Source organism: Leptosomus discolor, unplaced genomic scaffold (genome assembly GCF_034619465.1).
Source record: "Leptosomus discolor isolate bLepDis1 unplaced genomic scaffold, bLepDis1.hap2 HAP2_SCAFFOLD_40, whole genome shotgun sequence".
Taxonomy (NCBI): domain Eukaryota; kingdom Metazoa; phylum Chordata; class Aves; order Leptosomiformes; family Leptosomidae; genus Leptosomus; species Leptosomus discolor.
In genome coordinates, this window is record NW_028237745.1 from 1,793,060 (window position 1) to 2,050,772 (window position 257,713).

Consider the following 257,713-nt stretch of genomic DNA (forward strand, 5'->3'; position numbering starts at 1 on the left):
GTCGGCACAAACAGGGGTGTTCACCTGGGATCTTTGGCAGCGGGAGGCACCAAACCTGGAGAGTCTTAGATTCCTGCCTCCAAATTCTAAACTGGAAAAACAGTGCACTAAAGGAGAATTGTGCGGTCTGATCAGCATAAGACACAGAGTTTTAGAATAGGATCACTCGTTTGGAGATGCTAGCAAAGTGAGACAGGATGTTTCCTGGCAGTGTCAGACCTCCATCTGACAGATTACCAGTAGTGTGTGCCACACTACTCTGGAGCCTGAAAATGAGGCTTTGCGAATTAATAATATGGCTTTGGGCTCTCAAAAGGAGATGTTGCGAAGTGAAACGGAGCCTTTGGACCATAAAAATGAGGTTTTGGAGCCTAAATGAGGTTTTCTGCCACAAAAGTGAAGGTTTAGACCCTAAAAATGAATGTGTGTGTCCTAACAAAAGGCTGTTTGTTAATGAAAGATGGGCTTGGGCCCTATAAATGAGGGTTTGGACTCCAAACATGAGGCTTTGGGCCTTCAAATTCAGACTCTGAGACTTCAAAATGATGCTCTTGGCCCTTGAAATGAGGCTTTGGACCTTAGAAGGGAGCTTCGGAACTTAGAGAGGAGGGCTTGTGTCCTAGAAATGAGGCTTTGGGCCCTAAATTGGAAGTTTGGCCCACAAAAATGAGAGCTTGGACACTTAATATACGGCTTGGACCCTTGGAACGACCAACTGGATTCTAAGTATGTTGCTTTGGAGCTTGAAAATAAGATTTTGGAAACTAAAAATGCAGCTTTGGACTCTAAAAAGGAGAGTCTGCAACCTGAAAGGGAGCCTTTGGGCCATAAAAAGATAAAAAGGAGGTTTTGGAGCCCAAAAATAGACTCTGGACCCTAAAATGAGGCATGGATCCCTAGAAGTGAGGCTTTGGGCCATAAAAATGTCTCTTCGGGCCCTAAAAATGAGGCTTTGGGTCCTGAAGATCAGGGTTTGGACCTTAAAAATGAGGCTTTGGGCTTTAAAATGAGTGTTTGGACCATAAAACTAGGGTCTGGATCCTACAAACGAGGCTTTGGGCCCTGAAAAAGGGAACTTGGGCTCTCTCATCAGTTTTGGAAACTGCAATTTTGGACCCTAGGGAGTAGGGCTTGAATGCTAAAGGTACAGGTCTGGAACCTACAGATGAGGCTTTCTACCCTAGAAGAGGGACTAAAACCCTCAAATGAGTCAGTGGAGCCTAAAAGTGTGGCGATGAGTCCTGAAAGTGAAGGTTTGGACCCTAAAAAGCTGGCTTTCAGCCCCAGAGTCCAAGCTTTGGAGTCTAAAATGGAGGCTTTGGGCCCTAACCCGGGTGTTTGGGCCCTCCCAGTGAGGGTCCGGGCACTCCAGATGCAGCTCAGGCCCCAAGAACGCCCGGCTGGAGCCTCGAAATGACGCTGCTCTCTGAAAAGGAGATTCCCGCAGCGTCCCCCCGGCCCTGGCCCTGGCCGCCCCCGGCCCGGCCTTCCCGCCTTTCCCCTCAGGTCCCTCAGCCTCGGCTCCCGCCGGCCCCCCTCCTCCCCCGCCCCGACCGGCTCTAACGGACAGGCCGCCTCCGGCCGCCCTGATTGGCTCAGCCGCGGCCAATGGCGCGGCCGTTGCCGGGCAGACCTGGGCAGCCCGAGCGCTCCCTCAGGGGCGGCCTTCGGGAAGGGCCGTTTGGCGGGAGCGGAGCCCGCGGCAGCGCAGGGAGGGGCACAGCTCTGCTCGCCCTCGGTCCGCTCGGGGGCCTGGGCATGCTCAGGGAGGGAGGGGACAGGAACGGAGATGCCCTGGGCTTGCTGTGTGTGGAAAACACAGGCATGATTCGTGTCAAAATAGAATATGGTGTGATAAATGTGATTGTTGTGCCCTGTGTGAAGTAGTTTGTCATCACTGCGACCTATATCATGGTTGTGATGAATGTTTGAATCAAATTGAGAATTTGTGAATATAAACAAGTGTGCTTCTCGCTTGGAACAATGTAACCACATTTTAGAGTAAAAGAAAAGCAAAAAAAAAAAAAAAGAAGAAGGAAAAACCCCGCTTAGAGCTGATGTCACCGCTGCTTAGAAAAGCCCACCAAAAGATGGGACCATGAGACTTTCAAAGGATCCAATAGGGGAAAAGCACGCCAAGAAACAAAGACCCTGAGACTTTCAAAGGATCCAATAGGAGAAAAGCGTGCCAAGAATATAAAAGATGCTGCCTTTAGAACTCAGTGTGCGTCCTGGTAGAGCAGAGACTCCCGGCGCACCCAGCGCTGTTTGCTTATCTCTATTCATTTAATAAATTTGAAACTTTGTTTAAAAACCTGGTTTGGGACAAAATAATTTATCATAATTTGGGGGCTCGTCCGGGATGGTCTTAGTTCCTGAATTCTGACTTGATTTAGGAGGGGCACCGCACCATATGGTGGCTCCTAATCGGGTTAGGTCAAGACTAACACCATGCTGAACCCGAATAGAGATAAGCAAAGAATTTTATTTTTATGAGCTCCCTTGCCGGCTGCAGCAGTTTGTTTTGCCTGTAATTCTGTGCGCAAAGATCCGAACGAAGACGGCGAAGCCGTAAGTAAAACATATGCCGTTCGGTTGGGTGGGATTCAGTTGCCTGTGTGTGTGAGAGTGTGGCTGAGATGGAACCTGGTTCCAAAATTATTGTGGAGGTGTTTTAACCGCAGTTCCAATCTCCCACGAGGGACTTGGCCAGTGAAGGTCCGAAGCGATTCCTATAGGATTCGTGGGTGGGTAATAGGTCCCCAAAACCCCCTGCAAGACACTCTTACTGGCGACCAAGGGCCGTAGGAATTGCCACAGTAAAATTCCTGGATGGGTCAGATAAAAATGAAGGGGACCGGAAAAAAGGAAGCAAATTACCAGATATACCACCAGAAATTCTGTTAGGAACCATGATTATGAATTGGAATCAAAGGGGCCCCAGAAGAGGAAAAAGTAAATTAAAATTAGTTCAATATTTCATGGTTGAATGGCCAAAGGAACCTTTAAGACCACATGTCTTTTGGCCTGTTTTTGGATCCTTTGAGGACTGGATTTGCCAGGCTTTAAATACATATGTTAACTCAAAGGAACCTTTTAGTCAGGAGTAGAGTGATTATGCAAAGTTATGGATCAGGACTTCATGTCCCTTTCCCACTTCAATACTTACATTAAAAACAGATGAGAAGTTTGAGGAGAAGGAGGAAGATAAAAATGAGAAGGAAAAGATGATAATTGGGAACTGGATAATCTGCCGCCTCCATATTTTAATAATCCATCCCTGGCGGCTGTGGCAGTTGCGGCGGCTGTGGCGGTGGTTCCCCCCCCACACTTCCAGTGGCTCCCCCCCTTCGGGGGCTGTAGTGTTCTCACCACCCACAGCATCGGAAGTGGAGCGGCCTCTGGCTGCATGTATGAGAAGCAGAACTGCAGCATCTATATCCCTTATGAGAGGTGCCCCTCGGAGGCAATCAAGGAGGCATCGGATTTGTAGCAGTCCTGTTGAACACTACAGGTGTAAGAAATTTTAAGAAAGAGATGGGAACCCTATTAGATGATCCCCTCGGGGTAGCTGAAAAACTGGATCAATTCTTAGGTCCCAATACTTCGACCTGGGAGGAAATACAGTCCATTTTAGGGATCTTATTTACCGCTGAAGAAAGAGGGATGATTAGACAAGCTGGAATGAGAATTTGGGAAAGACAAAATCAAGTAGGACCCCCGGGGGATCAGAAATGGCCGAATGTGGATCTCCACTGGGATCACCAACAACCCCAAGAGAGACAAAATATGAGGGATTTAAGAACGCTAGTTATACAAGGAATAAGAGAAGCGGTGCCTCGGGGACAAAATATTAATAAAGCATTTATTAATTATTAATAAACAGGGAAAAGATGAATCTCCAACAGAATGGTTAGAGAGGTTAAGAAAAAGCCTACAAATGTATTCTGGAATTGATCCGAATACAGTGGCTGGGACTGCGCTTCTTAGAACACAGTTTGTGGCGAAATCCTGGGGAGATATAAGAAGGAAATTAGAGAAACTACAAGACTGGCAAGGAAGGGGATTAGAAGAATTACTTAGGGAAGCCCAGAAAGTCTATGTCAGGAGGGATGAAGAAAAGCAGAAAATGAAAGCAAAGATCTTTGTAGCGGCAGTAAGAGAAAGTCAGAAGAATGAAGCTCCTTCTGGAGAAGAAAAAAAAGGAAAAATAATAGAGCAGACAGCCTGGGAACAACCTCATAGAGAAAGGTCCACAGTCCCCATCTGTTACTACTGTAATAAGAAGGGACATATTAAAAGGAACTGCCGTAAACGAGAACTAGATGAGAGAATGTTGAAAGAGGAATAGATCTGTCAGGGGTTATACCTTCTGTGGACTTCAACATCAACAGAGCCCTTGATAAAATTATTGATTGGTCCCCACAAAGAGGAAGTTTTATTTTTAGTAGATACAGGAGCTGAAAAGTCGACTATCCAAAGACTACCAAAAGGAGTAGAGAAAGAAAAGAATCATGTCTCGGTAATAGGGGCAAAAGGGGAGCCTTTTAAAGTTCCTGTTTTGAAAGATGTAGAAATAGAAGCAGAAGAAAAAATCTGCCTTAATGATTTACTTTTACTCCCCGAGGTGGAATATAATCTATTAGGAAGGGATCTGATTTTGAAACTAAATTTGAGTATTCAGAGCCAAGGGGAGAAATTATAGATCAAATTATACACTTTGACACAAGAAGATGAAAAGGTTATAGACCCCTCAGTGTGGTATAGGGAAGGGGAGACCGGAAAAATAGACATGGCCCCCATAAACATTCAGATAATGGATCCGTGTCGCCCAATCAGAGTCAAACAATATCCTATACCAATGGAGGGTCGGAAAGGATTAAAGCCAGTAGTTGATAGACTTTTAGAAAAAGGAACCTTGGAGCCATAACACACCCATCCTCCCTGTAAAGAAACAGGATGGGTCATACAGAATGGTACAAGATCTGAGAGCTGTGAGTCAGTGAACAATCACTAAATTCCCTGTAGTAGCAAATCCTTACACTTTACTGAGCCATATATCCCCCAAACACACTCGGTACAGTGTAACAGATTTAAAGGATGCCTTTTGGGCCTGTCCTCTAAATGAAGGATCTAGAGACTATTTCTCTTTTGAGTGAGAGGACCCCGAAACAAGACTAAAACAGCAATTGAGGTGGACTGTATTACCACAAGGGTTCACGGAGTCACCAAATTTATTTGGACAGATTCTAGAGAAGATATTACAGGATTTCACATTACCCGGGGAGGTAAAGCTATTACAATATGTGGATGATTTATTAATAGCAGGAGAAACTGAAGAAGGAACCCGAGAGGCCACCGTTAAATTACTAAATTTTTTAGGAGGGAAGGGATTAAAAGTATCCCGGTCAAAATTACAGTTTGTGGAACAGGAGGTAAGGTATTTAGGACATTGGTTGAGTGAAGGGAAAAAGAAGCTGGACCCTGACAGGGTATCTGGGATCATATCTTTGAGACCCCCAAGAACAAAAAAAGAAATTCGGCAGGTATTAGGATTATTAGGATATTGTAGACCATGGATTGAAAGTTACAGTGAGAAAATCAAATTTTTATATGAGAAATTGACTAAGAACCAACTCAAGTGGTTTACAGAAGATGATCAGAAATTTGAGGAAATAAAAAAAGCATTAATGCAAGCACCTGTATTAAGTCTACCAGACCTGGAGAAACCTTTCTATCTTTTCGTGAATACCTCAAATCAAACAGCATATGGGGTCCTTACTCAGGATTGGGCAGGAGTTAAAAAACCTGTGGGATACTATTCTAAGCTACTTGATCCAGTAAGTAGAGGATGGCCTGCTTGTCTCCAAACCTTAGTTGCCACAGCGTTATTGATAGAAGAAGTTAGAAAAATCATCTTTAGCACTCCTTTAAAGGTGTATACTCCACATAATGTCAGAGGTGTCTTGCAACAAAAAGCGGAAAAATGGTTAACGGATAGCAGAATCCTAAAATATGAAGCAATATTAATTGATTCCCCCGACTTGGAACTAAGGGTAACCTCTGCACAGAGTCCAGCACAATTTTTATTTGGGGAACCACCAGAGAAACTACACCACAACTGTTCGGAAGTAATTGAGATCCAGGCAAAGGTGAGACCAGATTTAGGAGATATCGAGTTAAAAAAGGGAGAAATACTATTTATAGACGGCTCCTCCCGAGTGGTAGAGGGAAAGAGAAAATTGGGGTATGCAATAATTAATAAGAACCTGGAACCTATAGAATCAGGACCTTTGAATCCATCATGGTCAGCTCAGGCCTGTGAGCTGTATGCCCTATGTAGGGCCCTAGAGTTGCTAAAAGAAAAAAGTGGAACTTACAGATTCTAAATATGCATACAGGGTAGTCCACACCTTTGGAAAGATTTGGGAAGAAAGAGGTTTAATTAATACTCAAGGAAGAAATCTTATACATCAAGAATTAATAGTAAGGACTTTAAGGGCATTAAGGGAACCAAAAGAAATAGCAGTAGTACATGTGAGGGGACACCAAAAAGGATTAGACTACAGAACCAGAGGAAATGATTTAGCAGATAAAGAGGCCCAGAAAGCAGCCCTGAGAACTCAGATTGTTAGAATTAATGTAGTACAGACAAAAGAAAATACCAGTGAAGAAAAACAAGAAAAGAGAGAGAAAAAGTTTACCCCCGAGAAACAAACAAAATTGGAGGGAATAGGAGCTAAACTAGAACAAGGAAAATGGATTTTGCCTGACGAGTGAGAAATGTTGCCGAAGGCATATGCCAGGCAAATATTGAAACTATTACATATAAAAACACATTGGGGTACAAAAGCATTAAGTAACCATTTTCTCAAACAATATGCTTGTATTGGAATTTTTGAAATAGCAAAACAAATCACACAAGGCTGCTTAACTTGTCAAAAGATAAACAAGAAAGTATTTCGACAAGTAGCTATGGGGGGAAGAAAAACAGCATATAGACCCTTGGAGAAAGTACAAATTGACTTCACAGAATTACCTAAAGTAGGGAGGATAAAATATATATTGGTAATAGTGGATCATTTAACACAATGGGTAGAAGACTACCCTGTTGCCCAAGCAACAGCACAGATGGTAGTGAAAATTTTATTAGAGCACTTAATACCTAGATATGGAATAATCCAGGACATTGATTCTGACCAAGGCACACACTTCACTTCTAAAGTAATAAAACTATTGTGTCAATCATTGGGTATTCAGTGGGAATACCATACTCCTTGGCACCCACAGAGCTCGGGAAAAGTAGAGAGGATGAATCAAACAATAAAACAACAATTGGCTAAACTAATGATCGAGACCCAAATGCCTTGGACAAAATGTTTGCCATTAGCACTCTTGAACATAAGAACAAAACCGCATAGTGAAACTGGATTATCGTCTTATGAAATGTTGTATGGAATGCCATACTCTCAGGGGATGCCCCTGGGAAGCAATATTATTGAAGACTATGATTTGCGAAAATATATAGTTGCCATTGGGGAGAGACTAAAAGAACTAAGGGAAATAGGAATAATGGCTCAAACGCCACCTTTGAGATTTGCCATCTATCAACTTAAACCGGGAGATAAAGTCCTAATAAAAACATGGAAAGAAGAGAATTTATCTCCCCTTTGGGAAGGACCTTTTCTTGTTTTACTAACTACAGAGACAGCCGTGAGAACTGCTGAAAAAGGATGGACACACGTGTCACGGGTAAAAGGTCCAGTGAAGGAGTGGAAGATAACATCTGAACCTGGAGCAACCAGGCTAACCATCAAGCGGACTTAACAAAGATTGTATCGTATGTACAATTGACCAGTAGAAAATATATGTGTGTTTTTACAGACCCCGAACTAGAAGGAACTTTTAGTTCGGAGCCATTGTTGCATGGGAGGAACACCTCAATTAATGACGCAGGACAACAGAACCCCAAGTCGGGCTAGTACTCAGCCTTGTCCCATCTGTCGTCAATATAGCCTGTATCTTATTTGTCATTATTATTATTGTGGGAAATACATAATCCAGTTTAATAGGTCACAGGAAGAATATTTAGCAAATACATTGTCTCCTTTGTGAATTAGATGTAAACTTATCAATCAATTAAAAATATTAAGAAGAAGGAAATATTTTTGCTGTCGGACTAACAGAGTTGTAATAATAGAAAATAGTAGGGTAGAGTATAGTTAATAAATAAAGGAGGTCTCTAAAAATAAATGTATACAATTGATCAATAATAGGAAGCATTTAAGTATTTGGACACATGCCTCAAGAGTAACGGGACCTATGAAGGAATGGAGGGTCGTAACTGAACCTGGTGATACCAAACTTATCTTTAAAAGAGCTTGATGTAACAACTGAGGGAAATTCATATTGACTTCCGTAAAAGGGTAAATTCTAATTGAAGTTATAAAAACTCAATGTACAGAAAATCATTTTTTTAAATAAGTTAAAGGAGTCCGCCTTCCTCACTTTTCTCAAACCTTTGTTAGTGTTGATTGTATTGAAAGTCTAGTATTGAATGGAATAATTCCTGTTACTCACAAAGGAAAAGAAAGGCACACCTTGGTAAAAACTGGAGAGGGCAATACTGGAGGGAATCGGTGTTGCAGCTGACAAGGTCTGCTGAGGGCTGCAACCCCTGGGGCGGTGACCGCTGAGCATTATGATCCTGACCGGACCTCTCTTGGTATGGGTCCTGATTGGAACCCTGTGGGAAGGTGTGGACACTCTTTCCGACCATTGTAGTGAGTGTATCGCTGTAACGATGCAAGGTGATATGGTCTCCCATACATTGATCTACCCTACCCACTACGAATATAAAGGGCAAATTATGGGTGACTGTGCGTATAATCAAACCAAATATAAACTCTGTAAGGATCCTTCAACCAACAAGATCATGTGCTATGATCCTGCAATACTTCCAACCCTATATTGGATAGAATTAAAAACAGAAGGAGGGATAAAGAAAGGGAAAGATAAAGGAAAATATGATGGGTGGAAAACTTTAGCAGTGAGTAATCGGGTTTATAGCCTTAGTTCATCAGTATCAGTCATTTTTGATATCTGCCAGGCAGTGGATCGGGACTATTTCTCAGCTGACTGTGGAAATATAAATCAAAGAACACAATATGGGAAAACTGAAAAATACATGTGTATGAATTGTGGAAATTCTTATTTGGCATCCGGGGTCCACGTAGGCCACTTATGTGGGAATATGTGGGAGGCTGTGTGTTGGGCAACCGCCAACTGGAGTTATGAATATCACTGTCCCTCTCTGAAGGCTAAATTAGAAAAGATAAAGGCGAGCCAAACTTGTGAACTTTATAACTGTACGCTGGTCAATCTAGCAATTATAGATCTTTGGCAAGCATAGGGTCCCGCACCTGGGGAGGAATAACCCCCTGCACCAGTCCAGGCTGGGGGCCGACCTGCTCTCTCCCTGCGAAGGACCTGGTAGTTTTGGTGGATAACGGGATGACCATGAGCCAGCACTGTGCCCAACGGTATCCTGGGGTACATGAAGACGACTGTGGCCAGCAGGTCGGGGGAGGTTCTTCTCCCCTTCTACTATGCCCTGGTGAGGCCACATCTGGAGTCCTGTGCCCAGATCTGGGCCCCCCAGTTCAAGAGAGACAGGGAACTGCTGGAGAGAGGCCAGCAAGGTCTATGAAGATGATAAGGGGGGCTGGAGCATCACTCTTATAAGAAAAGGCTGAGGGACGTGGGGCTCTTTAGCCTGGAGAAGAAAAGACTGAGAGGGGATCTTAGTATGCTGATAAAGATGCAGAGGGTGGGAGTCAAGAGGATGGGGCCAGGCTCTTTTCAGTGGTGCCCAGTGACAGGACAAGGGGCAACGGGCACAAACTGGAGCACAGGAAGTTCCGCCTGAATGTGAGGAAAAACTTTTTTACTCTGAGGGTGCCAGAGCACTGGAACAGGCTGCCCAGGGAGGCTGTGGAGTCTCCTTCCCTGGAGATATTCAAAACCCGCCTGGATGCAGTGCTCTGTGACCTGCTCTGGGTGAATGTGCTTCAGCAGGGGCTTGGACTCGATGACCTCCAAAGGTCCCTTCCAACCCGACCATTCTGGGTGATTCCTCCAGAGCCCCCCCTCACCCAAAAACTCCCCTTCAGACCCATCCCACCATAAGAAACGCCCCCCCCGCACCACCCTTCCCAGGTGAGCACCCCAAGCTGTGGTTCCCCTCAGCCATGCCTCAGTTTCCCCATTGGGGTGGCTCATGGAGGGAGGGGGACAAGGCTCAATCATGTTCGAGGGTGGCCCCCTCAGTGACCCCTGGACTCCGCTGCCCCCTACCATAACTGCGTGCCCGCCCCCAGCCCACTATCCCGGTTTCTATCCTGGGATTCTATCCCAGCCCAACCTTCAGCAGGCTCAAGCCAGGCAGGGCAGCTGCTCTGCGGTAGCTACAGGGGTAGCCCTTCCCATCATGTCAGGGTCAGTACAAAGGAGGAGGGTTGCTGAGGAGAGGGAGCTCCTGTGAGGCTCTTCCTGTGGGGGTTCCTCCTGCTCCTGCTTTGGCCTCTGCTGAGGACGACTCTGCAGTAGGGCCTGGCATCAGCATATTCCTTTGGCTGAGTATTTTCTGCTTGTACTGGTGGTGGTTTGAGTGAATCTCTTGTCCTTTCACCTAGGGGTCTGCTCTTCTTTTTCCCGGTTCCCCTCCTGGGCTGGTGAGGGTTCAGCGGGTGACAGAGCGACTGTTACCGTTTGGCCCCGGGTGCAGGCTAAACGTGGACAGGGGAGTCCACCCGCATGCCTGGGTCCTCTTCAACACCCTTGGGCCCAGGCTGCGGGGGGTGCGGGTGTGGACACTTGGGTGCTCCAGACCTAGGTCCTCTGGGGAGGAGCATTTGTAGGCAGGGGTGTATCGGGTTCCCCCCGTTTCCCATGTCTGGCGTTGACACCGTTGTTTCCACGTGGCACCATCCCCTTGGGGACCCTCAAAACGACATCAACTGTGCAGGGGTGCATTTAGTTTATTGCTGGCGGGGGGGAGGTGAAGGTGCTGCAGGGGGTGTCAGGGTGCTCCAGGGGAGGTGAGGGTGCTCCGCTGGGGGTCGGGGCCTCAGCCCTTCTTCAGGCAGCCGTATACAAAGATGAGTGTTGAGGCCACGAAAAAGAGGCTGACTGGGATGAGCCTTCGCCTGCCTGTTGTCACCTAGGGAGTGGATGGGGGTCAAGACCACTCCTATCTCAGTGGCATCCCGACACCGTGTCCCCCCCGCCCCCAAACCCACGCTCCCCATACCTGCTCCTCCCTCTGGCGGGCCTCGTCCCGCAGCGTGGTGGCCTCCCGCTGGTACCGGGCCAACTCCTCCTGCAGCCAGGCTGCCTTGGCCGCTGCCGCTGCCTGCTCTGCCCGTGCCAGCTCCACCTCATGCTGCAGCTGCCGCAGCGCCGCTGCCTGCTCTGCCGCCAGCGTCTCCATCTCAGCCTTCAGCATCTTCAGGTCCTCTGTGGGAACAGGGGACACTTGGCACAGGTAGGGGGGGTGCCCCCCCAGGGGTGCCCATTCCTAGAGACTGCCTAGCCCTAGGGCTTCTCATCCCCTCCATGGTGTGCTCACCTGTGGGGTTGGCCACCTGTGGGTTGGTGGGGGATGCCGGTGCCCCCTGCTCACGCTCCGTGTAGGAGGAGGCCCTGCTGTCCATGGCGCTGCTCTAGGGCACCTCATGCTCTGGCTTTGTCCCCTCGGCTCCGAGTGTATTTATGCGTGTTTGAGGGTTATGACCTCATAGGTGCTACTGTGACGTCATGCTGAGAACACTGTGACCTCACCTGACCCCTCCCTGTCCCCTCCCTTACCCCTCCATAACTGCCCCCATCCACTCCCCCCCAGAACGAAGCCCCACACGTGCCCGGGGGCACGAGGTTCCACTGTCCCGCCGCACTCCCCAGCAATTCACCCATCGAAAGTGCACACCAACAATGCACCCCCCCGGCAGTGAACCCCTCTGCAGTGACACCCCCCATCAATGAACATCCCCCCAGCACTGCACCCCCTCAAGCTCTGCACCTCCAATTCCTGGACCCGGGGGACTGTGGGGGCACCCTAGGGTGCTCAGGGAGGTGACCTCAGTGGGGGACTCCAAACCCTGGGATAGTCCTGTCCCCAAGCACTGGTGCTTGGTAGACCTGCACCCCCAGGACCCCCCTTGGCCCTGGTGTCCTGGCTTGGCCTCCCCCATCCCACCCCAGGACATCAGTATCCTGTCCCAGAACCCTCAGCACACCCCAGGATCCTGCCCTGGACTCTCCCAGGATATCGCAGGGTGTGACGTCATGTGCAATGCCACATTTGAAAGAAAAGAAATAACGTTCTGCTGCTCTTGTTTGCCAGTCTCCTCTTGTGTGATGCTCGTGGTGGGTGCTAGCACCCCTGCAGGTTCTTGGCAGGGGGCGCTGGACTGATGGAGAGAAGCTCTGCTGCTGTGCTGTGCCTTGCCTGGCTGGGGAGGCTGGAGGACTTGCTGACAGACCAGGAGACATAGTAAATAATGCTGAACTAGATAAAGGGTAATGAACGGAAGCCTTAAACTGAAAAAGTGTTTTTTTCACATCAAAGTGTACCTCACCACCCAGCTGTAAGCGTTTTGCAGAGCTGCAGTTTGATTAGAGGGAAAGAACAGGGTGGAGTTGCTTTGCGAGGCTCACTGGGGAGCACGGGATACTTCACATCGCACGTGCACTGCGACATCCCACGCTGAGGTCACGTGCCGCTCCTTGCGTAATTCTGGTTCCCAAAACACGTACCACACGGATCGTTTCTCACAAGACAACGTAGAAGATCTCTGTAAAAATACTATTGTAAAAAAATAAATTTGCAAGCTTCTCAAGACCACTGTTGGTTGATTAGTCTTCAACTCTTGGTGCTTTTGCCTGATCTAAATGAATCAGAAATGACTGTTAAGAACGCCTACACCCCCATGCCTGTTGTGCGCACCCACTGAATAAATCCTCTCGTTGTCATTTCTCTAGATGAAGGAGGAAGGAGATTTTGGGGTAACGTGATGAAGAGGCTTGTGGTATGGATTTTCCCTGTGGTTGAGAGCCCATTATGGCTTAGCTGGTCTGTTCTGTCCCATTTCAAGTGGAAATAAAGAAGGTTGTCCAGGTAAAGTAGCAAACTGAGATCATGTCTTTCAAGGGTGCTGGTCAGATCAAATTAAAAGTGTTATGAGACCTCAGTGATACTCCAGTAGAACGTAGGAGCTGGCAGGGACAGGAGCAGGGGTGCTGCTGGAGCAGGGAATTCCCAGCATAGCAAGGCCTGGGGAAGGGCCCTGGAGATTGCAGGGCGCACGGGCCAGTTCACCAGCCCTGGGCCCGAGTGCTCAGCCCCAGGGACAGCCCCACACCCAGGGTCAGAGCGGCTCCTGCTGCTGCCCCCAGGGTCGCCACCCCTCCCACCAGCCCTGAGCCAGCCTGCAGGGGCCTGAGCCAGGGTGAGGTGGAGGAGCCTGGAAAACAACTCGTGGACGAGGCGAGGGAAGAAGGTGCAGCGGGTGTGGCCCCTGGGGTTCACTGACCCCCTCAGTTTCGTGTCTGGATCAGTGCTGGCCTTGGACACGGACTGACCCCAGCTGAGAGCAGGAATTCCCTTTACTAATCCTGCGTGCTCCGGGGCTGTTCCTGCCCTCTCCTCCCTGGTGTGACCCGAGCACACGCCTGCCCTGCCTGCTCCTGCCCTGGTGCTTTGGGACCTCGGGGTGAAAGGGAGAGAGGGACTCGTGTAGTCAGGGGGTCTCTTGGGGTGCCCTGGGTTTGCTTTGCTGCTCACTTCTGCGCCGTTTCCTGGGCTATTCAGCGTGTGGGTGCCTAAAGAGGCAAATGAGGCCCTGAACTAATTTCCAGTTCAGGGTTTCCTCTGAGAAGAAAACCTGCTTCTGTTTTCACAAAGCAGCAGCCTGAAAGAGAGAAGCTGCGGCATCATGTGCCTCTTGTGACAACAGGTAACCCCAGATTTTTGCATTAAGTTGGTCCTTCATTTCTTCCTGTGTAGGGAAACTGTACGTTAATTTAATCTGCTCTTTGCCTTGGATATGCTGCAGCTGTTCTCAGCCAGGGAGGGTGGCAGGGGAAGCACTGAACAGTCCTCAAGCCACCCCAAGGACTGCATTCACCGCTTTTGCCAACGGTCCCTACAGGCTGCGTTCGGAGAACTCATCCCTTAACCAAAAATCTCCGGTGCTAGGGGAGTGCCCTGACGGGGGCCTCACCCTGCACCGGCGACAAGCCAGACCCAGAAAGGCTTTGGATTGATTTGGAGTACTTCTGCTGTGGCAGTGAGGCAAAAACGGGCTCCAGAGCCAAGCGCAGTGGGACCTGAGGAAGGGTGTGATTGTCTTGAGACTTTGAGGCCTTTTCACAGAGCCTTGTCCCCGCTGGCGGGGACGCTGCTCATGCTCAAGACGAAGGCCTGGCAGCCCTTGTGGTCGTGCTTGTCCATCCCCCACCTCCACCCAACCATGGCCCCCCAAGGTCTGTCCCTGTACCAGGTGCTGCATGCTGCTTTCTGCATTGGGCTGTGTCTGTCCTGGCTCCCGTGCCAAACGGCTCCTTCCCCTGGGGAAGGGGATAGGGGAGTCACCCCCGGCCATTGCCTGCCCCTGACTCGCTGCCCTTCAGGTTGGCGGCCTCTAATTTAGGGCTGAGCAGGGCTTTTGCACCCCTTGGGTGCCCTTTCCCAGTGCCCCCTGCGCTCCCTCCCCCTCCCACACAGGCACGGAGCAGTTCTGGAGAAATGGCATTTAATGGACCACAGAGCAGAAGTGTCATGAAATCTCCTCTAATATAACAGCACACCACTACCAGCATAACCTGCTCCCCCTCCCCCCGGCCACCTCAGCCCTGCTGTGGCTCTAATGGTCCCTTCTCAGACAATGTCTGGCTACCAGAATCTTGGATTTCTGCATGAGTTTGGCAAGGGGCTCTTCCGTGGTGAGGGGCTTTTGTGTCGCTTCTTCGCCGGCTTTTCTAGCCTGCCAGGCTGGGACGTTCCAGGCTGTGGTGGGGGCAGGTCCGTCCCCGCGTTGCAGCACGGCTCCAAGGGCTCCCTGGTGACGGTGGTGGGCTCAGTAGAGTGGCTGAGGAGGACGTCGCTGCTTGGAGGGATGTTGCTGCCTGCAGGAGCTCCTGCCGGGGTGGCTGTGTCTGAGATCCTGAGGATTTCAAACAACCTCACCGTGTCCTCGTAGTCGGGGACGCATGACGTCAGCACCGGGGGCGCAGCCAGGGGTGCCCCCCCTTGCTGGGGTTGCCCAGGCTGCTGGGATGTTGCTGCCCGCAGAAGCCCCCGCTGGGGTGGCCGTATCGGAGATCCTGAGGCTTTCAAACAACCTCACCATGTCCTCGTAGTCAGCATCACATGGTGTCAGCACTGGGGGGGGGTGGCCAGGAGTACCCCTCTGCCGGAGATGCCCAGGCTGCTGGGAAGGGCTGCTCCTGCCCAGGCAGTTGGCACAGGTTGGCTGAGCCTGAAAGAGAGACAGGAGCCATGGCCGGCTGTCACCTCTGCTCTTGTCCCCAGGCTGACCACCCTACTCCTTAAAAGATACTCCCTTTGGAAGAGCCAGATGAAACCTCTCAGGAGACATGAGCTGTCTTAACTCCTTGCTGAGGTTCCCCACTTTTGCTGCCTTTATGGAGCTGGGCCAGAGCCTCTTCAACCTCAAAAATGGCCCTTCAGTTAAACACCAGGAACTTTATGAGTTTCCCATGTCAACCCTTTTCTCCCTTGCTCTCGTCATCCTGAACAAAGACACAGAAAGACTCGCAAAACCCTGCTATCTCTGTGTCCGGCCTGCCCAACTACAGGTATTACGCTAGAGATCTCCTGTGCCACGATCTGCTCGTGCTAGCCAGCTGCGTCATTCGCAGCAATGCCAAAGCAGCTCCTCTTGGGGAACGAAAACCAAAACAAGACACTACCCATGAGCAGAAACGTGTCTTTTCCAACTGGCATTGGTCCAAAAAGCAGCAACCTGCCTAGCTACAATGGGAAAGGAATACAGTTTCCTTTGAGCACTCTGTACTACGGAGCAGGACTGCCCAGTCTCTTCGACAACTATTCTGTCGGTTACATTGCTCCATTTGCATTTGAAACAGTAAAAAGTCATACAAGCCTCTCTCGATGTGGTCAGAGGAACAGCCACTCTCACAGTGGCTCTTCAAGACTGAGTCCACAAGCTCAGCCAAGACCTGCTGAGCAAAGGCCCACGCTGCTGTCTTCTTGGAGCTCTCCTCCTGTGCCTGCCCTGGTTGTGCCTGCCGGCCCTCTCAAGATTCCTGCCAAGAAAACGCCGCCTGTAAAACATTCTGGCTTTAGCTGCCACTTCTCTGACCTGGAAGAACGACTCCGCAGACAACGTAAGGATCGAGGACATCAGGACATGAAGCATCTGGTCCCTCCAGCCTGTATGTCTGTCAAAAGCACTCCTAGGAGAAAGTGCTGGAAAGCAGGCTCGCATTCAGCCTGTGCAGTAGCTAAACCCCCACGGGCTAGAGGGGAGCTTCTTCCTCAACATACCCGCTTTCTTTTTGGTAAGTCTGAAAACCAAGCGTCTTGTGACTGGCCCAACTCAGCCTTCCCTGCTGCCTTAGCGTGCCCTGATCTCCAGACACGTGGCTTTATTGGGGTTGCAAATAGAGATGGCAGGTAGCCTTGGGGCAAGCGGAAGGTGGTCCGGGATTTTCTGCATTATCCAGCATTCCTATTTTCTGCCCTGCTTGTTAGAGCAAACAGCATATCCTGTTACAGCCTTAGGAGGCAGGATTGAAAAACACAAATGTAGGAGGCTGAATGGCAAGGAATAACACAGGCTTGCCTTTTCTGCTTCCTCCTGACTGGGAATGACTCCTATCATCCACTGACTACTTGGAAATCACAGGTGCATGTGCGCTCCTGCTTAGGCTATAAGGTAGGAGGATGCTTGTTTGAATTTCAGAGCCGTGCGAGTATTCGTGGAGGGCGTTATCATCATGACCGTGGCTAAGCTAACTAGCTGCTTGACCTACAACTGTACGAGGTACAGAAGACAATGGCTCTCCAGCTTGTCCTCTTGATCAGGCATCTAACGAGGCACAGTCACCGGAGCATGACTGCTTCCAAGAAAGCAGTCTTCTGCCTTGCTTTTGCCTCAGAAACTGGCTGCAGATACAGGTTGTTTTGCTGTGGGGTTTGTGAGCCCAGCTTTGCCTCGTGCCTCTCCTTCTTCAGCTTGCCCAGCCGTGGCTCCTTCTCCTCCTGCCAGGCCGGAGAGCAAAGAGGGTGGTCGCTTGAGAGGCACGTCTGCCTGACGTACCATCTCCACCTTTACGTCGCAGTCCCCAGGCTCATCTGAACACAGCTCTGGAAAGCAAAGGCGTAAGGGACGACACGTGTTCGGCTTGGTTGAGCTTTAAAAGTCATGACCCTGCCCGATGATTCAGCAGGACAAACTACATGCCAAGAACGTGCAGCAGAAGGACTCCTGTGAAGTAAACCAGCCAAAACCTACACTCCAGCTGAAGAGCGACATTGTTTGGATCTGTCAGCCCTCTGATGCCGTGTGCTCCGCAATCGCTGCTGCCCTCCTTGGGAGGGACTCGGGGCAGCTCTTGTCACTGTGGCTGAAATGCTATGCCAATGGAGAAAGGCCTCAGTGCCGCTGCCTCAGAGGGGCCCCAGCAGCGGCACTGTTCACAAAGCGCAGGCCATGTCTCATGAGCAGCTGCAAAGAGCAGAGAAAGCAGCCCTGGCTTGTGTTCCAGGATGTGCCCCGAAACCTGAAGAAAGGTCAATTAAACTCTGCAAAACATCACCCTAATTTGCCCTGTTTGTTAACATTCAAAGCCCTGACTCCCAGGATGGGATAAGGGCAACAGTTAGAGAAACACAACCCGAGGCGATGCTCCCAACTGCACCATCAACTGCCTCTTCGAGGTGCATCTGGATCTATGGGCTTTGAGTTGGACATGAAATGAAACCCATCACAGCATGCTACCCGTCTGCACATCGTTGGGCTCCGGCGCTTTTGACTCCAGTTCAGAACAGACAGGGAACTGCTGGAGAGAGGCCAACAAGGTCGATGAAGATAGATGATAAGGGGGGCTGGAGCATCACTTTTATAAGGAAAGGCTGAGGGACGTGGGGCTCTTTAGCCTGGAGAAGAAAAGACTGAGAGGGAACCTTAGTATGCTTATAAAGATGTAAAGGGTGGGAGTCAAGAGGGTGGGGCCAGGCTCTTTTCAGTGGTGCCCAGTGACAAGACAAGGGGCAACGGGCACAAACTGGAGCACAGGAAGTTCTGCCTGAACGTGAGGAAAAACTTTTTTACTCTGAGGGTGCCAGAGCACTGGAACAGGCTGCCCAGGGAGGCTGTGGAGTCTCCTTCCCTGGAGATATTCAAAACCCGCCTGGATGCAGTGCTCTGTGACCTGCTCTGGGTGAATGTGCTTCAGCAGGGGCTTGGACTCGATGACCTCCAAAGGTCCCTTCCAACCCGACCATTCTGGGTGATTCCCCCAGAGCCCCCCCCCCACCAAAAACTCCCCTTTAGACCCATCCCACCATAAGAAACGCCCCCCCCGCACCACCCTTCCCAGGTGAGCACCCCAAGCTGTGGTTCCCCTCAGCCATGCCTCAGTTTCCCCATTGGGGTGGCTCATGGAGGGAGGGGGACAAGGCTCAATCATGTTCGAGGGTGGCCCCCTCAGTGACCCCTGGACTCCGCTGCCCCCTACCATAACTGCGTGCCCGCCCCCAGCCCACTATCCCGGTTTCTATCCTGGGATTCTATCCCAGCCCAACCTTCAGCAGGCTCAAGCCAGGCAGGGCAGCTGCTCTGCGGTAGCTACAGGGGTAGCCCTTCCCATCATGTCAGGGTCAGTACAAAGGAGGAGGGTTGCTGAGGAGAGGGAGCTCCTGTGAGGCTCTTCCTGCGGGGGTTCCTCCTGCTCCTGCTTTGGCCTCTGCTGAGGACGACTCTGCAGTAGGGCCTGGCATCAGCATATTCCTTTGGCTGAGTATTTTCTGCTTGTACTGGTGGTGGTTTGAGTGAATCTCTTGTCCTTTCACCTAGGGGTCTGCTCTTCTTTTTCCCAATTCCCCTCCTGGGCTGGTGAGGGTTCAGCGGGTGACAGAGCGACTGTTACCGTTTGGCCCCGGGTGCAGGCTAAACGTGGACAGGGGAGTCCACCCGCATGCCTGGGTCCTCTTCAACACCCTTGGGCCCAGGCTGCGGGGGGTGCGGGTGTGGACACTTGGGTGCTCCAGACCTAGGTCCTCTGGGGAGGAGCATTTGTAGGCAGGGGTGTATCGGGTTCCCCCCGTTTCCCATGTCTGGCGTTGACACCGTTGTTTCCACGTGGCACCATCCCCGTGGGGACCCTCAAAACGACATCAACTGTGCAAGGGTGCATTTAGTTTATTGCTGGCGGGGGGGAGGTGAAGGTGCTGCAGGGGGTGTCAGGGTGCTCCAGGGGAGGTGAGGGTGCTCCGCTGGGGGTCGGGGCCTCAGCCCTTCTTCAGGCAGCCGTATACAAAGATGAGTGTTGAGGCCACAAAAAAGAGGCTGATTGGGATGAGCCTTCGCCTGCCTGTTGTCACCTAGGCAGTGGACGGGGGTCAGGGTCACCCCTACCTCAGTGGCATCCCGACCTCCGTGTCCCCCCTGCCCCCAAACCCACCCTCCCCATACCTGCTCCTCCCTCTGGCGGGCCTCGTCCTGCAGCTTGGCGGCCTCCATCTGGTACTGGGCACAGAGATCTTCTCTGCGCCCCAGCTCTTCCTGCAGCCTAGCCAACTCCTCCTGCCACCGGCCTACCTTGACCACTGCCGCTGCCCACTCTGCCTGTGCCAGCCTCAGGTTCTGCTGCAGCCGGCCCATCGCGGCCGCCTGCACTGCCTGCATCTTGTCCACCTCTGCCTGCATCTGCCGCAGGTCCTCTATGGAAACAGGAGGCACGTTGATCAGGTTGGGCAGCGCCAGCCCCTAGGGGTGCCCATATCTCTGGGGGTGCACAAGCCAGGGGTACCAATTCCTAAAGGGTGCCCAGCCCAGGGAGTGCCAGTTCATAGAGAGTGCCCCTCCCTGGGCTGTGTGTCTCTGGGCATGCCTATTCCCAGAGGGTGTCCGGCCCTGGGGGTGCCCATCCCGTCAATGGGGTGCTCACCTCCAGGGTTCCCCATCTGTGGTCTTTGGTGAGAGCCCCCTCCCCCCCTACTCAGGATGCCCCCACTCAGGATCCCAAAAAACTAACCTAGGAACCCTCCCCTCCCCAGGCCCCCAAGTGAGTCCCCAGAAACACCTCCCAGGACCCCACAGTTCAGGAAACCCACCTGGGACACCACCAAGCACCCCCCCCACACACAACCCCTACCCTTTTGGCCACTTCCCCAATGCCTCCATCAGACTCCCCCTTCCCAGGTGAGCACCTCATGCCATGGTTCCCCTCGGCCATGCCTCACCATGCCCACCACCCCACAACACCCTGGCCACCACCCTGACTAGAGTGTCACCCCACTACACAATGGCCACCACCCTGCCATGCAATGGCCACCATCCCACTACACCATGCCCACCATCGCCAACGTCCCACCATGCCATGGCCTCCCCCCTGCCACGTGCCGGTACCTCCAAGTCGTCCCGCATCGGCTCTGGCACCCTGGCACTGCTCCTCCCTCTGGCGGGCCTCGACTGGCAGCGTGCTGGCCTTCTGCTGGTACTGGGACAACTCCTCCTGCAGCCAGGCTGCCTTGGCCACCGCCACTGCCTGCTCTGCCCGTGCCATCTTCAGCTCCTGCTGCAGCCGCCCCAGCACTGTTGCCTGCGCTGCCTCCAGCGTCTTGATCTCAGCCTTCAGCATCTTCAGGTCCTCTGTGGGAACAGGGGGCAATTGGCACAGGTCGGGCGGGTGCCACCCCCTAGGGGTGCCTGTCTGTCCCTAGGGCTGCCCATTCCTAGGGACTGCCCAGCCCTAGGGCTTCCCATCCCCTCCATGGCGTGCTCACCTGTGGGGTTGGCCACCTCTGGGTTGGTGGGGGATGCCGGTGCCCCCTGCTCACGCTCCGTGTAGGAGGAGGCCCTGCTGTCCATGGCGCTGCTCTAGGGCACCTCATGCTCTGGCTTTGTCCCCTCAGCTCCAAGTGTATTTATGCGTGTTTGAGGGTTATGACCCCATAGGTGCTACTGTGATGTCATGCTGAGAACACTGTGACCTCACCTGACCCCTCCCTGTCCCCTCCCTTACCCCTCCATAACTGCCCCCATCCACTCCCCCCCAGAACGAAGCCCCACACGTGCCCGGGGGCACAAGGTGCCACTGTCCCGCCACACCCCCCAGCAATTCACCCATCGAAAGTGTACACCAATAATGCACCCCACTGGCAGTGCACCCCTCTGCAGTGACACCCCCCATCAATGCACATCCCCCCAGCACTGCATCCCCTCCACCTTTACAGCCCCAAGTCCTGGACCCGGGGGACTGTGGGGGCACCCTAGGGTGCTCAGGGAGGTGACCTCAGTGGGGGACTCCAAACCCTGGGATAGTCCTGTCCCTGAGCGCTGGTGCTTGGTAGACCTGGACCCCCCCAGGACCCCCCCTTGGCCCTGGTGTCCTGGCTTGGCCTCCCCCATCCCACCCCAGGACCCCAGAATCCTGTCCCAGAACCCTCAGCGCACCCCAGGATCCTGACCTGGACCATCCCAGGATATCGCAGGGTGTGATGTCATTACTTTTCTACCGGCTTTCTGAGATTTCAGACTGCCTTGCCGATGGCTTTTGGAGGTTTTGAAGAGTTTGGCTTTTCACTGTGGTTTTTGCTCTTCTCTGTAACAGAGGCAAAAGTTCTGGTTGACATAAGAACATCGAGAATCATCCCAGAATGGAAAGGAGAAATCTTGTCCCTTAGGCTCCAAGAAATCACTTGAAGAACTCAGTAGCTGAGAATGACTAAAAGAACCCAACAAACCAACACCAAAACCACCCCAAAACTCCAAAGCCCTTTGTCATGGTTTGAGCCCACCCAGCTGGCAGCAAAGCCCCGCTTTGAGGGGACGGGGAGGAGAAAATACAACCAAAAGGCCCGAGGGTCGGGACTCAGGACAGGGAGGGCTCACTCACCAGCTGTGGGCAGGGGGAAGGACAATTCATCCATCGAAAGTGCACACCAATAATGCTCCCCACTGGCAGGGAGAGGGGCCCTCGCAGCCCTGCCCTGCCCCGCCGTGGGGTCCCTCTCCCGGCAGACATTAGTCCTCCAACTGCCCCAACGCGAGTCCCTCCTGCAGGGCCACAGCTCCCCAGAGCCACCCTGGCGCGGGTCCCTCCCGGGGCTGCTGGCCAACGGCTGGGCCACCGGTAACCTCTGCGGGCTGAGGGGCTCAGCCGCCATCTTACCGCGGCCAGAGGGCACCTCTGCCCGGCGCAGCCCCGCTCCTTCCTCCCTGACCGGTTGTCCGCAGGGCTGGGTCTCTCTCATCCCTCTCCTCTCCTCCGCTCACCCACAAAAAAACCCGAACAAACAACTCCCCCTGCAGGTTCTTTCGCTCCTAACTCGAGTTATTCCCGGCGGCACCTTTGGCCTGGCCTTGGCCAGAGGCCGGTCGGATTTGGAGCCTGGGGAGCTTCTCGAAGCCTCTTACAGAAGCCACCTCTGCAGGCCCCTCCCCCACTACCAACACCCCGCCAGGCACCGGCCCCCAAAGCTCTTGTTCACCCAGGTCCCCGGCGCCAGCACACCTGCCACTGAAATTGGGAATAAACCTCTTCACCCCAACGCATTAGTACAAGGCGGGCATTCTTTCTTGCGGTGCCGGATGCACGGGGATGGCTGCACCCAACGTGCATCCCTTGCGTGGTTCCTAAAGGAGGTCCTTTATATGAATGGGGGTTATTTTGGAAGCAGATCTTGCGTTTGCTTAACAGGCTTTTAATAATTCCTGTCATCCTTATGCTGAGTACCCAGCTTCCCGAGCGATCTAGAACAGCCTCTGCCCCGCAAGGCGTTGCACTGTGTTTCTCCTCTGCTGACTGCTTCATTACGGCCTGCGCTACTGTGACTCTCCTATCTCGAGTTGCCCACCATCCTTCAGGATTCCAATCAGCTTTTAGTATTTCAGCCAATTGATTATCCTGATTCTGACATTCAGGCGTCCCTTTCGGTAAGGTTCTCTGTTTGGACAATACAACAGCTAGGACGCTTTGTTTTGCCACCTCTTTTGCCGTTTCATCTGCCAATCGACTCCCTATATTGACCGAAGTAGGCCCGGCTTCCACAATTTTAGTCTGAGTTACAGCTGCGTAGCCAGCTCTTCATTTCCTTTCATGCACGCAGCTGCTACCATCTGTAAATAATCCCTCCTCAGGGTCTTCTATCGGAGTCTCCTTTAAGTCTTCCCTACTTGAATCGACCTGTTTGCTAGTTTGAAGACAATCGTGGTGTAACACTTCCTCCATTCCAGTCGCAGGGTCTAGAAACATGGCGGGTTAAGAGCAGTAGTTGTCTTCAGTTCCACATCTTGCTCTCGGAGGACCACTTGGTGCTTTAGCATGCTGCTTGGGGATAACCAGTGAACCCCTTTTTGCTCCAGTAAGGCAATTGCCATGTGAGGCACGTAGACAGTCATTTTCTTTCCCATGGTTAACTTTCGCGCTTCTTGGATCAGCAGGACGGTGGCAGCCACGGCCCTTAAACATGCTGGCCATCCTTTGCTGACACGATCGAGCTGTTTAGAAAAATATCCTACAGCTCTTCTCCAGGATCCCAGCCTTTGAGTTAGCACTCCCAGAGCTTGATGGAGTCTCTCATGTACAAAAAGTTCAAGGGTTTAGTTAAAATCAGGTAGGCCCAAGGCTGGGGCAGTCATCAAAGCCTTCTTGGGGCTTTGAAAGGCAGATCTGCACTTGCAGGTCCAATGCGGTCCTTTGAGTCCTTGAGCGTCTCATACACAAGCTTTACAATTAGCCCATAATTAGGAATCCAGGGATGACCCCAAACTCCTGGCACCCCAGCACCCTCAAACCTCAGCACGTCTGAAGCCTCAGCACCTCTGAAACACTGGCAACGCAAAACCCCAGCACCCCACTACCCCAGCAGCCCGATAGCCCAGGCACCTCACCACCACAGGGACAGCAAGCACCCCCATACGTGGCACCCCAGCACCCCAGCCACCTGGGCATCCCAATACCTGGCATCCCAGCACCCAACCCCCAGGCAGCACAGCACGCGGCACCCCAAGACCCCCCCCCCGAAGACCCCTCAGGAAACTCACTCACTCGAGACCCCTCCAGGAGTCTCAGCCACGATGCCCCACTCTCAGGACACCCCCGCTTAGGTCCCACCCCAAAAAGTCACCTAAGAACCACCGCCCCCCAGGACCACAACCGAGACTCCCCAAACACCCCCACGGACCCCAGCCAGGACCCCACCCAAGCACCAACCCCACAGCGGCACCTCCCCTTGGGATCCCCTTTTGGTTTTCCAGGTAGGCGGTGATGAAGTCCTGAGAAGAAGTCCTGGGGCAATGAAGAACCATTTCAGGGCCCTGGGACAACTGGACAAGGGATTGGGAGCAAAGTTGTGTTTCCTCTGTGCCTCCAGTTGAGGGGAACGATGAGGTGGTAAAGAGGAAGAGCCAGCAGATGAATGCCTGCCTGTGAGCCTGGTGCCACCAGCAGGACTTTGGGTTCTTTGATCACGGGTTGATCCTTGAGACAGTCCTACTGTCAAAGGATGGGGAAAACTCCCCTTACAGAGGGAAGAGGGTTCCAGGACAAGCGTTAGCAGGGGTCATAGACAGAGCTTTAAACTGGATTTGAAGGCGGATGGGGATGTATCTGGGCCTGCCAGAGAGGCACCTGGGGGGAATAGCTTAGTACCCGTGGGGCAGCGTACGAGTATTTTGGAGAAGCAAAAGGCCTACCACCCCTCGTGGTGACACCTGTACGCTGAGCTCCCTTCCTGAAATACTCGTACACCAATGCACGCAGCACAGGGGATAAGGAGGAAGAGCTGGGGGTCTGTGTGCGGCTGGTCTCAGGGCCACGATCTCGTCGCGATTACTGAGACGTGGTGGGACAGCTGCCATGATTGTAATGCTGTCATGGACTGCGATGGACTCTTTAGGAAAGACAGGCCACCTAGGCGAGGTGCGGGAGTTGCTCTTTATGTGGGAGAGCACGTGGAGTGTATTGAGCTGTGCTTAGCGGGGGTGACAAGCGAGTTGAGAGCTTCTGGGTAGGAATTAGGGAGCAGGCTAATATGGGTGGCATTGTTGTAGGTGTTTACCACAGGCCGCCTGATCAGGATGAGGAGGTAGGTGAAGCCTTCTACAGAGAGCTGGAAGCAGCCTCACAATCCCAGGCCCTGGTCCTCATGGGGGGCTTCAGCCACCCTGATAGCTGCTGGAAAAGCAACACAGCCAAGCAGCCACAGTCCAGGAGGTTCCTGCAAAACATTGATGACAACTTTTTGACTCGGTTGGTGGAGGAACCAACAAGGAGAGGTGCTGTCCCCTACCATCGCTGCTGACCCCCCATGCCCGCCATGCTGGGAGGGGTCCACCCGGACGCCTGGGTCCTCCTCAACACCCTTGGGCCCAGGCTGGGGGGGGGTGGGGGGGTAGGCACTTGGGTGCTCCAGCCCTAGGTCCTCTGGGGGTGGCAGTTGTGGGCAGGGGTGTATTGGGTTCCCCCCTCTTTCCGGTCTGGCGTCACCATCACCGTGTCACCACTAGCCACCCACTCAGGTACGATCCAGCGGGTGGGGGGTGTGGGGAGCACCCCAGGTGGACAGCAGGTGGCACGGGGGGGACACAGAGTGGTCCAGGTGCCTGCACCACCACCCAGCACCCAAAATACCCAGGGAGAGGGAGGGGATAGAGCGTCACGGCCTGCTTAGGGGGGTGACTGACCCGTGTGGCACATGGGTGACACCCACAGCGGAGTGCACCCATGGCTGGCACCATCACCCCGGAGTCTCTCAAAGCAACGACAACTGTGCAGGGGTGTATTTTTTTTACTGCTGGAGGGAGGTGTCAGGGTGCTCTGGGGGGTGTTGGGGTGCTCCGGGGGAGGTGAGGTGAGGGTGCTCCGCTGGGCGCCTCAGCCCTTCTTCAGGCAGGTGTAACCAAAGATGATTGTTGAGGCCATGACAAAGAGGCCAAAGGGCACGAGCCTGCCGTTGGTCTGCTGGGGAGGGGACGGGAGTCAGGGCCACCCCCACCACGGTGGCACCCCGAGCACCGTGTCCCCCCACCCTCCCAACCTGCCCTCACTATACCTAGCTCGGGGTGTCCCCCACTGGGCACTGGGACTGGGCATCCTTCTGGTCCTTGGGTAGGGGGGACACTGGGCAGGGACACTCTCTGTGTCCCCTGGCCCCTCAGGACACCTGCAGGAGGTGGCGGTGATAGGGGCATGGCTGGGGGGGACATGGCCAAGGAGACAGGGGGACACTGTGGTCATGGCCAGGGGAACAGGGGGCACCGGCTGGGGGCACCAGAAGAAATGGTCGAGGGGACAAGGCCATGGGCACAAGGGGGATATGAGTCAGGGGGGCACAGCAGACTTGGCTAGGGGGCACCGGGGATGCAGCCATGGGCACGAGGGACATGGGGACAGGAGGACATGGCTGGAGGCCAAGGGGGACATGGCCTGAGGGTACAGGGGACATATCTGTGTGACATGGGGGACATGACCGTGGGGATAAGAGAGCCATGAGGACACAAGGGACACGGGCCAGGGGCCATGGCTGGGGGGTAGCGGGGACACGTATGAGGCCACATCCAGGAGGGCAGAAGGGCAGGGACATGGAGGTCCCAGGGAGTCCCTGGGGTGCCAAGGGTGTTATAGGCAGGGGGGCGTGGGTCCTGTAGGTGCCATGGGGCAGTGCCGGTGGCAGCGGGTCCAACGGAGGTGCTGGAAGAGGTGGTGGTACCAACGGTGCTGCAGTGCCCAGAGCTCCTCGCTCAGCGCCTCCTGCGCCCACCGCCTGGCCCGCTTCTCTGTGCAACACCCTCACCTCAGCCCCCCGGCACCGCGCCCCACAGCACTGTGCCCCACGGCATTGGCCCCTGCTGCCAAACCACACCCTGTGCCGCAACCTCACGCCATCCCACCACGGCCACCAACCTGCCATGCAGTGCAGACCATCCCACCATGCCACCATCCAACAATGCTATGCCCGCCATCACACAACACCATGGCCACCATCCCACCACGGCCACAACCCCACCATGCCATGGTCTCACCCCTGCCATTCCCCGGTACCTACAAGCTGTGCAACCTGGGCGCTGGCACCCTGGCACTGCTCCTCCCTCTCACGGGCCTTGTCCCACAGCACGGTGGCCTCCTGCTGGTACCGGGCACAGAGCTCCTCCCTGCGCCCCAGCTCTGCCTGCAGCCCGGCCAACTCCTCCTCCAGCGTCACCCAGAAGGGATTTATTTCCAGAGGGTGCAGAACATCCCCCTTCTTTCAAAGAGAATTAAAAAAAGGGACAGGTAGAGCCAAGAAGGAGAACTGATGGAAAGGAATGGCTTAGGGGTAGCTGAGGAGAAGCCGGTTCGAGCAAACAGACCTTGCCCTGTATATGCCCTGTCTACAGCAGGCAAGGAGCGGCTCAGCAGCAGAGCCCTGGGGAGGATGTCCAGCAGATGTTACGTGCCGAGCCAGTGCTCCCCGAACTGAAGACCCGGGAAACTGAAGACTCAAGACCGAATGCCCAGAGCTGCTGGGGAGTGAAGTGCAGTGAGGGGGTAATGACTCACAGATTAGGAAGGGCTTTGTACACCCGTGCTAATCCTGCACTGTAACCTTTGGTTTACAGCAGTCAGTGCGGAACGCAGGACACAGACAGAGCCAGCTGGTTCACTATCTCCCAGCCCCACCGATGAGCAACCAGTGGTTGCCATATCTGGGACAAATCCAAGCGGTTTTGGTTCAAATCCAAGGTTTAGAGCTGCTTGCAAGTGGTCACGCAGGAGAGAGGAACAGCAAGTCATGTAGTGTGTGATGGAAAAGCTGGTGAGAACCATCCTCGTCTCATCATCAGTGTTGCAGAACGGGGCTTCGTGTGGCTAAGGGTGACCACCAGCTTTCCCCAGGTAGGAGCACAGACTGGAAAGCAGCAAGTAAGAGACCTTCCTCCAGAGACCAAGGTTACTGAGGCAGTTTAAACTCTGTGGCAACACAAACATGGTTGTTTAGACCAAGGATATTACAGGACCAGGAGAAGACAGCATCCTTGTAGTCCAGAACTGACCACATAGAGGAAAAAGTGAAGAGCTGCCCAAAAATTCCCATCAGGAAAAAGCACTTTGGCACTGAACTCTGCCAGCACCCACCCCCTCACGTCAATCAGCATCCGAGTCTTTTAAGAAGGGTCGGTTTGGACAGATAGGGCAAATTTTGTTGTGCAGCTTGGTAAACCTACAGCAGAAGCTGGGGTCAGTATCCTACATTCAGCAGAAATGTTGAGGGATGATGAGGTGATGAAGAAAGGTCACTTCATGCCCACAGATGGTCCTGCTAGGATACAGCTAAGCTGCATCTTCAGTGATTACACGGTGAGTTTGGACTGCAGGGTCCCACGGGTCTTTAGGAGGTGCCGAAGGCAGGCGCTTTAGGTGTACAGCTCTCTGTGCCAGCTCCAGCCAGGAGAGGAAGGGCATCCTCTCCAACCAGAGCCTTCCTTAGCCAGCCTGAATAAGCCAGGCTCATCCTTAGCCAGCACCGGCACTGATACCAGAGGAAAGGCACTGCCACGGCTCACGTGGATACTTCACCACTTCCTAAAGGTTTCTGATCACCACCACCTCCCTTTCCCCAGCTGCAGGAACAAGTGCACAATTTCTAGACTTTCGATTTCTGGCCCAGGCAGTGGCCAGCTCCGAAAGAAGAGGGAGGACCTAAGGAGCTTCTGCTCACTGAAACCACGTACAGCAGCACCCAGATCTCCGCTCCTCACCTTGCCCACCTCACGGGAAGGGGCAAAGGAAGCAGATGAAATGCAAGGGCTTTGCTTATCTCCACTTCTGGCTGGTACAGCTACGGGAAGGGATAGGTACACTGTTTAAGAGCGCTGCAGCTTGTGCTGTTTCCTCCTGGCTCCCACAGAAGCTCAAGTCAGCCGGAGCTGTGGCACAGCCTCTTGTGCAGAGCCCACCACAGCTGAATCCTGCAGCTCAGAGCCTGGGAAACGTTCACTGCTGGCTCCGCAGTGCCAGACCAGAGCATCGGCAGCTGAAACTACATCACTGCCTGCAATTTGTACTCAATCACAAGAAAAGTATTTCCATGAAGAATAAAGACTCTGAATCTGAACACACCCGTTCAAGCTTGTGAGAGCAAATGGTTTTAATATAGGCTGTAGGGGGAGACCTACGGTTTCGGTCCATACACCCATCCGTAGGACCCACAGAGAATTGAGTTGATAGCTCTTTTTCTGCTTCGACTTTGAAAATTTTGCCAGTAGATTTGAGGACGTCAGCAACAAAATGCAGCGACTCCACTCCAGCGGTGAGCTGTCTGACGGACCAGTTCGCACCCGTTATGATCTCATGGAGGCTCTGCAAGGTGAAGTCTGTGTTGTGCTTCACTGCCCCCAGGTCAGTCATTTGGCCCGTTCTTAGGTTTTCGTTCTCCACCTTGGAGCTCTCCAGCTCTTCCTGGAGAATAAAGATCTCCTGCTTCAGCTTCTCCACATTGCTTTCTGCTTCCAGAGCCCTCTGGGTCGTTAGCTGGAGACTCCACTCAGCCTGCTGGACAAAGGACTGTAGCTTTTGGATTTCCCTCTCTTTGGCCAGGCTGGCCTTCAGCTGCCTCTCCAGCGTCTGCACTGGGCACGCCTGGCTCTCCAAGGAGCCCTGCACGCTCCCGACCGCCCTCCTGAGCATGGCATTCTCCTCCCTGAGCATGTCGTAGGCCGGTTGCAGGGATGGGAACTCCCTGTCTCCGATGGCCTCCTCGAGCAGCATGTGGGGCTGTGCTCCCCTAGTGCCCTGGGAGTATCCCAGAGAAGGGTCACTGGCATGGGCCCGTGGGGCAAAGGTGTCCATCCCCAAGCGCTCGCCCACACTGCCCTGGAAAGAGCTGTAGGAGCCACGCGGTGCCATACCCACAGTTGGGAGAACAGGCAACCTTTGATGCACAGGACAGCGATAGGTTCAGCGGTGGTCCTCACCTTTGGACAAGCTGCCAGGCATTTCCATGTCTTTGTACAGTGGTTCCTGAAACTCCTGAGCTTCCTCCTCAAGCTCCAGTGCATGCTTCGCCAACCTCTTGGCATATGTTCTATTTTTCACTCCTTCACGTTTCACCATGTGAGAGCGGCTGGGCTTTAGGGAAAATGGGATCCTCCACCTGACTGTCACTCGAGCAGTCATAGCTCTTGCACTGCGGTGGAGCATGTGCAGGGCGGCAGAAGTAGCTGAGGTCGTTATCATCGTGACCATCATCTTCCAAGCCTTGAGACTCTGGGCAGACCTTCTCCATTGTCCCAGAGGTGCCAAACAGCCGTGACATTTTTCAGGACACTTTGGGCTGCAGCAAGGGGGAGGATCCAAATTATCCTCCTGGAGCCCCGGTCACCCAGGCAGACGACACTGACAAGCAGTGTGGCAGCTTCTGCAGCCTCAGCGATGCTTGTGGGGGAAAAGGCAGTCACCAAAATCCTTCCTTTTAGATCACCATGGAGTTTGGGAGGGAGCGGAGAGGAGGACCAACCATCTGTGTCTTTGCTGTGGAGAGAACAGGAATCACCAAGATCTGTGAGGTCAGCTGTGGGGTATGACCAGGGGGCAGAGGAACCCATCAACTGCCAAAGTGCTTTTTTGGCAGCAGGAGGATAAGCTGGACCCTCATGGCCGCCGAGCCGACCCCAGCTCGGGAATGCTGCCAGTGGACGTAGAGGAAGGAGCTCATGAAGCCACCTGCGACCTCCAGCGTGCAGGGAGCAGCCAGCCCCAGGCAGGCAGCGTGGAGCAGAGGGGACAACCCTGCCCCACAGGCTACCAAAACATTTCCAGCAGCAAGAACAAGAGGCTGATGCCAGGTGCCACATTTTGGTGCCGGGGCTCACCCTGGGCAGAGGCAGGAGACATCCATCACCAGCGCTTTGGCCAGAGGCAATGCCCCGAGCTGGCCAGCCAGGGAGCCGTGGTGCTGCTGATCCGATTCACCCCCGGCTGCCAGCTGGCGCAGGGAAGCATTAATAATACCGGGCGCCACAAATGCAGAGGGGGGAGCCAGGAGATGAACGAAAATAAACCCGCTTACCACTTCCACCCCAACACACCCCCACAGCGCATGGTGCCGCCATGGGAGAGACAGACAGGCAAGCAAGAAGCCCTAGGCTAGCGACTGCCATTGCATTGGGCCGGCGTTGGCTTTAAAGCCCTGTCCTGGTTTGGGCTAAACTAGAACTAATTCTGTTTCAGTGCTTTAACTTCTCGGTTCAGTCTCCTCTAACGGCCCTTTCTGAAACAGCCGCATGTTTTTCCAGACAGTGACTGCTCCCAGCAGTGTCAAGGCCTGATGTTTATAGTTCGTACCAAGGAATGGGATGCAGAGAGGCCCTTGCTTATACTTGTTCTTGTAGCGACCAAAGTCACTGCTAAATCTTGTACTGCGTGTTGGGGTGCCGGGAGTGAAAAGGGTCACAAGTACGAAAAAGGCCGCACCTGCAGGGAGGAGGGAACTGGACAGGTGACCCAAACCTGACCAACAGAATATTCCATCCCATATACGTCATATGTAGTATGAAGCTGAGAGATCACGTGGGTCTTGCTCTCTTCTTCGATGGCCAACATCTGAGGAGGACTCTGTCTGTTCTTCCGTCGTCGATCCCGATCTATGCATCCCTGAATCCAGTGCCTGAGTCCAGCTCCTGCATCCCGTCCCTGCCTGCTGCCGAGTCCAGCCTGGGACTGCCCCAGTGCCAGCCCTGCAGCGTGGTGGTGACGTATCGTCATCAGGGTGGGGGGAGCTGGGTTCGGTATTGGTTTTGTAGATATTTGTACATATTGTATATATTTCATTATTTTCCTTATTCTTATCTGTAACGGGTCTGCGTGGCAAGGTTTTGGTAGCAGGGGGCGTTACAGGGGTGGCTTCTGTACAAAGCTGCCCAAAGTCTCCCCTATGTCAGATATAACCAATTCCTGCCGGCTTTAAGACGGACCCACCGCTGGCCAAGGCCGAGCCCATCAGTGACAGCGTTTTTCGCCTCTGTGATAACGTATTTAAGAGAGTGAAAAAGTTGTCGGGCAGCAGGAATTGCAGCGAGTGAGAGGAGTGAGAATATGGGAGAGAAACATCCTGCAGACACCCAGGTCGGTGCAGAAGGAGGGGCAGGAGATGCTGCAGGCGCCTGAGCAGCGATTCCCCTGAGGCCTGTGGCGAAGACCACGGTGAGGCAGGCTGTGCCCCTGCAGCCCGTGGGCGGTGGAGCAGATGACTGCCTACACCCCGGGGAGGACCCCACGCTGGAGTAGGTGGGTGCCTGAAGGAAGCTGTGACCCCGTGGGAAGCCTGCACCGGAGCAGGCTCCTGGCAGGACCTGTGGCCCGTGCAGAGAGGGAAGCCCACGCTGGAGCAGGTTTGCTGCCGGTGACCCCGTGAGGGGGGCTCATGCTGGAGCAGTCGGTTCCTGAAGGACTGCACCCCATGGAGGAGACCCACGTTGGAGCAGTTCATGAAGGACTGAACCCGTGGGAAGACTCACGCTGGAGAAGTCATGGAGGACTTTCTCCCGTGAGGGGGACCCCACATTGGGGCAGGGGAAACGTGTGAGGAGTCCTCCCCCGGAGGAGGAAGGAGCAGCAGAAAACAACAACTGACCCCAACCCCCATTCCCTGTTCCTCCGTGCCGACGGGGGGGAAGGAGGGAGAGAAATCAGGATCAAAGTTCAGCCCGGGAAAGGAGGGAGGGGTGGGGGGAAGGTGTTTTAAGATTTGGTGTTATTTCTCATTACTCCTCTCTGAGTTAATTGGTAATAAATCACATTTTCCTTTAATCGAGTCTGTTTTGCCCGTGACGGTCAATGCTGAGGGATCCCCCTGTCCTTATCTCAACCCCACAAGCCTCTTGGTATTTTTTTTTTTTTTTCTCTTCCCTGTCCACTTCAGGAGGGGAGTGATAGAGCGGCTTTGGTGGGCACCTGGCATTTTGGTCAGGGTCAACCCACCACAGGCGGAAAGGGGGCAATTCCTGAAGGAAAGGGTCAATTTCTGATGGAAAAGGGGGCAACTCCTGACGGAACACAGCAGCCGCCGCCGCCGCCTGCACAAACCCCACCCGCTCCACTCAGCCGCGGCGAGCGACCGCTGGTGAAAGGCCCCGCTTCCGCCCGGGGTCCTTCCTCCCTGCCTGCCTGCCTGCCTGCCTGCCTGCCTGCCTGCCTGCCTGCCTGCCTGCCTGCCTGCCTGCCTGTCGCGGGGCACCTTCAGCACTGCCGGCCCGTCCCGCCCGCGGCGCCGCCTCAGCCCGCGATGCTCGGATCAGGCGAACGGCAGGGCCACCTATAGCGGGCTCGTTCCGCCAGCGACGTCTTGCCCCGCCCCGCGGCGTGGCGCCCTTTCCGGCGCGGGCGGCGGCGGCGGTGGGTGCTGCTGCTGCTGCCGCGTGGGGCGGAGAGGGCCCGGCCCGGGGGCTCGGGGGGCTCCGGGGGGCTCCGGCAGCGATCGCTCCTTTGCGGAGCTGCCGCGGACCCGGCGGGGAGGCTGAGCCCGGCCGGCCAGGCCTGGCGGCGTGGGTCCCGGGTCCGCGGGGCTGCGGGGAGGCCCCGGCGGGCCCTCGGCCTCCGCCGGTCGGGGCGGTCGGCAGCCGCTGGCGGTTCGGCTCGGCCGCGTCGCGGGGGGTTTCCGCGGTGCCTGGGGAGGGTTCGGCCGAGCCGGGAAGCCAGGGGGGGACGTGCCCCGCGGGGAGGGCGGGCGGGCGGAGCCAGGTCGGTGTCCGAGCGGGCACGTCCCGCTGCCGAATTGCCCGAGTTAGCCGGGGGAAAAATCCCGGGTTTAGAGAGATATGAATGTTAAAACTTGTGCCCCTCTGTGATCTTTCCCGTGGCTTTTTTTCTCCAGTTTCCTCTGTGATGTCTCTGTGTTGCTGATGCAAACGAAGGCGTTGAGGGTGTAGAGAGCTGGCAGGAAGAAGCTGGATTGCTCGCTGGAGGCTCACGGGGTAGTTTTTAGATCTTTAAGAGGTAGTGGCTGTGTTGACATGGGTAAGTCTATGACCTTGGGGTTCCTTGGGTGGCGCCTTTGCGTCTGTAGGTGAAGGTGTGTTTGTTTGCTGTGATGAAAGAGGAGGTTTTGTGAAGGGCGGAGTTGTGTCTTGTTCCTTTCTGCAAGGTTCTGAGCTTCGGGTCTTTTCTTGCCTGAAAAAGAAATGGTTCTGCTTGCGAAGAAGGCAGCCTTTGGGCACTTTTCACTGCCAGCAGCTGGATGTGCCAGTGACAGTAGCCCCCGAGTAACGTTCTGTGCTGGCAACCTCCTGGCAGCCAATTGCGGTCTTTACTGGGGTGGGCTGTGAAAGGCATCGCGCTGTGCGGTGTGAGAACACAGAGAACTCCCTGTGCTCGTCAGGTTCTCCCTCGGCACCGCAGCGGGGGACGCTGCGCGAGAGCCTGACGGGAAACCTGGTGCCCCGAGCGTGTGACTCGTGGGGAGTCACGCGGCCCGTGCGGCTCCTGTGGGACGGGGAGAGGTGGCCACGCGAGTCCTGTCCTGTTCCAGCGCGGCCGCGCTGCTCTGAGGAGCGCCAGCCCTCGCCTTCCCCGGGAGATTTGGGCTGGGGGCGCTCCCCAGCCCTGCTCTTGCCCCGCCATCGCCCGTGACGTGCCCACAGGAGCCGCTTGGCTCGTTTCCCGCGGTCTGTGATGGGTTTTGGCATGTATTACCTGAGCAGAACGCTGAGGATGGTCAGTTCAGCTCTGGAGCTGCTCTGAGACCCGGGATGCGAGCTCCTCGTCGCTCCTCTGCGTGCGAGGAGGCTGCGGCTGCGTTTGCGTGCGGCTCCCGCGGCAGGAGGCTGGCGGCGTCTGGGCGCGGCCCTGCCCTGAGCTTGCTGGGGCTGAGCAACGCCATGGGTGTGAGAGGTGTGGGCTGCCTGGCAGGTGTCGCCCCAAGGATTGGATTCCAGTCCCAGGAGGTGGGAAATGCCAAGAATTGCCTGTGTCCGCATGCCCCGCCGGGAGCTGGAGGCACCCTGGGTTGTGGTGGTTGTGGCTGTGCTGAACGCCCAGGGCTGGAGGTGCTGCATTGAGGCAGCGCAGGGAAGCAGAAGGAGGTGTATAGGAGATGTGTGTATACATATATGTATATATGTATGTACACATATCTATGTCTCTCTTTCTCTGCAGGTAGATGTGCGTGTGTGAGCTGCTTTCCCAGTGCAGCTCCCGATTGTGACAGCTTTGGCACTTGACGGTGAGTTTTATTAAATGTCAGACGGGTTATTTCTGAGTCGTGGTGGTCTGAGGGTTGGTTTGGATGCTGAGGTAAGAACTGAGGGTCTGAAGCGAATGGGTCCCTTCCCACGTGCGTGGTCTTCGCGGGAGTGTCCGCACGCGGGCGTGACGCAGGGCATCTCGACGGGCGGTTCGTCCCTCCGGAGTCGTTCCTGGGAGGGAAAACATTCCCTGGGCTGCAGCCTTAGTCCGTGTTAACGAAGGCCTTGTCGTTGCTGTGTTTTGGCGCTGGGCTCTCCTGCGGAAGGGCTGCAATAACGCCCCGCTGGGGGCGCGGTCTGTCGGGGTGTTTGGGGACGAGCGGTGTTCCCTGGCGGTGGGCAGCGTGGCGTCCCGTGGGCCGGCTGCTCCGGACGAAGGCGGCTGAAATTGTGGCGTTCATCGAATCCCGTCGGCACGAGGTGGGGCAGCAAGTGCCAGCCCAGGCCACGGTCCTCGTCTTCTGCCGCCCCTCGGCACATCCAGGGGACTGTCACGGGGGAGGGGTCGACACAAGCCCCTTCATTGAGTGAGCTTTGGTGACTGGAGACTCGGGAGGCGGGTGCTGTGGCAAAAACGGTTTTGGCACCTCGTTGACAAGGTGATACCGTGACTGGAGAACTGGAGGGTTCACGCCCTTAAAAACCATGGTCAGGTTGGGAATGTTGTACTTTTAATGTTCCTTGGGTGACGGTTTTGTCTGCGTTCTCGATAGCTTTTGTGGCAGTCTTGTCAAATTATTTCTTAGCTACAGGTTTTACTGGGATTGTGCAGATAATTACTCATTAAAATCTGTTTAAATAAGGATGCTTGGTGATGTGAACGATAGGACATAGAGTTTTTATATGCACGTGGTGTGTTTACGCTTGGGGCTGTCCAAAAGAACATTGTGGTGGTCGGTTCTTCTGTGGTGTTCCTCAAACCCACCTTTTTTTTCCTGTCTGACTTGAGAACGGTACCGGTCTGCTGAGCAGTTAACTTTCTTGGTGTGCGCTTTTCCCCTGAGGAAAAGGCCTTGGTCTGTGTCTTACTGGTTCACCACAGCCATCTCCCCTGTAGGTGAAGTTTCTCACCGTCTGTTGTGACTTTTGTTATCCTTCTGGTGCAAACACGGTGGAAAACGATAACCAAAAGGCTCTGGTGCTTCCCGACAGCAGCTGGTGGCTTGTGTCACGTGTTTGTGTCCCGCCTGAAGGAAAACCCCACTGGTGTTAGAATAAGGCAGGGTCCTGCTTTAGGAAGAAGGCGTGTTGGGTTCGAAAGCCTTGGGCGGGCTGGAAGGAGGTCGCCTCCGTGGGTCCGTGATGAGCGCTGGCATGTATGACCTGACCTGGAGTTGATGACTGTCACCGCTTTAGCTCTAGAATTACTCTGAGACCCACGAGACTCCGGTTTCCTTGGGCTGCGCCCTTGGAGCTCTTCCAAAGCGTGGAGCCAAGGTCCTGTCCCAGCCCGGCCCGGCGTGAGGAGAAGCGGCCACCGTGGGAGTTTGCTTCCAGGCGGGCGTCGGGGAGGTCTGGTTCTTGGCTTGGCAGCGGCTGTCGCTGGCAGAGGCCGTCACGGGAACTGGCGGCAGCTCCGATGCCCGAAGCTGGGCGGTGTGAGCCAATGTCTGGAGGACTCGGTGGGTGACCAGGGAAGGTATTAGTTGTTGCCTTTGGTTTGATCAAAGCTCAATGGAGGTTATTTTTTTAAGTTGAAGAATCCGGGGAAAATAATGTCGTTTCTCTTATGGAATACTTTGTGAACTGCTCAGAGTATTTCAGCCGTTGTTTTGGTGCTTCATTTTGTCACTAACACTCTCACGCAGTCTTTAACTGCTCTCAGGTTGAGGCCTTACCTTAGGAAAGGATATGTGCTGTGCATCTTGCTGATCACTTGGACCTGTACCCTGTTAAATCAGGCTCTGAAATGTTTTTTGTCGTGCAAATTATCCCTTTTGCCTGGATGTTAGTCCCAGGTAGAATAGTGTTTCACATCGCAGTGGGAAATGCTATAACCTGGCATAAACTCCACTGACAAATGGATAATCAACCAACAGATTCTTCCCCCCCCCCCCCCCGCCGCCCAGAAATCAGAAGTGATTGGTCTGAAGCTTTTTGTCTTTACTCATGGAAAAGGTGCTGTGGATTTTTAGCCCCTCCCGTAGAAGGTGATGGCTGTTTGAAAATCACATCCTTGCGTTTTTATTTGTGGAAGGGAAGAGACTAAAAAGAGACTGCATCCAGGAGCTTTCTTCTCTTTTCCCCTGAAGAAACTCTGCAGTGTGGTTTCTCTGCACCAGTAGTAGTTTGCAGGATCACCCACACCATTTGCAATGCCACATTTGAAAGAAAAGAAATAACGTTTTGCTTCTCTTGTTTGCTGGTGTCCTGGTGTGTGATGCTGGTGGTGGGTGCTAGCGCCCCTGCAGGTGCTTGGCAGGGGGCGCTGGACTGATGGAGAGAAGCTCTGCTGCTGTGCTGTGCCTTGCCTGGCTGGGGAGGCTGGAGGACTTGCTGACAGACCAGGAGACATGGTAAATAATGCTGAACTAGATAAAGGGTAATGAACGGAAGCCTTAAACTGAAAAAGTGTTTTTTTCACATCAAAGTGTACCTCACCACCCAGCTGTAAGCGTTTTGCAGAGCTGCAGTTTGATTAGAGGGAAAGAACAGGGTGGAGTTGCTTTGCGAGGCTCACTGGGGAGCACGGGATACTTCACATCGCACGTGCACTGCGACATCCCACGCTGAGGTCACGTGCCGCTCCTTGCGTAATTCTGGTTCCCAAAACACGTACCACACGGATCGTTTCTCACAAGACAACGTAGAAGATCTCTGTAAAAATACTATTGTAAAAAAATAAACTTGCAAGCTTCTCAAGACCACTGTTGGTTGATTAGTCTCCAACTCTTGGTGCTTTTGCCTGATCTAAACAAATCAGAAATGACTGTTAAGAACGCCTACACCCCCATGCCTGTTGTGCGCACCCACTGAATAAATCCTCTCGTTGTCATTTCTCTAGATGAAGGAGGAAGGAGATTTTGGGGTAACGTGATGAAGAGGCTTGTGGTATGGATTTTCCCTGTGGTTGAGAGCCCATTATGGCTTAGCTGGTCTGTTCTGTCTCATTTCAAGTGGAAATAAAGAAGGTTGTCCAGGTAAAGTAGCAAACTGAGATCATGTCTTTCAAGGGTGCTGGTCAGATCAAATTAAAAGTGTTATGAGACCTCAGTGATACTCCAGTAGAACGTAGGAGCTGGCAGGGACAGGAGCAGGGGTGCTGCTGGAGCAGGGAATTCCCAGCATAGCAAGGCCTGAGGAAGGGCCCTGGAGACTGCAGGGCCCACGGGCCAGTTCACCAGCCCTGGGCCCGAGTGCTCAGCCCCAGGGACAGCCCCACACCCAGGGTCAGAGCGGCTCCTGCTGCTGCCCCCAGGGTCGCCACCCCCCCCACCAGCCCTGAGCCAGCCTGCAGGGGCCTGAGCCAGGGTGAGGTGGAGGAGCCTGGAAAACAACTCGTGGACGAGGCGAGGGAAGAAGGTGCAGCGGGTGTGGCCCCTGGGGTTCACTGACCCCCTCAGTTTCGTGTCTGGATCAGTGCTGGCCTTGGGCATGGACTGACCCCAGCTGAGAGCGGGAATTCCCTTTACTAATCCTGCGTGCCCGGGGCTGTTCCTGCCCTCTCCTCCCTGGTGTGACCCGAGCACACGCCTGCCCTGCCTGCTCCTGCCCTGGTGCTTTGGGACCTCGGGGTGAAAGGGAGAGAGGGACTCGTGTAGTCAGGGGGTCTCTTGGGGTGCCCTGGGTTTGCTTTGCTGCTCACTTCTGCGCCGTTTCCTGGGCTATTCAGCGTGTGGGTGCCTAAAGAGGCAAATGAGGCCCTGAACTAATTTCCAGTTCAGGTTTTCCTCTGAGAATAAACCACGCTTCCGTTTTCTCATCGGTCACAGCCTGAAAGATCGACGCTGAAGCAGCACGTGCCTCTGGCGACAACAGGGTGTTTTCACAACAGATGGTTGTGTTCAGTTGGTCCTTGCTTGCTTTGGGCGTAGGAAAACAGTAGAGCAATGTTACCTTGTGGGCACCGTGTGTGTGGTTGTCTGGTTTTCTGCAGATTTATGACTGCTTTTTCTTGTTTCTTTTAGACAAGAAGATGTTGATATGTGCTGCCAAGGACAGAACAAAATGCGCAGAACTGATAAAGCCAGAGGGGCCAATCAAGGAGGGCGTGCAGGTTGGTGCTGGTTTTAAATGTTCTCAAGTGTGTTCTAGCTAAAAGCCTTGCCTTAAACGATTGAAACGAGCTGAGCCATTGGGTATTTTTCATCTTAACAATTCTGTATTGCTATGGACTTTACCAGCCGTAGTCATGGACTCTGGGCCTGTCCTGCAGTGAGCTCAGAACAGGAGTTGAGGAAAAAAATGTGTGATTTTCCACAATGCTGATGAGAGAAGGCAACAGCTGGCTGTGGGCAGGTGGGAACGCAGGGAAATGGGCCGTGTCGCTGAGAATGAGGAAGAGCGGTGTGGGGACAGCCGCGGTGTGACAGTTGTGGTGGCCTGGAGCAGCACGGCACGGGTTTTTCAGGCAGCAAGGCCGGCTGGCAGGGTGGGTGAACGGCTCCTCCCGAGCGTGGAGATGGGCATGGGAGAAGCCAGGGCTGTTGTGTAGTGGGGGGACAGTGGGTGGAAGCTGCTCTCGGGGCCTGTAATTCATAGAATCATCATAGAATGGTTTGGGTTGGAAAGGCCCTTAAAGATCATCCAGTTCCAACCCCCCTGCCATGGCAGGGACACCTCCCACTAGACCAGGTTGCCCAAGGCTTCATCCAACCTGGGCTTTAACACCGCCAGGGATGGAGCATCCACAGCTTCCTCAGGCACCCTGGTCCAGTGTCTCACCACCCTCAGAGTGAAGAACTTCTTCCTTGTATCTAGTCTAATCCTGCCCTCTCCCAGCTTTCAACTATCGCCCCTTGTCCTGTCACTGCAGGCCCTTGTAAATAGCCCCTCCCCAGCCTTCTTGTAGGCCCCCTTCAGGTTCTGGGAGGCTGCTGTAAGGTCTCCCCAGAGCCTTCTCTTTTCCAGGCTGAAGAAGCCCAACTCTCTGAGCCTGTCCTCATAGGAAAAGTGTTCCAACCCTCTGACCATCTTGAGAGCCCTCCTCTGGAGTCGCTCCGGCGGCTGCATGTCTGTGTTATGTTGGGGGCTCCAGAGCTGGAGGCGGTATTCCAGCTGGGGTCTCACAAGGGCAGAGCAGAGGGGCAGAATCCCCTCCCTCCACCTGCTGGCCACAGTGCTCTGGATGCAGGCCAGGATACGGTTGGCTTGTTGGGTTGGCTCTTGTTCATCTTACCACCCACCAGCCCGCCCAAGTCCTTCTCCCCAGGGCTGCTCTCCATCCGCTCCTTGCCCAGCCTGTGTCTGTGCTTCGAGTTGCCCCGACCCAGGTGCAGGACCTTGCACTTGGCCTTGCTGAACTCCATGAGGTTGGCCTGGGCCCACCCCTCCAGCCTGTCAGGGTCCCTCTGGATGGCCTCGCTTGCCTCCAGCATGTTGACCTCACCACACAGCTTGGAGTCGTCGGCAAATCTGCTGGGGGTGCACTCGATGCCACCGTACGTGTTGCCGACAAAGCTGTTCCCTAGCACCGGTCCCAGCACCAATCCCTGAGGAACACGGCTTGTCACTGCTCTCCCCTCGGACACCAAGCTGTTGATCTGCGGAGCTCCTGCTGCTGACTGATGCGGTTCAGACTGGACCCCCTTTGCTTTCTAATCTCCCTCTCAGAGAAGGAATCCAGCCTTAGCCCCTGATGCGAAGAAGAGTTGGGACCCCCGGTTCTGCCCCAGAGCCGGTTTCTCTCAGCTCGAGCTGGCTTCCTCCGGGGAGGGACACCCTTCTGCTGTTTCCCTGTGCCTTTTAAGGCCTCACAGTGGATTTCATGGGGTGCTCATGGGCCCGTCCACACAGCAGGCACCGACTTTTTGTCCAGTTAGCTGTTTAATAACGCAGCCCATTCCCATCTGCTCTGGGCACAGGGGCAGCCTGAGCCAGTCTGCACCAACAGGACGGGCCCAGACCTTGCCTTTGCAATGTCAGTGTGGTCTGAAGCGGTTTTGGAAGTGGGGGTGTGAAACATGGCACTAGTCACGTGACCTGTTTCATCTAATGAACAGATTTAGCAGTCCCTTGGACATTTTTAGTGGCCACAAGATAAGCAAAAGCACCAGTCAGTGGGGCCGCCCTGTTCGGCCTCAAAATGAATGTGTGGGTCGTCGAAGAATCGGAGGTCCCGCAGAACAAAGCCCTTGGTTGGCGAGGTTTGATCCCTCCTCTGCCCTCTCTGGGGTGCCCGTTGGCTGGCTGTGGGGGGCGCTCCAGGCCCGCCTGACTACAGCAGCCAGTCAAACACAGGCGGTCCGGTCAGGACAACAGGTTTCTTGCCCTGCTGCAGGCTGCACGAGCAGGTACAGGGCTGCTGGACTGGGACCCCCAGGCGTCCTCGGCTCATTTTCAGCTGCACCTTCAGGTCCCTCTTCCCCCCTTTTCTCCTGACCCTCTCCTTACTGGTCTTCTGTCTAGCAGGTGTTATGGTCCCACCAGTTTGACCCCAGGCCAGTTTTCTCCTTTCATGGCCTGCCATCTCCCACAGCTTCTCACTTTATAAAGCGGTTGGCCAGGGGTGATGAAGGCAGAAGCGAAGGAGAGCTTCTGTCAGCCATGAGACCGTAGCTGCCATCCAACAATGTCTGTCCTCTCCACTGCCCACCTTAGAAACCTCGAGAAATCTCTGAAGGCACAAGAAAGGAGCAGCTTCGAAGCTGTCCAGAGCAGTTGGGTGTGGTTTGGGTCCCAGTGAGACCCGTGTGCTTAGAGAAGGCTTTTCTGGATGAGTCATCCAGTTCTCTGTCTCTTAGGCTGTAGGTGAGGGCATTGATTCAAGACATTAAGGCAGTGTAAAAAGAAAGAGAGGACTTCTTTTGGGTTTCGTCTTCTGACAGGGCCTGGTGAGCGATAGGCCCAGTAAGAGTCCCATCGACAGCTGTATCCCCGAGCAGGGACTGGAGTAGAGGAGCAGGCGTGAACACCTTTTGATTCCTGGTGCTGAGCGAGACTTTCAGAGTGGGGGAAGAGACGTAACCGCGAGATGCCACAAAGTGTAGAGATGTGCAGAGAGCACCACACGGAGGGGGAAGCGGGGGTGTCCCAGAGAGGTGCTGGGGCCGTGCCAGGGCGCGTGAGCGCAAGGCTCTGGGACAAGCAGGTGGGTACAGGAAGGTCCTGAGGGGACATAAGGGCGGACGGGGGCTTGGGGGCACCCTGCGAGGACCCATGGGCCAACGGCGAGCTGGCTCCTGCCCCCACCCCCGCAGTGGGTGCCCTGCCCCTCCCAGCCCGGGTGGCGTGTCACAGTGGGGCCCTGACCCCCGCCCAGTGTCTTAGTAACCAGTGTGACTGTGGCCTGCAGTGTCTGACGGGACAGCAAGGGGACAGTCAGGAGTGTGGAGCTGGCGAGGAGACCCCAGCACAGCCCACCTCTGTCCCTGCCACCCCTGGCAGCCCCGTGGTGCCAAGGCGTTTCCCTAAGCTGCGCGCCCCCGCACAAACACTTTCCTCCGTTTGACAGGATGGTGGAGAGACCCCCCAGCTACCCCAGCAGCTCTCTGCCAGAGCCCTACGAGATACCCAGGGTCCAGGTGCTGCAGACTGGTGAGTGAGGGGCCTCCAGGGCTGGGCAGGTTTGGGGCCAGCCAGTGTGACCAGCTCGACGCCAGGATTCCCTTTCCTGGTCAGGCTGGCAGCAGGGATCCCATGGGCGGGGAGCACGGTGGTGCTTGAATGTCAGGGCTGCTTGGGGCTGGGAGCCAGCCCCAGCACAGCCTCTCTCTTCAGCTGTGCGGAGTTCAAAGGTCTTTTTGCCCTTTGGGAAGCTCGTTGGCAAAGGGGCTGTGTCCGACTGACTCTTCTGGGTTTCCCCTCTGTGTAGGCAAGACGCTGTCAGAGGAGAACGTGGAGTTCCAGCGTGAATGGGATTCTGAGAGCACCTGGGAGCTTTCTTTGCTCGACATCCTCGACACGCTCATGGTAATGAGCCCACCCCTCACTGGGAGTCTTGTCTGTGGTATGGGCAGGGCAAAGGGACCCAGAATCGCTGACCCTGGGGCGAGGGTTCCTGCTGTCCCCGATCAGGGCCTATCCAAGGGCAGCCCTCCAGTGTCCCAGCAGCTTTCCGAGATACCTGGGCTGGTGAGCGGGCTGTAGTCAAGTGGAGCCGTGTTGGCAGCTGGGGCCTGGGGCAGGGAGTAGTGCGGTGGCTTGGCCTTGCCTGGGCGTCACAATGCGGAGTGATGGCTCCGATCACCCTCCCCGCTCTGGAGGGGGCTGGCGGGTGCCTGGGGAGCCCTCCAGGCCCAGGGGGTTCCCAACCCATCTGCCCCTTGGGGGCGGTCAGAACAGGGAGCGGCTGAGCAGGGGACGCTGCTCTCCTGCGCTCCCTTCCCTTCCTCGTGCTCTCCCCACAGCCCCGCCAGCGGCCACTGCCTGCCAGGAGGCTGCTGCAGTGACTCCTGTGCCACCTGCTGGGGAGCCGGACGGGAGGCCGGTGCTCAGCGCCCAGCACATTTCCAGGTGGCCTTTCAGCGCCTCGCCGTAAGGAAACGCTGTGTTTCGTACAGGCAAAAGAAGTGCTGGTCCTGCTGCCGGACATCATGGAGACCCTGCAGGATGGCAACGCTGATGTCAAGATGAATGCCCTGCTCTTCTTGTGGAGTGTGATGGGTCACCTGAGGAGGGAGGAGGCCAGCCTCGTTGGTGTGCAGCTGGCAGAGAAGCTCCTGCCCCTCTTTGATGATGTAAGGCTGCCGGGGGAGCCTCAGCCCTACAGATGGGCGCCCTGCAGAGGCCGCTGCCCCTCAGCCCAGCCCTGTGGGCAGTGCTCGGGCAGGGCTCCCCTCCTTACTCCTCCTGCTGGGCCTTTCAGGGCTCTGGGGCCGCTCAGCTGCAGCTGCAGATCTGGCCCACAGCTCCTGCGCTCGGGATCCGACCCCAGAGCCTCCCCCTGTACATCAGCCGTGCCAACACGCCTGCTCAGCGTGGGCAGGGAGCGGCTCTTGAAGTCCCTCTGTTCTCCTCCCTACCAGGGGTCCAGCCAGGTGCGGGAGCTCGCCATCAGGCTCTTCGAAGATGTGATCAAGGCTGTGGTGGGGAGAAGCAAGAAGAAGATGAAGAAGATGGTGCAGAGGGTCCTGGTCCTGCTCCCGCTGCTCCTCCATATGAGTGACCAGGTGGAGAGCGTGGCCAAGGTGAGCGGCGGCCGGTGGTGTGGGCAGGGCATGCTGACACCACCGGGGTGGCCTGGGCACGAGGGCCAAGGGCTGCTGGACGTCAGAGTCTGGAAATGTGCGTCACCTCAGGGTCCCACCGCTCCCCTCCTTCTCTGCACTGGTCCCCCCACTTCCTTCCTCCTACCCCCCTGCTGCAGAGGTGGATGGGGAGGTGGGGTCCCCTCTCAGCCGCACTCTCCCCGTTAAGCCCCTCCTCCAGCCCAGCCCAGAGGAAGGGTCCCTGCTGACCCCGCAAGAGCAGGACTGGAGAACCCGGCACCGGCACTTCCCAGAGCTGCCCTGCCGGCTCCAGTGGGGCTCAGCAGCAGCCCGTGGCCACCAGACACACGAGTCCCTACAGGCTTCCGCGCTGTCCCTGCAGGAGTTGGAGGCCAGGGCGTTGAGCCCCAATCCCCATCCCCCAGGGCTATGCCCAAGAGAGCACCAGGTGTTGGGGCCAGGGCATGTCCCAGCTCCCGGGGAGCAGGACGGCCCCAGGAGCGAGGCCCTGCTCACCCAGGTGCCCCTCCGTGGGGCCAGTGAACTTGGACTGCACAGAGGGCTGCAGCACTTCCAAGGGGTGGAGAGCCAGCTTGTTGCCCAGCCTGGGGCAGGGGGAGTGGTGGGAAGGGAGATGGAGCCTGGGGGAGACTGGCCCTGCATCGCGGGATCAGAGCTCTGCCCATGCGGAGCCTGGGCTGAAGGAGCTGGGGCAGCCCTGGCTGGGGAGCCAAGCGTCCTGCTGGGGGACGCCCATGGGCCGTGCTGCTGGCTCCGTCCTGCCCCGGTGCCTCTGGCACTCCAGGCCTTGCTGCCTACAGCCCTGGGCCCACCCCTCCTTTGCCCTTCGCTCTGCCCCCACCCCTGGCAGCAGCTCAGCAGCTCTTGAGGGTCTCTGTTCTGCTGGCCGCAGTATGAGGTCCCTGAGCTGGTGGCTGCCCCGTGTCCCTGCCCTGGGCGCTGAAGCCAGTTCAGACTGGGGCCCCCATGCCCCTTCCCCTAAGGGACTGGGAGTGGCTGGGAGCCTGGCCAAGAGGAGGAGGATGCCAGGTCTCCTTCCCTGGGCTGTGGTGCCATCTCCCATCCTCTGCTTCTCTGCAGGCCTCTGGATGCACCCTCCTCACCTGTGTGGAGTTCCTGGGGTGGAGGCTGCCCAGCTACATGTCTGAGCCATATCGGACACAGCTGATCGAAGAGTCCTTGGTGAGGATGACCCCAAACCCCAGGGCTGGGCTGGCCGAGGGCTGCCCCACACACCCATGGGGTGGGCTGTGCAGCTGTGCCTCACCTGCCCTGCTCCAGCCCGCAGCCCAGAGCCGTGTTCTCCCCTGCCTTCAAGCATGGAGCCCCCACGGGCTCTTCTCCAGGCCCCTCACCCCTCCCTGTCCCCAGGGTGCTGAAGGAGACCCAGCTGGCAGTGGGACAGAGGAGTCTTGGCACCCCAGCCCCCTCTGCCTGCGTCTGTCTCTTGAACCTCAGTCCCACAGGGCTCTGTCTGGGGACGGGAATTGCCAGGGGGGAAGGGGGTGCTGGGAGGAGGGACTGGTCCGGCCGAGTCGGGGAGGAGTCTGCTGAGCCCCGTGCCCTTGTGCTCTCTCCAGTTAGCGCACAACAAGAGCAAGGTGGAAGAATACGTGCAGCAGAGCCTGACGTACCTGGAAGCTGCTCAGGCCACCTTGCGAGAGGCGGCCGTCAGGTTCATCGGTGAGCCACAGCCCCGGGACCCTCCTGTGGCAGCCCGGCCCCAATCGCTGCCACCGCGCTGGCAGCAAGGGGCAGCCCTGTGGCTGCCAGAGCCCCAGCTGCCCCGAGGAGGGCCCACCACACGGGTGGGCTTGCTGGGAGCCTGGCTCAGGGCCGCTGCCTCGGGTACTGTCCTTCCCTGGGAGGAGGGTGTGCGGCAGGGCCAGGGGCCGTGCTGCTGGGAGCGTGCTGGGGAGCGGGAGGTCTGACGTGAGCTCTGTGCCTAGGGCTTGCTGCACGGCACCGGAGGAGGCTGAGCAGGGAGACGCTGTTGGACGTCTGCAATGGTGAGTAGGGGCAGCGCTGGGTGTGCCGGGGCTGGTGGGGCAGGAGGCAGAGCCTGGGCAGGGTGCTGCTGTGCCTGGTCCTGCTCCAGGACAGCGCTCCAGGGGCAGAGGAAGTTGCCAGGGGCACACGGGCCATGCCTGAGCAGCAGCTGCCAGCTGGTCTGTTGGTCTCAGCTGCTCCTCCTGGCCAGGGGAGGAGAAGGGTGGGGCTGGCACGGTCTGGAGGGGACTCCTGGGCGTCTCTGCAGGCAGCGGGGGTTCATGGCGGCTCTGCTTCCTTCTCTTGCAGCCCTGCAGCCCTTGGGGAGAGACGCCAGCCTCTCAGTCAGGTCCCTGGCAAGTGAGACTGTCTTTGTCCTGACACCTCTAAAGAAGCAGAAAGCATCAGGATGGAGCCTGCCGTTGCTCTTCTGCTGCTTCAGCTGAGCCTTGGAGAGGTGAAATTATACCTCTGGCCGTGTTTGAATCAATCTGGTTTTTAATAAAGTTGGAGCAACAAGCCCAGTCCCGTGGGGTCCTTCCCAGAGGGAGCACCCCGAGTGCGCTGAGCAGACAGCGTCACTCCTGGCCTCCGCTGCTGCCTGCGGAAGAGCACCCCCAGGCCCAGGGTGTCCTTGCGACAAAGCCCCAGCTGCCCCGTGGGACCACAGAGGGGAGGAGAGAAGCTTTGCCCAGCCTGTCCCTCTGGAGACGCCTCAGGGCAGGAAAAGGCACCAAGCTGGGCCGTTGTCATTTGTCCTGGTGACAAAATCCTCTCCTGCCCTGGGGAGCTGTGCTGGTGTTGGCTGGGACAGAGTTAATTTTCTCCACTAGAGGCTGGTGGGGCTGTGTTTTGGCTTTGTGCTGGAAAGCGTGTGGATAATACAGGGATCTTTAGTTACAGCTGAGCAGAGCTGTGATGGGTCTGTGGGGCAAGGTTTTGGTAGTGAAGGGGCTACAGGGGTGGCTTCTGTGAGAAGCTGCTGGAAGCTTCCCCTGTGTCTGGTACAGCCAGTGCCAGCAGCTCCAAGACGGACCTGCCGCTGGCCAAGGCCGAGCCCGTCAGCGATGGTGGCAGCGCCTCGGGGAGAGCGTGTTTAAGATGAGGACAAAGTTACTGGTCAGCAGCAATTGCAGCTGGAGAGAGGAGTGAGAACAGGGGAGAGGAACAGCCCTGCAGGCGCCCAGGGCAGTGGGGAAGAGGGGGAGGAGGTGCTGCAGGTGCTGGAGCAGAGATTCCCCCGGAGCCCGTGGTGAGGACCATGGTGAGGCAGGCTGTCCCCCTGCAGCCCGTGGAGGTCCACGGTGGAGCAGATAGCCCCCTGCAGCCTGTGGAGGACCCCACAGCGGAGCAGGTGGATGCCCAAAGGGGGCTGTGACCCTGTGGGGAGCTCGCAGTGGAACAGGCTCCTGGCAGGACCTGTGGAGAGAGGAGCCCACGCTGGAGCGGGTTTGCTGGCAGGACTTGTGACCCCCCATGCTGGAGCAGCCTGTTCCTGAAGGACTGCACCCCATAGAGGAGACCCACGCTGGAGCAGGTCGTGCAGAACTGCAGCCCATGGGAAGGACTCATGTTGGAGAAGTTCGTGGAGGACTGTCTGCCGTGGAGTGACCCCAGGCTGGAGCAGGGGAAGCGTGTGAGGAGCCCTGCCCCTGAGGAGGAAGGAGGGGCAGAGCCAATGTGTGGTGAACTGACCCCAACCCCCATTCCCCCTCCCCCTGTGCCGCTCGGGAGGAGGAGGGAGAGAAATCGGGAATAAAGTTGAGCCTGGCAAGAAGGGAGGGGTGGGGGGGGGAAGGTGGTTTTAAGATCTGGTTGTATTTCTCATTATTCTACTCTGATTTGATTGGTAATAATTAAACTAATTTTCACCAAGTCGAGTCGGTTTTGCCCGTGACAGTAACTGGTGAATTATCTTTCCCTGTCCTCATCTCAACCCACGAGCCTTTTGTTATATTTTCCCTCCCCTGCCCAGCTGGGGAGGGGAGTGACACGAGCGGCTTTGGTGGGCTCCTGTTATCCAGCCAGGGTCAACCCAGCACAGTTGTGTGCGTGTGATCCCAGTTAGCGTGCTCAGAGTAAAATTCATGCTGCTCACCAAAAAAACCAAACTATTTCTCAGTAAAATGGGATTAACATACTTCTCTGTATCACAGGCCTGTTGTGATGATATGAGGACTACTGAGAGGTGAGGTCTGCAGAAACCACACAAGTAAGAGATCAGCAACACACGAACAGAAAGTGGGCTGCTCAGGAACTAAAACTCCCACACCATAGAAACACGACCTACGGAGCAGAACCCTATATAAAGCGGTGCACAGAACACAGGCTTGAGCTGATATTCAAAAGTCCCAAAGCCACCCCATCCCGTGTGCTTGAGACTTGATTTAAAATAGGAAGAATATGCAAAAATCTTCATGAAATATTCAAATAACATAAACGCCTGGAGTCACATCAGTACAAAGCCTGTGCAAGATTACAAGCAGCATTTTTCTAATCTGATGTGTGTGCCAAATAATAACTTAAGAAGGGTAGCCCCCTGCTGAAGTCTTTCTGCTGCTTTAAGTACAAAATCGATTCTCACAGCTGTCAGTAACAAACCAAGCAATCAAGAAACAAACACCCCAAGGCAGTAACGGTGCTACAAATATTTGGCACACCTTACTTAGACCTGTTACGCCAAATAAAGCACTATCCAAAATCCAGCTTTCAGAGAAGGGCTTTACATTTCGGCAAGTCGGTTAAAATTTTCATAGCAAAGAAGGCTGGTCGCAGAGAAATCAAAGGAGCTATGTCTCTTGAAGGCGTTATTTTAACAAAGCCTGAAATAGCTCTGCTTTAATCCACTGAAAGAATAATATTCAAAAAAGGGTATTTCACAGCGCTGCAGACGATTGGCAAGACCGATGCTGTTGCTTTTAGCCTACAGCCAGAACGAGGAGCGTCCAGGAGGGCATTCCACACCACTCTCCAGCCCGTACGCGTGACGACGGCCTCTCCGATGCAGAAAGCTCTTATTTGTGCCAAAAAATGAATTTTAAAAGCCTCTGTAAACTTCCCGTTTTGGGAAATGAATATGGGTCAGCGCTGCTCCGATACAAGAGGTATTGTCTTTGAAGATGTAAGAGTTCTGAAAGAAAGTGTCTTAATTGTGGAGGGAGCTGGCTTTAAAATTGCAGTGGGAGCTTTTGATAAGGCCAGACCACCCGTAAGTGTCGGAAATGTTACTTTAAGGATATAATAGGAATTTCTGATTTTCATTCTGTGCTCTGTTGAATTCAGGCGGCAGCTGGTGCTGTTGGGTTGGCAAAACGAGCACTTGATGAAGCTACTAAATATGCTTTGGAGAGAAAAACCTTTGGGAAACCAATTGTTGAAGTAAGTTAAATACATAAAAATAAATACATCCAAAAGCTGTCTTTTCCTACCAGATGTACCACTAGTGGATTTTCGAGGTTGTTCCTTGATATTTAGGACGTGTGATTTATTCCATCTCTGCCGTTGCTTGGGTTTTCAAGTATACAGGTCAGCACTGCCCAAGCAAATCTAGCTGTGCAGCAAATCCTGGGATTCTTCTAAAACTTGTTGATGATAATAGCAAAACCACAAAGAAAACTCCACCCAAACCCTGAAACTTATGTACCATCAGGACATACTTAAGTTCTTCGACTAATGAACAGGGATTTTGAGGGAAGGGAACAACCTCTGTGAGGTACATGAAACCAGACTTTTAATATTATTATTATTGATATTAATAGAAAACAATCGCACTGCTTACCAGGTTTTAAGAAATAAGAATAAAGACAGATCTCACGAAAACTAAAGCACAACTTCGTGATTCAATATTGAAGCCCTATGACTAAGTGGATTTTAGAATTAAAACATGGAAGTCTAATTCAACACAGAGTTGAGAGCCCGATCCAAATTCTGTAGCACTCCTCAGGCACAATTTCCTGAGTGTGTTGAATCTGCAAATCAAGAACTTCTTGGACGCCACAGAATTTTAAGCAGGCAATGTTGACTTAGTTTATGTCATCGTTCGTAGCACCAGGCAGCGTCTTTCACGCTTGCTGAAACGGCAGCGAAGGTGGAACTGGGTGGGATGGCTTCCCAGAGAGCTGCGTGGGAAGTCGATGCTGGGCGCAGCAATACCTGCTGCGCTTCCCTTGCAAAGGCATTCGCGGGTCATGTTGCAAACCAAGTGGCCGCAGGTGCAGCGCAGATTTTTGGAGGAAATGGCTTTAACACCGAGTATCCTGTAGAAAAACTAATGAGAGATCCTAAAATCTACCAGGTAAGGAAAAAACAAAGTGATCTTTATAGAAATGCGTGTGTTTTATCTAAAATAGACTAATGGCTACTTATTTGAAGTCATGATGTACGCATATGAAAGAAGTTTGAAGGATGAGAGCGATAATCCTGCCATTTAAAGAAAGGGCACTCAAATCAGGCAAATTCTTGCCTACAAAACTCCTTGCATTAAGATCGACAACTTAACCTACACGAGAGAAATAAATTTAGCGGTGTGAGGTTTTTTTTCCTGATGTGGTAACTCTTTCAAATTCTTGGACTCTCCATTTTGAAGCTTTTGAACTCTTAGAAAAAAGCACCATAGAATACAGTGATGAAAATGCTCGATTTGGTATTCTGTAAGTAGCGATGGTTATAAGCGCTGTCCTCGCCTTGCTATGCTCTAAACCTTCTGTCTGAAACTTTGGTACCATCACCTGGGCAGATTACTACAGGTGGGACCTCACCAGCACGGAGCACCACGGATTAGTTACCTCATGTATGTTGCATTAACAGAAGCGCAGCGCAACCTGCCAGGATTAGCTGCTTGGGTTTTTCTTCAAAGAGGAAAAACCAGGCTCATTCGCGTGTTTAGCCCACAGCCACTCATAATCCCCCGAGATTTTTCTGCAGTATTATTACCAGGAAAGTGTTCCACGTTGTAACCCTTCTCTTTGCGTATACGATGCTACGGTTCTTTAACCAGCAAGAGTAATTTCATTATGTTCAGCAAAACCAGTCATCTTTATCTTTCCGCCTCTTTCTGACATTAATAATGACTACATAAAACATATCGAAATAGATGACATCAAGAAATGCATGCGGACCATGATCCGTAATCGTTGTAACAGCTTCTTAAGAATCCAGGCAGTTCAAATTTCTCTTACAGCTGACTCTAAAATCAAAACTATTCTCTGTAGCTGAGGATTTTTCTCTGTCTACAGACAGAAAACTACTGGTTTGGAATGGAAAGGCTCTTACTCCTAATTGCAGTCTTGCGAGTGAGGAAAGCAATGAGTAATTGAACTTTGTTATGGTTGGGCTGGCTTTCCTGTCAGGTTCCACGCTTTTCTAGAGAAAGACGGTGGGAGGGTTGCAAGGTTGTTTGACAAATAAACAGTTATTTAGACTTTCCGTTACACTGATCCATTACCAATGCATGGCTAGGTAGACTTTCTTTTTTTTTTTTTTCCCCCAATTGTTCAAATTTATCAGATTTAGTATTAGTTCTTTGGTGTTTTTTCTGCTCCCCTTCATCCCCAAACGAATACAGGAAGGGCTTTTGTCTTTGCAGTTATTTCATCCATGCCTCTTGATTACGCTTTCCTATATTACTGCCCAATTCCCAAAAACTGCTTTTGGGCATTTGTTTCAAGTACAGAAACTTTGTTGTCCTCCTGTGCTTTTCTTCCCTATCGTTCTCCTGGGTGGCTGACGGTGATGAAGAACTTAACAGAAGAAAACTGAAAGCTCTGTGGTGTTTGAATTCTGAGATTACTCCAGTGGCCCTAATGTTTTTAAGTTCTGACAGTATTGTTACTAGGAAATAGTGTTGAGAAGATGTAAAAAGTAATGTTTGTGTTCTGCAGTGTTGCAAGTGTGATGAGTCCATTTTTACGTGTTACATGTGTGTGTAAAACGTGCAGTTTGTGGAAGGCTCTAGCATTTGGAGAAGGTTCAGGGAAAAAGACACTTTAAATGCGTCTTGGGATGTTGTCAAATACCGAGTTTTTAGGCTAAAAATACCTTGTGTTGATCTGTGTGTATATTTTATAAGCAAGTAAATCAGCGTTGATCTATTAAATACGCTCTTACTTAAATAATGACAGAGTAACTGTGATTGAAGTTGATTGTATAACAATTCATCGCTTCTGGTTCTAGTTACCTTAAATGCTGCACAGCTAAAAGCTCTGGCACCGCCTCTGTGGGCAATGAGCTCAGTGCCACAGGGGCCAGTTGCTTCTGCTCCGGTGATTCCGCTGGTTTAGGCAGGCTGTTTTGTGAGAGGCTTCTGTGAGAGCTGTGTAGCAGAATTGAAGAGCCTTCCTGGCAGGTTGTCTGTGGGTGGTTTTAGTATAATCTGCCGTGTGTTCTAAAGGTTTTAACAGCCCCCTCGATATCTGATGGGATAGCTGAAAGAGAATAGTTGGGCTCAAGTGACAAATGAATCCTGGAATGTTACCGGCCCTGTGTTTTCCTCTCGCTGAGGATAAATATCACTGCCCCCTCCGAAGGGTTTGTTCAGCCTTGCCAAAACCTGGTGCTCAGGTTCTTCCCAGCTGATGCAGAACTCCCAGGAATGAATCACTTCCCAGCCAAAAGTGTCCTTTTCGCAGTAGGGACCGACACCGACAAAAATATATGTAAGAAGGCAGCCTTTATTAAGTTACAAAAGGCCAAGGTGGCCGAGATGGCGCAGCAGAAAAAGCTTACCCTTTTGTAACCTTTCTTATCTGTCCACCAGTTCACGCACTAATGCTGCTAAAATGATTCGCTCAATAGCTCTGTCCATTCACCTCCATTCACGTACTGGTTGGCTGGAGCTCCTACTGTACTTCCTACTTCATCTACTATTCTCTTGACAAATTTCTGCTCTGTGGTATTCATTTGTTCAGTCTCTCCTTGCTCAGTCTCTTATCACCTCCTCAAACCTGTTTACAACATTCTTCATCCACTTCTTTCATCTTCTCACGGGTATGCTGGGACGCTGTCGAGGCCAATTTCATCTTCCTCAGTCAGGCTATCCCCGACACGTCCTGGATATTTCTGTGACAGTGTTTGTTTTTTCTCACTGTGATTTCCTTCCAGCAGGCATATGCCTGGGGCCTGAGGGACAAATATTGGTGTGATAAAAGTCCTTTGAAATGCCGGTCGGACCTCCCCAGTTTCAGTTTTCAGAAAACCCAACAAACCAAATCCTAGGCATTTCTGTTTGCTTTTGCATTTTAATAACTGCAGTGCATCAGTGTTCCTCAAAACTGTAGCAACTTTCCAAATGCTGCGGATCTTCTACAGTTTCAGGCTTCTAAATCATCCGTATGTTGTTCTGTCATGTATCTGGGTGCCCTGGATAACTTTAGGATCTCATTTTCACAGACTTCAGCTGTATGCCAAATCCCTTCTTGTTTCTGGGTACATTAAAGAAATCCATGAGCTTGTTGCCCCTTTCCAGCTACTGCAAACACTTATTTCCGTTGTACTGTACTTGTTTTTCTCTACCAGCTAGATCACAGGAAAGCAAAAGAGACACGGCAAGAAGGTGCTTTGGCTTCCCCTAGACCTTTTTCTGTGGTTGTAGAACTACTTAAAAGGTGCAGTACCCAGCTACAGATGACTCTGCTGATTGGTGTTCTGTGAAGAAAGGAGCAACTGAAAGAGCTCCCTTTGTCCTGGCACTCCTGTTTCACAGCCAGGTGAATGGAGCCGGAATAAAATTCCCAAGGCTGACATGGGTGCTGTGTTCCTTTACCGCAGGAGAAGGGACGTCCCTGGGGCAGCACCAGGGAAAAGTAGAGAAACTTCCTTTTATTGTTTTTACTCTAGGATGGTTCATTTGCCTTTTTAGGCCTGAAAATTTTCCTCTGTGTTTAAGAGGATAAGAGCAAAGTGCCTTTGGCCACCATCTCTTTAAATGCCAGTAGTGCGGAGCTCTTCTTGTCATGGCAAACGTTTTCATGGAAGACTCCTAGACCTATTTCTATTGTTATTGCTGTATATTTGAGACATATTCTGCAAGTTTAGCTGCACACAGTTGAAAATGTTTGTCCTGTGCTTCTGAAGAACATCTTGCAAAAGCAGAATGAACTCATCTGTCCAGCTTCTCAGCATGTGAGACCTTGGTTCCAAGTGAACTGCCCTGGATAATGCTCACCCGATGTTTTGCAAAATTCTGTTCTAATTCCTTGGCCTGAGGTCTGTCAGGAAGACTTGCCGATCTGGAATTTGGAGACTGCTGAAAGACAGAGTTGAAGTGGCTCCTGTCTGCCCAGTTATGCTTTTTCTTCATAGTGAATCTGTGTACGCAGCTTACACGTCTGTGTAGAAAATGAGATTCCGAATGTTTCTGTTTATCCAAGGAATAAGCTGATGGATCTACATTTTTTTTCACCTGGTTACCATTTGTATCTAGAACAGAGCGAAAGTCTGGACTAGGTTTGTTTTAAGGAAGCTGTACTTTAGGGAGCAGTGAGCACTGCAGGGATGCATTTTATGTAATCATCCTTTGGAATAATACAGCTGGACCAAATTCACTCTTTAAAATAGCCAGTAAAGCTGGTGTTGATGCATGGAGAAGCAAAATGTGCTTTTGCAGATGGAGTTCCTACTAACTAGGTCAGCCACTGCAATCAGCTGTCAAGGCAAGATCACGATGTTGGAGTAGCTGTGGCTGCATCAGGGTTTTTTTTTTGTAGAAAAATCATCTCTAACCCTCTGCCAGGGAAGAAACTGGCACCGGAGATTGGACCTTAAAAAAATGGGCTCTCTGTGAGCAGTTCTGGGTCAGAAAGAAACAGGTGGAGTCTCGTGTTTCTGTTCTCTCTAGGTGACGTATCTGATAGCGACCAACGGGACACCAGAGCTGCAGAACCGCGAGCAACTGTCCGCTGAGTTTCGGGCCTTTTGGAGCTGCTGCCTGGAGGTGGACGTGGGCAGGCGAGGGTCTGCCCAGGACCTTCTGCAGGTAAAACGCAAAGCAGCTGCAGGTGAAAGAGCTGCGCTGTGTCATGGTTTTGTCATCAGCTGAACTCGAAGGCGTCAGATGGAGCCCCCTCATACAGCCTGGTCTGTACTTGCAGGCCGGTGACGGGCTTTGGTACCGAATGGAAGAGGCCTCAACAGCCCTTCCTGACACCAAACCGGTGCTCAGTCCACGCGCTTACGTACTGTTTTGTATCAGGTGATAACAACTACCGGTCGCTGGGCAGGGCGGGACCTGCACCTCTGAGCACACTGACGTATCTGGTGCCCACGTGGAGGGGACAGCAGAAGTGACCCTGGACTGCTCTTCCGGACCCGCCTGGGTATAGCCCGCGGGCATCTGGAGAACCAGCGTGCCTGTGAGGTCAGACATACTGCATTTGGCTCCCAAGGAAAGGCACAAAAGATTTCAGCCATTAACTTTGAAGTGCACTGCAGTTAGACAGGTCGCTGTCCTCGGAGGCTCACCATCCGCTCCAGCCTTTCAGGCTCTTTCACCAGTGGGCTCCTGAAGCCACACTTGAGAAGACAGGCCTTGTTTTCCTTCATTTCTTAACCCAGAAAGCAAACAGGGTATATAACTCTCCCTCTCATCTCAAAGACAGAGAAAGGTGTTTTGAAATATATTCATGCAAGAGTTCTATCCTAGAGGCACGACAGGTGAGGTACTAGAGACACGACACCTGCCAAAACAGGTCCATCCACCCTTCTCCGCTTCGGCTTCTTCCCCACGCACGGAGAACGAGGAAACACAAGAGTGTGCAGACTCGGTAACTCAATGGCACCGGGGGTACGCTGGGGGGGCCTGGGGGGGCATGTGGCCTGACAGGTCTCTGAGGTGACAGAGCCTCGCTCTGCTGTGCTGTGCCACGCCAGCTGTGGGCAACACTCCGGCAGCGGTGGCAGCAGCAGCAGCCGGTAGCAGCATGGTGCAAGTGTGTGGGGCCCGGGTCCTTACCCGCCTCCTCCTCCTGGTGGTCCTGCAAGCCCGCAGGCTGCTCCAAGACGAGCACAGGGAGCAGGTAGGCAGGCAGAGGGCCAGCACCCAGCCCCGAGGAGTGCGGTGTGGCATCCAATGCGCCTCAGTGGGGCGGCGTGGGGCCAAGGCTAAGACTGGGTCTGGGAGAGCAGCTGGGCCGGGCCGGGCAAGCCAGGCAGGCACCGCGGTGCCGGCAGAGGGGCAGACACCCTGCGGGGAGCTGTAGAGGGGCCGTGGCTGCTTTGGGGGGATTTTCTGGTGGGAGCGGCCGTGCAGGGTAAGAAACCCAGCACTAAAGTCCCTGTGGGGACACTCGGCCTCATGCCACACTGCCCTGCCCCAGGGCAGCCTGCCCCCACTGTGTGCTAGGGCAGGTGAGCGCATGGCACCGTGGGAGCCAGACAACAGCCCACGGCAACATTTCTCCCTGGGCTCGCTGCAGCCGTGCCCAGGGCCGTGGCTCTGCCACTCCCTGGCTGGATCCCGGCTGTCAGCCTCGGGGCCACCCCAGAGGGGCACGCTCAGGAGAGGTCTGCTCGGGAAAACAGGAGCATTTCTGCTCTAGTCCTGCAGTCCTGCTCCCCTCGGATGAACCGCAGGTCCCCAGCCTGCAGGAACACACAGGGGTAGCGCTGCTGCCGCCTGTCACAGTCTGTTGTCGCTTTTTCCTCCAGTTCCCAGGGGTGGGCTTCCTCTGTGTGTGTGTGTGTAAACTTCTCTGAGCTCTGCTTGATTGCAGGTGATGGCCTTGGCCTGGCTTATCGAACTTCTCAGCTGGAGCCCAATTATGAGCCTTGGGAGTTCCAGGGAGCTGACAGCTCTACGCTACTGCAGGCAGCCGGTAACTATCTGCAAGAGGCACCTGAGCAGAAGGCGAGAGGAGCGCTCTGGAGCAGTGCTGTGTCTGAGCTGCGTTCACTGGCATTCAGACCTGAAGCAGCACATTGAAAAGTTTCACAGGAGCTGCTCTGTGTTGTGGTCATTCACGGACACGGTTGCAGGTGAGGTCTGTCCAGCTTCCCGGCTGGGTTCCAGGGCTGAGCTGCAGAGAGGTCGCGCGGGTGCGTCATGGTCTTGTCCTTAAACCTTCGGGAGCTGCCAGCTCAAAGCCCAAAGTCAGCCAGGAGCCTCTGCGGGGGTGAGAACGCAGCCCCACGCGCCTGTGCCGTGTCATGACATGGCCCCTTTCTATGTTCTGCTGTTCAGTTATGGCCACGTGGGTCAGAACACGTGACGGTAACTTCTCATGGGTGTTTGGTTGCAGATGCGGCCACCGGGAGGGCTTTTCGAACTCCTCGGCTGGATCCCAGGCTGATTCCTAGCTGGCATCCCAGGGGTGAGTAGTCCAGCTTTGCTGACTTTACAGAGTAAGAATGCATTTTCAGTATTTTATTCGTGCGACATTTACCTTCATACTTTCTGTTAATGTTGTCAGAGGGAAGTAGAAAGCTAGAATAGGGAGCTATTCCCCAAAACCCACCGAAGTTCCAAAGAAAATCCCAAGAGCCTTGGAGAAAGCAGCACCCAGTCAGTGTATTTCCCTCTGGTAACCATCTGACTTTGGAAGCTGAGGTTCAGATCCATGCGTGGACGTGCTGTAGCCTGCACAGCAGGAAGGGATCAGTCAGAGCCTCGCTGCAGCGATGCTCAATTTCATGCCTTGTGTGGGCTGGTGAGCCACAGAGATGGCCCAGCACAGCGTCTGCTACCAGTTGTGGTTCCAGCTGAGTCCCAGGGGCAGCTGCTGCGCCAGTTGCACTGGTCAGAGGTGCTTTGTGCAGATGCTGGTATCCAGATGTCAGGAACCAGATGGTTTGGCCACCACGATGATGTCATTGATGTATTGCAGGTGTTCTGGAGCTTCACCTGTTCCAGTGTAGTCTGAATCTGTCCATGGGAAATGGTGGGACTGTGTTTCCACCCCTGGGGCAGTCGATTCCAGGGGTACTGGACACCCCTCCGAGTGAAAGCAGACGGTGCCCTGCACTCTTCTGCCAAAGGGATTGAGAAAAACGCACGAGTGATACCAGTTGTGGCGTACCCCTTGGCTGCCTTTGACTACAGTTGGGATTGAAGTTCTAGCGTGGCTGGCACGGCAGCACTCAGTGGTGGCGTGACTTCATTCAGGCCACGATAGTCTACTGTTAGTCTCCACTCTCCATTAGATTTTCGCACTGGCCACGTGGGGCTGTTAAAGGGTGAGCGAGTTGTGCCGATCACCCCTTGACTCTCCAGTTGACGAATCAGCTCATGGGTGGGAATCGGAGAGTCTCGGTCGGTGCGATATTGCCGCCGATGTACCGAAGTGGTAGCGATTGGCACCCGTTATTCTTCAACCTTCAGCAACCACACCACAGAAGGGTCCTCCAAGAGACCCGGCAAGGTGGACAACTATTCAACTTCCTCCATCTCCAAGGCAGCTATACCAAAGGCCCATGGGTACTCTCTTGGGTCCTTGAAATACCCCCTCCTGAGGTAGTCTGTGCCAAAGATGCACGGAGCCTCTGGGCCAGTCACAATGGGGTGTTTATGCCACTCATTCCCACTTAGACTCACGTCAGCTTCCAGTACAGTTAGCTGTTGGGATGCCCCTGTCACTCCAGAAAGACAAATGGGTTCTGCCCCTCTGTAACTCAATGGCATTAGGGTATAGTGTGAAAATTACTTAGAAGGTCCAGAGACCTTCTCTTCCCCTTGAGGGCACTGAGCAGTGCCGAGAAGGGCTCGGTAGGCATGGGCCAGGCCCCAGAATATTGCAGTGATTTGTGTCTCTCTGGAATTGCCAGGGTGACAGCATACCTTTTCCAAGTATTTTACTAGTTTTTCAGGATTCTGTATTTGTTCAGGTGTGAAATTCCAAAACACTAGGGGTAACCACTGTCCCAGGCACTTGCCCGTACTCTCCCACACACCCTGCCACTCATAATTATCCAGCCTCAGGGCAGATCTCTGGGTGGTGTTCTTAGCAAAAGTTTGTTTAACCGTGAACAATACCCTGGGACACATTCAGGAGATACAGCAAGAAGAACATGGTGGCTTGGGCATCCCAGAGATATTTGGAATTCTCAAAAGCTGCTCTAATGAGCCTGAATGTGGAAGGAGAGGTGGAAGAGTGGGAGAAAGTGTCCTCCTTTGTCCCTCCTGTGGACTGGGTGCGATGAGTAACAAATGCCATGAGAAGGTGCCTGGGGGATGGGCATGACAGCAATGCCACATACAAATACCAGCTTAACCTCGTGACCAGTGATGCAATCAGATCATAAGTTGACATTAGACAGTGCAGCAAGATGCTAGTCCTGATCCCCCTCCCAGAGGTCCCAACTATCAGCGCAGGGAGCACACAGTGCATGTACGAGTTGACACAGCGCCGCCGCGTGAGCAGACAAACCAGCGTGAACAGCGGTGATTTAGCTGATGTAACAGATGGGTCTGACTGTGGTGGTTTGGTCCTGGCCAGATACCAGGTGCCCACCAGAGCCACTCTATCACTCCAACCCCCTGAGCTGGACAGGGGAGAGAAAAAATAACAACAGACACGTGGGTCAGATAAAGACAGTTTAATGAAGGAAAAGCTGTGCGTGGAAGCAAAAGCAAAACAACAGATCTTATTCTCTCCTTCCCATCAGCAGGCGATGTCCAGCCACTTTCTGGGAAGCAGGACTCCGGTATGCGTAGTGGTTACTCCGGACAACAAATGCGAAATGAATGTGCCCCCCTTCTTCCTGTTTTCCCCAGCTTATATTGCTAGAGGTGGAATGTAATGGGTCTGCGTGGCAAGGTTTTGGTAGTGGGGGGTGTTACAGAGGTGGCTTCTGTATGAAGTTGCTAGAAGTCTCCCCTATGTCAGATATAACCAATGCCAGCTGGCTTTAAGACGGACCCGCCGCTGGCCAAGGCCGAGCCCATCAGCGACAGCGTTTTTCGCCTCTGTGATAACGTATTTAAGAGAGTGAAAAAGTTGTCGGGCAGCAGGAATTGCAGCGAGTGAGAGGAGTGAGAATATGGGAGAGAAACATCCTGCAGACACCCAGGTCGGTGCAGAAGGAGGGGCAGGAGATGCTGCAGGCGCCGGAGCAGCGATTCCCCTGAGGCCTGTGGCGAAGACCACGGTGAGGCAGGCTGTCCCCCTGCAGCCCGTGGGCGGTGGAGCAGATGACTGCCTACACCCCGTGGAGGACCCCACGCTGGAGTAGGTGGATACTTGAAGGAAGCTGTGACCCCGTGGGAAGCCTGCACCGGAGCAGGCTCCTGGCAGGACCTGTGGCCCGTGCAGAGAGGGAAGCCCACGCTGGAGCAGGTTTGCTGCCGGTGACCCTGTGAGGGGGGCTCATGCTGGAGCAGTCGGTTCCTGAAGGACTGCACCCCATGGAGGAGACCCACGTTGGAGCAGTTCATGAAGGACTGAACCCGTGGGAAGACTCATGCTGGAGAAGTCATGGAGGACTTTCTCCCGTGAGGGGGACCCCACATTGGGGCAGGGGAAACGTGTGAGGAGTCCTCCCCCGGAGGAGGAAGGAGCAGCAGAAAACAACAACTGACCCCAACCCCCATTCCCTGTTCCTCCGTGCCGACGGGGGGGAAGGAGGGAGAGAAATCAGGATCAAAGTTCAGCCCGGGAAAGGAGGGAGGGGTGGGGGGAAGGTGTTTTAAGATTTGGTGTTATTTCTCATTACTCCTCTCTGAGTTAATTGGTAATAAATCACATTTTCCTTTAATCGAGTCTGTTTTGCCCGTGACGGTCAATGCTGAGGGATCCCCCTGTCCTTATCTCAACCCCACAAGCCTCTTGGTATTTTTTTTTTTTTTCTCTTCCCTGTCCACTTCAGGAGGGGAGTGATAGAGCGGCTTTGGTGGGCACCTGGCATTTTGGTCAGGGTCAACCCACCACAGGCGGAAAGGGGGCAATTCCTGAAGGAAAGGGTCAATTTCTGATGGAAAAGGGGGCAACTCCTGACGGAACACAGCAGCCGCCGCCGCCGCCTGCACAAACCCCACCCGCTCCACTCAGCCGCGGCGAGCGACCGCTGGTGAAAGGCCCCGCTTCCGCCCGGGGTCCTTCCTCCCTCCCTCCCTGCCTGCCTGCCTGCCTGCCTGCCTGCCTGCCTGCCTGCCTGCCTGCCTGCCTGCCTGCCTGTCGCGGGGCACCCTCAGCACTGCCGGCCCGTCCCGCCCGCGGCGCCGCCTCAGCCCGCGATGCTCGGATCAGGCGAACGGCAGGGCCACCTATAGCGGGCTCGTTCCGCCAGCGACGTCTTGCCCCGCCCCGCGGCGTGGCGCCCTTTCCGGCGCGGGCGGCGGCGGCGGTGGGTGCTGCTGCTGCTGCCGCGTGGGGCGGAGAGGGCCCGGCCCGGGGGCTCGGGGGGCTCCGGGGGGCTCCGGCAGCGATCGCTCCTTGCGGAGCTGCCGCGGACCCGGCGGGGAGGCTGAGCCCGCCCGGCCGGGCCTGGCGGCGTGGGTCCCGGGTCCGCGGGGCTGCGGGGAGGCCCCGGCGGGCCCTCGGCCTCCGCCGGTCGGGGCGGTCGGCAGCCGCTGGCGGTTCGGCTCGGCCGCGTCGCGGGGGGTTTCCGCGGTGCCTGGGGAGGGTTCGGCCGAGCCGGGAAGCCAGGGGGGGACGTGCCCCGCGGGGAGGGCCGGCCGGCGGAGCCAGGTCGGTGTCCGAGCGGGCACGTCCCGCTGCCGAATTGCCCGAGTTAGCCGGGGGAAAAATCCCGGGTTTAGAGAGATATGAATGTTAAAACTTGTGCCCCTCTGTGATCTTTCCCGTGGCTTTTTTTCCCCAGTTTCCTCTGTGATGTCTCTGTGTTGCTGATGCAAACGAAGGCGTTGAGGGTGTAGAGAGCTGGCAGGAAGAAGCTGGATTGCTCGCTGGAGGCTCACGGGGTAGTTTTTAGATCTTTAAGAGGTAGTGGCTGTGTTGACATGGGTAAGTCTATGACCTTGGGGTTCCTTGGGTGGCGCCTTTGCGTCTGTAGGTGAAGGTGTGTTTGTTTGCTGTGATGAAAGAGGAGGTTTTGTGAAGGGCGGAGTTGTGTCTTGTTCCTTTCTGCAAGGTTCTGAGCTTCGGGTCTTTTCTTGCCTGAAAAAGAAATGGTTCTGCTTGCGAAGAAGGCAGCCTTTGGGCACTTTTCACTGCCAGCAGCTGGATGTGCCAGTGACAGTAGCCCCCGAGTAACGTTCTGTGCTGGCAACCTCCTGGCAGCCAATTGCGGTCTTTACTGGGGTGGGCTGTGAAAGGCATCGCGCTGTGCGGTGTGAGAACACAGAGAACTCCCTGTGCTCGTCAGGTTCTCCCTCGGCACCGCAGCGGGGGACGCTGCGCGAGAGCCTGACGGGAAACCTGGTGCCCCGAGCGTGTGACTCGTGGGGAGTCACGCGGCCCGTGCGGCTCCTGTGGGACGGGGAGAGGTGGCCACGCGAGTCCTGTCCTGTTCCAGCGCGGCCGCGCTGCTCTGAGGAGCGCCAGCCCTCGCCTTCCCCGGGAGATTTGGGCTGGGGGCGCTCCCCAGCCCTGCTCTTGCCCCGCCATCGCCCGTGACGTGCCCACAGGAGCCGCTTGGCTCGTTTCCCGCGGTCTGTGATGGGTTTTGGCATGTATTACCTGAGCAGAACGCTGAGGATGGTCAGTTCAGCTCTGGAGCTGCTCTGAGACCCGGGATGCGAGCTCCTCGTCGCTCCTCTGCGTGCGAGGAGGCTGCGGCTGCGTTTGCGTGCGGCTCCCGCGGCAGGAGGCTGGCGGCGTCTGGGCGCGGCCCTGCCCTGAGCTTGCTGGGGCTGAGCAACGCCATGGGTGTGAGAGGTGTGGGCTGCCTGGCAGGTGTCGCCCCAAGGATTGGATTCCAGTCCCAGGAGGTGGGAAATGCCAAGAATTGCCTGTGTCCGCATGCCCCGCCGGGAGCTGGAGGCACCCTGGGTTGTGGTGGTTGTGGCTGTGCTGAACGCCCAGGGCTGGAGGTGCTGCATTGAGGCAGCGCAGGGAAGCAGAAGGAGGTGTATAGGAGATGTGTGTATACATATATGTATATATGTATGTACACATATCTATGTCTCTCTTTCTCTGCAGGTAGATGTGCGTGTGTGAGCTGCTTTCCCAGTGCAGCTCCCGATTGTGACAGCTTTGGCACTTGACGGTGAGTTTTATTAAATGTCAGACGGGTTATTTCTGAGTCGTGGTGGTCTGAGGGTTGGTTTGGACGCTGAGGTAAGAACTGAGGGTCTGAAGCGAATGGGTCCCTTCCCACGTGCGTGGTCTTCGCGGGAGTGTCCGCACGCGGGCGTGACGCAGGGCGTCTCGACGGGCGGTTCGTCCCTCCGGAGTCGTTCCTGGGAGGGAAAACATTCCCCGGGCTGCAGCCTTAGTCCGTGTTAACGAAGGCCTTGTCGTTGCTGTGTTTTGGCGCTGGGCTCTCCTGCAGAAGGGCTGCAATAACGCCCCGCTGGGGGCGCGGTCTGTCGGGGTGTTTGGGGACGAGCGGTGTTCCCTGGCGGTGGGCAGCGTGGCGTCCCGTGGGCCGGCTGCTCCGGACGAAGGCGGCTGAAATTGTGGCGTTCATCGAATCCCGTCGGCACGAGGTGGGGCAGCAAGTGCCAGCCCAGGCCACGGTCCTCGTCTTCTGCCGCCCCTCGGCACATCCAGGGGACTGTCACGGGGGAGGGGTCGACACAAGCCCCTTCATTGAGTGAGCTTTGGTGACTGGAGACTCGGGAGGCGGGTGCTGTGGCAAAAACGGTTTTGGCACCTCGTTGACAAGGTGATACCGTGACTGGAGAACTGGAGGGTTCACGCCCTTAAAAACCATGGTCAGGTTGGGAATGTTGTACTTTTAATGTTCCTTGGGTGACGGTTTTGTCTGCGTTCTCGATAGCTTTTGTGGCAGTCTTGTCAAATTATTTCTTAGCTACAGGTTTTACTGGGATTGTGCAGATAATTACTCATTAAAATCTGTTTAAATAAGGATGCTTGGTGATGTGAACGATAGGACATAGAGTTTTTATATGCACGTGGTGTGTTTACGCTTGGGGCTGTCCAAAAGAACATTGTGGTGGTCGGTTCTTCTGTGGTGTTCCTCAAACCCACCTTTTTTTTCCTGTCTGACTTGAGAACGGTACCGGTCTGCTGAGCAGTTAACTTTCTTGGTGTGCGCTTTTCCCCTGAGGAAAAGGCCTTGGTCTGTGTCTTACTGGTTCACCACAGCCATCTCCCCTGTAGGTGAAGTTTCTCACCGTCTGTTGTGACTTTTGTTATCCTTCTGGTGCAAACGCGGTGGAAAACGATAACCAAAAGGCTCTGGTGCTTCCCGACAGCAGCTGGTGGCTTGTGTCACGTGTTTGTGTCCCGCCTGAAGGAAAACCCCACTGGTGTTAGAATAAGGCAGGGTCCTGCTTTAGGAAGAAGGCGTGTTGGGTTCGAAAGCCTTGGGCGGGCTGGAAGGAGGTCGCCTCCGTGGGTCCGTGATGAGCGCTGGCATGTATGACCTGACCTGGAGTTGATGACTGTCACCGCTTTAGCTCTAGAATTACTCTGAGACCCACGAGACTCCGGTTTCCTTGGGCTGCGCCCTTGGAGCTCTTCCAAAGCGTGGAGCCAAGGTCCTGTCCCAGCCCGGCCCGGCGTGAGGAGAAGCGGCCACCGTGGGAGTTTGCTTCCAGGCGGGCGTCGGGGAGGTCTGGTTCTTGGCTTGGCAGCGGCTGTCGCTGGCAGAGGCCGTCACGGGAACTGGCGGCAGCTCCGATGCCCGAAGCTGGGCGGTGTGAGCCAATGTCTGGAGGACTCGGTGGGTGACCAGGGAAGGTATTAGTTGTTGCCTTTGGTTTGATCAAAGCTCAATGGAGGTTATTTTTTTAAGTTGAAGAATCCGGGGAAAATAATGTCGCTTCTCTTATGGAATACTTTGTGAACTGCTCAGAGTATTTCAGCCGTTGTTTTGGTGCTTCATTTTGTCACTAACACTCTCACGCAGTCTTTAACTGCTCTCAGGTTGAGGCCTTACCTTAGGAAAGGATATGTGCTGTGCATCTTGCTGATCACTTGGACCTGTACCCTGTTAAATCAGGCTCTGAAATGTTTTTTGTCGTGCAAATTATCCCTTTTGCCTGGATGTTAGTCCCAGGTAGAATAGTGTTTCACATCGCAGTGGGAAATGCTATAACCTGGCATAAACTCCACTGACAAATGGATAATCAACCAACAGATTCTTCCCCCCCCCCCCCCCCCGCCGCCCAGAAATCAGAAGTGATTGGTCTGAAGCTTTTTGCCTTTACTCATGGAAAAGGTGCTGTGGATTTTTAGCCCCTCCCGTAGAAGGTGATGGCTGTTTGAAAATCACATCCTTGCGTTTTTATTTGTGGAAGGGAAGAGACTAAAAAGAGACTGCATCCAGGAGCTTTCTTCTCTTTTCCCCTGAAGAAACTCTGCAGTGTGGTTTCTCTGCACCAGTAGTAGTTTGCAGGATCACCCACACCATTTGCAATGCCACATTTGAAAGAAAAGAAATAACGTTTTGCTTCTCTTGTTTGCTGGTGTCCTGGTGTGTGATGCTGGTGGTGGGTGCTAGCGCCCCTGCAGGTGCTTGGCAGGGGGCGCTGGACTGATGGAGAGAAGCTCTGCTGCTGTGCTGTGCCTTGCCTGGCTGGGGAGGCTGGAGGACTTGCTGACAGACCAGGAGACATGGTAAATAATGCTGAACTAGATAAAGGGTAATGAACGGAAGCCTTAAACTGAAAAAGTGTTTTTTTCACATCAAAGTGTACCTCACCACCCAGCTGTAAGCGTTTTGCAGAGCTGCAGTTTGATTAGAGGGAAAGAACAGGGTGGAGTTGCTTTGCGAGGCTCACTGGGGAGCACGGGATACTTCACATCGCACGTGCACTGCGACATCCCACGCTGAGGTCACGTGCCGCTCCTTGCGTAATTCTGGTTCCCAAAACACGTACCACACGGATCGTTTCTCACAAGACAACGTAGAAGATCTCTGTAAAAATACTATTGTAAAAAAATAAACTTGCAAGCTTCTCAAGACCACTGTTGGTTGATTAGTCTCCAACTCTTGGTGCTTTTGCCTGATCTAAACAAATCAGAAATGACTGTTAAGAACGCCTACACCCCCATGCCTGTTGTGCGCACCCACTGAATAAATCCTCTCGTTGTCATTTCTCTAGATGAAGGAGGAAGGAGATTTTGGGGTAACGTGATGAAGAGGCTTGTGGTATGGATTTTCCCTGTGGTTGAGAGCCCATTATGGCTTAGCTGGTCTGTTCTGTCCCATTTCAAGTGGAAATAAAGAAGGTTGTCCAGGTAAAGTAGCAAACTGAGATCATGTCTTTCAAGGGTGCTGGTCAGATCAAATTAAAAGTGTTATGAGACCTCAGTGATACTCCAGTAGAACGTAGGAGCTGGCAGGGACAGGAGCAGGGGTGCTGCTGGAGCAGGGAATTCCCAGCATAGCAAGGCCTGAGGAAGGGCCCTGGAGACTGCAGGGCCCACGGGCCAGTTCACCAGCCCTGGGCCCGAGTGCTCAGCCCCAGGGACAGCCCCACACCCAGGGTCAGAGCGGCTCCTGCTGCTGCCCCCAGGGTCGCCACCCCCCCCACCAGCCCTGAGCCAGCCTGCAGGGGCCTGAGCCAGGGTGAGGTGGAGGAGCCTGGAAAACAACTCGTGGACGAGGCGAGGGAAGAAGGTGCAGCGGGTGTGGCCCCTGGGGTTCACTGACCCCCTCAGTTTCGTGTCTGGATCAGTGCTGGCCTTGGGCACGGACTGACCCCAGCTGAGAGCGGGAATTCCCTTTACTAATCCTGCGTGCCCGGGGCTGTTCCTGCCCTCTCCTCCCTGGTGTGACCCGAGCACACGCCTGCCCTGCCTGCTCCTGCCCTGGTGCTTTGGGACCTCGGGGTGAAAGGGAGAGAGGGACTCGTGTAGTCAGGGGGTCTCTTGGGGTGCCCTGGGTTTGCTTTGCTGCTCACTTCTGCGCCGTTTCCTGGGCTATTCAGCGTGTGGGTGCCTAAAGAGGCAAATGAGGCCCTGAACTAATTTCCAGTTCAGGTTTTCCTCTGAGAATAAACCACGCTTCCGTTTTCTCATCGGTCACAGCCTGAAAGATCGACGCTGAAGCAGCACGTGCCTCTGGCGACAACAGGGTGTTTTCACAACAGATGGTTGTGTTCAGTTGGTCCTTGCTTGCTTTGGGCGTAGGAAAACAGTAGAGCAATGTTACCTTGTGGGCACCGTGTGTGTGGTTGTCTGGTTTTCTGCAGATTTATGACTGCTTTTTCTTGTTTCTTTTAGACAAGAAGATGTTGATCTGTGCTGCCAAGGACAGAACAAAATGCGCAGAACTGATAAAGCCAGAGGGGCCAATCAAGGAGGGCGTGCAGGTTGGTGCTGGTTTTAAATGTTCTCAAGTGTGTTCTAGCTAAAAGCCTTGCCTTAAACGATTGAAACGAGCTGAGCCATTGGGTATTTTTCATCTTAACAATTCTGTATTGCTATGGACTTTACCAGCCGTAGTCATGGACTCTGGGCCTGTCCTGCAGTGAGCTCAGAACAGGAGTTGAGGAAAAAAATGTGTGATTTTCCACAATGCTGATGAGAGAAGGCAACAGCTGGCTGTGGGCAGGTGGGAACGCAGGGAAATGGGCCGTGTCGCTGAGAATGAGGAAGAGCGGTGTGGGGACAGCCGCGGTGTGACAGTTGTGGTGGCCTGGAGCAGCACGGCACGGGTTTTTCAGGCAGCAAGGCCGGCTGGCAGGGTGGGTGAACGGCTCCTCCCGAGCGTGGAGATGGGCATGGGAGAAGCCAGGGCTGTTGTGTAGTGGGGGGACAGTGGGTAGAAGCTGCTCTCGGGGCCTGTAATTCATAGAATCATCATAGAATGGTTTGGGTTGGAAAGGCCCTTAAAGATCATCCAGTTCCAACCCCCCTGCCATGGCAGGGACACCTCCCACTAGACCAGGTTGCCCAAGGCTTCATCCAACCTGGGCTTTAACACCGCCAGGGATGGAGCATCCACAGCTTCCTCAGGCACCCTGGTCCAGTGTCTCACCACCCTCAGAGTGAAGAACTTCTTCCTTGTATCTAGTCTAATCCTGCCCTCTCCCAGCTTTCAACTATCGCCCCTTGTCCTGTCACTGCAGGCCCTTGTAAATAGCCCCTCCCCAGCCTTCTTGTAGGCCCCCTTCAGGTTCTGGGAGGCTGCTGTAAGGTCTCCCCAGAGCCTTCTCTTTTCCAGGCTGAAGAAGCCCAACTCTCTGAGCCTGTCCTCATAGGAAAAGTGTTCCAACCCTCTGACCATCTTGAGAGCCCTCCTCTGGAGTCGCTCCGGCGGCTGCATGTCTGTGTTATGTTGGGGGCTCCAGAGCTGGAGGCGGTATTCCAGCTGGGGTCTCACAAGGGCAGAGCAGAGGGGCAGAATCCCCTCCCTCCACCTGCTGGCCACAGTGCTCTGGATGCAGGCCAGGATACGGTTGGCTTGTTGGGTTGGCTCTTGTTCATCTTACCACCCACCAGCCCGCCCAAGTCCTTCTCCCCAGGGCTGCTCTCCATCCGCTCCTTGCCCAGCCTGTGTCTGTGCTTCGAGTTGCCCCGACCCAGGTGCAGGACCTTGCACTTGGCCTTGCTGAACTCCATGAGGTTGGCCTGGGCCCACCCCTCCAGCCTGTCAGGGTCCCTCTGGATGGCCTCGCTTGCCTCCAGCATGTTGACCTCACCACACAGCTTGGAGTCGTCGGCAAATCTGCTGGGGGTGCACTCGATGCCACCGTACGTGTTGCCGACAAAGCTGTTCCCTAGCACCGGTCCCAGCACCAATCCCTGAGGAACACGGCTTGTCACTGCTCTCCCCTCGGACACCAAGCTGTTGATCTGCGGAGCTCCTGCTGCTGACTGATGCGGTTCAGACTGGACCCCCTTTGCTTTCTAATCTCCCTCTCAGAGAAGGAATCCAGCCTTAGCCCCTGATGCGAAGAAGAGTTGGGACCCCCGGTTCTGCCCCAGAGCCGGTTTCTCTCAGCTCGAGCTGGCTTCCTCCGGGGAGGGACACCCTTCTGCTGTTTCCCTGTGCCTTTTAAGGCCTCACAGTGGATTTCATGGGGTGCTCATGGGCCCGTCCACACAGCAGGCACCGACTTTTTGTCCAGTTAGCTGTTTAATAACGCAGCCCATTCCCATCTGCTCTGGGCACAGGGGCAGCCTGAGCCAGTCTGCACCAACAGGACGGGCCCAGACCTTGCCTTTGCAATGTCAGTGTGGTCTGAAGCGGTTTTGGAAGTGGGGGTGTGAAACATGGCACTAGTCACGTGACCTGTTTCATCTAATGAACAGATTTAGCAGTCCCTTGGACATTTTTAGTGGCCACAAGATAAGCAAAAGCACCAGTCAGTGGGGCCGCCCTGTTCGGCCTCAAAATGAATGTGTGGGTCGTCGAAGAATCGGAGGTCCCGCAGAACAAAGCCCTTGGTTGGCGAGGTTTGATCCCTCCTCTGCCCTCTCTGGGGTGCCCGTTGGCTGGCTGTGGGGGGCGCTCCAGGCCCGCCTGACTACAGCAGCCAGTCAAACACAGGCGGTCCGGTCAGGACAACAGGTTTCTTGCCCTGCTGCAGGCTGCACGAGCAGGTACAGGGCTGCTGGACTGGGACCCCCAGGCGTCCTCGGCTCATTTTCAGCTGCACCTTCAGGTCCCTCTTCCCCCCTTTTCTCCTGACCCTCTCCTTACTGGTCTTCTGTCTAGCAGGTGTTATGGTCCCACCAGTTTGACCCCAGGCCAGTTTTCTCCTTTCATGGCCTGCCATCTCCCACAGCTTCTCACTTTATAAAGCGGTTGGCCAGGGGTGATGAAGGCAGAAGCGAAGGAGAGCTTCTGTCAGCCATGAGACCGTAGCTGCCATCCAACAATGTCTGTCCTCTCCACTGCCCACCTTAGAAACCTCGAGAAATCTCTGAAGGCACAAGAAAGGAGCAGCTTCGAAGCTGTCCAGAGCAGTTGGGTGTGGTTTGGGTCCCAGTGAGACCCGTGTGCTTAGAGAAGGCTTTTCTGGATGAGTCATCCAGTTCTCTGTCTCTTAGGCTGTAGGTGAGGGCATTGATTCAAGACATTAAGGCAGTGTAAAAAGAAAGAGAGGACTTCTTTTGGGTTTCGTCTTCTGACAGGGCCTGGTGAGCGATAGGCCCAGTAAGAGTCCCATCGACAGCTGTATCCCCGAGCAGGGACTGGAGTAGAGGAGCAGGCGTGAACACCTTTTGATTCCTGGTGCTGAGCGAGACTTTCAGAGTGGGGGAAGAGACGTAACCGCGAGATGCCACAAAGTGTAGAGATGTGCAGAGAGCACCACACGGAGGGGGAAGCGGGGGTGTCCCAGAGAGGTGCTGGGGCCATGCCAGGGCGCGTGAGCGCAAGGCTCTGGGACAAGCAGGTGGGTACAGGAAGGTCCTGAGGGGACATAAGGGCGGACGGGGGCTTGGGGGCACCCTGCGAGGACCCATGGGCCAACGGCGAGCTGGCTCCTGCCCCCACCCCCGCAGTGGGTGCCCTGCCCCTCCCAGCCCGGGTGGCGTGTCACAGTGGGGCCCTGACCCCCGCCCAGTGTCTTAGTAACCAGTGTGACTGTGGCCTGCAGTGTCTGACGGGACAGCAAGGGGACAGTCAGGAGTGTGGAGCTGGCGAGGAGACCCCAGCACAGCCCACCTCTGTCCCTGCCACCCCTGGCAGCCCCGTGGTGCCAAGGCGTTTCCCTAAGCTGCGCGCCCCCGCACAAACACTTTCCTCCGTTTGACAGGATGGTGGAGAGACCCCCCAGCTACCCCAGCAGCTCTCTGCCAGAGCCCTACGAGATACCCAGGGTCCAGGTGCTGCAGACTGGTGAGTGAGGGGCCTCCAGGGCTGGGCAGGTTTGGGGCCAGCCAGTGTGACCAGCTCGACGCCAGGATTCCCTTTCCTGGTCAGGCTGGCAGCAGGGATCCCATGGGCGGGGAGCACGGTGGTGCTTGAATGTCAGGGCTGCTTGGGGCTGGGAGCCAGCCCCAGCACAGCCTCTCTCTTCAGCTGTGCGGAGTTCAAAGGTCTTTTTGCCCTTTGGGAAGCTCGTTGGCAAAGGGGCTGTGTCCGACTGACTCTTCTGGGTTTCCCCTCTGTGTAGGCAAGACGCTGTCAGAGGAGAACGTGGAGTTCCAGCGTGAATGGGATTCTGAGAGCACCTGGGAGCTTTCTTTGCTCGACATCCTCGACACGCTCATGGTAATGAGCCCACCCCTCACTGGGAGTCTTGTCTGTGGTATGGGCAGGGCAAAGGGACCCAGAATCGCTGACCCTGGGGCGAGGGTTCCTGCTGTCCCCGATCAGGGCCTATCCAAGGGCAGCCCTCCAGTGTCCCAGCAGCTTTCCGAGATACCTGGGCTGGTGAGCGGGCTGTAGTCAAGTGGAGCCGTGTTGGCAGCTGGGGCCTGGGGCAGGGAGTAGTGCGGTGGCTTGGCCTTGCCTGGGCGTCACAATGCGGAGTGATGGCTCCGATCACCCTCCCCGCTCTGGAGGGGGCTGGCGGGTGCCTGGGGAGCCCTCCAGGCCCAGGGGGTTCCCAACCCATCTGCCCCTTGGGGGCGGTCAGAACAGGGAGCGGCTGAGCAGGGGACGCTGCTCTCCTGCGCTCCCTTCCCTTCCTCGTGCTCTCCCCACAGCCCCGCCAGCGGCCACTGCCTGCCAGGAGGCTGCTGCAGTGACTCCTGTGCCACCTGCTGGGGAGCCGGACGGGAGGCCGGTGCTCAGCGCCCAGCACATTTCCAGGTGGCCTTTCAGCGCCTCGCCGTAAGGAAACGCTGTGTTTCGTACAGGCAAAAGAAGTGCTGGTCCTGCTGCCGGACATCATGGAGACCCTGCAGGATGGCAACGCTGATGTCAAGATGAATGCCCTGCTCTTCTTGTGGAGTGTGATGGGTCACCTGAGGAGGGAGGAGGCCAGCCTCGTTGGTGTGCAGCTGGCAGAGAAGCTCCTGCCCCTCTTTGATGATGTAAGGCTGCCGGGGGAGCCTCAGCCCTACAGATGGGCGCCCTGCAGAGGCCGCTGCCCCTCAGCCCAGCCCTGTGGGCAGTGCTCGGGCAGGGCTCCCCTCCTTACTCCTCCTGCTGGGCCTTTCAGGGCTCTGGGGCCGCTCAGCTGCAGCTGCAGATCTGGCCCACAGCTCCTGCGCTCGGGATCCGACCCCAGAGCCTCCCCCTGTACATCAGCCGTGCCAACACGCCTGCTCAGCGTGGGCAGGGAGCGGCTCTTGAAGTCCCTCTGTTCTCCTCCCTACCAGGGGTCCAGCCAGGTGCGGGAGCTCGCCATCAGGCTCTTCGAAGATGTGATCAAGGCTGTGGTGGGGAGAAGCAAGAAGAAGATGAAGAAGATGGTGCAGAGGGTCCTGGTCCTGCTCCCGCTGCTCCTCCATATGAGTGACCAGGTGGAGAGCGTGGCCAAGGTGAGCGGCGGCCGGTGGTGTGGGCAGGGCATGCTGACACCACCGGGGTGGCCTGGGCACGAGGGCCAAGGGCTGCTGGACGTCAGAGTCTGGAAATGTGCGTCACCTCAGGGTCCCACCGCTCCCCTCCTTCTCTGCACTGGTCCCCCCACTTCCTTCCTCCTACCCCCCTGCTGCAGAGGTGGATGGGGAGGTGGGGTCCCCTCTCAGCCGCACTCTCCCCGTTAAGCCCCTCCTCCAGCCCAGCCCAGAGGAAGGGTCCCTGCTGACCCCGCAAGAGCAGGACTGGAGAACCCGGCACCGGCACTTCCCAGAGCTGCCCTGCCGGCTCCAGTGGGGCTCAGCAGCAGCCCGTGGCCACCAGACACACGAGTCCCTACAGGCTTCCGCGCTGTCCCTGCAGGAGTTGGAGGCCAGGGCGTTGAGCCCCAATCCCCATCCCCCAGGGCTATGCCCAAGAGAGCACCAGGTGTTGGGGCCAGGGCATGTCCCAGCTCCCGGGGAGCAGGACGGCCCCAGGAGCGAGGCCCTGCTCACCCAGGTGCCCCTCCGTGGGGCCAGTGAACTTGGACTGCACAGAGGGCTGCAGCACTTCCAAGGGGTGGAGAGCCAGCTTGTTGCCCAGCCTGGGGCAGGGGGAGTGGTGGGAAGGGAGATGGAGCCTGGGGGAGACTGGCCCTGCATCGCGGGATCAGAGCTCTGCCCATGCGGAGCCTGGGCTGAAGGAGCTGGGGCAGCCCTGGCTGGGGAGCCAAGCGTCCTGCTGGGGGACGCCCATGGGCCGTGCTGCTGGCTCCGTCCTGCCCCGGTGCCTCTGGCACTCCAGGCCTTGCTGCCTACAGCCCTGGGCCCACCCCTCCTTTGCCCTTCGCTCTGCCCCCACCCCTGGCAGCAGCTCAGCAGCTCTTGAGGGTCTCTGTTCTGCTGGCCGCAGTATGAGGTCCCTGAGCTGGTGGCTGCCCCGTGTCCCTGCCCTGGGCGCTGAAGCCAGTTCAGACTGGGGCCCCCATGCCCCTTCCCCTAAGGGACTGGGAGTGGCTGGGAGCCTGGCCAAGAGGAGGAGGATGCCAGGTCTCCTTCCCTGGGCTGTGGTGCCATCTCCCATCCTCTGCTTCTCTGCAGGCCTCTGGATGCACCCTCCTCACCTGTGTGGAGTTCCTGGGGTGGAGGCTGCCCAGCTACATGTCTGAGCCATATCGGACACAGCTGATCGAAGAGTCCTTGGTGAGGATGACCCCAAACCCCAGGGCTGGGCTGGCCGAGGGCTGCCCCACACACCCATGGGGTGGGCTGTGCAGCTGTGCCTCACCTGCCCTGCTCCAGCCCGCAGCCCAGAGCCGTGTTCTCCCCTGCCTTCAAGCATGGAGCCCCCACGGGCTCTTCTCCAGGCCCCTCACCCCTCCCTGTCCCCAGGGTGCTGAAGGAGACCCAGCTGGCAGTGGGACAGAGGAGTCTTGGCACCCCAGCCCCCTCTGCCTGCGTCTGTCTCTTGAACCTCAGTCCCACAGGGCTCTGTCTGGGGACAGGAATTGCCAGGGGGGAAGGGGGTGCTGGGAGGAGGGACTGGTCCGGCCGAGTCGGGGAGGAGTCTGCTGAGCCCCGTGCCCTTGTGCTCTCTCCAGTTAGCGCACAACAAGAGCAAGGTGGAAGAATACGTGCAGCAGAGCCTGACGTACCTGGAAGCTGCTCAGGCCACCTTGCGAGAGGCGGCCGTCAGGTTCATCGGTGAGCCACAGCCCCGGGACCCTCCTGTGGCAGCCCGGCCCCAATCGCTGCCACCGCGCTGGCAGCAAGGGGCAGCCCTGTGGCTGCCAGAGCCCCAGCTGCCCCGAGGAGGGCCCACCACACGGGTGGGCTTGCTGGGAGCCTGGCTCAGGGCCGCTGCCTCGGGTACTGTCCTTCCCTGGGAGGAGGGTGTGCGGCAGGGCCAGGGGCCGTGCTGCTGGGAGCGTGCTGGGGAGCGGGAGGTCTGACGTGAGCTCTGTGCCTAGGGCTTGCTGCACGGCACCGGAGGAGGCTGAGCAGGGAGACGCTGTTGGACGTCTGCAATGGTGAGTAGGGGCAGCGCTGGGTGTGCCGGGGCTGGTGGGGCAGGAGGCAGAGCCTGGGCAGGGTGCTGCTGTGCCTGGTCCTGCTCCAGGACAGCGCTCCAGGGGCAGAGGAAGTTGCCAGGGGCACACGGGCCATGCCTGAGCAGCAGCTGCCAGCTGGTCTGTTGGTCTCAGCTGCTCCTCCTGGCCAGGGGAGGAGAAGGGTGGGGCTGGCACGGTCTGGAGGGGACTCCTGGGCGTCTCTGCAGGCAGCGGGGGTTCATGGCGGCTCTGCTTCCTTCTCTTGCAGCCCTGCAGCCCTTGGGGAGAGACGCCAGCCTCTCAGTCAGGTCCCTGGCAAGTGAGACTGTCTTTGTCCTGACACCTCTAAAGAAGCAGAAAGCATCAGGATGGAGCCTGCCGTTGCTCTTCTGCTGCTTCAGCTGAGCCTTGGAGAGGTGAAATTATACCTCTGGCCGTGTTTGAATCAATCTGGTTTTTAATAAAGTTGGAGCAACAAGCCCAGTCCCGTGGGGTCCTTCCCAGAGGGAGCACCCCGAGTGCGCTGAGCAGACAGCGTCACTCCTGGCCTCCGCTGCTGCCTGCGGAAGAGCACCCCCAGGCCCAGGGTGTCCTTGCGACAAAGCCCCAGCTGCCCCGTGGGACCACAGAGGGGAGGAGAGAAGCTTTGCCCAGGCTGTCCCTCTGGAGACGCCTCAGGGCAGGAAAAGGCACCAAGCTGGGCCGTTGTCATTTGTCCTGGTGACAAAATCCTCTCCTGCCCTGGGGAGCTGTGCTGGTGTTGGCTGGGACAGAGTTAATTTTCTCCACTAGAGGCTGGTGGGGCTGTGTTTTGGCTTTGTGCTGGAAAGCGTGTGGATAATACAGGGATCTTTAGTTACAGCTGAGCAGAGCTGTGATGGGTCTGTGGGGCAAGGTTTTGGTAGTGAAGGGGCTACAGGGGTGGCTTCTGTGAGAAGCTGCTGGAAGCTTCCCCTGTGTCTGGTACAGCCAGTGCCAGCAGCTCCAAGACGGACCTGCCGCTGGCCAAGGCCGAGCCCGTCAGCGATGGTGGCAGCGCCTCGGGGAGAGCGTGTTTAAGATGAGGACAAAGTTACTGGTCAGCAGCAATTGCAGCTGGAGAGAGGAGTGAGAACAGGGGAGAGGAACAGCCCTGCAGGCGCCCAGGGCAGTGGGGAAGAGGGGGAGGAGGTGCTGCAGGTGCTGGAGCAGAGATTCCCCCGGAGCCCGTGGTGAGGACCATGGTGAGGCAGGCTGTCCCCCTGCAGCCCGTGGAGGTCCACGGTGGAGCAGATAGCCCCCTGCAGCCTGTGGAGGACCCCACAGCGGAGCAGGTGGATGCCCAAAGGGGGCTGTGACCCTGTGGGGAGCTCGCAGTGGAACAGGCTCCTGGCAGGACCTGTGGAGAGAGGAGCCCACGCTGGAGCGGGTTTGCTGGCAGGACTTGTGACCCCCCATGCTGGAGCAGCCTGTTCCTGAAGGACTGCACCCCATAGAGGAGACCCACGCTGGAGCAGGTCGTGCAGAACTGCAGCCCATGGGAAGGACTCATGTTGGAGAAGTTCGTGGAGGACTGTCTGCCGTGGAGTGACCCCAGGCTGGAGCAGGGGAAGCGTGTGAGGAGCCCTGCCCCTGAGGAGGAAGGAGGGGCAGAGCCAATGTGTGGTGAACTGACCCCAACCCCCATTCCCCCTCCCCCTGTGCCGCTCGGGAGGAGGAGGGAGAGAAATCGGGAATAAAGTTGAGCCTGGCAAGAAGGGAGGGGTGGGGGGGGGAAGGTGGTTTTAAGATCTGGTTGTATTTCTCATTATTCTACTCTGATTTGATTGGTAATAATTAAACTAATTTTCACCAAGTCGAGTCGGTTTTGCCCGTGACAGTAACTGGTGAATTATCTTTCCCTGTCCTCATCTCAACCCACGAGCCTTTTGTTATATTTTCCCTCCCCTGCCCAGCTGGGGAGGGGAGTGACACGAGCGGCTTTGGTGGGCTCCTGTTATCCAGCCAGGGTCAACCCAGCACAGTTGTGTGCGTGTGATCCCAGTTAGCGTGCTCAGAGTAAAATTCATGCTGCTCACCAAAAAAACCAAACTATTTCTCAGTAAAATGGGATTAACATACTTCTCTGTATCACAGGCCTGTTGTGATGATATGAGGACTACTGAGAGGTGAGGTCTGCAGAAACCACACAAGTAAGAGATCAGCAACACACGAACAGAAAGTGGGCTGCTCAGGAACTAAAACTCCCACACCATAGAAACACGACCTACGGAGCAGAACCCTATATAAAGCGGTGCACAGAACACAGGCTTGAGCTGATATTCAAAAGTCCCAAAGCCACCCCATCCCGTGTGCTTGAGACTTGATTTAAAATAGGAAGAATATGCAAAAATCTTCATGAAATATTCAAATAACATAAACGCCTGGAGTCACATCAGTACAAAGCCTGTGCAAGATTACAAGCAGCATTTTTCTAATCTGATGTGTGTGCCAAATAATAACTTAAGAAGGGTAGCCCCCTGCTGAAGTCTTTCTGCTGCTTTAAGTACAAAATCGATTCTCACAGCTGTCAGTAACAAACCAAGCAATCAAGAAACAAACACCCCAAGGCAGTAACGGTGCTACAAATATTTGGCACACCTTACTTAGACCTGTTACGCCAAATAAAGCACTATCCAAAATCCAGCTTTCAGAGAAGGGCTTTACATTTCGGCAAGTCGGTTAAAATTTTCATAGCAAAGAAGGCTGGTCGCAGAGAAATCAAAGGAGCTATGTCTCTTGAAGGCGTTATTTTAACAAAGCCTGAAATAGCTCTGCTTTAATCCACTGAAAGAATAATATTCAAAAAAGGGTATTTCACAGCGCTGCAGACGATTGGCAAGACCGATGCTGTTGCTTTTAGCCTACAGCCAGAACGAGGAGCGTCCAGGAGGGCATTCCACACCACTCTCCAGCCCGTACGCGTGACGACGGCCTCTCCGATGCAGAAAGCTCTTATTTGTGCCAAAAAATGAATTTTAAAAGCCTCTGTAAACTTCCCGTTTTGGGAAATGAATATGGGTCAGCGCTGCTCCGATACAAGAGGTATTGTCTTTGAAGATGTAAGAGTTCTGAAAGAAAGTGTCTTAATTGTGGAGGGAGCTGGCTTTAAAATTGCAGTGGGAGCTTTTGATAAGGCCAGACCACCCGTAAGTGTCGGAAATGTTACTTTAAGGATATAATAGGAATTTCTGATTTTCATTCTGTGCTCTGTTGAATTCAGGCGGCAGCTGGTGCTGTTGGGTTGGCAAAACGAGCACTTGATGAAGCTACTAAATATGCTTTGGAGAGAAAAACCTTTGGGAAACCAATTGTTGAAGTAAGTTAAATACATAAAAATAAATACATCCAAAAGCTGTCTTTTCCTACCAGATGTACCACTAGTGGATTTTCGAGGTTGTTCCTTGATATTTAGGACGTGTGATTTATTCCATCTCTGCCGTTGCTTGGGTTTTCAAGTATACAGGTCAGCACTGCCCAAGCAAATCTAGCTGTGCAGCAAATCCTGGGATTCTTCTAAAACTTGTTGATGATAATAGCAAAACCACAAAGAAAACTCCACCCAAACCCTGAAACTTATGTACCATCAGGACATACTTAAGTTCTTCGACTAATGAACAGGGATTTTGAGGGAAGGGAACAACCTCTGTGAGGTACATGAAACCAGACTTTTAATATTATTATTATTGATATTAATAGAAAACAATCGCACTGCTTACCAGGTTTTAAGAAATAAGAATAAAGACAGATCTCACGAAAACTAAAGCACAACTTCGTGATTCAATATTGAAGCCCTATGACTAAGTGGATTTTAGAATTAAAACATGGAAGTCTAATTCAACACAGAGTTGAGAGCCCGATCCAAATTCTGTAGCACTCCTCAGGCACAATTTCCTGAGTGTGTTGAATCTGCAAATCAAGAACTTCTTGGACGCCACAGAATTTTAAGCAGGCAATGTTGACTTAGTTTATGTCATCGTTCGTAGCACCAGGCAGCGTCTTTCACGCTTGCTGAAACGGCAGCGAAGGTGGAACTGGGTGGGATGGCTTCCCAGAGAGCTGCGTGGGAAGTCGATGCTGGGCGCAGCAATACCTGCTGCGCTTCCCTTGCAAAGGCATTCGCGGGTCATGTTGCAAACCAAGTGGCCGCAGGTGCAGCGCAGATTTTTGGAGGAAATGGCTTTAACACCGAGTATCCTGTAGAAAAACTAATGAGAGATCCTAAAATCTACCAGGTAAGGAAAAAACAAAGTGATCTTTATAGAAATGCGTGTGTTTTATCTAAAATAGACTAATGGCTACTTATTTGAAGTCATGATGTACGCATATGAAAGAAGTTTGAAGGATGAGAGCGATAATCCTGCCATTTAAAGAAAGGGCACTCAAATCAGGCAAATTCTTGCCTACAAAACTCCTTGCATTAAGATCGACAACTTAACCTACACGAGAGAAATAAATTTAGCGGTGTGAGGTTTTTTTTCCTGATGTGGTAACTCTTTCAAATTCTTGGACTCTCCATTTTGAAGCTTTTGAACTCTTAGAAAAAAGCACCATAGAATACAGTGATGAAAATGCTCGATTTGGTATTCTGTAAGTAGCGATGGTTATAAGCGCTGTCCTCGCCTTGCTATGCTCTAAACCTTCTGTCTGAAACTTTGGTACCATCACCTGGGCAGATTACTACAGGTGGGACCTCACCAGCACGGAGCACCACGGATTAGTTACCTCATGTATGTTGCATTAACAGAAGCGCAGCGCAACCTGCCAGGATTAGCTGCTTGGGTTTTTCTTCAAAGAGGAAAAACCAGGCTCATTCGCGTGTTTAGCCCACAGCCACTCATAATCCCCCGAGATTTTTCTGCAGTATTATTACCAGGAAAGTGTTCCACGTTGTAACCCTTCTCTTTGCGTATACGATGCTACGGTTCTTTAACCAGCAAGAGTAATTTCATTATGTTCAGCAAAACCAGTCATCTTTATCTTTCCGCCTCTTTCTGACATTAATAATGACTACATAAAACATATCGAAATAGATGACATCAAGAAATGCATGCGGACCATGATCCGTAATCGTTGTAACAGCTTCTTAAGAATCCAGGCAGTTCAAATTTCTCTTACAGCTGACTCTAAAATCAAAACTATTCTCTGTAGCTGAGGATTTTTCTCTGTCTACAGACAGAAAACTACTGGTTTGGAATGGAAAGGCTCTTACTCCTAATTGCAGTCTTGCGAGTGAGGAAAGCAATGAGTAATTGAACTTTGTTATGGTTGGGCTGGCTTTCCTGTCAGGTTCCACGCTTTTCTAGAGAAAGACGGTGGGAGGGTTGCAAGGTTGTTTGACAAATAAACAGTTATTTAGACTTTCCGTTACACTGATCCATTACCAATGCATGGCTAGGTAGACTTTCTTTTTTTTTTTTTTCCCCCAATTGTTCAAATTTATCAGATTTAGTATTAGTTCTTTGGTGTTTTTTCTGCTCCCCTTCATCCCCAAACGAATACAGGAAGGGCTTTTGTCTTTGCAGTTATTTCATCCATGCCTCTTGATTACGCTTTCCTATATTACTGCCCAATTCCCAAAAACTGCTTTTGGGCATTTGTTTCAAGTACAGAAACTTTGTTGTCCTCCTGTGCTTTTCTTCCCTATCGTTCTCCTGGGTGGCTGACGGTGATGAAGAACTTAACAGAAGAAAACTGAAAGCTCTGTGGTGTTTGAATTCTGAGATTACTCCAGTGGCCCTAATGTTTTTAAGTTCTGACAGTATTGTTACTAGGAAATAGTGTTGAGAAGATGTAAAAAGTAATGTTTGTGTTCTGCAGTGTTGCAAGTGTGATGAGTCCATTTTTACGTGTTACATGTGTGTGTAAAACGTGCAGTTTGTGGAAGGCTCTAGCATTTGGAGAAGGTTCAGGGAAAAAGACACTTTAAATGCGTCTTGGGATGTTGTCAAATACCGAGTTTTTAGGCTAAAAATACCTTGTGTTGATCTGTGTGTATATTTTATAAGCAAGTAAATCAGCGTTGATCTATTAAATACGCTCTTACTTAAATAATGACAGAGTAACTGTGATTGAAGTTGATTGTATAACAATTCATCGCTTCTGGTTCTAGTTACCTTAAATGCTGCACAGCTAAAAGCTCTGGCACCGCCTCTGTGGGCAATGAGCTCAGTGCCACAGGGGCCAGTTGCTTCTGCTCCGGTGATTCCGCTGGTTTAGGCAGGCTGTTTTGTGAGAGGCTTCTGTGAGAGCTGTGTAGCAGAATTGAAGAGCCTTCCTGGCAGGTTGTCTGTGGGTGGTTTTAGTATAATCTGCCGTGTGTTCTAAAGGTTTTAACAGCCCCCTCGATATCTGATGGGATAGCTGAAAGAGAATAGTTGGGCTCAAGTGACAAATGAATCCTGGAATGTTACCGGCCCTGTGTTTTCCTCTCGCTGAGGATAAATATCACTGCCCCCTCCGAAGGGTTTGTTCAGCCTTGCCAAAACCTGGTGCTCAGGTTCTTCCCAGCTGATGCAGAACTCCCAGGAATGAATCACTTCCCAGCCAAAAGTGTCCTTTTCGCAGTAGGGACCGACACCGACAAAAATATATGTAAGAAGGCAGCCTTTATTAAGTTACAAAAGGCCAAGGTGGCCGAGATGGCGCAGCAGAAAAAGCTTACCCTTTTGTAACCTTTCTTATCTGTCCACCAGTTCACGCACTAATGCTGCTAAAATGATTCGCTCAATAGCTCTGTCCATTCACCTCCATTCACGTACTGGTTGGCTGGAGCTCCTACTGTACTTCCTACTTCATCTACTATTCTCTTGACAAATTTCTGCTCTGTGGTATTCATTTGTTCAGTCTCTCCTTGCTCAGTCTCTTATCACCTCCTCAAACCTGTTTACAACATTCTTCATCCACTTCTTTCATCTTCTCACGGGTATGCTGGGACGCTGTCGAGGCCAATTTCATCTTCCTCAGTCAGGCTATCCCCGACACGTCCTGGATATTTCTGTGACAGTGTTTGTTTTTTCTCACTGTGATTTCCTTCCAGCAGGCATATGCCTGGGGCCTGAGGGACAAATATTGGTGTGATAAAAGTCCTTTGAAATGCCGGTCGGACCTCCCCAGTTTCAGTTTTCAGAAAACCCAACAAACCAAATCCTAGGCATTTCTGTTTGCTTTTGCATTTTAATAACTGCAGTGCATCAGTGTTCCTCAAAACTGTAGCAACTTTCCAAATGCTGCGGATCTTCTACAGTTTCAGGCTTCTAAATCATCCGTATGTTGTTCTGTCATGTATCTGGGTGCCCTGGATAACTTTAGGATCTCATTTTCACAGACTTCAGCTGTATGCCAAATCCCTTCTTGTTTCTGGGTACATTAAAGAAATCCATGAGCTTGTTGCCCCTTTCCAGCTACTGCAAACACTTATTTCCGTTGTACTGTACTTGTTTTTCTCTACCAGCTAGATCACAGGAAAGCAAAAGAGACACGGCAAGAAGGTGCTTTGGCTTCCCCTAGACCTTTTTCTGTGGTTGTAGAACTACTTAAAAGGTGCAGTACCCAGCTACAGATGACTCTGCTGATTGGTGTTCTGTGAAGAAAGGAGCAACTGAAAGAGCTCCCTTTGTCCTGGCACTCCTGTTTCACAGCCAGGTGAATGGAGCCGGAATAAAATTCCCAAGGCTGACATGGGTGCTGTGTTCCTTTACCGCAGGAGAAGGGACGTCCCTGGGGCAGCACCAGGGAAAAGTAGAGAAACTTCCTTTTATTGTTTTTACTCTAGGATGGTTCATTTGCCTTTTTAGGCCTGAAAATTTTCCTCTGTGTTTAAGAGGATAAGAGCAAAGTGCCTTTGGCCACCATCTCTTTAAATGCCAGTAGTGCGGAGCTCTTCTTGTCATGGCAAACGTTTTCATGGAAGACTCCTAGACCTATTTCTATTGTTATTGCTGTATATTTGAGACATATTCTGCAAGTTTAGCTGCACACAGTTGAAAATGTTTGTCCTGTGCTTCTGAAGAACATCTTGCAAAAGCAGAATGAACTCATCTGTCCAGCTTCTCAGCATGTGAGACCTTGGTTCCAAGTGAACTGCCCTGGATAATGCTCACCCGATGTTTTGCAAAATTCTGTTCTAATTCCTTGGCCTGAGGTCTGTCAGGAAGACTTGCCGATCTGGAATTTGGAGACTGCTGAAAGACAGAGTTGAAGTGGCTCCTGTCTGCCCAGTTATGCTTTTTCTTCATAGTGAATCTGTGTACGCAGCTTACACGTCTGTGTAGAAAATGAGATTCCGAATGTTTCTGTTTATCCAAGGAATAAGCTGATGGATCTACATTTTTTTTCACCTGGTTACCATTTGTATCTAGAACAGAGCGAAAGTCTGGACTAGGTTTGTTTTAAGGAAGCTGTACTTTAGGGAGCAGTGAGCACTGCAGGGATGCATTTTATGTAATCATCCTTTGGAATAATACAGCTGGACCAAATTCACTCTTTAAAATAGCCAGTAAAGCTGGTGTTGATGCATGGAGAAGCAAAATGTGCTTTTGCAGATGGAGTTCCTACTAACTAGGTCAGCCACTGCAATCAGCTGTCAAGGCAAGATCACGATGTTGGAGTAGCTGTGGCTGCATCAGGGTTTTTTTTTTGTAGAAAAATCATCTCTAACCCTCTGCCAGGGAAGAAACTGGCACCGGAGATTGGACCTTAAAAAAATGGGCTCTCTGTGAGCAGTTCTGGGTCAGAAAGAAACAGGTGGAGTCTCGTGTTTCTGTTCTCTCTAGGTGACGTATCTGATAGCGACCAACGGGACACCAGAGCTGCAGAACCGCGAGCAACTGTCCGCTGAGTTTCGGGCCTTTTGGAGCTGCTGCCTGGAGGTGGACGTGGGCAGGCGAGGGTCTGCCCAGGACCTTCTGCAGGTAAAACGCAAAGCAGCTGCAGGTGAAAGAGCTGCGCTGTGTCATGGTTTTGTCATCAGCTGAACTCGAAGGCGTCAGATGGAGCCCCCTCATACAGCCTGGTCTGTACTTGCAGGCCGGTGACGGGCTTTGGTACCGAATGGAAGAGGCCTCAACAGCCCTTCCTGACACCAAACCGGTGCTCAGTCCACGCGCTTACGTACTGTTTTGTATCAGGTGATAACAACTACCGGTCGCTGGGCAGGGCGGGACCTGCACCTCTGAGCACACTGACGTATCTGGTGCCCACGTGGAGGGGACAGCAGAAGTGACCCTGGACTGCTCTTCCGGACCCGCCTGGGTATAGCCCGCGGGCATCTGGAGAACCAGCGTGCCTGTGAGGTCAGACATACTGCATTTGGCTCCCAAGGAAAGGCACAAAAGATTTCAGCCATTAACTTTGAAGTGCACTGCAGTTAGACAGGTCGCTGTCCTCGGAGGCTCACCATCCGCTCCAGCCTTTCAGGCTCTTTCACCAGTGGGCTCCTGAAGCCACACTTGAGAAGACAGGCCTTGTTTTCCTTCATTTCTTAACCCAGAAAGCAAACAGGGTATATAACTCTCCCTCTCATCTCAAAGACAGAGAAAGGTGTTTTGAAATATATTCATGCAAGAGTTCTATCCTAGAGGCACGACAGGTGAGGTACTAGAGACACGACACCTGCCAAAACAGGTCCATCCACCCTTCTCCGCTTCGGCTTCTTCCCCACGCACGGAGAACGAGGAAACACAAGAGTGTGCAGACTCGGTAACTCAATGGCACCGGGGGTACGCTGGGGGGGCCTGGGGGGGCATGTGGCCTGACAGGTCTCTGAGGTGACAGAGCCTCGCTCTGCTGTGCTGTGCCACGCCAGCTGTGGGCAACACTCCGGCAGCGGTGGCAGCAGCAGCAGCCGGTAGCAGCATGGTGCAAGTGTGTGGGGCCCGGGTCCTTACCCGCCTCCTCCTCCTGGTGGTCCTGCAAGCCCGCAGGCTGCTCCAAGACGAGCACAGGGAGCAGGTAGGCAGGCAGAGGGCCAGCACCCAGCCCCGAGGAGTGCGGTGTGGCATCCAATGCGCCTCAGTGGGGCGGCGTGGGGCCAAGGCTAAGACTGGGTCTGGGAGAGCAGCTGGGCCGGGCCGGGCAAGCCAGGCAGGCACCGCGGTGCCGGCAGAGGGGCAGACACCCTGCGGGGAGCTGTAGAGGGGCCGTGGCTGCTTTGGGGGGATTTTCTGGTGGGAGCGGCCGTGCAGGGTAAGAAACCCAGCACTAAAGTCCCTGTGGGGACACTCGGCCTCATGCCACACTGCCCTGCCCCAGGGCAGCCTGCCCCCACTGTGTGCTAGGGCAGGTGAGCGCATGGCACCGTGGGAGCCAGACAACAGCCCACGGCAACATTTCTCCCTGGGCTCGCTGCAGCCGTGCCCAGGGCCGTGGCTCTGCCACTCCCTGGCTGGATCCCGGCTGTCAGCCTCGGGGCCACCCCAGAGGGGCACGCTCAGGAGAGGTCTGCTCGGGAAAACAGGAGCATTTCTGCTCTAGTCCTGCAGTCCTGCTCCCCTCGGATGAACCGCAGGTCCCCAGCCTGCAGGAACACACAGGGGTAGCGCTGCTGCCGCCTGTCACAGTCTGTTGTCGCTTTTTCCTCCAGTTCCCAGGGGTGGGCTTCCTCTGTGTGTGTGTGTGTAAACTTCTCTGAGCTCTGCTTGATTGCAGGTGATGGCCTTGGCCTGGCTTATCGAACTTCTCAGCTGGAGCCCAATTATGAGCCTTGGGAGTTCCAGGGAGCTGACAGCTCTACGCTACTGCAGGCAGCCGGTAACTATCTGCAAGAGGCACCTGAGCAGAAGGCGAGAGGAGCGCTCTGGAGCAGTGCTGTGTCTGAGCTGCGTTCACTGGCATTCAGACCTGAAGCAGCACATTGAAAAGTTTCACAGGAGCTGCTCTGTGTTGTGGTCATTCACGGACACGGTTGCAGGTGAGGTCTGTCCAGCTTCCCGGCTGGGTTCCAGGGCTGAGCTGCAGAGAGGTCGCGCGGGTGCGTCATGGTCTTGTCCTTAAACCTTCGGGAGCTGCCAGCTCAAAGCCCAAAGTCAGCCAGGAGCCTCTGCGGGGGTGAGAACGCAGCCCCACGCGCCTGTGCCGTGTCATGACATGGCCCCTTTCTATGTTCTGCTGTTCAGTTATGGCCACGTGGGTCAGAACACGTGACGGTAACTTCTCATGGGTGTTTGGTTGCAGATGCGGCCACCGGGAGGGCTTTTCGAACTCCTCGGCTGGATCCCAGGCTGATTCCTAGCTGGCATCCCAGGGGTGAGTAGTCCAGCTTTGCTGACTTTACAGAGTAAGAATGCATTTTCAGTATTTTATTCGTGCGACATTTACCTTCATACTTTCTGTTAATGTTGTCAGAGGGAAGTAGAAAGCTAGAATAGGGAGCTATTCCCCAAAACCCACCGAAGTTCCAAAGAAAATCCCAAGAGCCTTGGAGAAAGCAGCACCCAGTCAGTGTATTTCCCTCTGGTAACCATCTGACTTTGGAAGCTGAGGTTCAGATCCATGCGTGGACGTGCTGTAGCCTGCACAGCAGGAAGGGATCAGTCAGAGCCTCGCTGCAGCGATGCTCAATTTCATGCCTTGTGTGGGCTGGTGAGCCACAGAGATGGCCCAGCACAGCGTCTGCTACCAGTTGTGGTTCCAGCTGAGTCCCAGGGGCAGCTGCTGCGCCAGTTGCACTGGTCAGAGGTGCTTTGTGCAGATGCTGGTATCCAGATGTCAGGAACCAGATGGTTTGGCCACCACGATGATGTCATTGATGTATTGCAGGTGTTCTGGAGCTTCACCTGTTCCAGTGTAGTCTGAATCTGTCCATGGGAAATGGTGGGACTGTGTTTCCACCCCTGGGGCAGTCGATTCCAGGGGTACTGGACACCCCTCCGAGTGAAAGCAGACGGTGCCCTGCACTCTTCTGCCAAAGGGATTGAGAAAAACGCACGAGTGATACCAGTTGTGGCGTACCCCTTGGCTGCCTTTGACTACAGTTGGGATTGAAGTTCTAGCGTGGCTGGCACGGCAGCACTCAGTGGTGGCGTGACTTCATTCAGGCCACGATAGTCTACTGTTAGTCTCCACTCTCCATTAGATTTTCGCACTGGCCACGTGGGGCTGTTAAAGGGTGAGCGAGTTGTGCCGATCACCCCTTGACTCTCCAGTTGACGAATCAGCTCATGGGTGGGAATCAGAGAGTCTCGGTCGGTGCGATATTGCCGCCGATGTACCGAAGTGGTAGCGATTGGCACCCGTTATTCTTCAACCTTCAGCAACCACACCACAGAAGGGTCCTCCAAGAGACCCGGCAAGGTGGACAACTATTCAACTTCCTCCGTCTCCAAGGCAGCTATACCAAAGGCCCATGGGTACTCTCTTGGGTCCTTGAAATACCCCCTCCTGAGGTAGTCTGTGCCAAAGATGCACGGAGCCTCTGGGCCAGTCACAATGGGGTGTTTATGCCACTCATTCCCACTTAGACTCACGTCAGCTTCCAGTACAGTTAGCTGTTGGGATGCCCCTGTCACTCCAGAAAGACAAATGGGTTCTGCCCCTCTGTAACTCAATGGCATTAGGGTATAGTGTGAAAATTACTTAGAAGGTCCAGAGACCTCTTCCCCTTGAGGGCACTGAGCAGTGCCGAGAAGGGCTCGGTAGGCATGGGCCAGGCCCCAGAATATTGCAGTGATTTGTGTCTCTCTGGAATTGCCAGGGTGACAGCATACCTTTTCCAAGTATTTTACTAGTTTTTCAGGATTCTGTATTTGTTCAGGTGTGAAATTCCAAAACACTAGGGGTAACCACTGTCCCAGGCACTTGCCCGTACTCTCCCACACACCCTGCCACTCATAATTATCCAGCCTCAGGGCAGATCTCTGGGTGGTGTTCTTAGCAAAAGTTTGTTTAACCGTGAACAATACCCTGGGACACATTCAGGAGATACAGCAAGAAGAACATGGTGGCTTGGGCATCCCAGAGATATTTGGAATTCTCAAAAGCTGCTCTAATGAGCCTGAATGTGGAAGGAGAGGTGGAAGAGTGGGAGAAAGTGTCCTCCTTTGTCCCTCCTGTGGACTGGGTGCGATGAGTAACAAATGCCGTGAGAAGGTGCCTGGGGGATGGGCATGACAGCAATGCCACATACAAATACCAGCTTAACCTCGTGACCAGTGATGCAATCAGATCATAAGTTGACATTAGACAGTGCAGCAAGATGCTAGTCCTGATCCCCCTCCCAGAGGTCCCGACCATCAGCGCAGGGAGCACACAGTGCATGTACGAGTTGACACAGCGCCGCCGCGTGAGCAGACAAACCAGCGTGAACAGCGGTGATTTAGCTGATGTAACAGATGGGTCTGACTGTGGTGGTTTGGTCCTGGCCAGATACCAGGTGCCCACCAGAGCCACTCTATCACTCCAACCCCCTGAGCTGGACAGGGGAGAGAAAAAATAACAACAGACACGTGGGTCAGATAAAGACAGTTTAATGAAGGAAAAGCTGTGCGTGGAAGCAAAAGCAAAACAACAGATCTTATTCTCTCCTTCCCATCAGCAGGCGATGTCCAGCCACTTTCTGGGAAGCAGGACTCCGGTATGCGTAGTGGTTACTCCGGACAACAAATGCGAAATGAATGTGCCCCCCTTCTTCCTGTTTTCCCCAGCTTATATTGCTAGAGGTGGAATGTAATGGGTCTGCGTGGCAAGGTTTTGGTAGTGGGGGGTGTTACAGAGGTGGCTTCTGTATGAAGTTGCTAGAAGTCTCCCCTATGTCAGATATAACCAATGCCAGCTGGCTTTAAGACGGACCCGCCGCTGGCCAAGGCCGAGCCCATCAGCGACAGCGTTTTTCGCCTCTGTGATAACGTATTTAAGAGAGTGAAAAAGTTGTCGGGCAGCAGGAATTGCAGCGAGTGAGAGGAGTGAGAATATGGGAGAGAAACATCCTGCAGACACCCAGGTCGGTGCAGAAGGAGGGGCAGGAGATGCTGCAGGCGCCGGAGCAGCGATTCCCCTGAGGCCTGTGGCGAAGACCACGGTGAGGCAGGCTGTCCCCCTGCAGCCCGTGGGCGGTGGAGCAGATGACTGCCTACACCCCGTGGAGGACCCCACGCTGGAGTAGGTGGATACTTGAAGGAAGCTGTGACCCCGTGGGAAGCCTGCACCGGAGCAGGCTCCTGGCAGGACCTGTGGCCCGTGCAGAGAGGGAAGCCCACGCTGGAGCAGGTTTGCTGCCGGTGACCCCGTGAGGGGGGCTCATGCTGGAGCAGTCGGTTCCTGAAGGACAGTACCCCATGGAGGAGACCCACGTTGGAGCAGTTCATGAAGGACTGAACCCGTGGGAAGACTCATGCTGGAGAAGTCATGGAGGACTTTCTCCCGTGAGGGGGACCCCACATTGGGGCAGGGGAAACGTGTGAGGAGTCCTCCCCCGGAGGAGGAAGGAGCAGCAGAAAACAACAACTGACCCCAACCCCCATTCCCTGTTCCTCCGTGCCGACGGGGGGGAAGGAGGGAGAGAAATCAGGATCAAAGTTCAGCCCGGGAAAGGAGGGAGGGGTGGGGGGAAGGTGTTTTAAGATTTGGTGTTATTTCTCATTACTCCTCTCTGAGTTAATTGGTAATAAATCACATTTTCCTTTAATCGAGTCTGTTTTGCCCGTGACGGTCAATGCTGAGGGATCCCCCTGTCCTTATCTCAACCCCACAAGCCTCTTGGTATTTTTTTTTTTTTTCTCTTCCCTGTCCACTTCAGGAGGGGAGTGATAGAGCGGCTTTGGTGGGCACCTGGCATTTTGGTCAGGGTCAACCCACCACAGGCGGAAAGGGGGCAATTCCTGAAGGAAAGGGTCAATTTCTGATGGAAAAGGGGGCAACTCCTGACGGAACACAGCAGCCGCCGCCGCCGCCTGCACAAACCCCACCCGCTCCACTCAGCCGCGGCGAGCGACCGCTGGTGAAAGGCCCCGCTTCCGCCCGGGGTCCTTCCTCCCTCCCTGCCTGCCTCCCTCCCTGCCTGCCTGCCTCCCTCCCTGCCTGCCTGCCTGCCTGCCTGCCTGCCTGCCTGCCTGCCTGCCTGCCTGCCTGCCGCGGGGCACCCTCAGCACTGCCGGCCCGTCCCGCCCGCGGCGCCGCCTCAGCCCGCGATGCTCGGATCAGGCGAACGGCAGGGCCACCTATAGCGGGCTCGTTCCGCCAGCGACGTCTTGCCCCGCCCCGCGGCGTGGCGCCCTTTCCGGCGCGGGCGGCGGCGGCGGTGGGTGCTGCTGCTGCTGCCGCGTGGGGCGGAGAGGGCCCGGCCCGGGGGCTCGGGGGGCTCCGGCAGCGATCGCTCCTTTGCGGAGCTGCCGCGGACCCGGCGGGGAGGCTGAGCCCGCCCGGCCGGGCCTGGCGGCGTGGGTCCCGGGTCCGCGGGGCTGCGGGGAGGCCCCGGCGGGCCCTCGGCCTCCGCCGGTCGGGGCGGTCGGCAGCCGCTGGCGGTTCGGCTCGGCCGCGTCGCGGGGGGTTTCCGCGGTGCCTGGGGAGGGTTCGGCCGAGCCGGGAAGCCAGGGGGGGACGTGCCCCGCGGGGAGGGCGGGCGGGCGGAGCCAGGTCGGTGTCCGAGCGGGCACGTCCCGCTGCCGAATTGCCCGAGTTAGCCGGGGGAAAAATCCCGGGTTTAGAGAGATATGAATGTTAAAACTTGTGCCCCTCTGTGATCTTTCCCGTGGCTTTTTTTCCCCAGTTTCCTCTGTGATGTCTCTGTGTTGCTGATGCAAACGAAGGCGTTGAGGGTGTAGAGAGCTGGCAGGAAGAAGCTGGATTGCTCGCTGGAGGCTCACGGGGTAGTTTTTAGATCTTTAAGAGGTAGTGGCTGTGTTGACATGGGTAAGTCTATGACCTTGGGGTTCCTTGGGTGGCGCCTTTGCGTCTGTAGGTGAAGGTGTGTTTGTTTGCTGTGATGAAAGAGGAGGTTTTGTGAAGGGCGGAGTTGTGTCTTGTTCCTTTCTGCAAGGTTCTGAGCTTCGGGTCTTTTCTTGCCTGAAAAAGAAATGGTTCTGCTTGCAAAGAAGGCAGCCTTTGGGCACTTTTCACTGCCAGCAGCTGGATGTGCCAGTGACAGTAGCCCCCGAGTAACGTTCTGTGCTGGCAACCTCCTGGCAGCCAATTGCGGTCTTTACTGGGGTGGGCTGTGAAAGGCATCGCGCTGTGCGGTGTGAGAACACAGAGAACTCCCTGTGCTCGTCAGGTTCTCCCTCGGCACCGCAGCGGGGGACGCTGCGCGAGAGCCTGACGGGAAACCTGGTGCCCCGAGCGTGTGACTCGTGGGGAGTCACGCGGCCCGTGCGGCTCCTGTGGGACGGGGAGAGGTGGCCACGCGAGTCCTGTCCTGTTCCAGCGCGGCCGCGCTGCTCTGAGGAGCGCCAGCCCTCGCCTTCCCCGGGAGATTTGGGCTGGGGGCGCTCCCCAGCCCTGCTCTTGCCCCGCCATCGCCCGTGACGTGCCCACAGGAGCCGCTTGGCTCGTTTCCCGCGGTCTGTGATGGGTTTTGGCATGTATTACCTGAGCAGAACGCTGAGGATGGTCAGTTCAGCTCTGGAGCTGCTCTGAGACCCGGGATGCGAGCTCCTCGTCGCTCCTCTGCGTGCGAGGAGGCTGCGGCTGCGTTTGCGTGCGGCTCCCGCGGCAGGAGGCTGGCGGCGTCTGGGCGCGGCCCTGCCCTGAGCTTGCTGGGGCTGAGCAACGCCATGGGTGTGAGAGGTGTGGGCTGCCTGGCAGGTGTCGCCCCAAGGATTGGATTCCAGTCCCAGGAGGTGGGAAATGCCAAGAATTGCCTGTGTCCGCATGCCCCGCCGGGAGCTGGAGGCACCCTGGGTTGTGGTGGTTGTGGCTGTGCTGAACGCCCAGGGCTGGAGGTGCTGCATTGAGGCAGCGCAGGGAAGCAGAAGGAGGTGTATAGGAGATGTGTGTATACATATATGTATATATGTATGTACACATATCTATGTCTCTCTTTCTCTGCAGGTAGATGTGCGTGTGTGAGCTGCTTTCCCAGTGCAGCTCCCGATTGTGACAGCTTTGGCACTTGACGGTGAGTTTTATTAAATGTCAGACGGGTTATTTCTGAGTCGTGGTGGTCTGAGGGTTGGTTTGGACGCTGAGGTAAGAACTGAGGGTCTGAAGCGAATGGGTCCCTTCCCACGTGCGTGGTCTTCGCGGGAGTGTCCGCACGCGGGCGTGACGCAGGGCGTCTCGACGGGCGGTTCGTCCCTCCGGAGTCGTTCCTGGGAGGGAAAACATTCCCTGGGCTGCAGCCTTAGTCCGTGTTAACGAAGGCCTTGTCGTTGCTGTGTTTTGGCGCTGGGCTCTCCTGCGGAAGGGCTGCAATAACGCCCCGCTGGGGGCGCGGTCTGTCGGGGTGTTTGGGGACGAGCGGTGTTCCCTGGCGGTGGGCAGCGTGGCGTCCCGTGGGCCGGCTGCTCCGGACGAAGGCGGCTGAAATTGTGGCGTTCATCGAATCCCGTCGGCACGAGGTGGGGCAGCAAGTGCCAGCCCAGGCCACGGTCCTCGTCTTCTGCCGCCCCTCGGCACATCCAGGGGACTGTCACGGGGGAGGGGTCGACACAAGCCCCTTCATTGAGTGAGCTTTGGTGACTGGAGACTCGGGAGGCGGGTGCTGTGGCAAAAACGGTTTTGGCACCTCGTTGACAAGGTGATACCGTGACTGGAGAACTGGAGGGTTCACGCCCTTAAAAACCATGGTCAGGTTGGGAATGTTGTACTTTTAATGTTCCTTGGGTGACGGTTTTGTCTGCGTTCTCGATAGCTTTTGTGGCAGTCTTGTCAAATTATTTCTTAGCTACAGGTTTTACTGGGATTGTGCAGATAATTACTCATTAAAATCTGTTTAAATAAGGATGCTTGGTGATGTGAACGATAGGACATAGAGTTTTTATATGCACGTGGTGTGTTTACGCTTGGGGCTGTCCAAAAGAACATTGTGGTGGTCGGTTCTTCTGTGGTGTTCCTCAAACCCACCTTTTTTTTCCTGTCTGACTTGAGAACGGTACCGGTCTGCTGAGCAGTTAACTTTCTTGGTGTGCGCTTTTCCCCTGAGGAAAAGGCCTTGGTCTGTGTCTTACTGGTTCACCACAGCCATCTCCCCTGTAGGTGAAGTTTCTCACCGTCTGTTGTGACTTTTGTTATCCTTCTGGTGCAAACGCGGTGGAAAACGATAACCAAAAGGCTCTGGTGCTTCCCGACAGCAGCTGGTGGCTTGTGTCACGTGTTTGTGTCCCGCCTGAAGGAAAACCCCACTGGTGTTAGAATAAGGCAGGGTCCTGCTTTAGGAAGAAGGCGTGTTGGGTTCGAAAGCCTTGGGCGGGCTGGAAGGAGGTCGCCTCCGTGGGTCCGTGATGAGCGCTGGCATGTATGACCTGACCTGGAGTTGATGACTGTCACCGCTTTAGCTCTAGAATTACTCTGAGACCCACGAGACTCCGGTTTCCTTGGGCTGCGCCCTTGGAGCTCTTCCAAAGCGTGGAGCCAAGGTCCTGTCCCAGCCCGGCCCGGCGTGAGGAGAAGCGGCCACCGTGGGAGTTTGCTTCCAGGCGGGCGTCGGGGAGGTCTGGTTCTTGGCTTGGCAGCGGCTGTCGCTGGCAGAGGCCGTCACGGGAACTGGCGGCAGCTCCGATGCCCGAAGCTGGGCGGTGTGAGCCAATGTCTGGAGGACTCGGTGGGTGACCAGGGAAGGTATTAGTTGTTGCCTTTGGTTTGATCAAAGCTCAATGGAGGTTATTTTTTTAAGTTGAAGAATCCGGGGAAAATAATGTCGTTTCTCTTATGGAATACTTTGTGAACTGCTCAGAGTATTTCAGCCGTTGTTTTGGTGCTTCATTTTGTCACTAACACTCTCACGCAGTCTTTAACTGCTCTCAGGTTGAGGCCTTACCTTAGGAAAGGATATGTGCTGTGCATCTTGCTGATCACTTGGACCTGTACCCTGTTAAATCAGGCTCTGAAATGTTTTTTGTCGTGCAAATTATCCCTTTTGCCTGGATGTTAGTCCCAGGTGGAATAGTGTTTCACATCGCAGTGGGAAATGCTATAACCTGGCATAAACTCCACTGACAAATGGATAATCAACCAACAGATTCTTCCCCCCCCCCCCCCGCCCAGAAATCAGAAGTGATTGGTCTGAAGCTTTTTGCCTTTACTCATGGAAAAGGTGCTGTGGATTTTTAGCCCCTCCCGTAGAAGGTGATGGCTGTTTGAAAATCACATCCTTGCGTTTTTATTTGTGGAAGGGAAGAGACTAAAAAGAGACTGCATCCAGGAGCTTTCTTCTCTTTTCCCCTGAAGAAACTCTGCAGTGTGGTTTCTCTGCACCAGTAGTAGTTTGCAGGATCACCCACACCATTTGCAATGCCACATTTGAAAGAAAAATAACGTTTTGCTTCTCTTGTTTGCTGGTGTCCTGGTGTGTGATGCTGGTGGTGGGTGCTAGCGCCCCTGCAGGTTCTTGGCAGGGGGCGCTGGACTGATGGAGAGAAGCTCTGCTGCTGTGCTGTGCCTTGCCTGGCTGGGGAGGCTGGAGGACTTGCTGACAGACCAGGAGACATGGTAAATAATGCTGAACTAGATAAAGGGTAATGAACGGAAGCCTTAAACTGAAAAAGTGTTTTTTTCCCGTCAAAGTGTACCTCACCACCCAGCTGTAAGCGTTTTGCAGAGCTGCAGTTTGATTAGAGGGAAAGAACAGGGTGGAGTTGCTTTGCGAGGCTCACTGGGGAGCACGGGATACTTCACATCGCACGTGCACTGCGACATCCCACGCTGAGGTCACGTGCCGCTCCTTGCGTAATTCTGGTTCCCAAAACACGTACCACACGGATCGTTTCTCACAAGACAACGTAGAAGATCTCTGTAAAAATACTATTGTAAAAAAATAAATTTGCAAGCTTCTCAAGACCACTGTTGGTTGATTAGTCTCCAACTCTTGGTGCTTTTGCCTGATCTAAACGAATCAGAAATGACTGTTAAGAACGCCTACACCCCCATGCCTGTTGTGCGCACCCACTGAATAAATCCTCTCGTTGTCATTTCTCTAGATGAAGGAGGAAGGAGATTTTGGGGTAACGTGATGAAGAGGCTTGTGGTATGGATTTTCCCTGTGGTTGAGAGCCCATTATGGCTTAGCTGGTCTGTTCTGTCTCATTTCAAGTGGAAATAAAGAAGGTTGTCCAGGTAAAGTAGCAAACTGAGATCATGTCTTTCAAGGGTGCTGGTCAGATCAAATTAAAAGTGTTATGAGACCTCAGTGATACTCCAGTAGAACGTAGGAGCTGGCAGGGACAGGAGCAGGGGTGCTGCTGGAGCAGGGAATTCCCAGCATAGCAAGGCCTGAGGAAGGGCCCTGGAGACTGCAGGGCCCACGGGCCAGTTCACCAGCCCTGGGCCCGAGTGCTCAGCCCCAGGGACAGCCCCACACCCAGGGTCAGAGCGGCTCCTGCTGCTGCCCCCAGGGTCGCCACCCCCCCCACCAGCCCTGAGCCAGGGTGAGGTGGAGGAGCCTGGAAAACAACTCGTGGACGAGGCGAGGGAAGAAGGTGCAGCGGGTGTGGCCCCTGGGGTTCACTGACCCCCTCAGTTTCGTGTCTGGATCAGTGCTGGCCTTGGGCACGGACTGACCCCAGCTGAGAGCAGGAATTCCCTTTACTAATCCTGCGTGCCCGGGGCTGTTCCTGCCCTCTCCTCCCTGGTGTGACCCGAGCACACGCCTGCCCTGCCTGCTCCTGCCCTGGTGCTTTGGGACCTCGGGGTGAAAGGGAGAGAGGGACTCGTGTAGTCAGGGGGTCTCTTGGGGTGCCCTGGGTTTGCTTTGCTGCTCACTTCTGCGCCGTTTCCTGGGCTATTCAGCGTGTGGGTGCCTAAAGAGGCAAATGAGGCCCTGAACTAATTTCCAGTTCAGGTTTTCCTCTGAGAATAAACCACGCTTCCGTTTTCTCATCGGTCACAGCCTGAAAGATCGACGCTGAAGCAGCACGTGCCTCTGGCGACAACAGGGTGTTTTCACAACAGATGGTTGTGTTCAGTTGGTCCTTGCTTGCTTTGGGCGTAGGAAAACAGTAGAGCAATGTTACCTTGTGGGCACCGTGTGTGTGGTTGTCTGGTTTTCTGCAGATTTATGACTGCTTTTTCTTGTTTCTTTTAGACAAGAAGATGTTGATATGTGCTGCCAAGGACAGAACAAAATGCGCAGAACTGATAAAGCCAGAGGGGCCAATCAAGGAGGGCGTGCAGGTTGGTGCTGGTTTTAAATGTTCTCAAGTGTGTTCTAGCTAAAAGCCTTGCCTTAAACGATTGAAACGAGCTGAGCCATTGGGTATTTTTCATCTTAACAATTCTGTATTGCTATGGACTTTACCAGCCGTAGTCATGGACTCTGGGCCTGTCCTGCAGTGAGCTCAGAACAGGAGTTGAGGAAAAAAATGTGTGATTTTCCACAATGCTGATGAGAGAAGGCAACAGCTGGCTGTGGGCAGGTGGGAACGCAGGGAAATGGGCCGTGTCGCTGAGAATGAGGAAGAGCGGTGTGGGGACAGCCGCGGTGTGACAGTTATGGTGGCCTGGAGCAGCACGGCACGGGTTTTTCAGGCAGCAAGGCCGGCTGGCAGGGTGGGTGAACGGCTCCTCCCGAGCGTGGAGATGGGCATGGGAGAAGCCAGGGCTGTTGTGTAGTGGGGGACAGTGGGTGGAAGCTGCTCTCGGGGCCCGTGACCAGGAGCTGTGGTCTTGGTGTGTAGTGGGCCATCCCAGGAGGAAGGAGCGTGAGTCATGAAAGGCTGAATGGTACCTGTGAAGTAACAGAAACAGCCTCAGGGTGTTAAGGAGACTGTTAGTTGTGTTTGGGCAGTGGGGGAGACTGATCCTTTTAGGAGCTCTGCGTGTGGGTCAGGACTGGGCAAGAGAGAAGAGGCTGTGGCAGGAGTTGAGCCGATCAGGGCTCAAACAGGAGATGATCTGGGCAACGCTTGGCCAAGTCAACGTCTTCTGCATGTGCAGACTGTGAGGGCTGACTGCTGGCGAGGGAAGCAGTGCTGGAGAGCCAAGGAATGGGAGTGGAGGTGGTCGCAGATACTTCTCCATTTTCCATGGGCTGTCGGTATACCCCATGGAACTCCTCTTGCATTCTGAAAAATGTGCCACCCTTTTGGTAAAAAAAAAAGAGAGAGAGGAAAGGTAGTGCTTTCCAAGGACTAAAATTGAATCCATTTTAATGAGCAGGTGAGTTGTCTGTGGCAGAGCTAGAACTTGGAGTGAGGTTACCGTGCTTAGTCTTACCATTCTAGAGTATTAAAAGCGTTTCCTTGAAACCCTTTCCCGAAGTAACAAGCCATGACTTTCTGAAATAGCCATTTTCCTGGGAGCTGCATCAGAGCTAAGCCAGATGGGGGGTTCTTGCGTGCTGTGGGTCGCGGAGGCTGATGCCAAGTCACCGACAGTTTTGGCAAGGACAGAACAAGAGAGATACGTGTGCTCCCCTGTGCTGGTTGTCTTCAGGTTTTGCAAGTTGTAGATTTGGCAGGGCTGATGGTGTTGTTAATGTGATGGTAATAGCAAAGCCTACTTTGCCTTCACTGGAGCCAAGACAGCCTCAGGCACTGTTTTCAGGCTGGTCATCTCCTGTTCGGCAAAGATATCCGTGTAGACGTGCTCAGTCACGGAGGCCTTGCTGCAAAAGGACTAACGTGTGGGTGCGTGGTTCGTGGTGGTTGTCCCTTATCCACAGGGCTGTCAGTCACGTCAGTGAATGCTGCTTTGGGAGGGGTGTCAGGTCAGTGGTAGCTACAGAATAATACAGATCATTACCGTGGTAGTCTGAGGGAGGGTGTGAAGGAAACAACGGTTCAAGGAGGAGAAGATGCTTTTCATTAGCCATTAGAATTTTTACGGCATAGCATTTGTGGGATGATCCTGGAGGTGGTGGCTGAGATTCTGTAACGGAAATTATTTGTTCTGGAGTTGGAGCCCAAAGTGCCCTGTAACAGTCTCAGACTCCTGAATCTGGAAGTACGTACGGTTTCCTTTCTCAAAACTGGAGATGATCCGTTAGGGAAAGAGCCTGTTTGGAGGTTGTAGTGATTTGGGGGCAGAGGGTAGCTGGGGGCTGGGGCCCGTGGGGGAGGGGGCTCTTTCTGCCCCGTGCCCTCGGCCTGGCGCTTACAGCTGGGCTTTCCCAACTCCTGCTGGAAGGAGCCAGATGTGGGACCTGTGGCTGAGCAGGGGGACAGGGAGCACCCCCGGACAGGGCTCAGGACCTGCAGGAAACCTGCCTTCAGATCCGCTCTCCCAGCAGGGAGTCGCTTGGAGCGTTGCTGTGGTCCTTCGGGAGGTGGGGCGCGCACCGAGCGCACCGGAGCTGCGCCTGTGCCGGGAGAAGACTTCAAGACTTCAAGAAGACTTCGAGTTCCCACCAGCTGCCCACCTCGAGAAGATGCCACAGAAGGGACCCCGACTGGTTGTCACTTCTTGCAGGAACAGGACTTAAGAGCAGAAAGGAGGCAGGACGAGAGGGCCCACGAGGCCCAGCCTCCAAACCCCACCTGCCTGGATGGCCTCCCAGTAACAGAGACATGTTGGTGCAGGGGGCAGATGGGATTTTTTGGGAAAGGACTGGGGAGAAAGGGGATGTGTGTTTCCCAGGACGAGAGGGGAAATCTGTTTCCTTTCTCCCCGGTTGTGCTGTCTCCCTGATGATGTCACAATGCACCTTCGGATGACGCAGGCTGGTGTCACAGAGGGATGCACCACATCAGAGGGAAGTCTCCCCAGTGCTGCCAGCACGTCCTCATGAGGCCTGGATGCTGCTGGGCACTTGCTCAGGGGCTCCTTACTGCTGCCCTTCGGAGCTGCTCTACAGCCAGGCGTGGGGGTTGAAAGGCAGCGGGGCTGCACTGGGGGACCCTCGCTGACAGGCAGAGGAGCAGGAGCACGATGGAGAGGCGTTTTGGGCAAAGAGCTGCGAAGACCGTCCCTTCCCAGGAGCTGAGGAAAGTGTCAAGGGCGATGGAGGCCTGCTGCAAGGTGGCCATCAACTTGGAGCTGAGCAGCTTGTTCTCCACCCTCCTGCAGCTCTCCACCGAGGGTAAGGGTTTCGGGAGCTCCTTCCCCAGGGGTCACTCCGGGGCTGTTCGCTGTCAAAAGCTGCAGCTGCTGGGCTGTGGGGGTGGCTGGACAGGGCTGAGGACTGCTGTGAGAGCCCTGCCTGAGGGTCCCATGGTGCCTGAGGGACAGTTTGGCAACCAGTACTCCCGGGTCATGGCACTGGGGCCGCCCTGAGGCTTCCATGGGCATGGCTCGGTCCCCTCACGAGAGGGGGTCATCCAGGGCCAGATTTCCCTGGAAGCTGGTACCTCTTGGCATTCTGGCTCCGGGGTGATAAGGGCTCCTGCATCCCGGGGGCTGAGGGGTGTCCTATAGCTCCCACAGGGCTCTCACGAGTCGGCTGGAAACCCCTGTGCTGTAAATAAGCCCTTTGCCTTGAGCTAGTCTCCTTTGGGAGAACCGCTGTTCCTTCCCACAGGATCCTCTTGTGCCACCAGGCTGGCAGATCGTGCCCTGGGCTTTGGAGTGCCACCCATTTTTTGGGGGTTAGATGACCACTGCCATGGTCCTGAGCCCTTCCCACACCTTCATTTCTGCCCCAGCCCTGCCCCAGCAGCACAGTAAGGCAGACGGTCTGAAACTGGGGCACGGCCCAGCCCAGCTCCACAGTCATGGTGGCGCTTGGGCTGTTTGTGGACACCTGCGTCTGTCACCCCTTGGGCGAGGAGTTTGCCAAGAGGCTGTGAGCTGGCCGGCCCGGAGCCTGACAACACTTTCCTTTGCTTTCCAGAGGTTGTGGCTATCTGGGATGCTGTGTCTGCGTACATCCTGGGGCAGCTGAAGCTGAACAAGGTGGGCTGGTGTCTTGGTCCCCCTTTGCTCTGGAGAGCCTGGGCCCTGGGGAGTGATCCCTCCTTGAGCACCACGGCAGCACACCGAGACAACCCTGTGTGGCCAGAGCTGCTGCTTAGTCAACCAGGAGAGAAACCAAGGCCAGATCTAGTCTGAGAAAGCATTCAGCACACGATAGGGCTTCACTCTCCCCTGTGGTCAGAGTGAGGAGACCTAGCAGAGAGGCGGGGGATTATGCTGGGTCCATGCCAAGGGGGATCCCTGGGAATCAGTGCTGGGGGTATTCCCTGTGCTGGGAATGCCTGGGAATGTCCTCTACCCAAGGGATGTTAGCAATTATTTTGAGGAGGGGAAGAAAACAAATGGAGAATGGGGGCCTTTACCAGAGCTTTCCCTTTTCCCATCTCTAAAGTAGTCACTCAGCAGCCTTTTTTTTGTCTTTTTCCTGGGCAGGGTGTCATGATCACAGGACTCGGCACCTTTGCAATGGTGGAAGAGCAATTCCGCGGGGAAGAAGAGGTGTATGTGATTCGAAGACCCATCTTCCAGCTGGACACTGATGCGTTATGCCTGCAGGAGGTCATGGTCCCCACAGAGGTTATCCCTGGTGAGAAGGCAGCAGCCGCTCTCCACTTTGCCCCTCTCCGTGTCTCGGGGGAGATGGGTGCTCTCTGCTCTTTGGAAAGGGCTGAGAGAAGTAGAGAATTGCTTCCAAAGGTTAGGGACAACTTGAGCTCCCCAAAACAAACCACTCCCCAAGAGATGTTTCTATAAATGACCTTTTCTCTGGCATTTCATTATGAAGCTTGCCTGGGCTTTGGCCTGCTGTGGCAGTGATGATGTTCCTCCTCCTTGCAGGCAATGTCACGATCGAGCCACTGGACTACAGGCAGATATCACAAGCCACCTCTCTCCTGCAGCAAGTGGTGAAGAGCTGTGTGCAAGAGACCATACTCTTGTACTCTCTACACCTGAGGAACAGGCAGCACCCCTCCTTCGCCTTCAAGGACATCGGCGTTCTGTCCTGCAAAGACAACATCCTGTACATGTGGTTTTATTACGACTGCGTCACGGGGCTGGAGAGCAAGGCCGGGCAGATTGCACTGCTGCACACTGTAAGTTGCTCAGGTTTTGGGGGCTGCTTCCGTGTCTCTGGGAAGCTGGTGGACGGGTGAGCAACCCAGTTGCTGTTGGCCAGCCTGGACATGGCAGGACAGTCAAACGCCTTTCCCTCTTGCTCGCCCCCACTGAATTCTCCATTAGCAAAGAAACTTTCCTCTGAGTTTCTGGGTCCCTGCCCTATAAAAAGCCCAGTGTTGTTGCTGCGCAGTGTCCGTGTTTGCTGCGCAGCTTCTCCAGAGCAGAGCAGGGGCTAATGTTCACGGAGGAGCCTTTGGGAGAGAGGATGGGCCAAGCGGCTTCCTTTTGGGGCAGGAGACAGGTCTGCTTCCCTTGGGAGCCGAGAGAAAACCGCCTCAGACACCACGTAACAGCTCTGTGTCACTTTGCAGAGGCTGTGGATGCCAGATGCAGCGGTCTCTGGTGGAACGACCACCGCTCGCTGGACGCAGACTGCTCCTGCCCACGCGTTCCCCAGGTGAGTGCGTTTCCTCTGCGGCCCTCGACTGACCGAGCAGGCGGCTTTCCCTGCTCCCGCTCAGGAGCGCACGTCCTTGGGGCTCGGCGCTCGGCATCGAGTCAGGGATCAGTCCTGAAGTGACTGGTTTCTGGTTAACTAATGCTGAGTTGGGGCTACACATGTACTGCTGGAGTGACCGGGCGTTGGGGTTGTGTTTCTCACACCCAGCCTGCTGTCATTCCCATCAGGAAAAGCTGCACACGGAGAGGACTTTAAGCTACGTTTTCGAGTCTTGGGGGGAGATTGCCAATAAAACCTGTGCATAGCTACGAAGGAAAAGGGATGCCATGCCTCACACGACAGTCAGGAGGATTAGTGCTGGGAAGCTGCCGAGGGTAGGGGGTCGTCCTTCAAGCCTGTCTTCTCATTTGCTTTCCAGTTTTCAGTTAGTGGCGACCAAGTCATACTCCCCCTGGTACAAGAAGGCTGTAGAAGAAGAGAGGATCAGAAGAGGTACGGGAAAGGGTCTCTGTGACCATGGCCCAGTTAAAATGTGCTCCCCACAGGGCTGCTCTGAAAAGCTTCCTTCTTTCCCAGGTACACGGCATTATTCCAGCAAGCTGCAGCAGAGACAGCCAAAGTTTTCCCTCGCGGTGCTGCCAAGCCAGTGGTCGGAGGCAGAGATGCGTCCTGGCCTGCAGAGACGGGTGAGGTTTTCCCTCCCCATGCTGCCAAGTCAGAGGCCAAGCATAAGGCAGCAAGACACGGGGAAGATGGATCCTGCCAGGTGAGGCCCTTGTGGGAAGGGGTGAAAAGGATCCTTGCACCCATGTAGGAGAGACATCCCCTTTGGACAGTCTGGCTGTAGCGACTTGGGAAGGTCCCTGACGCATGACCCATGTTTTTTATGAGCTTTTTTGCCCCATCACAAGCCCCTGAGTGGGGAAGACGGCGGGTGTGGAGTGCACCCCACACCACTTTGCTTACCCTTAGAACAGACCGGAGGTGCAGCCCCCTCCCGTCCATTCATCTGGTGGGGCTCAGGAAAGGCTTCCCCTCGCCATGGGAGACGGTCCCACCTCCCCCGCTTCCTCTGCCAGCCTGGGGAGCTTTGATACCAGGAGAACGTAGGAGACCAAACTGCCCCGTGCTCATGCCGACTCCTCCTGCTGTCTCTTTGCAGTGTGCTCCCGCCATGTCCAGGCAGCTCCCCCAGGAAGCAGGAGGCCGGCAGGCAGAAGCCACCTCCTCCAGCCAGGAGACCCACTGTGCTCCCGTCCTCTGAAGTCTGCAAGACAGCGCTGCAGGTACGTGCTCTGCCATGCTCGAGCTACCGTGCTGTCTGAGGCTCATCAAAAGCCTCTGTGCAGAGAGCCACCTTGCAAGGATCCCTTCGGGTGCGTCCGTTGTAACCCGTGCCACCTCCTTTGGTTCTGCCCAAAAAAGAAAGTGCTGCACACCTTTTCCATCTGTTATTGCCCCCTGGGTTGCCATGAAACACTTTGTTCTGGCCAGGGGCTGTGGAAAGCGTACAAGTCCTTTCTGCGTCGTTGACAGTGGAGGTCTTTGGTCACCCAGTTGTCTCGCCATGAGTTGAGGAGCCTGGCATGACTTCACACCACGGCTCCTGATCTGTTAGGAGCAAAACGCTGCTGACCAGCCAGCTGAGGCAAGGGGTAGCAACGCAGGCCTGAAGGAAGCCCCTCCAGGAGCTGATACTCATCTGGCCTGCTGTTGCATTTCTGTCCTCTCCAGGAGGTCTGGCAGCTGTCTGCAGAGTGGGAGCGAGTGAAGGCCCAGTGGCAAGAGTGGCAACAGCAAGTGAAGGCAGAATGGGCGGCGTGGAAGGCCTGGTCTGCAGGGGAGGTTCAACAGCCGCCTGAGGTATGGGCAGCGACTGACACCACCGAGAGCAGCAGCAGCCCTCCTCTGTTGAGGCCACCAGGGCGGCAGGTCTCCAGGGGCTGGGAGCAGGACTGACACCCAGGTGCAAGGCGGGGATTTTCCTGCTCAGCCCCGTGAGGGAGAGATCGGCAGCAGGGTGCGAGGGGCAAAAGCAGCCATCAGCTGTGATGGTGGGCACGCGGTGCTGAGTCTCCCAGCTCCCGGAGCCTGCTGTCGGCTCCTTTCACAAGGTCCTCTGGGAAGCAGCACCTCTGTTTGCTGTCTGGTTTGCTGAAAGAGTCTCCTGCTTGGCAGCCACTTGACACTGGAGGCACTTGGACTCCCTGCCCTCCGTCGCAGCCCTCCGTCGCAGCCCAGGAGAAAGGAGGTCAGCTGGAGGTGGAGGAAGGCTGAAAACGAGCAGCTGAAGTGACAGCCTGAGTAAGTGTGTGCCATCTCTGGCCACAGCCTGGGGTAGTTGAGCAGCCATGGCCCCGCAGAGATGTCCGGTTCCCCCGTCCCTGCATCCTGGGGTTGCACAGGACACCTGCTGATGTCTGGTAAGGCAGGCATGACCTGGGTCACCCCTGCAGCCATGGCCCGAAACTCACTACAGGGTGAAAGGATGGGTACGTGCAGGACCGGGTGGGTGCAGGGGCTGCACGAGGGCAGAGGCAGAAGGGGTCTCTGGCAGAGGCTGAGGGATGATGTTTCTCTGTTGTGGCAGCCACCTTTCCCTATGAGAGACACAGTCTGCAGACACCAGGGTCAGTGAAGGAGCAGGAGGGGAGGAACACCAGAGCAGAGATTCCCCTGCAGCCTGTGGTGAGATGGCAGGCTGACCCTCTGCAGCCCAGGGGCAGTAACAGTAGAGCAGATGTCTGCCTGCAACCCGGGGAGGACCTCATGCTGGAGCAAGTGGCTGCACCTGAAAAAGGGGCTGTGACTCCCAACAGAAACCCACACCGGAGCCGTCTTGTTACTGGGAGGGCTGCACCCTGCGGAAGGGACCCGCGCTGGAGCAGTTTATGAAGAGCTGCAGCCCCGTGGGAGTGACTCACGGTGGAGCAGGGGAAGAGTGCGGGGAGTCCTACCCCCAAGGAGGAAGGAGTGGCAGAGACACCGTGTGACAACCTGACCATAACCCCCGTTCCCTGCCCCCCTGTGCTGCAGGCAGGGAGAAAGTATAGAAACCGGGAGCAAAGCTGAGCTGAGGAGGAAGGAAGGGGTGGGGGGAAGGTGTTCCTGAGACGTGGTTGTATCTCTCATCATCCTGCTCTGATTTGACTGGTAAATTGTCGTTTAAATTAAAATTGATGTTTTTTTCCCCAAGTCGAGTCTGGTTTTTGCCCAGGACCAAAACTGGTGAGGGAGTCCTCCCTGTCCTGGTCTCAACCCCTGAGCCTTTTGTTGTATTTTCTCCTCCCTATCCCATGGGGGTGGGACAGAGTGAGCAAGCTGCTGCAAGCGGCTGCATGGTGCTTAGTTGCCAGCTGGGTGGGCCTGACCCACGATGACAAGTGTCTGTGAAGGAAATTAGCTCTCATCCCAGCTAAAACCAGTACAGTCTATGAATAAAGAACTTAAAAAATTTATTATGCTAAACACAAAACTCCTGGGTACATGTACTGGGTCTGCCTGAGCTGCAGCCCTCACCGTGCTGTGCAGTGGTAGCTAGATAACACACCAGTGTTTTGACTACTGCTGAGCCGGGCTCACCCAGCACCAAGGCTGTTTCCCCAACATTTCCCCAGTAGGCTGGGGGTGGGTAAAAACTTGGGAGGGGCTATAGCCAGGATAGCTGACCCAGACTGACCAAAGGGATATTCCATCCCACATGACGTCTGCTCAGCAATAGAATCTGGGGAAAACAGGAAGAAGGGGGGGACATTGGTTTCGTGTTTGTCGTCCGGAGCAACCGCTATGCGTACCAGAGCCCTGCTTCCCAGAAAGGGGCTGGACATCGCCTGCTGATGGGAAGGAGAGAATAAGAGCTTTTGTTTTGCTTTTGCTTCCGCGAGCAGCTATTTGCTTCATTAAACTGTCTTTATCTGACCCACGTGCCTGTTGTTATATTTTCTCTCCTGTGTCCAGCTGAGGGTGTGAGAGTGATAGAGTGGTTTTGGTGGGCACCAGGCATCTGGCCAGGGCCAAACTACCGCAACTGTTCTTATCTCAGCCTGTGGGGTTTTACCCTTTTTGTCTCGATTCTCCTTCCCACCCAACTGCGGGGGGAGGGGTGAATAAGCGACCACATCTGCCCGGTTCCTGGCTGGGCCTGAACCACAACAGAAAGGGAGAAGAACAATGATTCTTTTGAAAGCTGGTTTTGTCATAAAGTCAAAGGACCTGCACAGGAGATCTAGTTTTAGGAATAAAGTGGTAAGATGGGCGTTTTCAGAACCCAATAGATGTGTTCAATGAAATAATGGATTTGTCACCACCAACTAACAAAAGGAATACAAGCTTTCTCATGTGCCGTGGGTTTTTGGAGAATGCAAATTCCAGGTTATAGTCTGATCATAAGCCCTCTCCATCGAGTGACCCAAAAGAAGAACTACTTTGAATGAGGCCCTGAGCAGCAGCAAACCTTGGAACTAATCAAATGGGAGATAGTACCTTGCCAAACCACTGTTAAACTTTGTTAAATCCCATCAGATTTATTGAACTCTGTCAAATGATTATTTTACCTCAATAAAACATAGTTCTGCTTCTCTCATTTGAGTGAAGGGCATTCTGCTCTGCCATGACAGCACAGGAGGCTAAGGTCCTTTTCCTCTCTCTCCTAGTAGGACACCGATGAGGAAGAACCTTTTTCTTCTTTGTTCATTGCTGAAAAAAACTTTGAAGGAAGTTCAGAGAGGTGAAACATGGAGGTGTGTCCTTCTGAGCGAATTCACTCAAAAAAGAAGAGAAGGCTCTAGGGAGACCTAGCACCCTTCCAGTACTGAGAGGGGGCCTACAGGAAAGGTGGGGTGGGACTCAGGGTGCCTAATGATAAGATGAGGTGTAATGGTTTCAAACTGAAAGAGGGGAGATTTAGATTAGATATTAGGAAGAAATTCTTCACTGTGAGGGGGGTGAGACACTGGCACAGGTTGCCCAGAGCAGCTGTGGCTGCCCCCTCCCTGGAAGTGTTCAAGGCCAGGTTGGATGGAACGTTGAACAACCTGGTCTGGTGGAAGGTGTCCCTGCCCATGGCAGAGGGGTTGGATCTAGATGATCTTTAAGGTCCCTTCCAACCCAAACCATTCTACATTTCTATGATTTTGCAGCTGGGAGAGAGTAAGACCAGGCCCAAGTCTAAACTGGGAGAGGAGTGGCTGGAGAGCAGCCTGGCAGAAAGGGATGTGGGTGTGCTGACTGGCAGCAGGCTCACCAGGAGCCAGCAGTGTGCCCTGGCAGCCGAGAGGACAAAGGGCAGGCTGGGGTGCATCCAACCCAGCACAGCCAGCTGGTCAAAAGAGGGGATTATCCCTCTGTGTTCTGTGTCTCCCCTGCACACACGTGATGTCCTGCTCTTCCCCCATCTCTCCGCAGAGCCCTTCCTCAAGGTGGGCACATCTGTGCTGGCCTGGCCAGCCATTTCTGCATCCCCTTCCCATGCTCTCCACAGTCCCTGAGCTGGCGGTGCTGCTCTGCAGAACAGGTGGGCTGTGGTGCCTGGGGTCGCATGGTGACTCCACAGGGCTGTGCTGGTCAAACTGGGAGGCAGACCAGCTCAGGGATATCGCTGCCACTGGCTGCCTTGCACAAAAGCTCTTAGATGGCCACGGAGGGCGCTCAGAGGTACCCTGCCTTATTGCCAGCACCTCAAGATGTGTTTGGGTGCTGCATTGCATCCAATCTGCAAATGTTTACTGGGGTCCCCTGGGGTTGCAGAGGCCTCGCTTGGCAGTCACACCCTGATATAGCACCTTGTATCTGGGTCCCTCCACCTTGGACAGGCTCATGCTCAGTGGGCTCCATTCACTGCTGACCTCCTGGCACAGGTTGCCCCTGCAGACCCCCTGCACTCTCCTGGCAGCTCCTGAATCCTTCCAGAAAAATACTCACCTGCCATCAGCCCCATCACACGCTGTAGGGCCCCAGGCAGGTTAACTGGAGATCATTCACCTTCTGTGTGGGTGCTGTCCACCAGCAAGTAACACCTGAGCCATTCCTCAGTCCCAGGAAGACCATACTGGGACCCGTCACACTAAGCCCACGGAGAAACAAGCAAAGCAACAGTCCTTTTTAGAGTCTATTCCTTGGGCATGTTCTTGAAAGCAACTTTGGAAAAGGACCTAAGCCTTTAGACACTGCCCTAAGGAGACCATCTTTCTGGACGGAAACGCTGTTACAAAGGCCAACTCTGTCACAGATCTGCTATGCAGGGACTCTGTACATAGGAACTGCCTCTGAAGCGCCAGAGAAGGTCTCAAAGGAAAAATCTCAGACAAAAATGTCATGACAGGGTTCTTTTTAATGTTTGAACGTACAGAAGGTGTGGAAATTCATTTATACTGTCTCTGGGTCCAAGCAGACAGTAGAAAAAGAATTTGAAATGGTATGAAAAATGAAAATTCTTTGTGGACAGCAATATCAGAAATGAAAAAAACCCAAATCTGAAAAAAAAAGGACAATAACATCAACAACTACAAAACATATAAAAGACAGGTTGGGCCCATAGTAAGCTATGTTATAAGTGTTATGTAGAAGAAAATGGGCAGTATATTGCTTTAAAAGTAACATCTAGTCTTCAGTTTCCAAACAGCATCCTTGAGCTCCCTGTTCCTCATGCTGTAGATGAGGGGGTTCACTGCTGGAGGCACCATCGTGTACAGAACAGCCACCACCAGATCCTGGGGTGGGGAGGAGATGGAGGGGGTTTTCAGGTAGGCAAACATGCCGGTGGTAATAAACAGGGAGACCACGGCCAGGTGAGGGAGGCAGGTGGAAAAGGCTTTGTGGCGTCCCTGCTCAGAGGGGATCCGCAGCACAGCCCTGAAGATCTGCATGTAGGACAGCAGGATGAAAAGAAAACACCCAAATGCTACACAGACACTAACCACAATAAGCCCAGCCTCCCTGAGGTAGGTGTCTGAGCAGGAGAGCTTGAGAATATGAGGGACTTCACAGAAGAACTGATCCATGTCATTACCCTTGCAGAGGGGTATGGAAAATGTACTGGCTGTGTGCAGGGCAGCAGTGAGAAAGCCACTGCCCCAGGCAGCTGCTGCCATGTGGACACAAGCTCTGCTGCCCAGGAGGGTCCCGTAGTGCAGGGGCTTGCAGATGGCCACGTAGCGGTCGTAGGCCATGATGGTGAGGAGATAAAACTCTGCGGACATCAGAACGAAAAAGAAAAAGACCTGAGAAGCGCACCCTTGGTAGGAGATGGTCCTGGTGTCCCAGAGGGAATTGGCCATGGCTTTGGGAACAGTGGTGGAGATGAAGCCCAGGTCAAGGAGGGAGAGGTTGAGGAGGAAGAAGTACATGGGGGTGTGCAGGCGGTGGTCGCAGGCTATGGTGGTGATGGTGAGGCCGTTGGCCAGGAGGGCAGCCAGGTAGATGCCCAGGAAGAGCCAGAAGTGCAACAGCTGCAGCTCCCGCCTGTTGGCAAATGCCAGGAGGAGGAACTGGGTGATGGAGTTGCTGCTGTTGGGCATTTGCAGGTTCTTGACATGGAGGCACTGTCCTAAGAAGTAAAAGAGAGAGGAAAATTAGGACAGACTTCTTGGAGCAAAGCCACTCCATTTTTCATAGCAAAGTTCTAATGCATTTCCTTTTTTGCTTTGTTCTGGCTGAGTGTGCTCTGAGGAGCAAGACCTCTGCCAATGTGCTACCAAGGAGTGAGCTCTGTCCTGCTGCACTGACTACCTGGGAACTGCTTCTTGACACCTCTGATGTTTGCAAGGGATGTCGGACGCAATTCACCCTTAATGGTATATCTGCACTCATGGAGTTTCCTTCTCCAGAGACATTCAAAACCCGCTTGGACGCATTCCTGTGTGACCTGCTCTAGGTGGTCCTGCTCTGGCAGGGGGGTTGGACTAGGTGATCTTTCAAGGTCCCTTCCAACCCCTGACATTCTGTGATTCTGTGATTCATTCTGTGATTCTGTGACTCCAATGAGTGTGGGCTGCCCAAGAGAGTCTTAGTATGTCTTTATGATAATTTTCCTCTGTGGTTTTTGTTTTCCACCATCACATCTGGTGAGTACTTATTTTTAGGGGTAGAAATCCTTATTTTTATGAATTAATGTGTGGAGTCTTAAGTCAAGAGAGGCAAAAGGGCCCAGCTCTCTGTGGCTCAGTGCAGAGTCAGGAGAACTGCAGTGTCCATCAGTCTTGTTCCCAGCTGCCCTTTGGTTTCACATCTGCTACCTTGAGGATGACCGCACACAAAATTACTTAAAACAGCAAAGCAACGGGACTCTGATGAAAGCCGGTGAGCCAAAGGGCAGATCTGTGAACTCTTCTTTCTCCAGCATAGAGGTGTAGTCGTGATGGAGAGGGCAGGACATGGCCTTTCTCAGAAAGAAAGAAGGGAATCTGAGAGGAGGCACGCAACCCACAAGCGACGGCTCCGCACTCCCTAGGATCCTATGGAAGATCTGTGCCTTTCTGGGGGGCAGCACGCAAGCCCAACGGGATGGGCCAAACAGACAGTCAGGTGTCCTGAAGATGGGATGTCTTAAACGGAGAGTCAGCTCATTGCCCAGCAGACAGCGCCCAGCAGACAACTACAGTGAAGGACCAGAAGAGAGCAGCCTCTCCCACTCCTTGTTTGCAATTTCCTCCCACTCCCTGCCCGTCTTTGCTGCTTGGAGCTGTATTTCCCCAGTCCTCCTCCCTGTCTCTGTTCACAGATCCCATCCCACCCACTGGGCACTCAGCTCTGCCCTACAGACCCTCCTGACAGCAAAGCACTGCCCAGGGAGATCTCTGTACTGGCAAGTCTTACAGAGAATATCAGGTAAACCTTGAAGAGAACACAAAGGTGATATTAATGCTCTCTGTAGGCTGAGGTGGGAGAAGTGACTTCGTTGGGTTCCTTGGAAAGCATATTCATCACTCACTGATATGCTGTAGGAATTTCTGTCTCTTGTGCAAACCTGACAGCTCCATGACTATTTCCATGCACCATCACAGCTGGAAAGTGGAAACACTGATCCTGGAAAATGCCTTTTACTCCCAGGTAATAATGCCTTTTACTCCCAAGCCCCTGCCTTTATGTCCTTCCTGCTCTGTGAAATATCCTAGGGGTGGTCTGGAGCTGTGACCAGCTCTGACCCATGCAGCACCCTTTCAACAGCAGAAGGAGCCTGCCCTGCCCTACTAGGGATTGCTCCTTCCACGCACAGCTTCTCCCTGCTGTGCCATAGGGAGCTCCGCGGGCAGGCTGAGTGCTGCCCCTGGCAGGCAGCAGAGTCCCTGCCGCGGCACACAGCCCCTGGGGGGCAGGGACCCTGCTCTGACCCACAGCCCTGGGCACCCCTGCCTGCGCCCCTGCAGTCCCGGCTGATCCAACTTGCCTTACAAGAGCCTCTGGGCAGGGAGTCCTCCTTCCAGATCCCGGGAGCTGTGGAGAGATGGAGATGCCTCCAGCAACTGCACCCGCATGGCCCTGCACCCAGAGCCTCACCGTGTCCAGGGCTCGCAAGATTTCTCCTGCAGTGAGCTCTCAAACATCGTCCCGATTCCAACCGCCTTTAATCTCATAATCTGATTTGCTCATCTCCCTGAGATACCCTGGGAGTGCTCTTCACTCTGTTGCGCTTTGCAGAGGAGCTGCTCCTGGGCAGAGCTGTCTCTCAGCAGTGCTGCCCGCTTGCCGTGAGCTGCTTCTATCCCAGCAGCCTGGACCAGCTCAGCAGCAGAGGAGCAGCCCAAGGCATTTTCAGGAGCCCTCTGGGGACTTTGGGGCCAGCTCCAGGAACCTCAGGTGCTGAGGGGAAGCTGAAGAAACCTCTCCACAAGTCCAAGGCAGATGCAAACTCCAGTGTTTCTGGGAGCAGTCAGGGCTCCCAGGGAGGGACATGAATGACAAAGCCTCCCTGGGGGCTGCTGAGAGCACAAAGCTGGAGGCGCTGGTGACAGGGAGGCCGAGGGAAGGAAAAGATGGCTGCGCTGCTGAGGAAAGGGGGATGTGTTAGAGTCAGTCAAAGGGCCAAGGCCTGACCCCCAGCCCCTGAGGGGGGACATCCTGTCCCTCCCACCTTGCTCAGGACTCTTCTTGGTGCAGTATTTTGTGGGGACAGGCAATGCCAAGTGCAGGACTATGGTACATCACCTCCCAGGCTCTTGGGTGGAGACAAGGAGGCCGTGAGGCCCTACTGCTGTAGGATTAGGTGTCTCCTGATAGGTCTTGGTGACAAACAGCAGCCACAGCCAATAGGAGAAAGACCTCAGCTCTGTTGGGGGCCTTCAACCTTGTCAGCTCCCTTGACCATCTCCACAACAGGCTGTCCTATGCTGTCCTACTCCTGCACCCATTTACTTGAAGGTTTTGGACATCCACTGTGTTTACCAGCCTTGCTCTCACCTCAGCATCTTCCTGCCCTTACTGACAACTATCCATCCTCATGACTCTTTGTTGAAATACAAAGCTTTGGCTAATTCACACTCTTTCTGGGTGGCCCATTGTACCACAGCACTGCACCTGAAGGGACATTTCACGTGACTCAAAGTGACATGAAATTGTCACATCCAGTCTCAACTTCCAAAGCTTCACTTTGTTCCATTATTTCTTTCTTGTGTTGTTTCCCAATTTAGAGAAAAAGCTCCATCATCTCTGAAACCACACTCCAACCAGTCTCGGCACAGTAGGGGTGGCCATGCTCATCCTAATGCAGACCTGTATGCAGGTGGCCTTGTTCATGGTGAGCAGGCACCATTGGCTTGTATGGTATTCCTTGTAGTGCCCAGGCCCTTCTCCTAAGTGTCACTGCTCAGCCAAGTCAGGTCCCAGCCTGCCCCGATGAACAAGATTGTTCTTCCTCCTAATGCTGGAGTGGCCACTTCTTGTAAACTTCAAGAGGATTGTGTTGGCCAGAAGCTCAGAGTTTCTCAGGGTTCCCTGGACTGAAGCTCCATTTGTTCAGCTGTTAGTGCTTGTGTGCTGATGGCTCACCCTGATGGTGGTGTCTCTCACAAGACAACAAGCATGGGGAGTTACAAGCACCAAAGAAGGGTAGAAAGCAAGTAAAACCAGGGTAAGCAGAGAAAGGGTAAATGAGAGTTGGGTTATTTGTATGGTAGGCTATGTTATTGGAAAACATGTATCTACATAGACACTCAAAGAATCAAGATCTCTCGAGAAGTTGGTCTTAGGTCCTTCAGCTATCTGGGAGCTGGCTCCAGGATCCCCTCATCCGTCCAGTTCATAGAATCATATAATCAATCATAGAACAGTTTTGGTTGGAAGAAACCTTCAAGATCATTGAGTCCGACCTTTGTCCTAGCTCTATCAACACCACAAAACCATGTCCCTAAGTAGAACATCTCACTGTCTCTTAAACACCTCCAGGGATGGTGACTCCACCACCTCCCTGGGCAGGCTATTCCGATGCCTGACAACCCTTTCAATAACGAAATGCTTCCTAATATCCAGCCTGAACCTCTCCTGGTGCAGCTTGAGGCCTTTTCCCCTTGTTCTGTTGCTTTTTACTAGGGAGAAGAAACCGACACCCACCTCACTACAACCCCTTTTCAGGTAGTTGTAGAGAGTGATAAGGTCTCCCCTCAGCCTTCTCTTCTCCAGGCTAAACAGCCCCAGATCCCTCAGCCACTCCTCCTATGACACATGCTCCAAATCCTTTCCTAGCTTGGTAGCCCGCCTCTGTACCCTCTCCAGTACCTCAACGTCCTTCTTGTAGAGAGGGGCCCAAAACTGGACACAGAACTCGAGGTGCAGCCTCACCAAAGCCGAGCACAGGGGAATGATCACCTCCCTGCTCCTGCTGACAACACCATTCCTGGTGCAGGCCAGGATGCCATTGGCCGTCTTGGCCACCTGAGCACACTGCTGGCTCATGTTCAGCCAGCTATCAGTCAACACCCCCAGGTCCCTCTCTGCTGGGCAGCTCTCCAGTCACTGCTCCCCAGGCCTGTAGCGCTGCTGGGAGTTGTTGTGGCCAAAGTGCAGGACCCGGCACTTGGCCTTATTGAAACTCATGGAATTGGCCTTGGCCCAGCGATCCAGCCTGTCCAGATCCCTCTGTAGAGCTTCCCTGCCCTTGAGTAGTTCCCACACACATAGACAAGCACATGCATATGCAAATGGATCTTTCCAGCACAGAATCACAGAGCCATTGAGGCTGGAAGGCAGCCACCCTCCACCTTCTCTGTACATCCTCTTCATGCCTGGTGTCTGTCAGGAGCTCCTTTTTCATCCATGCCAGCCTCCTGCCACCTTTTCTTGACTTTCTGCATATCCGGGTGAACCTCAAAGAGGAGATCATTAATCACAAAACAGCTCTCTGCACCCTCTTCTCTTCAGGAACATATCCCATGGAATTCTTCCAAGCAGATCCCTCCAGCAGGTCAAAGCCTGCTCCTCTGAAGTCCTGCTCCTTGTTTTGTTCTGTTCTTTCAGGATCCTACAATCTACTTGCTCACCTCTGACTGTCACACCCCTGAACAGCTCTTCCTTGTTTGAGGTCCCACAGGGCACCTCACCTCACTGCTTCCTCAGTCACTCTTGTCAGGAAGATGACATCAGTGAGCTCCAAAATCATCCTGAATAGTTTGCACCTTGCTATGTTGCCTCTTCAGCAGAGGCAATTAGGATAGTTTAAGTCAGCCTTGAAGTCCAGGGCCTACAAACACGAGGCTCATTCCACTTGTCTGAAGAAGGCCTCATCTACCTGACCAAGAGGTCTGGAGCGCATATCCACCCATTCTCCCACAATATTGCCCATGTTGTTCTGCCCTCTGATCATGGCCTATCAGCTGACTCATCATCCATCCCCAGGCAGAGCTCCATGTATTCCTGCTGCTCGCTCACATAAAGGGCAACTTTCCCTTCAGGTCCAGACCTATGGCCTTGTCAGTACCAGTATGTGACCACAAGACACCACAGTTTCTCCAGGTGGTGGTTTCAGCCACCTTCTCCCCTGAGTAATGAACTCAGAGATCCTCTGGGCCCTAGTCCAGACTTAGGGGCTCTAAATACCTGGCTCCAGGACTTGCTAGTTAATCTGGTTTGCTGTATGCCAGTGGTTAGTCACTAATGTACACACCAACATGATGTGCACAGAGCCTGGTCTCTCCAGTTGCTGGCCCCTCAGGTACATGAGCCCCTATGACTCATGCTTCCCACTCCAGTGGTTGGCACTTGGATCTTTATCCATACCAAAAGCAGAGATGTCCTCGCCCCAGCAAGTTGTGGAGAATGCAGTTTAATGAGAAGACAGGACAGACTGGAGTGATCAGCTGCATGGTATGCATAAACAAGTATACTGACCAGCCACACGTGACCTGCTCCTTTCATCCCCTTTTCCTTCGTTTTTTTCCCCAAACCACCTTGGTCCTTCCCTTTCCCTGCCTTTGGTTTATACCTAGACATGCCACAGCAAGTCTGACACAATCCCTCATGCTCTCTCTGGCATCCCACAACGACTCTCAGACCCCCAGCGGCACAGACCCCCACCCTCAGTCAGCAAGTTCATCCTGGGAGCCTCTCCAATTAACCCATCTGTTGAGTGTCACACCCAGATGTTTGGGACCTGGATGTGAATCAATATTTTTCACTTTGGGTTTGAAATTACTTCTCTGAAAACAGAAGGAGAAATGTCCTAAGAAATGGCAATTATTTATGTTTGTCGAAGTGTTGGGGATTAGGTCAGATGAAAACGTCTATGATGTAGGGTATGTGCAAAACTGAGCAGAGTATGTCTAACCATGACCAAGTCCTGATGACATTGACTCCGTGAAGCATTTACCAGCAGTGATCACACACTATAAGGACCATAACATACACCCAGGTGGATGACCCAGTAAGTCCTCTTCAGTCCTGTCTGCCTATGATTCTGTGTTTTCTCCCTCAAAGGCTATGTCACACACACAGGCTCCAAGATTCAAAAAGAAATTAAAGGGGCAGAAGTGCAAGCCAGGCCAACAATAACTGTTTTTCGAAGTGTAAAACAGGCTGAACGTGTCAAACAGAAGTATACACTGAGATTAAAGACATCCTAGAGTATTTGAGGGTACATCATATGAAGGATGCTGAGGGACTTGTATTGGTCTTATGTTGCAAGGTTCTGGTAGCAGCAGGGGGTGGTGCAGGTCTGGCTTCTGTGAGAAGATGCCAGAGCCTGTCCCATCATGTCAAACAGAGCCAGTTCCAACTAGGTCCAAGAGGGACCTGCTGCTGGCCAAGGCTGAGCCCGTTAGCGACAGTGGTAGCAGCTCTGTAACAACGAATTTAACAATTGGTAAAAAACTACTGTGCAGCAGCAGCTGGGAGAGAGGAGTGAGACCATGTGAGGGAAAAAACTCTGCAGACACCAAGGTCAGTGAAGAAGGAGGGGGAGGATGTGCTTCAGGTGCCAGAGCAGAAATTCCCCTAAAGCCCGTGGTGAAAATCATGTTAGAATCATAGAATCATTAGGTTGGAATAAACCTCTAAGATCATCAAGTCCAACTGTTAAGGCATGTTGAGGCAGGTTGTCCCCCTGTAGCCCATGGAGGACCACAGTGGAGCACATATCTGCCTGCAGCCCGTGGAGGTGCGTCCACACTAGAGCAGGTGGATGTGCCCTGAAGGAAGCTGTGACCCTGTAAAGATCCTGTGCTGGAGCAGATTTTCTGGCAGGACCTGTGGACCCATGGGAGACCCACACTGGAGGAGTCCATTCCTGAAGGACTGCAAGCCTTGGAAAGGATCCATGCTGGAGCAGTTCATGAAGAACTGTAGCCCATGGGAAGAATCCACGTTGGATAAGGTCATGGAGGACTCTCTCCTGTGGGAGGCACCCCACACTGGAGCAGGGGAAGAGTGTGAGGAGGAAGGAACAGCAGAGATAGTGTGTGATGAACCAACCACAACCCCCATTCCCCAACCCCCTGTGCCACTCGACAGGGAGGAGGCAGAGAAATTGGGAGTGAAGTTGAGCCTGGGGATAAGGGAGGTGTCGGGGGAAGGTGTTTTAAGATTTGGTTGTATTTGTCATTACCCTACTCTGATTTGATTAGCAATAAATTAAATTAATTTCCCTGAGTCAAGTCTGTTTTCTCCACGATGGTAAGTGGTGAGTGATCTCCCTGTCCTTATCTCAACCTGTGAGCTTTTTGTTGTATTTTCTCCCCCTACCCTGTTGAAGAAGGAAAGTGATGAAGCAGCTTGGTGGACACCTGGTGGCTGGCCATGATCAAACGACCACAGGTGGATACAGGACCCATCTGGGTGGGGTGTGCTGGGGTCTCCCTCTTGCTGAAGCTGGTGGTCTTTGCAGGATCCCTTCTGCCTCGTCCTCAAGCAGTTCCAAGGGCAACGGAATGCACAGAAAATGAGAGCCCTGGCCTCGACATTGTTCAACACCAACCTCGACCTCTTCCTCATGGAGCTGCACGAGATGATCATGGTGGCGTTGTCCAGATCTCAGCCCGAACATGAGTAAGTGCAGGTTGTAACCTGGGACGGCCACAAGCAGGGGCAGAAGTCACAGCTTCCTGGGAGGGTTTGGTTGGGGAGAGACCTCTGAAGGTCTCTAGTCTGTGTCCAGCTCCAGGCAGGTCACTCAAGGTTTTGTCTCGTTGCCCGCTGGCGAATCTGTGTCATTGGAGATGCTTATCTTGGGGGCTGTCCCAAGGTGGCATCACCTCGGATGGGAAGAGGTTGTCCTTATGCCCAGGCATCAGCCCCATGGGCTCCTGATGCCACTGGAGATAGCCCAGGGCAGCCTCTAGCATGAGACAGTGGCCATCATTGACCAGCAACCTTGGCCATCATTGGGAGACACTATTGAGAGCCACCATTGACCAGCAGCTTTGACCAAGACAGTGCTTATTGTTGACAGCCAATGCTGACCATGGCTTGCTGCTGGGGGTGGTGAGGCATCCAACCCACCTCCATCTGCTCACCCCCTCCCCTACTCTGCCTCACCCATAGGCTGAAGTACGCCTTTAAGTTCTTCCTGGAAGACAACCGAGTCCCTGCCGCCTTTGTGGCCACCCTCACGGAAGCCCTGGACCCAGACGTTCCCGTCAAGAACATCCTCTCTGTCTGGAGGACTACTGTGAAGACCAGCCAGATCAAGGTCCCTGCCTACGGCCAGGAGAGGCCACCCCAAGGCAGCCATTAACCCCCCTTCTTGCAATGACCCTGCTGGTGGCTTGTCCCCGTGGCCACAGAGGAAACAGCTACCCCGATCCCAGCTCTGGGGGCAAGATGTGAGCTGCGTGTGGGCTCCTGGAGCAGCTTGAGCTGCCAAATCCCTGAAATCCTGCTCCCCCGCTGCCTGAACCTGGTGAGAATCTCCCACCCGGAGCCACCACTGCTCCCTCGGGGACCCCAAGTGTCCCCATCCCTCCAACCCTGCCGAGTCACAGCAAGAACCTGGGGAGCATCCCCATGGACACATCCCCAGCGCTGCTACCCTTGTCCTTGGGTGGCCACCTCTACCCCCACCACCCAGCAGCCCCCAAGGGGGGTCTGAAGAGCTGGAGCCCCTCTACCGCCCCAGTGTTGGCCAAGGGATGCTTCTATGTGTCCCTGTACCTGTCATCAGTGGCCTCTGTCCTGCCTTGTCCCTCCTCTCCCTTCCTACACCATTAAACACTCAAGGACCCATCTTGGTTCCATGCTGTTCCTGAAACGGTGGTGGAGGGGACCCAACGGGTGGTCACGGGTTCAACCAGACCTTCTCGGGGGCTATGGTGGGGCTCAAGGGGCCTCTGGAGGGATAGTGGTGGAGGAGCTGGACACCTGAGCTTCCCTACACTGGCCTCCATGGGTGGCCAGGGGCAGGAAGGACTACAGCCGCCCCGCACAGAGCTGCCCCCAGGGTCTGACCCATGTGGTGAGCTCCTTCCCTCCATCTTCCGGGGGGAGGAGGCTCTCTGTGCTCTCTGCACCCTGCAGGTATTTATAGACATGGATAAGACCCCCCTAGTGCCTTCTCCAGGCTGGACCATCCCAGCTCCCTCAGCCTCTTCTCCTTGGAGAGATACTCCACTCACTTCTTCATCTGGGGGGCCCTACCCCAAGTCTGGTTTCAGGCTCTTCATAGAAACCTGGCCAGCTTGTTGGTGAAGACCCACTCAGGCAGGTGACCAAGCTCCCACCAGACCCAGTTTCTCAAAGGTGGAACCATCACGATGGAAGCCCAAACCCTGAGGACGGCACCAGCCATGCAGCCAGATGCTGTGGTCGCTTTACTGTCTTCCCTGGACTCTCTCCAGTATGGCCAGGTCTCTCTGGGACTGGGAAGCTCAGCACTGGACCAGCCCCCAGGTGCAGCCTCACCAGCACAGAGGTGAAGGACCACCTCTCTCCACTGTGACCTGCCTTTGTGGCAAAGGCTCCTGGTTTGTCGTAAACTTGGTGTCCACCAGGACTTTTTCTACCAAGCTGCTTTCCAGCCAGGTGTCCCCATCGTGTCCTGATGCTGGGGGTTGTCCCTTCCCAGAGGCAGGACTTTGCAAATCCCCTGGTAGAACCTCTTGAGGTTCCTCTCAGCCCATATCTCTAGCCAGCTGAGGGTTCTGTGGGTGGCAGCAGGACCCTTTGGCATCTCAGCTGCTCCTCCTAGGTTAGTGTAATCTGCAACTTGCTGACCTTCAGCCTTCAGCTGACCCACCTGACTGCTCATCCAGCCCATAGATCAACAGCATCTCTAGGAGGATCTCATGGGAGACAGCGTTGAAAGTCTTCCTGAAGTCCAGATGGACAATGTCCAACGTTCTCCCCTCATCTACCAGGCCAGTCATTGCATCGTAGATGTTTATCAAGTTGGTCAAGCATGACTTCTCCTTGGTCAAGCATGACTTCGCCTTGGTCAAGCATGACTTCTCCTTGGTGAAGCCACACTGACAACTCTAGATGCTTATCTCATCCTTCCTGTGCCTGGAAATGGTTTCCAGGATTAGTTGCTCCACCACCTTCTTTTGGGAAGTCCTGCTGGCCCCACAACTGCTGCTCCACAGCATTCCTTCAGCAGCCAGTAGACCGGGGGCAGCGGGGTGGGCAGGGGTGCAGCAGGAGACAGAGGAGACCCTGGGGAGGTGGGAGGAGCTTCTGGACCACAGCGAATGTCCCCTCCCCTGGGCCCACGGCTGCCCCGGGGGCCATCACTTGGGTAATGTCCCCATGGCCACATCTGTTGAGATTAGATATGCCGGATGCCAGCCTGTAACAGTCATCTGATAACACCTCCCCTTGAGGAGGAAGAACCTCCCACCCGGCTTGTGCAACGACCACGGGTCTTGCAACACGCAAACCACCCAAAACGGCAGGTTTCCACCCCAAAACCCCTCACTCCTACGGGTGGTTGCTTTTTGAAGGCATCTCTTGGACGTTGCTGCGTGTCCTCTGTACAGCTTGCCATGGCCGTCTACAAGGTGAAGGTGGCCACAGGTGACATCCTCAAAGCTGGGACCAACAACTCCATCTCCATCACCTTGGTGGGCAGCCGTGGCGAGAGCCAACAGACAACCATCAAGCACCGGTTCATGCCAGGGAAGGTGAGTGTGGGGATGGGGATGGGGACACGAGCGGTGGCATGGGCTGTGCCAGGGGTTTTGGCAGAGGGTAGGAAAAGGTCTGGGTCATCTCCAAGGTTTGGGGGGGATGGTGGGAAGGGGGCTTGAGGGGATGGAGGAAAGCGGTCTGGGAGGGATGGAGGAAGAGTATCCTTGGGTGACACTCTGAGCCCCCACTCTGCTGGTGGGACACCTGTATTCCCTGGTGGCACACCGGGGCAGCTGTCCTCCCCTGCTGCAAGCTGTTCTCCCCCTGCCTAGGAGAAGGATCTGACCGTGCGCTGCGAGCAGGACTTGGGTCCCATCGTCCTCATCCGCCTGCACAAGTGGCGGATCTTCTTGGAGGATGCCTGGTTCTGCAACGATGTCCGCGTGACGGCCCCTGATGGCACCCTCTACCGCTTCCCCTGCTACCAGTGGCTGGAGGGGGTGACCACGGTGGAGGTGCGGGAGGGCTCAGGTAGGACCCATCCCACCCCCATCCTCCTCTGCTGGCTGGGGGGCTTGACCTTGACCCCGCTCTCCTCCTTTCCAGCGAAGAAGTTAGTGGACGATGAGCTGCAGATCCTCAGGGATCATCGGCGGCAGGAGCTGAAGGCACAGCAGGAGGCTTTCCAGTGAGAGCCGGGACATAGGGATGGAGGTTCACCATGGCCAGGGTGGCCTGGCCAGCCGTGACGCTGACATCCATCCCCACATCCCACTGCAGGTGGAAGAGCTACGCCGAGGGCTGGCCCCGTTGCCTCCGTGTGGACTCTGTCCAAGAGCTGGACTCCAATGTCCAGTTCTCCTGCGTGAGGTCCACCAACTTCAACGGTGTCGCCATCTTCCAGTAAGCAATACCCCAAGGTTGGGAAGGACCTGGGTGATGGAAATGAGAAGCATCACCAGTGCCATCCTGTGTGTGTGTGGAGGGTGGGTGTCAGGGAAGGGATGGTGGGTGTTGAGGTCCACTTCTGGTCCACTTCTGTCCCATAGTGCGGCCTCCCAGCTTCTGTCAGGGTTTCTGTTGAGACGCAGCTCCTGGAACAGCCTGGATGAGATGCGCAGCATCTTCTCCCGGACGCGGGGCAGGGAGATCGGTGGGTGCCTTGTGTGTCCTCCCCCACCGCCCAGGGCTTCCCAAGAAGTCCTTGGCTTGACGTGGAGGATGGGCAGTTGGGTGCTGATGTCCAGCCACCCCCTCAGTCCCCGAGTACGTGGCCAAGCACTGGCGAGAAGACGACTTCTTCGGTTACCTGTTCCTCAACGGCAACAACCCCATCGTCATCCAGCGATGTACGACGTTGCCGTCCAAATTCCCGGTGACGCCGGAGATGGTGGCCAGCTCTTTGGGTGGTGGCACCAACCTGGGCAAGGAGATGCAAGAGGGTCGGATCTTCATTGTGGACTATGAGGTGCTGGAGGACATCCCAGCAGGCACCATCCACGGGCGCCAGCAGTACGTGGCGGCCCCGCTCTGCCTGCTGCACCAGGGTGCTGACAAGCTCCTGCGCCCCATCGCCATCCAGGTAGGGATCTCTCACCCCCCAAACCAGTGGACAACCCCACTATGGTGGTGGTGGAGATGGTCCCACCCACGTGGTTGTGCCACACAGCTCAGCCAAACACCGGGACCCGCCAGCCCCATCTTCTTACCGAGCGACGCCGAGTGGGACTGGCTGTTGGCCAAGACCTGGGTGCGCAACGCCGACGTCTACAGCCACCAGCTCATCACCCACCTCTTGAGGACCCACCTCTTGGCGGAGGTCTACACCGTCGCCACCCTACGCCATCTGCCCTCCTGTCATCCCCTCTTCAAGGTAAGTTCCCACCTCGGGACCACCTGCTGCCCCCCACCCATCTGACCTCAGTGACCCTCCCCCTCCCCCCCCAACACCCCTCCCAGCTCCTTGGGAGGTCCCTGGCCATCTCCAAGGTCTTGGTTTCCACCACCAGCTCCTCTTCCCCCACTTCCGCTTCACGTTGCACATCAACACGTTGGCCCGAAGCACCCTTATCAATCCCGGTGGCACCATTGACAAGGTGAGGCCTAGGCACTGGGAGCACTGGGGGGCACTGGGGTGTATTGGAAGTGCTGGGGGTTATTGTAGTATGCTAGGGGCACTGGGGAGCACCAAGGGCCCTGGGAGACGCTAGAGAGCACGGGGGTGGGGCTGGGGAGCACTGGAGACAATAGAGTATACTGGTGGCACTAGGGTCCACTGGATGCGTATTTGGAGTACTGGTGCCCTGGGAACACTCAGGGGCACTGGGTTGTACTGGGAGCGCTGGAGACTGGGGAGCACTGCGGGGGGGACTGCAGTATACAGGGAGCAGGGGGGGCACTGGAGGGCTACTTGGAGTACTGGTACCCTAGGAGCACATGGGGGCACTAGAGTGTACTGGGAGCACCGTGGGGCACTGTGGCAGTACTTGGGGGTCTTGGGGTATACTGGGAGCACTAGGGGGTACTGGGGAGCACAGAGGGCCCTGGCGGACACTGGAGAGCTTCAGGGGAGGGTGTGGAGCTGGGGAGTCTATGGTCACTGGAGTATACTGGGAGCACTGGGGAGCAGATGGGGGCTGGAGGAGGGGGCATGGTACCTCCTGCCCTTAGCACCCATGGATGCCACCTCCCCACCAGGGCTCGGGAGTCACCTATGAGGGGCTGCAGCTGATCGTCCAGCGGGGGTTGGAGAAGGTCACCTACACGTCCCTCTGCCTCCCCGATGACATCCAGCACCGCGGCATGGCCCACCTCCCCAACTACCACTACCGGGACGATGGGATGAGCCTCTGGGAAGCCATCAAGAGGTGGGACAAGCAAGGGGTTGGGTGACAGCTGGCAGTGGTCCCATGGGTGCTCCATGACCTCACGGTCCCCTCACCCCACGGTAGCTTCGTCTCCGGCATCGTGGCTTTCTACTACGGGGAGGACGCGGCGGTGAGCGGCGACGCCGAGCTGCAGGCATGGGTGATGGAGATCTTTACCAATGCCTTCTTGGGCAGGACCTCCTCAGGTACCGTGTCCCTGCACCCATGGGTGCCACAGGACATCCTCAGGGGTGTTGGGCGTCAAGGACGGGTCCCTGATGCTCTTTGGGGTCCCCACTCCCCACCCCCAGGTATCCCCTCCTCGCTGCAGACAGTGGCGGAGCTCATCAAGTTCCTCACCATGATGGTGTTCACCTGCTCAACACAGCACGCGGCCGTCAACAGCGGGCAGGTGGGACAGGGGATCTCTGACCTCTCTGCACCCAAAAGATGTCCTTAACTGTCCCCAACCCATGTTGGAGAGATTGTCCCCCTCTAACCCCTCTGTGCACAGGAGGGATGTCCCCATCCTGAGCCAGGGTAGATGTCCGTGTCTCATCTCTCTTCACGCAGGAGGGATGTCCTTATCCATCCCCTCTCCGTGCTGGAGGGACATCCCCACCTCAGGAAAATGTCCCTGTCCAACCTGTCCCCAGTCCAGAGGGATGTCATCTGCTGACAGTGACCTCTCACCCTGCAGTATGACCTGGGAGCCTACCTCCCCAATGCTCCATTCTCCATGCGCCACCCACCACCGTCGGAGAAGGGCAAGGCCTTCCTCCAGCACTTCCTCGACACCGTCCCTGATGTGGCCACCACTGCCCAAAACCTGGTGGCCCTCACACTCCTCAGTTCCCGCCTCAGTGACGTGGTGAGTCTGGACCCACCATCACCACGACCTCCCCAAAATGGGGAGCTCTGTGGGGCTGATGAACCCCAAGAGGTGCCTCACAAGGGTGTGGGTGCACATCAGCACCTTGGGCATCCCCAAGCACAGGGTGGTGGCCACCATCGCTTTACAGCTACCAGGGTGCTTAGACACCCCCAAGTGGTTGAACCTGATGGGTCCCCATCCCTGTGTCCCCCAGAGATTCCTGGGACACTACCCAGAGGAGCGGTTCACGGAGGCAGAGCCCCGGAGGCTCATCAGGGCCTTCCAAGCACAGCTGAAGGAGATCCGGGACCGCATTGAGGAGAGAAACTACCGGGCTGAGCTGAGATACAACTACATGAACCCGGAGGAGACGGAGAATAGCATCTCCATCTGAGCACCTGGGTGCCCCTGCACCCCAACCAGCTCCCCCAGGACCCCACACCCAGGCACCTCCAGCAACCAGTACCTGAGTACCCACAGACCCCAGAACCCCCAGGACCCAGCACCCGCAGGAGCCATCACCAAGCACCTGGATGTGCCCAGCACCCGGCATTCCATCACTCCCAACACCCCCAGCACCTGATCACCCCCAATAACCTGAACACTGCCAGCATCCAGCACTCGGATATGGCCAGTACCCATCATCTCAGTACTCCAAAACTTAGACACCCTCAGCACGCAGCACTCCACCCTCTCCAGCACCCAGAGCACCCAGCAACCCACCCCATCCAGCAGCCCCAACACCCATCACCTAGACACCACCACAACCCAGGCACCCAGCACCCACAGCACCCAGCAGCCATCATCTCAGCACCTCCAACACATGGACACCCCCAGCACCCACCACCCAGCACCTGGACAGCACCAGCACTCCCAGCACCCAGCACTCACCACCCCCACCACCCAGCACCCCCCCCCCCCCGCTTCTCACCCCTGCCCCTCAATAAATGACAGCTGTCAATCAAAGCCTCTCTGCTGGGGAAGGGGGGGCACCCTAAAAACCTGGGGACACCTCCAGCACCTGCCAGAAGCCCCCCATCCACAGACAGAGCTGGGTGGGCAACTGGGAGACAGAGCCTCTGCTCTCACAGCCATGGAGCCCAGGGCATCACTCGCCTCCTCACCCACCGGAGCGCCAGAAGAGGTGAGGTGCATCTCTCCTGCCATGGGCCCCTTTCCCACTGCACAGCAGAGGGGCTGAGGATGAGAGCCCTGCAGTGTCACTGTCTGGGAGGTGGTGTGCACAGCTGGGCAAGGGGAAGGCTTTGGCGAGGGCCTGGCTGTCTCTCTGCTAGCCTCTCTCAGCCGCACCATTACTGTGTGTCTTCTCACCTCTCCACCTCTCTGTGCTGCTCTTGCTCTTGCTGTCAGGCTCTCTAGGGGCAGGAGTTTCAGCTGAAGGGTCAGCCTGGAGCTTGTGGGTCCTCCCATGCAGACATGTCTGTGGGAATCAGGTGTCCCAGCTGAAGGGGACATCACCAGCATGCAGGCAGCTGCTTGGCAGGCAGAGCTCGTAGAAGGCTCCCGTAGGCTCTTGTTTTATGGAATAAAGGTGCTGGCTCGTTGTCACCTCGCAGCCACTGTCCTGTTTGTACAACATTTGCACAGCCAATGTAAGCTGGCCTCCTCCTAACCTGGGAGCTTTTCCATGGGATCCTCCCTGAGGAGCACTCCTCATGTGTGTCAGCCTGTGGCCTGGCACGGGTGACCCAGGGACAAGGGCTGCTGGGACAGGGCTGAAGTAGCTCAGCTGGGAGAGCGTTAGACTGAAGATCTAAAGGTCCCTGGTTTGACCCCGGGCTTCAGCAATGGTTTTCTCCTTTTGAGTTTTGCAGAGCTCATCTGCCTTCTCCCAGCCCTGCTTGCTCCTTCACCTCTTCCCACAGCGCTGTCCCTGCTCTGGAGCTGCACACCTGAAGCTTCCAAGGAGCTTCCTCCAGCACCACCAGTCCCCAGCCTGGCCCTGGGCAGGCCTCTCCATTCCGTGCTGCTTTGGGCTGGGCTTCAGCTGTCCCTCCTTCCCTGCTCCACAGGCAACGGCACTCCCTGGGCTGGGCTCCCACAGCAATGGGCATGTCCCAGCACCCGCAGGATCTGCTGCCTCAGCTGGTTCCCCACGGACGCTCCTCCAGACATGTTTGGGGTTTTGGTGCGACTGAGAACAAGGGAGTGGAGAAGGAGAGACCGTCTGTCCAAGCAAGGTTACTGTCTTGCCAGCTTTGAGAATGAGCTTGAAAATGCTGGGCCACAGGGCCTGCAGGACTCTCACTGCTCCAAAAGAGCCCTTCTAGGTCGTTCTTGAGCAAGAACAGGAGAGTCACGGATAAGGACGGGCCTTGGGGCCACGTGTGCAAAGCAGAAGAGATGAGCAGTCCATGCCCTTAACCCCACTCCACCACTCCCCAAGTTCACAGGGACCGTGGTCTGGTTTTCATTCCCCCAAACCTCACTGCAGCTTTTCAGTACTTACAAGTGCCCTTAAAAGAAAGACGGGGGCAATGTTTTTCGCAGGACCTGTTCTGATAGGGCAAGGAGGTAATGGTTTTGAACTAGAAGAGGGTAGATATAGACTAGATAGAAGGAAGATATTTCTTACAATGAGGCTGATGAGACAGTGGAAAATGTTGCCCATAGAGGTGGTAGAAGCCCCAGCCCTGGAAACATTCAAGGTCAGGCTGGACAGGGCTCTGAGCACCTGATCTGTCTGAAGATTGCAGGGGAGTTTGGACTAGGTGACCTTTAAAGATCCCTTCCAACACAAACCCTTCTATGATTCTTTGATGCTACGATTCTACGATCTATGAATAAAGTTCTATACAAGCTGACGTGACCCCAGAATTCACCCTGTTGCGAGCAGAAGGTTGGACTAGAGACCTCCTGAGGTCCCTTCCTGGCCAAAGGATTCTCTGTTTCCCTCCACTGCAGAGAGGTGATGGTAAGGCAAAGTACTCAGGTTCTCTGTGACCATGGAAACAAGTCAGACCTCAGTACAGTTGGGTCAAGTGCAGCTTTCTTGTCCCACCGTAGCCAGCCTTTCTCAGGTAAGGGCCACCTGGCAGGTACCCCTGAACGGCCCTGATCATGTCCTTGGCTTCACCTTGTATTTACTTTTTGCCCGCTTTGCCCCTCCAAGGTTCTGCCCTTTGACCATCCTCATGCCCTCCCATACGAACAGCCCCCCTCTGGCTGTTCTTTCCTCTTCGGCCCTGGCTGTGCTTGCTTTGTACCTTCGCTTGACGTTTCTGGGATGGTTCCCATGGTAATACCTCCCTTGGCTTGCAATTTCCTGTAACTAGAGTGTCCTCATCAAGGCAGGCCTGTACCTGGCTGGGTAGAAGCAACCTCGAGGAGAATAACCAGGGCATTCTGAGGGGTGCCATACCAGTCTGTGGTGGTAAGCGTGACTATGACCTTGTGCATATTGGGCTGCACTGGGAGGAGAGTGGCCATCCAGACAAGAGCAGTTCCCTCCTGCCTTGACTTAGCACTGGTGCGGGATAGTGTGTCCCAGTGTGGGGCTCCCTGTTCTGGAGAAGTAGGGAGGAACTGGAGAGGGTGCAGAGGAGGTCTGGCAAGAGGGGGTTAGGGGCTGCTTGTGGGAAGGCTGAGAGACATGGGGGTTTTGTTCTGGTGAAGTGAAGGCTCCAGGAAGTACAGCAGTAGCTGGAGAGAGCTTGAAAGTTGGTTTCAGAGACGATTGCATGTTTTTTGGTTGTGAGAAAGAGCATGAGAAAGCAAAAGCACAAATAAATGCCCTTTTGGAGGTCCCGAGTTGACACGAGGATGAAGAAAAGTCACTTGAAGCTTAGTGCTGTGGTGCAATAGGTCACTCAGTCTGGAATAGCTCCGGGTTCTGTTTTTCCAGGAAGAGCCAGTGAGGATGGAAAGACACAAGGAAAGGAAGGGACATGCTGGAGTGAGAAACAGGTGGGAAAATGACCTTGCTAAGAAAGAGGGGCAGGTGTGGGACAGTGTAGGACAGCCTGTGGTGGAGATGGCCAAGGGGGCTGGCAAGGCTGAAAGGCCCCAACAGAGCTGAGGTCTTTGTCCCCTTGGCTGTGGCTGAGGTCTCTGCCCTGGAGGCCCGTGAGCAGACACAGTGTCCTTATAGCACGGGGCCTTGTCGCCTCTTGGCACCGCCTGCCGGGGAGGCCAGGAAGTGCCATATCGCTCTCCTTGACTCGGCATCACACCCCACACGTCCCCTTGCCCCAGGAAGAGCTCTGAGCCACCCACGAGGGACAAGGTCTCCCCTACCAGGGCCTGGGGGTCAGGGCTTGGCATGGTGGAAGACTTCAAGGCTGCAGTCACCATCAGAGCCACCTGCACTTTGCCTTTGTCTGCCTGTCGTCTCTGCCTCCAAGTTTCTGCTCCAACAAGTCCATGGGCAGATTTTGTTGGTAATGGTCCTCCATGGGACGTAGTAACAGTGCAGGAAACTTCAGCCTTTGCTTCTGACTTCACCTTCCTGAGCCTTTTGTGCAATCTCTTCTCAGCACCATGAGGGTTCATGGGCTCAGCACCAAATACGCCACGGGGCTCATTACAATGCAGAAAGCTCTCACGTGCTCTTTCCATTCCCAGAATCTCCTTCCAGTCACCTGAGACCCCTACAGCTACTTGGAGAGGCGTGAGGAAGGAAGTTAAAGAGGAAGAGTTCAGCAGGCACCTAAGACAAAAGGAGATTTGCTTTTTAAGGTCACTTTTTGTGATTTTTGACTCTACAGAAGATGTGATAGCAGCATTCTCCAATTCCTATTGACCCAGACAGTCACCTAAGGAGGTCTGGGCAGGGAGGAAAAGCCGTCCCTTGAGGCCGCACACTCTGTGGGCAGCCTTTCTCCCCACCACCCTGACCCCAACATTTCTGCCATCAGCCCCCTGGACCTTGCACCCCGTTTCTTCCCACCAGACTTCTCCACTGAAGCCTGCAGCTGGATGCTACAGCTCCTTTGCACCAACTCCCACCTGCTTTCCTCGGAGAACTGGCTGCACACAGGCACAGAAGGATTTCTCTCCTTTGCCAACAAACAGAAGTTCCCCAAATACAACTCAATAAGGAGCAAAACACTCTCCTGCACTGTGTATCGACATCCAAGCTGCATCTAGTGATGTCCACCTTCCACAAGGTGTAGTCCTACAGGAAATGTTTTAGACATTAGAGAGAGAGGAAAGGGGAGCGAGAATGCGATTAAGGAGTTGACTGAAGAGTTAGTTGGACCCCTGAAAGAAGGGGCAAGTTTCTAACTCCCTGAAGCTGAGAGCAGCCACCAGAGAGTTGGGAGGTGTCTGAATGAACAAAGAGCAAGGGGAGTGGGCAATGTGGAGAGCAATGGGAAGGGCAGATGTCCAGTTTGCTGGAAATACACCCTTAGGGATGGTCATTTAACCAGGAGAGGTGCAGCCCCTGAAAGGTGAGGGAGATGACCCACACAGGGAAATAGAGCAGCGGTAATGCAAGTACAGGCGGAAAGTGATTCCTTCTTCTGCTGCGACTGATGCACCTCCTGGCAATTCCCAGTCTGGCCTGGTGGGAAGATATTGCCATTTCCTTCAAAGGACTCAGAGGTTTCAGCTGGAAAACCTGTGCTCACATTTCTATACCATTGAGAACTCTTGTTCATCTCTCCAGGCAGACCTCGGGTGTCTGAGCAAAAACATCCACAGACGCTTTTAGGGGCCCCAGTTTGCCTGAGGTGTTTGCCTGGGACTGGCAGCCGTCACAGAGGAGCTGTGGGAGACCAGAGCCCCTGGGCAGCTGCAGGTGGAAGCTGGGAAGAGAGTCCCAGGGCTCCTACACCAGCACCAAGTTCCTCTGTCCCTGAGACTGAAGACGTTTGTGTCCTACAACTAACCCCAGTTCTGGAAAACTATTTCCTTTTCAAAAAAAAAAGAAAAAGAACATCAAATCCCAGGGAAGACCAGAATATTAAAACAAAAGAAAAAGAAATCTGTGAAGAGCTGTAAAAGCTGACAAGTGTGTTGACACATTTTCTTATCTTTACATATTTTTCTTCTGTTCATAATTCCCTTTTTATTTGGAGGGGGAGGGGCAATATCTTAATTAGCCTATGTAAGGCAAGAGCATTAAAAAAAGGAGGGTCTTTGATTCCCACAGTGCAGGATGGCCTAGGATGAAGAGCCAAAGTACCCGATGGAGGTCAAGGCCAGTGCTTTTAGGAGAAAACGCCCAGACAAAACACCACCAAGCGCTACAGAGCTCAGCAAACTGCAAAAGCCAAACCCCGCCTTGAACACGTACAGCAGGAAAGGGAGGAAGGCCCAGAAGGGAGAAACACGTGTGGAGAACAGAGCAGGCGATATCACGACCAGCAGCTGGGAAAGAGACTCCACAGCTGTGAGTTCCCTCGAACACGCTCTGGCCAAATCTGTCATTAACTCTGCCCCAGCCAAAAGCCGTACAGCAGGACAGAGACCCCCGATGAGTCCTGTCCTTCCTCCCCCCCTCCGCAGGTATGGAGGGACCCGGGGAACTGGAGGATACTGGGGGATGGGAAACAAGGCGTACCTGGTGTAATAAGTAACATGTTGTGCTTTGTTCATTAAACCTGTATGGGAGGGTATGGATGAAAGATTTATGTGCTCACAAGAAGGCTTGATAGCTCAACGGAAGGACATTCGGCAAAGTAAACAAGACCCGTGGCTGAAGGGGTTGAATAATCACATTCTTGCATAAGTTCACCCACAGGGCAACGAGGAAGACCCTCAGCCTTCATCCTTACGACCACCAGGAGGTAGAAAAAGACCCCCTAGCAACAGAAGGAACATGCGCAGAGTATCGACCTGATTGCGACATCGCGAATGCAGGAAATGAGACTGTATATAATGTGCTTACACGAGGCGGGAAGGCGCGAGCCGTTGGCGGAGCGCAGACTCCCCGGCCGCCCAGCGCTGCCTTTGCTCTTGTTCGCTTGCTAATATAATAAAATTCGCATTGGATTTTGACACTTTAAATTGTCCGTGTCTCTACCTATCACAATTTGGTGCCGTGACTCGGATCGCGACTAGATTGTGGCCTGCAGCTGCATTGGGGAGGCGCCCCGCCAGCCGGCGGCCCCTGCAGCCCTCAGGTCGCTTCTGTCTCGACCGACGAACCTAAATTGAACACTGAGCAAAGGAGAACCGGTAACCCTGTAATCTTTGGGCACGAAGCTCCGAACGAAGACGCAGGACGCGTGAGTATAGGCCGGGAATCTGTTCGGTTTGGGTTGGGTATCCTGGGGCACGGTGTATGAGACGTCCTGCCAGGGCGAAGTGAGTGCGGACCCTCTAGTAGTGCGTTTCTCGTAGCCCGCGAGGGAGCGAGCCACAAACGAGGGGAGCGGTTGGGGTGTGTGTGTGAGTGCCTCAGAAGATGGGACAAAGGAAAAGCAAGCCCTTTGAGCCCATGGGAGAGGGGCCCCATGTGAAATTGCCCCAAATACCGCCCGATAGTCCCCTAGGGCTGATGTTGAAACACTGGGATAACTTTCCCTCTAGGCAGGGAAAGGATAAGGTGAAAATGATCCATTATTGCATGGAAGTCTGGGGCGGACAACAGATTCGAGGAGACCATCTTTATAGGCCTGTTTTTGGATCATTTGAGGATTGGATATGTCAGGCGCTAAACATATATGTTAACTCAAAGGAACCATTTAATTTGGAGGAAAGTGAATATGCCAGTCTGTGGATGGTGGCCGACACTAGGGTAAATTTATACCCTTTAAAAGAAAAGGGGGGTGGCTACCGAGGGAGGAAGAATAGAGAGGAAGACGCGGTCCCTGTAATACCACCACCATACATTCCCCCTCCACCGCCTCCCCCTCCCGTTTCACCACCACCCGCACCGCTTCAACCCTTGCCCTCGGCCCCTCACCGCTCGAACCCTGATTCGCCCCCCCGTTCCCCTGAAACTTACAGACGTAGAACCAGGAGCCAAACACGACGTACACATGAGGGTGGCGGTTTGTACCCCTTGAGGGAAGTGCCAATGGGGGGTCCACAGCCAGGAATAGGGTTCGTATCCATCCCTATTAACTCAGGGGACGTAAGACAATTTAAAGATAAAATGGGGGATCTCCTGGAAGACCCGCTGGGGGTAGCGGAAAGAGTGGATCAATTTTTAGGACCCAATACTTATACATGGGATGAGATTCAGGCTATTTTAGGGATTTTATTCACCACAGAGGAGAAAAACATGATCAGGAGGGCAGGGATGCGAATTTGGGACGCACAGCATGCCCAGGGGCCAGCGGCAGATGTGAAATGGCCCCTACAGAGGCCCAATTGGGATCACCAGGACCTGGTACATAGGGGCCACATGCAAGATCTTAGAAATATCATCATCCAGGGTATCAGGGAGGCAGTCCCTAGAGGGCAGAACATTAATAAAGCTTTCAAAGAACATCAAGAAGCAGATGAGTCGCCCACTAAATGGTTAGAGAGACTACGAAAGAGTCTCCAAATGTATTCCAGTCTGAATGTAGACACTCAGGAGGGGCAGGCTCTGCTGAAAATGCAATTTGTAGCAAATGCATGGGAAGATATTAGAAGAAAAATTGAGAAGATAGATGATTGGCAGAACAGAGGCTTGGATGAGTTATTGAGGGAGGCACAGAAGGTGTTTGTCAGAAGGGAGGACGAGAGGTTTAAGAAGCAGGCAAGGTTGATGGTGGCAGTGGCTCGGGAAGGACAGCGTGGGGGTGGGATTAGATCGACTCACAAAACGGACCCAAGACCCGGGGTGGAAGGAACAAGGAGAAAGGACGTGGAGTGTTATTATTGTGGGAGGAAGGGTCATATGAGAAGGGAATGCAGAAAGCGGCTGCAGGATGAGAAAATATTCAAGGAGGATTAGGGGTGTCAGGGGCTCTATTTGCTGGGGGCTAGACATAAAACCGAGCCCTTGATAAAAATTAGAATAGGTCCCCAGCAACAGGAAATCGAGTTCCTTGTGGACTCAGGGGCCGAGAGGTCCACAGTACAAGAGTTACCCCAGGGATGTCACTTGTCCCCGGAGACAATGCAAGTAATTGGAGCAAAAGGAGAGCCTTTCAAGGTTCCAGTAATAAAAGACGTTCTTTTTGAAACGCAATCTAAGTTTGGGGTGGGATCCCTATTGTTGGTCCCAGAAGCAGATTATAACCTACTGGGACGAGATATGATCATCACACTAGGCATTAATTTGGAAGTTAAAAATAATGAGTTACAAGTAAAATTATGTCCCCTTAGGAGTCAGGATGAAGTAAAAATTAACCCCGAGGTTTGGTACACTCCGGAGACAGTGGGCAAATTAGATATCCCACCCTTCACTGTAACTATCAGGGATCCGGAAATTCCAGTAAAAATAAAACAATACCCAATCTCACGAGATGGCAGGATGGGGTTGAAACCAGAGATTGAAAGATTAATTAAACAAGGGCTACTGGAACCATGCATGTCTCCCTTCAATACACCCATCTTACCCGTAAAGAAAACTGATGGGTCTTATAGATTGGTCCATGACCTACGGGAAATTAATAAAAGAACACTTGCAAGATTCCCAGTTGTGGCAAATCCGTATACTTTACTGAGCCAGCTGGGACCTGAAAGTCGATGGTACAGTGTGATTGATCTCAAAGACGCATTTTGGGCTTGCCCACTAGATAAGGACAATAGGGATTATTTTGCCTTTGAATGGGAGGATCCTGAAACCCACAGAAAACAGCAGTTAAGATGGACAGTGTTGCCCCAAGGGTTCACGGAATCTCCCAATCTATTCGGACAGGCCCTGGAGCACATTCTCCAAGAGTATGAGCAGGGAGAAGGAGTACAGCTGATTCAGTATGTAGATGACCTCCTGATAGCTGGACAAGAAGAGGAAAAAGTCCGCGTGGAGAGTATCAAATTGTTAAATTTCCTAAGCCTAAAGGGATTGAAGGTTTCCCGATCAAAATTACAGTTTGTAGAACCAGAGGTCAAATATTTGGGACATTGGCTGAGTGAAGGGAAAAAGAAGGTAGATCCCGAGCGAGTAAATGGGATACTATCAATGCCCCCTCCGGCAAACAAAAGACAGGTTCGTCAGCTGTTGGGATTAATGGGGTACTGCAGACAATGGATTGAAGATTATAGTAACAAAGTCAAGTTTCTATATGCCAAATTAAGCCAAGAGGGACTGTTAAAGTGGTCTAAGGAGGATGAAAAGCAATTAGAAAGCTTAAAAGAGGATTTAATTAATGCACCAGTATTAAGCTTACCAGACTTAAAAAGACCATTTTACTTGTTTGTGAATATCGATGGGGGTACGGCATTCGGAGTATTGGCACAGGAGTGGGCTGGGAAAAAGAAACCTATAGGATACCTGTCCAAACTTTTGGATCCAGTGAGCCGTGGGTGGCCAACCTGCCTGCAAGCGATAGTGGCAGCAGCTCTGCTTGTGGAAGAGGCACACAAAATAACATTCGGGAGCGAATTGAAAGTTCTATCACCTCACAACATCCAGGGAATTTTACAACAAAAAGCCGAAAAATGGATCACCGATTCTAGGTTGTTAAAATACGAAGGGATTTTAATCTCCTCACCAAAACTAACTTTAGAAAGCACTACTTTACAAAATCCGGCCCAGTTGTTGTACGGGGAACCTGAAGGGGAAAGGTTGACACATAATTGTCTACATACCATTGAGGAACAAACAAAGATAAGGCCAGACTTGGAGGAGGAGGAACTGGAAGGTGGAGAAAAGCTGTTTGTGGACGGGTCCTCTCGAGTGGTAGGAGGGAAGAGAAGATCAGGGTATGCGGTAATCGGGGGAAGAAATCTTAATGTAATAGAATCAGGACCCTTGAACGCAGCATGGTCAGCTCAAGCGTGCAAACTTTATGCAGTACTCCGAGCATTATGTTTACTAAAGGGAAAGGCAGGAACAATATATACAGATTCAAAGTATGCATATGGGGTAGTCCATACCTTTGGAAAAATTTGGGAAGAGCGGGGCCTCATAAATTCCCAGGGAAGGGATTTAATACACCAGGGCCTAATAACCCAAGTCCTTCACGCCCTAAGAGGTCCTAACCGAATTGCAGTGGTACACGTGAGAGGCTACCAGAAAGGCCTAGATTTCCGACAGCGGGGTAATAATGCTGCGGATCAGGAGGCTAGAAAAGCTGCTCTAATGGTTCTAAGGGCTCAGGATCCCTTCAAACAGAGAGAAGAATGTATCAACTGTGGAGGTAATCTCTATAAGGAACCTTGTTATGCTTGCTGGGAGGATTGGGGCATGGATGGGATAGCATGTGCCTGTGAGAATCCGAGAGCAAAGCATTGTTTGCATCATGGAAAGGTGGTCCACCTCCTCAGTTTCACCACTCAAGAAGAGGAGAAATTATATAAAATGGGGGTAAAAAAGGATGAAATGGGAAAATGGGTGTTACCTGATGGGAGACAGGTACTTCCAAAATCCTTGGCTATGGGGGTATTACAAAGAATCCACGATACCACACATTGGGGAACCCAAGCTTTGATAGACCAATTCGCTAATAAATACATGTGTATGGGTATTTATAGTCTGGCCAAGCAAATAACAAACAGTTGCTTAGTGTGTCAAAAGGTCAACAGGAGTCAAGTAAGAGAAAGACCTTTAGGGGGAAGAGAGCTGGCACATAGGCCTTTTGCGAGGGTTCAAATAGATTTTACTGAACTCCCAAAGGTGGGTAGGTACAAATATTTACTGGTAATCGTGGATCACCTTACGCACTTTGTGGAAGCATACCCGACTGCACGAACAACGGCCCAAACTGTAGTAAAGGTGCTGTTAGAAGAAGTTATCCCAAGATATGGGGTAATAGAAGCCATTGATTCCGACAGGGGACCTCATTTTGTGTCTAAAATAGTTAAGGATACCTTGGGGGCCTTGGGAATAAATTGGGAATATCATACCCCTTGGCATCCCCAAAGTTCAGGAAGAGTAGAAAGAATGAATGGGGAGATAAAGAAACAGCTCACCAAATTGATGATTGAGACCAAACTATCATGGGTCAAGTGTCTGCCCCTCGCACTTTTAAATATAAGGACCCAACCCCGTACAGATGTAGGGATTTCCCCATTTGAGATGTTATATGGGATGCCCTATGACCTAGAAGTTCCACATAATCACCCTCAATTAAAAGAATCACATGTACTGTGGTACATCACTCAAATAATGAGTCGTAGGGAACAGTTGAAGAAAAAAGGATTGCTTGTCCAACGACCCCCATTAAACACGGCAATCCATAAAGTGAAACCCGGGGACTGGGTGTTGGTTAAATCATGGAAAGAGACCTCATTAACTCCACAGTGGGAAGGGCCTTATCTTGTTTTACTTACTACAGAAACCTCCATACGAACAGCTGAAAGAGGGTGGACTCACGCCAGCCAAATCAAAGGACCCATAAAGAATCAACAGTGGCAAGTGACCAGTGTACCTGGGGACCTAAAAATAAAATTTCAAAAGACCTGAATGAATACTTTTGAAATTGAATATATTGAAAATCCAATTCTGACTAAAGATGGGCATGTAAGATTGCAGATATTAAGTTGTAACTGTTACTCATTTGTGTGCTTTGTGTGTAAGGTGTGTCGGGAACGGTGGTGGGCCCATTGCCGAGACGGAAGACCCCAAGGGGCGTCTGCTGAATCTGCTGGGAGTGGGAAAGAGAACTTACAAAATTGGCACTAAAATTAAAAGAATCACAGGGAGAGACTATTCCCGAATCAAGGGAATGGTGGGGGATATTTGCTAAGGGAATCCGGCCCGAAAATTATTGTTACCATTCAAACGAACCGATTCCTTTTGTCGCTGAAATAGTAAGAGGGCAGTGCCAGAAGTTCCTGAAAGGGGTGAAGTGCAACGCACCTCAAGTTAAAGATACCAACTGGAATTCGTACATCCTGAGGCAAGCTGCTAAAGTAAGCACTAGCCCTCCTGAAGAATACCCCTGCTGCCGAGAAGATGGTACCCCTCGTGGCTCGAAGCAACCGAGTCGACGAGCGAGGCAGAGGAGTAAAAAAGCTGTGGAGGAACGAACCCAACAATTGGGACAGCAAAGCAGTGCTTGAGGTCCTGCCTCAAGGATGGTAGCAAAAAGGCGAAGCCCTGGAGTGCAAATGACAAAAATCGGGTACGGGTATCAAATTGGGGTAGGAATAAGCAATTGGTATATTACAAAACCCACCACTTTTCCCGATACGTATTTATAGGGGCAATCTGGATAATATTATGCATCCCTATCTGTGAATCGTATGCGCATGAACCCTTTAAGTGGACTCTCTCTAGTTGGGACGATTCCAGGATCATTCAAACTATAGTTACGGTAGGACCACCCTCCTTTAATGTAACCAATTGTGATTTGTTAAGGTCCATATTGGGAGATGATACGAGTACTACTGCTGGCTGCCACCCATCCCAACAATATAGCTGGGGGGCCTCAAATCTAAAAGTTACTTATTGGTGTCCTAGTGCAAATCCTGGGAAAAGTTATTGTAACTCCCCTGGTCATTATTATTGCGCTTATTGGGGATGTGAGACCATAGTAACTGGTAAATGGACACCACAAACCCTGGATAAATATCTCGGAATTACCTGGGGGCCAAAGAAGTGTACAAAACCAACATATGATTACAGTGGTGGGATAAACAGGCCTGGAAACTGTAAGTCCTTAATACTCACAATAAAACAAGAACAGGATGCGGGATGGCTCGTAGGAAGAACTTGGGGTATGAGACTTTGGGAGCCTGGAACAGATAGAGGGGGACTAATACTTATTAAAAAAGAGGCCGTTCCAAACGATCCTGAACCAATTGGACCGAATCCCGTGCTCACACATAAGCAAATTCCGAGACCCGCTAATGATACCACTGAAACTGGTAATAATACCCAATTTACCAGTAACAATACTCACCCCAGTATAATTATCCCGGAAGAGAATTTAGAGGGAAATACCCTATGGAAAGTAATGCAAGCTAGCTACCAAATACTAAATAAAACTAACCCACAAATGAGCAGCTCCTGTTGGCTGTGTTACGGCATTAGACCACCCTTTTACGAGGCTGTGGGAATTACATCTAAGGCCAAGCGTGTAAATGGGACGAACCCTGCACAATGTTTATGGAGAAAAGGAAAAGATCAGGTCCAAGGTCTCACCTTGGAACAAGTAACGGGAAAAGGACGGTGCGTAGGGACAATTCCACCCACAAAACAACATTTGTGTAATGTAAGTATTTCACTCAAAAAGGAAGCTCCTGCGGATTGGTTAATACCAGCGCCAAACACAAAATGGGTGTGCTCAAGCATCGGAGTAACACCCTGCTTGAGCCTACAAAATTTTAATAAAAACAAAGATTATTGCATACAAGTAGCAATAATTCCAAAAATTGTATATCACTCAAATGAGTTTGTCTACAATTATCAAACCACCCCCGAGCACCATCTTGCTAGGAGAGAACCGTTTACAGCTCTGACCATAGCCGCCCTCCTTACAATTGGAGGAACCGGAGCGGCCACAGGGATAACCTCTCTATTAATCAACAAGCTGAATTTAAGTCACTTAGAGTAGCAGTGGATGAGGATTTGAGCAGAATAGAAAAATCAATAGATGCATTGGAAAAATCACTAAGATCACTATCAGAAGTGGTGCTTCAGAACAGACGCGGCTTGGATTTATTATTCTTGCAGCAAGGGGGATTGTGTGCAGCTTTAAAGGAAGAGTGCTGTGTGTATGCAGATCATACCGGAATAGTACGGGACACAATGGCAGAGCTAAGAAAGGGGTTGGAACAACGAAGGAAAGAACGAGAATCCCAACAAAGTTGGTACGAATCATGGTTTAGTCATTCTCCTTGGCTTACTACTTTATTGTCAACATTGGCGGGACCATTAATACTGCTCACTTTAACGCTTGCGTTCGGACCTTGTATTTTTAATAAAGTTATTGCGATAGTTAAGAACCGTTTAGAAGCCGCTCACCTGATGCTTGTTCGAGCGAAATACGAATTGGTACCCGATGAGCCTGATTTAGCAGAAACCCTTGTCTTGAGTGCTCAAGAGCTACAACGGTTCAATGAACAAAATAATGGACAAAAGAAAAAGGGGGGATTGTAATAAGTAACATGTTGTGCTTTGTTCATTAAACCTGTATGGGAGGGTATGGATGAAAGATTTATGTGCTCACAAGAAGGCTTGATAGCCCAACGGAAGGACATTCGGCAAAGTAAACAAGACCCCTGGCTGAAGGGGTTGAATAATCACATTCTTGCATAAGTTCACCCACAGGGCAATGAGGAAGACCCTCACCCTTCATCCTTACGACCACCAGGAGGTAGAAAAAGACCCCCTAGCAACACAAGGGGTATGCGCAGAGTATTGCCCTGATTGCGACATCACCCTGATTGTGACGTCGCGAATACAGAAAATGAGACTGTATATAATGTGCTTACAGAAGGCGGGAAGGCGCGAGCCGTTGGCGGAGCGCAGACTCCCCGGCCGCCCAGCACTGCCTTTGCTCTTGTTCGCTTGCTAATATAATAAAATTCGCATTGGATTTTGACACTTTAAATTGTCCGTGTCTCTACCTATCACACCTCGGGGAAAAACTGATGAAGGAAGTGTTTCCAGCAAAGAAGAAGCTGCACATGAACTTTTCTTTTTCTCCCCTTTCCCTCTCCAAAACAGTGGGATCCTTCACTGCGGGTCAAAGCCTGAGGAGAACAACATGGCTAAAACACTCTTTGGAAAATAAAGGTGGCAAAAATTCCACGGCCTCACAGAAGAGACTGCAAGAAAACCAGAGACACTTCCACAAGTGCTCTCGGCCCTGCTTGGAGGAGGTGGGAGGAGACGTCACGAGGAGGATGCGCTACACTTTAGATCAACCCTGTCAAGTCTCTTGTCCGTCTCTTTATCAAACCAGAAAACTTGTGACATTTAACTTATTCAATCTGCTTCTGCTACAACAACATCAGTGTGTCTGTTCAGACCCCATTAAACCAGCAGATGGGATCTTCCTGAATAGCACCTTTCATGTTAAGTGGCTCTCAAATGCCATCGACCTGATCTGCCTTTCGCTCAAAGGCAGCCTTGACCTCCCCTAAGTCAATCCTCCTCAGTTATGACAGTGCCTGCAACTCATCAATTCCTTCCAAAATAACTTCAGAATGCAAATAACGTCACAGCATATGGAAATACGACAAATAATTGAACCCTGAGTTCCTTAAGTAGCTAATAAATAGCGCCCAAAGCAGTGGCTGTCCAAATGAAAGTCTTCCAGGTGACTGCCTGCTCCTTGGGCACTTTCCAAAGCAAATATGCAAGCCCCTTGCTTTGATCTTTTCTCAAGTGATCCACAACAGAGCTCTTGTTTACAGTTAGTGTCGCGTAAAGACCGAAGCATAAGCCTTAAAAATGACAGAGGATGTCAGTGAAGGAGCTGAGCCATTCACCCTTCTCCTGAAGCCCTTCTCAGTGTCTCTTTAGTGCTTGGAAGGCGTGGCAGGAGTCTGTATCAGCATGGGAACAAGAGGGACACCTTGGATGCCCTGAAACTCAGGCAAACCTCCCACTGACTTCACAACCTAAAGCAGGTTTGATCCCCACCTTGGGTCTCCTCCCCATCCAGGATCCTCACACCCTCACAGACACAGGACGAAGCCAGAGCCCTCTTTCATTTCCAGGCATGGGACGTGGACTGCTGGGAGGTTTTGGAAGTGGAATGTGATTGGGGAGCAGAGCGTGGTAGCTTGAATTGCTGTGGCCCAGAACAAGGAGAGAGTGGTTTTACAGAGGAATGTGCCCATCTTAATGGCCCATCAATTACTGTGAGCAGTGAGGTTAGTTTGTTGTCCTGGGCTCCATGTTTGCTCTCTCAGGTCTGTGTCTTGACAAATTTTGCTTTCTGGCTTCCCTTTTTCTCTTGTTTTCCCAGTTGACAGCTCCTGCCATGACCCCACAGCCCAGGGACAAGGCGCAGGATGGTGCTGCCCATCAGCCCCACTTGCATTCCGCTGCCCTGGGGACTCTCAGAGTCCACCCGCTGCCCCCTGGGAAATATTCCCCTGTAGTTGACCCTGATGAAGACGTGAAATCAGGGAATCATTGAGGTTGGAAAAGACCCTTAAGATCATCACGTGCAGTGGGGCAAGGGAAACCTTCTTAATGTACCAGTCAGGGGTAATTGCGGGTATGCCTGGAGAGACGAAAGCACAGCCAGGAGAGAATGAATCCAAAGTCCCGCAAAGCCAGGCCATACATTCTGGGGGAGGGGGGGAGGTCCATCCAGCCCTGCCTTCCTGGCCTGTGATGGGGGATGCCCCATTGAAGGGGGTGGGCTGGGGGTGCAGGAAGGCACACGGGTCCAGCGTGGTGCTTGGAAACCTGCTGTGAAGCCAGGAGTGCTGTGTCCATGGGACAGGGAGGACCCAAGCGTCTGGGCACTGGCAGAGGAGAGGGGACATGGACAAGGACACCCCCCTACAGACATAGAGCGTTGCTTTGCTGAAGGGGTTTATTGATCATTAGAGGGAAATAGCCCAGGGCTCCCAGGGAATCGGGTGGGGTCATCCAGGGGTGATCATCTCCTCATGCCGCTGGAGGGGAACAGGACACGGATGTCACCACCACGTCGGCTCCTGAAAGGCAGAACCCAGAGTGAGACCCCGCCGTGTCCACTGGGACATGAGAGGGGCCTTGCCCCCACCAGCCCTTTCTGCAGAGACCTGGGGAAGGAGAAGGGAAATGGAGCCCTCAATATGCCAAGGCCTGGCCCTGTCTCTCCTGAGACCCATAGGGCACCCAGAGCCCCTTGCCCAGTGTGTCATTCCCCTGGCATGCCCCTACATCTCCCAGAGCCCTGCCCAGCCCTCACGGTCATCCTGGGGGTCTGTGTGGTGCCAGAGCCCCTGCCTGGCTTCGCGGTGACCCTCTGGCTCCGTAGAGCCCCACTGAGTGCAGGGAAGGGCATGGGGGCATCTCTATCCAGCTCCCACTGGGACACGGGTCATGGACAGTCCCTTCTCTTGGCCTGTCTCAAACCCAAGGTCTGCCCAGCCCAGAGGGCTCAGGGATCCCCCAGGGCCCAGGACCCTTTCTGGGGCCGGAGACACCACGATGCTGCTCACCTAGACACCAGCAGATAAAGACGCGCGTTTCTGGCGCAGAAGCTTTTCCACCGGCACGTCATCCAGAGGAGGCTGGGGAGAAAGGGAGGGTTAGGGACACCCTTGGGTGCACTGGGGTGAAGCGGGAGGCAGAGGAAAGCAACAGGGTCCTTGGGGAAGGCCCCTCTGGGGAGGAATGGCGTGCATGATCTTTTCTGGTGGTGCACAGAAAGCAGTGGGGGTCCTCGGGAAGGGCCCATCTGGGTGTGAGGCTGAGTGCTGGGGCATGCTGGGGTGTGATGGGATGGATGGGAATGCAGTGGGGATGTGGGGGAAGGGGCTGTCCCTGGGAACGGTGATGGAAGAGTGTTGTTTGGGGTTGCACTGGGTTGTCCTGGGGCACACTGGAACACCCTGGAATGTCGTGGCCATGGAGGGGAAGGTCTGGGGCCAGCAGAAGCCATTGTTCTCACCTTAGGCCCGCTCACGTCCCCGAGGTCTAATGACCCCACCTGTAGAGAGAACATGAGACCTCACTAGTCATGGCCATGGAGGGGAGGGTCTGGGGCCAGTAGAACTCAGGGTACTCACCTTAGGCCCGCTCACATCCCCGATGTCTAGTGACTCCACCTGTAGTGAGAACATGAGACCTCACTGCTCACTGGGACATCTACAGTCCCAGCAAGGGGTGGGAGGCCCAAAGTGCCCTCCAGTTCCCAAGACTGGCTGCCCTCCAAGTCCAGCCAACTACTTACCTCCGGGAGAGAATTCCCACTTCCATCCAAGAGTGCCTAGGGAAGGAAAGCAAAGGGGTGGTCTGGATTGGACCTTGGTGGGGCTGTGGGTGGGGCACAGGTGTCCCCACTCCCCCCAGGTCCATGGCTTCCCCCTGCTCTGAGAGGGAAATCCTCTCTTATCCCCAAAGCCCCTTTCCTTCAAGTTTCACCTGGGATGCCTGTTCATGCAGGAACCAGGGCTGGGAATGGAGACAAGTCTAGCGTGGGGAATTCAGGGTGTCCACAGAGGATGGGGGGAGGGTGGGGGCACCCAAAGACAGTGCACAGGGGGGAATTAGGAGCCATGCAGGGGCTGGGCTGGGGCTGTTGAAGGGACAGGACTACGTGAGACGCAAGAGAGGGGCAAAGGAATTGAAGAGGAGGGGATACGAAGACGACAGTCCACGGTGTTGTTGTGGGCAAGAGGCAGAGGACCAACGCGAGGGGTTGAGGAGAGTGTTTGGGGGTGGGGGTTCAAGGAAGGGGATCTGGGGACACTGCCACAGAGGAAAGGATGAAAGGCAAAAGACTGAGGGGAAAATCTGACAGAAATGCATTCGGAAGGATCAGTGAGAGGATATGTGGGGACCCTGGATAGGCCACAGAGGAGATCCTGTGGATGAGATTTCTGTGAGGCTTAAAAGGGTGGGATGGGGAGGCCCAAAAGGGAGAGACGTGGGGGCTCTAAGAGAAGAAAGCAGAGGGGGCCCTCACGGGAGTTTGAGGTGGACACTCCCAGGTAGGGCACAGGTCCAACCATTCACTGAGGACCTTGGGCTCTGGGCACAAGCAACTTCATTGTTGGGGCAAGTGGAGGGAACAGGTGGAATTGTGGGAGGGAGAAAGCTGCATTGCCCAGGGCGGGAGGTGCAGGGGAGCCTGGAGGAGCTCCTTGCTTGGGAAAGGGAGAGGCCAAGTCAAGGGCTTTTGTGCTCTCCGCTCCAAATTCACTCTGCAGGAGAACTGATGTCCTGCAGGCAAGACCCGTCCTCAGCCCTGAGCCTCTCCCCGTGGCATTGGGGACTCACCTGGGCATCTGCTGGGGTGCACAGCAGGATGGTGAAGAGCAGGGCCACGCTGAGCACTGCCACCTTCATCTTGCTCTGCGGAGTGCTGAGTCCTGGGTGAAGGGGGAGAAGGTGAGGGGCACATTTATCCCTCCCAGGACTCCTCCTTGCGGCCCTCCCCAACAGCCCCCAGGGCAAAGCCAGGCTTGGCAGAGACACCAGCCCTGGCAACAGCCCAGCCCCGGCACAGAGTCACCCCCCGCCTTCAGCACTGACCCAGCCACCGTCCCAAGCATCCCTCCAGCTTCTCGCATGGGGCAGCTGCACATGGAAGGGCCCAGACATGCGGGGGTGGCGAAGGGGTCAGGCAGTGAAACTCTGACAGACGCACACCTTACGGCCATGGCCCACTGCTCCAACACAAAACCACCCTCCAACAGCATCCCTAAGCCACAGCCCCCCTCTCCCAGTGACACCCATTTCCCAGTGCCACTCACCTCCCAGGCAAACCTTTCCCTCTGGAAGTCCCCCAAAGATGATTTCGGCCTCCAACCAAGAGTTTTGAAGAGTTGTCTCTGACCCCTCTGCAGACTCTTGGATAAACAGGGGGTTTGGCACCGACTGCTCATCTTGGGACACCAGGGAGCCCAGGATTAGGGAACACTGGAAATGGCAGAACAACTGGGGGCAAGGGCAATGGGGAGAGTCAGTGGAGGTAATGGGGAGCCCTGGTAAATTTGGGCACTGGGAAAGAAGGATTTGACTTGGGGGAAGTGCTGGGATGGTCACAGTGCCCAGCTCCAGCCCACCCCAGTTCGCTTGCACCACAGGCCCCAAACAGGTCCAATCCCCAGCCACGGCATCCCCAGAGCAGTGAACAGAGCAGATTGTCCCCTTCTCCCCTGCCCTGGCCCTCAGCCTGCCCTGCCCTCCCACACTTCCTGGGTGCCACTCTGCAGACTTGTCCCCAAGCACGAAGGCCCAGAGACCCCACCCCCAACGAGGCTCTGGCTCCAGCCCTGGCCCTGCCTGGCACTTGCCCACAGCTCACCAAAGGCCCTCGTCCCTCTGGGCTGACCCTTCGATGCCCTCGTCCATGGCCCAGCCCAGTGCTATTCCTCAGCAGGATGTGGCCATGGAGAGGGACACAATGAAGCGGGTGCTTGTCCCCAGGCAGCCACGCGGAGATAATGGTGGGGACGGGGCAGCCCTGGCAAGAGGAGGGATGTTTGTCCCCGCAGCACCTGGCAGAAGCCGTGTTTGCCCAGGGCCTGTGGCACAAGGAACCTGCTCCTCCAGCTTGGTGCTGCCCGAGGGGTCCTGGTCGGGAGAAGCCACGGGGGTTGAAGCATCCTGGTGTCTGGGCTCCCTCCAGCCCCAGCAGATGAGGGCAGTGCTGGGGCAGTGGGGAGGAGCAGGCCCTGGGAACCCCACACGGTGAGGCTCCCTCGCTCCCCTGGGGACAGGCTAGAGGCCAGAGGCAGGGGCAGTCGCGGGGAGCCGCCTGACAGCCGGGGTGTTCCCTCCTTCAGGAAAGCCTGGTGGCAGGGGAGTCCTGCAGGAGCGGGGCTTAGAGCAGCCTGGGCGACGGAGCTGCCTCCCCAGGGGCACTGCGGCCCTTCCCCTCTGCCCCCTCGCCTGCCCCGCACCTACCCCTGCCTTTCCAGGGTGCTTTCCTTCACAGCACCCCTGGCCCAAACACCAGCAGCCGGGGGCCCTGGGCAGGAGCCTCTGGCCAGTGGGCGGCAGGGGCTGTGTGTGATCGTGCGCAGCCGGTTCAGCTCTCCTCTCAGAGTGGGGAGAGCCGCTGCGGGAAGCTGCTGGCCTGGCTTGCACAAGCCAAGCAAGACCTTTCCCAGCAATGCAGCACCAATGCAACCATTCCTTCCAGCTGCGGCGCTCCCGTCATCTGCCATCACTGCTCCCGTCAGGGATGCAAGTGCCCCAAGCAGCAGAGGGAAGAGCTGGTTCCTCTCTCAGCAGGGACATCCTCACCATGAAGACGGGCACAGTTTGGGTCAACAGGCTCAGGCACCCCGGCTTTGCATTTCCCTCCGGATGCACACAACTGTCAGAAGAGAGAGAGAGAACGGAACAGAGTTGGAATTCTTTCTGCAGCATGAGAAGACCAGCATTTGTACTGGTGCTGTGAGCCAGAACTGGGAGGAGATAGGGCCAGGAAGGTCTCCGCCAGGAGATGCAGCACGTGTTTGCTTGTCTCTTTCAGCAGCTGATGTTCAGAAGTAGCCACATGGAAGGACCAGCAGAGCCACCAAGCAACAGCCCACTGAACGCATTGCACTCATGGCCTCTACTGAGGGCACGGGACACCAACATTACGACAGCAGATCCAGGAACACTTTGTGAGGCTGGCACATTCCTCTCTAAACTCAGCCTCTCTTTCTTCCAGGAGACAGCAATTCAAGCTACCATGCTCTGCTTCCCAACCACTTTCCACTTCCAAAACCTCCCAGCAGTCCTCGTTCCCTACCTGGAAGTGAAAGAGGGCTCTGGCTTCGTCCTGTGTCTGTGAGGGTGTGAGGATCCTTGATGGGGAGGAGACCCAGGGTGGGGATCAAACCTGCTTTAGGTTGTGAAGTCAGTGGGAGGTTTGCCTGAGTTTCAGGCAATCCAAGGTGTCCCTCTTCTTGTTCCCATGCTGATACAGACTCCTGCCATGCCTTCCAAGCACGAAAGAGACACTGAGAAGGGCTTCAGGAGAAGGGTGAATGGCTCAGCTCCTTCACTGACATCCTCTGTCATTTTTAAGGATTATGCTCCTGTCTTTACGGGACACTAACTGCGAACAAGAGCTCTGTTGTGGATCAGTTGGAAGAAATTGAAGGCAAGAGACTTGCATATTTGCTTTGGAAAATGCCCAAGGAGCAGGCAGTCACCTGGAAGAGTTTTATTTGGGCTGCTGCTGCTTTCGGCTCTCTTTATTAACTAGTTAATTAACTCAGGGTTGAATTATTTGTCGTATTTCCATAGGCTGTGACGATATTTGCATTCTGAAGTTATTTTGGAAGGAATTGATGATTTGTAGGCACTGTCATAACTGAGGAGTATTGACTTAGGGGAGATGAAGGCTGACTTTGAGCAAAAGGCAGATCAGGTCAAAGGCATTTGAGAGCCACTTATCCTGTGCCAATACCCTGGCGATAAGGAGCTGGGGAGATGCAGGGGGAGGGACTGGCCAGTCAACTTCAGGAAGAGAATCTCGGTTCTTGCCTATGGGCCTCTGTCTCGGCTGTGGAGAATCTCACCAAAAATTGCCCCAGCATTTCAAAAAGGATGTCTTCCTCTCTCCTACCAGCCAAGGTCTCAGCTGTTCAGAACGTGCCTTTTTCTGCCCAAGGGAGAGGGTACCGGTGGCGCACAGCACGTGGCACCCATTGATTCTGTCTGTAGGAGCAGGGGGAGGACATGAGGAAGTGGGATAGTGAACCTACCTGGGGACTAGAAGCTCGAGAAAAGGAACTGTGAGGAAAAGCAACCGCCAAAAGGCAGCCATCCAGGAAAAGTACTGCTGCAGGGTCTGTTGGGCAGAGTAGAAGGGCAGATCTTATTCTGGTCTCTGACGGAGGGACTTCTGCTTTGCAGTTCCAAAAATTAAGTACTGAAGAGTCCGACGAGGAATAGGGAGGCCCTGCCTTTGGCCAGGCAGAGTGAGGGGACAGCGAGTGTCCTGGGCTGTGCGGGTTCGATCAGGAACTTGCCTTCCCACAGTGACTGTGAAACAAACCTGGGAGCTTCCCAGCCCCCCTGCTTTCTAACGCTGCTCCCCGAGGTGGGAGGCTGGGTGCGGCTGGGTGAGGATTCCGAGATGCAAACCCGGTAACAACAGGGCGTTATGAAGCAGGCATTCTTTATTGCAGCACTGGGCAGCACTGGGGATGGCTCCACTACGAGAGCTCCGCTGGAGCGGGCTCACAAAGCAGCTTAAGTACAGTTTAACTCGTGACTATTCATTACATTTCTCAGAACAAATGATTTCTCTTGGAACTCATTACTATATGCTAATGACTTTGGAACACGCGCAGTTAAACTATGGTAGCGGTCTGTCCTCCCTCTACTGGCCATCCATAGTCTTTCTCTCATTGTCCTTTCTCTAACCCCACTGTGGCAAATCTGCAATGGGTTAAGCAAAACTTGTCTACACAAAGTTAGATCAGCAGAGACGTCCTTTAATAGCGATGCGCCCCGGGGACACGGGATCCTTCCCAAAGAATTCCGCCTGCACATTGCAATCCACAGATATTTATACAGTAAATTCATACATTGCTAATCTATACAATACAGATTTAATTTCATCCTCTCAATGACTGGTTCTTCTTCTCTCGCTTCTGATGCAAATTAGCGTGCAGCCTCAGTCGTAGTGTTCTATTGTTCTGTTTTGAGTAGGTGGTGTATTTTGGGTGGGTGGACCGTGAGTCGGAGGTCTCGACCACTGCTCGAATTGACCATGTTTGGTCAAGGAACATGGCCTTGGTCAAGGAACACGTCCTTGGCTTACAGGCTTTTGGCTCGTACCTGCTTTGGTCATGATTCAAAGATTATACGCAGTGGGTACCATCATAAATCCTGTCTTGCAGACATCTGGGACTACAACAGCCTGTCCTTGTTTCTAACCACTAAGAGGTTATTGGTTAATGAATACCTTAGGTCTGGAATTTTACACAGGCATGCTAGCAGCATAAGCAATACAGATTTTACTTTATATTTGATCATTTATTCTCTTTAAGATTAATCTACCTAAAATCTAGATCACTAGTCATCCTTATTAATATCTACTAATTAGAATTCTTGATATTTAAATTAGAATAAAAGGAATAAGGGATTTTCAAACAGTATCACTGGTCCATAACAGGTTTCAAGTTTCTCTAGTTTCTAAACCGCAATCACCTGGTGAGGTTTCTCTCCTTACAGATTTCAAAACATGCACAGGTCTGACATTTTAAATCTGATGATTTCATGCAACACCACTGGGTGCACATGCTCTGTTGTCCTTTGAACAAGTCCTTTGTGTCCCCTGGTCTCGTGCTTTCCTTGGGTGCTATTCCAAGTTCCTGTTCCTTACGTCTGTCGGTACCTCTGTATCTTCCAGACACCATAGATCACACAAAATCTTCTTCCTGGACAGAGACACATGATTTAGTTCTCTGTGTCTTAACTGGTAAAAATATTATTCTCTCACAAACAATGTGAAGTACAGACAGAGAGTATAAGATCAAATGGCTCTAAAAGACTAAGCTACATAGTTTAAAACAACCAGGCTTAACATGGTAAATACAGGAAAATCTTAGCCCTATCATCAGGGCAAGAGAAAGGAGAAATATTTCATGTCAAAACAGCTGACCCAAGACAGGTGCTTTAACGCAAAGTTCCAGCAAGAAGCATGATTTTACCTAGGTTTCAATTTCAGCCCTATCAACGGGATAAACCAGGAAGGGCATAGGAATGGTCCCATTTTCCTCTGTGGGCCATTGCGAGTTTGATCTCATTAGGGTTTCATGGGCTTGCCCAAGAGTCACACTGCTCTCTGTTCACACAGGGTTCCTGAAGAGCAATACCACGACTCCAGAAGTGGCTGATAGGTCTTGCTGCTCTCTCCTGCTTGCAACACAGTGTAGGCCTTGGCAGGTAACTCACTGTTCTCTCACGTGTCTGCTCTGGTCACGCAGAAAATGCATGAAATTAGGGTGTTGAAAAGATTGGGATCCAAAGTTCCTGGTGGTTGGACACTAAGGTTCTCATACCCCCAGCAGACTCAGAGATACCACTACAGAGATTTAATGTGGATTTTTTTGTGCCTCATTTCAGCTGTCGGTTCATCAAGTCTAAATTAAGGTCAAAGTCCTAGTTCTGAACTTCATCTATGATAAGATTGAACCTCTAAATCTGTCATCTGCTCTGAGGCCCTTCTCTGTGGTCAGGGGAGACAGATCTGTTCAGGGGGGGGCATATAGTCACCCACTTTAGGGTGTGATGAATCACGTACAGGAAATGTTTCTCCTCCCATAAGTAGCAGGAGGAACCAAGAGGAAGGGCTCAGAGCAGGTGATTTGGGAGGGATTCGTCTCAGCTAGTTGTAACTGTCTCCACAGAAGCCACGTGCAAAGAGTCAGTCTCAGAAATCCAAAGCAAGTTGGACTTTAAGGTGAAACTCATCTGAGCTGACTGAGACTGGACTGACTCTCCAGCAGCCGCATCAGCGAACAAGTGTGATGAGGAGCGGCTGAGGGACCTGGGGTTGTTTAGCCTGGAGAAAAGGAGGCTGAGGGCAGACCTTATCGCTCTCCACAACTACCGGAGAGGAGGTTGTATGAGGTGGGGGTCGGTCGTTCTCCCAATTAACAAGTGACAGGACAAGAGGAAACGACCTCAAGTTGCAGCAGGGGAGGTTTAGATTGGACACTGGGAGAAATTTCTTCACTGAGAGGGTTGTCAAGCACTGGAACAGGCTGTCCAGGGAAGTGCTGGAGTCCCCATCCCTGGGGGAATTTAAAAGTCCTGTAGATGTGGTGCCTAGATCCATGGCTCAGTGGTCGACTTGGCAGTGTTTCTCTTCAGGAACCCTGGTACCAAGTGCCCAAGTCCTGGAGTGCACAAAGGCTTTGCTTCAGAGCAGAGACATGCCGCAGTGTTGGGCAGATGGAAACATAAAGATGACCGGAGACACCAAGAGAGCAAGCGAACCCTGCTGTCCCCCCAGACAGAGAGAAGCAGGGCTGGCAAGTGCAGCCCTGGCCAAAACCCCTTTTCCTGTCAGTGCTGTCCCTGCTGCCCTCGAGGGCCTTTGGTGGAGGTGAAGCTGATCTGCAGGAAGGACAAGGTGCTGCTGACAGGCACACGGTGAAAACTGTTGGTCTGGTCCTTGACTGAGCCATCAAGGAGGTGATTAAAGGTTGGGGAAGAGAGAAAACCCAGCAGTTGGAGTGTGCAGACACACGAGTGGAAAGCACAGCGGGACATGCCTTGTGTTCCTGGGCTGCCCCGCATGCACCGGAGAGAGAAGGGGCAGACCTGGTGGCACTGCAGGGGTGGCAATCGGTGGCTTGCCCAAAGGCAAGACCCCTGCCTGCAGGGCTGTCTGGGGTGTCTGTCACACGCTGGCTCGCAATGGGGACGGCTTTGCGCTCGAAGAGCAGGGCTGTCCCTGCCAGCCCCACGCAGCTGTGTGGGAGAGCCTCGGCATCTCACGCAGCCTTTCAGGCCTGTCTTTGGCCATTCAGTCGAGTATCTGCCCTGGAATGGATTAGGTAGCGTGGGGATTCCCTCCCATGTCCTGCTCCATTAGAGCTTGCTCCTACCTTTGTGTCTGTAATGGGCCTGCGTGGCCAGGTTTCGGTAGCGGAGGATTTAATGGGGTGGCTTCGGTGAGAAGTTGCTAGAAGTTTCTCCTATGTCCAACATAGCCAATGCCAGCCAGCTCTAAGATGGACCTGCTGCTGGGCAAGGCTGAGCCCATCTGCAATGGTGGTTGCACTTCTGTGCTAACATATTTAGGAGAGGAAAAATAGTTATTGCACAGCGGTAATTGCAGTGAGAGAGAGTGTGTGAGAGGAACATTTGTGCAGCCAGCAAGGTCAGTGAAGAAGGAGGGGGAGGAGGTGCTCCAGGCACCGGAGCAGCAATTCCCCTGCTGCCCAGTGGCAGTGCAGCAGATATTTGCCTACACCACATGGAAGACCCCACGCTGGAGCAGGTTTGCTGCTAGTGACCCCATGGGGGGCCCACGCTGGAGCAGTCGGTTCCTGAAGGACTGCACCCCATGGAGGAAACGCATGCTGGAGCAGTTCATGGAGAACTGCAGCCCCTGGGAAGGACTCGCAGTGGAGAAGCCATGGAGGACTGTCTGCCGTGAGAGGGACCCCACACTGGCTCAGGGGAAGCATGTGAGGAGCCCTCCCCCCTGAGGAGGAAGGAGTGGTAGGAGCAAGTGTGATGAACTGACCCCAACCCCCATTCCCTCTCCCCTGTTCACTGCTCGGGGGGAGAAGGGAGAGAATTTGAGAATAAAGTTAAGCCCGGGAAAGAAGGGAGGGGTGGGGTGGAAAGTGTTTTAAGATTTGGATATATTTCTCATTAGTCCTCTCTGAGTGGACTGGTAATAAATTACATCGTTTTCCCCAAGTTGAGTCTCTTTTGCCAGTGACATTACATGCTGACTGATCTTCCTGCCCTTATCTCCAGCCATGAGCCTGTTCTATTTTTCTCTCCCCCGACCAGCTGAGGAGGGGCAGTGGCAGAGCGGCTTTGGTGGGCACCTGGCCTACAGCCAGGGTGAACCCACCACATTACTCCAACAGGTCCATGATTTTTTATTACAAAAAAAAAGTGGAAAAAGGGAAAAAACTGTAAAGAAGGAATGGCAGACTTGACCTGTCACAACACACACTGGGAGTCAGTTGCAGAGGAAGGCAGGCAGCCAATGGATGCTGAAAAACACCCAGTTACCAGTTTCCTCAGGGCATTCCTGAGCTCCTGGTTTCTCACATTGTAGACAAGGGGGTTAAATGTTGGAGGTACCACTGAGTACAGAACAGCCAGCGCCAGATCCAGGGATGGGGAGGAGACGGAGGGGGGCTTTAAGTAGGCAAGAAATGAATTGATGAGGAAAAGGGAGACCACGGCGAGGTGAGGGAGGCAGGTGGAAAAGGCTTTGTGCCGTCCCTGCTCTGAGGGGATCCTCAGCACAGTCCTGAAGATCTGCACGTAGGACAGCAGGATGAAAAGAAAACACCCCCAAACCAGGAAAGCACTAAAACCAATAAGCCCAAGTTCCCTGAGGTAGGCTGAGTGTGAGCAGGAGAGCTTGAGGATCTGGGGGATTTCACAGAAGAACTGGTCCACAGCATTGCCCTGGCAGAGGGGTATGGAAAATGTCCTGGCCGTGTGCAGCAGAGCATTGAGAAAGCCACTGCCCCAGGCAGCTGCTGCCATGTGGACACAAGCTCTGCTGCCCAGGAGGGTCCCGTAGTGCAGGGGCTTGCAGATGGCCACGTAGCGGTCATAGGCCATGACTGTGAGGAGATAAAATTCTGCTCCAAGGAAGAAGACAAACAGAAAGACCTGAGCAGCACATCCTGCGTAGGAGATGGCCCTGGTGTCCCAGAGGGAATTGGCCATGGCTTTGGGGACAGTGGTGGAGATGCAGCCCAGGCCGAGGAGGGAGAGCTTGAGGAGGAAGAAGCACATGGGGGTGTGCAGGCGGTGGTCGCAGGCTATGGTGGTGATGGTGAGGCCGTTGGCCAGGAGGGCAGCCAGGTAGATGCCCAGGAAGAGCCAGAAGTGCAAGAGCTGCAGCTCCCGCGTGTCGGCGAATGCCAGGAGGAGGAACTGGGTGATGGAGCTGCTGCTGTTGGGCATTTGCTGCTTCTGGCATGGGGGCCTGTTCCAAAAAAGGAAAGGACAGGGAAAAGTTAGGACAGGCTCCTCTGAGCAAAGCCACTCCGTTTTTCACAGCAATACCCCCCAACTGAAATGCATTTCCTTTCTCTGGTTTGTGCTGCCTGAGTGTGCTGTGAGGAGCTGAGCAGTCGGCTTTGCTCTGCTGCCGTGGGGCCATGGAGCTGGTTTGTGACAGCTCCGATGTTCACATCCCATGTCAGATGTAATCGAGCTGTAGTAGAGAAGTTCCACATCTGCACTCAGGACTCGGAACGGCAGGGCAGTCCTGTTTCAAAGGGCAGATCAGCAAAACCTTCTCCTTCCCAGCCCAGAGGCAGAGTTGTGATTGAGGACACAAGCCCTCACAGACAGAAGCAGAGGGCTCGGAGAGGAGAATAAAGAGCCCCAAGGGAAAGCTCAGCGCTCCCTGGGATCCTACGGGAGATCTGTGCTGTTCTGGGGGCAGCTTGCAAGCCCAGCAGGACGGGCAAAGCAGACAGTGCAGTGTCCTGCAGATGGGAGGACCTAAGGGGAGAGTCAGGTCATTGCTCAGCAGACAACCCCCAGCAGGCACCTCCAGGGAGGGAGCAGAAGAGAGCTGCCTGCAGGCAGCCGACCCCAGGGCTTGTTTGCAGCTTCCTCCCACTCCCTGCCCTTCTCTCTGCTCCCTGCAGCTGCCCCTGCTGCCAGCTGCTTCTCTGTCCCTCCATCTCCTCCCTGTCAGGCCTCACAGAGCCCATCCCACCCGCTGGGTGCTCAGCTCTGCCCCACACACACCTCCTGGCAGCAGGGCACTGCCCAGGGGCATCTCTCTCTTGGCAATGCCTAAAGAGAAGATCAGATAAACCCTGAAGACAAAAAAGGAGATGTCAATGCTTTCTATAGGCAGAGGAAAAGGTGAAGTTACTTCCTCAGCAGCCTTGAAAAGCCTCTTCATCACTGCCTGATATGCTGGAGGAATCTCTGTCTCTTGTGCAAACCTGACAGCTCCATGACCATTGCCACCGACCAACACAGCTGGAAAGGGAAAGCACCAGCCCTGGAGAGCACCTTTCTTTCCACGTAGCCCCTGCCTTGATGTGCTGCTTGAGAAGTGCCCTGGGAAATGTCCTGGGGGTGGTCTGGAGCCATGAACAGCCCTGACCCTCCCAGAACCCTCTGGACAGCAGGAGGACCCTGCCCTGCCCTGCCCTCCCAGGGAGTCTCTCCTTCCATCCCAGCTTCTCCCCCCAGCGCCGTGGGGAGCTCCGCGGGCAGGCTGAGTGCTGCCCCTGGCAGGCAGCAGAGTCCCTGCCGCGGCACACAGCCCCTGGGGGGCAGGGACCCTGCTCTGACCCACAGCCCTGGGCACCCCTGCCTGCGCCCCTGCAGTCCTGGCTGATCCAACTTGCCTTACAAGAGCCTCTGGGCAGGGAGTCCTCCTTCCAGATCCCGGGAGCTGTGGGCTGTGCCAGCTTCAGGAGATGCCTCCAGCAACGGCACCCGCATGGCCCTGCGCCCAGAGCCTCACCGTGTCCAGGGCTCGCAAGATTTCTCCTGCAGTGAGCTCCCAGCCCTCCTCCCACTGCCCACTGCCTTGGAGCTCTCTCTGCCTCCCTCCTCTGCCCTCGGGGCCTGCAGGCAGTGCCCTCAGCCCTGCTGCGCTTGGCAGAGGAGCTGCTCCTGGGCAGAGCTGTCTCTCGGCAGCGCTGCCCGCTTGCCAGCAGCTCCCTGCGGCCCAGCAGCTCAGCCCAGCTCAGCAGCAGAGGAGCAGCCCAAGGCATTTTCAGGAGCCCTCTGGGGACTTTGGGGCCAGCTCCAGGAACCTCAGGTGCTGAGGGGAAGCTGAAGAAACCTCTCCACAAGTCCAAGGCAGATGCAAACTCCAAAGTTTCTGGGAGCAGTCAGGGCTGCCAGGGAGGGACATGAATGACAAAGCCTCCCTGGGGGCTGCTGAGAGCACAAAGCTGGAGGCGCTGGTGACAGGGAGGCCGAGGGAAGGAAAAGATGGCTGCGCTGCTGAGGAAAGGGGGATGTGTTAGAGTCAGTCCAAGGGCCAAGGCCTGACCCCCAGGCCCTGAGGGGGGACACCCTGTCCCTGCCACCTTGCTCAGGGCTCTTCCCGGGGCAGTGTGATGGGGGGATGTGCCATGCCCACAGCAGGACTGCCACACAATCTTCCTCAGGCTCACAAGGTGGGACAAGGAGGCCATGCAATGGTGGTGCTGGGATGAGAAGGTGTCTCCTCATAGGCATCAGTAACAGAGGAACAGCCACAGCCCAGGAGACAAAGGCCTTGGCTGTGCTGGGGGCTTTCAGCCTTGCCAGTGCCCCCAGCTCTCTCCACCACAGGCTGTCCTACACTCTCCCACACCTGCACCTCTTTCCCTGCAGGCACTTGACATCCCCCCTGCTTCCCAGCCTTGCTCTCACCTCAGCACCTCCCTGCCCTGACTGACATCTCTCCATCCTCACCGCTCTTTGTTGAAATACAAAGCTTTGGCTAATCCACACTCTTGCTGGGTGGCCCATTGTACCACAGCACTGCACCTGAAGGGACATTTCCTTCTCCTCGTGTCCAATCTCAGCCTCCCAAACTGTACCTTCGGGGCGTTTTTTCTTTCTCCTCATGTTTTCCAATTTTTTAGAAAAGCTCCACCATCTCTGAAACTAGCTTTCCAGCACTCTCAGGCTACTCCTACCCTGCCCTCAGCCTCTCCAGCCCTGGGCAACAGGGACCAAGCAGCCCAGGTCTCTCAGCCCCTCCACACAGGGCACCTGCTTAAGGCCCCAAACTCCACCCTGACACATCTCCTCTGGCCACTCTCCAGCTCCTCCCATTTCCATGAAAACTGGGAGCCAGTAACTGGCACAAACCTGTGGGGGGGTCCCTACCGGGGCTGTTTCAAGGGCAATAACAGCTCCCCCGTCTGGGTGGCCGTGCTCATCCTAATGCAGCCCCGCATGCAACTGGCCTTGTTCCCAGGGAGCAGAAGCCACTGGCTGCTCTGGTGTCCCTCTAGTGCCCAGGCCCTGCCCCTCAGCACATCAGGTCCCTCCTGGACACTATATGTGGGTTTATTTTTCTCCCAGAGGCTACACTGGCCAAGTCTGCTTGGAACGTCCAGAGGTTTCTGTTGGCCAAATCCTTGAGTTGCTCAGGGTCCCTCTGGATTGAACCCCCATTTGGTCAGCAGGTCATGTTTGAGGGCAGGTGGCTTGCCCTGATGGTGGGGTCGTCTCACAAGGTAACAGCCTGAGGAGCTGCAGATCTCTGCAGACCCAGCGAGGAACTGCCATGAACACAACCTCCAAAGCACCAAAGGGGGGACACAGCAACCAAACCAGGGTGAGCGGAGAAAGGCTAAATGAGAGTGTGGCTGTTTCCATGCAAGGTCAGCCCTTATTCTGCAGCTGGACTGGATGATGGTTGTAGGGCCTGTCCACCTGGAACTCTTCTATTCTATGGTGATTTTTCTACTCAGAGGTTTCCTCCCTCTTTCAAACCTTCTTTTCATAATCCTCAGCCCGATGCTGAATGGGTCCAGGGTGCTGGTAACACAAGAGGTAGAAAAGTCTGAGATCTTGAATCCCGCTTTTTCCTTCGTCCTTACTAGCAAAGTCAGCCTTCAGGAATGCCAGGTCCCAGTGACCAGGGAAACAGATAGGAGCAAGGAAGCTGTACCTTTGGCGGAAGAGGATGAGGTCAGGGAACACGAAAGGAGAACTGGATGGACTGACCTGCCTGGGCCCCCATGGGATGCACCCACGAGTGCTGAGGAGGCTGACAAATGCCATTGCAAGGCCAGTCCTGAGTGTCCTTGGAGGGTCACGGGGGCTGGGAGAGGCAGCTGAGGACTGCAGGAAAGCAAATGTCACTCCTGCCTTCAAGAAAGGCAGGAAGCAGGAGGCAGGGAAGTGCAGAGCAGTCAGCCTCCCCTCGATCCCTGGGAAGGTGATGGAGCAGCTAGTCCTGGAAGGCATTTCCAGGCACAGGCAGGACAGGAAAATGCTGAGGAGGGGTCAGCATGGATTCGCCACAGGCAAGTCGTGCTTGACCAACCTCAGTGTTCTTCAATGAAATGTCTGGCTTGGTAGATGAGGGGAGAGCAGTGGCTGGTTTTCACCTTGACTTCAGGAAGCCCTTTGGCACCGTTTTCTAGAAGATCTTCCTAGAGAAACTGCTGAAATATTGGCTGGATGAGCAGGCAGTGAGGTGGATTGAAAAGAGGATGAACAGCCAGGCCCAGAGGGAAGTGATCAGAGGCACGAGGCCAGTAACTAGCAAAAAACCTCAAGGGTCAACCCTGGCAGCAGTCCTGCTCAACATTGAATGATAGAATCATAAACAGGTTTGTGTTGAAAGGAACATTTAAAAGTTATCTTGTCCAAGCCCACTGCAATGGTCAAGGACATCTTCATTAATGTTCTGTCTGATGGGGCAGAGTACGCAGGTGACACTAAACTGGGAGGAGTGGCTGCTACACCAGAGAGTTGTGCTGCCATGCCAAGGGGTCTTGACCCGCTGGAGAACTGGGCTGACAGGAACCTCATGAAGTTCAAGAAGGCGAGGTGCAAAGGTCTGCCGCCGGGGAGGAACAACCCCAGGCCCCAACAGATGCTGGGGAGGACAAGGAGACATTCGTAAAGCCTGGGAGATGGCAGGGTCAGAGTGAGGCGGGGAAGCAGGGGGTGGCCCAAGCCTGCCGGAGTATTGGTGCAGGCGTGGGATGGTGTGAGAGAGCCTGTGGTGGGGTTGCCTGAGGGCCTTGGTGGGGCTTGGACTTGGTGGCAACTGTTACCTGCTCATTGCCTTTGTCAACTGGAACCAGTGCTCTCTTCTTTCCAGTTGAAGAAGACACAAGGAAGGAGTACCTCCACCCATGCTTCCCTTCATGGCTGTAACTGGGGTGGTCCTCAGGGGGCCCACTGACACCCTCAGAATCTGGGACACTTTCCTCTGATTTTCAAGACTTCCCAGCAGCTTGTTCAAACTTCTTTCAGCACCTGCAGTTCAGGAACGTGGCACCAGAGGGCTCACTGAAATGCAAATCACCTCCCAGGCCATGGCTCTGCAGTTTTCTGCCATTCCTCCCTTCCTGTGTGGCTCATTAGAGATATTTCAGCAGTATACTCTCAGTGAGAAGATTTCAACAGGAAATCACGTTTTTAAAAAATTTCTTCTTCCAGTTTTCTTTAGTTTCCTCCTTACAGAACAAACAGCACCAACAATCTCCAATCCCTAGTGATAGAGCGTGTCTCATGATGAAGTCTGAACACAGAGGAAAAGCAAGACCCTCTCTGTCAGACGCTCTAGAGACACTCTTCCTCTCACCCACCCCTCCTCCACCGAGTCTCCCAGTTCTCTCACCGGTCACCTGGCATTTCCAGCACTCCTGTCCAGACGGAAGCTTTTCCCACTCAGCTTGGAGCTGGATGTCTCTTTACTGTATAAATCTCTGTGGATTGCAATGTGCAGGCGGACATCTTTGGGAAGGATCCCGTGTCCCCAGTGCGCATCGTTATTAAAGGACGTCTCTGCTGATCTAACTTTGTGTAGACAAGTTTTTCTTAACCCATTGCAGATTTGCCTCAGTGGGGTTAGAGGAAGGACAATGAGAGAAAGACAATGGACGGCCAATAGAGGGAGGACAGACCGTTACCATAGTTTAACTGCGCGTGATCGAAAATCATTAGCATATAGTAATAAGCTATGAGAAAGTCCTGGCTATTCTAATTAGTTCTGAGAAATGTAATGAATAGGCATGAGTTAAACTGTACTTAAGCTGCTTTGTGAGCCCGCTCCAGCGGAGCTCTTGTGATGGAGCCATCCCCAGTGCTGCCCAGCGCTGCAATAAAGAATGCCTGCTTCATAACGCCCTGTTGTTACTGGGTTTGCATCTCGGAATCCTCACCCAGCCGCACCCAGCCTCCCACCTCGGGGAGCAGCATTAGAAAGCAGGGGGGTTGGGAAGCTCCCAGGTTTGTTTCACAGTCTCTGTGAGAAGGCAAGTTCCTGATCGAACCCACACAGCCCAGGACACTCGCTGTCCCCTCACTCTGCCTGGCCAAAGGCAGGGCCTCCCTATTCCTCGTCGGACTCTTCAGTGCTTTATTTTTGGAACTGCAAAGCAGAAGTCCCTCCGTCAGTGTCCAAAATAAGATCTGCCCTTCTACTCTGCCCAACAGACCCTGCAGCAGTACTTTTCCTGGATGGCTGCCTTTTGGCGGTTGCTTTTCCTCGCAGTTCCTGTTCCCGAGCTTCTAGTCCCCAGGTAGGTTCACCATCCCACTTCCTCATGTTCTCCCTCTGTTCCCACAGACAGAACCAATGGGTGCCACGTGCTGTGCGCCACCGGTACCCTTTCCCTTGGGCAGAAAAAGGCACGTTCTGGACAGCTGAGACCTTGGCTGGTAGGAGAGAGGAAGACATCCTTTTTGAAATGCTGGGGCAATTTTTGGTGAGATTCTCCACAGCCGAGACACAGGCCCATAGGCAAGAACCGAGATTCTCTTCCTGAAGTTGACTGGCCAGTCCCTCCCCCTGCATCTCCCCAGCTCCTTATCGCCAGGGTATTGGCACAGGATAAGTGGCTCTCAAATGCCATTGACCTGATCTGCCTTTCGCTCAAAGGCAGCCTTCACCTCCCCTAAGTCAATACTCCTCAGTTATGACAGTGCCTACAACTCATCAATTCCTTCCAAAATAAATTCAGAATGCAAATAACATCACAGCATATGGAAATATGACAAATAATTCAACCCTGAGTTCCTTAAGTAGCTAACTAATAAAGAACGCCCAAAGCAGTGGCTGTCCAAATGAAACTCTTCCAGGTGATTGCCTGCTCCTTGGGCATTTTCCAAAGGAAATATGCAAGTCTCTTGCCTTCAGTCTCTTCCAACTGATCAACAACAGAGCTCTTGTTCACAGTTAGTGTCCCGTAAAGACAGGAGCATACGTCTTAAAAACGATAGAGGATGTCAGTGAAGGAGCTGAGCCATTCACCCTTCTCCTGAAGCCCTTCTCAGTGTCTCTTTAGTGCTTGGAAGGCGTGGCAGGAGTCTGTATCAGCATGGGAACAAGAAGAGGGACATCTTGCTTCAACCACCCTCAGGCTCCTCCCGACCAGGACCTCTTGGGCAGCACCAAGCTGGAAGAGCAGGTTCCTTGTGCCACAGGCCCTGGGCAAACACGGCTTCTGCCAGGTGCTGCGGGGACAAACATCCCTCCTCTTGCCAGGGCTGCCCTGTCCCCACCATTATCTCCGCGTGGCTGCCTGGGGACAAGCACCCGCTTCATTGTGTCCCTCTCCATGGCCACATCCTGCTGAGGAACAGCACTGGGCTGGGCCAAGGACGAGGGCATCGAAGGGTCAGCGCAGAGGGACGAGGGCCTTTGGTGAGCTGTGGCCAAGTGCCAGGCAGGACCAGGGCTGGAGCCAGAGCCTCGTTGGGGGTGGGGTCTCTGGGCCTTCATGCTTGGGGACAAGTCTGCAGAGTGGCACCCAGGCTGTGTGGGAGGGCACAGTGGCCCAGGCAGTGGCAGGCTGAGGGCCAGGGCAGGGGAGAAGGGGACAATCCGCTCTGGGGAGGCCGTGGCTGGGGATTGGACCTGTTTGGGGCCTGTGGTGCAAGCGAAATGGGGTGGGCTGGAGCTGGGCACTGTGACCATCCCAGTACTACCCCTAAGCAAAACCCTTGACTCCCAGTGCCCAATATTCACCAGGGCTCCCCATTACCTCCACTGACTCTCCCCATTGCCCTTGTCCCCTGTTGTCCTCCCACTCCCAGTGACCCCTAATCCTGGGCTCCCTGGTGTCCGAAGATGAGCAGTCAGTGCCAGCCCCCCATTTATCCGAGGGCCTTCAGAGGGATCAGAGACAGCTCTTAGAAACGCTCTATTGGAGGCTGACATCAACTCTGGGGGCGTTCCGGAGCGAAAGACTTGCCTGGGAAGTGAGAGGCACTGGGAGGTGAGAGGCACTGGGAGGTGAGGGGCACTGGGAGATTGGTGGCACTGGGATATAAGGGGTTGCAGCTTTGAGGGGCTGTTGGAGGATGGGTTTGTGTTGGAGCAGTGGGTCATGGCCGTAAGGTGTGCGTCTGTCAGAGTTCCACTGCCTGACCCCTTCGCCACCCTCGCGTGCCTGGGCCCTTCCATGTGCAACTGCCCCATACGAAAAGCTGGAGGGGTGCTTGGGACGGTGGCTGGGTCAGTGCCGAAGTCGGGGGGTGACTCTGTGCCAGGGCTGGGTTGTTGCCACGGCTGGTGTCTCTGCCAAGCCTGGCTTTGCCCTGGGGGCTGTTGGGGAGGGCCGCAAGGAGGAGTCCTGGGAGGGATAAATGTGCCCCTCACCTTCTCCCCCTTCACCCAGGACTCAGCACTCCGCAGAGCAAGATGAAGGTGGCAGTGCTCAGCGTGGCCCTGCTCTTCACCATCCTGCTGTGCACCCCAGCAGATGCTCAGGTGAGTCCCCAATGCCACGGGGAGGGGTCAGGGCTGAGGACGGGTCTTGCCTGCAGGACATCAGCTCTCCTGCAGAGTGAATTTGGAGCGGAGAGCACAAAAGCCCTTGACTTGGCCTCTCCCTTTCCCAAGCAAGGAGCTCCTCCAGGCTCCCCTGCACCTCCTGCCCTGGGCAATGCAGCTTTCTCCCTCCCACAATTCCACCTGTTCCCTCCACTTGCCCCAACAATGAAGTTGCTTGTGCCCAGAGCCCAAGGTCCTCAGTGAATGGTTGGACCTGTGCACTCCACGGGAGGGTCCATCGCAAACTCCTGTGAGGGTCCTCTCTGCTTTCTTCTCTTGGAGCCCTCACATCTCTCCCTTTTGGGCCTCCCTATCCCACACTTTTGGCCCTCCCAGAAATCTCCTCCCTAGGTTTTCCTCCATGTCCTATCCAAGGTCCCCACGTGCCCTCCCACTGATCCTTCCCAGTGCCTTTCTGTCAGACTTTATCCTGAGTCTATGCCTTTCATCCTGTCCTCTGTGGCAGTGTCCCCAGACTCTTTTCCTTGAACTCCCACAGCCAAACTCTCTCCCCAACCCCTCGCTTCGGTCCTTTTCCTTCTGACCGCAATAACCCCCGGCCTTGAACTCCCCGTGTCCCCTCCAATTCCTTTGCCCCTCTCTTGTATCTCGCGTAGTCCTGTCCCTTCAACAGCCCCAGCCCAGTCCCTTCATGGCTCCTAATTCTCCCCAGTGCACTGTCTTTGGGTGCCCCCACCCTCCCCCCAACCTCTGTGGACACCCTGAATTCCCCACGCTAGACTTGTCTCCATTCCCAGCCCTGGTTCCTGCATGAACAGGCATCCCAGATGAAACTTGGAGGAAAGGGGCTTTGGGGATTAGAGAGGCTTTCCCTCTCAGAGCAGGGCGAAGCCATGAACCTGGGGTTCTGGGAACACCTGTGCCCCACCCACAGCCCCACCAAGGTCCAATCCAGACCACCCCTTTGCTTTCCTTCCCTAGGCACTCTTGGATGGAAGTGGGAATTCTCTCCCGGAGGTAAGTAGTTGGCTGGACTTAGAGGGCAGCCAGTCTGGGGAACTGGAGAGCACTTTGTCCCTCCCACCCCTTGCTGGGACTGTAGATGTTCCAGCGAGCAGTGAGGTCTCATGTTCTCTCTACAGGTGGAGTCATTAGACCTCGGGGAGTTGAATGGGCCTAAGGTGAGTACCATGAGTTCAGCTGACCTAGACCCTCCCCTCCATGGCCATGACCAGTGAGGTCTCATGTTCTGTCTACAGGTGGGGTCATTAGACCTCGAGGACGTGAGTGGGCCTAAGGTGAGTACAATGACTTCTGCTGGCCCCATACCCTTCCCTCCATGGCCACGACATTCCAGGGTGTTCCAGTGTGACCCAGGACACCCCGGTACAACCCCAAAGAACACCCTTTCATCATAGTGTTTTCCCAGGGACGGCCCAATCCCCCACATCCCCACTGCATTCCCATCCATCCCATCACACCCCAGCATGCCCCAGCACTCAGCTACACACCCAGCTGGACCCTTCCCGAGGACACCCACTGCTTTCTGTGCACCACCAAACAAGATCATTCACCCCATTCCTCCCCAGAGGGGCCTTCCCCAAGGACCCCATTGCTTTCCTCTGCCTCCCGCTTCACCCCACTGCACCCAAGTGTGTCCCTAACCCTCCCTTTCTCCCCAGTCTCCTCTGGATGACGTGCCGGTGGAAAAGCTTCTGCGCCAGAAACGCGCGTCTTTATCTGCTGGTGTCTAGGTGAGCAGCATCGTGGTGTCTCCAGACCCAGAAAGGGTCCTGGGCCCTGGGGGATCCCTGAGCCCTCTGGGCTGGACAGACCTTGGGTTTGGGATAGGCAAAGAGAGGGGACTGTCCATGACCCGTGTCCCATTGGGAGCTGGACAGAGATGCCCCCATGCCCTTCCTTGCACTCAGTGGGGCTCTACGGAACCAGAGGGTCACCGCAAAGCCAGGCAGGGGCTCTGGCACCACACAGACCCCCCAGGATGACCGTGAGGGCTGGGCAGGGCTCTGGGAGATGTAGGGGCATGCCAGGGGAATGACACACTGGGCAAGGGGCTCTGGGTGCCCTATGGGTCTCAGGGGAGACAGGGCCAGGCCTTGGCATATTGAGGGCTCCATTTCCCTTCTCCTTCCCCAGGTCTCTGCAGAAAGGGCTGGTGGGGGCAAGGCCCCTCTCATGTCCCAGTGGACACAGCGGGGTCTCACTTTGAGTTCTGCCTTTCAGGAGCCGACGTGGTGGTGACATCCATGTCCTGTTCCCCTCCAGCGGCATGAAGAGATGATCACCCCTGGATGACCCCACCCGATGCCCTGGGAGCCCTGGGCCATTTCCCTCTAATGATCAATAAACCCCTTCAGCAAAGCAACGCTCTGTGTCTGTGGGGGGGTGTCCTTGTCCATGTCCCCTCTCCTCTGCCAGTGCCCAGACGCTTGGGTCCTCCCTGTCCCATGGACACAGCACTCCTGGCTTCACAGGAGGTTTCCAAGCACCACGCTGGACCCGTGTGCCTTCCCGCACCCCCAGCCCACCCCCTTCAATGGGGCATCCCTTATCACAGGCCAGGAAGGCAGGGCTGGATGGACCTCCCCCACCTCCCCCAGAATGTATGGCCTGGCTTTGCAGGACTTTGGATTCATTCTCTCCTGGCTGTGCTTTCGTCTCTCCAGACATGCCCAGAATTACCCCTGACTGGTACATTAAAAAGGTTTCCATCGCCCCACTGCACATGATGATCTTAAGGGTCTTTTCCAATCTCAATGATTCCCTGATTTCACGTCTTCATCAGGGTCAACTACAGGGGAATATTTCCCAGGGGGCAGCAGGTAGACTCTGAGAGTCCCGAGGGCAGCGGAATGCAAGTGGGGCTGATGGGCAGCACCATCCTGCGCCTTGTCCCGGGCTGTGGGGTCATGGCAGGAGTGTCAACTGGGAAAACAAGAGAAAAAGGGAAAGCCAGAAAGTAAAATTTGTCAAGACACAGACCTGAGAGAGCAAACATGGAGCCCAGGACAACAAACTAACCTCACTGCTCACAGTAATTGATGGGCCATTAAGATGGGCACATTCCTCTGTAAAACCACTCTCTCTTTGTTCTGGGCCACAGCAATTCAAGCTACCATACTCTGCTTCCCAATCACTTTCCACTTCCAAAACCTCCCAGCAGTCCACGTCCCATGCCTGGAAGTGAAAGAGGGCTCTGGCTTCATCCTGTGTCTGTGAGGGTGTGAGGATCCTGGATGGGGAGGAGACCCAAGGTGGGGATCAAACCTGCTCTAGGTTGTGAAGTCAGTGGGAGGTTTGCCTGAGTTTCAGGCAATCCAAGGTGTCCCTCTTGTTCCCATGCTGATACAGACTCCTGCCACGCCTTCCAAGCACTAAAGAGACACTGAGAAGTGCTTCAGGAAAAGGGTGAATGGCTCAGCTCCTTCACTGACATCCTCTGTCATTTTTAAGGCTTATGCTCCTGTCTTTACACGACACTAACTATAAACAAGAGCTCTGTTGTGGATCAGTTGGGAAAAGATTGAAGGCAAGGGGCTTGCATATTTGCTTTGGAAAGTGCCCAAGGAGCAGGCAATCACCTGGAAGAGTTTCATTTGGACTACCGCTGCGTTGGGTGCTCTTTATTAGCTACTTAAGGAACTCAGGGTTGAATTATTTGTCATATTTCCATATGCTGTGACGTTATTTTCATTCTGAAGTTATTTTGGAAGGAATTGATGAGTTGTGGGCACTGTCATAACTGAGGAGTATTGACTTAGGGGAGGTGAAGGCTGACTTTCAGCAAGAGGCAGATCAGGTCAATTGCATTTGAGAGCCACTTATCCTGTGCCAATACCCTGGTGATAAAGAGCTGGGGAGATGTGGGGGAGGGACTGGCCAGTCAACTTCAGGAAGAGAATCTCGGTTCTTGCCATTGGGCCTGTGTCTCGGCTGTGGAGAATCTCACCAAAAATTGCCCCAGCATTTCAAAAAGGATGTCTTCCTCTCTCCTACCAGCCAAGGTCTCAGCTGTCCAGAACGTGCCTTTTTCTGCCCAAGGGAAAGGGTACCGGTGGCGCACAGCACGTGGCACCCATTGGTTCTGTCTGCGGGAACAGGGGGAGGACATGAGGAAGTGGGATGATGAACCTACCTGGGGACTAGAAGCTCGGGAACAGGAACTGCGAGGAAAAGCAACCGCCAAAAGGCAGCCATCCAGGAAAAGTACTGCTGCAGGGTCTGTTGGGTAGGGTAGAAGGGCAGATCTTATTTTGGACTCTGACAGAGGGACTTCTGCTTTGCAGTTCCAAAAACAAAGTACTGAAGAGTCCGACGAGGAACAGGGAGGCCCTGCCTTTGGCCAGGCAGAGTGAGGGGACAGCGAGTGTCCTGGGCTGTGCGGGTTCGATCAGGAACTTGCCTTCCTACAGTGACTGTGAAACATCCTGGGAGCTTCCCAACCCCCCTGCTTTCTAACGCTGCTCCCCAAGGTGGGAGGCTGGGTGCGGCTGGGTGAGGATTCCGAGATGCAAACCCAGTAACAACAGGGTGTTATGAAGCAGGCATTCTTTATTGCAGCGCTGGGCAGCACTGGGGATGGCTCCATCACAAGAGCTCCGCTGGAGCGGGCTCACAAAGCAGCTTAAGTACAGTTTAACTCATGCCTACTCATTACATTTCTCAGAACTAATTAGAATAGCCAGGACTTTCTCATAGCTTATTACTATATGCTAATGATTTTCGAACACGCACAGTTAAGCTATGGTAGCGGTCTGTCCTCCCTCTATTGGCCGTCCATTGTCTTTCTCTCATTGTCCTTCCTCTAACCCCACTGAGGCAAATCTGCAATGGGTTAAGAAAAACTTGTCTACACAAAGTTAGATCAGCAGAGACGTCCTTTAATAACGATGTGCACTGGGGACACGGGATCCTTCCCAAAGATGTCCGCCTGCACTTTGCAATCCACAGATATTTATACAGTAAAGAGACATCCAGCTCCAAGCTGAGCAGGAAAAGCTTCCGTCTGGACAGGAGTGATGGAAATGCCAGGTGACCAGTGAGAGAACTGGGAGACTCGGTGGAGGAGGGGTGGGTGAGAGGAAGAGTGTCTCTAGAGCGTCTGACAGAGAGGGTCTTGCTTTTCCTCTGTGTTCATCATGAGACACGCTCTATCACTAGGGATTGGAGATTGTTGGTGCTGTTTGTTCTGTAAGGAGGAATCTAAAGAAAACTGGAAGAAGAAGAAATCTTTTAAAATCGTGATTTCCTGTTGAAATCTTCTCACTGAGAGTATACTGCTGAAATATCTCTAATGAGCCACACAGGAAGGGAGGAATGGCAGAAAACTGCAGAGCCATGGCCTGGGAGGTGATTTGCATTTCAGTGAGCCCTCTGGTGCCACGTTCCTGAACTGCAGGTGCTGAAAGAAGTTTGAACAAGCTGCTGGGAAGTCTTGAAAATCAGAGGAAAGTGTCCCAGATTCTGAGGGTGTCAGTGGACCCCCTGAGGACCACCCCAGTTACAGACATGAAGGGAAGCATGGGTGTAGGAACCCCTCCCTTGTGGCTCCTTCAACTGGAAAGAAGAGAGCACTGGCTCCAGTTGACAAAGGGAATGAGCAGGTAACAGTTGCCACCAAGTCCAAGCCCCACCAAGGCCCTCAGGCATCCCCACCACAGGCTCTCTCACACCATCCCACGCCTGCACCAATACTCCGGCAGGCTTGGGCCACCCCCTGCTTCCCCGCCTCACTCTGACCCTGCCATCTCCCAGGCTTTACGAATGTCTCCTTGTCCTCCCCAGCATCTGTTGGTGCCTGGGGTTGTTCCTCCCCAGCGGCAGGACTTTGCACCTCTCCTTCTTGAACTTCATGAGGTTCCTGTCAGCCCAGTTCTCCAGCGGGTCAAGACCCCTTGGCATGGCAGCACAACTCTCTGGTGTAGCAGCCACTCCTCCCAGTTTAGTGTCACCTGCGTACTCTGCCCATTCAGACAGAACATTACTGAAGAAGTCCTTGACCATTGCAGTGGGCTTGGACGAGATAACCTTTAAATGTTCCTTTCAACTCAAACCTATTTATGATTCTATCATTCAATGTTGAGCAGGACATTGACCCTTGAGGTTTTTTGTTAGTTACTGGCCTCGTGCCTCTGATCACTTCCCTCTGGGCCTGGCTGTTCATCCTCTTTTCAATCCACCTCACTGCCTGCTCATCCAGCCAATATTTCAGCAGTTTCTCTAGGAAGATCTTCTAGAAAACGGTGCCAAAGACCTTCCTGAAGTCAAGGTGAAAAACAGCCGCTGCTCTCCCCTCAGCTACCAAGCCAGACATTTCATTGATGAACACTGAGGTTGGTCAAGCACGACTTGCCTGTGGCGAATCCATGCTGAACCCTCCTGAGGATTTTCCTGTCCTGCCTGTGCCTGGAAATGCCTTCCAGGACTAGCTGCTCCATCACCTTCCCAGGGATCGAGGGGAGGCTGACTGCTCTGCACTTCCCTGCCTCCTGCTTCCTGCCTTTCTTGAAGGCAGGAGTGACATTTGCTTTCCTGCAGTCCTCAGCTGCCTCTCCCAGCCCCCGTGACCCTCCAAGGACACTCAGGACTGGCCTTGCAATGGCATTTGTCAGCACCCTCAGCACTCGTGGGTGCATCCCATGGGGGCCCAGGCAGGTCTGTCTGTCCAGTTTTCCTTTCGTGTTCCCTGACCTCATCCTCTTCCACTAAAGGTATAGCTTCCTGATTCCCATCTGTTTCCCTGGTCACTGGGACCTGGCATTCCTGAAGGCTGGCTTTGCTAGGAAGGACTAAGGAAAAGGCTGCATTTGGCACCTCAGCCTTTTCTACCTCTTGTGTCTCCAGCACCCTGGAGCCTTTCAGCATCGGGCCCACAGTTTTGCTAGCCTTCCTTTTGTCACCTCTGTACCCAGTGAAGCCCTTCTTGTTGTCTTTTATCCTCCACCAGATTCAGTTCCAGCTTGGCTGTGTCCCTCCTCACCATAGCTCTGCGGGCTCTGACAGTGTCTCTGTATTTCATCCCCTCTTCTCTGGCCCTGCTTCAGCCCTCCCTGGGCTTCATTGTGGTGTTTGAATTTGGCCAGGAGCTCCTTCTTCATTCATGCAAGCCTCCAGGCCATTTTGCCTGACTTTGTGCTTGGGGGCGTGGATGGTGCTTGAGTTTGGGAAAGGGGATTCTTGAGTATTAGCAGGTTTCTGGGGCCCCTCTTCCCTCCAGGGCCTTATCCCATGAGACTCTACCAAGCAGATCCTTAAGGAGGACGAAGTCCTCTCTCCTCAACATTGGCGTTGCGATCTTGCTTTTGGCCCTGCTCACTCATCTCAGGTTCCTCACCTCCAACATTTCAAGATTACTGCAGCCAAGGTTTCCTTCAGCCTTCACATCCCCAGTGAGGTGGTCCTTCTTGGTGACTATCAGGTCCAGTGGAACAATTCTTTGTTGGCTCCTTAATTACTTGGGTGAGGACGTATCGCTGAGGCACTCCAGGAACCTTCTCGACTGCTTATGTCTTCCTGTGTTGTCCCTCCAGCAGATATGGGGATGGTGGAATTTCCCCATGAGGACTAGGGCCTACAAAAGTGAGGCTACCTTTATCTGTCTGTACAAGGCCTCTGCCACTTGTTTTCCCTGGTCAAGCAGGGAAACCCACCGCAATGTCACCACAGACGACCCTCTGCAGCATCATGTTGGTCAACTGTCCGTGGCCCATCTGAGGTGCTACTGTTACAGACCTCCATTGCAAGGATTCTTCCATCCGGGTGAGGGCTGCAGGGACTGCCTGTCCTTGGGACTGGGGGGATGGAGGCCTCCCCCATGGGAGGTGTGCTTTAGGCCAGGCACTGGGGAAGAAGCTACATGAGGAGTTCAGAAAGCTGTGCGTCATCGGGAAGGACCAACAGGAGAGCAACCGTTCCTTGTGGAAGATAGACCCTGAGCAGGGAGGGAGGGACAGCTTCATTGTTCAGTCTTCTCATCTCCAGGCTGAACAAGGCCTTTTCCGTTAGTCTTCCCTCCCATGGCAAGTGCTCCAGCCCCCTGCCCCCACATCTATCTGGATGCCCTCTTGCTGAGTTTGCTCTTATGGATCAATGACTTCCCTGTATTTCGCCCAAGACTGGAGCTTCCAAGAATCTTCTGTGTTGTAGGGAAGCTTTGCAAGTGTGACCACCACCTGAAACCATGAAGCACAGTTATTGCCAAGGCTCAGCTATACTTGCTGCCTGAGCCTTGCTGATGGCTCAGCTACAGCAGGATGGCTCCCTGAACCGGCTGTGTGTGAAAGAGAGAGAAACTGCAGGGCTCTCTTGGCTCTCAGAAAGAAAGACCTGACCACAAATGGCCGAATAAAAGAGCTGTTTTAATGAGACAGGCTGAAAAAGTGGAATATGGATAACAAGTACATCTCACATCCCTTCAGACGCTGGGAGCCCCGCTTTCGTGCAGAATCAAAACTGATCCTGGGAGAATATTCCCATGGCTTGCCATGCAGATCCTGCCCATGAAGAGGTTCGTTCTCCATCCCATGCCCTGGTGTATTGTACTCTGTGTAACAAGCAGAATCATGCATCTTCTCCTCACAGGTCACATGGTTTCTGCCTAGGGGTATAGGACACATTGTGGGGTGCAGGGGAAGAGCATTTGGGGATTGTCCAAGACTTATTCTGGAGAGTCTAGTGGTGCAGTCAAAGGCAGGGAATGAGGTGGGTCAAGGTAATTTAAGGAGGAAGAAATATCAGGAAAGAGAGGGCAAAGGGGCTACAAGGGGCCTGTCAGATATCAGCCTGTGTCTGGTCAACGTCCTTGTCTGGACATGCCGTGCGCCTCAGCTCAGCCGCCTGGTGTGTCTCCTCGTTCAGCTCCCCTTCTGGCTCCTGTCCTGGGCTCTCTGTGCTGTGTGCGTGCGTGTGCAAGGGGCAGGTCTACCCGCCAGCAAGAGGAGTCAGAGCAGATGTCACACCAGCCCGTGTGCCTGTGCTGCCGGCTGTGGAGCCAGTGAGGTGACCCGCGTCAGTGTGCGATGGCTGGGGAAGATCGAGCTGGACCAGCTGGGACATGGGGGAAGTGGGCTGGGAGCCAAGGCCGTGTGAGCATCTCTGAGGGGGAGACCGAGGAAGAGCTGGCTCTGAAGGAGCAGGGGAGTTGCGTGCCAGCTGCTGGAAAGGCTGTCGAGCCTGGGAGTTGACTGAGGGACCTGATTCTGGGGGGGTGTTCCCGTGAACACACGCATGCTTGTATTGGTGTGTGCAGAGGTGTGTGTGGGATGGGGGGTCATGGAGCTGCAGCAGCCTCACCTCTGTTGGGCTGCTGGATTTGGCCTCCCCCTAACAGCAGGGTGTGTGGTATGGAGCATCAAATGATCTCCACAACTGACAGAATGTTGGCAAATTTGACAAGAACGGTAAGACCAGCAAAAGGGGAGTAGCAATCTGTCAGGAACTGGAAGTCATTCATAGTTCCTAATTTCACTAAAATGTCATTGTTTTCCTTCATCAATTCCGAAAATAAGTTCTGCTGCTCCAATGATACAACAAGCTCGGTTTCATTCAGTGTGACAGCAGCAGTTAGTTCCTAGGCAGGTAGAGATAAGTGGGAGAATTTTAACTTTCATTCCTGTTCTGTGCAGTGAGAGGGTGCATACAGAGGGAGTGTAACAGAAAATATAGGGACATGATGAAAAAGTTAAAGGTTTGAAAGAGGGAGGAAAGCTCTGACTAGCACAATTAGCACAGAACAGAAGAGTTCCAGTTGGACGGCCCCTACAACCATCATCTAGTCCAGCTGCAGAATAAGGGCTGACCTTGCATGGAAACAGCCACACTCTCATTTAGCCTTTCTCTGCTCACCTTGGTTTGGTTGCTGTGTCCCCCCTTTGGTGCTTTGGAGGTTGAGTTCATGGCAGTTCCTCGCTGGGTCTGCAGAGATCTGCAGCTCCTCAGGCTGTTACCTTGTGAGACGACCCCACCATCAGGGCGAGCCACCTGCCCTCAAACATGACCTGCTGACCAAATGGAGGTTCAATCCAGAGGGACCCTGAGCAGCTCAAGGATTTGGCCAACAGAAACCTCTGGACGTTCCAAGCAGACTTGGCCAGTGCGGCCTCTCGCAGAATAATAAACCCCCACATCGGGGCCAGGAGGGACCTGATGTGCTGAGGGGCGACACTGAGGAGCAGGGCCTGGGCACTAGAGGGACACCAGAGCAGCCAGTGGCTTCTGCTCCCTGGGAACAAGGTCAGTTGCATGCGGGGCTGCATTAGGATGAGCACGGCCACCCAGATGGGGGAGCTGTTATTGCCCTTGAAACAGCCCCGGTAGGGACCCCCCCACAGGTTTGTGCCAATTATTGGCTCCCAGTTTTGATGAAGTTGGGAGGAGCTGGAGAGTGCCCAGAGGAGATGTGTCAGGGTGGAGTTTGGGGCCTTAAGCAGGTGCCCTGTGTGGAGGGGCTGAGAGACCTGGGCTGCTTTGTCCCTGTTGCCCAGGGCTGGAGAGGCTGAGGGCAGGGTAGGAGTAGCCTGAGAGTGCTGGAAAGGTGGTTTCAGAGATGGTGCAGATATTCACACATTTTGGAAACATGAGGATGAAGTAAACCCCCCACCAAAGGTGCAGTTTGTTAGGCTGAGATTGAACACAAGGAGAAGGAAATGTCACTTCAGGTGCAGTGCTGTGGTACAATGGGCCACCCAGCAAGAGTGTGGATTAGCCAGAGCTTTGTATTTCAACACAGAGCGGTGAGGATGGAGAGATGTCAGTCAGGGCAGGGAGGTGCTGAGGTGAGAGCAAGGCTGGGAAGCAGGGGGGATGTCAAGTGCCTGCAGGGAAAGAGGTGCAGGTGTGGGAGAGTGTAGGACAGCCTGTGGTGGAGAGAGCTGGGGGCACTGGCAAGGCTGAAAGCCCCCAGCACAGCCAAGGCCTTTGTCTCCTGGGCTGTGGCTGTTCCTCTGCTACTGATGCCTATGAGGAGACACCTTCTCATCCCAGCACCACCATTGCATGGCCTCCTTGTCCCACCTTGTGAGCCTGAGGCAGATTGTGTGGCAGTCCTGCTCTGGGCAGGGCACATCCCCCCATCACACTGCCCCGGGAAGAGCCCTGAGCAAGGTGGCAGGGACAGGGTGTCCCCCCTCAGGGGCTGGGGCTCAGGCCTTGGCCCTTGGACTGACTCTAACACATCCCCCTTTCCTCAGCAGCGCAGCCATCTTTTCCTTCCCTCGGCCTCCCTGTCACCAGCGCCTCCAGCTTTGTGCTCTCAGCAGCCCCCAGGGAGGCTTTGTCATTCATGTCCCTCCCTGGGAGCCCTGACTGCTCCCAGAAACACTGGAGTTTGCATCTGCCTTGGACTTGTGGAGAGGTTTCTTCAGCTTCCCCTCAGCACCTGAGGTTCCTGGAGCTGGCCCCAAAGTCCCCAGAGGGCTCCTGAAAATGCCTTGGGCTGCTCCTCTGCTGCTGAGCTGGGCTGAGCTGCTGGGCCGCAGGGAGCTGCTGGCAAGCGGGCAGCGCTGCCGAGAGACAGCTCTGCCCAGGAGCAGCTCCTCTGCCAAGCGCAGCAGGGCTGAGGGCACTGCCTGCAGGCCCCGAGGGCAGAGGAGGGAGGCAGAGAGAGCTCCAAGGCAGTGGGCAGTGGGAGGAGGGCTGGGAGCTCACTGCAGGAGAAATCTTGCGAGCCCTGGACACGGTGAGGCTCTGGGCGCAGGGCCATGCGAGTGCCGTTGCTGGAGGCATCTCCTGAAGCTGGCACAGCCCACAGCTCCCGGGATCTGGAAGGAGGACTCCCTGCCCAGAGGCTCTTGTAAGGCAAGTTGGATCAGCCGGGACTGCAGGGGCGCAGGCAGGGGTGCCCAGGGCTGTGGGTCAGAGCAGGGTCCCTGCCCCCCAGGGGCTGTGTGCCGCGGCAGGGACTCTGCTGCCTGCCAGGGGCAGCACTCAGCCTGCCCGTGGAGCTCCCCACGGCGCTGTGGGGAGAAGCTGGGATGGAAGGAGAGACTCCCTGGGAGGGCAGGGCAGGGCAGGGTCCTCCTGCTGTCCAGAGGGTTCTGGGAGGGTCAGGGCTGTTCATGGCTCCAGACCACCCCCAGGACATTTCCCAGGGCACTTCTCAAGCAGCACATCAAGGCAGGGGCTACGTGGAAAGAAAGGTGCTCTCCAGGGCTGGTGCTTTCCCTTTCCAGCTCTGTTGGTAGGTGGCAATGGTCATGGAGCTGTCAGGTTTGCACAGGAGAAGAGATTCCTCCAGCACATCAGGCAGTGATGAACAGGCTTTTCAAGGCTCCTGAGGAAGTAACTTCACCTTTTCCTCTGCCTACAGAAAGCATTGACATCTCCTTTTTTGTCTTCAGGGTTTATCTGATCTTCTCTTTAGGCATTGCCAACAGAGAGGTGCCCCTGGGCAGTGCCCTGCTGCCAGGAGGTGTGTGTGGGGCAGAGCTGAGCACCCAGCGGGTGGGATGGGCTCTGTGAGGCCTGACAGGGAGGAGATGGAGGGACAGAGAAGCAGCTGGCAGCAGGGGCAGCTGCAGGGAGCAGAGAGAAGGGCAGGGAGTGAGAGGAAGCTGCAAACAAGCCCTGGGGTCGGCTGCCTGCAGGCAGCTCTCTTCTGCTCCGTCCCTGGTGGTGCCTGCTGGGGGTTGTCTGCTGAGCAATGACCTGACTCTCCTCTTAGGTCCTCCCATCTGCAGGACACTGCACTGTCTGCTTTGCCCGTCCTGCTGGGCTTGCGAGCTGCCCCCAGAACAGCACAGATCTCCCGTAGGATCCCAGGGAGCGCTGAGCTTTCCCTTGGGGCTCAGTACTCTCCTCTCCGAGCCCTCTGCTTCTGTCTGTGAGGGCTTGTGTCCTCAATCACAACTCTGCCTCTGGGCTGGGAAGGAGAAGGTTTTGCTGATCTGCCCTTTGAAACAGGACTGCCCTGCCGTTCCGAGTCCTGAGTGCAGATGTGGAACTTTTCCACTACAGCTCGATTACATCTGACATGGGATGTGAACATCGGAGCTGTCACAAACCAGCTCCATGGCCCCACGGCAGCAGAGCAAAGCCGACTGATCAGCTCCTCACAGCACACTCAGGCAGCACAAACCAGAGAAAGGAAATGCATTTCAGTTGGGGGGTATTGCTGTGAAAAACGGAGTGGCTTTGCTCAGAGGAGTCTGTCCTAACTTTTCCCAGTCCTTTCCTTTTTTGCACAGGCCCCCATGCCAGAAACAGCAAATGCCCAACAGCAGCAGCTCCATCACCCAGTTCCTCCTCCTGGCATTCGCCGACACGCGGGAGCTGCAGCTCTTGCACTTCTGGCTCTTCCTGGGCATCTACCTGGCTGCCCTCCTGGCCAACGGCCTCACCATCACCACCATAGCCTGCGACCACCGCCTGCACACCCCCATGGACTTCTTCCTCCTCAACCTCTCCCTCCTTGACCTGGGCTGCATCTCCACCACTGTGCCCAAAGCCATGGCCAATTCCCTCTGGGACACCAGGGCCATCTCCTACGCAGGATGTGCTGCTCAGGTCTTTCTGTTTGTCTTCTTCCTTGGAGCAGAATTTTATCTCCTCACAGTCATGGCCTATGACCGCTACGTGGCCATCTGCAAGCCCCTGCACTACGGGACCCTCCTGGGCAGCAGAGCTTGTGTCCACATGGCAGCAGCTGCCTGGGGCAGTGGCTTTCTCAATGCTGCCCTGCACACGGCCAGGACATTTTCCCTACCCCTCTGCCAGGGCAATGCTGTGGACCAGTTCTTCTGTGAAATCCCCCAGATCCTCAAGCTCTCCTGCTCGCACTCAGCCTACCTCAGGGAACTTGGGCTTATTGGTTTTAGTGCTTTCCTGGTTTGGGGGTGTTTTCTTTTCATCCTGCTGTCCTACGTGCAGATCTTCAGGGCTGTGCTGAGGATCCCCTCGGAGCAGGGACGGCACAAAGTCTTTTCCACCTGCCTCCCTCACCTCGCCGTGGTCTCCCTTTTCCTCATCACTTCATTTCTTGCCTACTTAAAGCCCCCCTCCGTCTCCTCCCCATCCCTGGATCTGGCGCTGGCTGTTCTGTACTCAGTGGTACCTCCAACATTTAACCCCCTTGTCTACAATGTGAGAAACCAGGAGCTCAGGGATGCCCTGAGGAAACTGGTAACTGGGTGTTTTTCAGCATCCATTGACTGCCTGCCTTCCTCTGCAACTGACTCCCAGTGTGTGTCGTGACAGGTCCAGTCTGCCGTGCCTTCTTTACAGTTTTTTCCCTTTTTCCACTTTTTTTTTGTAATAAAAAATCATGGACCTGTTGGAGTAATGTGGTGGGTTCACCCTGGCTGGAGGCCAGGTGCCCACCAAAGCCGCTCTGCTACTGCCCCTCCTCAGCTGGACAGGGGAGAGAAAAATAGAACAGGCTCATGGGTGGAGATCAGGGCAGGAAGATCAGTCAGCATGTAATGTCACTGGCAAAAGAGACTCAACTTGGGGAAAACGATGTAATTTACTACCAATCCACTCAGAGAGGAGTAATGAGAAATAAATCCAAACCTTAAAACACCTTCCACCCCACCCCTCCCTTCTTTCCCGGACTTAACTTTATTCTCAAATTCTCTCCCTCCTCCCCCCGAGCAGTGAACAGGGGAGAGGGAATGGGGGTTGGGGTCAGTTCATCACACTTGTTCCTACCACTCCTTCCTCCTCAGGGGGAGGGCTCCTCACACGCTTCCCCTGAGCCAGTGTGGGGTCCCTCTCACGGCAGACAGTCCTCCATGGCTTCTCCACTGCGAGTCCTTCCCAGGGGCTGCAGTTCTCCATGAACTGCTCCAGCATGCGTTTCCTCCATGGGGTGCAGTCCTTCAGGAACCGACTGCTCCAGCGTGGGCCCCCCATGGGGTCACTAGCAGCAAACCTGCTCCACCGTGGGGTCTTCCATGTGGTGTAGGCAAATATCTGCTGCACTGCCACTGGGCAGCAGGGGAATTGCTGCTCCGGTGCCTGGAGCACCTCCTCCCCCTCTTTCTTCACTGACCTTGCTGGCTGCACAAATGTTCCTCTCACACACTCTCTCTCACTGCAATTAATAGAGGAACTATTTTTCCTCTCCTAAATATGTTATCACAGAAGTGCAACCACCATTGCAGATGGGCTCAGCCTTGCCCAGCAGCAGCTCCATCTTAGAGCTGGCTGGCATTGGCTATGTTGGACATCGGAGAAACTTCTAGCAGCTTCTCACCGAAGCCACCCCATTAAATCCTCCGCTACCGAAACCTGGCCACGCAGACCCATTACAGACACAAAGGTAGGAGCAAGCTCTAATGGAGCAGGACATGGGAGGGAATCCCCACGCTACCTAATTCATTCCAGGGCAGATACTCGATTGAACGGCCAAAGACAGGCCTGAAAGGCTGCGTGAGATGCCGAGGCTCACCCACACAGCTGCGTGGGGCTGGCAGGGACAGCCCTGCTCTTCGAGCGCAAAGCCGTCCCCATTGCGAGCCAGCGTGTGACAGACACCCCAGACAGCCCTGCAGGCAGGGGTCTTGCCTTTGGGCAAGCCACCGATTGCCACCCCTGCAGTGCCACAAGGTCTGCCCCTTCTCTCTCCGGTGCATGCGGGGCAGCCCAGGAACACAAGGCACGTCCCGCTGTGCTTTCCACTCGTGTGGCTGCACACTCCAACTGCTGGGTTTTCTCTCCTCCCCAACCTTTAATCACCTCCTTGATGGCTCAGTCAAGGACCAGACCAACAGTTTTCACCGTGTGCCTGTCAGCAGCACCTTGTCCTTCCTGCAGATCAGCTTCACCTCCACCAAAGGCCCTCGAGGGCAGCAGGGACAGCACTGACAGGAAAAGGGGTTTTGGCCAGGGCTGCACTTGCCAGCCCTGCTTCTCTCTGTCTGGGGGGACAGCAGGGTCCGCTTGCTCTCTTGGTGTCTCACGTCATCTTTATGTTTCCATCTGCCCAACACTGCGGCATGTCTCTGCTCTGAAGCAAAGCCTTTGTGCACTCCAGGACTTGGGCACTTGGTACCAGGGTTCCTGAAGAGAAACACTGCCAAGTCCACCACTGAGCCATGGATCTAGGCACCACATCTACAGGACTTTTAAATTCCCCCAGGGATGGGGACTCCACCACTTCCCTGGACAGCCTGTTCCAGTGCTTGACAACCCTCTCAGTGAAGAAATTTCTCCCAGTGTCCAATCTAAACCTCCCCTGCTGCAACTTGTGGCCGTTTCCTCTTGTCCTGTCACTTGTTACTTGGGACAAGAGACCGACCCCCACCTCATACAACCTCCTCTCCGGTAGTTGTGGAGAGCGATAAGGTCTGCCCTCAGCCTCCTTTTCTCCAGGCTAAACAACCCCAGGTCCCTCAGTCCCTCCTCATCACACTTGTTCGCTGATGCGGCTGCTGGAGAGTCAGTCCAGTCTCAGTCAGCTCAGATGAGTTTCACCTTAAAGTCCAACTTGCTTTGGATTTCTGAGACTGACTCTTTGCACGTGGCTTCTGTGGAGACAGTTACAACTAGCTGAGAGGAATCCCTCCCAAATCACCTGCTCTGAGCCCTTCCTCTTGGTTCCTCCTGCTACTTATGGGAGGAGAAACATTTCCCGTACGTGATTCATCACATCCTAAAGTGGGTCACTATATGCTCCCCCCTGAACAGATTTGTCTCCCCTGACCACAGAGAAGGGCCTCAGAGCAGATGCCAAATTTAGAGATTTGTTCTTATCATAGACGAAGTTCAGAACTAAGACTTTGACCTTAATTTAGACTTGATGAACCAACAGCTGAAATGAGGCACAAAAAAATCCACATTATATATCTGTTGTGGTATCTCAGTGTCTGCTGGGGGTATGAGAACCTTAGTATCCAACCACCAGGAACTTTGGATCCCAATCGTTTTGAACACCCCTCTCCTAGGTTACAGTGTAAAATGGGCCAAAAGGAAAAAACCAGTATTCTATTACCATCTTCAGGAGCTGTTGAGACCAGGTGGGGCGGTGCTCCCTGCCTCCCCCCTCTGGACTATCTCCTGTTCATGGCCCATCAAGGAACTGCCTCACGACTCCCCATCCCAGTGTGAGATGCTCCGTCCAGGGGGGAAGGAGCCAAGAAGTCCATGCTAAATAAAAACTGAGATCTCCAACACCCTGGCAGCCTTCTTCCACTGGATTCCCAGAGGAGTTTTTTTTCCCCCCACTGGAGTTCCAGAGGACAAGAGCTACCTACCTACCACTGGACCTTCCGAGGAAGACCAGACCCTTTTACCTGATTGCTGCTTCCACAGAGCTACATCCATCGCTTCAGGAGGACTGCAGCTAGCATCTTATCGGACTGCTACTGCCCCCCTAACAGGGTGTCAGGTTGTATTCCTGACTCTGCCAGTGGAAACCAGGGGGTTGTTTTCTTTTTCCCTGCCTTCTGTTTTATATATATATATAGATTAGTAAAGAACTGTTATTCCTATTCCCCATATCTTTGCCTGAAGGCCTCTTAATTTCAAAACTATAATAATTTGGAGGGAAGGGGGTTGCACTTTCCATTTCAAGGGAGGCTCCTCCCTTCCTCCGCAGACACCTGTCTTTCAAACCAAGGCAACCCCGATTTCAGGCATTTTCTGCGTGACCAGAGCTGACACGTGAGAGAACAGTGAGTTACCTGCCAAGGCCTACACTGTGTTGCAAGCAGGAGAGAGCAGCAAGACCTATCAGCCACTTCTGGAGTCGTGGTATTGCTCTTAAGGAACACTGTGTGAACAGAGAGCAGTGTGACTCTTGGGCAAGCCCATGAAACCCTAATGAGATCAAACTCCCAATGACCCACAGAAGAAAATGAGACCATTCCTACACCCTTCCTGGTTTATCCCGTTGATAGGGATGAGATTGAAACCTAGGTAAAATCATGCTTCTTGCTTTGTCTTTGCGTTAATGCAGCTGTCTTGGGTCAGCAGTTTTGAAATTAAATATTTCTCCTTTCTCTTGCCCTGATGATAGGGTTAAGATTTTCCTGTATTTACCACGTAAAGCCTGTTTGTTTTAAACTATGTAGTTTAGTCTTTTAGAGCCATTTGATCTTGTACACTCTCTGTGTACTTTACATAGTTTGTGAGAGAATAATATTTTTACCAATTAAGACACAGGGAATTTGATCATGTGTCTGTGTCCAGGAAGAAGAGTTTGTGTGATCTGTGGTGTCTGGAACACAGAGAGGTACTGACAGATGTAAAGAACAGGAACTTGGAATATCTGTTGATTGCAATGTGCAGGCGGACATCTTTGGGAAGGATCCCGTGTCCCCAGTGCGCATCGTTATTAAAGGACGTCTCTGCTGATCTAACTTTGTGTAGACAAGTTTTTCTTAACCCATTGCAGATTTGCAACTGTGGGGTTAGAGGAAGGAGGATGAGAGAAAGACTATGGACGGCCAATAGAGGGAGGACAGACCGCTACCATAGCTTAACTGTGCGTGTTCGAAAATCATTAGCATATAGTAATAAGCTATGAGAAAGTCCTGGCTATTCTAATTAGTTCTGAGAAATGTAATGAATAGGCACGAGTTAAACTGTACTTAAGCTGCTTTGTGAGCTCGCTCCAGCGGAGCTCTCGTGATGGAGCCATCCCCAGTGCTGCCCAGCGCTGCAATAAAGAATGCCTGCTTCATAACGCCCTGTTGTTACTGGGTTTGCATCTCGGAATCCTCACCCAGCCGCACCCAGCCTCCCACCTTGGGGAGCAGCGTTAGAAAGCAGGGGGGTTGGGAAGCTCCCAGGTTTGTTTCACAGTCTCTGTGGGAAGGCAAGTTCCTGATCGAACCCACACAGCCCAGGACACTCGCTGTCCCCTCACTCTGCCTGGCCAAAGCAGGGCCTCCCTATTCCTCGTTGGACTCTTCAGTACGCCATTTTTGGAACTACAAAGCAGAAGTCCCTCCGTCAGTGTCCAAAATAAGATCTGCCCTTCTACTCTGCCCAACAGACCCTGCAGCAGTACTTTTCCTGGATGGCTGCCTTTTGGCGGTTGCTTTTCCTCGCAGTTCCTTTTCCCGAGCTTCTAGTCCCCAGGTAGGTTCACCATCCCACTTCCTCATGTTCTCCCCCTGTTCCCGCAGACAGAACCAATGGGTGCCACGTGCTGTGCGCCACCGGTACCCTTTCCCTTGGGCAGAAAAAGGCACGTTCTGGACAGCTGAGACCTTGGCTGGTAGGAGAGAGGAAGACATCCTTTTTGAAATGCTCGGGCAATTTTTGGTCAGATTCTCCACAGCCGAGACAGAGACCCATAGGCAAGAACCGAGATTCTCTTCCTGAAGTTGACTGGCCAGGCCCTCCCCCTGCATCTCCCCAGCTCCTTATCGCCAGGGTATTGGCACAGGATAAGTGGCTCTCAAATGCCTTTGACCTGACCTGCCTTTCGCTCAAAGGCATCCTTCACCTCCCCTAAGTCAATGCTCCTCAGTTATGAAAGTGCCTACAAATCATCAATTCCTTCCAAAATAACATCACAGTGAAAATAACGTCACAGCATATGGAAACACGACAAATAATTCAACCCTGAGTTACTTAACTAGCTAATAAAGAGCACCCAAAGCAGCGGCAGTCCAAATGAAACTCTTCCAGGTGACTGCCTTATCCTTGGGCACTTTCCAAAGCAAATATGCAAGCCCCTTGCCTTCAATCTTTTCCCAGCTGATCCACAACAGAGCTCTTGTTTATAGTTAGTGTCGCGTAAAGACAGGAGCATAAGCCTTAAAAATGACAGAGGATGTCAGTGAAGGAGCTGAGCCATTCACCCTTCTCCTGAAGCACTTCTCAGTGTCTCTTTAGTGCTTGGAAGTCACGGCAGGTGTCTGTATCAGCATGGGAACAAGAGGGACACCTTGGATTCCCTGAAACTCAGGCAAACCTCCCACTGACTCAACAACGTAAAGCAGGTTTGATCCCCACCCTGGGTCTCCTCCCCATCCAGGAGCCTCACACCCTCACAGACACAGGATGAAGCCAGAGCCCTCTTTCACTTCCAGGTAGGGGATGTGGATGGCTGGGAGGTTTTGGAAGTGGAAAGTGATTGGGAAGCAGAGCGTGGTATCTTGAATTGCTGTCTCCTGGAAGAAAGAGAGGCTGAGTTTAGAGAGGAATGTGCCAGCCTCACAAAGTGCTCCTGGATCTGCTGTCGTAATGTTGGTGTCCCGTGCCCTCAGCAGAGGCCATGAATGCAATGCATTCAGTGGGCTGTTGCTTGGTGGCTCTGCTGGTCCTTCCATGTGGCTACTTCTGAACATCAGCTGCTGAAAGAGACAAGCAAACACGTGCTGCATCTCCTGGCGGAGACCATCCTGGCCCTATCTCCTCCCAGTTCTGGCTCACAGCACCAGTACAAATGCTGGTCTTCTCATGCTGCAGAAAGAATTCCAACTCTGTTCCGTTCTCTCTCTCTCTTCTGATAGTTGTGTGCGTCCGGAGGGAAATGCAAAGCGGGGGTGCCTGAGCCTGTTGATCCAAACTGTGCCCGTCTTCATGGTGAGGATGTCCCTGCTGAAAGAGGAACCAGCTCTTCCCTCTGCTGCTTGGGGCACTTGCATCCCTGACGGGAGCAGTGATGGCAGATGACGGGAGTGCCGCAGCTGGAAGGAATGGTTGCATTGGTGCTGCATTGCTGGGAAAGGTCTTGCTTGGCTTGTGCAAGCCAGGCCAGCAGCTTCCCGCAGCGGCTCTCCCCACTCTGAGAGGAGAGCTGAACCGGCTGTGCACGATCACACACTGCCCCTGCCACCCGCGGGCCAGAGGCTTCTGCCCAGGGCCCCCGGCTGGTGGTGTTTGGGCCAGGGGTGCTGTGAAGGAAAGCACCCTGGAAAGGCAGGGGTAGGTGCGGGGCAGGCGAGGGGGCAGAGGGGAAGGGCCGCAGTGCCCCTGGGGAGGCAGCTCCATCACCCAGGATGCTCTAAGCCCCGCTCCTGCAGGACTCCCCTGCCACCAGGCTTTCCTGAAGGAGGGGACACCCTGGCTGTCAGGCGGCTCCCCGCGACTGCCCCTGCCTCTGGCCTCTAGCCTGTCCCCAGGGGAGCGAGGGAGCCTCACCGTGTGGGGTTCCTAGGGCCTGCTCCTCCCCACTGCCCCAGCACTGCCCTCCTCTGCTGGGGCTGGAGGGAGCCCAGACACCAGGATGCTTCAACCCCCATGGCTTCTCCCGACCAGGCCCTCTCCGTCAGCACCAAGCTGGAGGAGAAGGTTCCTTGTGCCACAGGCCCTGGGCAAACACGGCTTCTGCCAGGTGCTGCGGGGACAAACATCCCTCCTCTTGCCAGGGCTGCCCCGTCCCCACCATTATCTCCGCGTGGCTGCCTGGGGACAAGCACCCGCTTCCTTGTGTCCCTCTCCATGGCCACATCCTTCTCAGGCACAGCACTGGGCTGGGGAGAAGGGGACAATCCGCTCTGTTCACTGCTCTGGGGAGGCCGTGGCGGGGGACTGGACCTGTTTGGGGCCTGTGGTGCAAGCGAAATGGGGTGGGCTGGAGCTGGGCACTGTGACCAACCCAGCACTTCCCCCAAGCCAAACCCTTCTTTCCCAGTGCCCAAATTTACCAGGGCTCCCCATTACCTCCACTGACTCTCCCCATTGCCCTTGCCCCCAGTTGTTCTGCCATTTCCAGTGTTCCCTAATCCTGGGCTCCCTGGTGTCCCAAGATGAGCAGTCCGTGCCAAACCCCCTGTTTATCCAAGAGTCTGCAGAGGGGTCAGAGACAACTCTTCAAAACTCTTGGTTGGAGGCTGAAATCATCTTTGGGGGACTTCCAGAGGGAAAGGTTTGCCTGGGAGGTGAGTGGCACTGGGAAATGGGTGTCACTGGGAGAGGGGGGCTGTGGCTTAGGGATGCTGTTGGAGGATGGTTTTGTGTTGGAGCAGTGGGTCATGGCCGTAAGGTGTGCGTCTGTCAGAGTTTCACTGCCTGACCCCTTCGCCACCCCCGCGTGTCTGGGTCCTTCCATGTGCAGCTGCCCCATGCGAGAAGCTGGAGGGATGCCTGGGAAGGTGGCTGGGTCAGTGCCGAAGGCGGGGGGTGACTCTGTGCCGGGGCTGGGCTGTTGCCAGGGCTGGTGTCTCTGCCAAGCCTGGCTTTGCCCTGGGGGCTGTTGGGGAGGGCCGCAAGGAGGAGTCCTGGGAGGGATAAATGTGCCCCTCACCTTCTCCCCCTTCACCCAGGACTCAGCACACCGCAGAGCAAGATGAAGGTGGCAGTGCTCAGCGTGGCCCTGCTCTTCACCATCCTGCTGTGCACCCCAGCAGATGCTCAGGTGAGTCCCCAATGCCACAGGGAGGGGCTCAGGGCTGAAGATGGGTCTTGGCTGCAACACATCCTCCACAAACTCCTGTGAGGTCCCCTCACTGGTTTCCTGTCTTGGAGCCCCCACATCTCTCCCTTTTAGACCTCCTCATCCTACTCTTTTGGCCCTTTCAGACATCTCCCCAAGATCTCCTCCCTGTCCTATCCAGGGTCCCCAAATGCCCTCCCAGTGATCCTTCCCAATGCCTTTCTTTCAGACTTTCCCCTCGGTCTTTTGCCTTTCATCCTGTGCTCTGTGGCAGTGTCCCCAGATCCCCTTCCTTGAACCCCACCCCCAAACACTCTCCCTAGCCCATCGCTTTGGTCCTCTTCCTTCGGACCGCAACAACTCCCTGGCTTGAAGTACCCCTATCCCCTCCACTTCAACTCCTTTGCCCCTCTCTTGCATCCCACGTAGTCCTGTCCCTTCAACAGCCCCACCCCAGTCCCTTCATGGCTCCTAATTCCCCCCTGTGCACTGTCCTTGGGTGCCCCCACCCTCCCCCCATCCTCTGTGGACACCCTGAATTCCCCACGCTAGACTTGTCTCCATCCCCAGCCCTGGTGCCTGCATGAACAGGCATCCCAGGTGAAACTTGGAGGAAAGGGGCTTTGGGGATAAGAGAGGATTTCCCTCTCAGATCAGGGGGAAGCCATGGACCTGGGGGGACTGGGGACACCTGTGCACCATGCACAGCCCCACCAAGGTGCAATCCAGACCACCCCTTTGCTTTCCTTCTCTAGGCTCTCGTGGATGGAATTGAGAGTTCTCTCCCTGAGGTAAGTAGTGGGTTGGACTTGGAGGGCACCCAGTCTGGAGACCTGGAGGCCACTTTGTCCCTCCCACCCATTGCTGGGACTACAGACATCCCAGTGAGCAGTGAGGTCTCATGTTCTCTCTACAGGTGGAGTCATTAGACCTCGGGGACTTGAGCGGGCCTAAGGTGAGTACCATGAGTTCTTTTGGCCCCAGACACTCCCTTCCATGGCCGCGACATTCCAGGGCACCCCAGTGTAACCCCAGACAACACCCTTTCATCTCAGTGTTTTCTCAGAGGGGGACCCTTCCCCCATGTCACCCACATCCCCACTGCATTCCCATCCATCCCTTTACACCCCATCGCACCCCAGGATGCCCCAGCACTCAGCCACACACCCAGCTGGACACCTTCCCCAGGACACCTACTGCTTTCTGTGCACCACCAGACAAGATCATGCACCCCATTCCTCCCCAGAGGGGCCTTCCCCAAGGACCCCATTGCTTTCCTCTGCCTCCTGCTTCACCCCAGTGCACCCAAGTGTGTCCCTAACCCTCCATTTCTCCCCAGCTTCCTCTGGATGACGTGCTGGTGGAAAAGCCTGTGCGCCAGAAGCACGTGTCTTTATCTGCTGGTGTCTGGGTAAGCAGCATCGTGGTGTCTCCAGCCCCAGAAAGGGTCCTTTGCCCTGGGGAATCCCTGAGCCCTCTGGGCTGGGCAGACCTTGGGTATGGGACAGGCCAAGAGAGGGGACTGTCCATGATCCATGTCCCAGTGGGAGCTGGATAGAGATGCCCCCATATCCTTCCTTGCGCTTGGTGGGACTCTACAGAGCCAGAGAGTCACCGCAAAGCCAGGCAGGGCCTCTGGCACCACACAGACCCCCAGGATGACCATGAGGGCTGGGCAGGGTTCTGGGAGATGTAGGGGCATGCCAGGGGAATGACACACTGGGCAAGGGGCTCTGGGTGCCCTACGGGTCTCAGGAGAGACAGGGCCAGGCCTTGGCATATTGAGGGCTCCATTTCCCTTCTCCTTCCCCAGGTCTCTGCCGAAAGGGACGGTGGGGGCAAGGCCCCTCACATGTCCCGGTGGACACGGCAGGGTCTCACTTTGGGTTCTGCCTTTCAGGGGCAGCCATGGTGGTGGCGGCCGTGGTGGTGACATCCGTGTCCTGTTCCCCTCCAGCGGCATGAGGAGATGATCATCCCTGGATGACCCCTCCCGATGCCCTGGGAGCCCTGGGCCATTTCCCTCTAATGATCAATAAACCCTTCAGCAAAGCAACGCTCTGTGTCTGCGGGGGTGTGTCCTTGTCCATGTCCCCTCTCCTCTGCCAGTGCCCAGATGCTTGGGTCCTCCCTGTCCCACGGACACAGCACTCCAGGCTTCACAGGAGGTTTCCAAGCGCCATGCTGGACCCGTGTGCCTTCCTGCACCCCCAGCCCACCCCCTTCTCTGGGGCATCCCCCATCACAGGCCAGGAAGGCAGGTCATGGGCACTAGATGCTGGATAGACTTCTTCCCCTCCCCCACCATGTGTGGCCTGGCTTTGCAGGACTTTGTGTTCCTTCTCTCCTGGCTGTGCTTTCGTCTCTCCAGACATGCTCGGAATTACCCCTGACTGGTACATTGGGAAGTTTTCCCTCGCCCCACTGCACATGATGATCTTAAGGGTCTTTTCCAACCTCAATGATTCCCTGATTTCGTGTCTTCAGCAGGGTCAACTGCAGGGGAATATTTCCCAGTGGGCTGTGAGGGACCGGGAGAGTCTCCAGGGCAGCGGAATGCAAGCGGGGTGATGGGCAGCACCATCCTGCGCCTTGTCCCTGGGCTGTGTGATCAAAGAGAGAGAGCAAACATGGAGCCCATGACAACAAAAACACCTCACTGCTCCTAACATTTTCATTTTTATATTCTAAACAACAATATTTCTCTACAAGGACCTTTTCCTTTCCCCCCTGCCACTCCACAAGCAGTCTCAGTGACATGCCCATCTGCAGCCCCAGTTGGTACCCAGAGATCTCAAAGGAGCCAGAAGTATCTTTGGCCTATATCCCCGAGGCAACTTGAGGTCTGGGTTGAAGCCAGGGCTTTTCTGATCATTTTCTAGAGGATCTCTTGGACTTCCCTGTTCCGCAGGCTGTAGATGAGGGGATTGAGCAGGGCCGTGAGGACAGTGTAGAAAAGGGAGAACACTTTGTTGAGCTGCCTCAGCGCGGCTGTTGTGGGCAGCATGGAGACCAGGATGAGGGTACCATAGAAAATGATAAGGAGAGTGAGGTGTGAGGAGCAAGTGGAGAAGGCCTTCTGTCTGCCTGGGCTGGAAGGGATCCTCAGAATGGCAGCTCTGATGCCCCCGTAGGAGGCCACTGTGAAGAGGAAGGGAACAACTGCATCCAAGATACCAAATAGGAAAGCAACAACTGTGACGGCTCTGGTGTCACCGCAGGCAAGCTCCAGCAATGGGGTGAAATCCCAGCAGAAGAGGTCGATTGCCTTGGGGCCACAGAACTGCAACTGGGATAAGAAGGCTGTGACTACCACCAGCAGCAGTGAACCCCATAGCCAGGGTGCAGCTGCCAGCTGTCAAGAGGCCTTCCAGGCCATGAGGCTTGCATAGAGCAGGGGCTGGCATATGGCCAAGGACAGATCGTAGGACATGGCTGCCAGCAGGCAACACTCCGTAGTCACAACCGAAGCCAAGAAGTAGAACTGAGCCGTGCAGCCGTGTGCCGAGATGCTGCTGTCCCCAGTCAAGAAGCTGACCAGCAGCCGTGGCAGGATGGTGGAGCTGGAGCAGGTCTCCAAGAAGGACAGACTGCCCAGCAAGAAGTACATGGGGGTGTGCAGATGCTGGTTTGCCACTACCAGCACGATGACAAAGATGTTCCCAACCATGGTGACTGCGTAGACCACAAGCAGGAGGAGAAAGAGCAGGTTCTGGAACATGGGGACATCCCATATCACCAGCAGCACAAAATCCGTGGGTGATGTTCCATTGCCCCTTTCCCCTTCAGCCATGCAGCGTTGCCTTTTATTTCCTCAGTTGCCACCAAGAGAGGCTACGGAAAAGAAACCCATGTCAGGGTTTACCTTCAACATCTATTGGTGTAGGATACTGTTCTCTCCACATCACCTCTGTGTGTTCAGTGCCTGGTGAAAGCAGAAAACCAATGTTCTTCCCAACGGGTAAAGAACCCTCATCCCAGCAGACCTGCCACAGACTCTGCAGGCGAGCTGCCCAACAGAAGTTCTTCTTTCTCACTGCACAATAAATCTGTGACATGCATTTGCTCACAGGGCAACAGTGGGCCTGCCCTGGAAGGTGTGGTACAAGTGCTGAGGATCAACCCCCTTGTATTCTCAGGAAAGAAAGAAAGGCCCACTCTCCTCAAAAGCCCGCTGGGTGGAACGTCATGCCAGGTGCCATCCTTCCTCCAAAGCAAGGGGTGGGCACATCGCAGGGGGAAAGGCCATAGCTCTCTGAACCAGTGCCATGAGGCAGAAAGGTTTTCCATCCCACTGCTTTCCCACCACCCAACGTGCCAATTCCTTCTGCTGAGAAAGGGCAGCTCAGCAGTTCCTGCCTCCGCACGGGACTGTGCTGTGGGACTGCCAGGGAGCGTGCTAAAAACCACACTGGGGCAATGTCACTTGAAAAGTGGCGAGGAAGTGACCAAAAGAAAGGTCAGGAAGGGGTAACTGGGAGCCAACGCCACGGGAGAGGTTGTGCAGGGAAGAAGGATGGGAGGGAGAAAGGAGACCACACTCTTTTGAGTGATGCCAAGAAGAAAGGCCACATTGAAAGCCAAGGAAATTCTATTTAAAGGTCGGGTGGTCAAGCACTGCCACAGCTGCCCAGGCCTGTTACGGAGGCTCCATCCGTGTGGGTATTAAAAACAAGGCTTCTGCATGTCCTGGTGACATCAGTGGTGCCTGAATACCTGATGGGCCAGGAAAGGCACATGGCAGATGTAGATGCTACGACATCACCCGTGGCTGAGTGACACATAGGCCTGGAGTATGCCCGTGGCTTGTGGACGAGCTCGTGATTTCACCGATGCCAGAGGAGCTTTTAGGCCAAGAGCAGGCATACGGCCTGTGGGGGTGCTTCTGGCGTCACCATCGTAACATCCAGACCCCACCCAAACAGGGCTTTTTGGAAGAGCCGTCCTGGGCAGAAGCCCACCCACAGCGCACACGCGTGTGACAGTGTACGTCATGAGCAGCCCGCAGCAGAAGTGGGAGGGTGTGAGGTGGCGTCACCGAGGGCAGCCCGTGGGGCTCGGTGCAGAGCGGCCATGTGCATGAGAGGGGCATCGTGGGGGACGGGAGGCGCCCGACCACGTGTCTGCGAGGCCGAAGGAGCAGCCCCTGCAGCCCGGGCTGAGCAGCCGGGGTGGGGGTGGCTCGGGGGCACCGCAGGGCTGTGCCTGGGCACGGTGCCGGGAGGAAACCACAGACTTCCTGGGAGGGCGCTGCGGGGGGAGCGGGGAGAGCGCTGCGAGGCCACGTGGGCTGTGGTTTGTGCACCTGCAGGCTCCAGCTCCCGATCCGCCCGCGGGGAATAAGGGCCCCTCGGGGACACGTCTGAGGCTCGGGGCTGCTTGTCTGCTGCCCGGGCAGGGACAGGTCCCGGCTCCGGCTCCTGCGAGGGACCCCCCGTGGGGCTCTGCGGGGAGGGATGGGTGACCCAGCCCTGCTGCGGTGGAGCTCTTCTCCTGGCCAAGGCCTTTTCCCAGCTGCTGCTCCCAGCACAGCGGGCTCTGGAGCCGGGACAGGGGCTGATTCCTTTCCATCCCGGCACAGACTCCAGAGCGGTCCCATCTCCACGGGTCCCACAGCTCAGGGTGGCTGGACACTCGCCTCTTGGGTAGTTGGAGGAGACCAGCGTAGGAGACGCTCAGTGCTCCCAGGCCCCACCGCAGGGTGCAAGGGCTGACAGACCCATTTCCCCTCCACAGCCAGCTGGTTCCATCACGATTCCCCACCGCAGGGACCGGGACACCCACACTGGGCCTTACGTATCCCTCATATATGGTCATGATCGGCGCTGGAGAAGTTCATTGGAGGGCTGGGCTGTGTCGGAGGGGAGATAGCTCCCGATAACGTCTAAAAAGGTGCTGCTGCTTTGATTGGCTCCTGCTGCAGCTGGGTGGGCATCCACAGAGATATATTACCCTCCCATCGCCGTTGTCCCCGGGAGTCTCCGGGAACTGCTACAGGGAGTGTGGTGCAGCAGGGCTGTGCCAGCAGGGCTGTACCAGCAGGGCAGGAGGCTCAGGATGGACCCAGAGGGACTCCTGTCCCCTCGCGTGCTGTGGCTTCTCCTCTGGGTGCAGCTGTGCAGGGGTAAGTGGTGGTTCCCTTGTCCCACTTCTCTGGGGCCAGTGGGCACAGTGGGATCATGGGGATCCCTCTGGAAATGGGGTTTCTCTCCAGTCTCCACGCAGACAAGGGTCAGAAGGTGCTCAAGGCCATGGACTTTCTGCCTGTCCCTGTGCTGTCTGTGTTTCTGGCAGCCCGTGCCTGGCTGCATTTACAGCCTCCCCATGCTGGGGTAGCTGTTTGGGACCCCTTCTTCCCCACTGCTGCGCCCTTGAGGCTGGCGGTGGCCCAGCTGCTGATGGCAGCACTCAGCAATGCCCAGGGCACAGCCAATCTGGTGGGTGCCCTGCAGGGTTTGTGGGGTGGTCATTGCCCCCCGGCTCCAGGGGAACCCCAACCCCAGGAAGGCAGTTTGTGCCCCCCAGAGAGAAGGGGACTGGGCTGCCCGCACCCACAGGTGGCAGAGCAGTTTCCTTCCTTGGGGGCCCCGGCCAAGCACAGGCGCTGCTGGGCTGACGCCACAGGCAAGGAAGGGCCCTGGGCTGGGGGGACCCTGGGCATGGTCTCAGTGCTCCCAGAGCACTCAGCAAGCCCTGGGAGTGGTGTGGGTTTGGGTGGTGTGAGGGCAGCTGGTGAGCAGGGGAAGCTGTGGGCCTGGGGACACGGGGCTGTTCAGAGTGTTGTGGGCTGGGGAGGAGCTGGTGCCTTGTGCAGGGGTAGGGGCACAGTGTGTGAGTGGGCATGGGCCAAGGGTGATTGGAGTGGGAGGAGGTGCCAAGGGCTGTGGGGCAACAAATAGCCCAGCGTGGCTGGAGTTGGACACCCCCTGCCTGCACGGACTGTGGGGAGAGGAGAGACGCCCTCCACGCTGCCCAGGGATCTCCTGGAGAGGAGAGGGCTCCCACCCCAGAGCCTGTGCCTTGGCCTGGCCAGCGGGGACAGCCAGAGCTGCAGTCTGGGGCTTGGAACTCTTCTGACCGGTCTCATGTTGGTGTTTGAAGGGGCTGCGGAGGTGAGGCTGGTGGATGGCGGCAGGAATTGCGCTGGGAGAGTGGAGGTGAAACACCAGGGCCAGTGGGGCACCGTTTGTGATGACTACTGGCACAAGAAGAATGCTGCAGTGGTTTGTAGGCAGCTGGGCTGTGGGTCTGTTGTTGAAAGTCTTCGGTACTTTGGGGCAGGATCTGGCCCCATTTGGATGGATGATGTTGACTGTCACGGCAACGAGCCTGCCCTGTCTGACTGCAGACACAGTAGATGGGGTCGACTTAACTGTAATCACAATGACGATGTTGGAGTGGTGTGTTCAGGTAAGGGGCCAGCCTGTTCCCCTCCTTTGTGACAGGGATGGGGGAAGGGAGCTGGCTGTGCCCTCAGGGAGAGAAGTGGGTACTGGAGAAGGGCCCCTTGTGGCTGGTCACACTGCTGAGCTGGTGTTGGTGTTGCTGGTTTCTCTGGTCCCTGAGGAAAGCCCTGTGGGAACCTGCTGCTGCCTGGCCCCCGATGTGGCTCAGCCCAGCCTCAGGCTCTGCCAGGACTGGGAGATGAATGCCCACCCTACCCTGCAGTCACTGCTGCTTCTCCTCCTGTTCATGCAGGAGCTGTCTGGCAGCACTGAGGTCTAGGCCCCGCCATGGCAAAGGCACCGAGAGCAGCTCACATGGCCACCCACGGCCTTGAGGAAGGGCCAAGGTGGCCTGGGATTTTGGGCATTGTCCTCTGGTAGACACGAGCCCCCCCAAGCAGAGGGGTTGCTCAGAGGGGAGGAGCACAGGGCTTGGGCAGAAAAGCAGGGTGACCCGTGGCCACCTCCTTCCCCTTCCAGGTTAACCCCGCGAGAGCCACCCCCCAGGGAAACAACCCTGTGCAGGCAGTGCTGACCTGCTGCCCAGCCTCTCCTGCCTGGCACAGCCCCTGGCTGCCCTGTGCCCCAGGGCATTTGCCCGCGCTTGCTGGCTCTCCTTGGGCCTGGCCTTGCCCTGGCAGCGGGTGTCAGCCCAGGGCTGCTCCTCTGCCCACTCTCCTGCCTTCTGCCCGGCCGTTGGCAGGGATGGGCGTGCCTGGCAGGGCACTCTGGCCCTGGCTGAGGACCCCATCCGCGGGCAGGTGCCAGAGTGAGGGGCTGGCACAGACAGCACCAGCAGATAGAGCCGTGCCGTACCCGTACCCCGGCCCATCTAACAGCAGTGTCCCAACAGCCTGAGCCCGGCCCCGAGCTCAGCAGGCACAGCAGGCTGCAGCAGCCAGCGGGGCCTGGGCCCGGCTGCTTGGGCCGGTGTGCTCTGGGCACGGCAGTGCCTGGGGCCAGTGCCAGGCAGCCCAGGGTCTCCAGGACTGCAACAGCTTTTCTAAGCGGTGCCTGCGGCTGGGGCTTGGGAAGTCACGGCAGCCCAGGAGTGCTGTGCTGGTGTCTGAGGAGCGGCAGGCCGTCCCTGGTGTGTTTGTGCCATCGGCACCCACTGGGAGCTGCGGGGGAGCCTATGCGGCTCTTTGCCGATGGCCTCCTTGGCCATGAAGTGGCACGTGGGAACTGCCAGCGGGCTCTGGGAACTGCCAGCGGCCTTTGGTTACTGCAGGATTTGTGCGGCTGGTCGGAGGGGACAGCCCCTGCTCAGGACGCGTGGAGGTCCATGATGGGAACCAGTGGAAAACCGTCTGTGAGTCCGACTTTGGTGCCAAAGCTGCCGACGTGGTCTGCAGGGATCTGCAGTGCGGCACAGCCGTGTCCCTCCCTGGGGCAGCTCCCTTTGCAGAAGGGGCTGGTCCCATGTGGGACAGAGAGCTGCAGTGTGTGGGGAATGAATCCCTCCTCATCTCCTGCCCCAGGGGCTCCCCCAGAAACCAGCCCTGCACCCACACAAACGCCGCTGGTGTCACCTGCACACGTAAGGACTCGGGGTGGGGTGTTAAAGACCAGGGAGTGTGCTGGGCAGAGGGGAGCGGGGCAGGGACTGTGCTGTGCTGGCTGTGAGGACAGGAGGGTGGTGTGGTTGCCGGCAGCCCTCAGAGAGTGCAGAAGGAAGAGGATGGCGGGCTCTCCTCCATTTGGCCTCTCCTCCAGCTCCCAAGGCATTGAGAGCCCAAGTCTGCACCCTTTCATCCCTCTCTGTCCCAGAGTTCCGGCTGGTGAACGGCAGCACGACGTGCGAGGGGAGGGTGGAGGTCCATGTGCTGGGGACCTGGGGCACCCTCTGTGCCTCCCGCTGGGATCTCCTGGACGCCCACGTTCTCTGCCATCACCTCAACTGCGGGTTTGCTGAGTCCGTTCCCAGAGGAGGGCATTTTGGGAGAGGAAGCGGCCCTGTCTGGAGAGACTCATTCCACTGTAAGGGGACCGAAGCCCACCTGGGGGAGTGCCCAGTGACTGCCCTGGGGGCCTCACCGTGCTCCCACGAGAACGACGCTGCTGTCATTTGCTCAGGTGAGCGCTGGGAAATGCTCCATTCACTCCATTTTCCCCTCGCATGAGAGAGAACAACCCAAAGCAGGGGACCCTGCGGCAGCACCAGGCTGTATTTGTCCCTGGAAAAACCCTGGCCGCACCAGGGCAGACCTAGAGGGCTTGGCCTGCTCGGAACGATGGCTCTGCTGCGGGAGAGCTGAGGGCTGAACAGGGGCAGTTTCTGCTGCTCCCCAGGGTGGCAGCTCAGGCCCTGGGGACACCGCCAGGCTCCGGCTCCTTTGATCTCCCACTGTGGGATGGGCCCAGGAAAGGGCTGTGGGGCTCGTCTCCATTCCTCCAGCCCCGTTCCAGCCCCACAGAGATACCCTCAGACCCTGACCTCACCACTGCAGGGGCTCCCTGCGTGCCCTCAACAGCAGCAGCCAACTCGGGGTCTGAGCTGCAGAGTGGGGCTGGGCTTTGCCCTGCCTTCTGTTCAGCACGAGCTCCAAACTTGTCCTGTTTGCTCAGACAGACCCCCCCTCCCTCTGCTCCCTGCCAGGGACACTGGCTCCCAGGCCCCCATCCCCAGGGATGCAGCTGGGCAGAGACGTGTGGGCTGGGCCGGGGGTCTCAGCAGTGCCAGTGCTGAGGCTGGGCAAGGCCTGTCCCGACACTGCCCACCCCCAGGCCACTGCTGGCTGCTGCCCTCCCCTGCGGGAGCTGCTCCGGCTGCCTGGGCAGGGACGCGCTGGGTGGCTCTGCCCTGCCAGCAGCAAAGCTGGCGTCTGGCTCAGGAAGGCTCAGGCGCTGGGCAAGCAGCCCATGGAGCCCTGGCCCAGGAGCTCCCCGGGGAGGGCTGGGGACAGGCAGGCCAGCTCCGAGGCCACGCAAGGCTGCCAGAGCCTGGAGGTGTGCCACCAAGGGCTGCTGGGCTCCCCGGTGCCACCCAGGGCTGGACATGGCTGCTCTCCCCAGGCCCAGCTGGCTCCATGTCCCTGCGGCTGGTGGGTGGAGGCAGCCGATGCGACGGGCGAGTGGAGATCTTCCAGCACGGGACGTGGGGCAGAGTCTGGGATGGCCAGTGGGGAATGCAGGAGGCCAGCGTGGTGTGCCGGCAGCTGCGGTGCGGAGAGGCAGAGGCAGCCTACAGCCCCCCGAAGGCTGAGAGAGGGACGGGCCCCGTGGGGCTGCGAGGGGTGAGGTGCGCAGGGCACGAGGCCACCCTGACCCTCTGCAACACCTCCCTGCCCGAGAGTGCCCCGGTGACAGGGATCCTGGAGGACGTGGGGGTCGTTTGCTGGGGTGAGTGGCACTGCACGGGCCCCCCAGGCTCTGGGCTGGGTGGGCACCAGCCCCTGACGGCAGCCGGGCTTTCTTCCCGCTGCAGGGAGCCGGCAGGTGCGGCTGGCGAAGGGGCCTGGGCGCTGCGCTGGCAGAGTGGAGATCTACTCCCAGGGCAGCTGGGGGACCCTCTGCGATGACGGCTGGGACCTGCCTGATGCCGCCGTCGTTTGCCGCCAGCTGGGCTGCGGGGGGGCAGTGGAGGCGGTTGGCTCTGCTGGGTTCGGGGAAGGCTCGGGGCAGATCTGGCTGGACAACGTGAACTGCTCCGGGGCCGAAGCTGCTCTCTGGGACTGCCCGGCAGGGTCCTGGGGGCAGCACGACTGCGGGCACAAAGAGGACGCGGGAGTCGTCTGCTCAGGTCTGTGCCGGGAGCTGTGGGGGGAGCCCTGTGCCCACGGAGGCCGGGACGAGGGCAGAGCCGGCCACGGCCGTGGCTGTTCCTGGCTGCCTCTGAGACCCTGCCCCGTTCCATCCTGGGGACGCCGATGCAGGGGTCCCCTCAGTGCCACCGTGGATCCCTGGGGAGCTCAGCTGTCCGTGAGGGTGAGCGGGGAGCACAGGGCTGTCTGTCCAACAGGGAATTTTCTCTGCCCACGAGTGCAGGTGGGAATTGCTGACAGGGACTTCGCCTTGCTGAGGGCCTGGGGGTGCAGGGGTGTCCCTTCCCCCAGCGCCCCACAGCAGCCTGTTCCCCTCTGGGGCCTTTCCTCCCAGAGTTCGTGGCCCTGAGGCTGAACAACAGCAACAAGTGCTCTGGGAGCCTCCAGGTTTTCTACAACGGGACGTGGGGGAGTGTTTGCTCCAACTCCATGACTCCCCAGACGGTGTCACTGGCATGCAAGGAGCTGGGCTGCGGGGACACAGGCTCCCTGGAAATACGCTTGACCCATGGCAGCGTGTCCGGCCTCACCTGGCTGGACCGCGTGGAGTGTGGGGAGAGAAACAGCTCCTTCTGGCAGTGTCCCTCTGCTCCCTGGGACCCGCAGTCGTGCGATGACCTGCGAGATGAGACCCACATCACCTGCCACGGTAATTCGGAGCTACCTGCGCACCAGCATCCCCCCAGCTCCTGCTCCCTGCTGGGCACAGGCAAATGCAGAGACAGAGCCCGCAGGGGCTTTCCCTTTCCCTGCCAGACGCTTCAGCTGCTGGCACCAAAACTGGCACTTCAGCTCCCAGAGCCACCCCCGTTCACCAGCAGCTGCCAGCTGGGCTCCCAGCTTTGCCCGGGCCAGGCAATCTTGTCCCCAGGCAAGGTCTCAGAAGACACCAGCCAGGGCTCTGAGAAGCTTCCCCTCCACGAGCACCCTTCTGCTGCTCTGTGAACCAGGCTCCCTTTGGGGATGAGCAGTCGGGGTCCCCCCCATTGCTGTGGGTGTCCCCTCAATGACCGGGGTGCAGCTGCTGCCACCAGACTGGTTGCAGGGGGACGTGCAAGCAGAGCTCAGCCCCACTCTCTGCTGCAAGAACCCCTGTAGGAGCATCCCCTTCACCCCAATGTTTCCTTCTGCAGGGAGACCACCAGAAACACCCCCGGCCCTCGGGACCACGTGCCCCAACTCCACCAGCTGCACAGGTAGCTGCTCCTCTGCACGCCCCTCTCCCCTGGCAGGGCTCTGCCTGCCGTCCCGCCACCCTGCGAGGTCTCGGCCTGCTCCAGACAGGGAGAAGATTCGTGTGGTGTGAGGGGAGAACGGGTGCTCTGGCAGAGTGGAGGTCTGGCAGCGTGGCTCCTGGGGGACGGTGTGCGACGACTCGTGGGACCTGCGGGATGCCCAGGTGGCATGCAGGCAGCTGGGCTGTGGCCCTGCGCTGTCTGCCCTGCACGAGGCTGCGTTTGGGGAGGGCGTGGGCCCCGTCTGGCTGGAGCAGGTGGAGTGCCTTGGGACAGAGCTGTCTCTGCAGCGCTGCTGGGCTCAGCCTGGCGACACCGGTGCGTGCCGGCATAAGGAGGACGCTGCCGTGAACTGCTCGGGTGAGTGGAGGGGCTGGGACCTCTTGCTGGGGTAACAAAAGGAGCCAGGGCGGCCGTTTTCCCTGCTGGGTCCCACCATGTCCACAGAGCTCCTGAAGGCAAGGCCGTCCCTGCAGAGCAAGGGAGCCTGGTGCCAAGTGGGCAGCAGCTTTTGTGGGGCTGGATGTCGTCCAGCTGCTGCCTGGCAGGGCTCTGCAGCCCCGCGGGGCATCTCCGAGGCTGCTTGTGCTGTGCCCTGGGCTCTGTCCCAGCCACCCTGAGCAGCCCTGCAGGGAGGGCAAATGGGGTGGGGTGTGTCAGGGATCACTGCCTGTACACACGTGCACACACTCACACACCCCCCCACACACACACGGGTTGTCAAAGAGGCTCCCTGGTACCTGCACAGCCACCCTCTAAGTCCAGGTTTCCTTCTTATTTTCAGCTGCACCCAGGACGGTGGCACCAACCCCCCCAGCAGGTAACCTGTCCTCCCCACCAGAGCTGAGTTGTCTAGGGACCAGGCTGTGACCCACAGACAAAGGGAAGGGGCTCCTTGCTGGGGTGTGAAAGTGCAAAGAGGAGGCAGCGGGGAGCGGTTGTGGGGCTTGGGGAGAGCTGTCATTTAGCCAGTAGGGTGGGAGCTTCCCCATCGCTCACCCCCGGGGTTCTCTACCCCCGGCATAACCAGGGTCAGGACGGGGGTCCCCTGGCCCCCAACCTCTCCTGGGCGTGGCACTGCCCTTTCTGTGCTCCTGCCAATGCAGATCCCACTCGGGGCCGTCCGACCAGCAGACCAAGTGTCTCCTTGCCCGTCATTCTCTGCATGGTCCTGGGAGCCCTTGTCTGCCTGCTCCTGGCCCTCCTGGCCGGGCAAGTGCGAAGCGCCAGGGCTGGGCGCAGAGGTGGGTCCTTGCCCTCAGGTCCCGCGGGAAAAGGCCTCCTGGCAAGGCCAGGGGTGCTGTGGGGTGTCAGTGAGTGGGACAGGCAAAGCTGGGGGGGACAAGAGTGTGTGCTGCCTGCTGTCCCATGGGCCACCCCATTGACGGCCTGATCATGGGCCACCAGCAGCAAGGAGCAGAGAGAGTCCAGCCACGGGGGGAGTTCGGGATGGGGCAAGGAGAGAAATAGCAGATCTGGTCTGGGGCAGGTGGGAAGAGAGGGGAAACAGCTGGCAATGTGCCACTGGCAGAGCTCTGGGCAGCTCTGGAGGTGACTCTGGGTCAGGGGAGATGTCAGGAGGAAGGCGGGGCAGCAGGGTCCATCCCTGTGGTTTCAGGCCCCCAGGCTGTTCCTCTGCCCAACACTGACCTCCCCAGGGCAGTGCATGGCCGTCCTGTGGATCTATGGGGCAGAGAGGGGGCAGCTCCAGGGGGAGAGGAAAGACAGGAGATGCTTAAACCTCAGCAGGGGGGACCTGACCCAGAGGTCAGAGGACACAAGGGCTGTCTCTGAGCTGACAGTGTGAGGGTGTTGCTGCCCCAGACCACCTCCATGGGGACGTTGCTGTCTCAGAATGTTGCACCGGTGAGGAGGGTCCTGGGCTGTCGCAGGGGATCAAAGCTGGGGGAGCAGAGCGGGATCCCGTCCCCTCTCTGCCTGGCCCTGGGCCACCCTGCCTCTATCCGCAGGCCCTGAGAGAGCTTGGGAGCCCTTCCCGGAGGCCGTCTATGAGGAGATCGATTACAGCCCAGTGTGGGAGAAGCAGGCGAGGTTCAGTGGCTCAGGTGGGTGTGGGTCCCTCAGGGGGCACGTGTGCAGGGCTCTTTCACTCAGCCCCCACCCAGGGCCGACCCCTTGCAGCCCCCTGGCCCATGGGCCCTGCAGTGCCGGGGCTGTGGGGGCTGTGGGGAGAACAGCCAGGTCCTGGGCCTGGGCCAGAAGCTTCCTCCCCACCAGCTCTGCGCATCCCAGCTGGGGACAGCCCCTCTCTTTTTGCCCCTGCCCCCCAGCTGACACCTGATGGGGGAGGGAAGGGGCTGTCCCAGGGCAGCACTGGGAGCCCCTTTGAGAAAGGGTTTATCCCACAAGCCGCAGGGCGAGTCCTGAGCCCTCCTCCTCACTTGGCCCTGGCTCTCTGAGTCCCCTGTCCCCAGCAGCACTGACCACAAGGTGGGTCAGCAGAGCACACCCCGATAACACACGCTGTGCCTCTCTCCAGGTTCCTCTTCAGAGGGGTCCTTGAGCAAGCTGCAGCCCTACCCTGCAGACAGCAAGGGGGAGGGTGGTCCCGGGTCAGCACCAGGTCATGGGGAGCTGCAAGGGTTGGAGCTCTCCTCCCGGCAGACATATGTGATGGACAGTGGTATCACTGAGTCACCACCAGAGCTGGGGAAGACACAGGGGATTCTCCCATGCCAACATGTCTGAGCCCCATCTAGATCCTTGCGCACCCTCCTGTTCTCTACTCTGCAGGGCACATCTTCTCACTGTCACCAACTGTCCTCTCTTTTCAGGCACCCCTGTCCTGCCTAGAGGTGACACAGAGGATGGCTATGATGATGCCAGGGAGGTTTCTGACCCTGGGAAGGATCCTGTGTCTGGGCAGGGAGACTGGGATATGCCCAGGGCACCAGAAGAGGGAGCAGGGCCCAAGGATGAACCTGGAGGTGAGAGGGAAAGACAGCGTTGCCGGTTCCTGCGGTGCCATCCTTGGTGCTGGTTGAATCGCTGCTGTACTGAGAGTCCAACCTCCTGGCATGAGGGAATTGGCCCAGGGAGTATTTCTTGCGGGGGACCAGGGGGTTGGAAAGGGATGTGAAGCTCTCCAGACTGGTGAGGTGAAGGGAGGAAAGTGATGTACAGACCAGGAGGGGCATCCCATGGGTAAACGTGCCATGAACTGCTTTGCTGTTTGCAGGGCCAATCCTGCACTCCCAGAAAAGGTCTGGGGCCCCTGGAGCTGAGGGCCGTGCCTGGTCCCTGTTCCCAGAGAGCACGGGCTATGACGATGCTCAAGAGGTGACTCTGGCACATCCCCCTGAGGACACAGCGCTTGTGACACCGGAGCTCAGTGCCCAACGGTCCCTGAGCCCCGCACCAGGAGAGCCTGAAGCCTTGGGGCTGGGGGCAGCCAGGAGGGAGGAGGGGTCTGTGCAGCTGGGAGAGCCGTGAGCACCAGGGAAAACTTTCCCTTTCCCCGGGGGCAGCACAAACAGCCGGGCATCTCCTCTGTCCCCTGTTGTGATGCCGTGCCTTCATCTTCATTCTAATTAAAATCCTTTGGGGCTTTGAGCCAGAGCTGGTGCTGGGCTGCCCAAGTGTTGGGGTGTCTCCCTGAGGCTGACTGGGGCAGCAGAACACCAAGATGTGGTTTTGGGAAGGGGCACATCTCAGGGACACGTTTCTGTGGCAGAGGGTATTGTGTGTCTGGAGCACAGGAAGTTCTACCAAACAGGAGGAAAAAATTCCTGACTCTGAGGGTGACAGAGCACTGGGACAGGCTGCCCAGGGGGGCTGTGGAGTCTCCTTCCCTGGAGATCTTCAAAACCCACCTGGAGGCTCTCCTGTGCAACCTGCTGTAGGTGAACAGGCTTTTGCAGGGGGCTTGGAATAGGAGATCTCCAGAGGTCCCTTCCAACCCCGACCACTCTGTGATCCTGTGGTTCTGCGTCCCTCCCTTCAAGCAGGCACTGCGGGCAGCTGAGCCAAGGTCCCTCTCCCTGGGCTGGGCCTTTCGCCTGCCCCAGCTCCCAGGGGCGCTCCCAGAGGAGCCGGGTGGGGAGAAGGCTTTGGCACTTGGGCAGCAACCTGGAGCCCAAACTTGGTGTCCTCGTTTTAGCCAAAACCCCGGAACGCAGAAAGGAAACTCCGTGTAGGAAGGAGACATGGCTTTATTCGATAGTGCGCAGCATCGGACACTCGGGGAAAGTTCCCAACTCGAGTTCGCAGCCACACAGAAAACTCAGCGTATTTATGCCCTAGAATTTGCAGATCTCGATGCTGTGCCACACACATCCTTACTGGTCAGACTCGACTCCTCCTTTCTGCCCTATTTGCATGTTGCTGGCGTTGCAAAGCTCTACTCCGCAGGTGCAGGGGTCTCGGGTGGTGGTCGGTGGTCGTTTGGGTAAGCGCCCCCTCTTCGGTCTGTGACAAAGTTCCCTTCAGGGCGCAGCTGGAGCTGTTGTTCTTGCAGAAACGCTTTGCCAGCCTCCAGCCCTCCGTGGCTGCTCCGTCAGCTCAAGCTCACGAAGCTGTCAGCTCTAGATGAGCAGCATGCTGTGCACCCACGGTGTCTGAAAGGTCACGGCAGTCAGGGGAAGTCCCTGGTGACTGGAGGAAAGGAACATTACGGCCAGTGTGACACAGGGTAGCAAGGAGGACCCTGGGAACTACCGACCTGTCAGCCTCCCCACTGTGCCTGGGAGCAGATCCTCCCAGAAGATATGCTAAGGCACATGGAGGACAGGGAGGTGATTGCAGACAGTCAGCGTGGCTTTGCTAGGGGCGAGTCCTGCCTGACCAACCTGGTGGCTTCCTACAATGGAGCGACTGCACCAGTGGACAAGGGAAGAGCTACGGTTGTCGTCTGTCTGCCCTTCTGCAAGGCCTTTGGCACGGTCCCCCACAACATCCTTCTCTCTAACTTGGACAGGTACAGGTTCGATGGGTGGACTGTTCAGTGGGCGAGGAATTGGCTGGATGGTCACATCCAGAGGGCAGTCGTCAGTGGTTTGATGTCCACATGGAAAACGGTGACAAGTGGTGTCCCTCAGGGGTCCGTCCTGGGACCAGTGTTGTCTAATACCTTCATTAATGAGAAGTGGCAGTGAGTGCACCCTCAGCCAGCGTGCTGATGACACCAAGCTGGGTGGTGCAGTCGACATGACAGAGGGAAGGGAGGCCATCGAGAGGGACCTGGACAGGCTGGAGAGGTGGGCCCAGGTGAACTTCAGGAGGTTCAACAAGGCCAAGGGCAGGGTCCTGCACCTGGGCTGGGGCAACTGCTGGTATCAACACAGGCTGCGAGAAGACAGGCTAGAGAGCAGCTGTGTGGAACAGGAGAGAGTTGGGGTTGGTCAGCCTGGAGAAGAGAAGGCTCCAGGGCTGACCCTATAGCCACCTTCCAGTACCTGCAAGGGGCCTATAAGAAGGCAGGGGAAGAACTGTTCACACGGGTTTGCAGCGATAGGACAAGGGGTAACGGTTTTAAGCTAGAAAAGGGTAGCTTTAGGCTGGACATTAGGAAAAAGTTCTTTAATAGGAGGGTGGTGGATCACTGGCACAGGTCCATGGAGAGGAGCAAACCCCTGAGCATCCTCAGCCATCCAGGGCTACATTCCTCTGTGCCACATCTGTCCCCATCTCCACAGCAGGTGCGGAGCAAGGAGCTGAGGGAAATTCCCCCCTGAGTTTAGGTGTCCCCAGGATCTGAAGGCACCCCAGAGGATGTGGTGGAGTGGAGCAGCAAGCTCACCAACTCACAAAGTTAAGGGACCTGCACAGGAGATTCGGTTCTTAGGAATAAATTGGCAGGACAGACACCATCCTGTGCCTGTGGACGTGGTCAACAAGGCCAGATCCAGGCCAAGGTGTTGTAGGGAGGGTGACATCAGTCACTCCCCAGACTCCTTTCCCCACGCTGCCGGGCCCACGCTGCCTCCTCTGGCATTGCAGAGTCCTTGTTTCCCTGGGGATCCTCCAATTCACCACTTTCCTTTTGCTGAATGAGCTTGGGCACCCTCTCACATTCTGGGGCTCCATTCCCTGCCCAGGTCAGGCACACCGTATCCAGGGAGAGCCTGGGGCATCTCCGGGCAGCTCCATTTCCCCTTGAGAACAGAGCTGGCTGCCGGGTCTGATATGTGACAGCCTTGGGTATGTCACTCAGTGACCAGCCGTGGCCTCCACTGTCACTGGACACTCAGAGGGGAGTCCTGAAGCCAACCCTTGACCTCTGAAATGTCACCAGGTGACTGAGAGCCTTTTACTTCTGCACTAGCACAGAACCCTGAGCAGCAGCCCTCTTTTCATGCCTGCTCCTGACACCAGCATTGGAAGACAAGGCCAGTGTTCATGCACAGCAAAGAAGAAATCCCATTTTATTACAGAGGTGTTGTGACAGGGTCATCTCTCTACAAGCATTAGACACTTTTCTAGAGGCCCCAGGTAAGAGAGAGGGGGGTCATATGTCTGGAGAAGTAAGAGGAATCAAAACATTAAGGTAGGAACATCATAATCAATAAACCCTATTATTAATTATAACAAAGAAAAGAAAAAAAAAAGAGATCCGTACAGGTGTGGAATGCCCTGGGAGTCATTTGTGGAGAGATGGGATGTTTCTCAGTGCTCAACAGGAGTCCGTGTAATCAATTTCCTAATGCCACCCTTGAGCTCCTGGTTCCTCATGCTGTAGATGAGGGGGTTCAATGCTGGAGGAATCACTGAGTACAGAACTGCCAGCATCAGGTCCAGGGATGGGGAGGAGATGGAGGGAGGCTTTAGGTAGGCAAATACAGCAGTGATGACAAAGAGGGAGACCACGGCCAGGTGAGGGAGGCAGGTGGCAAAGGCTTTGTGGCGTCCCTGCTCCGAGGGGATCCTCAGCACAGCCCTGAAGATCTGCACATAAGACAGCAGGATGAAAACAAAGCAACAGAAGTCCACAAAGACATTGACCACAATTACTTCATTGATGTAAGACTGTGAGCAGGAGAGCTTGAGGATCTGGGGGATTTCACAGAAGAACTGGTCCACAGCATTGCCCTGGCAGAGGGGTAGGGAAAATGTCCTGGCCGTGTGCAGGGCAGCAGTGAGAAAGCCACTGCCCCAGGCAGCTGCTGCCATGTGGACACAAGCTCTGCTGCCCAGGAGGGTCCCGTAGTGCAGGGGCTTGCAGATGGCCACGTAGCGGTCATAGGCCATGACTGTGAGGAGATAAAATTCTGCTCCAAGGAAGAAGACAAACAGAAAGACCTGAGCAGCACAACCTGCGTAGGAGATGGCCCTGGTGTCCCAGAGGGAATTGGCCATGGCTTTGGGCACAGTGGTGGAGATGCAGCCCAGGTCGAGGAGGGAGAGGTTGAGGAGGAAGAAGTCCATGGGGGTGTGCAGGCGGTGGTCGCAGGCTATGGTGGTGATGGCGAGGCTGTTGGCCAGGAGGGCAGCCAGGTAGATGCCCAGGAAGAGCCAGAAGTGCAAGAGCTGCAGCTCCCGCGTGTCGGCAAATGCCAGGAGGAGGAACCGGGTGATGGAGCTGCTGCTGTTGGGCATTTGCTGCTTCTGGCATGGGGGCCTGTTCCAAAAAAGAAAGAACAAGGGAAAAATTAGGACAGACTCCTCTGAGCAAAGCCACTCTGTTTTTCACAGCAACACCCCCCAACTGAAATGCATTTCCTTTCTGTGGTTTGTGCTGCCTGAGTGTGCTGTGAGGAGCTGAGCAGTCGGCTTTGCTCTGCTGCCGTGGGGCCATGGAGCTGGTTTGTGACAGCTCCGATGTTCACATCCCATGTCAGATGTAATCGAGCTGTAGTGAAGAAGTTCCACATCTGCACTCATGACTCGGCAGAACGTGGGCTGCAGAAGAGAGGCTTAACATGTCCTTGTAGGAATTTTGTCTGTCTTTTTGTTTTTCCATCATCACAACTTTGGAGTGTTCTTTTTAGGGATAAAAATACTCATTTGATGACTGAAAATGTGAAGACTCTTGAGGCAGGAGAGGCAACAGGGCTCAGCTCTTCATAGCTGAGTGCAAAGTCAGGAGAGCTGCAGCGTCCCTCAGTCTGTGACCCTGCTGCCCTGTGCTTTCGCTTGTGCTGCCTTGAAGATGACTTCACACATTAACTGCCCTTTAAAAAATCCCCAAAAACTAAACTCCGATGAGAGCAGGGGAGTCCTGTTGCAAAGGGCAGATCTGCAAACTCTTCTCCTTCCAAGCCCAGGGGCGGATTTGTGATTGAGGACACAAGCCCTCACAGGCAGAAGCAGAGGGCTCAGAGAGGAGAGTAGTGAGCCCCAAGGGAAAGCTCAGCGCTCCCTGGGATCCTACGGGAGATCTGTGCTGTTCTGGGGGCAGCTCGCAAGCCCAGCAGGACGGGCAAAGCAGACAGTGCAGTGTCCTGCAGATGGGAGGACCTAAGGGGAGAGTCAGGTCATTGCTCAGCAGACAACCCCCAGCAGGCACCTCCAGGGAGGGAGCAGAAGAGAGCTACTTGCAGGCAGCCGACCCCAGGGCTTGTTTGCAGCTTCCTCCCACTCCCTGCCCTTCTCTCTGCTCCCTGCAGCTGCCCCTGCTGCCAGCTGCTTCTCTGTCCCTCCATCTCCTCCCTGTCAGGCCTCACAGAGCCCATCCCACCCGCTGGGTGCTCAGCTCTGCCCCACACACACCTCCTGGCAGCAGGGCACTGCCCAGGGGCATCTCTCTCTTGGCAATGCCTAAAGAGAAGATTAGATAAACCCTGAAGACAAGAAACGGGATGTCAATCTTTCTGTAGGCAGAGGAAAAGGTGAAGTTACATCCTCAGCAGCCTTGAAAAGCCTCTTCATCACTCCCTGATATGCTGGAGGAATCTCTGTCTCTTGTGCAAACCTGACAGCTCCATGACCACTTCCACCTACCAACAGAGCTGGAAAGGGAAAGCACCAGCCCTGGAGAGCACCTTTCTTTCCATGTAGCCCCTGCCTTGATGTGCTGCTTGAGAAGTGCCCTGGGAAGTGTCCTGGGGGTGGTCTGGAGCCATGAACAGCCCTGACCCTGCCAGAACCCTCTGGACAGCAGGAGGACCCTGCCCTGCCCTGCCCTCCCAGGGAGTCTCTCCTTCAATCCCAGCTTCTCCCCCCAGCGCCGTGGGGAGCTCCGCGGGCAGGCTGAGTGCTGCCCCTGGCAGGCAGCAGAGTCCCTGCCGCGGCACACAGCCCCTGGGGGGCAGGGACCCTGCTCTGACCCACAGCCCTGGGCACCCCTGCCTGCGCCCCTGCAGTCCCGGCTGATCCAACTTGCCTTACAAGAGCCTCTGGGCAGGGAGTCCTCCTTCCAGATCCCGGGAGCTGTGGGCTGTGCCAGCTTCAGGAGATGCCTCCAGCAACGGCACCCGCATGGCCCTGCGCCCAGAGCCTCACCGTGTCCAGGGCTCGCAAGATTTCTCCTGCAGTGAGCTCCCAGCCCTCCTCCCACTGCCCACTGCCTTGGAGCTCTCTCTGCCTCCCTCCTCTGCCCTCGGGGCCTGCAGGCAGTGCCCTCAGCCCTGCTGCGCTTGGCAGAGGAGCTGCTCCTGGGCAGAGCTGTCTCTCGGCAGCGCTGCCCGCTTGCCAGCAGCTCCCTGCGGCCCAGCAGCTCAGCCCAGCTCAGCAGCAGAGGAGCAGCCCAAGGCATTTTCAGGAGCCCTCTGGGGACTTTGGGGCCAGCTCCAGGAACCTCAGGTGCTGAGGGGAAGCTGAAGAAACCTCTCCACAAGTCCAAGGCAGATGCAAACTCCAGTGTTTCTGGGAGCAGTCAGGGCTCCCAGGGAGGGACATGAATGACAAAGCCTCCCTGGGGGCTGCTGAGAGCACAAAGCTGGAGGCGCTGGTGACAGGGAGGCCGAGGGAAGGAAAAGATGGCTGCGCTGCTGAGGAAAGGGGGATGTGTTAGAGTCAGTCCAAGGGCCAAGGCCTGAGCCCCAGCCCCTGAGGGGGGACACCCTGTCCCTGCCACCTTGCTCAGGGCTCTTCCCGGGGCAGTGTGATGGGGGGATGTGCCATGCCCAGAGCAGGACTGCCACACAATCTTCCTCAGGCTCACAAGGTGGGACAAGGAGGCCATGCAATGGTGGTGCTGGGATGAGAAGGTGTCTCCTCATAGGCATCAGTAGCAGAGGAACAGCCACAGCCCAGGAGACAAAGGCCTCGGCTGTGCTGGGGGCTTTCAGCCTTGCCAGTGCCCCCAGCTCTCTCCACCACAGGCTGTCCTACACTCTCCCACACCTGCACTTCTTTCCCTGCAGGCACTTGACATCCCCCCTGCTTCCCAGCCTTGCTCTCACCTCAGCACCTCCCTGCCCTGACTGACATCTCTCCATCCTCATGGCTCTGTGTTGAAATACAAAGCTCTGGCTAATCCACACTCTTGCTGGGTGGCCCATTGTACCACAGCACTGCACCTGAAGGGACATTTCCTTCTCCTCGTGTCCAATCTCAAACTTTCCCAAACTGCACTTTTGGGGCAGTTTTTCTTTCTCCTCATGTTTCCCAATTTTTTAGAAAATCTCCACCATCTCTGAAACCACCTTTCCAGCACTCTCAGGCTACTCCTACCCTGCCCTCAGCCTCTCCAGCCCTGGGCAACAGGGACAAAGCAGCCCAGGTCTCTCAGCCCCTCCACACAGGGCACCTGCTTAAGGCCCCAAACTCCACCCTGACACATCTCCTCTGGGCACTCTCCAGCTCCTCCCAACTCCATCAAAACTGGGAGCCAATAACTGGCACAAACCTGTGGGGGGGTCCCTACCGGTGCTGTCTCAAGGGCAGTAACAGCTCCCCCGTCTGGGTGGCTGTGCTCATCCTAATGCAGCCCCGCATGTAACTGGCCTTGTTCCCAGGGAGCAGAAGCCACTGGCTGCTCTGGTGTCCCTCTAGTGCCCAGGCCCTGCTCCTCAGTGTCGTCCCTCAGCACATCAGGTCCCTCCTGGCCCCGATGTGGGGGTTTATTATTCTCCCGGAGGCCGCACTGGCCAAGTCTGCTTGGAACTTCCAGAGGTTTCTGTTGGCCAAATCCTTGAGCTGCTCAGGGTCCCTCTGGATTGAACCCCCATTTGGTCAGCAGGTCATGTTTGAGGGCAGGTGGCTCGCCCTGATGGTGGGGTCGTCTCACAAGATAACAGCCTGAGGAGCTGCAGATCTCTGCAGACCCAGCGAGGAACTGCCATGAACACAACCTCCAAAGCACCGAAGGGGGGGACACAGCAACCAAACCAGGGTGAGTGGAGAAAGGCTAAATGAGAGTGTGGCTGTTTCCATGCAAGGTCAGCCCTTATTCTGCAGCTGGACTGGATGATGGTTGTAGGGCACATCCACATGGAACTATTCTATGCGGATTTGTCTAGTTAGAGGTATCCTCCCTGTTTCAAACCTTTAACTTTTTCATCATGTCCCTAGATTTTCTGTCACACTCCCTCTGTATGCACGCTCCCACTGCACAAAACAGGAATCAAAGTTAAAATTCTCACAGTTATCTCTACCTGCCAAGGAACTAACTGCTGCTGTCACACTGAATGAAACCGAGCTTGTTGTATCTTTGGAGCAGCAGAACTTACTTTCTGAATTGATGAAGGAAAACAATGACATTTTAGTGAAATTCGGAACTATGAATGACTTGCAGTTCCTGACAGATTGCTACTCCCCTTTTGCTGGTCTTACCGTTCTTGTCAACTTTGCCAACTTTCTGTCAGTTGTGGAGATCATTTGATGCTCCATACCACACACCCTGCTGTTAGGGGGAGGCCAAATCCAGCAGCCCAACAGAGGTGAGGCTGCTGCAGCTCCATGACCCCCCATCCCACACACACCTCTGCACACACCAATACAAGCATGCGTGTGTGCACGGGAACACCCCCCCAGAATCAGGTCCCTCAGTCAACTCCCAGGCTCGACAGCCTTTCCAGCATCTGGCACGCAACTCCCCTGCTCCTTCAGAGCCAGCTCTTCCTCGGTCTCCCCCTCAGAGATGCTCACACGGCCTTGGCTCCCAGCCCACTTCCCCATGTCCCAGCTGGTCCAGCTTGATCTTCCCCAGCCATCGCACACTGACGCGGGTCACCTCACTGGCTCCACAGCCGGCAGCACAGGCACACGGGCTGGTGTGACATCTGCTCTGACTCCTCTTGCTGGCGGGTAGACCTGCCCCTTGCACACGCACGCACACAGCACAGAGAGCCCAGGACAGGAGCCAGAAGGGGAGCTGAACGAGGAGACACACCAGGCGGCTGAGCTGAGGCGCACGGCATGTCCAGACAAGGACGTTGACCAGACACAGGCTGATATGTGACAGGCCCCTTTTAGCCCCTTTGCCCTCTCTTTCCTGACATCTCTTCCTCCCTAAATTACCTTGACCCACCTCATTCCCTGCCTTTGACTGCACCACTAGACTCTCCAGAATAAGTCTTGGACAATCCCCAAATGCTCTTCCCCTGCACCCCACAATGTGTCCCATCACCCTAGGGAGAAACCATGTGACCTGTGAGGAGAAGATGCATGATTCTGCTTGTTACACAAAGTACAATACACCAGGGCATGGGATGGAAAATGAACCTCTTCATGGGCAGGATCTGCATGGCAAGCCCTGGGGAAATCCTCTTAGAATTTTTTTGGATTCTGCACGAAAGCGGGGCTCCCAGCGTCTGAAGTGATGTGAGATGTACTTGTTATCCATATTCCACTTTTTCAGCCTGTCTCATTAAAACAGCTCTTTTATTCAGCCATTTTTTGGTCAGGCCTTTCTTTCTGAAGAGCCAAGAGAGCCCTGCAGTTTCTCTCTCTTTCACACACACCCACTGCAGGGAGCCATCCTGCTGTTCCTGAGCCATCAGGTGGTGGTCACTCTTGCAAAGCTTCCTTGTAACAATGAAGTTTCTTGGAAGCCCCAGTGTTTGGGGCAATATAGGAAAGCCATTGATCTACTAGAGCAAGCTGAGCAAAGGGGCATCCAGATAGATGTGGGGGCAGGGGGGTGGAGCACTTGCCATGGAAGGGGAGACTAACGGAAAAGGCCTTGTTCAGCCTGGAGATGAGAAGAGTGAACAACGAAGCTGTCCCTCCCTCCCTGCTCAGGGTCTCATCTCCACAAAGAACTGGTTGCTCTCCTGTTGGTCCTTCCCGATGACGCACAGCTTTCTGAACGCCTCACATAGTTTCTTCCCCAGTGCCTGGCCTAAAGCACACCTCCCATGGGGGAGGCCTCCATCCCCCCAGTCCCAAGGAGAGGCAATCCCTGCAGCCCTCACCTGGGTGGAAGCATCCTTGCAATGGAGGTCTGTAACAGTAGCATCTCAGATGGGCCATGGACAGTTGACCAACATGATGCTGCAGAGGGTCGTCTGTGGTGACATTGTGGTGGGTTTCCCTGCTTGACCTGGGAAAACATGTGGCAGAGGCCTTCTACAGACAGATAAAGGTAGCCTCACTTTTGTAGGCCCTAGTCCTCATGGGGAAATTCCACCATCCCCATATCTGCTGGAGGGACAACACAGGAAGACATAAGCAGTTGAGAAGGTTCCTGAGTGCCTCAACGATACGTCCTCACCCAAGTAATTAAAGAGCCAACAAAGAATTGCTCCACTGGACCTCATAGTCACCAAGAAGGACCACCTCACTGGGGATGTGAAGGCTGAAGGAAACCTTGGCTGCAGTAATCTTGAAATGGTGGAGTTGAGGAACCTGAGATGAGTGAGCAGGGCCAAAAGCAAGATCACAACTCTACACTTGAGGCGAGAGGACTTCTTCCTCCTTAAGGATCTGCTTGGTAGAGTCTCATGGGATAAGGCCCTGGAGGGAAGAGGGACCCCAGAAACCTGCTAATACTCAAGGATCCCCTTTCCAAACTCAAGCGCCGTCCATGCCCTCAAGCACAAAGTCAGGCAAAACGGCCTGGAGACCTGCATGAATGAAGAAGGAGCTCCTGGCCAAATTCAAACACCACAATGAAGCCCAGGGAGGGCTGAAGCAGGGCCAGAGAAGAGGGGATGAAATACAGAGACACTGTCGGAGCCCGCAGAGCTGTGGTGAGGAGGGACACAGCCAAGCTGGAACTGAATCTGGTGGAGGATAAAAGACAACAAGAAGGGCTTCACTGGGTTCAGAGGTGACAAAAGGAAGGCTAGCAAAACTGTGGGCCCGATGCTGAAAGGGTCCAGGGTGCTGGAGACACAAGAGGTAGAAAAGGCTGAGGTACCAAATGCCGCCTTTTCCTTAGTCCTTCCTAGCAAAGCCAGCCTTCAGGAATGCCAGGTCCCAGTGAGCAGGGAAACAGATCTGAGCAAGGAAGCTGTACCTTTGGTGGAAGAGGATGAGGTCAGGGAACACTAAAGGAGAACTGGACAGACAGACCTGCCTGGGCCCCCATGGGATGCACCCACGAGTGCTGAGGAGGCTGACAAATGCCATTGCAAGGCCAGTCCTGAGTGTCCTTGGAGGGTCACGGTGGCTGGGAGAGGCAGCTGAGGACAGCAGGAAAGCAAATGTCACTCCTGCCTTCAAGAAAGCAGGAAGCAGGAGGCAGGGAAGTGCAGAGCAGTCAGCCTCCCCTCGATCCCTGGGAAGGTGATGGAGCAGCTAGTCCTGGAAGGCATTTCCAGGCACAGGCAGGACAGGAAAATGCTGAGGAGGGTTCAGCATGGATTCACCACAGGCAAGTGGTGCTTTACCAACCTCAGTGTGGTTCAGTGAAATGTCTGTCTAGTAGCTGAGGGGAGAGCAGTGGCCGTTTTTCACCTTGACTTCAGGAAGGTCTTTGGCACCATTTCCTAGAAGATCTTCCTTCAGAAGGTGCTGAAGTGTTGGCTGGATGAGCAGGCAGTGAGGTGGATTGAAAAGAGGATGAACAGCCAGGCCCAGAGGGAAGTGATCAGAGGCACGAGGCCAGTAACTAGTGGAGAACCTGTGCTGTCACCCCTGGGAGCAGTCCTGCTCGAAATTCAATGATAGAATCAGAACATGGTTGGTATTGGAAGGGACATTTAAAGGTCATCTCGTCCCATAATCAGGGACATCTTCATTAATGATCTGTCTGATAGGACAGAGTACGGAGGTGACACTAAACTGGGAGGCGTGGCTGCTACACCAGAGAGTTGTGCTGCCATGCCAAGGGGTCTTGACCCGCTGGAGAACTGGGCTGACAGGAACCTCATGAAGTTCAAGAAGGCGAGGTGCAAAGTCCTGCCGCTGGGGAGGAACAACCCCAGGCACCAACAGATGCTGGGGAGGACAAGGAGACATTCGTAAAGCCTGGGAGATGGCAGGGTCAGAGTGAGGCGGGGAAGCAGGGGGTGGCCCAAGCCTGCAGGAGTATTGGTGCAGGCGTGGGATGGTGTGAGAGAGCCTGTGGTGGGGTTGACTGAGGGCCTTGGTGGGGCTTGGACTTGGTGGCAACTGTTACCTGCTCATTCCCTTTGTCACCTGGAGCCAGTGCTCTCTTCTTTCCAGCTGAAGGAGCCACAATGAAGGAGTACCTCCACCCATGCTTCCCTTCATGTCTGTAACTGGGGTGGTCCTCAGGGGGCCCACTGACACCCTCAGAATCTGGGACACTTTCCTCAGATTTTCAAGACTTCCCAGCAGCTTGTTCAAACTTCTTTCAGCACCTGCAGTTCAGGAACGTGGCACCAGAGGGCTCACTGAAATGCAAATCACCTCCCAGGCCATGGCTCTGCAGTTTTCTGCCATTCCTCCCTTCCTGTGTGGCTCATTAGAGATATTTCAGCAGTATACTCTCAGTGAGAAGATTTCAACAGGAAATCACGATTTTAAAAGATTTCTTCTTCTTCCAGTTTTCTTTAGTTTCCTCCTTACAGAACAAACAACACCAACAATCTCCAATCCCTAGTGACAGAGCGTGTCTCATAATGAACACAGAGGAAAAGCAAGACCCTCTCTGTCAGACGCTCTAGAGACACTCTTCCTCTCACCCACCCCTCCTCCACCGAGTCTCCCAGTTCTCTCACCGGTCACCTGGCATTTCCATCACTCCTGTCCAGATGGAAGCTTTTCCCGCTCAGCTTGGAGCTGGATGTCTCTTTACTGTATAAATATCTGTGGATTGCAAAGTGCAGGCGGACATCTTTGGGAAGGATCCCGTGTCCCCAGTGCACATCGTTATTAAAGGACGTCTCTGCTGATCTAACTTTGTGTAGACAAGTTTTTCTTAACCCATTGCAGATTTGCAACTCTGGGGTTAGAGGAAGGAGGATGAGAGAAAGACTATGGACGGCCAATAGAGGGAGGACAGACCGCTACCATAGCTTAACTGCGCGTGTTCGAAAATCATTAGCATATAGTATTAAGCTATGAGAAAGTCCTGGCTATTCTAATTAGTTCTGAGAAATGTAATGAATAGGCACGAGTTAAACTGTACTTAAGCTGCTTTGTGAGCTCGCTCCAGCGGAGCTCTCGTGATGGAGCCATCCCCAGTGCTCCCCAGTACTACAATAAAGAATGCCTGCTTCATAACGCCCTGTGGTTACTGGGTTTGCATCTCGGAATCCTCACCCAGCCGCACCCAGCCTCCCACCTTGGGGAACAACGGTAGAAAGCAGGGGGGTTGGGAAGCTCCCAGGTTTGTTTCACAGTCTCTGTGGGAAGGCAAGTTCCTGATCGAACCCACACAGCCCAGGACACTCGCTGTCCCCTCACTCTGCCTGGCCAAAGGCAGGGCCTCCCTATTCCTCGTTGGACTCTTCAGTACGCCATTTTTGGAACTACAAAGCAGAAGTCCCTCCGTCAGTGTCCAAAATAAGATCTGCCCTTCTACTCTGCCCAACAGACCCTGCAGCAGTACTTTTCCTGGATGGCTGCCTTTTGGCGGTTGCTTTTCCTCGCAGTTCCTTTTCCCGAGCTTCTAGTCCCCAGGTAGGTTCACCATCCCACTTCCTCATGTTCTCCCCCTGTTCCCGCAGACAGAACCAATGGGTGCCACGTGCTGTGCGCCACCGGTACCCTTTCCCTTGGGCAGAAAAAGGCACGTTCTGGACAGCTGAGACCTTGGCTGGTAGGAGAGAGGAAGACATCCTTTTTGAAATGCTCGGGCAATTTTTGGTCAGATTCTCCACAGCCGAGACAGAGGCCCACAGGCAATAACCGAGATTCTCTTCCTGAAGTTGACTGGCCAGGCCCTCCCCCTGCATCTCCCCAGCTCCTTATCGCCAGGGTATTGGCACAGGATAAGTGGCTCTCAAATGCCGTTGACCTGACCTGCCTTTCGCTCAAAGGCATCCTTCACCTCCCCTAAGTCAATGCTCCTCAGTTATGAAAGTGCCTACAAATCATCAATTCCTTCCAAAATAACATCACAATGAAAATAACGTCACAGCATATGGAAACACGACAAATAATTCAACCCTGAGTTACTTAACTAGCTAATAAAGAGCACCCAACGCAGCGGCAGTCCAAATGAAACTCTTCCAGGTGACTGCCTTATCCTTGGGCACTTTCCAAAGCAAATATGCAAGCCCCTTGCCTTTGATCTTTTCCCAGCTGATCCACAACAGAGCTCTTGTTTATAGTTAGTGTCGCGTAAAGACAGGAGCATAAGCCTTAAAAATGACAGAGGATGTCAGTGAAGGAGCTGAGCCATTCACCCTTCTCCTGAAGCACTTCTCAGTGTCTCTTTAGTGCTTGGAAGTCACGGCAGGTGTCTGTATCAGCATGGGAACAAGAGGGACACCTTGGATTCCCTGAAACTCAGGCAAACCTCCCACTGACTCAACAACGTAAAGCAGGTTTGATCCCCACCCTGGGTCTCCTCCCCATCCAGGATCCTCACACCCTCACAGACACAGGATGAAGCCAGAGCCCTCTTTCACTTCCAGGTAGGGGATGTGGATGGCTGGGAGGTTTTGGAAGTGGAAAGTGATTGGGAAGCAGAGCGTGGTAGCTTGAATTGCTGTCTCCTGGAAGAAAGAGAGGCTGAGTTTAGAGAGGAATGTGCCAGCCTCACAAAGTGCTCCTGGATCTGCTGTCGTAATGTTGGTGTCCCGTGCCCTCAGCAGAGGCCATGAGTGCAATGCATTCAGTGGGCTGTTGCTTGGTGGCTCTGCTGGTCCTTCCATGTGGCTACTTCTGAACATCAGCTGCTGAAAGAGACAAGCAAACACGTGCTGCATCTCCTGGCGGAGACCTTCCTGGCCCTATCTCCTCCCAGTTCTGGCTCACAGCACCAGTACAAATGCTGGTCTTCTCATTCCGCAGAAAGAATTCCAACTCTGTTCCGTTCTCTCTCTCTCTTCTGATAGTTGTGTGCGTCCGGAGGGAAATGCAAAGCGGGGGTGCCTGAGCCTGTTGATCCAAACTGTGCCCGTCTTCATGGTGAGGATGTCCCTGCTGAGAGAGGAACCAGCTCTTCCCTCTGCTGCTTGGGGCACTTGCATCCCTGACGGGAGCAGTGATGGCAGATGACGGGAGTGCCGCAGCTGGAAGGAATGGTTGCATTGGTGCTGCATTGCTGGGAAAGGTCTTGCTTGGCTTGTGCAAGCCAGGCCAGCAGCTTCCCGCAGCGGCTCTCCCCACTCTGAGAGGAGAGCTGAACCGGCTGTGCACGATCACACACTGCCCCTGCCACCCGCGGGCCAGAGGCTTCTGCCCAGGGCCCCCGGCTGGTGGTGTTTGGGCCAGGGGTGCTGTGAAGGAAAGCACCCTGGAAAGGCAGGGGTAGGTGCGGGGCAGGCGAGGGGGCAGAGGGGAAGGGCCACAGTGCCCCTGGGGAGGCAGCTCCATCGCCCAGGCTGCTCTAAGCCCCGCTCCTGCAGGACTCCCCTGCCACCAGGCTTTCCTGAAGGAGGGGACACCCCGGCTGTCAGGCGGCTCCCCGCGACTGCCCCTGCCTCTGGCCTCTAGCCTGTGCCAAGGGGAGCGAGGGAGCCTCACCGTGTGGGGTTCCCAGGGCCTGCTCCTCCCCACTGCCCCAGCACTGCCCTCCTCTGCTGGGGCTGGAGGGAGCCCAGACACCAGGCTGCTTCAACCCCCATGGCTTCTCCCGACCAGGCCCTCTCGGGCAGCACCAAGCTGCAGGAGCAGGTTCCTTGTGCCACAGGCCCTGGGCAAACACGGCTTCTGCCAGGTGCTGCGGGGACAAACATCCCTCCTCTTGCCAGGGCTGCCCCGTCCCCACCAGTATCTCCGCGTGGCTGCCTGGGGACAAGCACCTGCTTCATTGTGTCCCTCTCCATGGCCACATCCTTCTCAGGAACAGCACTGGGCTGGGCCAAGGACGAGGGCATCGAAGGGTCAGCCCAGAGGGACGAGGGCCTTTGGTGAGCTGTGGGCAAGTGCCAGGCAGGGCCAGGGCTGGAGCCAGAGCCTCGTTGGGGGTGGGGTCTCTGGGCCTTCGTGCTTGGGGACAAGTCTGCAGAGTGGCACCCAGGTTGTGTGGGAGGACACGGTGGCCCAGGCAGTGGCAGGCTGAGGGCCAGGGCAGGGGAGAAGGGGATAATCCCCTCTGGGGAGGCCGTGGCTGGGGATTGGACCTGTTTGGGGCCTGTGGTGCAAGCAAAATGGGGTGGGATGGAGCTGGGCACTGTGACCATCAAAGCACTTCCCCCAAGTCAAACTCTTCTCTCCCAGTGCCCAGCATTCACCAGTGCTCCCCATTACCTCCAGTGACTGTCCCCATGGGCCCTTCCATGTGAAGCTGCCCCATGCGGGAAGCTGGAGGGATGCCTGGGACGGTGGCTGGGTCAGTGCCGAAGGCGGGGGGTGACTCCGTGCCAGGGCTGGGCTGTTGCCAGGGCTGGTGTCTCTGCCAAGCCTGGCTTTGCCCTGGGGGCTGTTGGGGAGGGCCGCAAGGAGGAGTCCTGGGAGGGATAAATGTGCCCCTCACCTTCTCCCCCTTCACCCAGGACTCAGCACTCCGCAGAGCAAGATGAAGGTGGCAGTGCTCAGCGTGGCCCTGCTCTTCACCATCCTGCTGTGCACCCCAGCAGATGCTCAGGTGAGTCCCCAATGCCACGGGGAGGGGTCAGTGCTGAGGATGAGTCTTGGCTGCAAGATATCAGTTCTCCTGCAGAGTGAATTTGGAGCGGAGAGCACAAAAGCTCTTGACTTGGCCTCTCCCTTTCCCAAGCAAGGAGCTCCTCCAGGCTCCCCTGCACCTCCCGCCCTGGGCAATGCAGCTTTCTCCCTCCCACAATTCCACCTGTTCCCTCCACTTGCCCCAACAATGAAGCTGCTTGTGCCCAGAGCCCAAGGTCCACAGTGAATGGTTGGACCTGTGCACTCCACGGGAGGGTCCATCGCAAACTCCTGTGAGGGCCCCCTCTGCTTTCTTCTCTTGGAGCCCCCACATCTCTGTCTTTTGGGCCTCCCTATCCCACCCTTTTGGCCCTCCCAGAAATCTCCTCCCCAGGATCTCCTCCGTGTCCTGTCCAGTGTCGCCACTCGCCCTCCCACTGATCCCTCCCTGTGCCTTTCTGTCAGACTTTCCCCTCAGTCTCTTGCCTTTCATCCTGTCCTCTGTGGCAGTGTCCCCAGATCCCCTTCCTTGAACGCCCACCGCCAAACTCTCTCCCCAACCCCTGGCTTTGGTCCTCTTCCTTCAGACCACAACAACCTTCTACTTTGAATTCCCCGTATCCCCACCACTTCAATTCCTTTGCCCCTCTCTTACATCTCGCTTAGTCCTGTCCCTTTAACAGCCCCAGCCCATTCCCTTCATGGCTCCTAATTGCCCCCAGTGCACTGTCTTTGGGTGCCCCCACCCTCCCCCCATCCTCTGTGGACACCCTGGATTCCCCACGCTAGCCTTGTCTCCATCCCCAGCTCTGGTGCCTGCATGAACAGGCATCCCAGGTGAAACTTGGAGGAATTCGGGTGTGGGGAGCAGAAGGGATTTCCCTCTCAGATCAGGGGGAAGCCATCGCCCTGGGGGTCTGGGTACATCTGTGACCCACCCACAGCCCCAAGGTCAAATCAAGACCATCCCCTTCCATTCCTTCCCTAGGAACTTGAGGATGGAAGTGGAAGTTCTCTCCCGGAGGTAAGTAGTGAGTTGGAAATGGAGGGCAGCCAGTCTGGGGAACTGGAGGGCACTTTGGGCCTCCAACCCCTTTCTGGGACGGCAGACATCCCAGGAACCAGTGAGGTCTCATGTTCTCTCTACAGGTAGGGTCATTAGACCATTGGGACATGAGTGGGCCTAAGGTGAGTACCATGAGTTCTGCTGGCCCCAGACATTCCCCTCCATGGCCACGACATTCCAGGGTGTTCCAGTGTGCACCAGGACACCCCAGTGTAACCCCGAAGAACACCTTTTCATCTCAGTGTTTTTTTCCAGGGACGGCCCCTTCCCCCACATCCCCACATCCCCAGTGCAATCCCATCACACCCCATTGCACCCCAGCATGTCCCAGCACTCAGCCGCACACTCAGCTGGACCCCTTCCCCAGGACACCCACTGCTTTCTGTGTGCCACCAGAAAAGCTGATGCACCCCATTAATCTCCAGAAGGGCCTTCCCCAAGGACCCCGTTGCTTTCCTCTGCCTCCCGCTTCACCCCGGTGCCGGTGGAAAAGACTGTGTGCATGAAATTTGTGTCTTGATCTGCAGCTGTCTAGGTTAGTAGCATCGTGGTGTCTCCAGCCCCAGAAAGGGTCCTGGGCCCTGGGGGATCCCTGAGCCCTCTGGGCTGGGCAGACCTTGGGTTTGGGACAGACAAAGAGAAGGGATTGTCCATGACCCGTGTCCCAGTGGGAGCTGGACAGTGATGCCCCCATGCCCTTCCTTGCACTCAGTGGGGCTCTACGGAGCCAGAGGGTCACTGCGAAGCCAGGCAGGGGCTCTGGCACCACACAGACCCCCAGGATGACCGTGAGGGCTGGGCAGGGCTCTGGGAGATGTAGGGGCATGCCAGGGGAATGACACACTGGGCAAGGGGCTCTGGGTGCCCTATGGGTCTGGGGAGAGACAGGGCCAGGCCTTGGCATATTGAGGGCTCCATTTCCCTTCTCCTTCCCCAGGTCTCTGCAGAAAGGGACGGTGGGGGCAAGGCCCCTCTCATGTCCCAGTGGACACGGCGGGGTCTCACTTTGGGTTCTGCCTTTCAGGAGCCAACGTGGTGGTGACATCTGTGTCCTGTTCCCCTCCAGCAGCATGAGGAGATGATCATCCCTGGATGACCCCACCCGATTCCCTGGGAGCCCTGGGCCATTGCCCTCTAATGATCAATAAACCCCTTCAGCAAAGCAACGCTCTGTGTCTGTGGGGGGGGTGTCCTTGTCCATGTCCCCTCTCCTCTGCCAGTGCCCAGACGCTTGGGTCCTCCCTATTCCATGGACACAGCACTCCAGGCTTCACAGGAGGTTTCCAAGCGCCATGCTGGACCTGTGTGCCTTCCTGCACCCCCAGCCCACCCCCTTCAATGGGGCACCCCCTATCACAGGCCAGGAATGCAGGGCTGGATGGACCTCCCCCACCTCCCCCACCATGTGTGGCCTGGCTTTGCAGGACATTTTGTTCATTCTTCCCTGGTTGTGCTTTCGTCTCTCCAGACATGCCCGGAATTACCCCTGACTGGTACATTAGGAAGTTTTCCCTCACTCCACTGCACATGATGATCTTAATGGTCTTTTCCAACCTCAATGATTCCCTGATTTCATGTCTTCAGCAGGGTCAACTGCAGGGGAATATTTCACAGGGGGCTGAGGGGAACCTTGAGAATCCCCAGGGCAGCGGAATGCAAGCACCATCCTGCGCCTTGTCCCTGGGCTGTGGGTTCAAAGAGAGAGAGCAAACATGGAGCCCATGACAACAAACACACCTCACTGCTCCTAACATTTTCATCATTATTTTCTAAACAACAATATTTCTCTACAAGGACCTTTTACTTCCCCCCCTGCCACTCCACAAGCAGTCTCAGTGACATGCCCGTCTGCAGCCCCAGTTGGTACCCAGAGATCTCAAAGGAGCCAGAAGTATCTTTGGCCTGTATCCCCGAGGCAACTTGAGGTCTGGGTTGAAGCCAGGGCTTTCCTGATCATTTTCTAGAGGATCTCTTGGACTTCCCTGTTCCGCAGGCTGTAGATGAGGGGATTGAGCAGGGCCGTAAGGACAGTGTAGAAAAGGGAGAACACTTTGTTGAGCTGCCTCAGCGCGGCTGTTGTGGGCAGCATGGAGACCAGGATGAGGGTGCCATAAAAAATGATAAGGAGAGTGAGGTGTGAGGAGCAAGTGGAGAAGGCCTTCTGTCTGCCTGGGCTGGAAGGGATCCTCAGAATGGCAGCTCTGATGCCCCCGTAGGAGGCCACTGTGAAGAGGAAGGGAACAACTGCATCCAAGATACCAAATAGGAAAGCAACAACTGTGACGGCTCTGGTGTCACCGCAGGCAAGCTCCAGCAATGGGGTGAAATCCCAGCAGAAGAGGTCGATTGCCTTGGGGCCACAGAACTGCAACTGGGATAAGAAGGCTGTGACTACCACCAGCAGCAGTGAACCCCATAGCCAGGGTGCAGCTGCCAGCTGTCAAGAGGCCTTCCAGGCCATGAGGCTTGCATAGAGCAGGGGCTGGCATACGGCCAAGGACAGATCGTAGGACATGGCTGCCAGCAGGAAACACTTCGTAGTCACAACCAAAGCCAAGAAGTAGAACTGAGCCGTGCAGCCATGTGCCGAGATGCTGCTGTCCCCAGTCAAGAAGCTGACCAGCAGCCGTGGCAGGATGGTGGAGCTGGAGCAGGTCTCCAAGGAGGACCGACTGCCCAGCAAGAAGTACATGGGGGTGTGCAGATGCTGGTCTGCCACCACCAGCATGATGACAAAGATGTTCCCAACCATGGTGACTGCGTAGACCACAAGCAGGAGGAGAAAGAGCAAGTTCTGGAACATGGGGACATCCCATATCACCAGCAGCACAAAATCCGTGGGTGATGTTCCATTGCCCCTTTCCCCTTCAGCCATGCAGCGTTGCCTTTTATTTCCTCAGTTGCCATAAAGAGAGGCTACGGAAAAGAAACCCATGTCAGGGTTTACCTTCAACATCTACTGCGGTAGGACACTGTTCTCTCCACATCAGCTCTGTGTGTTCAGTGCCTGGTGAAAGCAGAAAACCAATGTTCTTCCCAACAGGTAAAGAACCCTCATCCCAACAGACCTGCCGCAGACTCTGCAGGCGAGCTGCCCAACAGAAGTTCTTCTTTCTCACTGCACAATAAATCTGTGACGTGCGTTTGCTCACAGGGCAACAGACAACGTTCCTATGCCCGTGGGCCTGCCCTGGAAGGTGTGTTACAAGTGCTGAGGATCAACCCCCTTCTGCTCGCAGGAAAGAAAGCAAGCTCCACTGTCCCCAAAAGACCGCTGGGTGGAACGTCCTGCCAGGTGCCATCCTTCCTCCAAAGCAAGGGGTAGGCACATCGCAGGGGGAAAGACCACAGCTCTCTGAACCAGTCCCATGAGGCAGAAAGGTTTTCCATCCCACTGCTTTCCCACCACCCAACGTGCCAATTCCTTCTGCTGAGAAAGGGCAGCTCAGCAGTTCCTGCCTCCGCACGGGACTGTGCTGTGGGACTGCCAGGGAGCGTGCTAAAAACCACACTGGGGCAATGTCACTTGAAAAGTGGCGAGGAAGTGACCAAAAGAAAGGTCAGGAAGGGGTAACTGGGAGCCAACCAAGCCACAGGAGAGGTTGTGCAGGGAAGAAGGATGGGAGGGAGAAAGGAGACCAATCCACACTCTTTTGAGTGATGCCAAGAAGAAAGGCCACATTGACAGCCAAGGAAATTCTATTTAAAGGTCAAGTGGTAAAGCACTGCAAGAGCTGCTCAGGACTGTTACGGAGTCTCCGTCCCTGTGGGTATTAAATACTTGACTGGACATGGTCCTCAGCCACCGACTCAACCCACCCTGCTTTCAGGAAGCAGCGGGGGTTGGACTAGATGCTATCCTGGGGTGGCTTCCAAGCCTAGCTTTTCCATGATCTGGTGAATGAAAGCTGCTGGACACAACCCATTGCTTCCCATATTTCCCTCCTCAGCAGTGGTTCCTCAGGGCTTGGGGGCTGCCTCCCTGCCAATCCCAAACCAGAAACAGGACCTCAGCACAGCCAGCTGCACTTGTGGAGCTCCCTGAAAAAGCAGCACAGAGAGCAGGTCATGCCTGGGGTGCCTGGGGGTAAGACGGGACAGGATCAGGGTTAGGGGCACGGGCAACGCCAGGGACATGCCTCAGCACGAGATTGGAGAAAGCTCACGGCCAAGAAACACAGCTCTGAAACAGCAGTTCCCTCCAAGGGTCTCACACCCACCTCCTGGGCTGGAATGCCTTTCTTCCAGCGGTGATAATCCCAGGAAGTGCTCTGAGAGTTTGCCAAAAGCTGTTCAGAATGACTGAGACCCCAGCCCTTCCCACTGTGGGTGGGTGAGAAAGCTGAGGGATGGAAAATAAACCCCACATGATCATAATTCTGAGAGAGTGAGAAAACAAGCGAAAGCGAGGAACGACAAAAAGGAAAACAAACAAAAACAACTCTGCTCTGGCTTTGCTTCCAGGCGCAGCTTTTGCTTTACCTATTGAAGGGTCTTTATCTCACCCCAAGAGTTTTCTCAGTATTACCCTTCCGATTCTCTGCCCCACCAGAGGGGTGCTGGTAGGTGCTTGTGGGGCTACTGGTGCCTGAGTAGATGATAGGCCAGAGCTGGCACATGGCTTCTGCATGTCCTGGTGACATCAGTGGTGCCTGAATACCTGATGGGCCAGGAAAGGCACATGGCAGATGTAGATGCTACAACATCACCCGTGGCTGAGTGACACATAGGCCTGGAGTATGCCTGTGGTTTGTGGACGAGCTCGTGATTTCACCGGTGCCAGAGGAGCTTTTAGGCCAAGAGCAGGCATACGGCCTGTGGGGGTGCTTCTGGCGTCACCACCATAACGTCCAGACCCCACCCAAACAGGGCTTTTTGGAAGAGCCGTCCTGGGCAGAAGCCCACCCACAGCGCACACGCGTGTGACAGTGTACGTCATGAGCAGCCCGCAGCAGAAGTGGGAGGGTGTGAGGTGGCGTCACCGAGGGCAGCCCGTGGGGCTCGGTGCAGAGCGGCCATGTGCATGAGAGGGGCATCGTGGGGGACGGGAGGTGCCCGGCCCCGTGTCTGCGAGGCCGAAGGAGCAGCCCCTGCAGCCCGGGCTGAGCAGCCGGGGTGGGGGTGGCTCGGGGGCACCGCAGGGATGTGCCTGGGCACGGTGCCGGGAGGAAACCACAGACTTCCTGGGAGGGCGCTGCGGGGGGAGCGCAGCGAGCGCTGCGAGGCCACGTGGGCTGTGGTTTGTGCACCTGCAGGCTCCAGCTCCCGATCCGCCCGCGGGGAATAAGGGCCCCTCGGGGACACCCTCAGAGTCAGGGACACGTCTGAGGCTCGGGGCTGCTTGTCTGCTGCCCGGGCAGGGACAGGTCCCGGTTCCGGCTCCTGCGAGGGACCCCCCGCGGGGCTCTGCGGGGAGGGATGGGTGACCCAGCCCTGCTGCGGTGGAGCTCTTCTCCTGGCCAAGGCCTTTTCCCAGCTGCTGCTCCCAGCACAGCAGGCTCTGGAGCGGGGACAGGGGCTGTTTCCTTTCCATCCCGGCACAGACCCCAGAGCTGTCCCAGCTCCACGGGTCCCACGGCTCGGGGTGGCTGGACACTCGTCTCTTGGGTAGTTGGAGGAGACCAGCGTAGGAGACGCTCAGTGCTCCCAGGCCCCACCGCAGGGTGCAAGGGCTGACAGACCCATTTCCCCTCCACAGCCAGCTGGTTCCATCACGATTCCCCACCGCAGGGACCGGGACACCCACACTGGGCCTTACGTGTCCCTCATATATGGTCATGATCGGCACTGGAGAAGTTCATTGGAGGGCTGGGCTGTGTCGGAAGGGAGATAGCTCCCGATAACGTCTAAAAAGGTGCTGCTGCTTTGATTGGCTCCTGCTGCAGCTGGGTGGGCATCCACAGAGATATATTACCCTCCCATCGCCGTTGTCCCCGGGAGTCCCCGGGAGCCGTGACAGGGAGTGTGGTGCAGCAGGGCTGTGCCAGCAGGGCAGGAGGCTCAGGATGGACCCAGAGGGACTCCTGTCCCCTCGCGTGCTGTGGCTTCTCCTCTGGGTGCAGCTGTGCAGGGGTAAGTGGTGGTTCCCTTGTCCCACTTCTCTGGGGCCAGTGGGCACAGTGGGATCATGGGGATCCCTCTGGGAATGGGGTTTCTCTCCAGTCTCCACGCAGACAAGGGTCAGAAGGTGCTCAAGGCCATGGACTTTCTGCCTGTCCCTGTGCTGTCTGTGTTTCTGGCAGCCCGTGCCTGGCTGCATTTACAGCCTCCCCATGCTGGGGTAGACGTTTGGGACCCCTTCTTCCCCACTGCTGCACCCTTGAGGCTGGCGGTGGCCCAGCTGGGGATGGCAGCACTCAGCGATGCCCAGGGCACAGCCAATCTGGTGGGTGCCCTGCAGGGTTTGTGGGGTGGTCATTGCCCCCCGGCTCCAGGGGAATCCCCGACCCCAGGAAGGCAGTTTGTGCCCCCCAGAGAGAAGGGGACTGGGCTGCCCGCACCCACAGGTGGCAGAGCAGTTTCCTTCCTTGGGGGCCCTGGCCAAGCACAGGCGTTGCTGGGCTGAGGCCACAGGCGAGGAAGGGCCCTGGGCTGGGGGGACCCTGGGCATGGTCTCAGTGCTCCCAGAGCACCCGGCAAGCCCTGGGAGTGGTGTGGGTTTGGGTGGTGTGAGGGCAGCTGGTGAGCAGGGGACGCTGTGGGCCTGGGGACACGGGGCTGTTCAGGGTGTTGTGGGCTGGGGAGGAGCTGGTGCCTTGTGCAGGGGTGGGGGCACAGTGTGTGAGTGGGCATGGGCCAAGGGTGACCGGAATGGGAGGAGGTGCCAAGGGCTGTGGGGCGGCAAATAGCCCAGCGTGGCTGGAGTTGGGCACCCTCTACCTGCATGGATTGTGGGGAGAGGAGAGACCCCCTCCACACTGCCCCAGGGATCTCCTGGAGGGGAGAGGGCTCCCACCCCAGAGCCTGTGCCTTGGCCTGGCCAGAGGGGACAGCCAGAACTGCAGTCTGGGGCTTGGAACTCTTCTGACCGGTCTCTTCTTGGTGTCTGAAGGGGCTGCGGAGGTGAGGCTGGTGGATGGAGACAGGAATTGCGCTGGGAGAGTGGAGGTGAAACACCAGGGCCAGTGGGGCACCGTTTGTGATGACTACTGGCACAAGAAGAATGCTGCAGTGGTTTGTAGGCAGCTGGGCTGTGGGTCTGTTGTTGAAAGTCTTCGGTACTTTGGGGCAGGATCTGGCCCCATTTGGATGGATGATGTTGACTGTCACGGCAACGAGCCTGCCCTGTCTGACTGCAGACACAGTAGATGGGGTCGACATAACTGTGATCACAATGAGGATGTTGGAGTGGTGTGTTCAGGTAAGGGGCCAGCCTGTTCCCCTCCTTTGTGGCAGGGATGGGGGAAGGGAGCTGGCTGTGCCCTCAGGGAGAGAAGTGGGTACTGGAGAAGGGCCCCTTGTGGCTGGTCACACTGCTGAGCTGGGGCTGGTGTTGCTGGTTTCTCTGGTCCCTGAGGAAAGGCCTATGGGAACCTGCTGCTGCCTGGCCCCCGATGTGGCTCAGCCCAGCCTCAGGCTCTGCCAGGACTGGGAGATGAATGCCCACCCTACCCTGCAGTCACTGCTGCTTCTCCTCCTGTTCATGCAGGAGCTGTCTGGCAGCACTGAGGTCTAGGCCCCGCCATGGCAAAGGCACCGAGAGCAGCTCACATGGCCACCCATGGCCTTGAGGAAGGGCCAAGGTGGCCTGGGATTTTGGGCAATGTCCTCTGGTAGACACGAGCCCCCCCAAGCAGAGGGGCTGCTCAGAGGGGAGGAGCACAGGGCTTGGGCAGAAAAGCAGGGTGACCCGTGGCCATCTCCTTCCCCTTCCAGGTTAACCCCGCGAGAGCCTCCCCCCAGGGAAACAACCCTGTGCAGGCAGTGCTGACCTGCTGCCCAGCCTCTCCTGCCTGGCACAGCCCCTGGCTGCCCTGTGCCCCAGGGCATTTGCCCGCGCTTGCTGGCTCTCCTTGGGCCTGGCCTTGCCCTGGCAGCGGGTGTCAGCCCAGGGCTGCTCCTCTGCCCACTCTCCTGCCTTCTGCCCGGCCGTTGGCAGGGATGGGCGTGCCTGGCAGGGCACTCTGGCCCTGGCTGAGGACCCCATCCGCGGGCAGGTGCCAGAGTGAGGGGCTGGCACAGACAGCACCAGCAGATAGAGCCGTGCCGTACCCGTACCCCGGCCCATCTAACAGCAGTGTCCCAACAGCCTGAGCCCAGGGCGCCTTTCTCACAGCTCGCAGGGGTTCCTGAGCCTGGCCCCGAGCTCAGCAGGCACAGCAGGCTGCAGCAGCCAGCGGGGCCTGGGCCCGGCTGCTTGGGCCGGTGTGCTCTGGGCACGGCAGTGCCTGGGGCCAGTGCCAGGCAGCCCAGGGTCTCCAGGACTGCAACAGCTTTTCTAAGCGGTGCCTGCGGCTGGGGCTTGGGAAGACACGGCAGCCCAGGAGTGCTGTGCTGGTGTCTGAGGAGCGGCAGGCCGTCCCTGGTGTGTTTGTGCCATCGGCACCCACTGGGAGCTGCGGGGGCGCCTATGCGGCTCTTTGCCGATGGCCTCCTTGGCCATGAAGTGGCACGTGGGAACTGCCAGCGGGCTCTGGGAACTGCCAGCGGCCTTTGGTTACTGCAGGATTTGTGCGGCTGGTCGGAGGGGACAGCCCCTGCTCAGGACGCGTGGAGGTCCATGATGGGAACCAGTGGAAAACCGTCTGTGAGTCCGACTTTGGTGCCAAAGCTGCCGACGTGGTCTGCAGGGATCTGCAGTGCGGCACAGCCGTGTCCCTCCCTGGGGCAGCTCCCTTTGCAGAAGGGGCTGGTCCCATGTGGGACAGAGAGCTGCAGTGTGTGGGGAATGAATCCCTCCTCATCTCCTGCCCCAGGGGCTCCCCCAGAAACCAGCCCTGCACCCACACAAACGCCGCTGGTGTCACCTGCACACGTAAGGACTCGGGGTGGGGTGTTAAAGACCAGGGAGTGTGCTGGGCAGAGGGGAGCGGGGCAGGGACTGTGCTGTGCTGGCTGTGAGGACAGGAGGGTGGTGTGGTTGCCGGCAGCCCTCAGAGAGTGCAGAAGGAAGAGGATGGCGGGCTCTCCTCCATTTGGCCTCTTCTCCAGCTCCCAAGGCATTGAGAGCCCAAGTCTGCACCCTTTCATCCCTCTCTGTCCCAGAGTTCCGGCTGGTGAACGGCAGCACGACGTGCGAGGGGAGGGTGGAGGTCCATGTGCTGGGGACCTGGGGCACCCTCTGTGCCTCCCGCTGGGATCTCCTGGATGCCCACGTTCTCTGCCATCACCTCAACTGCGGGTTTGCTGAGTCCGTTCCCAGAGGAGGGCATTTTGGGAGAGGAAGCGGCCCTGTCTGGAGAGACTCATTCCACTGTAAGGGGACCGAAGCCCACCTGGGGGAGTGCCCAGTGACTGCCCTGGGGGTCTCACCGTGCTCCCACGAGAACGACGCTGCTGTCATTTGCTCAGGTGAGCGCTGGGAAATGCTCCATTCACTCCATTTTCCCCTCGCATGAGAAAGAACAACCCAAAGCAGGGGACCCTGCGGCAGCACCAGGCTGTATTTGTCCCTGGAAAAACCCTGGCTGCACCAGGGCAGACCTAGAGGGCTTGACCTGCTCGGAACGATGGCTCTGCTGCGGGAGAGCTGAGGGCTGAACAGGGGCAGTTTCTGCTGCTCCCCAGGGTGGCAGCTCAGGCCCTGGGGACACCGCCAGGCTCTGGCTCCTTTGATCTCCCACTGTGGGATGGGCCCAGGAAAGGGCTGTGGGGCTCGTCTCCATTCCTCCAGCCCCATTCCAGCCCCACAGAGATACCCTCAGACCCTGACCTCACCACTGCAGGGGCTCCCTGCGTGCCCTCAACAGCAGCAGCCAACTCGGGGTCTGAGCTGCAGAGTGGGGCTGGGCTTTGCCCTGCCTTCTGTTCAGCACGAGCCCCAAACTTGTCCTGTTTGCTCAGACAGACCCCCCCTCCCTCTGCTCCCTGCCAGGGACACTGGCTCCCAGGCCCCCATCCCCAGGGATGCAGCTGGGCAGAGACGTGTGGGCTGGGCCGGGGGTCTCAGCAGTGCCAGTGCTGAGGCTGGGCAAGGCCTGTCCCGACACTGCCCACCCCCAGGCCACTGCTGGCTGCTGCCCTCCCTTGCGGGAGCTGCTCCGGCTGCCTGGGCAGGGACGCGCTGGGTGGCTCTGCCCTGCCAGCAGCAAAGCTGGCGTCTGGCTCAGGAAGGCTCAGGTGCTGGGCAAGCAGCCCATGGAGCCCTGGCCCAGGAGCTCCCCGGGGAGGGCTGGGGACAGGCAGGCCAGCTCCGAGGCCACGCAAGGCTGCCAGAGCCTGGAGGTGTGCCACCAAGGGCTGCTGGGCTCCCCGGTGCCACCCAGGGCTGGACATGGCTGCTCTCGCCAGGCCCAGCTGGCTCCACGTCCCTGCGGCTGGTGGGTGGAGGCAGCCGATGCGACGGGCGAGTGGAGATCTTCCAGCACGGGACGTGGGGCAGAGTCTGGGATGACCAGTAGGGAATGCAGGAGGCCAGCGTGGTGTGCCGGCAGCTGCGGTGCGGAGAGGCAGAGGCAGCCTACAGCCCCCCGCAGGCTGAGAGAGGCACGGGCCCCGTGGGGCTGCGAGGGGTGCGGTGCGCAGGGCACGAGGCCACCCTGACCCTCTGCAACACCTCCCTGCCCGAGAGTGCCCCGGTGACAGGGATCCTGGAGGACGTGGGGGTCGTTTGCTGGGGTGAGTGGCACTGCACGGGCCCCCCAGGCTCTGGGCTGGGTGGGCACCAGCCCCTGACGGCAGCCGGGCTTTCTTCCCGCTGCAGGGAGCCGGCAGGTGCGGCTGGCGAACGGGCCCGGGCGCTGCGCTGGCAGAGTGGAGATCTACTCCCAGGGCAGCTGGGGGACCCTCTGCGATGACGGCTGGGACCTGCCTGATGCCGCCGTCGTTTGCCGCCAGCTGGGCTGCGGGGGGGCAGTGGAGGCGGTTGGCTCTGCTGGGTTCGGGGAAGGCTCGGGGCAGATCTGGCTGGACAACGTGAACTGCTCCGGGGCCGAAGCTGCTCTCTGGGACTGCCCGGCAGGGTCCTGGGGGCAGCACGACTGCGGGCACAAAGAGGACGCGGGAGTCGTCTGCTCAGGTCTGTGCCGGGAGCTGTGGGGGGAGCCCTGTGCCCACGGAGGCCGGGACGAGGGCAGAGCCGGCCACGGCCGTGGCTGTTCTTGGCTGCCTCTGAGACCCTGCCCCGTTCCATCCTGGGGACGCCAACGCAGGGGTCCCCTCAGTCCCACCGGGGGTCCCTGGGGAGCTCAGCTGTCCCTGAGGGTGAGCGGGGAGCGCAGGGCTGTCTGTCCAACAGGGAATTTTCTCTGCCCACGAGTGCAGGGGGGAATTGCTGACAGGGACTTTGCCTTGCTGAGGGCCTGGGGGTGCAGGGGTGTCCCTCCTCCCAGAGCCCCACAGCAGCCTGTTCCCCTCTGGGGCCTTTCCTCCCAGAGTTCGTGGCCCTGAGGCTGAACAACAGCAACAAGTGCTCTGGGAGCCTCCAGGTTTTCTACAACGGGACGTGGGGGAGTGTTTGCTCCAACTCCATGACTCCCCAGACGGTGTCACTGGCATGCAAGGAGCTGGGCTGCGGGGACACAGGCTCCCTGGAAATACGCTTGACCCATGGCAGCGTGTCCGGCCTCACCTGGCTGGACCGCGTGGAGTGTGGGGAGAGAAACAGCTCCTTCTGGCAGTGTCCCTCTGCTCCCTGGGACCCGCAGTCGTGCAATGACCTGCGAGATGAGACCCACATCACCTGCCACGGTAATTCGGAGCTACCCGCGCACCAGCATCCCCCCAGCTCCTGCTCCCTGCTGGGCACAGGCAAATGCAGAGACAGAGCCCGCAGGGGCTTTCCCTTTCCCTGCCAGACGCTTCTGCCGCTGGCACCAAAACTGGCACTTCAGCTCCCAGAGCCACCCCCGTTCACCAGCAGCTGCCAGCTGGGCTCCCAGCTTTGGCCGGGCCAGGCAAACTTGTCCCCAGGCAAGGTCTCAGAAGAGACCAGCCAGGGCTCTGAGGACCATCCCCTCCACGAGCACTCTTGTGCTGCTCTGTGAACCAGGCTCCCTTTGGGGCTGAGCAGTCGGGGTCCCCCCATTGCTGTGGGTGTCCCCTCAATGACCGGGGTGCAGCTGCTGCCACCAGACTGGTTGCAGGGGGACGTGCAAGCAGAGCTCAGCCTCCCTCTCTGCTGCAAGACCCCCTGCAGCAGCAGCCCCTTCACCCCAGCATTTCCTTCTGCAGGGAGACCACCAGAAACGCCCCCGGCCCTCGGGACCACGTGCCCCAACTCCACCAGCTGCACAGGTAGCTGCTCCTCTGCACGCCCCTCTCCCCTGGCAGGGCTCTGCCTGCCGTCCCGCCACCCTGCGAGGTCTCGGCCTGCTCCAGACAGGGAGAAGATTCGTGTGGTGGGAGGGGAGAACGGGTGCTCCGGCAGAGTGGAGGTCTGGCAGCGTGGCTCCTGGGGGACGGTGTGCGACGACTCGTGGGACCTGCGGGATGCCCAGGTGGCATGCAGGCAGCTGGGCTGTGGCCCTGCGCTGTCTGCCCTGCACGAGGCTGTGTTTGGGGAGGGCGCGGGCCCCGTCTGGCTGGAGCAGGTGGAGTGCCTGGGGACAGAGCTGTCTCTGCAGCACTGCTGGGCTCAGCCTGGCGACACCGGTGCGTGCCGGCATAAGGAGGACGCTGCCGTGAACTGCTCGGGTGAGTGGAGGGGCTGGGACCTCTCGCTGGGGTAACAAAAGGAGCCAGGGCGGCCGGTTTCCCTGCTGGGTCCCACCATGTCCACAGAGCTCCTGAGAGCAAGGCTGTCCCTGCAGAGCAAGGGAGCCTGGTGCCAAGTGGGCAGCAGCTTCTGTGGGGCTGGATGTCATCCAGCTGCTGCCTGGCAGGGCTCTGCAGCCCCACGGGGCATCTCCGAGGCTGCTTGTGCTGTGCCCTGGGCTCTATCCCAGCCACCCTGAGCAGCCCTGCATGGAGGGCAAATGGGGTGGGGTGTGTCAGGGATCACTGCCTGTACACACGTGCACACCCCTCCCACACACACATCCCCACACACACGGCGTGTCAAAGAGGCTCCCTGGTACCTGCACAGCCACCCTCTAAGTCCAGTTTTCCTTCTTATTTTCAGCTGCACCCAGGACGGTGGCACCAACCCCCCCAGCAGGTAACCTGTCCTCCCCACCAGAGCTGAGTCGTCTAGGGACCAGGCTGTGACCCACAGACAAAGGGAAGGGGCTCCTTGCTGGGGTGTGAAAGTGCAAAGAGGAGGCAGCGGGGAGCGGTGGTGGGGCTTGGGGAGAGCTGTCATTTAGCCAGTAGGGTGGGAGCTTCCCCATCGCTCACCCCCGGGGTTCTCTACCCCCGGCATAACCGGGGTCAGGACGGGGGTCCCCTGGCCCCCAACCTCTCCTGGGCGTGGCACTGCCCTTTCTGTGCTCCTGCCAATGCAGATCCCACTCGGGGCCGTCCGACCAGCAGACCAAGTGTCTCCTTGCCCGTCATTCTCTGCATGGTCCTGGGAGCCCTTGTCTGCCTGCTCCTGGCCCTCCTGGCCGGGCAAGTGCGAAGCGCCAGGGCTGGGCGCAGAGGTGGGTCCTTGCCCTCAGGTCCCGCGGGAAAAGGCCTCCTGGCAAGGCCAGGGGTGCTGTGGGGTGTCAGTGAGTGGGACAGGCAAAGCTGGGGGGACAAGAGTGTGTGCTGCCTGCTGTCCCATGGGCCACCCCATTGACGGCCTGATCATGGGCCACCAGCAGCAAGGAGCAGAGAGAGTCCAGCCACGGGGGGAGTTCGGGATGGGGCAAGGAGAGAAATGGCAGATCTGGTCTGGGGCAGGTGGGAAGAGAGGGGAAACAGCTGGCAATGTGCCACTGGCAGAGCTCTGGGCAGCTCTGGAGGTGACTCTGGGTCAGGGGAGATGTCAGGAGGAAGGCGGGGCAGCAGGGTCCATCCCTGTGGTTTCAGGCCCCCAGGCTGTTCCTCTGCCCAACACTGACCTCCCCAGGGCAGTGCATGGCCGTCCTGTGGATCCATGGGGCAGAGAGGGGGCAGCTCCAGGGGGAGAGGAAAGACAGGAGATGCTTAAACCTCAGCAGGGGGGACCTGACCCAGAGGTCAGAGGACACAAGGGCTGTCTCTGAGCTGACAGTGTGAGGGTGTTGCTGCCCCAGACCACCTCCATGGGGACGTTGCTGTCTCTGAGAATGTTGCAGCGGTGAGGAGGGTCCTGGGCTGTCGCAGGGGACCAAAGCTGGGGGAGCAGAGCGGGATCCCGTCCCCTCTCTGCCTGGCCCTGGGCCACCCTGCCTCTATCCGCAGGCCCTGAGAGAGCTTGGGAGCCCTTCCCGGAGGCCGTCTACGAGGAGATCGGTTACAGCCCAGTGTGGGAGAAGCAGGCGAGGTTCAGTGGCTCAGGTGGGTGTGGGTCCCTCAGAGGGCACATGTGCAGGGCTCTTTCGCTCAGCCCCCACCCAGGGCCGACCCCTTGCAGCCCCCTGGCCCATGGGCCCTGCAGTGCCGGGGCTGTGGGGGCTGTGGGGAGAACAGCCAGGTCCTGGGCCTGGGCCAGAATCTTCCTCCCCACCAGCTCTGCGCATCCCAGCTGGGGACAGCCCCTCTCTTTTTGCCCCTGCCCCCCAGCTGACACCTGATGGGGGAGGAAAGGGGCTGTCCCAGGGCAGCACTGGGAGCCCCTTTGAGAAAGGGTTTATCCCACAAGCAGCAGGGCGAGTCCTGAGCCCTCCTCCTCACTTGGCCCTGGCTCTCTGAGTCCCCTGTCCCCAGCAGCACTGACCACAAGGTGGGTCAGCAGAGCACACCCCGATAACACACGCTGTGCCTCTCTCCAGGCTCCTCTTCAGAGGGGTCCTTGAGCAAGCTGCAGCCCTACCCTGCAGACAGCAAGGGGGAGGGTGGTCCCGGGTCAGCACCAGGTCATGGGGAGCTGCAAGGGTTGGAGCTCTCCTCCCGGCAGACATATGTGATGGACAGTGGTATCACTGAGAGTCACCACCAGAGCTGGGGAAGACACAGGGGATTCTCCCATGCCAACATGTCTGAGCCCCATCTAGATCCTTGCGCACCCTCCTGTTCTCTACTCTGCAGGGCACATCTTCTCACTGTCACCAACTGTCCTCTCTTTTCAGGCACCCCTGTCCTGCCTAGAGGTGACACAGAGGATGGCTATGATGATGCCAGGGAGGTTTCTGACCCTGGGAAGGATCCTGTGTCTGGGCAGGGAGACTGGGATATGCCCAGGGCACCAGAAGAGGGAGCAGGGCCCAAGGATGAACCTGGAGGTGAGAGGGAAAGACAGCGTTGCCGGTTCCTGCGGTGCCATCCTTGGTGCTGGTTGAATCGCTGCTGTACTGAGAGTCCAACCTCCTGGCATGAGGGAATTGGCCCAGGGAGTATTTCTTGCGGGGGACCAGGGGGTTGGAAAGGGATGTGAAGCTCTCCAGACTGGTGAGGTGAAGGGAGGAAAGTGATGTACAGACCAGGAGGGGCATCCCATGGGTAAACATGCCATGAACTGCCTTGCTGTTTGCAGGGCCAATCCTGCGCTCCCAGAGAAGGTCTGGGGCCCCTGGAGCTGAGGGCCGTGCCTGGTCCCTGTTCCCAGAGAGCACGGGCTATGACGATGCTCAAGAGGTGACTCTGGCACATCCCCCTGAGGACACAGCGCTTGTGACACCGGAGCTCAGTGCCCAACGTTCCCTGAGCCCCGCACCAGGAGAGCCTGAAGCCTTGGGGCTGGGGGCAGCCAGGAGGGAGGAGGGGTCTGTGCAGCTGGCAGAGCCATGAGCACCAGGGAAAACTTTCCCTTTCCCCGGGGGCAGCACAAACAGCCGGGCATCTCCTCTGTCCCCTGTTGTGATGCCGTGCCTTCATCTTCATTCTAATTAAAATCCTTTGGGGCTTTGAGCCAGAGCTGGTGCTGGGCTGCCCAAGTGTTGGGGTGTCTCCCTGAGGCTGACTGGGGCAGCAGAACACCAAGATGTGGTTTTGGGAAGGGGCACATCTCAGGGACACGTTTCTGTGGCAGAGGGTATTGTGTGTCTGGAGCACAGGAAGTTCTACCAAACAGGAGGAAAAAATTCCTGACTCTGAGGGTGACAGAGCACTGGGACAGGCTGCCCAGGGGGGCTGTGGAGTCTCCTTCCCTGGAGATCTTCAAAACCCACCTGGAGGCTCTCCTGTGCAACCTGCTGTAGGTGAACAGGCTTTTGCAGGGGGCTTGGAATAGGAGATCTCCAGAGGTCCCTTCCAACCCCGACCACTCTGTGATCCTGTGGTTCTGCGTCCCTCCCTTCAAGCAGGCACTGCGGGCAGCTGAGCCAAGGTCCCTCTCCCTGGGCTGGGCCTTTCGCCTGCCCCAGCTCCCAGGGGTGCTCCCAGAGGAGCCGGGTGGGGAGAAGGCTTTGGCACTTGGGCAGCACCCTGGAGCCCAAACTTGGTGTCCTCGTTTTAGCCAAACCCCCGGAACGCAGAAAGGAAACTCCGTGTAGGAAGGAGACACGGCTTTATTCAATAGTGCGCAGCATCGGACACTCGGGGAAAGTTCCCAACTCGAGTTCGCAGCCACACAGAAAACTCAGCGTATTTATGCCCTAGAATTTGCAGATCTCGATGCTGTGCCACACACATCCTTACTGGTCAGACTCGACTCCTCCTTTCTGCCCTATTTGCATGTTGCTGGCGTTGCAAAGCTCTACTCTGCATGTGCGGGGGTCTCGGATGTTGGTGGGTGGTCATTTGGGTAAGCGCCCCCTCCTCGGTCCTTGACGAAGTTCCCTTCAGGGCGCAGCTGGAGCTGTTGTTCTTGGAGAAACGCTTTGCCAGCCTCCAGCCCTCCGTGGCTGCTCCGTCAGCTCAAGCTCACGAAGCTGTCAGCTCTAGATGAGCAGCATGCTGTGCACCCACGGTGTCTGAAAGGTCACGGCAGTCAGGGGAAGTCCCTGGTGACTGGAGGAAAGGAACATTACGGCCAGTTTGACACAGGGTAGCAAGGAGGACCCTGGGAACTACCGACCTGTCAGCCTCCCCTCTGTGCCTGGGAGCAGATCCTCCCAGAAGATATGCTAAGGCACATGGAGGACAGGGAGGTGATTGCAGACAGCCAGCGTGGCTTTGCTAGGGGCGAGTCCTGCCTGACCAACCTGGTGGCTTCCTACAATGGAGCGACTGCACCAGTGGACAAGGGAAGAGCTACGGTTGTCGTCTGTCTGCCCTTCTGCAAGGCCTTTGGCACGGTCCCCCACAACATCCTTCTCTCTAACTTGGACAGGTACAGGTTCGATGGGTGGACTGTTCAGTGGGCGAGGAATTGGCTGGATGGTCACATCCAGAGGGCAGTCGTCAGTGGTTTGATGTCCACATGGAAAACGGTGACAAGTGGTGTCCCTCAGGGGTCCGTCCTGGGACCAGTGTTGTCTAATACCTTCATTAATGAGAAGTGGCAGTGAGTGCACCCTCAGCCAGCGTGCTGATGACACCAAGCTGGGTGGTGCAGTTAACGTGCCAGAGGGATGGGAGGCCATCCAGAGGCACCTGGACAGGCTGGAGAGGTGGGCCCAGGTGAACTTCAGGAGGTTCAACAAGGCCAAGGGCAGGGTCCTGCACCTGGGCTGGGGCAACTGCTGGTATCAACACAGGCTGGGAGCAGACAGGCTAGAGAGCAGCCCTGTGCAACAAGAGAGAGTTGGGGTCGTTCAGCCTGGAGAAGAGAAGGCTCCAGGGGTGACCTTATAGCGACCTTCCAATACCTGCAAGGGGCCTATAAGATGGCAGGGGAAGAACTGTTCACACGGGTTTGCAGCGATAGGACAAGGGGTTATGGTTTTAAGCTAGAAAAGGGTAGCTTTAGGCTGGACATTAGGAAAAAGTTCTTTAATAGGAGGGTGGTGGATCACTGGCACAGGTCCATGGAGAGGAGAAAACCCAGGAGCATCCTCAGCCATCCAGGGCTACAGCCCTCTGTGCCATGTCTGTCCTCATCTCCACAGCAGGTGCAGAGCAAGGGCGGGAGGGAAATGCCCACCCTGAGTTTAGGTGTCCCCAGGATCTGAAGGCACCCCAGAGGATGTGGTGGAGAGGAGCAGAAAACTCACCAACCCACAAAGTTAAGGGACCTGCACAGGAGATTGAGTTCTCAGGGATAAATTGGCAGGACAGACACCAACATGTGCCTATAGACGTGGTCAACAAGGCCAGATCCAGGCCAAGGTGTTTTAGGGAGGGTGACATCAGTCACTCCCCAGCCTCCTTTCCCCACGCTGCCGGGCCCACTCTAGCTCCTCTGGCTTTGCAGAGTCCTTGTTTCCCAGGGGATCCTCCAATCCAGCACTTTCCCTTTGGTGACTCCAGCTTGGGCGCCCTCTCACTTTCTAAGTCTCCATTCACTGCCCACCTCAGGCACACTCTGTCCCTGGAGAGCCCCGGACATCTCCGCGCAGCTCCATTTCCCCTTGAGAACAGAGCTGGCTGCCGGGTCTGATATGTGACAGCCTTGGGTATGTCACTCAGCGACCAGCCGTGGCCTCCACTGTCACTAGACACTAGAGAGGGAAGTCCTGAAGCCAACCCTTGATCTCTGAAAGGTCACCAGGTGTCTGAGAGCCTTTTGCTTCTGCACTAGCACAGAACCCTGAGCAGCAGCCCTCTTTTCATGCCTGCTCCTGACACCAGCATTGGAAGACAAGGCCAGTGTTCACGGACAGCAAAGAAGAAATCCCATTTTATTACAGAGGTGTTGTGACAGGGTCATCTCTCTACAAGCATTAGACACTTTTCTAGAGGCCCCAGGTAAGAGAGGGGAGTCATATGTCTGGGGAAGTAAGAGGAATCGAAACATTAAGGTAGGAACATCATAATCAATAAACCCTATTATTAATTATAACAGAGAAAAGTAAAAAAAAAGAGATCCGTACAGGTGTGGAATGCCCTGGGAGTCATTTGTGGAGAGATGGGATGTTTCTCAGTGCTCAACAGGAGTCCATGTAATCAGTTTCCTAATCCCATCCTTGAGCTCCTGGTTCCTCATGCTGTAGATCAGGGGGTTCAATGCTGGAGGCAGCACCGAGTACAGAACTGCCAGCACCAGATCCAGGGATGGGGAGGAGATGGAGGGAGGCTTTAGGTAGGCAAATACAGCAGTGATGACAAAGAGGGAGACCACGGCCAGGTGAGGGAGGCAGGTGGAAAAGGATTTGTGGCGTCCCTGCTCCGAGGGGATCCTCAGCACAGCCCTGAAGATCTGCACATAAGACAGCAGGATGAAAACAAAGCAACAGAAGTCCACAAAGACATTGACCACAATTACTTCATTGATGTAAGACTGTGAGCAGGAGAGCTTGAGGATCTGGGGGATTTCACAGAAGAACTGGTCCACAGCATTGCCCTGGCAGAGGGGTAGGGAAAATGTCCTGGCCGTGTGCAGGGCAGCAGTGAGAAAGCCACTGCCCCAGGCAGCTGCTGCCATGTGGACACAAGCTCTGCTGCCCAGGAGGGTCCCGTAGTGCAGGGGCTTGCAGATGGCCACGTAGCGGTCATAGGCCATGACTGTGAGAAGAAAATACTCTGCTGCCATCAAGAAGACAAACAGAAAGACCTGAGCAGCACAACCTGTGTAAGAGATGGCCCTGGTGTCCCAGAGGGAATTGGCCATGGCTTTGGGCACAGTGGTGGAGATGCAGCCCAGGTCGAGGAGGGAGAGGTTGAGGAGGAAGTAGTACATGGGGGTGTGCAGGCGGTGGTCGCAGGCTATGGTGGTGATGATGAGGCCGTTGGCCAGGAGGGCAGCCAGGTAGATGCCCAGGAAGAGCCAGAAGTGCAAGAGCTGCAGCTCCCGCGTGTCGGCGAATGCCAGGAGGAGGAACTGGGTGATGGAGCTGCTGCTGTTGGGCATTTGCTGCTTCTGGCATGGGGGCCTGTTCCAAAAAAGGAAAGGACAGGGAAAAATTAGGACAGACTCCTCTGAGCAAAGCCACTCCGTTTTTCACAGCAATAACCCCCAACTGAAATGCATTTCCTTTCTCTGGTTTGTGCTGCCTGAGTGTGCTGTGAGGAGCTGAGCAGTCGGCTTTGCTCTGCTGCCGTGGGGTCACGGAGCTGGTTTGTGACAGCTCCAATGTTCACATATCATGTCAGATGTAATCGAGCTGTAGTGAAGAAGTTCCACATCTGCACTCAGGACTCGGCAGAACGTGGGCTGCAGAAGAGAGGCTTAACATGTCCTTGTAGGAATTTTGTCTGTCTTTTAGTTTTTCCATCATCACAACTTTGGAGTGTTCTTTTTAGGGATAAAAATACTCATTTGATGACTGAAAATGTGAAGACTCTGGAGGCAGGACAGGCAACAGGGCTCAGCTCTTCATAGCTGAGTGCAAAGTCAGGAGAGCTGCAGCATCCCTCAGTCTGTGACCCTGCTGCCCTGAGCTTTCGATTGTGCTGCATTGAAGATGACTTGACACAGTAACTGCCCTTTAAAATTCCCCAAAAACTAGACTCCGAAGAGAGCAGGGCAGTCCTGTTTCAAAGGGCAGATCTGCAAACTCTTCTCCTTCCCAGCCCAGAGGCGGACTTGTGATTGAGGACACAAGCCCTCACAGACAGAAGCAGAGGGCTCGGAGAGGAGAGTACTGAGCCCCAAGGGAAAGCTCAGCGCTCCCTGGGATCCTCCGGGAGATCTGTGCTGTTCTGGGGGCAGCTCGCAAGCCCAGCAGGACGGGCAAAGCAGACAGTGCAGTGTCCTGCAGATGGGAGGACCTAAGGGGAGAGTCAGGTCATTGCTCAGCAGACAACCCCCAGCAGGCACCTCCAGGGAGGGAGCAGAAGAGAGCTGCCTGCAGGCAGCCGACCCCAGGGCTTGTTTGCAGCTTCCTCCCACTCCCTGCCCTTCTCTCTGCTCCCTGCAGCTGCCCCTGCTGCCAGCTGCTTCTCTGTCCCTCCATCTCCTCCCTGTCAGGCCTCACAGAGCCCATCCCACCCGCTGGGTACTCAGCTCTGCCCCGCACACACCTCCTGGCAGCAGGGCACTGCCCAGGGGCATCTCTCTCTTGGCAATGCCTAAAGAGAAGATCAGATAAACCCTGAAGACAAGAAATGGGATGTCAATCTTTCTGTAGGCAGAGGAAAAGGTGAAGTTAGTTCCTCAGGAGCCTTGAAAAGCCTGTTCATCACTGCCTGATATGCTGGAGGAATCTCTGTCTATTGTGCAAACCTGACAGCTCCATGACCACTTCCACCTACCAACAGAGCTGGAAAGGGAAAGCACCAGCCCTGGAGAGCACCTTTCTTTCCATGTAGCCCCTGCCTTGATGTGCTGCTTGAGAAGTGCCCTGGGAAGTGTCCTGGGGGTGGTCTGGAGCCATGAACAGCCCTGACCCTGCCAGAACCCTCTGGACAGCAGGAGGACCCTGCCCTGCCCTGCCCTCCCAGGGAGTCTCTCCTTCCATCCCAGCTTCTCCCCCCAGCGCCGTGGGGAGCTCCGCGGGCAGGCTGAGTGCTGCCCCTGGCAGGCAGCAGAGTCCCTGCCCCGGCACACAGCCCCTGGGGGGCAGGGACCCTGCTCTGACCCACAGCCCTGGGCACCCCTGCCTGCGCCCCTGCAGTCCCGGCTGATCCAACTTGCCTTACAAGAGCCTCTGGGCAGGGAGTCCTCCTTCCAGATCCCGGGAGCTGTGGGCTGTGCCAGCTTCAGGAGATGCCTCCAGCAACGGCACCCGCATGGCCCTGCGCCCAGAGCCTCACCGCGTCCAGGGCTCGCAAGATTTCTCCTGCAGTGAGCTCCCAGCCCTCCTCCCACTGCCCACTGCCTTGGAGCTCTCTCTGCCTCCCTCCTCTGCCCTCGGGGCCTGCAGGCAGTGCCCTCAGCCCTGCTGCGCTTGGCAGAGGAGCTGCTCCTGGGCAGAGCTGTCTCTCGGCAGCGCTGCCCGCTTGCCAGCAGCTCCCTGCGGCCCAGCAGCTCAGCCCAGCTCAGCAGCAGAGGAGCAGCCCAAGGCATTTTCAGGAGCCCTCTGGGGACTTTGGGGCCAGCTCCAGGAACCTCAGGTGCTGAGGGGAAGCTGAAGAAACCTCTCCACAAGTCCAAGGCAGATGCAAACTCCAGTGTTTCTGGGAGCAGTCAGGGCTCCCAGGGAGGGACATGAATGACAAAGCCTCCCTGGGGGCTGCTGAGAGCACAAAGCTGGAGGCACTGGTGACAGGGAGGCCGAGGGAAGGAAAAGATGGCTGCGCTGCTGAGGAAAGGGGGATGTGTTAGAGTCAGTCCAAGGGCCAAGGCCTGACCCCCAGCCCCTGAGGGGGGACACTCTGTCCCTGCCACCTTGCTCAGGGCTCTTCCCGGGGCAGTGTGATGGGGGGATGTGCCATGCCCAGAGCAGGACTGCCACACAATCTTCCTCAGGCTCACAAGGTGGGACAAGGAGGCCATGCAATGGTGGTGCTGGGATGAGAAGGTGTCTCCTCATAGGCATCAGTAGCAGAGGAACAGCCACAGCCCAGGAGACAAAGGCCTTGGCTGTGCTGGGGGCTTTCAGCCTTGCCAGTGCCCCCAGCTCTCTCCACCACAGGCTGTCCTACACTCTCCCACACCTGCACCTCTTTCCCTGCAGGCACTTGACATCCCCCCTGCTTCCCAGCCTTGCTCTCACCTCAGCACCTCCCTGCCCTGACTGACACCTCTCCATCCTCACCGCTCTTTGTTGAAATACAAAGCTTTGGCTAATCCACACTCTTGCTGGGTGGCCCATTGTACCACAGCACTGCACCTGAAGTGACATTTCCTTCTCCTCGTGTCTAATCTCAACCTCCCAAAGTACAACTTTGGGGCGGTTTTTTTTCTCCTCATGTATCCCAGTTTTGAGAAAATCTCCACCATTTCTGAAACCACCTTTCCAGCACTCTCAGGCTACTCCTACCCTGCCCTCAGCCTCTCCAGACATGGGCAACAGGGACAAAGCAGACCAGGTCTCTCAGCCCCTCCACACAGGGCACCTGCTTAAGGCCCCAAACTCCACCCTGACACTTCTCCTCTGGCCACTCTCCAGCTCCTTCCAACTCCATCAAAACTGGAAGCCAATAACTGGCACAAACCTGTGGGGGTTCCCTATCGGGGCTGTTTCAAGGGCAATAACCGCTCCCCCGTCTGGGTGGCCGTGCTCATCCTAATGCAGCCCCGCATGCAACTGGCCTTGTTTCCAGGGAGCAGAAGCCACTGGCTGCTCTGGTGTCCCTCTAGTGCCCAGGCCCTGCTCCTCAGTGTCGCCCCTCAGCACATCAGGTCCCTCCTGGACACTATATGTGGGTTTATTTTTCTCCCAGAGGCCGCACTGGCCAAGTCTGCTTGGAACGTCCAGAGGTTTCTGTTGGCCAAATCCTTGAGCTGCTCAGGGTCCCTCTGGATGCATCCTCCATTTGGTCAGCAGGTCATGTTTGAGGGCAGGTGGCTCGCCCTGATGGTGGGGTCGTCTCACAAGGTAACAGCCTGAGGAGCTGCAGATCTCTGCAGACCCAGCGAGGAACTGCCATGAACTCAACCTCCAAAGCACCAAAGGGGGGACACAGCAACCAAACCAGGGTGAGCGGAGAAAGGCTAAATGAGAGTGTGGCTGTTTCCATGCAAGGTCAGCCCTTATTCTGCAGCTGGACTGGATGATGGTTGTAGGGCCCGTCCACCTGGAACTCTTCTATTCTATGGTGATTTTTCTAGTCAGAGTTTCCCTCCCTCTTTCAAACCTTTTTTGCATAATCCGCAGCCCGATGCTGAATGGGTCCAGGGTGCTGGTGACACAAGAGGTAGAAAAGGCTGAGGTACCAAATGCCGCCTTTTCCTTAGTCCTTCTAGCAAAGCCAGCCTTCAGGAATGCCAGGTCCCAGTGACCAGGGAAACAGATGGGAGCAAGGAAGCTGTACCTTTGGTGGAAGAGGATGAGGTCAGGGAACACTAAAGGAGAACTGGACAGACAGACCTGCATGGGCCCCCATGGGATGCACCCACGAGTGCACGCAGAAGCACGCAGAATGCCTACACACCCTTGCCCCTCAGACCTGGCACTGCCCAGCTCACCCCAAACCTTTACCTGTACCCGGACCCCGATACCTAACCCAGATCTTTCATCTTTAGCCCTACCCTGAACACTAATGCCAAAGCTGAAACCTCCACCACATGCCTGAAGCCTAAACCCCAACCCAACTCCCTAATCCTGTCCCTCTCTCCCCTTCACCTCCAAACCCTCTCCTAAGCCTCACTCATGTTTTCCAGAAAGTAATAGGGCAGGTGTTATGTGGTTCTGGAGGGAAAGGCCAGGGAGGTGATGAGATGAGATGAGATAAGATGAGATGAGATGAGATGAGATGAGATGAGATGAGATGAGATGAGATGAGATGAGATGACATGAGATGAGATGACATGAGATGGGATGTTAAGGGGACGAGGAAGATGAAGGCAAAGTTGACATTGCTGGAGAGCAGGTTGTTCTGGCACTTCATCCACTCCTCCCAGCACGTCATCCACTCTACTGGGTCAGGTTGCTCAAAGCTCGTCCAACCAATAGCTTGAACATTTCCAGGGATGGAACATCCACAACTTCTCTGGGCAACCTGTGCCAGTGTCTCCCCACCCTCATGGTGAAAAATGTCTTCCTTATGGCTGTTGTAGCCTCTTTCAGTGTAAAACTGTTTTTCCGTGTCCTGTCACTGTAGGCCTTGGTAAAAAGTCTCTCTCCATCTTTCTTATAAAGACCCTGGAAAAACTGGAAGGCCTCTGGAAGGCCTCTCCAGGACATGAGCACTGGAAGATGCCTTTAAAAATCAGATTTCTCACTCAGACTAATCCCTCTGTACATTTCTGAAACAAATGGACACTTTGACTGAACAAAATCATCTTCTTGGCGATCCTTTCCCTGGAAGGATTTATTTGTGCTGTCGGCTATAAAGCTGTGGAAGCAGAACAAAATTACCTGGCTGAAGTGCTGGGCAGTTGGGATATTAGGAATAAAAGAATATATGGTGCAGAGATGGATAGTTTTCATTGGCAGAAAGTCAATTCTGTTTGTGTTTTCTGCACCTGGGTTCACACTAAGAAAGTCTGGGGAGAAATCTCACATATGAGATGTAAGTATGGGAAGGCAGGAAAGGACCGTGTCGTGTCGCTGTGCTGCTTCCCTCTCTATTTATACAGATTACAGAGTCACAGAGTCACAGAATGGCAGCGGTTGGTCCCATTAATTAATGAATTAGGTCCCACTTTTGGAGAAATGGATGACTCACCTGACCAGCGTAGCCTTACCCTGTGTTATAGCCAACAGCACAGAAAACCCCTTCCAGAGGAGATCATTTACAAGGAGATGGTTTTCTCTGATGGTCGTGTCCGTTTGTTCAGCAGGTTCATCCTGGAGAAGAAATGGCTTTGGGGTCACATGTTGGTGATTCTTTTATATCGAATTCAAAATCATGGCTTTGATTTGATGTTGAGATGAATATTTCTGTTGGTGTTACACAGAATCACCAAAGCAGAAAGGGGGGGTGTGACCCAGCAGAGCGCAACCTGTCCAAAGCAGGTGAGATCCATCTGCCTGGGATGGTGGGCTTTGCTCTTGCAGTGCCACACAGAAATGTCAGGGCTCTGTGAGCTGTGCGCATCTGAGCTGGCCTCACACACTGCTGCGACACGCGGGGGTGATCAGAGGCTGGAGCCCTTCCCTCGCACAAGCCCAGGCAGTGCCCTGCAGCCGCCGCCGTGTCTCTCCGGCTCCCTGCTGCCATGTGCAGAGGGCGGGAGGCACCTCAGCCCTGCGGTGTATCGCCCTGCTCTGCTGGCCGCTCAGGTAGCCCGCAGCACGAGGAACGGACCTGGGCACCTGGGGGCAAGGAAACGCACCAGGCACCGAGGAGAAACGCTTTGTCTGTGGGCAGCCCCTTCTCCAAGCAAAGCAGGTGGGACTCTGTGCTGAGACATCCAGCTCCAAGCTGAGTGGGAAAAGCTTCCATTTGGACAGGAGTGATGGAAATGCCGGGTGACCGGGGAGAGAACTGGCAGACTCGGGAGAGGAGGGGTGGGTGAGAGGAAGAGTGTCTCTAGAGCGTCTGACAGAGAGGGTCTTGCTTTTCCTCTGTGTTCAGACTTCATCATGAGACACGCTCTATCACTAGGGATTGGAGGTTGTTGGTGCTGTTTGTTCTGTAAGGAGGAAACTAAAGAAAACTGGAAGAAGAAGAAATCTTTTAAAATCGTGATTTCCTGTTGAAATCTTCTCACTGAGAGTATACTGCTGAAATATCTCTAATGAGCCACACAGGAAGGGAGGAATGGCAGAAAACTGCAGAGCCATGGCCTGTGAGGTGATTTGCATTTCGGTGAGCCCTCTGGTGCCACGTTCCTGAACTGCAGGTGCTGAAAGAAGTTTGAACAAGCTGCTGGGAAGTCTTGAAAATCAGAGGAAAGTGTCCCAGATTCTGAGGGTGTCAGTGGGCCCCCTGAGGACCACCCCAGTTACAGCCATGAAGGGAAGCATGGGTGGAGGTACTCCTTCCTTGTGGCTCCTTCAACTGGAAAGAAGAGAGCACTGGTTCCAGGTGACAAAGGGAATGAGCAGGTAACTGGTGCCACAAAGTCCAAGCCCCACCAAGGCCCTCAGTCAACCCCACCACAGGCTCTCTCACACCATCCCACGCCTGCACCAATACTCCTGCAGGCTTGGGCCACCCCCTGCTTCCCCACCTCACTCTGACCCTGCCATCTCCCAGGCTTTACGAATGTCTCCTTGTCCTCCCCAGCATCTGTTGGTGCCTGGGGTTGTACAGTTGTACAGTTGTGTGTCCATGAACACACTTTGGGGGGGGGGGGGGGCACATTTTATAACATAACCTAGGACAGGGTCAGTTCATCACACTTGCTCCTACCACTCCTTCCTCCTCAGGGGGAGGGCTCCTCACACGCTTCCCCTGAGCCAGTGTGGGGTCCCTCTCACGGCAGACAGTCCTCCATGGCTTCTCCACTGCGAGTCCTTCCCAGGGGCTGCAGTTCTCCATGAACTGCTCCAGCATGCGTTTCCTCCATGGGGTGCAGTCCTTCAGGAACCGACTGCTCCAGCGTGGGCCCCCCATGGGGTCACTAGCAGCAAACCTGCTCCAGCGTGGGGTCTTCCATGTGGTGTAGGCAAATATCTGCTGCACTGCCACTGGGCAGCAGGGGAATTGCTGCTCCGGTGCCTGGAGCACCTGCTCCCCGTCCTTCTTCACTGACCTTGCTGGCTGCACAAATGTTCCTCTCACACACTCTCTCTCACTGCAATTACCGCTGTGCAATAATTTTTTCCTCTCCTAAATACATTATCACAGAAGTGCAACCACCATTGCAGATGGGCTCAGCCTTGCCCAGCAGCAGCTCCATCTTAGAGCTGGCTGGCATTGGCTATGTTGGACATAGGAGAAACTTCTAGCAGCTTCTCACCGAAGCCACCCCATTAAATCCTCCGCTACCGAAACCTGGCCACGCAGACCCATTACAGACACAAAGGTAGGAGCAAGCTCTAATGGAGCAGGACACGGGGGGCATCCCCACGCTGCCTAATCCAATCCAGGGCAGATACTCGACTGAACGGCCAAAGACAGGCCTGAAAGGCTGCGTGAGATGCCGAGGCTCTCCCACACAGCTGCGTGGGGCTGGCAGGGACAGCCCTGCTCTTCGAGCGCAAAGCCGTCCCCATTGCGAGCCAGCGTGTGACAGACACCCCAGACAGCCCTGCAGGCAGGGGTCTTGCCTTTGGGCAAGCCACCGATTGCCACCCCTGCAGTGCCACAAGGTCTGCCCCTTCTCTCTCCGGTGCATGCGGGGCAGCCCAGGAACACAAGGCACATCCCGCTGTGCTTTCCACTCGTGTGGCTGCATACTCCAACCGCTGGGTTTTCTCTCTTCCCCAACCTTTAATCACCTCCTCAATGGCTCAGTCAAGGACCAGACCAACAGTTTTCACCGTGTGCCTGTCAGCAGCACCTTGTCCTTCCTGCAGATCAGCTTCACCTCCACCAAAGGCCCTCGAGGGCAGCAGGGACAGCACTGACAGGAAAAGGGGTTTTGGCCAGGGCTGCACTTGCCAGCCCTGCTTCTCTCTGTCTGGGGGGACAGCAGGGTTCGCTTGCTCTCTTGGTGTCTCCGGTCATCTTTATGTTTCCATCTGCCCAACACTGCGGCATGTCTCTGCTCTGAAGCAAAGCCTTTGTGCACTCCAGGACTTGGGCACTTGGTACCAGGGTTCCTGAAGAGAAACACTGCCAAGTCCACCACTGAGCCATGGATCTAGGCACCACATCTACAGGACTTTTAAATTCCCCCAGGGATGGGGACTCCACCACTTCCCTGGACAGCCTGTTCCAGTGCTTGACAACCCTCTCAGTGAAGAAATTTCTCCCAGTGTCCAATCTAAACCTCCCCTGCTGCAACTTGAGGTCGTTTCCTCTTGTCCTGTCACTTGTTAATTGGGAGAAGAGACCGACCCCCACCTCATACAACCTCCTCTCCGCTAGTTGTGGAGAGCGATAAGGTCTGCCCTCAGCCTCCTTTTCTCCAGGCTAAACAACCCCAGGTCCCTCAGCCGCTCCTCATCACACTTGTTCGCTGATGCGGCTGCTGGAGAGTCAGTCCAGTCTCAGTCAGCTCAGATGAGTTTCACCTTAAAGTCCAACTTGCTTTGGATTTCTGAGACTGACTCTTTGCACGTGGCTTCTGTGGAGACAGTTACAACTAGCTGAGAGGAATCCCTCCCAAATCACCTGCTCTGAGCCCTTCCTCTTGGTTCCTCCTGCTACTTATGGGAGGAGAAACATTTCCCGTACGTGATTCATCACATCCTAAAGTGGGTGACTATATGCTCCCCCCTGAACAGATTTGTCTCCCCTGACCACAGAGAAGGGCCTCAGAGCAGATGCCAGATTTAGAGGTTCAATCTTATCATAGATGAAGTTCAGAACTAAGACTTTGACCTTAATTTAGACTTGATGAACCGACAGCTGAAATGAGGCACAAAAAAATCCACATTAAATCTCTGTAGTGGTATCTCAGTGTCTGCTGGGGGTATGAGAACCTTAGTGTCCAACCACCAGGAACTTTGGATCCCAATCTTTTCAACACCCTAATTTCATGCATTTTCTGTGTGACCAGAGCTGACACGTGAGAGAACAGTGAGTTACCTGCCAAGGCCTACACTGTGTTGCAAGCAGGAGAGAGCGGCAAGACCTATCAGCCACTTCTGGAGTCGTGGTATTGCTCTTCAGGAACCCTGTGTGAACAGAGAGCAGTGTGACTCTTGGGCACGCCCATGAAACCTTAATGAGATCAAACTCCCAACGGCCCACAGAGGAAAATGGGACCATTCCTATGCCCTTCTTGGTTTATCCCGTTGATAGGGCTGAGATTGAAACCTAGGTAAAATCATGCTTCTTGCTGGGATTTTGCATTAAAGCAGCTGTCTTGGGTCAGCTGTTTTGACATGAAATATTTCTCCTTTCCCTTGCCCTGATGATAGGGCTAAGATTTTCCTGTATTTACCACGTAAAGCCTGGTTGTTTTAAACTATGTAGTTTTGTCTTTTAGAGCCATTTGATCTTGTACACTCTCTGTGTACTTTACACTGTTTGTTAGAGAATAATATTTTTACCAGTTAAGACACAGGGAATTTGATCATGTGTCTGTGTCCAGGAAGAAGAGTTTGTGTGATCTGTGGTGTCTGGAACACAGAGAGGTACTGACAGACGTAAAGAACCGGAACTTGGAATATCTGTTGATTGCAATGTGCAGGCAGACATCTTTGGGAAGGATCCCGTGTCCCCAGTGCGCATCGTTATTAAAGGACGTCTCTGCTGATCTAACTTTGTGTAGACAAGTTTTTCTTAACCCATTGCAGATTTGCCACAGTGGGGTTAGAGGAAGGACAATGAGAGAAAGACTATGGACGGCCAATAGAGGGAGGACAGACCCCTACCATAGTTTAACTGCGCGTGTTCCAAAATCATTAGCATATAGTAATGAGTTCTAAGAGAAATCATTGGTTCTGAGAAATGTAATGAATAGGCACGAGTTAAACTGTACTTAAGCTGCTTTGTGAGCCCGCTCCAGCGGAGCTCTCGTGGTGGAGCCATCCCCAGTGCTGTCCAGCGCTGCAATAAAGAATGCCTGCTTCATAACGTCCTGTTGTTACTGGGTTTGCATCTCGGAATCCTCACCCAGCCGCACCCAGCCTCCCACCTCGGGGAGCAGCGTTAGAAAGCAGGGGAGTTCGGAAGCTGCCGGTTTTGTTTCACAGTCACTGTGGGAAGGCAAGTTCCTGATCGAACCCGCACAGCCCAGGACACTCGCTGTCCCCTCACTCTGCCTGGCCAAAGGCAGGGCCTCCCTGTTCCTCGTCGGACTCTTCAGTACTTTGTTTTTGGAACTGCAAAGCAGAAATCCCTCTGTCTGAGTCCAAAATAAGATCTGCCCTTCTACTCTGCCCAACAGACCCTGCAGCAGTACTTTTCCTCGATGACTGCCTTTTGGCAGTTGCTTTTCCTCGCAGTTCCTGTTCCCGAGCTTCTAGTCCCCAGGTAGGTTCACCATCCCACTTCCTCATGTCCTCCCCCTGTTCCCGCAGACAGAACCAATGGGTGCCACGTGCTGTGCGCCACCGGTACCCTTTCCCTTGGGCAGAAAAAGGCACGTTCTGAACAGCTGAGACCTTGGCTGGTAGGAGAGAGGAAGACATCCTTTTTGAAATGCTGGGGCAATTTTTGGTCAGATTCTCCACAGCCGAGACACAGGCCCATAGGCAATAACCGAGATTCTCTTCCTGAATTTGACTGGCCAGTCCCTTCCCCTGCATCTCCCCAGCTCCTTATCACCAGGGTATTGGCACAGGATAAGTGGCTCTCAAATGCCGTTGACCTGATCTGTCTTTTGCTCAAAGGCAGCCTTCACCTCCCCTAAGTCAATACTCCTCAGTTATGACAGTGCCTACAACTCATCAATTCCTTCCAAAATAACTTCAGAATGAAAATAACGTCACAGGATATGGAAATATTACAAATAATTCAACCCTGAGATACTTAACTTGCTAATAAAGAGCGTCCAATGCAGCGTCAGTCCAAATGAAACTCTTCCAGGTGACTGCCTGCTCCTTGGACATTTTCCAAAGCAAATATACAAGTCCCTTGCCTTCAATCTTTTCCCAACTGTTCCACAACAGAGCTCTTGTTCGCAGTTAGTGTCCCGTAAAGACAGGAGCATAAGCCTTAAAAATGACAGAGGATGTCAGTGAAGGAGCTGAGCCATTCACCCTTCTCCTGAAGCCCTTTTCAGTGTCTCTTTCGTGCTTGGAAGGCGTGGCAGGAGTCTGTATCAGCATGGGAACAAGAAGAGGGACACCTTGGATTCCCTGAAACTCAGGCAAACCTCCCACTGACTTCACAACTTACAGGAGTCTTGATCCGCACCTTGGGTCTCCTCCCCATCAAGGATCCTCATGCCCTCACAGACACAGGGCGAAGCCAGAGCCCTCTTCTAGGCATGGGACGTGGACTGCTGGGAGGTTTTGGAAGTGGAAGTCGATTGAGAAGCAGAGCGTGGCAGCTTGAATTGCTGTGGCGCAGAAGAGAGGCTGAGTTTAGAGAGAAACGTGACAGCCTCACGACGTCTTCCTGGATCTGCTGTTGTAATGTTGGTGTCCTGTGCCCTCAGCAGAGGCCATGAGTGCAATGCATTCAGTGGGCTGTTGCTCAGTGGCTGCCCCACTGCCCACTTGCCAGGGGCTCCTGTCAAGGGCCCCGGGCTGGTGGAGTTTGGGCCAGGGGTGCTGTAAAGGAAAGCACCCTGGAAAGGCAGGGGTAGGTGTGGGGCAGGAGTGGGGGCAGATGTCCTGGGGTTCCCAGGACCTGCTCCTCCCCGCTGCCCCAGCACTGCCCTCTTCTGCTGGAGCTGGAGGGAGCCCAGACACCAGGATGCTTCAACCCGCCCCGGCTCCTCCTGACCAGGCCCCCTCGGGAGCACCAAGCTGCAGGAGCAGGTTCCTTGTGCCACAGGCCCTGGGCAAACACGGCTTCTGCCAGGTGCTGCGGGGACAAACATCCCTCCTCTTGCCAGGGCTGCCCCGTCCCCACCATTATCTCCGCGTGGCTGCCTGGGGACAAGCACCTGCTTCATTGTGTCCCTCTCCATGGCCACATCCTGCTGAGGAACAGCACTGGGCTGGGCCAAGGACGAGGGCATCGAAGGGTCAGCGCAGAGGGACGAGGGCCTTTGGGGAGCTGTGGCCAAGTGCCAGTCAGGGCCAGGGCTGGAGCCAGAGCCTCGTTGGGGGTGGGGTCTCTGGGCCTTCGTGCTTGGGGACAAGTCTGCAGAGTGGCACCCAGGATGTGTGGGACGGCACGGTGGTCCAGGCAGTGGCAGACAATCCCCTCTCGTCCCTGCGCTGGGGAGGTTGTGGTGGGGGACTGGACCTGTTTGGGGCCTGTGGTGCAAGAGAAATGGGGTGGGCTGGAGCTGGGCACTGTGACCACCCCAGCACTTCCCCCAAGCCAAACCCTTGTCTCCCGGTGCCCAATATTCACCAGGGCTCCCCATTACCTCCACTGACTCTCCCCATTGCCCTTGCCCCCTGTTGTCCTCCCACTCCCAGTGACCCCTAATCCTGGGCTCCCTGGTGTCCCAAGATGAGCAGTCAGTGCCAGCCCCCCATTTATCCAAGGGCCTGCAGAGGGGATCAGAGACAGCTCTTAGAAACTCTCTGTTGGAGGCTGACATCAACTCTGGGGGCATTCCGGAGCGAAAGACTTGCCTGGGAGGTGAGAGGCACTGGGAGGTGAGGGGAACTGGGAGACTGGTGGCACTGGGATATGAAGGGTTGTGGCTTTGAGGGGCTGTTGGAGGATGGGTTTGTGTTGGAGCAGCGGGTCATGGCCGTAAGGTGTGCGTCTGTCAGAGTTCCACTGCCTGACCCCTTCGCCACCCCCGCGTGCCATGTACAACTGCCCCATGCGGGAAGCTGGAGGGATGCTTGGGACGGTGGCTGGGTCAGTGCCAAAGGTGGGGGTGACTCTGTGCTGTGGCTGGGCTGTTGCCAGGGCTGGTGTCTCTGCCAAGCCTGGCTTTGCCCTGGGGGCTGTTGGGGAGGGCCGCAAGGAGGAGTCCTGGGAGGGATAAATGTGCCCCTCACCTTCTCCCCCTTCACCCAGGACTCAGCACTCCGCAGAGCAAGATGAAGGTGGCAGTGCTCAGCGTGGCCCTGCTCTTCACCATCCTGCTGTGCACCCCAGCAGATGCCCAGGTGAGTCCCCAACGCCATGGGGAGAGGCTGAGGGCTGAGGACGGGTCTTGGCTGCAGGACATCAGCTCTCCTGCAGAGTGAATTTGGAGCGGAGAGCACAAAAGCCCTTGACTTGGCCTCTCCCTTTCCCAAGCAAGGAGCTCCTCCAGGCTCCCCTGCACCTCCTGCCCTGGGCAATGCAGCTTTCTCCTTCCCACAATTCTGGCTGTTCCCTCCACTTGCCCCAACAATGAAGCTTCTTGTGCCCAGAGCCCAAGGTCCTCAGTGAATGGTTGGACCTGTGCCCTACCTGAGAGTGTCCACCTCAAACTCCTGTGAGGGCCCCCTCTGCTTTCTTCTCTTAGAGCCCCCACATCTCTCCTTTTTGGGCCTCCCCATCCCACACTTTTGGTCCTCCCAGAAATCTCCTCCCTAGGTTTTCCTCCATGTCCTATCCAAGGTCCCCACATATCCTCTCACTGATCCTTCCGAATGCATTTCTGTCAGATTTTCCCCTCAGTCTTTTGCCTTTCATCCTTTCCTCTGTGGCAGTGTCCCCAGATCCCCTTCCTTGAACCCCCACCCCCAAACACTCTCCTCAACCCCTCGCGTTGGTCCTCTTCCTCTTGCCCACAACAACACCGTGGACTGTCGTCTTCGTATCCCCTCCTCTTCAATTCCTTTGCCCCTCTCTTGCGTCTCACGTAGTCCTGTCCCTTCAACAGCCCCAGCCCAGCCCCTGCATGGCTCCTAATTCCCCCCTGTGCACTGCCTTTGGGTGCCCCCACCCTCCCCCCATCCTCTGTGGACACCCTGAATTCCCCACGCTAGCCTTGTCTCCATCCCCATTCCTGATGCCTGCATGAACAGGCATCTCAGGTGAAACTTGAAGGAAAGGGGCTTTGGGGATTAGAGAGGCTTTCCCTTTCAGAGCAGGGGGAAGCCATGGACCTGGGGGGACTGGGGACACCTGTGCCCCACCCACAGCCCCACCAAGGTCCAGTCCAGACAACCCCTTTGCTTTCCTTCCCTAGGCACTCTTGGATGGAAGTGGGAATTCTCTCCCGGAGGTAAGTAGTTGGCTGGACTTGGAGGGCAGCCAGTCTGGGGAACTGGAGGGCACTTTGGGCCTCCCACCCCTTGCTGGGGCTGTAGATGTCCCAGTGAGCAGTGAGGTCTCATGTTCTCTCTACAGGTGGAGTCACTAGACGTCGGGGATGTGAGTGGGCCTAAGGTGAGTACCCTGAGTTCTACTGGCCCCAGACCCTCCCCTCCATGGCCATGACTAGTGAGGTCTCATGTTCTCTCTACAGGTGGGGTCATTAGACCTCGGGGACGTGAGCGGGCCTAAGGTGAGAACAATGGCTTCTGCTGGCCCCAGACATTCCCCTCCATGGCCACGACATTCCAGGGTGTTCCAGTGTGCCCCAGGACAACCCAGTGCAACCCCAAACAACACTCTTCCATCACCGTTCCCAGGGACAGCCCCTTCCCCCACATCCCCACTGCATTCCCATCCATCCCATCACACCCCAGCATGCCCCAGCACTCAGCCTCACACCCAGATGGGCCCTTCCCGAGGACCCCCACTGCTTTCTGTGCACCACCAGAAAAGATCATGCACCCCATTCCTCCCCAGAGGGGCCTTCCCCAAGGACCCCATTGCTTTCCTCTGCCTCCCGCTTCACCCCAGTGCACCCAAGGGTGTCCCTAACCCTCCCTTTCTCCCCAGCCTCCTCTGGATGACGTGCCGGTGGAAAAGCTTCTGTGCCAGAAACGCGCGTCTTTATCTGCTGGTGTCTAGGTGAGCAGCATCGTGGTGTCTCCAGCCCCAGAAAGGGTCCTGGGCCCTGGGGGATCCCTGAGCCCTCTGGGCTGGGCTGACCTTGGGTTTGGGACAGGCAAAGAGAAGGGACTGTCCATGACCCGTGTCCCATCGTGAGCTGTACAGAGATGCCCCCATGCCCTTCCTTGCACTCAGTGGGGCTCTACGGAACCAGAGGGTCACCGCGAAGCCAGGCAGGGGCTCTGGCACCACACAGACCCCCAGGATGACCGTGAGGGCTGGGCAGGGCTCTGGGAGATGTAGGGGCATGCCAGGGGAATGACACACTGGGCAAGGGGCTCTGCGTGCCCTATGGGTCTCAGGGGAGACAGGGCCAGGCCTTGGCATATTGAGGGCTCCATTTCCCTTCTCCTTCCCCAGGTCTCTGCAGAAAGGGACGGTGGGGGCAAGGCCCCTCTCATGTCCCCGTGGACACGGCGGGATCTCACTTTGGGTTCTGCCTTTCAGGAGCCAACGTGATGGTGACATCTGTGTCCTGTTCCTCTCCAGCGACATGAGGAGATGATCATCCCTGGATGACCCCACCCGATCCCCTGGGAGCCCTGGGCCATTGCCCTCTAATGATCAATAAACCCCTTCAGCAAAGCAACGCTCTGTGTCTGTGGGGGGGTGTCCTTGTCCATGTCCCCTCTCCTCTGCCAGTGCCCAGACGCTTGGGTCCTCCCTATTCCATGGACACAGCACTCCTGGCTTCACAGGAGGTTTCCGAGCGCCGTGCTGGACCCGTGTGCCTTCCTGCACCCCCAGCCCACCCCCTTCAATGGGGCTTTCCCCTATCAAATGCCAGGAAGGCAGGGCTGGATGGACCTCCTCCCCTCCCCCAACATGTGTGGCCTGGCTTTGCAGGACTTTGGGTTCATTCTCTCCTGGCTGTGCTTTCGTCTCTCCAGACATGCCCGCAATTACCCCTGACTGGTACATTAAGAAGGTTTCCCTTGCCCCACTGCACGTGATGATCTTAAGGGTCTTTTCCAACCTCAATGATTCCCTGATTTCATGTCTTCATCAGGGTCAACTACAGGGGAATATTTCCCCGGGGGCAGGGGGTGCACTCTGAGAGTCCCCAGGGCAGCGGAATGCAAGTGGGGCTGATGGGCAGCACCATCCTGCGCCTTGTCCCTGGGCTGTGGGGTCATGGCAGGAGCTGTCAACTGGGAAAACAACAGAAAAAAGGGAAGCCAGAAAGCAAAATTTGTCAAGACACAGACCTGAGAGAGCAAACATGGAGCCCAGGACAACAAACTAACCTCACTGCTCACAGTAATTGATGGGCCATTAAGATGGGCACATTCCTCTGTAAAACCACTCTCTCCTTGTTCTGGGCCACAGCAATTCAAGCTACCACGCTCTGCTTCCCAATCACTTTCCACTTCCAAAACCTCCCAGCCATCCACGTCCCCTGCCTGGAAGTGAAAGAGGGCTCTGGCTTCGTCCTGTGTCTGTGAGGGTGTGAGGATCCTGGATGGGGAGGAGACCCAAGGTGGGGATCAAACCTGCTTTAGGTTGTTGAGTCAGTGGGAGGTTTGCCTGAGTTTCAGGGAATCCAAGGTGTCCCTCTTCTTGTTCCCATGCTGATACAGACTCCTGCCACGCCTTCCAAGCACTAAAGAGACAGTGAGAAGGGCTTCAGGAGAAGGGTGAATGGCTCAGCTCCTTCACTGACATCCTCTGTCATTTTTAAGGCTTATGCTCCTGTCTTTACGGGACACTAACTGTAAACAAGAGCTCTGTTGTGGATCAGCTGGGAAAAGATCAAAGGCAAGGGGCTTGCATATTTGCTTTGGAAAGTGCCCAAGGAGCAGGCAGTCACCTGGAAGAGTTTCATTTGGACTGCTGCTGCTTTCGGCTCTCTTTATTAACTAGTTAATTAACTCAGGGTTGAATTATTTGTCATATTTCCATATGCTGTGATGTTATTTGCATTCTGAATTTATTTTGGAAGGAATTGATGAGTTGTAGGCACTGTCATAACTGAGGAGGATTGACTTAGGGAAGGTCAAGGCTGCCTTTGAGTGAAAGACAGATCAGGTCGATGGCATTTGAGAGCCACTTAACATGAAAGGTGCTATTCAGGAAGATCCCATCTGCTGGTTTAATGGGGTCTGAACAGACACACTGATGTTGTTGTAGCAGAAGCAGATTGAATAAGTTAAAAGTCATGAGTTTTCTGGTTTGATAAAGAGATGGACAAGAGACTTGACAGGGTTGATCTAAAGTGTAGCGCATCCTCCTCGTGAGGTCTCCTCCCACCTCCTCCAAGCAGGGCCGAGAGCACTTGTGGAAGTGTCTCTGGTTTTCTTGCAGTCTCTTCTGTGAGGCCGTGGAATTTTTGCCACCTTTATTTTCCAAAGAGTGTTTTAGCCATGTTGTTCTCCTCAGGCTTTGACCCGCAGTGAAGGATCCCACTGTTTTGGACAGGGAAAGGGGAGACAAAGAAAAGTTCATGTGCAGCTTCTTTGCTGGAAACACTTCCTTCATCCTATTTCCGCCCAGGTACGCCTTGCTTCCCATCCCCCAGTACCCTCCAGTTCCCCGGGTCCCTCCATACCTGCGGAGGATGGGAGGAAGGACAGGACTCATCGGGGGTCTCTGTCCTGCTGTACGGCTTTTGGCTGGGGCAGAGTTAATGACAGATTTGGCCAGAGCGTGTTCGAGGGAACTCACAGCTGTGGAGTCTCTTTCCCAGCTGCTGGTCGTGATATCGCCTGCTCTGTTCTCCACACGTGTTTCTCCCTTCTGGGCCTTCCTCCCTTTCCTGCTGTACGTGTTCAAGGCGGGGTTTGGCTTTTGCAGTTTGCTGAGCTCTGTAGCGCTTGGTGGTGTTTTGTCTGGGCGTTTTCTCCTAAAAGCACTGGCCTTGACCTCCATCGGGTACTTTGGCTCTTCATCCTAGGCCATCCTGCACTGTGGGAATCAAAGATCCTCCTTTTTTTAATGCTCTTGCCTTACATAGCCTAATTAAGATATTGCCCCTCCCCCTCCAAATAAAAAGGGAATTATGAACAGAAGAAAAATATGTAAAGAAAAGAAAATGTGTCAACACACTTATCAGCTTTTACAGCTCTTGACAGATTTTTTTTTTCTTTTCTTTTAATATTCTGGTCTTCCCTGGGATTTTATTTTCTTTTTCTTTTTTTTTTTGAAAAGGAAACAGTTTTCCAGAACTGGGGTTAGTTGTAGGACACAAACGTCTTCAGTCTCAGGGACAGAGGAACTTGGTGCTGGTATAGGAGCCCTGGGACTCTCTTCCCAGCTTCCACCTGCAGCTGCCCAGGGGCTCTGGTCTCCCACAGCTCCTCTGTAACGGCTGCCAGTCCCAGGCAAACACTTCAGGCAAACTGGGGCCCCTAAAAGCGTCTGTGGATGTTTTTGCTCAGACACCCGAGGTCTGCCTGGAGAGATGAACAAGAGTTCTCAATGGTATAGAAATGTGAGCACAGGTTTTTCAGCTGAAACCTCTGAGTCCTTTGAAGGAAATGGCAATATCTTCCCACCAGGCCAGACTGGGAATTGCCAGGAGGTGCATCAATCGCAGCAGAAGAAGGAATCACTTTCCGCCTGTACTTGCATTACCGCTGCTCTATTTCCCTGTGTGGGTCATCTCCCTCACCTTTCAGGGGCTGCACCTCTCCTGGTTAAATGACCAGCCCTAAGGGTGTATTTCCAGCAAACTGGACATCTGCCCTTCCCATTGCTCTCCACATTGCCCACTCCTCTTGCTCTTTGTTCATTCAGACACCTCCCAACTCTCTGGTGGCTGCTCTCAGATTCAGGGAGTTAGAAACTTGCCCCTTCTTTCAGGGGTCCAAATAACTCTTCAGTCAACTCCTTAATCACATTTTCTCTCCCCTTTCCTCTCTCTCTAATGTCTAAAACATTTCCTGTAGGACTACACCTTGTGGTAGGCGGACCTCACTAGATGCAGCTTGGACGTCGACACACAGTGTAGGAGAGTGTTTTGCTCCTTATTGAGTTGTATTTGGGGAACTTCTCTTTGTTGGCAAAGGAGAGAAATCCTTCTGTGTCTGTGTGCAGCCAGTTCTCCGAGGAAAGCAGGTGGGAGTTGGTGCAAAGGAGCTGTAGCATCCAGCTGCAGGCTTCAGTGGAGAAGTCTGGTGGGAAGAAACGGGGTGCAAGGTCCAGGGGGCTGATGGCAGAAATGTTGGGGTCGGGGTGGTGGGGAGAAAGGCTGCCCATAGAGTGTACGGCCTCAAGGGACGGCTTTTCCTCCCTGCCCAGACCTCCTTAGGTGACTGTCTGGGTCAATAGGAATTGGAGAATGCTGCTATCACATCTTCTGTAGAGTCAAAAATCACAAAAAGTGACCTTAAAAAGCAAATCTCCTTTTGTCTTAGGTGCCTGCTGAACTCTTCCTCTTTAACTTCCTTCCTGATGCCTCTCCAAGTAGCTGTAGGGGTCTCAGGTGACTGGAAGGAGATGCTGGGAATGGAAAGGGCACGTGAGAGCTTTCTGCATTGTAATGAGCCCCGTGGCGTATTTGGTGCTGAGCCCATGAACCCTCATGGTGCTGAGAAGAGATTGCACAAAAAGCTCAAGAAGGTGAAGTCAGAAGCAAAGGCTGAAGTTTCCTGCACTGTTACTATGTCCCATGGAGGACCATTACCAACAAAATCTGCCCATGGACTTGTTGGAGCAGAAACTTGGAGGCAGAGATGACAGGCAGACAAAGGCAAAGTGCAGGTGGCTCTGATGGTGACTGCAGCCTTGAAGTCTTCCACCATGCCAAGCCCTGACCCCCAGGCCCTGGTAGGGGAGACCTTGTCCCTCGTGGGTGGCTCAGAGCTCTTCCTGGGGCAAGGGGACGTGTGAGGTGTGATGCCGAGTCAAGGAGAGCGATATGGCACTTCCTGGCCTCCCCGGCAGGCGGTGCCAAGAGGTGACAAGGCCCCGTGCTATAAGGACACTGTGTCTGCTCACGGGCCTCCA

At 55.3% G+C, this 257,713-nt stretch overlaps 17 protein-coding genes, 1 long non-coding RNA gene and 4 other non-coding genes across 39 annotated transcripts; 15 read left to right on the top strand and 7 right to left on the bottom strand.

The window, feature by feature from the left end:
* Positions 1 to 26,148: 26,148 nt before the first annotated feature.
* On the bottom strand, positions 26,149 to 30,568 carry LOC147413105 (endosome-associated-trafficking regulator 1-like). The gene is given in 6 exon segments (XM_086480636.1): positions 26,149 to 26,232; positions 26,322 to 26,501; positions 27,320 to 27,517; positions 29,013 to 29,092; positions 29,430 to 30,397; positions 30,399 to 30,568. Coding segments are annotated over 6 exon segments (1,680 nt in total).
* A 3,049-nt stretch (positions 30,569 to 33,617) lies between these two features.
* On the top strand, positions 33,618 to 48,996 carry LOC147413106 (maestro heat-like repeat-containing protein family member 7). 7 transcript variants are annotated; one of them, XM_086480660.1, is made up of 13 exons: positions 33,618 to 33,645; positions 34,124 to 35,470; positions 37,893 to 38,008; positions 38,497 to 38,632; positions 39,620 to 39,708; positions 43,105 to 43,187; positions 43,465 to 43,562; positions 44,153 to 44,329; positions 44,618 to 44,779; positions 45,902 to 46,003; positions 46,402 to 46,504; positions 46,771 to 46,830; positions 47,120 to 47,334. In XM_086480660.1, the coding sequence occupies exons 6-13, from the start codon at positions 43,106 to 43,108 to the stop codon at positions 47,254 to 47,256; spliced, it is 921 nt and encodes a 306-aa protein (XP_086336786.1). In that variant the 5' UTR covers positions 33,618 to 33,645; positions 34,124 to 35,470; positions 37,893 to 38,008; positions 38,497 to 38,632; positions 39,620 to 39,708; position 43,105; the 3' UTR covers positions 47,257 to 47,334. The 7 variants fall into 7 exon arrangements, with proteins under 7 accessions (XP_086336786.1, XP_086336788.1, XP_086336789.1 ...); XM_086480662.1 differs by lacking the exon at positions 33,618 to 33,645 and adding an exon at positions 48,967 to 48,996 and having other exon boundaries at positions 33,986 to 35,470; positions 47,120 to 47,267; XM_086480663.1 differs by lacking the exon at positions 33,618 to 33,645 and adding an exon at positions 48,099 to 48,516 and having other exon boundaries at positions 33,986 to 35,470; positions 47,120 to 47,267.
* LOC147413107 (small nucleolar RNA SNORD45) lies at positions 36,787 to 36,871 on the top strand. Its single transcript, XR_015184115.1, has one exon. It is a non-coding gene; the product is annotated as a small nucleolar RNA SNORD45 (small nucleolar RNA).
* Positions 48,997 to 49,002: 6 nt separating the features above from the next.
* On the top strand, positions 49,003 to 51,240 carry LOC147413108 (medium-chain specific acyl-CoA dehydrogenase, mitochondrial-like). The gene is made up of 5 exons (XM_086480637.1): positions 49,003 to 49,022; positions 49,681 to 50,018; positions 50,093 to 50,188; positions 50,856 to 51,104; positions 51,160 to 51,240. The coding sequence occupies exons 2-5, from the start codon at positions 49,881 to 49,883 to the stop codon at positions 51,238 to 51,240; spliced, it is 564 nt and encodes a 187-aa protein (XP_086336763.1). The 5' UTR covers positions 49,003 to 49,022; positions 49,681 to 49,880.
* A 10,802-nt stretch (positions 51,241 to 62,042) lies between these two features.
* LOC147413109 (uncharacterized) lies at positions 62,043 to 68,071 on the top strand. Of its 3 annotated transcripts, none has more exons than XR_015184107.1 (5): positions 62,043 to 62,080; positions 62,558 to 63,904; positions 66,329 to 66,444; positions 66,933 to 67,068; positions 68,056 to 68,071. It is a non-coding gene; the product is annotated as an uncharacterized LOC147413109 (long non-coding RNA). The 3 variants fall into 3 exon arrangements; XR_015184108.1 differs by lacking the exon at positions 62,043 to 62,080 and having other exon boundaries at positions 62,420 to 62,700; positions 63,838 to 63,904; XR_015184106.1 differs by lacking the exon at positions 62,043 to 62,080 and having other exon boundaries at positions 62,420 to 63,904.
* On the top strand, positions 65,221 to 65,305 carry LOC147413110 (small nucleolar RNA SNORD45). Its single transcript, XR_015184116.1, has one exon. It is a non-coding gene; the product is annotated as a small nucleolar RNA SNORD45 (small nucleolar RNA).
* A 3-nt stretch (positions 68,072 to 68,074) lies between the features above and the next one.
* Positions 68,075 to 77,439, top strand: LOC147413111 (maestro heat-like repeat-containing protein family member 7). Of its 3 annotated transcripts, none has more exons than XM_086480648.1 (10): positions 68,075 to 68,144; positions 71,541 to 71,623; positions 71,901 to 71,998; positions 72,589 to 72,765; positions 73,054 to 73,215; positions 74,338 to 74,439; positions 74,838 to 74,940; positions 75,207 to 75,266; positions 75,556 to 75,703; positions 77,403 to 77,439. In XM_086480648.1, exons 2-9 carry the CDS (start codon positions 71,542 to 71,544, stop codon positions 75,690 to 75,692), a joined length of 921 nt encoding a protein of 306 aa, XP_086336774.1. In that variant the 5' UTR covers positions 68,075 to 68,144; position 71,541; the 3' UTR covers positions 75,693 to 75,703; positions 77,403 to 77,439. The 3 variants fall into 3 exon arrangements, with proteins under 3 accessions (XP_086336774.1, XP_086336775.1, XP_086336773.1); XM_086480649.1 differs by lacking the exon at positions 77,403 to 77,439 and adding an exon at positions 76,535 to 76,952; XM_086480647.1 differs by lacking the exon at positions 77,403 to 77,439 and having other exon boundaries at positions 75,556 to 75,770.
* On the top strand, positions 77,439 to 79,676 carry LOC147413112 (medium-chain specific acyl-CoA dehydrogenase, mitochondrial-like). Its single transcript, XM_086480638.1, has 5 exons — positions 77,439 to 77,458; positions 78,117 to 78,454; positions 78,529 to 78,624; positions 79,292 to 79,540; positions 79,596 to 79,676. Exons 2-5 carry the CDS (start codon positions 78,317 to 78,319, stop codon positions 79,674 to 79,676), a joined length of 564 nt encoding a protein of 187 aa, XP_086336764.1. The 5' UTR covers positions 77,439 to 77,458; positions 78,117 to 78,316.
* Positions 79,677 to 90,499: 10,823 nt separating this feature from the next.
* Positions 90,500 to 105,738, top strand: LOC147413113 (uncharacterized). 8 transcript variants are annotated; one of them, XM_086480655.1, is made up of 15 exons: positions 90,500 to 90,537; positions 91,006 to 91,148; positions 92,286 to 92,352; positions 95,372 to 95,507; positions 96,475 to 96,563; positions 98,603 to 99,408; positions 100,159 to 100,220; positions 100,674 to 100,827; positions 101,079 to 101,335; positions 101,732 to 101,817; positions 102,239 to 102,312; positions 102,397 to 102,586; positions 102,983 to 103,106; positions 103,555 to 103,683; positions 103,999 to 105,738. In XM_086480655.1, the coding sequence occupies exons 6-15, from the start codon at positions 99,258 to 99,260 to the stop codon at positions 104,095 to 104,097; spliced, it is 1,326 nt and encodes a 441-aa protein (XP_086336781.1). In that variant the 5' UTR covers positions 90,500 to 90,537; positions 91,006 to 91,148; positions 92,286 to 92,352; positions 95,372 to 95,507; positions 96,475 to 96,563; positions 98,603 to 99,257; the 3' UTR covers positions 104,098 to 105,738. The 8 variants fall into 8 exon arrangements, 7 of the variants coding, with proteins under 7 accessions (XP_086336781.1, XP_086336783.1, XP_086336780.1 ...); XR_015184111.1 differs by lacking the exons at positions 90,500 to 90,537; positions 91,006 to 91,148; positions 92,286 to 92,352 and adding an exon at positions 94,769 to 94,883 and having other exon boundaries at positions 103,999 to 104,508; positions 104,640 to 105,738; XM_086480654.1 differs by lacking the exons at positions 90,500 to 90,537; positions 91,006 to 91,148; positions 92,286 to 92,352 and adding an exon at positions 94,769 to 94,883 and having other exon boundaries at positions 103,999 to 104,124; positions 104,411 to 105,738.
* Positions 93,669 to 93,753, top strand: LOC147413114 (small nucleolar RNA SNORD45). The gene has a single exon (XR_015184117.1). It is a non-coding gene; the product is annotated as a small nucleolar RNA SNORD45 (small nucleolar RNA).
* Positions 105,739 to 108,404: 2,666 nt separating the features above from the next.
* LOC104341760 (olfactory receptor 14I1-like) lies at positions 108,405 to 109,334 on the bottom strand. The gene has a single exon (XM_086480639.1). The coding sequence runs from the start codon at positions 109,332 to 109,334 to the stop codon at positions 108,405 to 108,407; it is 930 nt and encodes a 309-aa protein (XP_086336765.1).
* A 10,881-nt stretch (positions 109,335 to 120,215) lies between these two features.
* Positions 120,216 to 124,448, top strand: LOC104350827 (hydroperoxide isomerase ALOXE3-like). The gene is made up of 13 exons (XM_086480645.1): positions 120,216 to 120,353; positions 120,633 to 120,831; positions 120,907 to 120,988; positions 121,081 to 121,203; positions 121,350 to 121,453; positions 121,560 to 121,882; positions 121,970 to 122,173; positions 122,310 to 122,396; positions 122,998 to 123,167; positions 123,252 to 123,373; positions 123,479 to 123,579; positions 123,868 to 124,038; positions 124,256 to 124,448. Exons 1-13 carry the CDS (start codon positions 120,216 to 120,218, stop codon positions 124,433 to 124,435), a joined length of 2,004 nt encoding a protein of 667 aa, XP_086336771.1. The 3' UTR covers positions 124,436 to 124,448.
* Positions 124,449 to 125,776: 1,328 nt separating this feature from the next.
* TRNAF-GAA (transfer RNA phenylalanine (anticodon GAA)) lies at positions 125,777 to 125,849 on the top strand. Its single transcript has one exon. It is a non-coding gene; the product is annotated as a tRNA-Phe (tRNA).
* A 16,171-nt stretch (positions 125,850 to 142,020) lies between these two features.
* On the bottom strand, positions 142,021 to 153,301 carry LOC147413116 (olfactory receptor 14J1-like). The gene is made up of 8 exons (XM_086480641.1): positions 152,331 to 153,301; positions 150,956 to 151,105; positions 145,925 to 145,997; positions 144,427 to 144,610; positions 143,951 to 144,042; positions 142,902 to 142,937; positions 142,738 to 142,776; positions 142,021 to 142,167 (listed from the first exon to the last, which is right to left on the bottom strand). The coding sequence occupies exons 1-8, from the start codon at positions 153,299 to 153,301 to the stop codon at positions 142,021 to 142,023; spliced, it is 1,692 nt and encodes a 563-aa protein (XP_086336767.1).
* A 21,715-nt stretch (positions 153,302 to 175,016) lies between these two features.
* LOC147413117 (olfactory receptor 14A16-like) lies at positions 175,017 to 176,000 on the top strand. Its single transcript, XM_086480658.1, has one exon. It carries the CDS (start codon positions 175,017 to 175,019, stop codon positions 175,998 to 176,000), a length of 984 nt encoding a protein of 327 aa, XP_086336784.1.
* Positions 176,001 to 186,874: 10,874 nt separating this feature from the next.
* On the bottom strand, positions 186,875 to 187,873 carry LOC147413118 (olfactory receptor 11A1-like). Its single transcript, XM_086480642.1, is given in 1 exon segment — positions 186,875 to 187,873. A coding segment is annotated over 1 exon segment (999 nt).
* Positions 187,874 to 189,153: 1,280 nt separating this feature from the next.
* On the top strand, positions 189,154 to 230,388 carry LOC104354238 (scavenger receptor cysteine-rich type 1 protein M130-like). Its single transcript, XM_086480643.1, has 20 exons — positions 189,154 to 189,375; positions 189,817 to 189,876; positions 190,078 to 190,204; positions 190,375 to 190,533; positions 191,182 to 191,322; positions 191,429 to 191,490; positions 192,167 to 192,294; positions 192,476 to 192,615; positions 192,757 to 193,065; positions 193,296 to 193,601; positions 194,775 to 194,867; positions 194,953 to 195,267; positions 195,624 to 195,938; positions 224,613 to 224,921; positions 226,227 to 226,535; positions 226,766 to 227,071; positions 228,245 to 228,337; positions 228,423 to 228,737; positions 229,094 to 229,408; positions 230,039 to 230,388. The coding sequence occupies exons 1-20, from the start codon at positions 189,154 to 189,156 to the stop codon at positions 230,386 to 230,388; spliced, it is 4,374 nt and encodes a 1,457-aa protein (XP_086336769.1).
* On the top strand, positions 197,690 to 199,977 carry LOC147413119 (antigen WC1.1-like). Its single transcript, XM_086480619.1, has 4 exons — positions 197,690 to 197,768; positions 198,495 to 198,590; positions 199,320 to 199,472; positions 199,724 to 199,977. The coding sequence occupies exons 1-4, from the start codon at positions 197,690 to 197,692 to the stop codon at positions 199,975 to 199,977; spliced, it is 582 nt and encodes a 193-aa protein (XP_086336745.1).
* LOC147413120 (olfactory receptor 14C36-like) lies at positions 203,149 to 204,078 on the bottom strand. Its single transcript, XM_086480693.1, has one exon. It carries the CDS (start codon positions 204,076 to 204,078, stop codon positions 203,149 to 203,151), a length of 930 nt encoding a protein of 309 aa, XP_086336819.1.
* Positions 219,522 to 220,436, bottom strand: LOC147413121 (olfactory receptor 5P73-like). Its single transcript, XM_086480622.1, is given in 1 exon segment — positions 219,522 to 220,436. A coding segment is annotated over 1 exon segment (915 nt).
* A 773-nt stretch (positions 230,389 to 231,161) lies between the features above and the next one.
* LOC147413122 (antigen WC1.1-like) lies at positions 231,162 to 233,452 on the top strand. The gene is made up of 4 exons (XM_086480620.1): positions 231,162 to 231,240; positions 231,968 to 232,063; positions 232,795 to 232,947; positions 233,199 to 233,452. Exons 1-4 carry the CDS (start codon positions 231,162 to 231,164, stop codon positions 233,450 to 233,452), a joined length of 582 nt encoding a protein of 193 aa, XP_086336746.1.
* Positions 233,453 to 236,624: 3,172 nt separating this feature from the next.
* On the bottom strand, positions 236,625 to 237,554 carry LOC147413123 (olfactory receptor 14J1-like). Its single transcript, XM_086480644.1, has one exon. It carries the CDS (start codon positions 237,552 to 237,554, stop codon positions 236,625 to 236,627), a length of 930 nt encoding a protein of 309 aa, XP_086336770.1.
* Positions 237,555 to 257,713: the final 20,159 nt, after the last annotated feature.

Coding starts and splice junctions, on each gene's coding strand:
- LOC104354238 (XM_086480643.1), top strand. CDS start 189,154: ATGTGCATGAGAGGGGCATCGTGGGGGACGGGAGGCGCCCGACCACGT. Junction 189,877..190,077: donor ACACCCACACTGGGCCTTAC/GTATCCCTCATA, acceptor GAACTGCTACAG/GGAGTGTGGTGCAGCAGGGC. Junction 224,922..226,226: donor TGTTGGAGTGGTGTGTTCAG/GTAAGGGGCCAG, acceptor TGGTTACTGCAG/GATTTGTGCGGCTGGTCGGA.
- LOC147413113 (XM_086480655.1), top strand. CDS start 99,258: ATGGAGAGGCGTTTTGGGCAAAGAGCTGCGAAGACCGTCCCTTCCCAG. Junction 101,336..101,731: donor AGATTGCACTGCTGCACACT/GTAAGTTGCTCA, acceptor GTCACTTTGCAG/AGGCTGTGGATGCCAGATGC. Junction 102,587..102,982: donor GGGAAGATGGATCCTGCCAG/GTGAGGCCCTTG, acceptor GTCTCTTTGCAG/TGTGCTCCCGCCATGTCCAG.
- LOC147413123 (XM_086480644.1), bottom strand. CDS start 237,554: ATGCCCAACAGCAGCAGCTCCATCACCCAGTTCCTCCTCCTGGCATTC.
- LOC104341760 (XM_086480639.1), bottom strand. CDS start 109,334: ATGCCCAACAGCAGCAACTCCATCACCCAGTTCCTCCTCCTGGCATTT.
- LOC147413117 (XM_086480658.1), top strand. CDS start 175,017: ATGCCCAACAGCAGCAGCTCCATCACCCAGTTCCTCCTCCTGGCATTC.
- LOC147413106 (XM_086480660.1), top strand. CDS start 43,106: ATGGTGGAGAGACCCCCCAGCTACCCCAGCAGCTCTCTGCCAGAGCCC. Junction 43,563..44,152: donor ACATCCTCGACACGCTCATG/GTAATGAGCCCA, acceptor TGTTTCGTACAG/GCAAAAGAAGTGCTGGTCCT. Junction 46,004..46,401: donor AGCTGATCGAAGAGTCCTTG/GTGAGGATGACC, acceptor TGCTCTCTCCAG/TTAGCGCACAACAAGAGCAA.
- LOC147413122 (XM_086480620.1), top strand. CDS start 231,162: ATGGTCCTGGGAGCCCTTGTCTGCCTGCTCCTGGCCCTCCTGGCCGGG. Junction 232,064..232,794: donor GGCGAGGTTCAGTGGCTCAG/GTGGGTGTGGGT, acceptor CTCTCTTTTCAG/GCACCCCTGTCCTGCCTAGA. Junction 232,948..233,198: donor GCCCAAGGATGAACCTGGAG/GTGAGAGGGAAA, acceptor TGCTGTTTGCAG/GGCCAATCCTGCGCTCCCAG.
- LOC104350827 (XM_086480645.1), top strand. CDS start 120,216: ATGGCCGTCTACAAGGTGAAGGTGGCCACAGGTGACATCCTCAAAGCT. Junction 123,374..123,478: donor CTTGGGCAGGACCTCCTCAG/GTACCGTGTCCC, acceptor CCCCACCCCCAG/GTATCCCCTCCTCGCTGCAG. Junction 123,580..123,867: donor CGGCCGTCAACAGCGGGCAG/GTGGGACAGGGG, acceptor CTCACCCTGCAG/TATGACCTGGGAGCCTACCT.
- LOC147413120 (XM_086480693.1), bottom strand. CDS start 204,078: ATGCCCAACAGCAGCAGCTCCATCACCCGGTTCCTCCTCCTGGCATTT.
- LOC147413111 (XM_086480648.1), top strand. CDS start 71,542: ATGGTGGAGAGACCCCCCAGCTACCCCAGCAGCTCTCTGCCAGAGCCC. Junction 71,624..71,900: donor GGTCCAGGTGCTGCAGACTG/GTGAGTGAGGGG, acceptor CCCTCTGTGTAG/GCAAGACGCTGTCAGAGGAG. Junction 72,766..73,053: donor TCCTGCCCCTCTTTGATGAT/GTAAGGCTGCCG, acceptor CCTCCCTACCAG/GGGTCCAGCCAGGTGCGGGA.
- LOC147413108 (XM_086480637.1), top strand. CDS start 49,881: ATGAATATGGGTCAGCGCTGCTCCGATACAAGAGGTATTGTCTTTGAA. Junction 50,019..50,092: donor TTGATAAGGCCAGACCACCC/GTAAGTGTCGGA, acceptor TGTTGAATTCAG/GCGGCAGCTGGTGCTGTTGG. Junction 50,189..50,855: donor TTGGGAAACCAATTGTTGAA/GTAAGTTAAATA, acceptor CATCGTTCGTAG/CACCAGGCAGCGTCTTTCAC.
- LOC147413116 (XM_086480641.1), bottom strand. CDS start 153,301: ATGCCCAACAGCAGCAGCTCCATCACCCAGTTCCTCCTCCTGGCATTC. Junction 151,106..152,330: donor TCCTCTGCAACTGACTCCCA/GTGTGTGTTGTG, acceptor TCTCCCACACAG/CTGCGTGGGGCTGGCAGGGA. Junction 142,168..142,737: donor GGGATGTGAGCGGGCCTAAG/GTGAGTACCCTG, acceptor GCTGGTGTCTAG/GTGAGCAGCATCGTGGTGTC.
- LOC147413112 (XM_086480638.1), top strand. CDS start 78,317: ATGAATATGGGTCAGCGCTGCTCCGATACAAGAGGTATTGTCTTTGAA. Junction 78,455..78,528: donor TTGATAAGGCCAGACCACCC/GTAAGTGTCGGA, acceptor TGTTGAATTCAG/GCGGCAGCTGGTGCTGTTGG. Junction 79,541..79,595: donor GAGATCCTAAAATCTACCAG/GTAAGGAAAAAA, acceptor TATCTAAAATAG/ACTAATGGCTACTTATTTGA.
- LOC147413119 (XM_086480619.1), top strand. CDS start 197,690: ATGGTCCTGGGAGCCCTTGTCTGCCTGCTCCTGGCCCTCCTGGCCGGG. Junction 197,769..198,494: donor CGCCAGGGCTGGGCGCAGAG/GTGGGTCCTTGC, acceptor CTCTATCCGCAG/GCCCTGAGAGAGCTTGGGAG. Junction 199,473..199,723: donor GCCCAAGGATGAACCTGGAG/GTGAGAGGGAAA, acceptor TGCTGTTTGCAG/GGCCAATCCTGCACTCCCAG.